This window comes from Pristiophorus japonicus, chromosome 9 (genome assembly GCF_044704955.1).
Source record: "Pristiophorus japonicus isolate sPriJap1 chromosome 9, sPriJap1.hap1, whole genome shotgun sequence".
NCBI lineage: Eukaryota > Metazoa > Chordata > Chondrichthyes > Pristiophoridae > Pristiophorus > Pristiophorus japonicus.
The window spans coordinates 217,290,193-217,578,550 of NC_091985.1; the positions used below are offsets into that span (position 1 = coordinate 217,290,193).

Here is a 288,358-nt window from a genome sequence, read left to right on the forward strand (position 1 = left end):
GATTGACAGGGTAGATGCTGAGAGGATGTTCCCCCTGGCTGGAGTGTCTAGAACCAGGGGTCACAGTCTCAGGATAAGGGGTCGCCCATTTAAGACTGAGATGAGGAGGAATTTTTTCACTCAGAGGGTTGTGAATCTTTGGAATTTTCTGCCTCAGATGGCTGTGGATACTGAGTCTCTGAATATATTCAAGGCCAAGACAGATTGATTTTTGGAGTTATGGGGAATCAAGGGATCTGGAGATCAGGCGGAAAAGTGGGGTTGAGGCCTACGATGCCAATGCTGAGGAGTGCCGTACTGTTGGAGGTGCTGTCTTTCCAATGAGTCTTCAAACCAATGCCTTGTCTGCCCTTTCAGGTGGACGTAAAAAATCCCACGGCCACTAGTTGAAGAGCAGGGAAATTCTCTCCAGTGTCCCGGGACAGCATTTAAACCACATTTGACTTCGCTAAAAACAGATTCATTTGACATCACTTTGCTGTTTATGGGATCGTGCTGTGTGAAAAGTATCTGCCGCATTTCCAACATTACAACAGTGACTACACTTCAATAGTACTTCACTGGCTGTAAAGGTGCTGAGGTTGTGAACGATGCTGCGTAACTGCAAGTCATGCATTCTTTGTGTTTGTCCAAAAACAAATGTCGTCCTGGAATATAGAAGGTTCAGGTGTGATTTGATTGAGTTTTGAAGATTTTGAAAGGAACTCATTGAGAAGAACCTTTTCCACTGGTGCAGTAATAACTGAGATAGGGTCTAGAGTAATATAAACAGACACAGGGTCTAGTGTAATGTAATCAGAGACAGGGCCCAGTGTAATATAAACAGAGACAGGGTCTAGTGTAATATAAACAGAGACAGGGTCTAGTGTAATATAAACATAGACAGGGTCTGGTGTAATATAAACAGAGACAGGGTCTGGTTTAATATAAACAGGGACAGGGTCTAGTGTAATATAAACAGAGACAGGGTCTAGGGTAATATAAACAGAGACAGGGTCTGGTTTAATATAAACAGAGACAGGGTCTAGTGTAATGTAAACAGAGACAGGGTCTAGTGTAATATAAACAGAGACAGGGTCTAGGGTAATATAAACAGAGACAGGGTCTAGTGTAATATAAACAGAGGCAGGGCCCAGTCTAATATAAACAGAGACAGGGCCTAGTGTAATATAAACAGAGACAGGGCCCAATGTAATATAAACAGAGACAGGGTCTAGTGTAATATAAACAGAGACAGGGCCTAGTGTAATATAAACAGAGACAAGGTCTAGTGTAATATAAACAGAGACAGGGTCTAGTGTAATATAAACAGAGACAGGGTCTAGTGTACTATAAACAGAGACAGGGTCTAGTGTAATATAAACAGAGACAGGGTCTGGTATAATATAAACAGAGACAGGGTCTAGTGTAATATAAACAGAGACAGGGCCTAGTGTAATGTAAACAGACATGGTCTCGGGCAGTAATAACTCATAAATCTGTGTCCTCTGGTTACTGACCCTCCTACTAGTGGAAACAGTTTCTTCCCAATTACTCTATCAAAACCCCTCATAATTTTGATCATAATTCTCCCTTCTAAGGAGAACAATTCCAGCTTCTAGCTGCTCTGATGGTGCAATTCACGCAGTGTAACACTCCAGTTCTGTGAGTCCTTCTGCCTGGGGCAATTCCAGATGTTCCTTTGCGGAATCACTGACACTTTTATATGGACCCAGTGGAAATCCCGTGCACCATTACAACAGGTCCCAGGCATAAAAGAACAAGGCCCTGACAATTAAATGGATTGGTGTAAGACTGGACTCAGGCCCTGAACTTTAGATACACTGAGGTAAATGGCAGCATTTTAAAATACAAGCTGTGATAGGTTAACAACCTCTGCTCAGTGGGATCACTCTCGCTTCAGAGTCAGAAAGCTATGGATTCAAACCCCACTTCAGAGACTTGAGCCCAGAATCCAGGCTGACACTCCCAGTGCCAGTACTGAGGGAGTGCTGCACTGTCGGAGATGCCGTCTTTCAGAAGAGACATTAAACCGAGGCCCCATCCTCCTTCTCAAGTAGATGTTAAAGATCCCATGGCACTATTTTAAAGAGTAAGCGAGTTCTGCCCCGTATCCAGGCAAAATTTTTATTTATCAACCATCGCTAAAATAATAGATTCTCTGGTCATTATCACATTGCTGTTTGTGGGAGCTTGCTGTGCACAAATTGGCTGCGGTGTTTGCGACATTACAACAGTGACCACGTTTCCAAAAATACTTCATTGTCTGTAAAGCACTTTGGGACATCCCAAGATGGTGAAAGGCGCTATATAAATGGAATTTCCTTTTGACTCCACTGCCCCAGCAACATGATATTATACAAAATAATGTGGATCTTGGAATCTAAAATAAAAACAGAAAATGCTGGAAATACTCAGCAGGTCAGACAGCATTGTGGAGAGAGAAACAGAGTTAACATTTCAGGTTGACGACTGTTCATCAGAACTGGAAAAAGTTAGAGATGTAACAAATTTTGAACAGGTCAGAGGCAGGGAGAGCAGGGAGGGGAGGAAAGAACAAAATGAATGGTCTGTGATAGGGTGGGAGGCAGGAGAGGTTAAATAACAAAAGATATGATTGTCATCATAGGCAGTCGCTCGGAATCAAGGAAGACTTGCTTCCACTCTTAAAATGAGTCCTTAGGTGGCTGTACAGTCCAATACGAGAACCACAGTCCCTGTCACAGGTGGAACAGATAGTCATTGAGGGAAAGGGAGGGTGGGATAGGTATGCCACACATTCTTTCCGCTGCCTGCGCTTCATTTCTGCATGCTCTCGGCGATGAGCCTCGAGATGCTCAGCGCCCCCCCTGAATACATTTCCTCCACTTAGGGTGGTCTTTGGCCAGGGACTCCCAGGTGTCAGTGGGGATGTTGCACTTTTTCAGGGAGGCTTTGAGGGTGTCCTTGTAACGTTTCCTCTGCCCACCTTTGGCTCGTTTTCCGTGTAGGAGTTCCGAGTAGAGCACTTGCTTTGGGAGTTTCGTGTCTGGCATGTGAACAATGTGGCCTGCCCAGCGGAGCTGATCAAGTGTGGTCAGTGCTTCAATGCTGGGGATGTTGGCCTGGTCAAGGACGCTAATGTTGGTGCGTCTGTCCTCCCAGGGGATTTGTCGGATCTTGCGGAGGCATCGTTGGTGATATATCTCCAGCGACTTGAGGTGTCTACTGTACATGATCCACGTCTCTGAGCCATACAGGAGGGCAGGTATTATTACAGCCCTGTAGACCATGAGCTTGGTGGCAGTTTTAAGGGCCTGGTCTTCACTCTTTTCCTTAGGCAGCCAAAGGCTGCACTGACGCATTGGATGTGGTGTTGGATCTCGTCTTCAATGTCTGGTCTTGTTGATAAGAGGCTCCCGAGGTATGGGAAATGGTCCACGTTGTCCAGGGCCGCATCATGGATCTTGATGACTGGGGGGGGGGGGGCAGTGCTGTGTGGAAAGGACAGGCTGGTGGAGGACCTTTGTCTTACGGATTTTTAGCGTAAGGCCCATGCTTTCATATGCCTCAGTAAATACATTGACTATGTCCTGGAGTTCAGCCTCTGCATGTGTGCAGGCGTTGTCTGGATACTGTAGCTCAACAACAGAGGTTGGGGGGATCTTGGTCCTGGCCTGGACATGGTGCAGGTTGAACAGGTTTTCACTGGTTCTGTAGTTTAGTTCCACTCCAGCGGGGAGCTTGTTGACTGTGAGGTGGAGCATGGCAGCGAGGAAGATTGAGAAGAGATTTGGGGCGATGGTGCAGTCCTGTTTGACCCTGGTCCGGACGTGGATTGGGTCTGTGATGGACCCATTGGTAGGGATCACGGCTTGCATGTCATCGTGGAGCAGGTGGAGAATGGTGACGAACTTTTGGGGACATCTGAAATGGAGGGTGCTCCATAGACCCTTGCGGTTGACTGTACAAGGCAAAAGGAGATGGTAATGAGACAAGAAAGAAAAGGTGAGCCTAGAAGAGGTGTAAATGGAATAGCAGAAACATCAACTGCTGCCGTCTGAAAGAGCGGGGCAGAGAATATGGTGTGAAATTGTTGAACTCTATGTGGAGTCCAGAAGGATGTAAGCTGCCTGAACAAAAGATGAGGTGCTGATCCTCTCGAGCTACGTTGAGCTTTGTTGGGACAGTGCAAAGGCTGAGGACAGAGAGGTCAGAGTGGGAGTGGAGCGGAGAATTAAACTCACAGGCGACCGGAAGCTCAGGGTCACCTTTACAGACTGAATGGAGGTGTTCCACAAAGCGGTCACCCAATCTGTGATTGGTCTCCCCAATTTAGAGGAGCATAATGAGCAGCAAATACAGTATACTAAATTGAAAGAAGTACAAGTAAATTGTTATTTCACCTGAAGGAATGTTTAGAGCCCTGGATGGTGAGAAGGGAGAAAATAAAAAGGAAGGTGTTCCATTTCCTGCACTTGCATGAGAAGGTGCTGTGGGAAGGGAGTGGGGTGGGGGGGTGTTGGGGGTATTGGGGGTTGATTGAGGAATGGACCAGGTGGTCACGGAGGGAGCAGTCCCTTCGAAATGCTAAGAGGGGAGGGGAAGATGTGATTGGTGGGATCACGCTGGAGGTGGTGGAAACAGTGGAGAATGATCCGTTGAATGTGGAGGCTGGTGGGATGAAAGGTGAAGACAAGGGGAACCCTATCATGGTTCTGGGAGGGCGGGGAAGGGATGAGCGCAGAAGTGTGGGAAATGGAGCGGACACGGTGGAGGACACCTCTTTCACCCCAACTCTCCAATCCCCTCAGCCCAACTCCTCCTTCACCACTACTCTCCAAGTCCCTCCCACCCCTGCTCCCCGACCCCCCTCCCACCCCTGCTCCCCGACCCCGCTCCCACCCCTGCTCCCCGACCCTCCTCTCACCCCTGCTCCCCAACCACCCTCTCACCCCTACTCTCCAACCCCCCACTCACCCCTACTCTCCGACCCCTCTCTCACCCCTACTCTCCAACCCCCCTCTCACCCCTACTCTCCAAACCCCCTCTCACCCCGACTATCCAAACCCCCTCTCACCCCTACTCCTCTTTTACACCTACCCTTGAATCCCCTCTCATCTTCCATTCACTTTAGTTGAAAGGAAACCAACACATTGTACCAGTCAGAATTTGAAAGATATTTATAACAGATTCTACATGTTCTAAGAGTCCCGATCTTTTTCTATTCTGTCCACTCGAGTTAGATAACAGACTTTCTCCTGTGAATATAGAGCTGGAGCATTGGGCCGTGATGTGTTTACTTGTTCATCTTGGTGACTATAAACCTCGGCCAATGATTTGATGTGATCTGTTTATTTGTATGTATTTTAAAAAAGTACAATTGCTGAGTGGATTAAAATTTTATTTGAACCCAGGTTTGCAGGCGTGATGCTCCATTCACACATCGAATGTGAGAGAGATGCTGTGGGGCACACACTAAGTCCAGTAGCTGAACGTGATTAACAGACTGGGTTTTGTGTTCAGTGATCCTGGGTGTGTTACCAATACCTTCCCTGGATCCCAAGGCTAGGAGAGGCACTCTGGAAGGTAGGGGGAGCTGAGACTTGTCCATGAGAGTAACCGAAGGTGTGAAAATTGAACTAATCTAGAGTTCAAAAGGAGGAAAGTCCCTAAATGGAGCAGTCGGTAACAGGACGTCAATTAGTCTGCTCTTATGTTGGAGACATCAAATATCCACACTGTGTTATTTGAAATATAAAAATATTTTAACTCCTGCCCAGTTCTAGGGGTTATGAACATCAGCAGAAACAAATCCCAACTGTCAGAATGAACACGATTCAGTCCTGGATGTGATTAACAGCAGCACAAACAGCAGATTCCAACCCCTGCAGCCAGTTGTGGACTCGTTGGTGTGTCAGCAGGTTGGATGAATTAATGAATTCCTTCCCACACACAAAGCAGGTGAACGGCCTCTCCCCAGTGTGAACTCGCTGGTGTGCTAACAGGTGGGATGACTGAGGGAATCGCTTCCCATACATGGAGCAAGTGAACGGCCTCTCCCCAGTGTGAACTCGCTGGTGTTTCAGCAGGTGGGATGACTGAGGGAATCCCTTCCCACACTCAGGGCAGGTGAACGACCTCTCCCCGATGTGAACTCGCTGGTGTTTCAGCAGGTGGGATGACTGAGGGAATCCCTTCCCATACATGGAGCAGATGAACGGCCTCTCCCCACTGTGACAGCGACTATGAATTTGCAGCTCAGACGGGGAACTGAATCCCTTCCCACAGTTCCACGATTTCTCCGTGGTGCGGGTGTCCTTGTGTCTCCAGGTTGGACGATCAGTTGAAGCCTCGCCCACGCACGTTTACAGTTTCTCCCCACTGTGAATGGTGTGATGTTTTTTCAGGCTGTGCAACTGGTTAAAGCTCTCTCCACAGTCAGTGCACTGGAACACTCTCACTCGGGTGTGTGTGTGTCTGAGTGCTGTTCCAGTCACACTAATGTTTGAAATCTGTTCCCACAGACAGAACAGAAAAATATTTCTCTTTCCACATTCAAAGGCCGATGATATTCAGATCTTGAGGAATTGAGTGACTGTTAGATCTTGTTGTGATATTTGGTTTGTGTTTTCCGTCTGCAAATGGGATGACTGAGGAATACCCTGAAAAAGGAATTTACAAAAGTCACCAATGTTACTACTGAATAGAAAGTCAGAACACACAATTCTACTTTTTATGAAACATTGTCCTCCCTTGTTCCCCAAAGGTGTAAATCCCCGTCCCACACAGACGTGTGGAAATCAACCCTCACCCCGTCCAACAGTTTCCAAAGTACAGACATGTGCAACAAAACAATCTAACACCAATGACTCTGAAAAACTTCTTTTTGCTTAAAATCAGCAAGAACTTACTTGTAAGTTCACATAAAAATGTTGCATCAAACACCTCCCTCAGTTATACCTCAGCATACAGGTTTATTCCCTTCCTTTAAAACCAAGCAATGATAAGCAAGCACTACATACGTATCAACGTCAGCTATTGGTCAGTTCGTGACGACTTAAATTGGCAACTTACCAAGTTGCCCTCGACTGCAACTCCGAGTGTCTTTTGAACAATACTTTGATACCCCGAAATTTGTTAACTTGTCCACTGCGTATGTGTCCCAGACAATAATGGTGATGGCAGTTGTATTAATTTCTTCTTGTCAATAGTCAGTCAATTTTCCTGTCGTTTTCACAATGGCTCAACAGATAGCTTCCTGTTTAAGGCCTGTTGCTGCCTTGTCTGTGAAAAACAATTTAAACATTTTGTGCCAAATTCTCACAGCAAGCAGTCTCTGGGTCTCCCAAAGCATGCTGGTCCAATAAATTTGGTCAACTTTAAGTTTGGTCAATATACAGCAAAAAATTACAGAAAATGTTAGATTCTTACACCTGTCGCACACATTGTCCCTCCTCCCTGTGAAATCCATAGTCACCAAATATCTCAAAACAATTTTCCTCCACTCCCAGTTTTTTCACCCAACACTGGCTGGGTTTAGTTCTGCACTCACTAGTCCTCCTCCCTCTCCTCCCCTGAAGGTGCTGACTCTGGCTGGGTTCAGTTCCACATTCACTAGTCCCTCTCCCTCTCCTCCCCTGAAGGTGCTGACTCTGGCTGGGTTCAGTTCTACACTCACTGGTTCCCCTCCCTCTCCTCCCCTGATGATGCTGACTGTGGCTGGGTTCAGTTCTACACTCACTGGTTCCCCTCCCTCTCCTTCCCCGAAGGTGCCTGACTTTGGCTGGGTTCCATTCTACACTTATACAAAAGCAAAATATTGTGGATGTTAGAATCGGAAATAAAAACAGAAAATGCTGGAAATCTCAGCAGGTCAGGCAGTTTCTGTGGAGAGAAAAACAGAGTTAACGTTTCAGGTCAATGACCCTCCGTCAGAACTCAGGCTGGGTTCAGTTCTACACTCACTGGGACCTTGAAGTTCCGTGCAGTAGTGGTTTCTTTACAAAGATGGCGGCTGTAAAACAGGGCCTGGGTCTAGTGTAATATAAACAGAGACGGTATCTAGTGTAATATAATCATCATCATAGGCAGTCCCTCACTTGCATTCACATAGAAACATAGAAAATAGGTGCAGGAGTAGATAATTCGGCCCTTCGAGCCTGCACCACCATTCAATAAGATCATTCACCTCAGTACCCCTTTCCTGCTTTCTCTCCATACCCCTTGATAGTTTTAGCCATAAGAGCCATATCTAACTCCTTCTTGAAAATATCCAATGAACTGGCATCAACAACTCTCTGCGGTAGGGAATTCCACAGGTTAACAACTCTCTGAGTGAAGAAGCTTCTCCTCATCTCAGTACTAAATGGCTTACCCCTTATCCTTAGATTATGCCCCCTGTTCTGGACTTCCCCAACATCGGGAACATTATTCCTGCATCTAACCTGTCCAGTCGCGTCAGAATTTTATATGTTTCCATGAGATCCCCTCTCATCCTTCTAAACTCCAGTGAATCCAGGCCTAGTCAATCCAGTCTTTCCTCATATGTCAGTCCTGCCATCTCAGGAATCAAGTCTGGTGAATCTTCACTGCACTCCCTCAATAGCAAGAACGTCCTTCCTCAGATTAGGAGACCAAAACTGAACACAATATTCCAGGTGAGGTCTTACTAAGGCCCTGTACAACTGCAGTAAGACCTCCCTGCTCCTATTCTCAAATCCCCTAGCTATGAAGACCAACATACCATTTGCCTTCTTCACTTGCCTGCAGTACCTGCATGCCAACTTTCAATGACTGATGTACCATGATACCCAGGTCTCGTTGCACCTCCCCTTTTCCTAATCTGCCACCATTCAGATAATATTCTGCCTTCCTGTTTTTGCCACCAAAGTGGATAACCTCACATTTATCCACATTATACTGCATCTACCATCCACTTTCCCACTCGCCTAACCTGTCCAAGTCACCCTGCAGCCTCTTAGCGTCCTCCTCACAGCTCACACCGCCACACAGCTTAGTGTCGTCTGCAAACTTGGAGATATTCCTTCATCCAAATCATTAATGTACATTGTAAATAGCTGGGGTCCCAGCACTGAATCCTGCGGCATCCCACTAGTCGCTGCCTGCCATTCTGAAAAGGACCCGTTTATCCCGACTCTCTGTTTCCTGTCTGCCAACCAGTTCTCTATCCACTTCAGTACCATTGGCCTTAATTTTGCACACCGATCTCTTGTGTGGTACCTTGTCAAAAGCCTTTTGAAAGTCCAAATAAACCACATCCACTGGTTCTGCCTTGTCCACTCTACTAGTTACATCCTCCAAAAATTCTAGAAATTTGTAAAGCATGATTTCCCTTTCATAAATCCATGCCGACTTGGACTGATCCTGTCACTGCTTTCCAAATGCGCTGCTATTTCATCTTTAATAATTGATTCCAACATTTTCCCCACTACTGATGGCAGGCTAACCAGTCTATAATTACTCGTTTTCTCTCTCCCTCCTTTCTTAAAAATTGTTACATTAGCTACCCTCCAGTCCATAGGAACTGATCCAGAGTCGATAGACTGTTGGAAAATGATCACCAATGCATCCAGTATTTCGAGGGACACTTCCTTAAGTACTCTGGCATGCAGACTATCAGGTATGGCGAGAAAGTAGGAATGAGGTACTGAAGTTGCATGTTCAGCCATGAACTCATTGAATGGTAGTGCAGGCTCGAAGGGTCGAATGGCCTACCCCTGCACCTATTTTCTATGTTTCTATGTCCCAGGATTTATCGGCCTTCAATCCCATCAATTTCCCTAACACAATTTCCTGCCTAATAAGGATTTTCTTCAGTTCCTCCTTCTCACTGAACCCTCGGTCCCCTAGTATTTCTGGAAGGTTATTTGTACCTTCCCTCGTGAAAACAGAATCAATCAATTTGTTCAACTGGTCTGCCGTTTCTTTGTTCCCCATTATAAATTCACCTGAATCTGACTGCAAGTTTGTCTTCACTAATCTTTTTCTTTTCACATATCTATAGAAGCTTTTGCAGTCAGTTTGTATGTTCCCAGCAAGCTTCCTCTCATACTCTATTTCCCCCCTCCTAATTAAACCCTTTGTCCTCCTCTGCTGGATTATAAAATTCTCCAAGTCCTCAGGTTTGCTGCTTTTTCTGGCCAATTTATACGCCTCTTCCTTGGATTTAACACTATGCTTAATTTCCCTTCTTAGTCATGGTTGAGCCACCTTCCCTGTTTATTTTTACTCCAGACAGGGATGTACAATTGTTGAAGTTCATCCATGTGATCTTTAAATATTTGTCATTACCTATCCACCGTCAACCCTTTAAGTATCATTCGCCAGTCTATTCTAGCCAATTCACATCTCATACCATCGAAGTTACCTTTCCTTAAGTTCAGGACCCTAGTCTCCGAATTAACTGTGTCACTCTCCATCTTAATAAAGAATTCTACCATATTATTGTCACTCTTCCCCAAGGAGCCTCGCACAAGATTGCTAATTAGCCTATCTGTTCCATTTAATATCTTGAAAACGTTGATCAAATCACCCCTGAACCTTTTAAATTCTGGAGAATACAACCCTAGTTTGTGTAATCTCTCCCGTTACTTGAAGTCTGGGTACCTTTCTGGTAAACCTTCGCTGCACTCCCTCCAAGGCCAATATATCCTTTTTAAGGTGTGGAGCCCAGAACTGCTCACAGGACTCCAGGTGCGGTTTATCCAGGATTTTGGACAGCTGCAGCATAACTTCTGCCCCCCTGTAGAAGAGGGTAAACAACACCTCAATTTCAAAATTCTCATCCTTGTGTTCAAATCCCTCCATGGCCTCACCTCTCCCTATCTCTGTAATCTCCAGCTGCAGCATAACTTCTACCCTCCTGTGTCCTAGTCATAGGAACACACGGCTCCACGTCCTTATTCAAACAGAGTTCTCTGCCGGTATACTCATTGGGGTTTAGAAGAATCTTATTGAAACATATAAGGTTCTGAGGGGGCTTGACAGGGTAGATGCAGAGAAGATGTTTCACCTCGTGGGCATAGTTTCAGAATAAGGGGTCGCCCATTTAAAACAGAGAAGAGGAGGACTTTCTTCTCTGAGGGTCGTGAATCTGGAATTCTCTGCCCCAGAGAGCTGTGGAGGCTGGGTGAGGGGCACCAGTAAATGGGGGGTGGGGGGGGATAGGGGAGGGGCACCAGTAAATGGGGGATGGGGAAAGGCTCCAGTAAATGGGGGATAGGGGAGGGGCACCAGTAAATGGGGGATAGGGGAGGGGCATCAGTAAATGGAGGATAGGGGAGGGGCACCAGTAAATGGGGGATGGGGAAAGGCTCCAGTAAATGGGGGATAGAGGAGGGGCACCAATAAATGGGGGATAGGGGAGGGGCACCAGTAAATCGGGGATGGGGAAAGGCTCCAATAAATGGGGGATAGGGGAGGGTCATCAGTAAATGGTGGATAGGGGAGGGGCACCAATAAATGGGGTATTGGGGAGTGACACCAGTAAATGGGGGCATGGGACAGGGGAGGGGCTCCAGTAAATGGGGGAGTGGGGATGGGCACCAGTAAATGGGGGAGCAAAGGAGAGGGGCACCATTAAATAGGGGGATAGGAGAGGGGCACCAGTAAATGTGAGAATAGGGAAGGACACCAGTAAATGGGGGATAGAGGAGGGGCACCAGTAAATGGGGACGATAGGGGAGGGGCACCAGTAAATGGGGGATAGGGGAGGGGCACCAGTAAATGGAGAATGGGGAAAGGCTCCAGTAAATGGGGGATAGGGGAGTGGCATCAGTAAATGGTGGATAGGGGAGGGGCATCAGTAAATGGGGTATAGGGGAGTGACACCAGTAAATGGGGGGCAGGAGACAGGGGAGGGGCTCCAGTAAATGGGGCAGTGGGGAGGGGCACCAGTAAATGGGGGAGCAAAGGAGAGGGGCACCATTAATTAAGGGGATAGGGGAGGGGCACCAGTAAACGTGAGAATAGGGAAGGAACCAGTAAATGGGGGATAGAGGAGGGGCACCAGTAAATGGGGGCGATAGGGGAGGGGCACCAGTAAATGGGGGATAGGAGAGAGGCACCAGTAAATGGGGGCGATAGGGAAGGAGCACTAGTAAATGGGGAATGGGGAGGGGCACCAGTAAATGGGAGATAGGGGAGGGGCACCGAAAAATGGGGATAGGGCAGGGGCACCAGTAAATGGGTGATAGGGGAGGGGCACAAGTAAATGGGTGATAGGGGAGGGGCACCAGTAAATGGGTGATAGGGGAGGGGCACCAGAAAATGGGTGATAGGGGAGGGGCACCAGAAAATGGGTGATAGGGGAGGGGCACCAGTAAATGGGGGATAGGGGAGTGGCACCAATAAATGGGGGCGATAGGGGAGGGCACCAGTAAATGGGACAATGATGTTTGAGAGTGAAAGAAGGTCAGAATGTTTTCATGGATTAAAAATAGAACTAAGGAGCTTCCCCTGTAGGCTAAGTTGGTAGATATTGGAATACGCAAACTAGAAAGGTCAGAGGTACAATACCTGGTCTGTGTTGAGTTCAGCAATCGGGAGTCAGGATAGCAGTAATGCACTAAGAGGCCAGCAGCAAGGTCGGGACCCGAGGCCAGTATAAATGCGGTAACCAACCACCACAGCATGAGCAGCTGGAGAGAGTGCAGAAAAACGCAGCAGAGGCTGCACATGGAGAGCAATGTACGGGAACTGGAGCCGGGGGGCCTGGGGTACAGGGTCAGTATTCTATGGACAAATACACAAGCTGAAAAACATGGACCAAGGACCTGAGGGAGGGAGGGAGGGAGGGGGTTAGTAGGAATGTGTGTGTGTGTTCGGCCCATGCAACAGAGCCTGGTCTCCAATCGTCTTGGATCCCCTTGCCATTGGACCAAGATCCTGCTCTGTCAAGCCCGTGTGGTGGCTGGTGTGCAACGTTAAAAGAATTCATGCACAGGTATCTTCCAACCTTTAAAATGAAGTTCTGGACCTGGCCGCATTGGTCTCATCAGTCACCTTAGTGTGGAAGCAAGTTATCCCCGATTCCGGGGGACTGCCTAAGAAGAATATATTTAAGGAGATAGACAGATATTTGAAAGAGATGGGAGTGAAGGGTTTTGGGGAGCGGGCCGGGAAGTGGAGTTGAGGCCAGGATCTGACCAGCCATGATCTTATTGAATGGTGGAGCAGGCTCGAGGGGCCAAATGGCCGACTCCTGCTCCTATTTCTTATGTTCTTAGATACTCACTAAAAAGTATTCTGGCTGCTTCTCTTGTGCACGCCTCATGATTTGGAGCAATGTGGTCCCTCCAGGCACCTTCAGAGTAGTCGAATGGATGCAGGACTGCGAGCACGACACCTTGTCGGTTACAATGTAATCCACAGTGATCTCTCCAGGATTGGCCGCGGGCAGGATTGCAGTCTAAATGAGAGGGCGCTTCAGATATGTAGGCATGTCATTGAGGCAGCCTTCTCGTGCAGCAACAGGCTAAAGGGTAGGTTTCTGGCTCCCCTTCTCTGGATACATGAATGGTGGCACAGCAGTTATCTGGAGCAGTAATCCAGAGAACGCCAGTTCAGATCCTGTCACGGGTAACAGAAGGAGGCCCATTCGGCCCCTCGAGCCAGCTCCGCCATTCAATCAGATCCCCTCATGGGCTCCGGGGCGGGTAATGTCACGGATTTAAAAACCTCATCCTCATGGTCAAATCCCTCCATCGGTCTCACCCCTCCCTATCTCTGTAAACTCCTCCAACTTACACCCTCTCTCTCTCTCTCTGTAACCTCCTCCAGCCCCTACACCGCTCCCTATTGCTGTAACCTCCTCCAGCCCTACACCCTCTCTCTCTCTGTAACCTCCTCCAGCCTTACACCCTCTCTCTCTCTGTAACCTCCTCCAACCCCTATACCCCTCCCTATCTCTGTAACCTCCTCCAACCCCTATACCCCTCCCTATCTCTGTAACCTCCTACAACCCTACAACCCTCCCTATCTCTGTAACCTGCTCCAGCCCTACAACCCTCCCTATCTCTGCAACCTGCTCCAGTCCTACACCCCTCACTATCTCTGTAACCTTTCCCAACCCTACACCCCTCCCTATCTCTGTAACCTCCTCCAACCCTACAACCCTCCCTCTCTCTGTAACCTCCTCCAACCCTACACCCCTCCCTATCTATGTAACCTCTTCCAGCCCTACAACCCTCCCTATCTCTGTAACCTCCTCTAGCCCCTACATCCCTCCCTATCTCTGTAACCTCCTCCAGCCCCTGCACCCCTCCCTCTCTCTGTAACCTCCCCCAACCCTACACCCCTCCCTATCTCTTCTGTGGCTCAGTGTCACATGTATCTGTTGTGTCCTGTAACACTGCTGTGAAGCACCTTGGGATGTTTTACTACGTTAAAGGCGCTCGAAAACAAAAGTTATTATTAATACTGCAGGAGTGAGGGATTGACTGTGTTGGGAGTTCGGCGCAGGCGCACTGCGAGCGGTCCCGTCCTCAGCACCAACACCACCTGGTACGTCACAGACGATGTGGGCGAGGCTATGACGTCTCCCGTCTTCAGGCTTGTCTTTTTAACACCCTTTGCCCCTTTAGAATTTTGCTGTAATGTGGCCCTTTTTGCTTTTTGCCTTGTGTTTCTCTGCCCTCCACTTTTACTTTTCCTCTTTCTATCTTTTGCTTCTGCCTCCATTCTACTTTCCTCTGTCTCCCTGCATAGCTTCCCATCCTCCTGCCATATTAGTTTAACCCCTCCCCAACAGCACTAGCAAACACTCTCCCCTAGGACATTGGTTCCGGTCCTGCCCAGGTGCAGACCATCCGGTTTGTACTGGTCCCACCTCCCCCAGAACCGGTTCCAATGACCCAGGAATTTGAATCCCTTCTAGTCAAAACACATTTGCTCTGCAAATTAAACCCAACAGAACGAGGCGCCATGAGATTTTATCTCTCACAGGCGCTCCCTGCCTCTCCGGGGTTTGTGTCGAGCCGTTCCGTTTCTAGGACTCACTGTGCAGACTCCAACCTCAGTAATACACAGCCGACTGATCTGCCCACAGGATGGAGGACTTCAGCTTCAACTCGTTGCTACTCGGTCGCTCGGTGATAAAAATGTCCACCATCCCCTCTGGATTTACACTTTGTACAGTTAGTGAGTAAAATATCAACTGCAGCTCTTCACTGGGTCCTGTCTGTACCAGGACATGTCAGGGTTACTGGGACCCATGACATCACACTTCAGTCCCACTCCCTCCCCGGGCCCTGCCTGTACCAGGATATGTCAGGGTTACTGGAGCCCATGACATCACACTTCAGTCGCACTCCCTCCCCGGGTCCTGCCTGTACCAGAACATGTCAGGGTTACTGGGACACTTCACATCACACTTCAATCCCACTCCCTCCCCGGGTTGTACCTGTACCAGAACATGTCAGGGTTACTGGGACCCTTCACATCGCACTTCAGTCCCACTCCCTCCCCGGGCCCTGCCTGTACCAGAACATGTCAGGGTTACTGGGGCCACTGACATCACACTTCAGTTCCACTCCCTCCCCGGGAAATCTGGATACAGTGACGGGATTCTGGCGGATACTCTGTGAGCTCATGTCTGGGAAAGAGACGGGGAGAGGAGGAGATAAGTGAGCATGGCCATTCTGTGGATGGGAGAAATACAGAAAGATACATCTTTTATTTTAATCTGTTCTCTCAATGAGTAAAGGAGCGAGAACAGGAGGTTGGGTATTGTGAGAAACCAACCTGTTCTTCTCCACTCATTCACAAAAACATGAAGAGCCTTTCTTTCTTTATTTCTTTCTTTCCTTCTTTCCTTCATTTATTTTCCTTCCCTTCACTTCCTTTCCTTCCTTCCCTCCTTCCCACCCGCCGCACTATCCTATCCAACACACCCAGGGCAGGTACAGCATGGGTTTGATACAGAGTAAAGTTCGGTCTACACTGTCCCATCAAACACTCCCAGGACAGGTACAGCACAGGTTAGATAGAGTAAAGCTACCTCTGCACTGTCCTATCAAACACTCCCAGGGCAGGTACAGCAAGGGTTAGATGCAGAGTAAAGCTCCCTTTACACTGTCCCATCAAACACTTCCAGGGCAGATACAGCACGGCTCCCTCTCCATGCTCATCCCCTTCTGCTGCTAAAGCCCTCCAGGCTTTTGTCACTTCGAGGCAGGACCTATCCAATGCTGTCCTGTCCCGATTCCCATCTTGCTCCCTCCATAATCTTAAACTCACCCAAACTCTGCTGCCCATAACCTAACTCGCACTGTCCCTTTCACACTTCACTCTTTGTCCCTTGAATTACATTGGTTCTCTGTCCAGCAATCTGTCGATTATAAAATTCTCATTCTCGTGTTCAAATGCCTCCATATGGTCACCCCTGCCCTATCTATGAAACCTCCTCCAACCCCATGATCCTCCCAGAACTAGGTCCCTTGATTTTTGTGGTATATATCAATGATTTAGACGTAAATGTTGGGGGTATGATTAAAAAGATTGCAGGTGATACAAAAATTGGCTGTGCAGTTATAAAGCAGAGGAAATCTGCAGACTGCAAGAAGATAGCAAGGGACTGGTCTGGTGGGCAGAACAGTGGAAAATGGAATTCAATCCGGAGAAGTGTGAGTTAATGCATTTGGGGAGGGCTAACAATTAAATGGTGGGACACTGAAAAGTGTAGAGGAACAAAGGGACTTTGGAGTGCATGTCCACAGATCCCTGAAGATTGCAGGTGGGGTAGATTAGGTGGTTAAGAAGGCACACGGAATGCTTGCCTTTATTAGCTGAGGCATAGAATATAACAGCAGATAGGTTATGCTTGAACCATATAAAACATTACTTAGGCCACAACTAGAGTACTGCGTACAGTTCTGGTCACCACATGATAGGAAAGATGTGATTGCACCAGAGTGGGTACAGAGGAGATTTACAAGGATGTTGCTTGGACTGGATAACTTTTGCTATAAGTAAAGATTGGAGAGACTGGTGTTGTTTTCTTTGGAACAGAGGTGACTGGCGGGAGCCCTAATTGAGGAATACAACATTATGAGCGGCCTAGCTAGAGTGGATAAGAAGGAATTATTTCCCTTAGCAGAGGGGTCAACAGCCAGATGGCATAGAGGTTTAAAGGGGATTTGAGGACAAATTATTTCACACAGAGGGTGGTAGGGGTCTGGAACACATTGCCTGAAATGGTGGTAGAGGCAGAAACTCTCACCACATGTAAAAAGTATTTGAATATTCACTTGAAGTGCCGTAACCTACAGACCTACAGACCAAGAGCTGGAAAGTGGGAGTAGGCTGGATAGCTCTTGGTCGGCTGGCACGGACACGATGGGCCAAATGGCCTCCTTCCATGCTATAAATTTCTGTTTGTATGAACTCTGCATTGCTTATTCTCTAGCCTCTTGTGCATCCTTCACTTTCTTCACCCCACCATTGGCAACCGTGCCTTTAGTGGTCTGCGCCCCAATCTCTGGAATTCCCATCCTAAACCTTTCCATTATGCTCCTCCTTTAAGACCATCCTTATAAACGATCTCTGACGACACTGTTGGTAACCTATACTCATGTCTCCTTCTTTGGTTCGGTATAATTTTTTGTCTGATTACGCTCATGTGAAGCAACTTGGGGCGATTTACTAAGTTGACAGCGCTATATAAATGATTGTGGTTGTTGTTGTTGTTGTAATGAGCAGTCCATCCTGGCCAATCCCCTCTCCACATTTAGTTAGATGGTTTGGTGCATTTATAAAGATCAGATGGGTTTAGCTGCAGCAATCCCTCTATTGTATTGATCAGACCCTCCTGGTCAGTCTCCCACATTTATCTAGGTGGTTCGATCCATTTACACTGATCAGGGTTGGGCTGTACTGAATCCATTAGTGGTACTGAACCGCTGATCACCGCAGTCCACTGGTGCAGCACAGGAAAGGAATCCAACCGTGATTCACAACGTGTTCATCTGTAAACAGCTCAGTGACTGTTCTGAACTAACGGGCCGTCAACTGCTCCCTGCAGCGTTCACCATGTCAGGCCGGACTCGGTCTGTGCCGGAAAGAAGTCAGGATGTGGTGGCTCCGAAAGGGTTTGCGATAATGGTATCAACAAGAGCGAGGGATGTGAGGCATCGTTTTAATATCCCACAGTGCAGATTATCTGCCTTGCTGGGAGAGAATAAACAACTGATTGACCGCCGGAGCGATGAGAGCCCTGACCACAAACGGAAGCATGATTAGAAGAATGCAGAGGTGGAGAATATTTCCCCTTTGGATGGTGCCAGCTCCAGCTCGCGGGGTTGTGCTGAATATTCGACTGTCCTGTAAAAAGAGCGCATGCCCTTCAGCTGCCAGGACGAAAGAATGAGTTGACACTGAAACCCCGCCTGGGAGTTAAAAAACCGTCAGCTCCAGTTTTATTGGCCAATTACATGTCGTGATGCAACGTGCCCAATTCATTCACGAGAATCTACTCCATAAAACTCAGAACGAACCATTGTGTGCTTTCCGGCAATCCAAACAATACAATAAAATGGGCATTGAGTCGGCGGCAGTCGGGTTGGGAGGATGTGGTGCGCAAACTAAAGAAAGGCTCTCAACCAGCAATCATACAGCGGGCCAGGGGAGGGCGCCAGAGAGCCACGCCCACCCGATGCAGGTACAGAGACCCACCGGTGGGGAAAGAGCCCGACGGCGGTTGAGTCCTTACCAGCAGATGGCGCCAGGGAGCCTCGCCTGCCACAAGTGCAGTGACCCAGCGACAGGGAAAGTAACTGAGGGCGGATCAACCCCTGGGCGGTGCGGAGAGAGAACAATGAATGGAGGGAACATTGGACGAGTTCCGTTGCTCCATTCGGATCCTGCTAAACCTGTTTTACTCTGTGCGCTCTGTGTAGGCGTACTTTACTCCCGACTATGGAAAGACAAACATCTGACCCGGGGGCTGGATTTCATCCCTTGGCTCTTAGCCATCCAGAGTGACCCGGCCGTGATCCCGGCAGAGTTTTCTCTGGGTTTCCCAAATCCAATATGTGGCAGAAGCACACGGTCCAGTTACTACCCGATATTGGGATCCCGCCTTGGGTGGAGGCGGGGCGGGGAATCTGGCGGTGAAATCACTGCAGCAATGACATGGGTAATGCAGCATTTCAGTTGTGAAACTTTCTAGACCACAACAGTGTCTGAGGAAGCTGGTTCTTCTCACATTGAAGCCTCACATTCACACACTCTTCGGCTTGTTCTTACTGTGTGAAATACACCACAGGACCACCCTGTCTCATGGTCCTGAGGACAAAAAGCTGATGGCGAATACAGCCCAGGACCAGTGGGAGGAGGTTGTCTTTGGCAGTGAGTGTCACCCCCAGCTCCACCTGGAGTCCGCTCCAAGTGTTGCTCACTGTCTGGAAGGAGAAGAATTCCTGAGATCAGTCCTAAGTTTATCTTCACTCAGTGTTACCCCATGTCCCAGAATCCTTCTCTCACAATTTGACTTAAAGTGATGTTTCGAAGTCCCACTTTTCCACCCACATAACCACCTTTTTCTGAGCTCCTTCCAGCTTCTCCTTTTCAGTCTGTGCAGCCCATGTTTCCCCAGTCTACCTCACACCTCAATCCTTTGACACCAGCATCAGCCTTTGTCCCTTACCCGCACCGCCTCCAGTGCCTGGATGTCTCCCCACCTTGCAGACAATGAGCCATCCAGAAAATGGTCAGGACTGAGCAGACATCCCGCTAAACCTCCAGAGGCAAATCTCCTCGCAAACAGCAACCTGTCAAGTGGTGAGAGAACACCAGCAGTGGGAGATAGAGTATAAACAGGGACAGCGAATAACAATTGGGATCCAAGTGTGAGGAGCCAGTGTCTCAGAGACTGGGTAAGATTGTGGGTACACATTGTCCGAGTGTGAGGAGCCAGTGTCTCAGAGATTGGGTGAGACTGTGGACACACAGTGTCCGAGTGTGAGGAGCCAGTGTCTCAGAGACTGGGTGAGATTGTGGGTACACAGTGTCCAAGTGTGAGGAGCCAGTGTCTCAGAGATTGGATGAGACTGTGGACACACAGTGCCCGAGTGCGAGGAGCCAGTGTCTCAGAGACTGGGAGCAGGAAATGTTCCTGAAACCAGTCTGAAGTCTTGCTGTGAACTTAAATCTGGACCAGGCCTGGCTCGGATCATTCTCCTTCTGGATTAGTGCAGAACTGCCAGCAACACTGATCCGAAATCTTTATCAAGGAATATTTTAATCCTAATTGCAATTTCATCTACTCCAGTAATATATCATTGACAGTCGGGAATAAGGAATATTATAATCTTTCATACAAACATCCTTCCATTAAGCAAACGCCAATGCTGTGAATTAAATTTGAGCTGACAGGTTGTGTTTCCCACTGTGAGAAGGAGCGGCCTGCTCTATCCTCAGACACTCTGGTCCTGCTGCTGTTCCATGTTTTAGAATCGAACAGAACCCATTGTCTCCCCGGTTACACCAGTTGTGGCCATGGTCCACAGGAAGGAAGTCCTGGTGTCTGCCCCACATCTCCCCGCACAGTACAGAGGGGACATCGTGTGCTGGGATTGGTAAACTCCATCCTTCTTGTTTTATTATTTCATAAAATCAGCGTCAATTCTTTATATTATCAGCCCACACCACAGAAAATTGGTTGCAATTTACCAAAACTCCCTGGATTCTGGGGAGGTGCCAGCAGATTGAAAAACTGCAAATGTAATGTCCCTATTTAAAAAAGGAGGCAGACAAAAAACAGGAAACTATAGACCAGTTAGCCTAACAGCTGTGGTTGGAAAAATGTTGGAGACCATTATTAAAGAAGCAGTAGCATGACATTTGGAAAAACATAATTCAGCCAGGCAGAGTCCACATGGATTTATGGAAGGAAAGTCATGTTTGACAAACTTGCTGGAATACTTTGAGGTTGTAATGAACAGGGTGGATAAGGGGGAACCAGTGGATGTGGTGTATTTGGACTTCCAGAAGGCATTTGACAAGGTGCCACATAAAAGGTTATTGCACAAGATAAAAGGGTATGGGGTAATATATTAGCATGGATAGAGGATTGGCTAACTAACAGAAAACAGAGAGTCGGGATAAATGGTTCATTCTCAGTAACTAGTGGAGTGCCGCAATGATCAGTGCTGGGACCCCAACTATTTACAATCTATATTGATGACTTGGAAGAAGGGACCGAGTGTAACGTGGCCAAGTTTGCTGATAATACAAAGATGGGAGGAAAAGCAATATGTGAGGAGGACACAAACAACCTGCAAAAGGACATAGACAGGCTAAGTGAGTGGACAAAAATTTGGCAGATGGAGCAAAAAAAGTTGGAAAGTGTGAGTTTATGAAATTTGGCAGAAAAAAATCAAAGAGCGAGTTATTATTTAAATGGAGAAAAATTGCAAAGTGCTATACTTTCCTCTGAGCCCCTCAATGCCTGATTGCCCGTTCTGAAAAAACGCTAATGTTTGGTGAATAATGCTGGTGAGAATTTCCACTTTTATGTTTAAACTAATTAAAATTAATCACCCGGTGAGAAAATGGGCATTACACCATTATTATTGGCGGCTTTCTCGGTGGTTAAGGGGAAACTAAGTAAAATGGGCGATTCTTACTGGAATGGATGGTAAGTATTTAAAATTTCATCCAAGGCTGCGGTTTTTTTAATTCAATTAAAAAAAAATTCATAAAAAGCATTCCCAAGACACTTTTACACCATTTGCCGTTTTAAAATAAAAACAAAATAAAGAACCTCTAACTTACCTTTCTTTGCAGAGTACTCACCTTCCGCCTGTTTAAGTAGTTTTTACAGGGCAGTTCCCTTAGCGATCTGGACAGGCTTCCATTGAGGCCAAATTTACGTCGTGGTGATTTTTCTCGCCATTGCACATCGGCGGTTTGGTCCTGGCAGGCATGTTAAGATGTGAGTGATACCATTAAAAAACTAAGGGGGAAACATTCACCAGGTGGAAAAACAGCTTTACCACCGAGAAAATCACCGAGAACCCACAGAAAATGATAGGTAAATCTAGCCCCAGGTGCCGCAGTACAGCGGGACCTGGGGGTCCTTGTGCATGACACAAAAAAGGTTAATATGCAGGTACAGCAAGTGATCAGGAAGGCCAATGGTATCTCGGCCTTTATTGCAAAGAGGATGGAGCAGAAAAGGAAGGAAGTCTTGCCACAGTTATACGGGGTATTGGTGAGGCTACACCTGGAATACTGCATAAAGTTTTGGTTCCCATATTTAAGAAAGGATATACTTGCTTTAGAGACAGTTCAGAGAAGGTTCACTAGGTTGATTCCGAGATGAGGGGGTTGATTTATGAAGAAAGGTTGAGTAGGTTGGGCCTCTACTCATTGGAATTCAGAAGAATGAGAGGTGTATAAGATTATAAGGGGGCTTGACAAGTGGATGCAGCGAGGATGTTTCCACTGATAGGGGAAACTAGAACTAGGGGGCATAATCTTAGAATAAGGGGTAACCCATTTAAAACTAAGATGAGGAGGAATTTATTTTCTCAGAGGGTTGCAAATCTGTGGAATTTTCTGCCTCAGAGGGCTGTGGAAGCTGGGTCATCGAATAAATTTATGACAGAGATAGACAGTTTCTTAACCAATAAGGGAATAAGGGGTTGTGGTGAGCAGGCAGGGAAGTGGACCTGAGTCGATGATTGGATCAGCAATGATCTAATTAAATGGCGGACCAGGCTCGAGGGGCTGTATGGCCTACTCCTGTTCCTATTTCTTATGTTCTTATGTTATTACAATGTGGTACCATACACACAACAATGCCTTGTTATTACCTCATGTGTGTCCTTAATGTGAACCATTACAACCCAGAATAGATGGCAGTTACACCTGATTTGGGCAGCTGGGATTGCTGTTTATATTTGTTAACAGACCGTTTTTTGTCTATTCGGTAACATTGCACCGGTGTGCCGTGGCTGCAGTGTGTACCATCTACAAGATGCCGCAACTTGTCAAGGCTTCCATCACCTAGACCTGGGGTGGGCAATTATTTGGGCGGGAGAGCCACTTAACGAGTTTTGTTGAGCTGTTGAGGGCTGCCCACCAATGTTGGCCCTAAGGCACGTGGCCGCACGGTCAAGCTACAATCGTGCGGTCCCACGCAGGCTGCTCCCCAGGTCCTGTCGCTGGAAGTGACACTGCACATGTGCGACTGCCTAGTGGCTGAGCAGCAAATTTAAAGGGAACGTACGCAGAAAAAGATTTAGAGGGAACATTTGATAAACATGAACATTGCATAAACATAAATTCAGATCGTAGTCAGATGCTATACTCCATACACATGAATTCAATACTGCCTAGAAATGAATCAAAGATAAAAGTTGAAAATGTTGTGGTATCTTCTGTTCTTTATAAATCATTGTCATCATCATAGTCAGTCCCTCGAAATCGAGGAAGACTTACTTCCACTCTAAAAGTGAGTTCTTAGGTGACTGAACAGTCCAATATGGGAATTACAGTCTCTGTCACAGATGAGACAGACAGTCGTTGAAGGAAAGGGTGGGTGGGGAGTCTGGTTGGCTGCGCTCTCTTTCCTCTGCTGCACTTGTTTTCTGCATGCTCTCAGCGACGAGACTCGAGGTGCTCAGTGCCCTCCTGGATGCACTTCCTCCACTTAGGGTGATCTTTGGCCAAGGACTCGCAGGTGTCGGTGGGGATGTTGCACTTCATCAAGGAGGCTTTGAGGGTGTCCTTGAAATGTTTCCTCTGCCCACCTTGGGCTTGCTTGCCATGTAAGAGTTCCGAGTAGAATGCTTGCTTTGGGAGTCTTGTGTCAGGCATATGAGCAATGTGGCCTGCCCAATGGAACTGGTCGAGTGTGGTCAGTGCTTTGATGCTGCCGATGAAAGCTGCAAGAGAAATGCAGGGAACAGCACCAACCCTTGTACATGGCCTTCTTGGACCTTACAAATGCCTTTGACACTGTCAACCGCGAGGTACTATGGATCGTCCTCCTCCGTTTTGACTGCCATCAAAAGTTTGTCACCATCCTCCACCTGCTCCATGATGACATGATCCTGACCAATGGATTCATCACAGACCCAATCCACGTCCGGACCGGGGTCAAGCAGGGCTGCGTCATCACGCCAACCCTCTTCTCGATCTTCCTCGCAGTAATGCTCCACCTCACACTCAACAAGCTCCCTGCTGGAGTGGAACTAAACTACAGAACCAGTGCAACCTGTTCAACCTTCGTCGTCTCCAGGCCAGATCCAAGACTGTCCCAACCTCTGTAAATCAGTGCTGTGAAACAGAACTGTACCCTCTTTAGAGCCTGTGTCAGCATTAATTCCCCATCTCAGTCATCCTCATGTCCCTCTGCAAAGATTACTAATGCCGTCCCAATTGATGCCAGATGAGAACTCCCCTGTCGTCATACTATGGATACCGGCAGAAGATGCAGCGCCGGCCACTTTCTTCAGTAAAAGATCTGTGGAGATGAGCAGCCATGACCCTACTCTAAATTGGATAGGGAATATTCTAGTATGCAGTGCATTCTGGGTACATACGTCCGCCATTGGGGTCCAGATTCACCGAATGGATCCTTTTAATCGGCCGGGGAGAATCGATTTTGTAAATTTTTTTGAACGAATTATTGCTATGGTTTTTCCTTGGCTGCAGTTCGGTTCTGTCTCTGACCCATGAAAGTGGATAGACGAATGTACAGCTCGAGCTTCGGCTCGCGTTCTATTTCTGTCCCATCCAGCGGGACGGATAGAATGTCTTGGCGGGCCGGATATGGCCCACGGAGCGTATTTTGCCCACCACTGCTCTACACTGTTCCATCAAACACAACCAGGACACGTACAGCATGGATTACATACAGTGCAAAGCATATTTAAACTACGCATCAAACACTCCCAGGTCAGGTACAGTATGTGTTAGATACAGTGTAAAGCATATTTAAAGTGGTCATAAAACACTCCCACGTCAAGCCCAGCATCAGATAGATACTGAGTAAAGCTCCCTCTAATCTGTCCCATGAAATCCTCCCAGGTTAGGTAAAGGTCCCTCTACAAACTCCTATCAAACACTCCCAGGGCAGGTACAGCACGGACTAGATACAGCGTAAAGCTCCCTCTACATAAGATGTGAAATCAGTTATTTTCTGTATCATTTATCATTTTTAAAATCTGATTTAGTAAAAATCGTCCACAAATATTGCATATGACAGGTTCGACAGAGAGAGGAACCAGTGAGTGTACAACTGAACCCAGTCACTATTTCTCCTTCATTTACAGACACTCCCTGTCCAGTCACGATTTTTCCTTCATTTAGACACTCCCTAACGAGTCCCCATTCTTGCTTCATTTGCAGATGCTCCCTGACCAGTCCCCATTTCTTCATTTATAGATGCTCCCTGACCAGTCACCATTTCTCCTCCATTTACAGACGTTCCCTGACTGGTTTCCATTTTTCCTTCATTTACAGATGCTCCCTCACCAGTCACCATTTCCAGACACTCACTGACCAGTCAACAATTCTCCATTTACAGACGCTCCCTCACCAGTCTCCTTCATTTACAGACGCTCATTTCCTCCCTCTCCTGGAGTTTGCCACGGGGCCACTTTGTGGACCTTTCTGTTGTGGCTTTAAACAGATGAAACCCTGTGGTGTGGAGCAAACATTGCAACATTTGGTAGTGAAATGGATTCATTCAGGAGAGACAGCAGGGATTATTGCAGAAAATAACACAGTGTGGTGAGAAAGGAAATGCAGTGGATGTTGTGCAGATGGATTGGCAAAATGTGTTTGATAAGGTGCCAGACGGGAGGCTTGTTTATCAACTGAAGGCTCACGATATTAAAGGGAGTGGGGCAGTGTGGACAGGAAGTTGGGTAAAAGGCAGAAAACAGAGAGTAGTGGTTAATGGATGTCCTTCAGACTGGAGGGATGTAAACAGTAGTGTCCCCAGGATCAGTGTTGGGACCATTGCTCTTAATATAGAGACAGGATCTGGACTGGGGCATACGATCAAACTTTCCAGATGACACCAAATCTGGGACCATGACCAACTGTGAGGACTGCAAGTGACTTCTGTGTGAATACACAAGTTAGTAAATGGGTTTGGTAGATGTCAGATGAAATTAATGCAGAGAAATATGAGGTGATATATTTTGGGAGAAGACAATGGTCAGAAAAGTAGATTTAATGGTAAAAATGTAAAAGGAGTAGAGTGGAACAGTAAAGAGTTGTCAGATTCTAGCTAATGCTATGTGATATTAATTAGCAGGTTTGAGAATCCAGTGTCAGCAATTTTAATAAGAAATATAAGATGAGCAGATTTTCTGCCCAGTACTGTATCTTGTACTGATCCATCAATCAGAGTAAACATGCAAGTCCCACATGTCCACAGTAACTGACATGAGGTTAGCCTGCTGGATGGAACCGCGGGCATCCTGAGCTTAATCTCCGGTGTCTCCAGTCCTGACTGCCCCCTTACATCAGTCTCCCCTTACTTTTATACCCTGCAGTGATCCACTTATGGCACTGGACTCTTCTTTGCTGGGTTTTGGCAGGAAACAAGGAAAAGACAGGTGGAACTTGAACACATTTCCTGGATCCCAGCAGATACTTTTCTTCAGTAATGTTCTCAATATCGCTAAACTTCTCTGCTTACTGTTAATTATATTATTTCTTATAGTTTCACAATTAAAGGTGTAAACATCGCACATTATAATCTAATCTATTACCCACTCTGATTTAAGCTTATATTGTGGTCAATAACAGACAAACCTTGCTCTTTCCCCTGATCTGATTAGAATTTCCAACTAGTCGATTCTGTGGAATAGAATGTCTTACCAGTGTTGCCATGGGTCTGCTAATTCCCAAGGGCAGATCACACAAAGTGCTTTTAGTGGGAGGCCCAGCAGTGAAAGTAAAACCAAAACAAAGGGAACAAATAAAGATTTAAAGCAAAGGAACAGGAAACGGAACAATGGGAAAAAAACACAACTGGCCCAAAAGTGGGATTAATTTCCCCAAAAGGTCGGTCTAGACAGTTAGAAACTCCTCCTGGTGACTGTGTGCCTGCAGGACTTGGCTTCATTCCAGTGTTTAAAGGCACAGAGCGCTGGCCTCACACTCAGGGGGCAATGCGTGGGAATTCCAGGGGCAATGAGGACATGCCCAGAAATACCCCAGAGCAGTGAAAGCACTGGGCCCCAGCACATGCTCAGGGGAAAACCCCGGGAAAGGGTAAAGCCAGCATGCCCACTCTGAACCCGGTTTGCTGCTCCCTCTGTGCCCAGCACTGCCTGCACCCCCGGCACACGGAAGTGGAATTTCAGCCTCAGTGTTACAAGTTTTATCGGTTACAGGCTGGAGAGAGGAATAGTTCACACTGACACCGAGCTGTGTGATTGGTTCAGTCTGCGTATGACTGACGGGCCCTTTTGAGTGGTCAGGTATTCAAATTCCCAGTAACTCTAATCCCAGATATAAGAGAGGGGAGATCTGTGTTTAAATCAAAGAGTCTCCTTGCAGATTCTCTGAGAGAAGGAACTGGTCAGCTTTAAACACCAGAAAGAGAAAAAATGTTAGAAATTTCCAATTAGCAGTTTTTGATCAATATCGACTCCCACAGGGATGGGGAATTCTAGAATAGGGAGGAACGGGTCACGATTTGAAAGGTACTGAAGGATTCATGGAGCTCTTACATTTGGGATATTTATTTTGTCCACTCGAGGAGTTAGATAACAGACTTCTTGCTGTGAATATAAAGTTGCATTATTGGGCCATGATGTATTTACTTGTTTATATTTGGTTAAATATATTTTCTGAATGGATTTAAATTCAAGACGAGGTTTGCAAGCGTGATGCTCTATTGACACATCGAAGGTGCGAGATGCTGTGGGGCACACGCAAAGTCCAGTAGCTGAAAGTGATTAACAGATTGGGTTTTGTGTTTCGTGATCCCAGGCATGTTACCGATATCATTGCTGCATCCCAAGGATAGGAGAGGTACTCTGGGAGGTATGGGGAGCTGGGACTTGTCCACGAAGTAACTGAAGGTATGAAAACTGAAATAATGTAGAGTTAGAAAGGAGAAAAGGCCCAAAAATGTAGCAGTCAGTAACAGGACATCAATTAGTCACCTCTTATCTTGGAGACATTAAATATTGACAAACTGTGTTATTTGAAATATCAAAATATTAAACTCCAGCTCAGTTAAAAGATTATCAACACCAGCAGAAACAAACTCCAACAGTCAGAATGAACATGATTCAATCCAGGATGTGATTAACAGCAGCAACAACAGCAGAATCCAAACCTTGCAGTCACTTGTGAACTCGCTGGTGTTTCAGCAGGTGGGATGGCTGATTGAACCCCTTCCCACATTCAGAGCAGGTGAACGGTCTCTCCCCAGTGTGAACTCGCTGGTGTCTCAGCAGGTCGGATGACTGAGTGAAACTCTTCCCACATTCAGAGCAGGTGAATGGTCTCTCTCCAGTATGAACTCGCTGGTGTTTCAGCAGGCTGGATGACTGTGCGAATCCCTTTCCACATTCAGAGCAGGTGAACGGCCTCTCCCCAGTATGAACTCGCTGGTGTATCAGCAGGTGAGATGACCGATTGAATCCTTTCCCACACTCAGAGCAAATGAACGGCCTCTCCCCAGTATGAACTCGTTGGTGTATCAGCAGTTCGGATGACTGAGCGAATCCCTTGCCACACACGGAGCAGGTGAACGGCCTCTCCCCAGTATGAATTCGCTGGTGAGTTACAAGGTGGTATGACTGAGTGAATCCTTTCTCACACACTGTGCAGGTGAATGGTCTCTCCCCAGTGTGAACTCGCTGGTGTGTCAGCAGGTTGGATGAACGAATGAAACCCTGCCCACATACGAAGCAGGTGAATGGCCTCTCCCCAGTGTGACTGCACTTGTGTCTCTCCAGGTTAGACGATAGGCTGAAGCCTTGTCCACACACAGAGCAAGTGTACTGTTTCTCCCTGCTGTGAACGTTGCTTTTAGCTTTCATGTTCAAAGGCCGATCATATTTCCGTCCCGATGTATCGAGTAACTCCATGAGATCTTGATATGAGATTTGGTTTGAGATTTCCGTCTGCAAATCCTCCCCTTTTGACACCCTGTAAAATTAATTTCAAACAGGAAAAAGGAAGCTTGAGAGAGAACCTACCAAAACATAAAGGCAGGTTGTGAAATTGAGCTTAATGAATCTGGTCATTTGTAGGGCTGGCACTGGAGAAATGTCACCATAAAAGCTGCCAGATTGTCGTACATCTCTATCAAATCTCCTTTTATCCTTTTTTGCTCTCCGGAGGAAACATTCTCCAGTCTCTCCACAAAACTGAAGTTCCTCATCCCCTCCTTGCTTTGGAGGCAGTTCAGAGAACGTTCACTAGGTAGATTCCAGAGATGTGGGAGTTGTCTTATGAGGAAAGGTTGAGTAGGTTGGGCCTCTACTCATTGGAATTAAGAAGAATGAGACGTGATCTTATCGAAACGTATAAGATTGTGAGGGGGCTTGACAAGGTGGATGCAGAGAGGATGTTTCCACTTATGGGAGAGACTAGAACTAGAGGGCATGATCTTATAATAAGGGGCTGCCCATTTAAAACAAAGATGAGGAGAAATTTATTCTCTCAGAGGGTTGTAAATCTGTACAATTTGCTGCCTCAGAGAGCTGTGGACGCTGAGACATTGAATAAATTTAAGACGGAAATAGACAGCTTCTTAAACGATAACGAGATAAGGGTTATGGGGAGCGGGCATGAGACACGCTGTGTAACCAGGCGCAAACAGTCTGCACATCCTAGACATCACTTGTTTCCCATTTGGCATGAAATGAATATGTTACTTGCAACAATTCATTGGATTTGATTTCAAATATATTAGTATACAAACTGAATCATGTTTCTATGATTGTTTTCCCAACTCAGATTCAAGGCCTCTCTTTTTTTCTTTGTCTGTGTACAGTCCCAGGATACCAACCCTGGGACTGTACATGGGGATTCCAATCCTGGGAGTGTACATGGGGATTCTAACCCTGGGACTGTACATGGGGATTCTATCCCTGGGACTGTATATGGGGATTCTAACCCTGGGTCTGTACATGGGGATTCTAACCCTGTGACTGTATATGGAGATTCTCACTCTGGGACTGTACATGGAGATGCTAACCCTGGGACTGTACATGGGAATTCTACCCCTGCGACTGTATATGGAGATTCTCACCTTGGGACTGTACATGGAGATTCTAACCCTGGGACTGTACATGGGAATTTCAACTCTGGGACTGTACATGTGGATTCTAACCCTGGGACTGTACATGGGGATTCTAACTCTGGGACTGTACATGGGGATTCTAACCCTGGGACTGTACATGGGGATTCCAAACCTGGGACTGTACATGGGGATTCCAAACCTGGGACTGTAGACAGGGCATTCCAGCCCTAGGACTATAGAAGGGGACCCATCTCTGGGGCTCTTGCTACAAATGTGTGAGAAGTAAACTGAGTAGCATCTTTAAGAGAGACGGTGAGAAATCCAACGTGTGGAGAGTGAGAGAAAAGTAACTGAGGCGGTTAATCTTTCCACGGGCACTAGGACCCAGTTGGGACTAAACACTGAAGCCCCACCCACACTTTGCTACTCACTGTTTCAAGATGGCGGAGCGCTGAACCGGCCTTCCTGTACAAAGTCTGGGCCTGTGACCTGGAGAAAGCCGCGAGCTGCAAACGTGGGGCTATCAGGTTATTATTCCGGGCTTGCGGTATACACCAATTGTTTAGGAACCCTCTCCAGCCACTCGCGGATCCATTACGCCCCTCCTCTCCGCTGAATCTTACCGAGTCGTCCGCAGCCGCTTGATACTGTCTCTATCCACCATTACACGCAGCGCGCATGCTCCAAACCAAGGCGGGTCCCGTGCTTGCACGCTAGGCTCCTGTAGGCTGGGTGCGGCACATTCTCCCCCGCGGTGAATGCTGGGGAAAAGCCCCACCATTGGAAGCACACGTTAGTAAATAGACCTGGATTTATCGTCATTGCTTTGAGCATGAACCATGTTCATTCTGGCAGCTAGAGTTTGTTTCTTCTGATCTTGATAACCCCTATACCTGGGCTGAAGATTACCATTCCTCATGTTGAGGCTCGATAATTCCCGAGCGGAGCATAAACGCCGGCATGGACTAAATAGTCCGAATGACCCGTTTATGTGCCGTATACCCTATGTAATTTTGCAGTCTCAGTGTAAGCACTGCGCAGCACATTCGTCTCTGAGTCAGAAGGTCGGGGGTGCACTGCACTGTAAATTGAGGCCCCGGTTGCTCTTTCAAGTGCGCTAAACGATCCCATGATGCTACATTTATTTCGAAGAAGAGCGAGGGAGTTATCCCCGGTGCCCTGGCCAATATTTATCCCTCAATCAACATAACAAAGAAACAGGTTATCTGGTCATTATCACAACGCTGTTTATGGGAGCTCGCTGTGCGCAAATTGGCTGCCGCGTTTCCCACATTACAACAGTGACTACACTCCAAAAAGTACTTTATTGGCAGCAAAAAAAACATTGAGAGGTCCGGTGGTAGTGAAAGGCGCTATATAAATTGGTGTCTCAGTGTAAGTGGTCCCTGGATTTGGTGCTTCAGTGTAACTGGTTCCTGGATTTTGTGTCACAGTATTGGTAATCCTTGGATTTGGTGTCACCTTGTGAGTGGTCCCTGAATTTAGTTTCTCAGTGTAAGTGGTCCATGGATTTGGTGTCACAGGGTAAGTGCTCCCTGGATTTGGTGTCATGGTGTAAGTGGTCCCTGAATCTAATTTATCAATGTAAGTGGTCCATGGATTTGGTGTCATAGGGTAAGTGGTCCATGGATTTGAGATCACAATGCAAGTGGTCCCTGGTTTTCCTGTCGGAATGTAAGTGATCCTTGAATTTGGTGTCACAATGCATGTGGTCCCTGCATTTGGTGTCACAGTATAAGTGGACCCTTGATTTAGTGTCATAATGTAAGTAGTCCCTAGATTTGGTGTCAACAACATTTCTTAACTGGGACTGAGGACAAACCCACAGCCCAACAATGTGTTCAGCACTGAATGTTCCCACACAAATCTATTCCCAATTAACACAGTCCACATTAATTCACCAGAAACAGCTGAGCACCCACAATTAACTGCAGTACTGCACCTAACTTAAATAAACACACAATTCAAGACATTTTAAAGAGAAAATAAACCCCATCATAGTGGTCAGGCCATCAAATCCAGTTTTCTTGTTGTTCAGTACAGGCAATGACACAAACATCTTGAAGAGAAATCTTATCAATTTACTACACTTCCCTGACTTTCACAAAAAATTGCATTAATACCAGATTGCACCCAGATGATTTATGCCAATTCTGCCAAGAACAATGATTTAGGAAAAAATCCAAATTGATGGTATAATTTTCCTGTTTTCACCTTACATCTTCACTCACTTCCTCTCGTTAACTTTGATACAGTGGTCACCATTTCATTCATGAGCCCCGGAGGAATTTTTACTGTCAAATACAATATTATCATAATATCTTTACAACATAGATCAAACATTCCCACTTGCTCCAAGTTATAATCCATTTTGTTTGTTTAATTTTATTTAACCATTTTTACTTAACTCTTTTTGGACCTTTTATTCCACAAAATATGCCAGAGAGCAATTCAGTCTGCAAGATGAAGGAAGTTAGTTACTTTTAACACAACAGTCTCCCTCCAAAAACTTCTTTCTGAATATGTAGTTTGGGCAAGACCACATAGATTGGATCTTTTCAAAAACCAAAATTGATTATCCCCTTAAATTTCAGTTAACTTTCCCTCCTCATGTGCTTGAACAGCACATCAATTTTAATTTCACAAACAAATTATGTCCAGACTTTGTGATGTTACAAAGAAGAGCAAAGTAACAATTGCATTTGGATGCAAGTCATTTATCTCCACCTTCAAGCAATGTGTCTTGGAAAACAGGATTACATGGGATAGACGGCACAAAAACATACCATTCGGCCCAACAAGCCCATGCTGACGTTTATACTCCACTCGAGCCTCCTCCCGTCTGTCCTACTCTAATTCTATCAGCATAACTCTCTATTCCATTCTCCCTCAAATGCTTGACTATCTCCCCTTAAATACTTCTATACTATTCACTTCAACCACTTCCTGTGGTAGCGAGTTCCACATTCTCACCAATCTTTGGGTAAAAAAGTTTCTTCTCAATTCCCTATTTGATTTCTTGGTGACTATTGTATATTGATGGCCTCTAGTCATGCTCTTCCCTACAAGTGGAAACACTCACTCTGTATCTACTCTATCAAAACCTTTCATAATTTTAAAGAACTCTATTAGGTCACCATTCAGCCTTTTTTTTTTGAAGAGAAAAGAGACCCAGCCTCTTTTATAGAATAGATATACCCTCATTTCTGCTATCATCCTTGTAAATCTTCTCTGGACCCCCTCCAGTGCATCTATATTCTTTTTTTTTAACATGGCAACTAGATTTGTATTCAGTAGTCTTAAGTACAGTCTAACAATGTTCGATACAGGATAAGCATAACTTCACTACTTTTCCATTCTATAAGAATTCAATTCTGTAACAGTTCTATAACAATTGATTCCGATAATTTAACCCAATAGCGTAATCTAATGTCCAATTTTGTCAAGACACTGTGACATTCGATGTCTGCAGATAACTGGAGATAAATTCTTAAAACTGCTGGATCTCTTGCTATGCCATCAACCTCTCAACAAACTGGAGCAGGCAGTACCTAATATAGTAGTCCCTGGCTACTACATAGTCCAGAGACACAAGTCTGCATTTCCTTCAACATGCATCAATATTAGAAGCATGTAAAAACACTGTGGCCTTCCTGTGGCAAGCACAAACCACTGGTCTTTAGACATTTCTGATCCCAACATAATATTTCTAATCTAAATATTCTACAATGGAAATATACATGGCTAGTTGGTTGCAAACACCAACTGTTGCTCAGTGAACTCTCTCTCTCTCTCTATCCCAATTATTTGATGTGATCAATTTACTTTTACGTCTTTATTTTTTTAATACATTTCCTGAGTGGAATCAAATTTAAATTGAAACCATGTTTGCAGGTGTGATGCTCTGTTGAGAAATCGAAGGTGAGAGAGATGCTGTGGGGCACACGCTGAAAGTGATCAACAGACTGGGTTCTGTGTTTAGTGATTCTGGGCATGTTACTGATATCATCCCTGGATACCAAGACGAGGAAAGGCACTCTGGAAGGAATGAGGAATTGGGACTTGTCCATGAGAGTAACCAAAGGTATGAGAACAGAAAAAATATCGCGTTAGAAAGGAGAAAAGGCCCAAAATTGGAGCAGTCGGTAACAGGACATCAATTAGTCTCCTCTTATCTTGGTGACATCAAATACCGACACTGTGTTATTTGAAATATCAAAATATTAAACTCCAGCCCAGTGATAGGGGTTGTTAACATCAGCAGATTAAACCCCAACTATCAAAATGAGCACGATGTGATTAACAGCAGCAATAATAGAACACAGCCCCTGCAGTCACTTGTGAACTTGCCGAACCCGTAGGTTCTTGTTCGGGCCTGAGGCCCACCACACCGGGTGTTTGTAAAGTGGATAATGTGGAGTGTTTTCCCTTGGGGCCTGGGGCTCAGGGCTCGGGGCCTGGGGCCACACTCGATGCTTTTCCCCCAGAGTTTCTCTAACCCACTCCCTGGAGCTCGCTCACCTCCCGTGTTACCACCTGGTGCCGCTGCCCCACAGCACATTCTCAGCTCACACTGCCCGGTGATTACTGCAGGTCTGGACCAACTCGCTGCGTAAAAATGATTTTCTTATGTTGCCTTTGGACACAATACTCCAGTTGAGGCCGAACCAGTATTTTATACAGGTTCATCATAATATCCACACTTTTGTACTCTAGCTTCTTCTTAAGCAGTCCCTCGGAGTCGAGGATGACTTGCTTCCACAGTAATGAGTTCTCAGGTGACTAATGAGTCTAATACAGTCTCTGTCACAGGTGGGGCAGATGGTGGTTGACGGGATGTTGTTTGAAGGGACAGGTGGGTGGGATGCTTGGGTTGTTGTGTGCTCCTTCTGCTGTTTGGGCTTGGATTCCGCTAGCTCCAGGTGAAGAGACTCGAGGTGTTTGGCGCCTTCCCGGATGCTTCTCCTCCACTTTGAGTGGTCTTGGGCCAGGGATTCCCAGGTGTCTGTGGGATGTTGCACCTTTTCAAGGAGGCTTTGAGGGTGTCCTTGAAGTGTTTCCTCTGCCCACTTGGGGCTCATTTGCCATGTCAGAGCTCCGAGTAGAGTGCTTGTTTTTGGAGTCTCGTATCGAGCATACAGATAATGTGACCCGTCCATCAGAGCTGATTGAGCATAGTCAATGCTTTGATGCTTGGGATGTTGGCCTGAGCGAGAACACTGATGTTAGTGCGCCTATCCTGCCAATACATTTGCAGGATCTTGCGGAGGCAGCGTTGGTGATACTTCTCCACTGCTTTGAGGTGCCTGCTGCACATTTTCCGTGTCTCTGAAGCATATAGGAGGGCGGGTATCACTACTGCTTTGTAGACCATGATCTCTGTGCCGGCACAGAGGTCCTTATCTTCAAACACTCTCTTCCTCAGGTGACCGAAGGCTGCACTGGCACACTGAAGGCAGTGTTGGACTTCATCATCGACGTCTGCCCTTGTTGACAGTAGGCTCCCGACGTATGGGAAATGGTTCACGTTGTCCAAGGCCTCATTGTGGATTTTGATAATCAGGGGACAGTACTGTGTGGTGGGGGCAGGTTGGGAGAGGACTTTTGTCTTACAGATGTTTAGTGTAAGGCCCATGCTCCCCTACCCTTCTGTGAAGGTATTGACGATGGTTTGGTGTTCGGCCTCCGAGTATGCGCAGACGCAAGCATCGTCTGCATACTGTAATTCAATGACAAGAATCCTCCTCAATCGCCTTTTCCCTGTGGTTGAATAGCTCCTCCCAGAGTCGCAATGCAGATTCCGCCCACTAAGGGGCACAATGGATATGATCTTCACAGCGAGTCAAATTAAAGAGAAATGCAGGGAACAATACCAACCTCTGTACATGGCCTTCTTTGACCTCACAAAGGCTTTCAACACTGTCAACCGTGAGGTATTATGGAGGTTCCTCCTCAAGTTCGGCTGCCCTCCAAGTTTGTCACCATCCTCTGCCTGCTCCATGATGACATGCAAGCTGTAATCCTGACCAACGGATCCACCACAGACCCAATCCACGTTCAGACCCAGGTCAAGAAAGGCTGTGTCATTGCACCAACGCTCTTCTCGTTCTTTCTTACTGCAGTGCTGCATCACACCCTCAGTAACCTCCCCACTGGAGTGGAGCTAGTTTACAGAACAAACGGGAAACTGTTCAACATCCATCACCTTCAGTCCAGATCCAAGGTCGTCCCATCCTCTGTCATTGTACTCTATACCTCTATTCTTGAAGCCCAAGATCCCGTAAGTTTCCTTAACTGCTTTCTCAACCCGCGCTGCCACCTTCAATGATTTGTGCACATATACCCCCAAGTCACTCTGTTCATGCACCCCTTTAAAATTGTACCCTTTCATTTATATTTCCTCTCCTAATTCTTCCTACCAAAATGTATCACTTTGAACTTTTCTGCGTTAAATTTCATCTGTCACGTGTCCGCCCATTTCACCAGCCTGTCTATGTCTTCCTGACGTCTTTCACTATCCTCCTCACTGTTTACTATACTTCCAAGTTTTGAGTCATCTGCAAATTTGGATATTGTACCCTGCACACCCAAGTCTAAGTCATTAATATATATCAAGAAAAGCAGTGGTACCTAGTACCGACCCCTGGGAAACACCACTGCATACCTTCTACAGTCTGAAAAACAAGCTTTCCCCACTACTCTGTTTCCTGTCACTTAGCCAATTCCGTATCTACGCTGCCACTATCCCTTATATTCCATGGGCTTTAATTTTGCTGGTATTGGTAACAGGTCCAGGATCACAAAATATAAAACCCAGTTGGTTAATCACTTTCAGCTACTGGACTTAGCGTGTGCCCCACCAGCATCTCTCTCTCCCCTTCGATGTGTGTGAATAGAGCATCACGCCGCAAAACTGATTTACATTTATATCCACTCAGCAAATGTATTTAACAAAAGCCTGAGACACTGTTAAGATGCCAGTATGCTGCTCTTTTGCTCTGCATTTTGCCTGTAATGGAAACTAGCTGAACATTTCTCCCAGTATAACCTTTGCTGAAATGAAATGCGTGGCAAATGGAATATTGGCCTTTATTGCAAGGGGGATAAAAGTCGGGAAGTCTTGCTACAACTGTACAGGGCATTGGTGAGGCAACACCTGGAGTACAGCTGGAACCTCCCTTATCCGGCACCCTTGGGACCTGGCCTGTGCCGGATGAGGGGTTTTATCAGATGAGGGGAGGTCATCGGCCAGAGGGGTGGGAGGTCGCTCAAGGTCGGTGGGGGGAGGAGGTTGCCCGAGGTCGGGCCCTGAAGTTTCAGTGGATCGAGCGGGCCCCGAGGCATCGGTAGGACCAGCGGGCCCCGAGGTGTCCATGGGACCAGAGGGCCCCGAGGTGTCAGTGGGACCAGCGGGTTCTGAGCTATCAGTGGGCTGAGAGGGCCCCAACGTGTCGGTGGGACCAGAGGGCCCTGAGGAGTCGGCGGATTCAGTGGGCCCCGAGGTGTCGGAGGGACCAGCGGGCCCCGAGGTGTCGGAGGGACCAGCGGGCCCCGAGGTGTCGGAGGGACCAGCGGGCCCCGAGGTGTCGGAGGGACCAGCGGGCCCCGAGGTGTCGGAGGGACCAGCGGGCCCCGAGGTGTCGGAGGGACCAGCGGGCCCCGAGGTGTCGGAGGGACCAGCGGGCCCCGAGGTGTCGGAGGGACCAGCGGGCCCCGAGGTGTCGGAGGGACCAGCGGGCCCCGGAGGTGTCAGTGGGACCAGCGGGCCCCGGAGGTGTCAGTGGGACCAGCGGGCCTCGAGGTGTCAGTGGGACCCGAGGTGTCGGAGGGACCAGCGGGCCCCGAGGTGTCGGAGGGACCAGCGGGCCCCGGAGGTGTCAGTGGGAGCAGCGGGCCTCGAGGTGTCGGTGGGACCAGCGGGCCCTGAGGTGTCAATGGGACCAGCAGGCCCCAAGGTGTCAGTGGGACCAGCGAGCCCCGGTTGAGGGGCTTCTGTTACTGCTGATCACTTTCTTTCTAGTAAATGTTGATTTTCTATTTAGGTGAATTATTTAATTAAATCATAAAGGAAAGGCATCACCGTTGTGCCTAAAAAGGGAATGGGAAACCTGGGGGGGGGGGCGTTGGATTGGAGTTCTGTGCATGCACCACCCGGCGACCGGGAATGGTGCTGGACGAGGGTTGGTGCCGGATAAGGGAGTCCCAGATAAGAGAGGTTCAACCTGACTGTGTACAGTTTTGGTCTCCTTATTTCAGGAAGGATATACTTGAAGTAGTTCAGAGAAGGTTCACGAGGTTGATTCCGGAGATGAAAGGGTTGCCTTATGAACATAGGTTAAGTAGTTGGGCCTATTACCCATTGAAGTTTAGAAGACTGAGGGGTGATTTTATTGAAACATAAAATTCTGAGGGGGCTTGACAGGGTAGATGCAGGGAGGATGTTTCCCCTCATGGGGAAATCTAGAACTAGGGGGCATAGTTTCAGAATAAGGGGTCGGCCATTTAGAACTGAGATGTGGAGGAATTTTTTCACAGAGGGTTGTGAATCTGGAATTCTCTGCCCCAGAGATCTGTGGAGGCTGGGTCATTGAATGTATTTAAGGTGGAGATATGGAGATTTTTGAACAATAAGGGTGTCGAGGATTATCAGGAGCGGGCAGGGAAGTTGAGTTGAGGCCATGATCTTGTGGAATGGTGGAGCAGGCTTGAGGGGCTAAATGCCCTACTCCTGCTCCTATTTCTTATGTTCTTATTTCTTTTAATCAGCCTCAGGCCCTTGTTCATGTCTGCTGTAATTGTATAGAAAGGGGACGGGGCTAGCAGAGTGGATATGATCTGGTCCTTAAACACGTCAAGATTAACCTACACAGAGAGTTTGCTGTCAATGAAGAGAGACGAGAAAGACCAAAGCCGTTTGCTCCTCTCAGTGTGGCCCTGAAGGACTGTGTCCAGGCTGAAGTTCTGTTCCCACCGCACAATCATCCCCCCCAGATTGTCCTTACTGAGCTCCAGCCAGGTGATGCTAAACACTCAGGTGGGAAAGACAAAAATCTACAGCAATGTGTTGAAAGTAACGCTGATTTATTTACCTATATCCCAAATATTAAAGTCCAGTCCAGTTACTGGAGTATTATCAGCAGAAACAAACCCCAACAGGCAGAATGAACACGATTCAGTCCTGGATTTGATTAACAGCAGCATCCAACTCCTACAGTCACTTGTGAACTCGCTGGTGTGTCAGCAGGCTGGATGACTGACACTCCCTGCCCACACTCAGCAGGTGAACTGCCTCTCACCAGTGTAAGTGCGCTGGTGTACAGTAAGGTGGGATAAAAGCCCACCTGAAAGCACTAGTCAGTGTGAACACGTTGATGGCACTTCAGTTCCCTGGAACTTTTATAGCACTTCCCACAATCCAGGCATTTAAAAGGCTTCTCGTCAGTGTGAACTCGCTGGTGTCTCAGCAGGGTAGATGACCGAGTGAATCGCTTCCCACACTGAGCAGGCGAACAGCGTCTCTCTAGTGTGAATTTTCTGGTGTCTCGACAGGTCAGAGTATTGAGTAACTCTGTCAGATCTCGATGTGATGTTGGATTTGAGCTTCCAGTGCACAAATCGCCCCCTTTTACTACCCTGTAAAATGAATTTCAAACAGGAAAAATGGAGTGTGAGAACCCACAAAAACATAAAGACACGGTGTGAAATTGAGCTGAAAGAATCTGGTCATTTGTGGGGTTTGCACTAGGAAAAAGTGACCATGATTGTCGTAAAACCCAACTGGTTCACTAATGTCCTTCAGGGAAGGGAACCCACCTCCCTTGACAGTCCCACATGGGAAATTGTTGGTCCTACTGTACTCGGAAGTACTGTCCCCCGCCCCCCACCTGATGGAGATAGGGCATATTCCACCACCAGAGGAGCACTCTGGGTATGGACATCTGCCATAATCATAGAATGGGACAGTGCAGAAGGTGGACACTTGAGCCATCTTGAGTGCAATCCAGATCACAACTCGCTGCGTAAAAAAGTTTCCTCATGTTGTCTCTAGTTCTTTTGCCAATCACCTTAAATCTGTGTCACCCGGTGACCAATCATTCTGCCAATGGAAACAGTTGCTCCTTATTTACTCTAGCAAAACTGGAAGAACTGCATTTGGAGTGGAGAGCCAGTGACACATTGTGGAACCAGGCACAAACACTCCTGCACAGTCCAGACATCACTTGTTTCCCACTTGGCATGAAGTGAACATGTTAATTATAATTCATTTCATTTGATTTTAAATAGTTTTAATATATTCAATCATGTTTCTCTAATTGCATTTCCCATCTCAGTTTCAAAGCCTCATTTATTTTCTTCCTCTGAGCCCCATAATGTTGGCGAGTGGTGATTGATTGCCCTGGGAACCAACAGGGAAGAGGCCGGAGGGCCCAGGAAGCAGCATGTTCTGCAACCAATCGTGGCGCTTGAGGGGTGAAACCTGAGTCGGACAGTCACATGAGTCAGTGTGAACCCATTGAATAACTTATAGTTTAAAAACTAATGCAAGATTTCTTTTGTCAACCAAACAATTCAACATTTGTCACTATTTTGTTTCCCTGGTGTTTTTTTCAGGCTGTGTAACTGGTTAAAGCTCTTTCCACAGGCAGTGGAGTTTCAGACACTTCAGTGCCAAGTGGACCAGGTGTTGAAAAGATCATTCACTTCCCTCTTTCCATGTCGCTGTGAGTTAAAGGTAGAGATTGATTTCCCCTCTATGTATCTGTTTGAGGGCAGTGACTGGGGCCGAACCCCAACATCACGCAGCACCTGCAGGAGTGAAATGGAAAAATATCAGAGCATGCATTGAATCTGGATTTCAAACAGAGAGGATGTGACGAGGAGAGAGTGCGTTGTACGGGGGACTTGCAGCTTAGGGACAAGAGACGAAAGAATGTTTCAGAGAAACTAGAACTGTGTGTTCAGAGTTTCTACCTTGTACTTAGTGATGACTTTAATAAAATATGAGGGCAGGTTGTAGAGACTAGGCTTGTATTCCCTTGAATATAGAAGATTAAAGGGAGATCTAATTGAGGTGTTTTAAGATGATAGGGTCGATAAAGAAACTATTTCCTGTGGTGGGGGAGTCCAAAACAAGAGGTCATAACCTTAACATTAGAGCTAGGCCATTTAGTGGTGATGACAGGAAGCACTTCATCACACAAGCTGGAACATGTCAGAGAGTAACCAGAGGTATGAGAACTGAAATAATCTAGAGATAGAAAGCAGGAAAGGCCCAAAAATGAAACAGTCTGTCATAGGACATCAGGTAGTTTCCTCTTATCTTGGAGACATCAAATACTGTTTGAAAGAAAGCTGATTTATTCGACAGATATCAAAATATTAAACTCCAGCCCGGTTACAGTGGTTATTAATAGCAGCAGAAACAAACCCCAACGGTCAGAATGAACATGGTTTAGTCCTGGATTAACAGCAGAATCGACCACTGCAATCATGTGTGAATTTGATGGCATCTCAGCAGGTGGGATGACTGAATGAACCTCTTCCCACACATGGAGCAGGTGAACGGCCTCTCCTGAGTGTGGACTCACTGGTGTGTCAACAGATCCTTTTTGCTTTTAAAACTCTTCAGTCAGAACATTTAAAAGGTCTCTTATTAGTGTGAACTTGCTGGTGTGTCCGCAGGTGGGATGACTGAGCGAATCCCTTCCCACACAGTGCAGGTGAATGGCCTCTCCCCAGTGTGAACTCGCTGGTGTACCAGCAGGTGGCATGTACGACTGAATCTCTTCCCACACACGGAGCAGGTAAATGGTCTTTCTCCAGTGTGACTGCGCTGGTGTATCAGTACATCCATTTTGCTTTTAAAGCTCTTCGGACAGTCGGAACATTTAAAAGGTCTATTATCAGTGTGAACAAGTTGGTGTGAAGTGAGGTTGGTTAACTGGGTGAATCCCTTCCCACAATCAGAGCAGGTGAATGGCCTTTCCCCAGTGTGAACTCGCTGGTGTCTTAGCAGGTTGGATGAGTAAGTGAATTCCTTCCCACACTCAGAGCAGGTGAACGGCCTCTCCCCGGTGTGACTGTCGATGAATTTCCAGCTCAGACGGGGAAATGAATCCCTTCCCAGTCACAACATTCCCACGGTTTCTCCATGGTGCGGGTGTCCTTGTCTCTCTCCAGGTTGGGCGATCAGTTGAAGCCTCGTCCACACACAGAACACGTGTACGGTTTCTCCCCGCTGTGAATGGTGTGATGTTTTTTCAGGCTGTGTAACTGGTTAAAGCTCTTTCCACAGTCAGTGCACTGGAACACTCTCACTCGAGTGTGTGTGTCTCGGTGCTTTTCCAGTCAGTTGTTTGAAATCTTTTCCCACAGACAGAACAGACAAACATTCCTCCTTTCACATTCAAAGGCCGACGATATTCAGGTCCTGATGAATTGAGTGACTATCTGATCTTGACAAGATGTTTGGTTTGAGTTTCCTGTCTGCAAATCCTCCCCTTCTGATACCCTGTAAAAGGGGTTTACAAAAATCACCACTGACTGCAGGTTAGAAATTCAGAACAGACAATTCTAGTTTTCATAGAATCATAGAAATTTACAGCACAGAAGGAGGCCATTTGGCCGATTGTCGGCCGGCACGGACACAATCTTCCGTCAGCCTCCTCTGTTCCAGAGAAAATAACCCCAGCCTATCCAATCTCACCTCATAGCTAACAGTCCAGGCAACATTCTCATAAATCTCCTCTGTACCCTCTCCAGTGCAATCACATCTTTCCTGTCATGTGGTGACCGTAGCCTAACTAGTGTTTTATACAGTTCAAGCATAACCTCCCTGCTCTTATATTCTATGCATCAGCTAATAAAGGCAAGTATCCAGAATGCCTTCTAAACCACCTCATCTACCTGGCCTGGTACTTTCAGGGATCTGTAGACACGCACTCCAAGGTGCCTCTGTTCCTCTACACATCTCAGTATCCTACCATTTAATGTGTATTCCCTTTCCTTATTAGCCCTCCCCAAATGCATTACCTCACATTTCTGCAGAGTGAATTCCATTTGCCACTGACCAGTCCATTAATATCTTCGTGCAGTCTACAGCTTTCTTCTTCATCATCAATCACACGGTCAAATTTTGTATCATCTGGCAACTTCTTAATCGTACCCCCTATATTCTAGATCATTGATATATACCACAAAAAGCAAGGGACCTAGTACTGAGCTCTGCAGAACCCCACTGGAAACAGTCTTCCAGTCACAAAAACACCCATCGACCATTACCCTTTGCTTCCTGCCTCAGCCAATTTTGGATCTAACTTGCCGCTTTGCATTGGATCCAATGGGCTTTTACTTTTGTGACCAGTCTGCTACGTGCGACCTTATCAAAAGCTTTGCTAAAATCTACATAGACTACATCAAATGCACTGCCTTCATCGACGCTCCTGGTTACCTCCTCGAAAAATTCAATCAAGTTAGTCAGACATGACCTTCCCATAAAAGATCCGTGCTGACTGTCCTTGATTAATCCGTGTCATTCGAAATGAAGATTTATCCTGTCCTTCAGAAATGTTTCCAATAATTTTCCCACCACCGAGATTAAGCTGACTGCTCTGTAATTACTCGGTCTATCCTTTTCTCTCTTTTTAATCAATGGTACCACATTAGCAGTCCTCCTGTCCTCCGGCACCACACCTGTAGCCAGAGAGGATTGGAAAATGATGGCCAGAGCCTCTGATATTTCCTCTCTCGCTTCTCTTAACATCCTGGATATATGTCATCCGGGCCTGGGGATTTATCCACTTTCAAAGATACTAAACCCATTAATACTTCCTCTCACTATGTTTATTTCATCTAATATTTCACACTCATTGTCCCCGAGTGCAATGTCTGCATCGTTCCTCTCTTTTGTGAAAACAGACACAAAGTATTCATTTTGAACCATACCCACATCTTCCACCTCCATACACGTTTGCTTTCAGGTCCCTAATAGGCGCTACTCTTTCTTTAGCTAACCTCTTGCTCTTAATATATTTATAAAACATCTTTGGATTTTCCTTGATTTTACTTGCCTATATTTTTTCATGTCCTCTCTTTGCTTTCCTAATTTCCTTTTTAATTTCACCCCTGCACTTTCTATACTCCTCTCGGGGTTCTGCAGTATTGTGCGCTCGGTATCTGTCATAAGGTTGTCTTGATTTCTTTATCCTACCCTGTATGCCCCTTATATTTGAGTGTGACTTACCCAAGTCTGAAACTAGAGTCTTAAACTTAAATAAAGCCAAATACATAGGTTTGAAGGGCAAGTTGGCTAAGGTAGATTGGAAAAATAAATTAAAAGGTATAGCAGTCGATAAGCAGTGGCTAGTATTTAAAGATATAATTCTCAACAAAAATACATTCCATTGAGAAACAAAGGTCCACAGGAAAAGTGATCCATCTGTGGCTAACTAAAGAAGTTAAATATTGAAAGAAGCTTATATTGTTGTAAAGAATAGTAGTAAGCCTGAGGATTGCGAGTTTCAGAAATCAGCAAAGGATGACCAAAAAATTGATAAAAAGGGAAACAAGAGAAAACTAGTCAGAAATATAAAAACAGATTGTAAGAGCTTCTTCAAGTATGCAAAAGTAGAATAGAAAAAATAAGCGTTGGCCTCTTAGAGGCTGAGACAGGAGAATTTTTATTTATTTTTGTATTTGTTCACGGGAGGTGGGTGTTACTGGCAAGGCCAGCATTTATTGCCCACCCCTAATTGCCCTTGAGAAGATGGTGGTGAGCCACCATCTTGAGCCACTGCAGTCCGTGTGTTGATGGAACTGCCACATTATTAATTATTATGGGGAATAAGGAAATGACAGAAACATTAAACAAATATTTTGTATCAGTAGAAGACGTATAAAACATACCTACAATGTTGGGGAACCTAGGGTCTAATGAGGGTGAGGAATGAGACTAAAAGCTGACAAATCACTGGACCGGACGGCCTACATCCTCGGGTTCTAAAAGACATGGCTGCAGAGATAGTCGATGCATTGGTTTTGATCTTCCAAAATTCCTTAGTTCCTAGAACGATCCCCGCTATTCAAGTGGGGTGCTATAAGGATCAGTGCTGGGGCCTCAGCTATTTAATGATCTAGATGAAGGGACCGAGTGTAATGTAACTTAGTTTTCTGATGATACAAAACTAGGTGGAACAGTAAGCTGTGAGGAGCACAAGAGTCTGCAAAGAGATATATAGATAGACGATGTGAGTGGGCAGTAAGGTGGAAAATGGAGTATAATGTAGGGAAATGTGAGATTGTTCACTTTGGTAAGACGACTAGAATAACTGAATATCTTTTAAATGGTGAGAAACTTTTAAATGTTGGTGTTGAGAGAGATTTGGGTGTCCTCGTGCAAGAAACACTGAAAGCTAGCGTGCAGGTACAGCAAGCAATAAAGAAGGCAAATGGCACGTTGTCCTTTATTGCAAGGGGTGGAGTATAAGAGTAAGGAAGTCTTGCTACAATTGTACAGGGTCTTGGTGAGTCCACACCTAGCGCACTGTGCACAGTTTTGGTCTCCTTATCTAAGGAAGGATATACTTGCCTTGGAGACGGTGCAACAAAGGTACACGATTGATTCCTGGGATGAGAGGGCTGTCTTATGATGAGAGATTGTGTAGAATGGGCCCATACTCTCTGGAGTTTAGAAAAATGAGAGGTAATCTCATTGAAACATACAAGATTCTGAAGAGGATTGACAGGGTAGATGCTGAGAGGTTGATTCCCCTGGATGGAACTAGGGGGCACAGTCTCAGGATAAGGGGTAGGCCATTTAAGACAGAGATGAGAAGGAATTTCTTCATTCAGTGGGTTGTAAATCTTTGGAATTCTCTGCCCTAGAGGGCTGTGGATGCAGAGTCTCTGAGTATATTCAAGGCTCAGATATATAGATTTTTGGACTCATTGAAATGTAGAAAATAGGAGCAATAGTAGGCCATTCGGCCCTTCGAGTCTGCACTGCCATTTAATATGATCATGGCTGATCCTCTATCTCAATACCATATCCCCGTTTTTTCCCCATACTCTTTGATGCCTTTGGTTTCTAGAAATCTATCTATCTCCCTCTTAAATATATTCAGTGACTTGGCCTCCACAGCCTTCTGTGGAAGAGAATTCCACAGGTTCACCACCTCTGAGTGAAAACATTTCTCCTCGTCTCGGTCCTAAATTTCCTACCTCGTATCCTGAGACGGTGACCCATTGTTCTCGACTTCCCAGCCATGGGAAACATCCTCCCTGCATCCAGTTTATCTAACGCAGTCAAAATTTTATACGTTTCAATGAAATCCCCTCTCGTTCTTCTAAACTCTAGTGAATACAGGCCTAGTCGACCCAATCTCTCCTCATATGACAGTCCTGCCATCCCAGGAATCAGTCTGGTGAACCTTCGCTGCACTCTAGGGGAATCAAAGGATATAGAGATCAGGCAGGAAAGTGGTGTTGAGGTTGATGATCTTACTGAATGCGGAGCAGGCTCGAGAGGCTGTATGGCCTACTCCTGCTCCTATTTGTTATGTTGACATCCAAGGGGCTCTAGATTTATTAGTCCCACCTTTTTTTCTTAACGGAACATACTTGCTCTGAACCCTCACTATCTCCTCCTTGAATGCCTCCCACTGCTCTGACACTGATTTACCTTCAAATTGCTGTTTCCAGTCCACTTTGGCGAAGTCACATCTCAGCTTAGTAAAATTAACTTTTCCCGAATTGAAAACTTTTATTTCTGGTCTATCTTTGTCCTTTTCCATAACTACTTTAAATCTAACTGAATTATGATCACCAGCACCAAAAATGCTCTTCCACCTGCCCAAACTTAATTCCTTAAAACTAAATCCAGAACCGCCCCGCTCTTGTTGGGCTTGCTACGTCCTGGCTAAAAAAGTTCTCCTGAGTGCATTTTAAGAATTCTGCTCCCTCTATACCTTTCACACTACTTCTAACCCAGTTAATGTTAGGGTAGTATTACTGGCCTACCATTTTTGCGCTTAGCAGAAATGTGCCTACATATTTGCTCTTCTATCTCCCTCTGACTGTTTGGGGGTCTATAGTACACCCCCAGCAGTGTGATTGCCCATTTTTTGTTCCTCAGTTCATCCCATTTGGCCTCATTTGATGACCCCTCTAACATATCATCCCTCCTCACAGCTGTAATTGTTTTTTAAATTAATATTGCGACCCCCCACCTCCTTTTTTTATCCTTCTCTCTATCTCGTCTTAAAACGCTGTAACCAGGAATGTTGAGCTGCCATTCCTGTAGTTCTTTTAGCCATGTCTCACTAATAGCTACAATATCATACTCACACATGTCCATCAGTGCCCTCATCTCATCTGCCATCATTCCCTAGACTCCTTGGCACTGGCATTGAAGTGTTTCTGAAGAGGGCTGTCTTATGATTAGAGAGTGTGTAGAATGGGCCTATACACTCTGGAGTTTAGAAGAATGAGAGGTGATCTCACCGAAACATACCGGCACTGGCATTTAGCACTGCCAAACTCCCTTGTTGTCTATTTTCTCGCCTTTGTTTCCTTTGCCTTCCAAACATTAGCAAAATCCCCGGTGAGGATATCGGTCCCGGTCCTGTTGAGGGGCAACCCGGCATACAGGTCCCACCACCTCCAGAAATGGCCCCAAAGTCTCAGGAATCTAAAGGCTTCCCTCCTGCACTATCTCTCCAGCTGTGCATTCATCTGTTCTATCTTCCTATTTCTGTACTCACTAGTACGTGGCACCAGGAGCTATCAAGAAATTATGGGCCCAAGTTTCCACAAGAAAAAAAACGGGCGCCCCTCCGAACTGGACGCCCGTTTTTCGCGCCTAAAAAAATCCTCGGTATTCTCCACCTACCTGTAGGTCCTCTGGCCCTCGGCGCAGCCAGCACGAGCTGTGGGGGGGCGGAGCCAGGTCCCTGCTCTGAAAACAGTGCCGGGACCTCTGCACATGCACGCTACAGTGGGCACACAAGTGCAGTAGCTCCAGGCGCCGAACTGTGTGGGAGGGGCCCGAAGCATGCAGCCCCTAGCCCTGGCCGAATGGCCTCACTGGGGCTGCGTGAATAAGGCTCCTCCCACGGCCAGCTCCTGCTCTCCCCGGCTCCCCGTCCCCCCGTCCCCCCAGCTCCCCGCCCCCCTCCCCCCTCCTCGGCACGAACGGCTGCAGAATTCTCCCTGGCTGAAGCACTTTCACACAGGTAGGAAGATGGTTTGTTTAATCTTTTCTTGGCTTATAAATGTTTATTCAGGTTGGATTTATTTGTATAATATTTGTAGAAGTATAAGTAAGGATTTATTGTCGAATTTAATGAGTTCCCTTCCCTTCCCTTCCCTTCCCTCCCCCCCCACCTCGTTCTGGACGCCTAATTTGTAACCTGCGCCTGATTTTTTTAATGTGTAGAACAGGTTTTTTCAGTTCTACAAAAATCTTCACTGGCTCCATTCTACTTTAGTTTGGAGTACGTTTTCACTGTGGAAACTTTGAAATCAGGCGTCAGTGGCCGGACACGCCCCCTTTTGAAGAAAAAATTCTGTTCCAAAGTAGAACTGTTCTACCTAACTAGAACTGCAGAAAAAAAAATGTGGAGAATTGCGATTTCTAAGATAGTCCGTTCTCCACCAGTTGCTCCTAAAAATCAGGCGCAAATCATGTGGAAACTTGGGCCCTATGACCTTTGAGGTCGTGCTTTTAATCGCTTTCCTAGCTCCCTAAAATCTGCCGGCAGCTGAGCAACCCGTGGTGCCGTGGACTTGCCGCTGGTTGCACTCCCCAGAGCAAACATCGGGCTCACCAGTATCCGGAACTGAAAACCGGTTAGCGAGTCAGGGGACTCCTGCCCCACCTGCCTGGTCCTCCTTGTCTGTCTGGCGGTCACCCATTCCCTCCTATACCTGCACTCACTTAAGCTGCAGGGTGAACACCCTCTGAAACATGCTATCTACAAAGTTCTCAGTCTCGCGGACGCACTGTGGTGAGGGTTTCTGAACCTTCCACCCTTTCAGGCAGTGAGTTCCAGACCCCCACCACCTTCTGGGTGAAGAAATTTCCCCTCAAATCGCTTCTAAACCTCCCCACAATTACTTTAACCCTATACACCCTAGTGGTTGACCCCTGTGCTGAGGGAAACAGGTCCTTCCTATCCGCTCTATCTAGGCCCCTCAAAATTTTATAGACCTCATTAAGGTCTCCCACATACTCCTCTGTTTCAAAGAAAACAAACCCATCCTAATTAAGAGGGTTGGTGGGCAGGAGGAGGTTGCAGAGATAGGGAGGGGCGAGATCCTGGAGAGATTTGAACAAGAGGATGACAATTTTAAAGGTTAATGCCACCAGCTATCTCGCCCAGCACAGAATGTGACTCACTACCAACAGGAAGGATGTTAATTTAACTACTATGAATGAATAATGAGAGGAAATCAATCACTGTACATTTAACTAACAGCAAAGTGGAAAGAGGGAATTGAATGACCTTTAAACATCTAGTCCACTTGGCACTGAAGTACCTGAAACTCATAATAGGAACTCCAGGGATCCAAAATACTGACAAATGTTAAACTGTTTTGTTGAGAAAAGAAATTGTGATCTAACTTTTAAAAGATAAATAGTTTAACAGGGGTTCACACTGACTCACCTGACTGGCCGACTCAGGATCCAACCCTCAAGCACCGCGATTGGTTGCAGAACACGCTGCTCCCTGGGCCCTCCGGCCTCTGAGCTCTCTTCCTGTTGGTTCCCAGGACAATCAATCACCACTCGCCAACATTACGCTGCCAGATTAAGTTGAGAAGCTCGGAGGAAAAAATAAAATGAGGCCGTGAACCTGAGTAAAGAAATAAAATTGGAGAAGCATGATTAAATGAACGAGAAAAGGCAAAATAAACAAAAGAGTACAATCCTAAAAGGGGTGCATGAACAGTGAGATCTGCGGGTATATGTGCACAAATCTCTGAAGGTGACAGGACTGGTTGAGAAATCAGTTAATAAAGCTTACGGGATCCTGGGCATCATAGAGTACAAAAGCAAGGAGGTTATGATGAACCTTTATAAAACACTGGTTCGGCCTCAACTGGGGTATTGTGTCCAATTCTGGGCACCGCACAATAGGATGTGAAGGCCTTAGAGGGTGCGGAAAAGATTTACAAGAATGATTCATGAGATGAGGGATTTCAGTTACGTGGGTCGACTAAAGAAACTGGAGTTGTTCTCCTTGGAGCAGAAAAAGTTAAGAGGTGATTCGATAGAGGTATTCAAAATCATGAGGGTCTGGACATGGTAGAGAGAGAAACTGAGACGACAGCAGAGAGCAAAATTCACCAGAACCACCCCCCCCCCACTCTCCCTGTATTTGGGCTCATTCGAAAGGAAATTTAATTTGGGACTATCTACCGAAAAGTTTGGAACTCTAAAGTGCTTATGGAAGAAACTACAAACTTTAATAGAATTATGAACTTTTACAAGACAAATTCAAGCCTGTGGGCAGACCTAGGGAACTAAAGAAGCCCACTTGATTATTGGGACTGTCTGGGTGTGAGGACTGGGTTAACCTGTCTGGATGAATGAGTATTTGGAAATCTTCCTCCACAAGAGACATTACCATCACAGTATCACCCAGAGATAGCTCCCCATCAACATGGGTCTGGACAAACCATTTTCAGCAGAAACATCACAAAGAGGCCCAATCCAGCCTGTATGCGAAAGACGAAGCACAAAAGGACATTGCAATTACCAAATTAATATTTCCATCAGGAAACAGTTTTTCGAAGATCAACCCACCCAAGACATATCAACTTTAACAAGCCCGACAAAATATTACAAAGAAGAACCAAGCCCGCCAAAATTATACAAAGGATTGTGAAGAGATTTGGTGGCAAGATTAGAACACTGAAATCGTATAACTGGCCACTGTTTTCAACAGAGGTTGATGGGGGAAGAGGGGTGGTCGCTACTACCTCATCAAGACAAGGAGCAAAACCAACGTGACAGTTGTAAAACTAACTTCTCCAGCCTCGAAGGAAGGAAGACCATCACCATCTACCATTAACTATCAAAAGGATTGGTAAGCATAAGTCCCTGCCCTGGAGTCTAACCGAGCTAGAATTAGGTATTGGGAGGTGGAAGGTATAATTTTACTGCAACCCCCTTTGAATGTGTAGTGTATGGTACTTTTAGAGTGATTTTAAGTTTGACCTTGTACCTTTCCTTGTACTGTTCTTTGTTAGAGTGATTGTAAGTTTGGCTGTGTATTTTCTTACTAGAGTAATAAGCCTGTATTACCTGGACTGTAATAAAACCAAAGTTCTTTGGATCAAACCAGTGTCCCCTGCACTTTTGTCACACCCGCAAATAAATCCAGAGTACAGAACCTAAGGGAGGGGGAGCGATTCAAAACCGCTCAAGTTGGTCAGAAGGGAACCTGACCCCCTCAGAGACCACAACACACCCCAAACACCGCCACCCCCCACCCTTACAGTGGCAAATGAACCAAAGGCGATGCAAGAAAAAACTTTTGTACACAGCGAGTGGTTAGGATCTGGAATGCACGGCCTGAAAGGGTGGTGGAGGCAGACTCAATCACAACTTCCAAAAGGGAATTGGATAAGTATCTGAAAGAAAAACAGTTGCAGGGCTCGGGGGGAAAGGGTGAGAGTGTGGGACGAGCTGGGAGCCAGCACGGGCTCGACGGGCCAAATGGGCTTCTTCCATTCTCTGATTGAGTGAGCAGAACCACTCTGTTCCCTGACTCAATCTAAAGCCTTCCTAATTGTGAGCAACTCTTTTAAACCTGCCCTGCACCTTCACTGTTCCAAGGACAACCACTCCAGATGCTGCAGCCATCATCTTATTGAGTGGCGGAGCATGCTCCAGGGGCTAAATGGCCTATTCCGGCTCCTATTTCTTATATTCTTATGTATTCATGTCACTGGTCACCATCCTGTACCTGAGGGCCTCCCTGCATTAATGAGGCCGTCGCGCATGCTCCCTGCCCTGCAGCGGGACAAACTATGACGTCAGTGAAAGCCCCGCCCCTCTCGCTCCCCGCGCTGCCAAAGATGGCGGCCGCACTCCCTGCCCCCCCGGACAAACCGCCATCTCACTCTCCCCTCGCCAGTAACCAAGGCCCGTCGCCGCCCGAAGCTATCCCGCAGCCGCCACCCATCGACGACCCAAACCTCGCCGCCAGCGTTGTCAGTGAGTGAGACATGCCGCACGGAGCCTGTACCTGAGCCGCTCCTACCTCTGCCCCACCCGCGGTGTCACTGACTGAGACAGTCCACGCGGCAATCTCCCCAACGGCTCTCCGAACATCCGGGCCGCCGGCCAACCGCCCTACCGTGCGCCGCCGCCACTCAGCCCGCAGCCAATCGCGAGCCCGAGTCCACCCAGTGGCCGCTGCTCTGCGCCAATCAGCGGCGGGGGGCGGGGCTACGGTACCAATCAATCAATCAGTGAATAATACGGGGCGCGCTCTCCCTGAGGGGGCAGGATTACTGTGCCCGTTTAAAGGGGCAGGGTCACTGTGCCTGTTTAAAGGGGCAGGGTCAGTGTGCCTGTTTAAAGGGGCAGGGTCTTCTCATCTGAGGTAGTCCCTCAGAGTCGAGGATGACGTGCTTCCACATTAAAAATGAGTTCTCAGGTGACTGAAGAGTCTAATGTGGGACGTACAGTCTCTTTCACAGGTGGGACAGATGGTGGTTAAAGGAACGGGTGTCACTGTCAACGCTTGGCTTCAGCTTGCTCCCGACGAAGAGACTCGAGGTGCTCAGCGCCTTCCCAGCTGCTTTTCCTCTACTTAGGGCGGTCTTGGGCCAGGGATTCCCAGGTGTCGGTGGGGAATGTTGCACTTGTTCTGCATCGGTGCACATTCAGAGACTGAACTCCAAGTCATAGTCAACATCTTCACTGAGGCGTACGAAAGCATCGGCCTTACACTAAACATCCGTTAGAAAATGGTCCTCCACCAACCTGACCCCACCACACAGCACTGCCCCCCAGTCATCAAGATCCACGGCACGGCCCTGGACAACGCGGACCACTTTCTATACATTGGGAGCCTATTAGCAGCAAGGGCAGACATTGATGACGAGATACAACACTGCCTCCAGTGCGCCAGCGCAGCCTTCAGCCGCCTGAGGAAAAGTGTATTTGAAGATCAGGCCCTTAAATCTGCCACCAAGCTCATGGTCTACAGGGCAGTAGAGATACCTGTCCTCCTGTATGGCTCAGAGACGTGGACCATACACAGTAGATATCTCAAATCGCTGCGGAATTACCACCAACGATGTCTCCGCAAGATCCTACAAATTCCCTGGGAGTACAGACGCACAAACGTTAGCGTCCTCAATCAGGCCAACATCCCTAGCATCGAAGCACTGGACACACTCGACCAACTCCGTTGGGCAGGCCACATCGTTCGCATGCCTGACACAAGACTCCCAAAGCAAGCACTCTACTCAGAACTCCTACATGGCAAGCGATCCCCAGGTGGGCAGAGGAAGCATTTCAAGGACACCCTCAAAGCTTCCTTGATAAAATGCAACACCCTCACTGATACCTGGGAGTCCCTTGCCAAAGACGGCCCTAAGTAGAGGAAGTGCATCTGGGAAGGTGCTGAGCACCTCGAGTCTCATCGCCGAGAGCATGCAGAAATCAAGCGCAGGCAGCGGAAGAAGTGTGTGGCAAACCAGTCCCACCCACTCTTCAACGACTGTCCCACCTGTGACAGACTGTAATTCCCATATTGGACTGTTCAGTCACCTAAGAACTCACTTTTAAAGTGGAAGCAAGTCTTCCTCAATTTCAAGGGACTGTCTATGATGATGATGATGCACTTGTTCAAGGAGGCTTTGAGGGCGTCACTGCGTGTTTAAAGAGGCAGTGTCTCTGGGATGGTTTAAAGGGGCAGTGTCTCAGACTCAACGGGGCAGTGTCCTTGTGCCTGTTTAAAGGGGTAGTGTCTCTACATTTTTTTTAATTTGCAGTGTCTCTGTGCCTGTTTAAAGGGAGAGGGTAGGTGAAATTTTGCTGCTTTGCTTCTCCCGTTAACACCCCCAGCTGGCGATAATGGGTGCAAATGAATTTGTGACTGGGCGCGGTGAGAACAGCGCTTTCCGCTAAATTTGGCGGGAGTTTTGCAGCGACGGTAAGACTTTGCACCCCGCTTTGCTGCACTCCATGATGCTGATGTCATCACCATGCACAGTGCCCCGGACCAAAAATTGACCCTCGTCCCCTGGTCCTGTGCCTGGCACTGATGACGACAGTTTCAGCAGTCGGGTTTCAGTCGGACGTCGGCTGGTGGAGCGCTACTTACAGGTGCCAGCATTCAGTTTACTTTTAGTCGGCCAATAATGCTTCTTTCTTAGTTTCACATAATCTCTGTGCCTGTTTAAAGGGACAGTTTCTTTGGATTCTCTTATTACTTCAAACAGATATGCCCCGCTTTGTGATTTGGAGAACACAACAGGCAGTGATGTCAGCACCAGTGACACTGAACCTCAATCCTCATGTCAGCATCTTGGAAAAGATAAGAGGATGGCTGCAAAGTCCAAGAGGACATCGTTTGAACAGCCAACGAAGAGCAATGCTCATTGGGGACTCCACCATCAGGCACACAGACAACACCCTATGTAGAGGTAAGGCTCCGTCAAGAACAGTCTTCTGTTTTACACAGGCATAGAATAGTTATAGATGGATTTGGATCTGTTTGGAGACCGGTTACCAGTGGTGTCCCACAGGGATCAGTGTTGGGACTGTTGCTTTTCACTATTTTTATTAATCATTTCGATTCAGGGGTTGACGGCACAATTTGCAAATTTGCAGATGATACCAAGATCTGTGCGAGTGCTAGAACTGTAGAAGAGGCTCGTCTGATGTAGGCAGATCTTAATGTGTTGGGAGACTGGGCTCAAGAATGGAAAATAATGTATAACTTAGATAAGTGCAGTTTTATACATGTGGGCAGGGCAAATGCCCAACATTCATTCACTTTCCAGGGAAAGGTATTAAAGATGGTGGAGATAGAAAGAGATTTGGGCATTCTAGTGCATACATCCTTAAAGGTACACGAGCAATGCCATGCAGCAATAGCTAGAGCAAATAGGGTGTTGGGGTGTATCCATGGGACAATGGAGTATAAGACGAGGTGTACAGTTTTGTACTTGTACAAGACCTCAGTCAGGCCACACTTGGAATATTGTGTCTAGTTTTGGTCGCCTCACATGGTGCACAATATTCAGGCTCAGGAAAGGGTGCAGAAGACGACTACTAGATTAATTCCAAGTCTAAAGCTTCTTAGTTATCAAGATATGATAAAAGAGTTGGGACTTTATAACTTAGAGCAACATAGACTTAGGGGGGGGGATATGATTAAGGTTTATAAGATAATGAAGGGAATAGACAGTGTTCCAGCTGACCGTTTATATCAATTAAATAGGTTAGGCAGGACCATGAGCACAAATTTAAGTTGTATAAGGCTAGATCTAGGTTCGATATCAGGAGGTGGTTCTTTTCACAGAGAATAGTAGACCTCTGGAACAAGCTGCCGTTTCATGTGATGGATGCAGACTCACTGAATCCCTTCAAGCAAAAGCTGGATTTGTTTCTGGCTGCAGCAGAGATTACCTCTTACAGAAGGGAGGTACTGCAGGGAATTTAATGGCCAGAGTGATCTCCTGGACTAATTTCAATCGCCTAGATCAGTCGGAGAAGAATTTCTCAGATTTACTTTCCCAAATTGACCTGGGTTTTTTTATCTGTTTTTTTGCCTCTCCCAGGAGATCACATGATTTTGGGTGGGGTGGAGTGTATAAGTTGTGATACACCAGGTATTGCAATTGTGTGGGACAGGCTCGATGGACTGGGTGGTCTTTACCTGTCTGTCATTGTTCGTATGTTTGTAGGTACAGATTAAAACCCACACTCACATACCAGAAATTGACAGGTACAGATTAAACCCCACACTACATACCAGAAACTGACAGGTACAGAATAAAACACACACTCATGTAGTACAGATTAACACGTATAGAATAAACCCACATTCCCATACTTGAAACTGACAAGTACAGAATAATCCCCAAACTCACATACCAGAGATTGACAGGTACAAGGTAAAGCCACAATCAGATAGAAGTGACTGACAAGTACGGTGTGAAATCCAAACTCACAGGTACAGAATTAGCTCCACATTCACATACTAGAGCTTGAAAGATACTAAGTCAGAGCCACAGATGTATAATCTGATAAACAAATTTACAAATTAAAACCAATACTCACAAGCATAAACTGCTGGGTAACATTAAAACTTGTACTCACATCCCAGACACAGACAGGTACTGAATGAAACACCATTCACTTACCAAGAGTCAAACAGTCACTTCCCAAATACTGACAGACACATAGTCAAACATACACTTAACAAACCAGAGGCAGACAGATACACAGTATAGATCATACCCTCATCCCAGATACTGGCAGATACTTAATAAAATCCACACTCACATACCAGAAACTGACAGCTGCAAAGTAAGACCCAAACACACCCCAGAGAAGACAGATATAAAATGACAATCGTACTCACATAACAGAAGCTGACAAGTGTATAATGAAACCCAAATTCGACTACCAGAAACTGAGGAAAAAAACAATACTCACATACCAGAGAATGCCAGCTGTAAGAAAATCAGAAATATGAGGTCATAAGGCCCCTGGAGCCTGCTCCGCGAATTCAGTAAGTTCGTGGCTGAACTGCTTAATATCCAGGCGGTGCTCCTGACAAAGAAAACCAAAGCTGAGCCCAGCAAGAGCAAGTAAAGCGGACAAGAATTAATCTAATAACACAAAGGCTCTATTCAGAGCCATCCACTGCATCTGTGAAAAGGCTGGTTAGTGTCTGAAGAAACAGATATATTGATCACAATCGTATCAGCTGTGGATCAGTTGGTAGCACTCCCGGCTCTGAGTCATAAGGTTGTGGGTTCAAGTCCCACTCCTGGGATTGGGGCACAAAAATGTAGGCTGACACTCCAGTGCAGTGTTGAGGGAGCACTGCAGTGTTGGGGGTGCCATCTATTGGATGAGATGTTAAACCACAACATGGTATGTTCTCTCAGGTAGACATAAAAGATGCCATAGCACTATTTCGAAGAAGAGCAGGGGAGTTATGCTCGGTGTCCTGGGCAATATTTCTCTCTAAATCGACATAACACATCAGATTATCTGGCCATTGTTACATTGCTGTTTGTGGGAGCTGCTGGCTTTCCTACATTACAACAGTGATTACACTTCCAAAAGTATTTCTTGGCTGTGAAGCATTTGCAGACATCCGCTGATCATGAAAGGCACAATATAAATCCAAATCTTTATTTCTCTACCTAATATTAAATCCCTACGGTTGTTAAGATGGGAATTTCCTGACCAGATGTGACCTGCAGGCAATCTCGGTTATAAACCGGTCAAACGTCTGTTGAACATGCAGAAATCTAGATTGATAAACACAGCAGCGAGTTTGTTCAGATTATTGAAAAAAATATATAATATATATTATATACACATATTTTAATAGGAACAAAATGAATGAACCTTCCTCATAAGACCGGCCGTCATTAACCATTTTTGACCAAGAGCAGAATAGAAACACAAAGAACAGAATATAAATCGGGAGGGGATTGATGACCTAATTCATGAATTTGAGATGGTGGGGAGCAAGAAGTCTGATTGGATGTTTAAAGAGACCAGAGAGATACAGAACAATGGAAATTGACTATGCGGCCAATAAACCAATCACAATCATTGCCTTCACCCATTCCTCATTAGCATAGGGCTGTGGGCGGAGTGTGGGGCTGCCTATATAATGCGAGCCCGGAGCACAGTTCCCATCAAACTATACCAGGCTGAATGAGACGATGGTTAAAGAAAAGAAGCACAGGTGCCAAGAAGGTAATCAAGAAAACACCACTGAAGGGCGGCAAGAAGCGTAAAAGTCGAGGAAGGAGAGTTACTCTATCTACATCTACAAAGTGATGAAGCAGATTCACCCCGATACCGGCATCTCCTCTAAGACCATGGGCATCATGAACTCATTTGTGAACGATATTTTCGAGCTTCCTGCCTGGCCCATTACAACAAGCGCCGCACCATCAGTTCCCGGGAGATCCAGACCGCCGTGCGCCTGCTGCTGCCCTGGGAGCTGGCCAAGCACGCCGTGTCGGAAGGGACAAAGGCGGTGACCAAGTACACCTCCACGATGTCCTGACAGAACAAACCCAAAACACGACGGCTCTTTTAAGAACCACCCACAGCCTCTCTGAAAGAGCTGCACAAACGCATCACCCTTTAGACTGAATTTACTGTAGTTATTTCCTGAACAATTGTGTTGAGAACCTTTGCAGTTCCAGCTGTGGATTTAGTTTTGAATTCTCAGATAAGCAGCTTCACTGTCCGGTTCGACCTTAGCATCGCTGGAATTTCCTGCAGTAAACTACAAACACGGTCCCTGGTCCTGTCCTTCCGCCCTGATGCTGCCTTCCTCCCACCGTTTAATTCAACCCCTTTCCTATCGGTCACTGCAGTAACTACATTAGTTGTTTCAATATTACCTTCACCTGGACAATCCGTCGCATTGTTTGTCACCTGAACTCTGCTCTTCTGACATTTTTGTGTCACTTAACTACCATTTTCACTATTGTTTCTGACAGAGAACTCATTTATTAATTTAAAGTCCATCTTAATTTTTTGAGAGATGTACAAGGATAATTTGTCAAACACTTTGTCAGTTTTAAATTAGAAATTGCATTGACATTGTTGGTTCGATGATCCAGCATAAATGAGTTCTGATCAGCGAGGGTTATTAAAAGTACTGATACAATTACCGGGAATTACACCCCGGTTCTACTTGAAAGCTCGCTATGCTCACCGCTATACCACCATCGCTCACATAGTATTGCAGTTGTTTTGTGAATTAAGTAGTGCTTTCGGCCCTAAACCGAGACAAATCGGATGCATAGCAATAATCAAACTCAATCTTTGTAAAAGTGAGCTTTTCACAGGAGCTGCTGTGAGAGTAACACCAGAATTAGGAGTCCTTCTGTAAAAAATGAAGAGGGACAGAATGCTCAAGCTGTCCCATTCTGGTCTCCGTAAGAACTCCCATTCTGGGTTGTTACACTGCGGGGAGTCTCGGGTTAATAAACGGATTGACACTCAACTGGAATTTTAAAAAAAACATGAAAAGGGCTCGAGTGAGAATGTGTGACTGAAATCGGAGTCTCCTCTGCCCCCCCAAAACAAACTCTTAATTTGTCAGCAGGCGCTGTAAATGAATAGGTCTGAGAGAAAATGGGGGATGTCTCATGTAATAGAAACAGAGACAGGGTCTAGTGTAATATAAACAGGGACGGGGTCTAGTGTAATATAGACAGGGTTGAGTGCAGTAATATCTGAGACAGGGCCCAGTTTTACACTAGAAACAAATCTTCAATAATTGAAAGTTTTTTTGCAATAATAACTGAAAGAGGTGATCATGTAACACTAACAGAAGCTGGGTCCACTTTAACAATACCAGAAACATAATCTATTGGATACAACAGAGACAAGATCTAGAGTTATAATATTGGAGGCATGCACTCGAAATGGAATAAAAGGGGCAGGTTATTTGCTAATAACAGCAGAGGCCGGGTCCAGTGTAACAATCCAAGAGACAGGGTCTCATACAATAAGATTGGAGACTGGTCCAGAATAATAGCAGCAAATGCATGGCCCACTGTGAGAGTAACAAAGACAGTGTTGGTTCCAATAATAAAAGAGGCAGACTCTAGTGTTACACTGAACACAATGCGAGATCTAGTGCAATAGTCACACAGCCAGTATCTAGTGCACTCAAAGATTGGGTCTCATCTAATAATGCATGCAAGTCAGGGCATATTACATTCGGCGTGGTAGCCCCGACCTGCAAAGACCATCAGCAGGTCAGGGCCTTCAAAGGAGCAGCATGTGGCCTGACCCGGCATTCATACTTCAAGGTATTGCGTGCTGGAGAGCGACGGCTGTGAAGAGGGTGACTGGATAGAATGTCACCATAATCCAGATCACTGATTGGAGCGTGGGCAGGTACAGCAGGAGTGGCGAGTGATCGTGGAACGACGTGTGACCAGGGCCCAGGAGGCGCGCGGACCCAGGGGCTACACGGGCCAGCCCACTCTGCAATATGTGTGCAGCAGAGTCCGTGCCCTAGTTCCATGCAGCAGAGCTGGTCTCCCATCGTCAGTTAAGCCTTACCACTGGACTAAGATCTAGCTCTGTCATTGAAACACCTGTGAACTCATCCCTTTTTGGTGTGGAAGCAAGTCATCCTCGATACGAGGAACTGCCTATGAAGATTGCTATAATCTCATTCACCCATCATCCCTGTGCTCACTGACCTACATTGGCCCACGGTTAAGCAACGCCTCGATTTTAAAATTCTAATCCTTGGTATCAAAACTCTCCAGGCCCTCGCCCCTCCCTATCTCTGTAATCTCCTCCAGCCCCACAACCCTCCGAGATCCCTGTGCTCTTCCAAATCTGTCCTCTTGGTCATCCCCGATTTTAATCGCTCCACCATTGGCAGCCGTGCCTTCAGCTGCCGAGGCTCTAAGTTTTGGAATTCCCCCTAAACCTTCACCTCCTCTTTCAAGGTTCTTCTTAAAAACTACCTCTTCGATCAACCTTTTGGGAATCTGTCCTGATATCTTTCTCTATGGCTCTGTCACAAAAATGTTTTTTTATTAATATCGATCTTGTTAAGCGCCGTGAGATGTTTCACTGCGTTAAAGGCACTATATTAATGTAAGTTCTGGTTGTTTTGTTGTTGTAGTAAATGCTTTGCCGAATGTCTAATAACAGAGTGAAGGCCCACTGCAGTATGAATGGGTGGGGTTAGTGTAATAACACAGGCACGGTCTAGTGTAATGGGAACAGGGAACAGACCATGTCAGCCTTGGCTCAGTGGTAGCACTCTCGGCCCTGAGTCAGGGGATCGAGGGTTCAGTTCCCAATCCAGAGACCAGAGCACATAATCTAGGCTGAGACTCCAGGTGCCAGTACAGAGGGAGCGCTGCACTGTCAGAGGTGCCGTCTTTCAGAGGAGACATTGAACCGATGCCCCGTCTAGCCTTTAAGTTGGGTGTAAAAGATCCCACGGTCACGATTCTGAGGAAGAACAGGCGGAGTTCTCGCGGGTGTCCAGGACAACATGTATCCCTCACCTAACATCACTGAGAACAGATTATCTTGTCAGCATTACATGGCTGTTTGTGGGATCTTGCTGTGCGCAAATTGGCTGCTGCATTTCCTCCATTACAACTCCTCTCCATTCACCCTCACCCCAACTCCTCTTTCACGCGACGCTTCAATTTCCTCATGCCACTTCTCCTTCAGCCCTACTTTCCTGCCTCCCTCACCCCAACCTCCCCTTCTCCGTCACTCTCCAACCACCCTCACTCACTCCTGCTCTCCAACCCCCTCACCCCAAATCCTCTTTCACCCCTACTCTCTAACCCGTCCTCATCTTCCATTCATACCATAATTCAGAAAGGAAGAAGTTAGTGTCATAAGACGTATGGATATCGGAGGTAGTGAATTGATCTGGATATACTGCTGATCCAGATTAAGAGGGCTAGCCAATATCATGACAAAGTGAGGCGTCAGAAAGAATACCTCGGCCGCAAGCTGGGGATTGTATGATAAAACTTATCTGCATGTTGGGATAGTGTTTTAATAATGCTTTTGTTTAACTGTTATATGATAAAAGTAAATAAAATGTGTGTAAGCTTATGTTAACCATTTCTAACCAAAGCATCATGGTAGATTAAGCCATTATTATTATGTCTCAAATAAAGCAATGTGACTAAGTACTGTAGACTTGAGTAAATGTGACCTTAGTCTCTTTATTCTGACTCCAGTGTACTGGCACAGCATGGGAGGCCTGCTTATATGCAGTGTTCCCAAGGGATGCTGGGATCCCAACAGATGCACCTTCTGGTGGTGGTAGAATGATGGTTACAAGGTGTTACATACATAACATCCATGTTAACCATTGTTTTGTAATTTGCTGAAACAGCTTCATTTAGAACTAGAATGGCCAAGGCCAAATAATAATCAATAAAAGTATTCAGCATGTACCATTTTGTAAAGCCAAGCTCAGTAATGAATTCTGTGACACAGTCTTTGTAAAAGTTCTCAGAGAAGAATGAGAGATAACATAGAAGGTCAGAGGCACAGACTTAGAATGATTTATTGTAAGCCCGAGACAGCTGCAGACTCTCACAGCATTTGTATGGGAGGAAAAGGTATAAAGTAACAGCTATTGGACTTTTGGGGCAGCGCCAACACAGAAAGAAACTGAAGGAGGACTATGGTCAACAGAACGCAGCAAGAGACAAGCGCCGTGGTCACTCAGTGGGCTTTGAGGTTTCAAAGACTGTCGACTATCGCCTTATTAAGTATTATTTCTTTGTACTAGAAGCAAAATACTTAATAAAATCTGTTGTGCTTATTTACAAAATACCTGTACCTGGCGTGGTTTGTTGTGGTCACAGATATAAGTCTCTTCTGACAGATATAATAAATCTGACAGATCTAATAAATCTTAGAGCTAGGTCTTGATCCAGTGACAAGGGTTAACCAAGACGACTGGAGACCAAGCTGTGCTGCACGGACCGAGTGCGCACACATGCTCCTACTGTCCGTAGATCGCAGTGTGAGCTGGTCCGTGCTGCCCCTGGGCCCTCACCTGTTCTGGGCCCTGATCACGGTCCTCCTGGGCCCCGATCTCTCACCGCTTCTCCGTCCCGATCAAAAATGGAGCAGTCAGTAACAGGACATCAATTAATCTCCTTTATATTGGAGACATCAAATATCAACACACTGTTATTTGAAATATCAAAATATTAAACTCTAGCCTAGTTGAAGGGTTATTAACATCAGCAGAAAGAAATGCCAACCAACAGAATGAACACGATTCAGCAGGATGTGAATAACAGCAGCAATAACAGCAGAATCCAACCCCTGCAGTCACTTGTGAACTCGATGGTGTCTCAGCAGGTTGGGTAACCGAGTAAATCCCTTCCCACACCTCGAGCAGGTGAACGGTCTCTCCCCAGTGTGAACTCCCTGGTGTTTTAGCAGGTCGGATGACCGAGTGAATCCCTTCCCACACCCCAAGCAGGTGAACGGTCTGTCCCCAGTGTGAACTCGCTGGTGTGTCAGCAGGCTGGATGACTGAGTGAATCCCTTCCCACACTGAGAGCAGGTGAATGGTCTGTCCCCAGTGTGAACTCGCTGGTGTCTCAGCAGGTGGGATGAACAAGTAAATCCCTTCCCACACTTGGAGCAGGTGAACAGCCTCTCCCCAGTGTGAACTCGCTGATGTGTCAGCAGGTTGGATGACTGAGTGAAGCCCTTCCCACATATGGAGCAGGTAAATGGTCTCTCCCCAGTGTGAACTCGCTGGTGTGCCAGCAGATGGGATGACTGAGTGAAGCCCTTCCCACACATGGAGCAGGCGAACGGCCTCTCCCCACTGTGACTGCGTCGATGAATTTCCAGGTCAGATGGAGAATTGAATCCCTTCCCACAGTCGCCACATTTCCACGGTTTCTCCATGGTGCAGGTGTTGTGTCTCTGCAGGTTGGATGATCAGTTGTCGCCTCGTCCACACACAGAACACGTGTACGGTTTCTCCCTGCTGTGAATGGTGCGATGTTTTTTCAGGCTGTGCAACTGGTTAAAGCTCTTTCCACAGGCAGTGCACTGGAACACTCCCCCTCGGGTGTGTGTGTGTGTCTCGGTGCTTCTCCAGTCACACTGATGTTTGAAATCTTTTCCCAGACAGAACAGACAAAGATTTCGCTTTCCACATTCAAAGGCTGATGATATTCAGATCCTGAGGAATCGAGTGACTCTGTCAGATCTTGATGTAATGTTTAGTTTGAGTATCCCATCTGCAAATCCTCCTTTTCTAATACCTGTAAAAGGAGATTACAGAACTCATCACTAAGTACAGAACAGACAATTCTAGTTTCTATGGAACAAGCCTTCCTCTATGTTCATCCAAAGCTGTACATCCCCATCCTACACACTGTCTCTCCTCCCTGTGCTGTAAATCCCCATCCTACACACTCTCCCTCCTCCCTGTGCTGTAAATCCCTATCCTACACACTGTCTCTCCTCCCTGTGCTGTAAATCCCCATCCTACACACTCTCCCACCTCCGTGTGTAAATCCCCATCCTACACACTGTCCCACCTCCCTGTGCTGTAAATCCCCATCCTACACACTGTCCCACCTCCCTGTGCTGTAAATTCCCATCCTACACACTCTCCCACCTCCGTGCTGTAAATCCCCATCCTACACACTGTCCCTCCTCCCTGTGTGTAAATCCCCATCCTACACTGTCCCACCTCCCTGTGCTGTAAATCCCCATCCAACACACTGTCTCTCCTCCCTGTGCTGTAAATCCCCATCCTACACACTGTCTCTCCTCCCTGTGCTGTAAATCCCCATCCTACACACTGTCCCTCCTCCCTGTGCTGTAAATCCCCATCCAACACACTGTCTCTCCTCCCTGTGCTGTAAATCCCCATCCAACACACTGTCTCTCCTCCCTGTGCTGTAAATCCCCATCCTACACACTGTCCCACCTCCCTGTGCTGTAAATCCCCATCCTACACACTCTCCCACCTCCCTGTGTGTAAATCCCCATCCTACACACTGTCCCTCCTCCCTGTGCTGTAAATCCCCATTCTACACACTCTCCCACCTCCCTGTGTGTAAATCCCCATCCTACACACTGTCTCTCCTCCCTGTGCTGTAAATCCCCATCCTACACACTGTCCCACCTCCCTGTGCTGTAAATCCCCATCCTACACACTGTCCCTCCTCCCTGTGCTGTAAATCCCCATCCTACACACTCTCCCACCTCCCTGTGCTGTAAATCCCCATCCTACACACTGTCCCACCTCCCTGTGCTGTAAATCCCCATCCTACACACTGTCCCTCCTCCCTGTGCTGTAAATCCCCATCCTACACACCGTCCCTCCTCCCTGTGCTGTAAATCCCCATCCTACACACTGTCCCTCCTCCCTGTGCTGTAAATCCCCATCCTACACACTGTCCCTCCTCCCTGTGCTGTAAATCCCCATCCTACACACTGTCCCACCTTCCTGTGCTGTAAATCCCCATCCGACACACTGTCCCTCCTCCCTGTGCTGTAAATCCCCATCCGACACACTGTCGCTCCTCCCTGTCCTGTAATCCAAACACATCGCATGTCTCAAGACAGTTTATCGTCTGCTCCCAGTTTTCACTACCAATTCTGGCTGGGTTCAGTTCTACACTCACTGGTAACCTGAAATAAAACAGAAAATAATGGAAATGCTCAGGTGGCATCTGTGGAGAAAAACAGAGTTAACGTTTCAAGTCACGTTCCTTTCATCAGAACTAGAAAAAGTTAGAGATGTAACAGGTTTTAACTAAGCGCAGAGGCAGGGAAAGAGGGGAGGGGAGGAAAGACAGGAGTGATTAACTGACACAAGGGATGATAAAGCAAGGCAAAAGGAGATGGTAATGGGCCAAGAAACAAAATATGGTCTTGAGGAGGTATAAATGGCAATAGGAGAATCATTACCAACAGCTGCTGTACTAAAAAATGGGAGCAGTGGTTATGAAGTGAAATTGCTGAACCCAATGTTGAGTCCTGAAGGTAGAGTGCCTAATCGAAAGATGAAATACTGTGCCTCGTGCTTCATTCGAACAGTGGAGGCCGAGGATGGAGAGGTCAGAGTGGGAATGGCCCGGAGAATTAAAATGACAAACGACCGGAAGCTTAGGGTCACACTTGCGACTGAACGGAGATGTTCCTTAATGCGATGACCCAATCTCCAATGTAGAGGAGACCGTTTTGTGGCAGTGAATACAGTAAATTCAAAGCAGTACAGGTTGACCCTCCCTTATCCGGCACCCTTGGGACCTAGCCAGTGCCGGATGAGGGGTTTTGCCGGATGGGGGGGGGGGGGGGGGGGGAGAAAGGACAGGACGATGGCCTGAGTGGGCGCTGAAGAGTCGGCGGGCCAACGGGCCTCCAAGAATCAGCGAGCCCTGAAGAGTCCTGACCCCCCCCGGAGGGAGCGCTGTGGGGAGGAGCGGCCAGCCAGAGGACTGTGGCTGCAGGAGTTCCAGCAGGGCGACGAGGAGGTGCAGCCGATCGAGGAGAAAGATTATATTGGTGAGTAGGATTTTGACGGGTCGTGTTCTGCGCATGCGCCACCCGGTGGCCAGGAATGGTGCCGGATGAGGGGTGGTGCTGGATAAGGGAGTCCTGGATAAGAGAGGTTCAACCTGGACAAGTAAATCACTGTTTTTCCTGGAAGGAGTGTTTGGGGCTCTGGACAGTGGGAAAAGAGGAGGTGAAAGGGCAGGTGTTGTATTTCCTATTTTAATGTAGGAAATGCAGCAGCCAATTTGTGCACAGCAAGCTTCCACAAACAGCAATGTGATAGTGACCCGATAATGTATTTTAGTGATGTTGATTGAGGGATATTCATTGGCCAGGACGCTGCGTTAACTCCCCTGCTCTTCTTCGAAATAGGGTCATGGGATCTTTTAAATCCACCCGAGAGAGCAGATGGAGCCTGGGTTTAACGTTTCATCCGAAAGCTAACACGTCTGACAGAGCGGCGCTCCCTCAGTGCTGCACTGGAGTGTCAGCCTGCATTTTAATGCTCAAGACTCTGATGTGGGACTTGAACAGTTCTGAGCACAAGGGGCCAAATCTGGGACCCTCCTGTTGCAATTCTGCAAGCTGTAAACTGTAACCCAGCACTTACCAGCACCTTCAGGAGAGATGCTGAGAAAGCCCCCGTGTGCAGAATGAGAATAAAATCAATGAGTCAATGATTTTCTCTCCTGGTCACTGGGAGCCACTCTTTATTGCTTTACAAATATGGACGTGCAGAAGTGCTACCGCTCGATGAATCGAGATGGCGGCACACAAATCTCTCAGATTTCCTTTACAAAGATGGCGGTCTTAACCTGGGACTGTTTACAGGAAAAAGGCTCGGAGCTGCAAACGTGGGAGCTGTGGGTTCTCATTCGGGGCTTGCGGCCTACACCAGTTGTTGATGGAGCCCACCCGTGGGTGCGTTACCCCCCCACACCCCTCCGTTTCCTACCCGCTAAAGAATCGTGCATCTGTCCGCCTGCGGCCTCTGTCTGTGCACCGAACACCGCACCTCGCATGCTCCAAACCCAGGTGGGTCCCACGCCGACACACTGGGCTCCTGCAGTCTGGGTGCAGCACATTCTCCCCCATGGGGAATGCTGGGTAATCACCTCACCATTAGTGAATAGAACAGTGCATTGAGCACTGAACCATATTCATTCTGGTAGTTATTATTTGTTTTTGATTATCTTACTAACCTCTATACCCGAGCTGGAGATTAATATTCTGTATAAATATTGAATAAATTATCTTTGTTTCAAACACAGTGTGTCGAATATTTGATTTCACATTTTGCCACTGTTCCGCCCAGTTGACCAATCCATTGATATCTTCATTGAAACATGAGACTGAGCTGCCCTGCCAGACCCAGATAGAAATTCTGAACACTCAGTTCTAGTTTCTCTGGAAAGTTATTTCCTCTCTTACCCCTCCTAAGTTGTAGAATTAGTCCCAATTCCTTGCTCTTGCCTCATAACCCTGCAAATCTTTCCAACTCAAATATTTATCTCTTTTGAAAGTAACTAGTGAATCTGCTTCCACCACCCTTTCAGGCAGTGCATTCTGGGCCATGACAACTCACTGCTTAATTTCCCCCCTACATGTAGCATCCAGTTCATTTGCCAATCCCCTAAAATCTGTGTCCTCTGGTTACCGACCCTTCTGACACTCAAAATTGTTTCTCATTATAGAATCATAGAAATTTACAGCACGGAAGCAGTCCATTTCGGCCCATCGTGTCTGCGCCGGCCGACAAATAGCTATCCGGCCTAATCTCACTTTCCAGCTCTAGGTCGTAGCCTTGTAGGTTACGGCACTTAAAGTGCACATCCGAGAACTTTTTAAATGTGGTGAGGGTTTCTGTCTCCACCACCCTTTCAGACAGTGAGTTCCAGACCCCCACCACCCTCTGGGTGAAAACATTTCCCCTCTAAACCACCTACCAATTACTTTACATCTATGCCCCCTCGTTGTTGACCCCTCTGCTAAGGGAATTAGATCCTTATTAAAATATTATCTGAATGGTGACAGATTAGGAAAAGGGGAGGTGCAACGAGACCTGGGTGACATGGTACATCAGTCATTGAAAGTTGGCATGCAGGTATAGTAGGCGGTGAAGGCGGCAAATGGCATGTTGGCCTTCATAGCAAGAGGATTTGAGTATAGGAGCAGGGAGGTCTTACTGCAGTTGTACAGAGCCTTGGTGAGGCCACACCTTGAATATTGTGTACAGTTTTTGTCCCCTAATCTGAGGAAGGACATTCTTGCTATTGAGATGTGCAGCGAAGGTTCACCACACTGATTCCTGGGATGGCAGGACTGACATATGAAGAAAGACTGGATCGACTAGGCTTATACTCACTGGAATTTAGAAGAATGAGAGGGATCTCATAGAAACATAAAATTTTGACGGGATTGGACAGGTTAGATGCAGGAGGAATGTTCCCGATGTTGGGGAACTCCAGAACCAGGGGTCACAGTCTAAGGATAAGGGGTAAGCCATTTAGGACCGAGATGAGGGGAAACTTCTTCACTCAGAATTGTGAACCTGTGGAATTCTCTACCATAGAAAGTTGTTGAGGCCAGTTCATTAGGTATATTCAAAAGGGTGGCCCTTATGGCTAAAACGGATCAAGAGATATGGAGAGAAAGCAAGAATGGGGTGCTGAAGTTGCATGATCAGCCATGATCATATTGAATGGTGGTGCAGGCTCGAAATGCCAAATGGCCTACTCCTGCACCTATTTTCTATGTTTCTATGTCCTTCAAATCCACACTATCTAGGCCCCTCATAATTTTATACACCTCATTAAGGTCTCCTTTAAATACGTGGCTTGAGCAGTGGTGCAAGAGGGAGGGATTCAAATTCCTGGGACATTGGAACCAGTTTTGGGGGAAGTGGGACCTGCAGAAAAGGGACGGTCTGCACTTGGGCAGGACTGGAACTGATGTCCTGGGGGTAACATTTGCTAATGCAGTTCGGGAGTGTTTAAACTAATATGTCAGGGGGATGGGAACCTATGCAGCGAGATAGGGCGAAGTAATATGGAGTCAGAAACAGATGGTGGAAAGGTAAAAAGCAATAGTGGAAGGCCGAGTAAACAAAGGCAAAAAACAAAAAGGGCCACACTACATCATAATTCTAAAAGGACAAAGGGTGTTAAAAAAACAAGCCTGAAGGCTTTGTGTCTTAATGCAAGGAGTATCCGTAATAAGGTGGATGAATTAACTGGGCAAATAGATGTTAACAGATATGATGTGATTGGGATTACAGAGACGTGGCTCCAGGATGATCAGGGCTGGGAACTCAACATCCAAGGGTATTCAACATTCAGGAAGGATAGAATAAAAGGAAAAGGAGGTGGGGTAGCATTGCTGGTTAAAGAGGAGATTAATGTAATAGTTAGGAAGGACATTAGCTTGGATGATATGGAATCTATATGGGTAGAGCTGCAGAACACCAAAGGGCAAAAAAGGTTAGTGGGAGTTGTGTACAGATCTCCAAACAGTAGTAGTGATGTTGGGGAGGGCATCAAACAGGAAATTAGGGGTGCATGCAATAAAGGTGCAGCAGTTATCATGGGTGACTTTAATATGCATACAGATTGGGCTACCCAAACTGGAAGCAATACGGTGGAGAGGATTTCCTGGAGTGCATAATAGAAACATAGAAAATAGGTGCAGGAGTAGGCCATTCGGCCCTTCGAGCCTGCACATCCATTCAACAAGATCATGGCTGATCACCCACCCCAGCATCCGCCCCCCCCACACCCCCCGACCCCCCCAGCCGCAAGGACCACATCCAACTCCCTCCCGAACACATCCAATGAACTGGCATCAACAACTCTCCGCGGCAGGGAACCCCACAGGCCAACAACTCCCCAAGTGAAGAAGTCTCTCCCCATCCCAGCCCCAAACAGCCCACCACCATCCCAAGACCGTGACCCCCACCCCGGCTCCGGACCCACCCAACACCGGGAACACTCCCCCCGCACCCAACCCGCCCCATCCCGTCAGAATCCTTTCCAAATGCCGAACACCCCCGGATGTCGAGCCCCCAGCCCTGGCCACCCCAGAGCCACGCCAACTACACCACATCCACCAACCGCCATCTGCGCAGTCAACCCGTCCACCCCACTCCGAACACTCCCCGCACCGAGGCACAGAGCCCCCAAGCCCGCCCCTCCAACACACTTCGCCCCCCCCCCAGACCTCCGCTGCAAAGTGGCCCCTCCCGTCCCCTGCCCTGGGTTTCTCCGCCCCCCCCACCTCCACCACTCTTACCCGCATCCCCTGCCCCCATCTCCCCTCCACTTCCCTCTGCCTCCCCGCACAGGTTCCATAAGGGATGGTTTTCTAGACTAATATGTCGAGGAACTAACTAGGGGTGAGGCCATCTTAGACTGGGTGTTGTGTAATGAGGGAGGATTAATTAGCAATCTCGTTGTGCGAGGCCCCTTGGGGAAGAGTGACCATAATATGGTGGAATTCTACATTAGGATGGAGATTGAAACAGTTAATTCAGAGACCATGGTCCAGAACTTAAAGAAGGGTAACTTTGAAGGTATGAGGTGTGAATTGTATAGGATAGATTGGCGAATGATACTTAAGGGGTTGACTGTGGATGGGCAATGGCAGACATTTAGAGACCGCATGGATGAAGTATAACAATTGTACATCCATGTCTGGCGTAAAAATAAAAAAGGGAAGGTGGCTCAACCGTGGTTATCAAGGGAAATCAGGGATAGTATTAAAGCCAAGGAAGTGGCATACAAATTGGCCAGAAATAGCAGCGAACCCGGGGGCTGGGAGAAATTTAGAACTCAGCAGAGGAGGACAAAGGGTTTGATATGGGCAGGGAAAATAGGGTACGAGAGGAAGCTTGCAGGGAACATTAAGACGGACTGCAAAAGTTCTATAGATATGTAAAGAGAAAAAGGTTAGTAAAGACAAATGTAGGTCCCCTGCAGTCAGAATCAGGGGAAGTCATAACGTGGAACAAAGAAATGGCAGACCAATTGAACAAGTACTTTGGTTCGGTATTCACTAAGGAGGACACAAACAACCTTCCGGATATAAAAGGGGTCAGAGGGTCTAGTAAGAAGGAGGAACTGAGGGAAATCCTTATTAGTCAGGAAATTGTGTTGGGGAAATTGATGGGATTGAAGGCAGATAAATCCCCAGAGGCTGATGGACTGCATCCCAGAGTACTTAAGGAGGTGGCCTTGAAAATAGCGGATGCATGACAGTCATTTTCCAACATTCCATTGACTCTGGATCAGTTCCTATGGAGTAGAGGGTAGCCAATGTAACCCCACTTTTTAAAAAAGGAGGGAGGGAATTATAGACCGGTCAGCCTGACATCGGTAGTGGGTAAAATAATGGAATCAATTATTAAGGATGTCATAGCAACGCATTTGGAAAGAGGTGACATGATAGGTCCAAGTCAGCATGGATTTGTGAAAGGGAACTCATGCTTGACAAATCTTGTGGGGATGTTTCCAGTAAAGTGGACAAGGGATAACCAGTTGATGTGGTGTATTTGGACTTTCAGAAGGCTTTCGACAAAGTCCCACACAAGAGATTAATGTGCAAAGTTAAAGCACATGGGGTTGGGGGTAGTGTGCTGACATGGATTGAGAACTGGTTGGCAGACAAGAAGCAAAGAGTAGGAGTAAATGGGTACTTTTCAGAATGGCGGGCAGTGACTAGTGGGGTACCGCAAGGTTCTGTGCTGGGGACCCAGCTGTTTACATTGTACATTAATGATTTAGACGAGGGGATTAAATGTAGTATCCCAAAATTTGCGGATGACACTAAGTTGGGTGGCAGTGTGAGCTGCGAGGAGGATGCTATGAGGCTGCAGAGTGACTTGGATAGGTTAGGTGAGTGGGCAAATGCATGGCAGATGAAGTATAATGTGGATAAATGTGAGGTTATCCACTTTGGTGATAAAAACAGAGACAGACTATTATCTGAATGGTGACAGATTAGGAAAAGGGGAGGTGCAACGAGACCTGGGTGTCATGGTACATCAGTCATTGAAGGTTGGCATGCAGATCCAGCAGGCGGTTAAAAAAGCAAACGGCATGTTGGCCTTCATAGCGAGGAGATTTGAGTACAGGGGCAGGGAGGTGTTACTACAGTTGTACAGGGCCTTGGTGAGGCCACACCTGGAGTATTGTGTACAGTTTTGGTCTCCTAACTTGAGGAAGGACATTCTTGCTATTGAGGGAGTACAGCGAAGGTTCACCATACTGATTCCCGGGATGGCAGGACTGACATATCAAGAAAGACTGGATCAACTGGGCTTGTATTACTGGAGTTCAGAAGAATGAGAAGGGATCTCATAGAAACGTTTAAAATTCTGACGGGTTTAGGAACGTTAGATGCAGGAAGAATGTTCCCAATGTTGGGGAAGTCCAGAACCAGGGGACACAGTCTAAGGATAAGGGATAAGCCATTTAGAACCGAGACGAGGAGAAACGTCTTCACCCAGAGAGTGGTGAACCTGTGGAATTCTCTACCACAGAAAGTTGTTGAGGCCAATTCACTAAATATATTCAAAAAGGAGTTAGATGTAGTCCTTACTACTCAGGGGATCAAGGGGTATAGCGAGAAAGCAGGAATGGGGTACTAAAGTTGCATGTTCAGCCATGAACTCATTGAATGGTGGTGCAGGCTCGAAGGGCCGAATGGCCTACTCCTGCACCTATTTTCTATGTTTCTATGTTTCAGCCTCCTCTGTTCCAAAGAAAAGAAACCCAGCCTATTAAGAGGTGGGCTGGAGGAGATAACGAGATCGTGGAGGGATTTGAACAAGAGGATGAGAATTTTAAAGGCTGATGCCACCAGCCGTCTCCCCCAGTGCAGAATGTGACTCACTGCTAACAGGAAGGATTTTACTTTAACTACTGCAGATGTATAATGAGGGGAAAACAATCTCAGTATCTTTAACTAACAGTGACATAGAAAGAGGGAACTGAATGATCTTCAAACACTTGGTCCACATGACAGTGAAGTGTCTGAAACTCATAACAGGAACTACAGGAAAACAAAATACTGACAAATGTTAAACTGTTTGGTTGATAAAAAGAAATCTTGATTACATTTTTAAAAGATAAATTATTTAACAGGGGTTCACACTGACTCACCTGACAGGCCGGTTCAGGATCCACCCCTCAAGCACCGCGATTGGTTGCAGAACACACTGCTCCCTGGGCCCTCCGCCCTCCGAGCTCTCTTCCTGTTGGTTCCCAGGGCAATCAATCACCACTCGCCAACATTACGCTGCCAGATAAAGTTGAGGATCTCAAAGGAAGAAAATAAATCAGGCCGTGAAGCTGAGTTAAGAAATAAAATTACAGAAGCATGATTAAACAAAACTATTTAAAATCAAATCAAATGAATTGTTGCAATTAATATATTCCTTTTGCACCAAGTGCGAAACAAGTGATGTATGGGCTGTGCAGAGTGTCTGTGCCCGGTTACACAGCGTGTCCCTGGCTCTCTGCTCCAAGTGTGCTTCTTTCAGCTCACATCCAACTGACTGGATAAACCTCGCCCGTCTAAACCCCATCACAGAAATATCAGCATTTGATGTTTAGTTACGCTAAACCTTTATAAAACACTGGTTAGGCCTCAGCTGGCACATTGTGTTTAACTGTGGGCACCACACTTTCAGAAGGATGTCTATGCCTTAGATTTACTAGAATGGTACCAAGGATGAGGGACCTCAGTTATTTGGAGATATCGGAGAAGCTGCAGTTATTCTCCTTGGAGCAGAAAAGTTTAAGAGAAGATTTCATTACAGTGTTCAAAATCATGAATGGTTTTAATAGACTAAATAAGGAGAAACTTTTCCAGTGGCAGAAGGGTTGGTAACCTGAGGAGACAGAATAAGGTGATTGGCAAAAGAAGCAGAGGCGACATGAGGAAACATTTTATAAGCAGCGAGTTGTTGCAATCTGGAATGCACTGCCTGAAAGGGTGGTGGACGCAGATTCAATAGTAACTTTCAAAAGTGAATTGGATAAATACTGAAGGGAAAATATTTACAGAGCTATTGGGAAATATCAGGGGAGTGGAACTAACTGGATAGATCTACCATAGAGGTAACTGGGAGGGTCGATGGGAGGTCGTGCATTTGATGGAGTGTATATTTATTTTAGCAAGGCTTTTGATAAGGTCCCACATGCCATACTGGTCACCAAAATAAAAGCCCATGGGATCCAAGGCAAAGTTGGATCCAAAATTGGCTCAAGGATAGAAAGCAAAGCGTAATGGGCTGCAGGAAGATATCAATGGACTGGTCAGGTGGGCAGAACAGTTACAAATGGAACTTAATCCGGAGAAGTGTGAGGTGATGCATTTGGGGAGGGCTAACAAGACAAGGGAATTCACATTAAATGGTAGGACATTGAGAAGTGTAGAGGAACAGAGGGACTTTGGAGTGCATATCCACAGATCCCTGAAGGTAGCAGCACAGGTGGATAAAGTGGTTAAGAAGGCATTTGCAATACTTGACTTTATTAGCCTCGGCATAGAATGTAAGAGCAGGGAGGTTATGCTTGAACTGTATAAAATACTATTTAGGCTACAAGAGTACTGTGTACAGTTCAAGTCACCACATTACAGGAAAGATGTGATTGCACCAGAGGGTAAAAACATTTACGAGGATGTTGCCTGGACTGGAGAATTTTAGCTATGAGAAAAGATTGGATCGGCTGGGGTTGTTTTCTTTGGAACAGAGGAGGCAGAGGGGGGACCTCATTGAGGTGTATAAAATTATGAGGGGCCTAGATAGAGTGGATATGAAGTACCTATTTTCCTTCACGGAGGGGTCAATAGATTTATTGGTAGAAGGTTTAGAAGGGAGACCTAATTGAGGTGTATAACGTTATGAGGGGCCTGGATAGAATGGATAGCAAGGACCTATTTCCCTTAGCTGAGGGTTCAGCCATGGCTCAGTGGGTAGCACTCTCACCTCTGAGTCAGAAGGTTGTGGGTTGAAGTACCACTCCAGGGACTTGAGCACAAAAATCTAGGCTGACACTCCAGTGCAGTACGGACGGAGTGCCGCACTGTCGGAGATGCCGCCTTTCAGATGAGACATTAAACAAAGGCACCGCCTGTTATCTCTGGTGGACATAAAAGATCCCATGGCACTATTTTGAAGAAGAGCAAGGGAGTTATCCCGGTGTCCTGGCAATATTTATCAATCAACATAACAAAAACAGTTTATCTGGTAATTATTACATTAAGAACATAAGAACAACATAAGAAATAGGAGCAGGAGTAGGCCATTTGGCTCCTCGAGCCTGCTCTGCCATTTAATAAGATCAAGGCTTATCTGATCATGGACTCAGCTCCACTTCCCTGCCAGTTCCCCACAACCCTTTATTCCCTTATCGCTCAAAAATCTGTCTATCTCCACCTTAAATATATTCAATGACCCAACCTCCACAGCATCTGGGGCAGAGAATTCCAGATTTACAACCCTCAGAGAAGAAATCCCTCCTTATCTCAGTTTTAAATGGGCGGCCTCTTATTCTGAAATTTTGAGTGGAATATCCTCACTGCATCCACCTTCTCAAGCCCCCTCATTATCTTATAAGTTTCAATAAGATCACCTCTTATCCTTCTGAACTCCAATGAGTACAGGCCCAACCTACTCAACCTATCTTCATAAGTCAACCCCCTCAGCTCCAGAATCAACCTAGTGAACCTTCTCTGAACTGCCTCCATTGCAAGTATATCCTTCCTTAAATATGGAGACCAAAACTGTACGCAGTACTCCAGGTGTGGCCTCACCAATACCCTGTGCAGTTGTAGCAGGAATTCTCTGCTTTTATACTCTATCCCCTTGCAAAAAATGCCAACATTCCATTTGCCTTCCTGATTACTTGCTGTTCCTGCATACTAACTTTTGTGTTTCATGCACAAGGATCCCCAGGTCTTTCTGTACTGTAGCACTTTGCAATTTTTCTCCATTTAAATTATAATTTGCTTTTCTATTTTTTCTGCCAAAATGGATAACCTCACATCTTCCCACATTATACTCCATCTGCCAAATTTTTGCCCACTCACTTAGCCTGTCTATATCCCTTTGCAGATTTTGTGTGTACTCCTCACAACTTGCTTTCCCACCCATCTTTATATCATCATCAGCAAACTTGGCTACATTGCAATCGGTCCCTTCATCCAAGTCATTAATATAGATTGTAAATAGTAGAGTGTGGGATTAATCATGCTTTAATCGGTATTTGCCACTTAATGTAAGTGTTGAATTCGTTCAATGTCTGTCAGCTTCTGGTATAGTTTGTGAATGTGGGCTCATTCTATATCTCTCAGTCTCTGGTACAGTTTATGGAGGTGGTATTGATTCTGTAACTCTCAGTCTCTGATACAGTGTATGAATCTGGGATTCATTCTGTATCTCTCAGTCTCTGGTACAGTGAGTGAGTCTGGGATTCATTCTGTATCTCTCAGTCTCTGGTACAGTGAGTGAGTCTGGGATTCATTCTGTATCTCTCAGTCTCTGGTACAGTGAGTCTGGGATTCATTCTGTATCTCTCAGTCTCTGGTACAGTGAGTCTGGGATTCATTCTGTATCTCTTAGTCTCTGGTACAGTGAGTGAGTCTGGGATTCACTCTGTATCTCTCAGTCTCTGGTACAGTGAGTGAGTCTGGGATTCATTCTGTATCTCTCAGTCTCTGGTACAGTGAATGTTGGATTCATTCTGTATCTCTCAGTCTCTGGTACTGTTAGTGATTGTGGGATACATTCTGTATCTTTCAGTCTGAATCTTCATGAGATTTTTGGACGGGTATGTAATGTGTAGATAAGTCTGCAGTCTGGTGTATATGATATGGATTTATTCTATACCTTTCAGATACGATTTGTCTATTCTCCCTGATAGTTAATTTGTCACAAAGGCTGCACTATTGAGATTAACAGCGTGCCTTTCCAGCTGATAATGGGTGTGTTTTTGGACTGGGATTGATGTATCTACCTGTGAACAGTACTGAGTTATGGTGAAATGTTAACAACTTCTGTCTCTCCTGCTCTGTTTGATTGCTGGATTGAAAATGTCTATCTGGAAATTGGGATCATTGCAGGACTGACTACTTCTGCTGTCTGTGAGTGTGGAATTGATAAGAACATAAGAAATAGGAGCAGGAGTAGGCCATACTGCCCCTCGAGCCTTCTCCGCCATTTAAAACGATCATGGCTGATCTGATCATGGACTCAGGTGCACTTCCCTGCCCGCTCTCCATAACCCCTTATTTACTTATTGGTTAAGTAACTGTCCATCTCTGCCTTAAATTTATTCAATGACCCAGCTTCCACAGCTCTCTGAGGCAGCGAATGCCACAGATTTAGAACCTCTGAGAGAAGAAATTCCTCATCTCAGTTTTAAATGGGCGGCCCTTTATTCTAAGATTATGCCCCCTAGTTCTAGTCTTCCCTATCAGTGGAACCATCCTCTCTGCCCCCTCATAAATCTTATACGTTTCGATAAGATCACCCAAATTCCAATGAGTAGAGGCAAACCTACTCAACCTTTCCTCATAAGTCAACGCCCTCATCTCCGGAATCAACCAAGTGAACCTTCTCTGAACTGCATCCAAAGCAAGTATATCCTTTCGTAAATATGGAAACCAAAATTACACACAGTATTCCAGGTATGGCCTCACCACTACCCTGTTTAACTGTAGCAAGACTTCCCTGCATTTATACTCCATCCCCTTTGCAATAAAGTCCAAGGTTCCATTGGCCTTCCTGATCACTTGCTGTACCTGCATACTAACCTTTTGTGTTTCAGGCACCAGGACCCCGAGGTCCCGCTGTACTGCAGCACTTTGCAATTGTTCCCCATTTAAATAATAACTTGCTCTTTGATTTTTTTCTGCCAAAGTGCATAACTTCACACTTTCCAACATTATACTCCATCTGCCAAATTTTTGCCCACTCACGTAGCCTGTCTATGTCCTTTTGTGTCCTCCTCACACATTGCTCTTCCTCCCATCTTTGTATCATCAGCAAACTTGGCCACGTTACATCCAGTCCCTTCTTCCAAGTCGTTAATATAGATTGTAAATAGTTGGGGTCCCAGCACTGATCCCTGCGGCACCCCACTAGTTACTGGTTGCCAACCAGAGAATGATCACTTATCCTGACTTTCAGTTTTCTGTTAGTTAGCCAATCCTCTATCCTTGCTAATATATTTCCCCCAATCCCGTGAACTTTTATCTTGTGCAGTAGCCCTTTATGTGGCACCTTGTCAAGTGCCTTCTGGAAGTCCAAATACACCACATCCACTGGTTTCTCTTTATCCACCCTGTTCATTGCATCCTCAAAGAACTCCAACAAATTTTTCAAACATGACTTCCCCTTCATAAATCCATGCTGACTCTGCCTGACTGAATTGCTTTTCCAAATGACCTGGTACTGCTTTAATAATGGACTCCAACATTTTCCCAACCACAGATGTTAGGCTAACTGGTCTATATTTTCCTGCTTTTTGTCTGCCTCCTTTTTTGAAAAGGGGTGTTACATTTGCAGTTTTCCAATCTGCTGGGACCTCCCCAGAATCCAGGGAATTTTGGTAAATTACAATCAATGCATACACTATCCCTGCCGCTACTTCTCTTAAGACCCTAGGATGCAAGCCATCGGGTCCAGGGCATTTACCACCTCCTGAGTGATTGTTATATGTCCCCCCCACCTTCGCCCCCCCATAATTCCCTTGACTATCCACTGTTGGGATATTTTGAGTATCCTCTACCGTAAAGACTGATACAAAATATTTAGTCAGAGTTTCTGCCATCTCCATGTACCCCATCACCAATTCCCTGGTTTCGTCCTCTGAGTAATACCGTACCTACTGTGTGTACAAGGAGCCGGTTGCACTGTTCCTTATGTCTCAGGTGGAGGAAACTTCACATCTGTTCCGGTTCCTTCAATTCCTTGCCTGTAGGAAGAAAAGGTATCTCTGATCATTCAAGAACAGGAGAAGTAGAAAAGACTAAAGTGATGAATGTAATCGTTCAATTAATATTCATTATGAACATTCACAAAGAAAAGCCAGCGATACAAACAGTGTCAGTGTCTGACTCCACTGCAGTACTGCAGCACTCGGCTTCTGCACACCAAGTGTGTTGGGCAGATTTACAGCAATTTACTGACATCCAGACACAACCCAACCCCTGCCCTGCTTCAGGAATGGGACGACCCGATGGAGCACGGACTTTTACACAGCTCAGATTGCTACTCCCCTTTCCCAGGGCACTAACCGTTCAACCAAAAACAAAGCCGCTGTTTAAAACATATCCTTCACATTTCTCACCCGGTGCCTGCAATAGATGCTCCTTGTATAAATCCTCAGTGTCCGGCTCGGCTTCCACTGCCCAATGACAACAAACATGGTGAGACTGGAACTGAAGCAGGAACGTTCACTACTGGTTTGGAGGGAGAAAGCAACAATGATTGTAAACAACAGATCCTTCCCATTCTGTCTCCCTTACCCGGGACACACGCTGTCCACACACAGCCCGAGAATGGCCTCTCCCTTCCCCCACGCACTGAGACCAGTTCTTGCTCGACTCCGCCTGTTAACACAGACCCCGACTAACCCAGACTCAGTGCCGATCTCTGAGCCCATCTGTGGACACACTCCCAAAGCGATGTGCTGCTGTAAGGAGGCTGCTGCTCACTGCCTTACCCCGGGGCCCGGCTGTTTAAACCATCTTCTTCCGCTCACTGAGTGAATGGCGCTCACAGGCAGGGCTGGGGGAGGGGAGGGCGCATGTGCTCTTCTGCTCACTGGAAATCGACACAGGGGGCGGGACTTATCCCCGCATGCGCAGCTCACTGCAATAATTCAGCCTTTAAAAATCAAAGTGAACTTTTCCCGATTTACTTTTATCAGAATCTGAGCAAAGGAACTGGGCCTGGGGGGCAAGGACAGAGAATGTTTCAAGCTGGGGACCTTGCCCCTTTGAGATGCTCAATTTGGGATCATTCCATGCAGGGTGTTTTTCTCTTCGTGAGCCCGTCTTCACAAAGCAATCCTGCAGAAACATCGGAGGGACGGGGGAGTAGGAGTGTTTGCTGGGACTGTGCAGGAGTTAATATCTGACAGAAACTGTCCCAGATTAACTTAATCAGAGTGAAACACTCGGTCACTGAGAGTAATACTGAACGGCCCTGAGCTGCAAGATTACAGAGAGTACAACAGGCAAGCAAGGGTTAAACGTGGGACCTTGTTTCTCTCACTCTTGGACACTGTCCCGCAGTGTGAGATTAATAATGTGTCTGTCTGTGGTACAATATCAGTGAGAGAGGGGACTGCATCTTCTGTCTTTCCAATGGGATCTTTCAGGAAAAAACCGGACCTCACTGGTCAGTCTGGAACTGATACTGTGCATGTTTCTGTGTCTCACCGCCCTGCCTTGCACTCCCCTGTCTCTCTCTCAGCACTCTGCTGTTCCCCGCCCCGCCCCTCTCTCCCTCTGTTGCCTATCCCACTTCTCTTGTACTGTTTGCGAAGGCGGGATACTGTTATTTAGTGTGTTGTGGAAACACTGTTGGAAGTACAACCCTGATACTGTTTCTATTCTCTCCCTGGTGCTATACATGACAGTGTGGCACTGTTACTGAGCGTAAGATGGAAGCATCAATACAATGTGTAAGACTGATATTTGCCTGTCTCTCTATCTTCCGCTAGTGCGGTACATGAATGTGTGATAGTAGTATTGAGCATAATATGGAGACATAGTTCGCGTGTTTAGGGTGTCTATCTCTGCCGCTCTCTGATAGCAATCTCTGGGTGATGAGTATGGGATGGATAGGTCATCAGTTACTGTTAAATGCCCCTCAGTTTCGGAGGACAGAGAGACAAAGAGAGGCTGGAGAGTACATAATTTGTATTTTCAGATAAATTAAACATATTTCTGCATGTGAACAATATAACTTTAAGCAGATATGGGTTAAGCCAGCCACTGCTGTGATTGGCTTCTGCCCCTGAATCTGGGGAACAGACACTGTGAGGAGCGCTGGCCCCAAAGTGTTTAACACTTACTGAGCTGGGAAACTACAACTTACCCCGAGAATCGGCAGCACAGGCCGAGCAGAGAGGAAACCCTGTGCTGGGAGCTGTAAATCTGGGACAGTTTGTGTTGTGAATGTGCAGATGTGAACATTGTGTGAGTGATAGTGTGTGTCTACTGTTATATGGTCCACGTCTCTGAGCCACACAGGAGGGCGGGTAGCACTACTGCCCTGTTGACCATGAGCTTGGTGGCAGATTTGAGGGCTTGATCTTTGAACACTCTTTTTGTCAGGCGGCCGAAGGCTGCGCTGGCGCACTGGAGGTGGCGTTGAATCTCGTCGTTGATGTCTGCCCTTGCTGATAATAGGCTCCCAAGTATGGAAAGTGGTCCAAGTTGTCCAGGGGCTCGCCATGGATCTCAATGGAAATCGCTGGAGAAATACCACCAACGATGTCTCCGCAAGATCCTGCAAATCCCCTGGGAGGACAGATGCACCAACATTAGCATCCTCAATCAGGCCAACATCCCCAGCATCGAAGCACTGACCACACTCGACCAGCTCCGTTGGGCGGGCCACATTGTTTGCATGCCTGACACAAGACTCCCAAAGCAAGTGCTCTACTCGGAATTCCTACACGGCAAGCGAGCCCAAGGTGGGCAGAGAAAACATTTCAAGGACACCTTCAAAGCCTCCTTGATAAAGTGCAACATCCCCACTGATACCTCGGAGTCCCTGACCAAAGACCGCCCAAAGTGGAAGAAGTGCATCCAGGAGGGCGCTGAGCATCTCAAGTCACATCGCCGAGAGCATGCAGAAACCAAGCGCAGGCAACAGAAGGAGCGTGCGGCAAACCAATCCCACCCACCCTTTCCTTTAACGACTGTCTGTCCCACCTGTGAGAGACTGTAATTCCCGTATTGGACTGTTCAGTCACCTAAGAACTCACTTTCAGAGTGGAAGCAAGTATTCCTCAATTTCGAGGGATCATCATCGGCAGTCCCTCGGAATTGAGGAAGACTTGCTTCCACTCTTAAAAGGAGTCCTTAGATGGCTGAACAGTGCAATACGAGAGCCACAGTCCCTGGCATGAGATGTCCGGCCCGGGCCTCACTGTAACTGGGGATGTGTTCGGCTCCAGTCTCAGTTCCTGGTCATTGTCATTTCACAGATTCAGGGGGAGAATCTGTGAGACAGTGATACTGGCGGAGATACCCCGCCTCACAACTCAAACCCCAAACACCACATTCCCCAAATCAGCTGGAATAAGGCATTTGTAAATTGCTGAACCCGTCTGTGAGGGGAAGTGTGGGGAGATGGAACACGGTCTGAGATTGACAGCGAACGGACGATATAGGCGGAAATATTCGTAATTGTCAATTGTAACGGGATCATATTTAAAAGGTTCTGGTTCCTGGAAGCCTTGAAGATGAATTCAGAGTCTGTAAGGGTTTGTGCGGAGCGTTGTGTTTCGGTTCTATTGTCGGAAAATGGTTTGAAATTGGTAGCTGCAGAAAGCTGGAGGCGGAGCTGGAAGATCAGGGGCCGCTCTCTGCTCTGTCTGTCAACCTTAACTCTGTCTCCTCTCTTCCCACTCTGTGTTTAATCTCTCACTCTGTCCCCTCTCTCACTCAGTCAGGTCGGCTCCGGCTCTATAAAAGGAGCTGGAAGCAGTTCGCTTCTCATTCAGCGGCAGTTTGAGTGAAGCATCATCATGTCTGGTCGAGGTAAAGGAGGCAAAGGACTGGGTAAAGGTGGAGTTAAGCGGCACCGTAAAGTGCTCCGTGATAACATCCAGGGCATCACCAAACCAGCCATCCTCCGCCTGGCTCGCCGTGGCGGTGTCAAGCGGATCTTGGGACTGATCTACGAGGAGACCCGCGGGGTGCTGAAGGTTTTCCTAGAGAATGTGATCAGGGATGCGGTCACCTACACTGAGCACGCCAAGCGCAAGATGGTCACTGCCATGGATGTGGTGTACGCTCTGAAGCGGCAGGGCCGCACTCTCTATGGATTCGGCGGCTGAAAAACTCGACTCTTTCCCCCAAGCACAACATAAAGGCTCTTCTAAGAGCCACCCACCGCCTCACAGAGAGAGCAGTGATCTGTGGATGGGAGTGTGGACAGTTTGGTTGGGAAATGATTTCAGCTATTTAATTAATGGAAAGAAAAATTTGGATTTATATAGTGCCTTTCACGACCACCGATCTTCTCAAAGCCAATGAAATACTTTTGAGGTGTAGTCGCTGCAGGAATATGGGAATTATTAAATATTTTATAACTTTTAATATGAGATATATGAAACTCTGGGTGAGTGTCAAAATTACTGGGCGGGGATACAGTCTCCTTTACAACTCACAATCCCACCTAGTTTTGTGTCATCAGCAAACTTGGAAATATTACATTTGGTTCCCTCATCCAAATCATTTATATATATTGTGAATAGCTGGGGCCCAAGCACTGATCCCTGTCATACGCCACTAATCACTGCCCGCCACCCCAAAAAAGACCCGTTTATTCCTACTCTGTTTCTTGTCAGTTAACCAATTTCCAATCCATGCCAATACATTACCCCCAATCTTATGTGCTTTAATTTTGCACACTAACCTCTTGTGTGGAACTTTATCAAAGGCCTTCTGAAAATCCAAATACACTACATCCACTGGTTCTCCCTTATCTATTCTATCAGTTACATTCTCAAAAAACTCCAGTAGGTTTGTCAAACATGATTTTCCTTTCATAAATCCATGCTGACTTTGTTTAATCCCGCTGATATTATCCAAGTGTGCCGTTATCACATCCTTTATAATAGACTCTAGCATTTTCCCTACTACAGATGTTAGGCTAACCGGTCTGTAGTTCCCCGTTTTCTCTCTCCCTCCTTTTTTAAATAGTGGGGTTACATTTGCCACCCTCCAATCTGCAGGAACTGTTCCATAATCTATACGATTTTGGAAGATGACAACCAATACATCTACTATTTCCATGGCTACCTCTTTTAATACTCTGGGATGCAGATCATCAGGCCCTGGGGATTTATCTGCTTCAGTCCCATTAGTTTCTCCAGCACTATTTTCTTACTAATAATCATTTCCTTTAATTCCTCTGCATCTACTGGTTCCCCTTTATTCACTCTGCTCATTACATCCTCAAAGAACACCAACAAATTTGTCAAACATGATTTCCCTTTCATAAAACCATGCTGACTCGGCTTGACTGTATCATGATTTTCTAAATGTCCTGCTGCTACTTCCTCCATAATGGACTCCAGCATGTTCCCAATGACTGATGTTAGGCTAACAGTTTCCTGCTTTCTGTCTCCCTCCTTTCTTAAATAGGGGAATTACATTTGCTGTTTTCCAATTCGCTGGGACCTCTCCAGGATCCAGGGATTTTTGGCAGATTACAACAAATGCAGCCACCATCTCTGTAGCCACTTCTTTTAATACCATAAGATGCAGGCCATTAGGTCCAGGGGACTTGTCCACCTTGTCCCCTCCCCATAGCCCCTTGATTATCCATTACTGGGATGCTTTTAGTGTCTTCTGCAGTGAAGACCGGTAGCCACTTCTTTTAATACCATAGGATGCAGGCCATTAGGTGCAGGGGACTTGTCCACCTTGTCCCCTCCCCATAGCCCCTTGATTATCCATTACTGGGATGCTTTTAGTGTCTTCTGCAGTGAAGACCGATACAAAATATTTGTTCACATTTTTTGCCATTTCCGTTTCCCATTATTAATTCCCTAGTCTCATTCCCTATGGGACCAACTTAGCTACTCTCTTCCTTTTTATATACCTGTAGAATCTCTTACTGTCTCTTTTTATATTTCTTGCTAGTTTACTCTCAATCTATCTCCTTTCCCTTTTTTCTTTCTTTGTTGTCTTTTGCTCTTTTCTAAAAAGTTCCCAATCTTCTGGCCTTCCACTAATCTTCGCAACATTGTATGCCTTTGTTTTCAATTTGATACCACCCTTTACTTCTTAGTTAGCCATGGATGGTTCATCCTTCTTCAGAGTCTTTCTTTCTCACTGGAATACATCTTTGCTGAGAGTAATAAAATATCTCCTTAAATGTTTGCCACTGCTTATCTACCGTCTTACCCTTCCTTTGTAATTGCCTTTATTTAAGTTCAGGGCACTAGTCTGAGACCCAAGTTTCTCAGCCTCAAACCAAATTTGAAATTATACCATGTTATGATCACTCTTCCCAAGAGGATCCTTTACGATGAGATCATTAATTAATCCAGTCACATTACACATTACCAGATCTAAAATAGTCTGCTTCCTGCTTAGTTCCACATTGTATTGTTCAAAGAAAACATCCTGAATACACTCTATGAACTCTTCCTCAAGGCTATCTTTGCCAATTTAATTTGTCCAATCAAAATGAAGATTAAAATCGCCCATGATTATTACAGTATTTCTTACAAGCCTCCATTTTTTGTTGATTTATATGCTGTCCTACAGTGTAGTCACTGTTAGGGGGCCTATAGACTACTCCCACCAGTGATTTCTTATCTCCACCCAAACTGATTCTACATCTTGATCTTCTGAGAAGGCAAGGCTGGTGTTTACAACCATCTTCAGTCAGAAGTGTCGAGAGGATGATCCATATCGGCCTCCTCCTAAGGTCTCCACCATCACAGAAGCCAGTCTTCAGCCAATTCAAATCACAAACGGCTGAATGCATTGGATACAGCAAAGGCTAAGGGCTCCGACAACATACCAGCTGTTGTGCTGAAGACTTGTGCTCCAGAACTAGCCGCGCCTGTAGCCAAGCTGTTCCAGTACAGCTACAACACTGGCATCTATGCGACAATGTGGAAAACTGCCCAGGTATGTCCTGTCCACAAAAAGCAACAAATCCAATCCGGCCAATTACCGCCCCATCAGTCTACTCTCAATCATCAGCAAAGTGTCGCCAACAGTGCTATCAAGTGGCACTTGCTCACCGATACCCAGTTTGGCTTCCGCCAGGACCACTCAGCTCCAGACCTCATCACAGCCTTGGTCCAAACATGGACAAAAGAGCTGAATTCCAGGTGTGAGGTGAGAGGGACTGCCCTCACCATCAAGACAGCATTTGACCGAGTATGGCATCAAGGAGCTCTAGTAAAACTGAAGTCACTGGGAATCAGGGGGAAAATTCTCCACTGGGTGGAATCATACCTAGCACAAAGGAAGATGGTTGTCTTGGTTGGAGGTCAATCATCACAGCCCCAGGACATCGCTGCAGGAGTTCCTCAGGGCAGTGTCCTAGGCCCAAACATCTTCAGTTGCTTCATCAATGACCTTCCTTCCATCATAAGGTCAGAAGTGAGGCTGTTCGCTGGTGACTACACAGTGTTCAGTTCCATTCGCAACTACCCAGATAATGGAGCAGTCCATGCCCGCATACAGCAAGACCTGGAAAACATTCAGGCTTGGGCTGATAACCGGCACGTAACATTTGCGACACAAAAGTGCCAGGCAATGACTATCTCCAACAAGCGAGACACCACTGCCCCATAATATTCAATGGCATTACCATAGCCGAATCCCCTACCATCAACATCCTCAGGGTTACCATTGACCAGAAACATAACTGGACCAGCCACATAGATACTGTGGTAACAAGAGCAGGTCAGAGACTGGGTATTCTATGGAGAATGTCTGACCTCCTGACTCCCCAAAGTCTTTTCACTATCCACAAGGCACAAGTCAGGAGTGTGATGGAATTCTCCCCACTTGCCTGGATGAGTGCAGCTCCAACAACACTCAAGAAGCTCGACACCATCCAGGACAAAGCAGCCCGTTTGATTGGCACCCCATCCACCACCTTAAACATTCACTCCCTCCATCATCAACGTACCGTGGCTGCAGTGTTTACCATGTACAAGATACACTGCAGCAACACGCCAAGACTTTTTCGGCAGCATCTCTCAAACCCACAACCGCTACCACCTACAAGGGCAGCAGGCGCATGGGAACACCACCACCTCCACGTTCCCCTCCAAGTCACACACCATCCTGATCTGGAAGCATATCGGCGTTCCTTCATTGCCGTTGAGTCAAAGTCCTGGAACTCCCTCCCTAACAGTACTGTGGGAGTACCATCACCAGATAGACTGCAGCAGTTCAAGAAGGTGGCTCCCCACCACGTTCTCAAGGGCAATTATGGATGGGCAATAAATGCTGGCCTTACCAGCGACGCCTACATCCCATGAACGAATTTTAAAAAAAGAATCAGAACCATCTGACCTCTCAAGTGGTTGTAAAAGATTCCATGATGCTATTTCGAAGAAAAGAGATCTCTCCGGTGTCCTGCCTAACATTTATCCCTCAACCAACATCATTAAAACAGAGGCCGTGAAAAGCATTTTATAAATACAAGTCTTCCTTTAACAACGGAGAAAAGGCTCAAAAATGAAACAGTCGGTAACAGGACATCAATTAGTCTCCTCTTGGAGAAATCAAGGAATCGACTCACTGTATGTAGGAAACAAAGCTGATTTATTTGACAGTTGTTTGACAGAGAGTGCAGAAAAGATTTACAAGAATGATTCCAGGGATGAGGGACTTCAGTTACATGGATAGACTGGTGAAGCTGGGGTTGTTCTTCTTCGAACAAATAAGATTGAGAGGAGATTTGATAGAGGTGCTCTAAAATCATGAGGGGTCTGGACAGAGTAGAGAGAAAATATTCCCATTGGCGGAAGGGTCGAGAACCAGAGGACACAGATTCAAGGTGATCGGCAAAAGAACCAAAGGCGACATGAGAAAAAAACTTTTCTTTAAGCAGCGAATGGTTAGGATCTGGAATGCACGGCCTGAAAGGGTGGTGGAGGCAGATTCAATCGTGGCTTTCAAAAAGGGAATTGATAAGTACCTGAAATAAAACATTTGCAGGGCTACAGGGAAAGGGTGGGGAGTGGGACTTGCAGAGAGCCGGCATGGGTTTGATGGTCCGAAAGGCCTCCTTCTGTGCTGTAACCATTCTATGATTCAATGATATCCAGAAAATTAAACTCCAGCCCAGTTATAGGGATTAATTACACCAGCGGCAACAAACCCCAACGGTCCGAGTAAACATGGTTCAGTCCTGGATGTGATTAACGGCAACAATAACAGCAGAGTCCAACCGCTGCAGTCACTTGTGAACTCGCTGGTGTTTCTGCAGGTCAGATGACCGAGTGAATCCGTTCCCACACTCAGAGCAGGTGAACGGCCTCTCCCCAGTGTGAATGTGTTGGTGTTCCAGCAGGTGGGATGATCGAGTGAAAGCCTTCCCACATTCAGAGCAGATGAATGGCCTCTCCCCAGTGTGAGCTCGCTGGTGTTCCAGCAGGTGGGATGATCGAGTGAAAGCCTTCCCACATTCAGAGCAGATGAATGGCCTCTCCCCAGTGTGAGCTCGTTGGTGTGTCAGCAGGTTGAATGATTGAGTGAATCCCTTCCCACATTCAGAGCAGATGAACGGTCTCTCCCCGGTGTGAATGCGTAGATGTGTCAGCAGGTCAGATGATCGAGTGAATCTCTTCCCACACTCGGAGCAGGTGAACGGCCTCTCCTCAGTGTGAGTGCGTTGGTGTGTCCGCAGGTTGGTTGACTGAGTGAAGCCCTTCCCACACACGGGGCAAGTAAACGGCTTCTCCCCAGTGTGAACACGCTGGTGTTCAGTGAGGTTGGATGAATGAGTGAATCCCTTCCCACACACAGAGCAGGTGAATGGCTTCTCCCCAGTGTGAATTCGCTCATGTGCCAGCAGGCTGGTTGAATAAGCGAATCCCTTCCCACACACAGGACAGTTGAATGGCTTCTCCCCAATGTGAATTCGCTGGTGTACCAACAGGTTGGATGAACGAATGAATCCCTTCCCACACATGGGGCAGGTGAATGGCCTCTCTCCATTGTGACGGCGTCGATGAATTTCCAGCGCAGAGGGACAATTGAATCCCTTCCCACAGTCCCCACATTCCCACGGTTTCTCCATGGTTCGGGTGTCCTTGTGTCTCTCCAGGTTGGATGATCAGTTGAAGCCTCGTCCACACACACAACACGTTTACAGTTTCTCCCCGCTGTGAATGGTGCGATGTTTTTTCAGGCTGTGTAACTGGTTAAAGCTCTTTCCACAGTCAGTGCACTGGAACACTCTCACTCGGGTGTGTGTGTCTCGGTGCTTTTCCAGTCACACTAATGTTTGAAATCTTTTCCCACAGACAGAACAGAGAAATGTTTCTCCTTCCACATTCAAAGGACGATGATATTCAGGTGAATCGAATGACTCTGTCAGATCTTGATATGATTGGTTCGAGTTTCCCGTCTGTAAATCCTCCTTTTCTAATATCCTGTAAAAGGAGTTTACAAAAGTCAGCACTGGAAGTGCAGGATAGAAATTGAGGACAGACAAACCTAGTTTCTATGGGCCCAGTTTCCCCAGGCGTTGCTCCTATTTTTTTGGAGCAACTATTTTTTTTGGAGTATCTTAAAAATCGCAATTCTCCCCAATTACTTTGCTCCAGTTTAAGTGAGTTAGTTCAGTTTTTTTTTCAAAAGTGGGTGTTACCAGCCACTTACGTCTGTTTTGGCCATTCAAACAAGTTTAGCCAGCAAAAAGTTACTCCAAACTAATTTAGTCTAGTGTATGTGGCCACTTTTGTACGCTCAGAAAAACCTTGCGGAGATTTAAGAAATCAGCGCAGGTAGCCAGAGATGGAGGGGGGCGGGGGGCGCGAGAAGCGAGAGGATTTTGAAAAGCACTAAACACCTTCACAACAACATTAAAAAAGCATAAGTACATTTAAAGCAGTAAGCACTCAACAAAACAGTACATTTAAAGCACCAAGCACTAAATAAAGCACAATAATAAGCATTCAATAACAAATAAAAAATACAAGGAAGCTAAGAGGACCTGCACTTTGCACCAAGACTTACAAAGCACAAAAAATAACAAGCAATTAATTAACAAATAAAAAATAGAAGGAACCCTGCATCTAAAGCACCAAGACCAAAGGAATAAGCAATCAGTCAATAAATAACAAATAAAAAATAGAAGTCCTACCTTAGGGAACTCAGCGAGCTGCCGATGAGGGAGCCCATTCGGCCAGGGCTAGGGGCGGCGTGCTTCAGGCCCCTCCCACACAGCCTGCAGAGATTTGGGCTGCAAGGAGCTACTGCACATGTGTGCACACTCTAGAGTGCATGTGCAGAAGTCCCAGCACTGTTTTCAACGCCGGGACCTGGCTCTGCCCCCCACGCGTTCTGCTGCGCTGCGCCAAGGGCCTGGATCAATCGGACTGCAGGGAGAATACAAAAGGTAAATAATAGGCGCCGTTTCTGTTCTAAAAAGTTGCCGCACCTCCGGGGGGCAAACTTGGGCCCAATGGAACATTCTTTTCTCTCTTGTTCCCCCAAAGCTGTAAATTCCCACCCCACGGACTCTCCCTCCACCCTGTGCTGAAATCCAAACTCATCGCACCACCTCCATCATTTCTTTCTTCCATCTACAGTTTTCTCACTCCCTCTTCTCTGGTTGGGTTCAGTTCTACATCCCTAGTGTGCAGACTGAGAATAAATTAGGAAATTATTTTCTCTCCTGGTCACTGGGACCCTAAAGCCCTGCCCGCCCTCTGCTCCTGTAACAAGATGACCGCGCGCAGACGCCCTGATTATGTCTAAGAATTCGGCTAGTTACCCCGAGTGGTCGGGTCTATCACCGCGGGTTAAACATGGGGTCTGCGGGCTCGTATTCGGGGTCTGAAGCCTACACCAGGTATTTATGAAGCTGCCCAGCCCACCCAGGGGTCCAATTCCTCCGCTGAGCTCACAAGCTTCTACCAACTCACGGAGCATCTCTTCCGCCTCAGACAACCTCCACCGCTGGCACTGCACCTGCTCAGAGCACAGCCTGGTCCCGTGTCTGGGCTCCTGGTGTCATTGATAGAGCACTTTACCCCTGCGCGGGGGATTCTGGTTACAGAAGTAAACGTCGCAACATTTGGTAATGAAATGGATTGATTCAGGACAGACAGCAGGGATTATTGCAGGAAATAACACAGTGCAGTGAGAAAGGAAATGCAGTGGATGTTGTGTAGATGGATTGTCAAAAGGTGTTTGATAAGGTGCCGGACAGGAGGCTTGTTGATCAAATTAAGGCTCATGGTATTAAAGGGAGTGGGGCCGCGTGGAGAGGAAGTTGGGTAAAGGGCAGAAAACAGAGAGTAGTGGTTAATGGATGTTCTTCAGACTGGAGGGATGTAAACAGTGGTGTCCCCAGGGTCAGTGTTGGGACCATTGCTCTTAATATAGAGACAGGATCTGGGCTAGGGAATAAGCACATAAGAAGCAGGAGTAGGCCCTTTGGCCCCTCGAGCCTGCTCCACCATTCAATAAGATCATATTGATTCATCAATTGATCCACCGCTACGAAAAACAATAAGAAGAATAAAACCGGACGGACCACCCGGCATCGACCTCCGCACCGGCTACGGACCCGACAACGGCCCACCCAGCCCAGTCTTTCTCACCAATATCTGGGGACTTGTGCCAAAATTGGAAGAGATGTCCCAGACTAGTCAAGCAACAGCCTGACATCGTCATACTCACAGAATCATACCTTTCAGCCAATGTCCCAGACTCCTCCATCACCATCCCTGGGTATGTCCTGTCCCACCGTGAGGACAGACCTACCAGGGGTGGCGGTACAGTAGTATACAATCGGGAGGGCGTGGCCTTGGGAGTCTTCAACATTGACTCCGGACCCCATGAAGTTTCGTGGCTTCAGGTCAAGCATGGACAAGGAAACCTCCTGCTGATGACCACCTACCATCCTCCCCCAGCTGATGAATCAATACTCCTCCATGTTGAACACCACTTGGAAGAAGCACTGAGAATAACAAGGTGCACAGAATGTACTCTGTGTGGGGGACTTCAATGTCCATCACGACTGTCTCGGTAGCACCACTACTGACCTAGCTGGCCGAGTGCTGAAGGACATAGCTGCCAGACTGGGCCTGCAGCAGGTGGTGAGAGAACCAACACGAGAGGAAAAACCGACTTGCGCCCATCCCTTCGGAAAGGGCTCGAGAGCGGGAGCAGCGGCAAGACTACAAAGGGCATGAGTCAGCCAAGCAGCGGGACTTCGGAAAGGGCGCGAGAGTGGGATCAGTGGCAAGCCTACAAAGGGCGTGAGTCAGCCGAGCAGACAGCCGAAACAGCACCAAGTGACCTAGGAGGATAAGAAGTAAAAAGATTCAAAATGTGATGTCACAGTAAAGCAGGGAAGTGATTGGTTGGTCAGTTTTTCTCTCTTTTCTTCGGCATTGGTTTAAATTAAGAGCTGGGATTAAAAATCTAAACTTTCAAAATGTGAAAAATTAATTAAATACATTCGAGATGGCAGGGCAGGCGATGTGTTACTGCTGCTGCATGTGGGAGCTGGTTGACCCCATTGAGGTCCACGGCGACCACATCTGCAGTAAGTGTTGGCTGCTCGAGGAACTTCGGCTCCATGTTGATGAGCTGGAGTCCGAGCTGCAGACACTGCGACACATCAGGGAGGGGGAGAGTTACCTCGACCGAGTTTCAGGAGACAGTCACACCCCTTAGATTCATTAATTCAAATTTGGTCCGTAGTTAGAGACAGGAGGGTGTGACTACGAGCGAGGCAGCTGTGGGGACCCAGGAGATAGTGATAGAGGTGCCTCAGTCCTTGCAATTGTCCAACAGGTACGAGATTTTTGGACGAGGGCAGGGACTGCAGGGAGGATGAGCAAACTGACCACAGCGCCGTGGTACAGGAGGCCATTCAAGTGGGGGGGGAGTAAAAAGAAATGTTGTAGTGTTAGGAAACAGTATAGTTTCGGAGATAGATACTGTTCTCTGCAGCTGAGTGCGTGAGTCCCGAAGGCTGTGATGCCTGCGTGGTGCCAAGGTTAAGGACATCTCCTCTGGGCTGAAGAGGAATTGGAATGGGAGGGGGAAGATCCAGTTGTCGTGGTCCACGTCGGTACCAATGACATAGGTAGAACAAAGAAAGCGGTTCTGCTGAAGGATTTTGAACAGCTAGAGGCTAAATTAAAAAGCAGAACCACAAAGGCAATAATCTCTGATTACTACCTGAGCCACGAGCAAATATATTTCGATGAGAAGGAAAGACTTTAAGCGACGAGAGAACTATCCGCGGTTAATGAAGGAAGTAACAGATGGTATCAAATTGAAAACAATGGCATACAAAGTGGCCAAGGTTAGTGGGAGGCCAGAGCATTGGCAAATGTTTTTCAAAACAGCAAATGATGACTAAAGAAATAATAAAGAGAGGGAAGGTAGATTATGAGAGTAAACTAGCAAGTAATATAAAAAGAGCTTCTACAGGTATGTAAAAAGGATAGGGTAGCTAAAGTAAACGTTGGTCCTTAGAGGATGAGACTGGGGAATTAATAATGGGGAACAGGGAAATGGCAGAGACTTTGAACAAATATTTTGTATCAGTCTTCACGGTAGAAGACATTAAAAACACCCCAATAATAGATAATCAAGGGCTATAGCGAGGGAGGAACTTAAAGCAATCACTAAAGAAAAAGTGCTCAGTAAAATAATGGGATGAAAGGTGGAAAAGCCCCCTGGACCTGATGGCTTGCAACCTCGGGTCTCCCTCTACACTGTCCCATCAAATACTCCCAGGGCCGGCATAGCACAGGTTGGATACAGAGTAAAGCTCCCTCTATACTGGCTCATCAAACAATGCCAGAGCAGGTACAGCACAGGTTAGATACAGAGTAAAGCTTGCTCTACACCGGCCAACAAACACTCCAAGGGCAGGTAAAGCATGGGTTAGACAGAGGGTAAAGCTTCCTCTATACTCTCCTATCAAACAATGCCAGGGCAGGTACAGCACGATTTGATGCAGAACAAATCTCCCTCTAAACTGCCCCATCAAACATTCCTCGGGCAGGTACAGCCCGGATTCAATATAGCGGAAAGCTCCCACTACACTGTCCCATCAAATACAACTAGGGCAGGTAGAGTACGGGTTAGATACAGAGGAAAGCTCCCTCTGCAGTGTCCCATCAATCGCTCACAAGGCAGGTACAGCATGGGTTATGCAGAGAGTAAAGTTCTCTCTACACTGTCCCATCAGACAGTACCAGGGCAGGTCCAGCACTGATTAGATACAGCATAAAGTTCTCTGTACACTGTCCCATCAAACACTCCAAGGGCAGGTACAGCAAGTATTAGATACAGAGCAAATCTCCCTCTACACTGTCCCATCCATCACTCCAAGGGCAGGTATGGAACATAAGAAATAGGAGCAGAGCAGACCATTTGGCCCCTCGAGCCTGCTCCGCCATTCAATATCATGGCTGATCAGATTCAGGCCTTAACTCCACTTCCCTGCCCGCTCCCCATAATCCTTGACTCCCTTATCTTTCAAAAATCTGTCTATCCCCACCTTAAATACATTCAATGACCCAGCCCCCACAGCTCTCTGAGGTAACGAATTCCAAAGATTCACAACCCTCAGAGAAGAAACACCTTCTGATTTCCCTTTCAAATGAAACTTATTCTGAAACTATGCCCCCTAGTGTTAGATTCCCCCACGTGGGGAAACATCCTCTCTGTATCTACCCTGTCAAGCCCCCTCAGAATCTTATACGTTTCAATAAGATCACCTCTAAGTCTTCTAAACTCCAATGTGTACAGGCCCAACCTGCTCAACCTTTCTCATTATGACAACCCCTTCATCTCAGCAATCAACCTCGTGAACCTTCTCTGAACTGCCTCCAGTGCAAGTATATCCTTCCTGAAATAAGGAGACCAAAGCTGTACGCAGTACTCCAGTTGTGGTCTTACCAATGCCATGTACAGTTGGAGCAGGACTTCCCTACTTTTATATCCCATCTCCCTTGCAATAAAGGCCAACATTCCATTTGCCTTCCTAATTAATTGCAGTAACTGCATGCTAAATGTTTGTGTTTCATGTACAAGGACCCCCAGATCCCACTGTACCACCGCATTTTGTAATCTCTCACAATTTAAATAATAATTTGCTTTTTAATTACTCCTACTAACGTGGATACCCTCACATTTTCCCCACATTGTACTCCATCTGCCAAAGCTTTGCCCACTCACTTAGCCTATCTATATTTGTTTGTAAATTCTTTGCATCCTCCTCACAACTTGCTAGGTTAGCACAGGTTAGATACACAGTAAACCTCCCTCTACATTATCCCATCAAACACTCCCAGTGCAGGTACAACACGGGTTAGGTGCAGAGTAAAGCTCCCTCTGCACTGTTCCAAAAACACTCCCGGGGCAGGTACAGCACAGGTTAAATACAGAGCAAAGCTCCCTCTACACTGTCCCATCAAAAACTCACAGGACAGGTATAGCACGGATTAGATACAGCGTAAAGTTTCCTCTACAATGTCCCATCAAATATTTCCAAGGCGGGTAATAGCACGGATTAGATACAGAGTAAACCTCCATTTACACTGTCCCATCAAACAATGCCAGAGCAGGCACAGCACAGATTAGATACAGAGTTTCCCATGTGGTGGCTGGCGTGCAACGGCCACCACACGTTAAAAAAAGCCACGCACAGGCATCTTCCACCCTTGAGGATGTAGTTCAGGATCTGGAATATTAGGTCCTTCATTGAAACACCTGTGAACTCAACCTTTTTTGGCGTGGAAGCAAGTCATCCTCGTTTGCAGCTGACACTAAGCTGGGTGGCAGTGTGAGCTGTGAGGAGGATGCTAAGAGGCTGCAGGGTGACTTGGACAGGTTAGGTGAGTGGGCAAATGCATGGCAGATGCAGTATAATGTAGATAAATGTGAGGTTATCCACTTTGGTGGCAAAAACAGGAAGGTAGAATATTATCTGAATGGTGACAGATTAGGAAAAGGGGAGGCGCAACGAGACCTGGGTGTCATGGTACATCAGTCATTGAAAGTTGGCATGCAGGTACAGCATGCGGTGAAGGTGGTAAATGGCATGTTGGCCTTCATAGCGAGAAGATTTGGGTATAGGAGCAGGGAGGTCTTACTGCAGTTGTACAGGGCCTTGGTGAGGCAACACCTTGAATATTGTGTACAGTTGTGGTCTCCTAATCTGAGGAAGGACATTCTTGCTATTGAGGAAGTGCAGCGAAGGTTCACCAGACTGATTCCCGGGATGGCAGGACTGACATATGAAGAAAGACTGGATCGACTAGGCTCATATTCACTGGAATTTAGAAGAATGAGAGGGGATCTCACAGAAAAATATAACATTCTGACGGGATTGGACAGGTTAGATGCAGGAAGAATGTTCCTAATGTTGGGGAAGTCCAGAACCAGGGGTCACAGCCTAAGGATAAGGGGTCAGCCATTTAGGACCGCGATGAGGAGAAACTTCTTCACTCAGAGAATTGTAAACTTGTGGAATTCTCCATCACAAAACGTTGTTGAGACCAGTTCATTAGATATATTCAAAAGGGAGTTAGATTTGACCCTTTTAGCTAAAGGGATCAAGGATTATGGAGAGAAAGCAGGAATGGGGTACTGAAGTTGCATGATCAGCCATGATCATATTGAATGGTGGTGCAGGCACGAAAGGCCGAATGGCCTACTCCTGCACCTATTTTCTATGTTTCAAGGTACTGCCAATGATGATGATGATGAGATACAGAGTAAACCTCTCTCAAAACTGTCCCATCAGATACAACTCAGGCAGTTGGAGTACAGGTTAGATTCAGAGGAAAGCTTCCCCTACAGCGACCCATCAAAGCTCACAGGGCAGGCAGAGCACGGGTTAGAGACAGAGCAAAGCTCCCTCTACACTGTCCCAACAAACAATTCCAGGTCAGGTACAGCACGGGTTCGGTAAAGAGCAAAGCTCCCTTTATACTGTCCCATCAAGCACTCCCAGGGCAGGGACAGCATGAATTAGATACACAGTAAATCTGTGCCAGAGGAAACTGTACCCCAGCGAGAGTCAGTGCCAGAGGAAACTGTACTCCAGTGAGTGTCAGTACCAGAGGAAACTGTACCCCAGTGAGAGTCAGTGCCAGAGAAAAATGTACCCCAGTGAGTCAGTGCCAGAGGAAACTGTACTCCAGTGAGTGTCAGTACCAGAGGAAACATGCAGCAGAGCTTGGTGTCCAGCCGTCTTGGATCCCCTTGCCATTGGACCAAGACCTTGCTCTGCCAAGCCCTTGTGGTAGCCGGTGTGCAATGGCCACCTCACGTTAAAATAATTCACGCTGTTAGCAATACAAAACAATCCTCTTCCTCTGCAGTTATCAATCTATTACAATTCCCCATGCCTGTAGTTTTGTTATATTACAATTATAAATATCTTCAGTTATCAGCAACAAATTGCATTTATATCACACCTTAAACGTAGTAAAATGTTCCAAGGCACTTCACAGGACCGTTAGCAAACAGAATTTAATATCCAGTCACGTAAGGAAATACTACCACAGGATTAAAAGCTTGTTCAAAAGGGTAGGTATTAAGGAGCATTTTGAAGGTGGAGGTTTAGGGAGGGAATTCCAAAGCTTATGGTCTCGGCAGCTGAAGTTATGGCCACCAATATTGGAGGGATGAAAATTAGGGCTGCTCAAGAGGCCAGAATTGGAGGAATGCAAAGATCTCTGAGGGTTGTAGGGCTGGAGGAGGTTACAGCAATAGGGAGGGGTAAGGTCCTGGACAGATTTCAAAACAAGGATCAGCATTTTGAAATCGATGGAGCAGGAGCCAATGTAGTTCAGTGAGCACAGGGATGAATGGAAATTGGTACAAGTTGGGATGAGAGGGCTGAGGACAGACTGAGTCGAATAGGCCTATATTCTCTGGAGTTTAGAAGAATGGAAGGTGATATCATTGAAATATAGAATTGACAAGGGCTGAATAGTCTAGAGCTAGGAGTCCTAGTATTAGGATAAGAGATCGGCCATTTAAGACGGAGATGAGATATTTCTTCACTGAAGAGTTGTGAATCTTTGAAATTCTCTATCGAACAGAGATCTTACTGAATGGCGGAGCAGACGGGAGGGGCCATATGGCCTACGCCTGCTGCTACTTCTTGTGTTCTGGAGTAAGGATACGGGCAGGAGTGTTTTTGATAAGCTTAAGCTTGCGGAGAGTGCGAGGTGTGAGGCCGATCAGGAGAGCATTGGAAATAGTCCAATGTAGTGGTAACAGAGGCATGGATGAGGGTTTGAGCAGTTGAGCTGAGGAAGGGGCAGAGACCGGCGATGTTATGGAGCTGGAAGTAAATGTACTTGGTGATTGAGGGAATATGGGTTCGGAAGCTTATCTCAGGGTCAAGTACGACGGCAATCAATAAATTTCAACTCTCCATATCTGTGTTTCAGTTTATTAGAATACTACATACCTCGAGTGGCCAATACTTCAATAGTAGTACTTATCAATATATTTTCTGTTAATTCCAAATGTTCATGAATGAATAATTGATTCTGTCAGTGATAGGCCGTGCTGGTATTTCAGATTGGTCTGTGCATCATGATCAATGAATTGACGACGTGCTTCCGGTTCAATCTTTCCATTGGCTTTCTCACCAGATGGGAAATATTTGAACATTGAGATCTGATGGTGTCGGTGTGAGTTCAGCCCCACCTAATGTACAGAGACGGGTCCATCTCCTGGGCTCTGCCTCAAACTGGAGTCACCTCTTAGATCAAAGCCCTTTACTCTAAAACACACACAAGATTCACTGTGACTGTATTCAGAGACAGAAAGTGATCTCACTTCACATCCCATTGCACGGCCTCATGCTGGATAATTGTGCTCGGTGGTCAGTCTCTCCCAGTCTCATTTCCTGTCTTACCTTGTAACCTGTGTGTACTGTCTACAGGACCGGTGTGTATCTGAGTAAATGGCACTTTCTCTTACCTTTCTCCCCAGTCGATCTATTGAAGCGCTTTCAATCGGAAAGGGCTCCCTGGTTGGTGCTCTCACAATCCTGTGCTGGTTCACCTGCTGTTGTTCCTCAGTCCACAATCCCTGTTTCCTTCCAGCTGTGGAACTTTCTCAATCACTCCGCCATTCACCGGGAGATCTAATTATGACAGGGCAGAAAATTAGAAGAATATTAATGTTGTGAAGTGGAATGTAGTGTAAAGTGTTTTTCCAACGTTTCAGAAAAGTATATGTCCAGTATTTCTGTTTGATTTTATTCTATTCCTCAAGATTCCTGACCCGCCCGTCTGGATTTACAAAAAATCACCAGATTCTCCCCGGGTTACACACTAACTGATCTCACTGGGCCCCCAGGTTACACACTGTCTGATCTCACTGGGCCCCCGGGTTACACACTGTCTGATCTCACTGGGCCCCCGGGTTACACACTGTCTGAGCTCACTGGAAGTTTCAGTCTATCTCCCGCATGTCCCCAAACCCTGAACTCCGGGGCTGTGTTCAGTTCGGTGTTTTCCCTCACAGACTCACCAGGCCCCAGCCGCCCACCATCAGTCCGGTTCCCTGCGGCCCCCGGTTCCCCACATTGTCCAACCGCTGGTTACAGCAAACTGCGCGGGATCCGGGGACTGGGGGTGGGGAGGGCGGTACCGAGCATGCGCACTGCGGCCACAGTGCGCGTTCCTGCATAAATTAATGACCTTCAGTGAATTCCCGTCCGTCTATTGGCTGCACGAAGAAGATTGCCAGCCACTCTCACCAATAGGAGCCGGTAGCGCCGCAGAGCCCCGCCCACTGTGATGAAGGCGCGCTGGGCAGCTCGGGGGTCACGTGGTTCCTGATTTCAAAAATTGCGGCCGTTCAACTGTTACCAGGAGACGTCACAGCTCCGTCCACATCGCCTGTGACGTCGGTGCTGAGGGGCGGGACCGCTCGCAGTGCGCCTGCGCCGGACTCACAGACCACTCAATTTCTAACTCCTGCAGTATTAATACTAATTTTTCTTTATCGAGCGTCTTTAACGAAGTAAAACGTCCCAAGGCGCTTCACAGCAGTGTTACAGGACACAACACATACATTTAACACCGAGCCACAGAAGAAGAAATTGCGGCAGATGACCAAAAGCTGGGTCAAAGAGGTAGGTTTTAAGGAGGGTCTGAAAGTAGGAAAGAGGCGGAGAGGTTCGGAGTCTGAGTTTCGTAGTGCAGTGTACAGGAACATGTCTTCCAGGTATGTTTTTGTATCCTGGGATCACGTGGGCCTGAACCACCAATGAACATCTAGTATTCTCATTGGTAATAATGGGAGCTCCCATTGCTTTCAACAACAACAACTTTATTTATATACTGCTTTTAACGTAGTAAAATGTCCCAAGGCACTTCAGTGTTATAAGACAAAGCAAATAAATTTGACACCGAGCCACATAAGAAGAAATTATAGCAGATGACCAAAAGTTGGTCAAAGTGTAGTTTAAGGGGCACCTTAAAGGGGGAAAGAAATGTCCAGAGGCTGAGGGAGGGAGTTCCAGAGCTTGGGGCCCAGGCAGCTGAAGGCACGGCCACCGATGTTGAACAGTTCTAATCAGGAATGCTCAAGCGGGCCAATTTTGAGGAACGCAGACATCACGTGGCATTGTGAGGCTGAAAGAGATTACAGATAGGGAGGGGCAAGGCCATGGAGGGATTTGTAAACAAGGATGAGAATTTTGAAATCGAGGCGTTGCTTAACTGGGAGCCAATGTAGGTCAGCGAGCACGGGGGTGATCGGGACTTGGTGCAAGTTAGGACATGGGCTGTCGAGTTTTGGATGACCTCAAATTTACATAAGAACATAAGAAATAGGAGCAAAAGTATGGCCGTATGGCCCCTCGAGCCTGCTCCGCCATTTAATATGATCATGGCTGATCCGATCATGGACTCAAGTCCACTTCCCTGCCTGCTCCCCATAACCCCTTATTCCCTTATCGGTTAAGAAACTGTCTATCTCTGTTTTAAATTTATTCAATGTCCCAGCTTTCACAACTCTCTGAGGCAGCGAATTCCACAGATTTACAACCGTCTGAGAGAAGAAATTTCTCCTCGTCTCAGTTTTAAATGGGTGGCCCCTTCTTGTGATTATGCCCCCTAGTTCTAGTCTCCCCTATCAGTGGAACCATTCTCTCTGCATCCACCTTGTCAAGCCCCCTCATAATCTTATACGTTTCGATAAGATCACCTCTCAATCTTCTGACTTCCAATGAGTCGAGGCTCAACCTACTCATCCTTTCCTCATAAGTCAACCCCCTCATCTCCGGAATCAACCTCGTGCACCTTCTCTGAGCAGCCTCCAAAGCAAGTATATCCTTTCATAAATCAGGAAACCAAAACTGTATGCAGTATTCCAGCCGTGGCCTCACCAATACCCTGTATAACTGTAGCAAGACTTTCCTGCTTTTATACTCCACCCCCTTTGCAATAAAGTCCAAGATTCCATTGGCCTTCCTGATCACTTGCTGTACCTGCATACTATCCTTTTGTGTTTCATGCACAAGTACCCCCAGGTCCTGCTGTACTGCAGCACTTTGCAATTTTTCTCCATTTATAAAATAACTTGCTCTTTGATTTTTTTTCTGCCGAAGTGCATGACTTCACAATTTCCAACATTATACTCCATCTGCCAAATTTTTGCCCACTCACTTAGCCTGTCTATGTTCTTTTGCAGATTTTTTGTGTCCTCCTCACACATTGCTTTTCCTCCCATCTTTGTATCATCAGCAAACTTGGCTACGTTACACTTGGTCCTTTCTTCCAAGTTAATATAGATTGTAAATAGTTGGGGTCCCAGCACTGATCCCTGCGGCACGCCACTGGTTACTGATTGCCAACCAGAGCATGAACTATTTATCCCAACTCTCTGTTTTCTGTTAGTTAGTCAAGCCTCTATCCATGCTAATATATTACCCCCAACTCCGTGAACTTTTATCTTGTGCAGTAATGTTTTATGTGGCACCTTGTCAAATGCCTTCTGGAAGTCCAAATACATCACATCCACTGGTTCCCCTTAATCCACCCTTCTCGTTACATCCTCAAAGAATTCTAGCAAATTTGTCAAACATTAGTTCCCCTTCATATATGCCAATATATTTGATTAACGTGAAAATATAAATTGTGTTCACCGCCCTACCAGCCTCTTTTTGTCTGTCTCTCTCTCCTCCTAAACTGAGGGACATTTAACAGTGATCTATCCATCCCATCCTCATCACCCAGAGATGGCTATCAGAGTGAGCGGCAGAGCGACAGGCATAGTATCAGTCTTAAACAGCCTAACTGTGTCTGCATATTAGGCTCAATACTAGTATCACACATTCATGTATAGCACCAGAGAGAGAAACAGTGTCTGACATATGAAGAAAAATTGGATCAACTGGGCTTGTATTCACTGGAGTTCAGAAGAATGAGAGGGAATCTCATAGAAACGTTTAAAATTCTGACGGGTTTAGACAGGTTAGATGCAGGAAGAATGTCCCCAATGTTGGGGAAGTCCAGAACCAGGGATCACAGTCTAAGGATAAGGGGTAAGCCATTTAGGACCGAGATGAGGAGAAACTTCTTCATCCAGAGAGTGGTGAACCTGTGGAATTCTCTACCACAGAAAGTTGTTGAGGCCAATTCACTAAATATATTCAAAAAGGAGTTAGATGTAGTCCTTACTACTAGAGGGCTCAACGGATATGGTGAGAAAGCAGGAATGGGGTACTGAAGTTGCATGTTCAGTCATGAACTCATTGAATGGCCGAATGGCCTACTCTTGCACCTATTTTCTATGTTTCTATGTGTCAGTGTTGTACTCACAAGTGTGTCCACATCATGTGAAATAAGAGGATCCTGCCCAGACAGGCTGGCTGGCTGGTCCTTGCCCCCCCCCCCCCAGTTCCTTTGCTCATACTCTGATTAAAGTGAATTGGGAAAGTTCACTTTGCTGATTATAGACTGCGCATGTGTGAATAAGCCCCGCCCCCTGTGTCGATTTCCAGTGAGCAGAAGATCACATGCGCCCTCCCCTCCCCCAGCCCCACCTGTGAGCGCCATTCACTCAGTGAGCGGAAGAAGATGGTTTAAACAGCTGGGAATGGAGACACCGCAGCCCCGGGGTAAGGCAGCGAGCAGCAGCCTCCTTACAGCAGCACATCGCTTTGGGACTGTGTCCGCAGATGGGCTCAGAGATCGGCACTGAGTCTGGGGGAAGTTCAGGGGGAGTCGGGCGCTGTGTGTAACAGGCGGAGTGGAGCAAGAACTGGTCTCAGTGCATGGAGTGAATGGGGGAAGGGAGAGGCCATTCTCGGGCTGTGTGTGGACAGCGTGTGTCCCGGGTAAGGGAGACAGAATGAGAAGGATCTGCTATTTACAATCATTGCTGCAAACCAGAAGTGAATGTTCCTGCTTTAGTTCCAGTGTCACCATGTTTGTTGTCCAAGACTCCCAAAGCAAGTGCTCTACTCTGAACTCCTTCATGGCAAACGAACCAAAGGTGGGCAGCGGAATCATTACAAGGACACCCTCAAAGCCTCCCTGATAAAGTGCGACATTCCCACTGACACCCGGGAGGCCCTGGCCCAAGACCGCCCTAAGTGGAGGAAGTGCATCCGGGAGTGCGCTGAGCACCTCATCGCCAAGAGCCTTCAGAAATCAAGCGCAGCGGAAAGAGCGTGCGGTAAACCAGTCCCACGCACCCCCCTCCCCCCACCCCACTTCCCTCAATGACTATGTGTGACAGGGACTCTGGCTCTCGTATTGGACTGTTCAGCAACCAAACAACTCGCTTCAGGAGTGGAAGCAAGTCTTCCTTGATTCCAAGGGACTGCCTATGATGATGATCATTGGACAGTGAGCAGTGGAAGCAGAGCCGGACACTGAGGATTTATACAAGAAGCATCTATTGCAGGCACCGGGTGAGAAATGTGAAGGACACGTTTTAAACAGCGGCTCTTTGTTTTTGGTTGAACGGTTAGTGCCCTGGGAGAGGGGAGCAGCAATCTGAACTGTGTAAAAGTCCGTGCTCCATCGGGTAGTCCCATTCCTGAAGCAGGGCAGGGGTTGGGTTGTGTCTGGATGTCAGTAAATTGCTGTAAATCTGCCCAACACACTCGGTGTGCAGAAGCTGAGTGCTGCAGTACTGCAGTGGAGTCAGACACTGACACTGTTTGTATCGCTGGCTTCCATTTGCGAATGTTCATAATGATTACTAATTGAACGATTACATTCATCACGTTAGTCTTTTTGACCTCTCCTATTGAATGATCAGAGATACCTTTTCTTCCTACAGGCAAGGAATTGAAGGAACCGGAACAAATGTGAAGTTTCCACCACCTGAGACATAAGGAACAGTGTAACCAGCTCCTTCTCACACACAGTAGGTACGGTACCGATCACAGTGTGCGGATACACAGACAGGTTATCCGAATTAAATATGTTTGTGGTGCTGAATGGCTTCCTCCTATTCCTGTATAACAGGCCTGAGGGGGCTGATGACCACCTCCTGTTCCTAGTGTAACAGATTGGAGATACTGGCCGCCTCCTGTTCATATGTAACAAGCTCTAGGGGCAGAATGACCTCCCCCTATACCTATGTATCGGGCTAGAATGGGTTCAATGGCCTCCTTTAGTTCTTATGTAACAGGTTCTAGGGGCTGAATAGCCACTTCTATTCCTGTGTAACAGACTCGAGGGGCTGAATGGCCTCCTCCAGTTCTGATGTAACAGAAACTGACAGGTACAGTATGAAACCCACACCCACGTATCTGAGCAATAATATGCAAATCAAACCCATACTCGCCTATTGGAAACTGACAGGGAAACACACACCAGAGACTGACGGAATGAGTAAATAGTTTTGGCACTCTTACTCCAGTGTCAGGCTCACACAATCGTTTTTTCAGTAATTCGGATGATAACTAACATGCTCTCAATGTGGCCCATTTAATTAGTGATAAAAGCAACTTGTGAAACAAGCCCATTTTTGCTAATTTAATTTGTGACAAAAAGATGATCTGAGCATGCGCTAAATACATGCTGCTCCTCCCCTCCCCAAACAGTGTTTAAACCGACGGGAAGGGCCCAGGCGAGCTCCCCCAGCTCTGTCAATGGCTACCGTTTCCTCTGTGCTCGGCTGGTGATCGTTTAACTCATCAGGTTGAGGAGATAGCCCGAGTAAGGGAGCAAACAGCAGCCTCCTTACAGCAGCTCATCGCATTGGGACTGTGCCCACAGATGGGCTTTGAGTCGGGGTAAGTTCAGCGGCAGTCGGGGGCTGTTTGTAAGAGGTGGAGTGGAGCAGGAACTAGTTCCAGAACATGGAGTGAGTGGGGGAAGGGGGTGCCCATTCTCAGGCTGTGTGTGTTCAGTGTAAGGTAACAAAGAAAGTAAATCACCTCGCTCTTTCAAATCATTGCTGCTTTCTTTCCCCAAATCAATAATGAATGTTCCTGATTCAGTTCCAATCTCACCATGTCTGTTGTTCTTGGACATTGAACAGTGGAAACACAGCCTGACAGTGAGGATGTGAGGAGTGTCACAAAGTACATCTATTGCAGGCACCAGAAGAGGAATGTGATGGGTGACATTTCAAAAATGGGTTATTTTGTTTCGGTGCTTTGAATTCTTCAGAACCATGTTGCTGGTGATCGAGAGATACATTGTCGCTCCCTCAGATACGTCAGAATCTGGTCACTGTCACATTCTGTTAATGACACAGCCCCTTAACTCTGTTTCAATAAACAAGACAATTGTTTTACAGCCCAGGTACCTGTGGTTATATTCCAGGAAGCAATTCAGAATTTTACAGGTAATCCCATGGAAGTGGGAGATATAAACCTGGACTGTGCCAATCGGGTGGTCCCATTCATGGACCAGTGCTGGGTTTGGGCTGATAACTTACGATAGAATCGTCCTACACATCTGGTGTGGTGAATCTGAGTGTCGCTGTACTGCAGTGAGATCAGACAGTGACACTGTTTGTATTGCAGATTCCTCTCTCTAGATACTTTACTTTATTATAATCAAACACATTAATTATAAATTTATTTTTATATTCTCTCCATTGGCTGTCCATATCATAACTATAAGTGTTCTCCTATTATTATTCTCAGAGTAAAATACTTCAAGCCAGAATAAATGTGATCTTTTCTCAACCTGGAACACAAGGAACAATGCAGGCAGCTCCTCCTCACACACAGTAAGTACATTATCACTCACAGAGCGCAGAGATACAGAACTGACCTCAATCATATTGTCACAGGCAGCAGAAGCTGTCAGTCCCACAGTCATCCAAATTTCCAGAGTTATATTATGAAAGACAGAAAGGAGATGAGTAAAAATGGAGGGCAGAGAAACCCAGGGAAAAAACAAAAAGGGCCACTGTACAGCAAAATTCTAAAGGGTCAAAGTGTAATAAAAAGGCGAGCATGAAAGCTCGGTGCCTCAATGCAAGGAGTATTCGGAACCCAGGAGAGGGCCCTGAGCTAGTTAGAGTGGGTGAGAGCTCAGATGAACAGGACCCTGAGAAAGAATGCAAAAGGCAGGAGGCAACAGAGCAGAGTAGCACTGGGGTAAGTGTAAACCACAAGGTGATAGGAAGGGACAATATGTATGAATATAAAGTGAGTGCAGGAGAGGTCAAAACTAAAAATCATGATTTAAAAACTAGTATTAAAACACTACCTAAACGCACGCAGCATTCGAAATAAAGTAAATGAGTTGACGGCACAAATCATTGCAAATGGGTATGATTTGGTGGCCATTACAGAAACGTGGTTGCAGGGTGGCCAAGACTGGGAATTAAACATACAGGGGTATCTGACAATTCAGAAAGATAGACAAGAATGGAAAGAATGTGGGGTAGCTCTGTTAATAAAGGATGATATCAGGGCAGTTTGAGCGACGATATTGGCTCTAATGAAGAAAATGTTGAATCATTGTGGGTGGAGATTAGAGATAGTAAGGGGAAAAAGTCACTGGTGGGCGTAGTTTATAGGCCCCCAAATAATAACTTCACGATGGGGCGAGCAATAATCAAGAGAATAATGGAGGCATGTGAAAAAGGAACGGCAGTAATCATGCGGGATTTTAACTTGCATATCGATTGGTCAAATCAAATCGCACAGGGTAGCCTTGAGGAGGAATTCATAGAATACATACAGGATTGTTTCTTAGAACAGTATGTTACAGAACCTACAAGGGAGCAAGCTATCTTGGATCTGGTCCTGTGTAATGAGACAAGAATAATAAACGAACTCCAAGTAAAAGATCCTCTCTGAGTGATCACAGTACGGTTGAATTTATAATACATATTGAGGGTGAGGAAGTAGTGTCTCAAATGAGCGTACTATGCTTAAACAAAGGGGACTACAGTGGGATGAGGGCAGAGTTGGCTAAAGTAGACTGGAAACACAGACTTAACGGGGGCACAATTGAGGAACAGTGGAGGACTTTTAAGGAGCACTTTCATAGTGCTCAACAAAAATATATTCCAGTGAAAAAGAAGGGCGGTAGGAGAAGGGATAACCAGCCGTGGATAACCAAGGAAATAAAGGAGAGTATCAAATTAAAAACCAATGCATATAAGGTGGCCAAGGTTAGTGGGAAACTAGAAGATTGGGAAAATTTTAAACGACAGCAAAGAATGACTAAGCAAGCAATAAAGAAAGGAAAGATAGATTACGGAAGTAAACTTGCGCAAAACATAAAAAGATAGTAAAAGCTTTTACCGATGTATAAAACGGAAAAGAGTGACTAAAGTAAATGTTAGTCCCTTAGAAGATGAGAAGGGGGATTTAATAATGGCAAATGTGGAAATGGCTGAGACCTTAAACAATTATTTTGCTTCGGTCTTCACAGGAAGACACAAAAACCATGCCAAAAATTGCTGATCACGGGAATGTGGGAAGGGAGGACCTTGAGATAATCACTATCACTATGGGGGTAGTGCTGGACAGGCTAATGGGACTCAAGGTAGACAAGTCCCCTGGTCCTGATGAAATGCATCCCAGGGTATTAAAAGAGATGGCGGAAGTTATAGCAGATGCATTCGTTTTAATCTACCAAAATTCTCTGGACTCTGGGGAGGTACCAGCGGATTGGAAAGCAGCTAATGTAACGCCTCTGTTTAAAAAAAGGGGGTGGACAAAAGAGAGTAGTGGGGAAAATGCTTGAAGCTATCATTAAGGAAGAAATAGCGGGACATCCAGATACGAATAGTGCAATCAAGCAGACGCAGCATGGATTCATGAAGGGGAAATCGTGTTTAACTAAATTACTGGAATTCTTTGAGGATATAACGAGCATGGTGGATAGAGGTGTACCGATGGATGTGATGTATTTAGATTTCCAAAAGGCATTCGATAAGGTGCCACACAAAAGGTTACTGCAGAAGATAAAGGTGCGCGGAGTCATTAGGTTCCTTCTCCACCTGCTATATGCGGATGATAGTTTGCGATTACCGATGACTGTCTCAGGAAGAGGATTGGTTCAGTCTACTACCTCTGTTTCTCTGCTCTTGTATGTTAGCTGTTGGGTTTGAGAGTCAGTGTACAGACATCAGTGTGGATTGACACTGTCAGCGTCTATCTGTTCATGTGTGTGAGTAAGGGAGTGAAATTGGATCTGCATTTCAGTGCGATATGATTGGACTTTGAAACAACACATTATTGTACTGCTCCAAGTGACTGTGGGATTCATAACATAAGAACATAAGAATTAGGAACAGGAGTAGGCCATCTAGCCCCTCGAGCCTGCTCCGCCATTCAACAAGATCATGGCTGATCTGGCCGTGGACTCAGCTCCACTTACTCGCCCGCTCCCCTTAACCCTTAATTCCTTTATTGGTTAAAAATCTATCTATCTGTGATTTGAATACATTCTATGAGCTAGCCTCAACTGCTTCCTTGGGCAGAGAATTTCACAGATTCACAACCCTCTGGGAGAAGAAATTCCTTCTCAACTCGGTTTTAAATTGGCTCCCCCGTATTTTGAGGCTGTGCCCCCTAGTTCTAGTCTCCCAGACCAGTGGAAACAACCTCTCTGCCTCGATCTTGTCTATCTCTTTCATTATTTTAAATGTTTCTATAAGATCACCCCTCATCCTTCTGAACTCCAGCGAGTAAAGACCCAGTCTACTCAATCTATCATCATATGGTAACCCCCTCATCTCTGGAATCAGCCTAGTGAATCGTCTCTGTACCCACTCCAAAGCTAGTATATCCTTCCTTAAGTAAGATGACCAAAACTGCACGCAGTACTCAAGGTGCGGCCTCACTAATACCCTGTACAGTTGCAGCAGGACCTCCCTGCGTTTGTACTCCATCCCTCTCGTAATGAAGGCCAACATTCCATTCGCCTTCCTGATTACCTGCTGCACCTGCAAACTAACTTTTTGGGATTCATGCACAAGGACCCCCAGGTCCCTCTGCACCGCAGCATGTTGTAATTTCTCCCCATTCAAATAATATTCCCTTTTACTGTTTTTTTTTCCAAGGTGGATGACCCCCTCACACTTTCCGACATTGTATTCCATCTGCCAAACCTTAGCCCATTCGCTTAACCTATCTAAATCTCTTTGCAGCCTCTCTGTGTCCTCTACACAACCCGCTTTCCCACTAATCTTTGTGTCATCTGCAAATTTTGTTACACTACACTCTGTCCCCTCTTCCAGGTCATCTATGTATATTGTAAACAGTTGTGGTCCCAGCACCGATCCCTGTGGCACACCACTAACCACCGATTTCCAACCTGAAAAAGACCCATTTATCCCGACTCTCTGCTTTCTGTTAGCCAGCCAATTCTCTATCCATGCTAATACATTTCCTCTGACTCTGCGTACCTTTATCTTCTGCAGTGTGGCACCTTATCGAATGCCTTGTGGAAATCTAATTTGTCTAGAAAACCATCCCTGATACATTCCAGGAAATCCTCCTCCACCGCATTGCTACTAGTTTGGTTAGCCCAATCAATATGTCGATTAAAGTCACCCATGATAACTGCTGTATCTTTATTGGATGCATCCCTTATTTCTTGTTTGATGCTGTCCCAACCTTACTACTACTGCTTGGTGGTCTGTACACAACTCCCACTAGTGTTTTCTGCCCTTTGGTATTCCGTAGCTCCATCCATACCGATTCCACATCATCCAAGTTAATGTCCTTTCTTACTATAGCATTAATTTCCTCTTTAATCAGCAATGCCACCCTGCCTCCTTTTCCTTTCTGTCTATCCTTCCTAAATGTCGAATACCCCTGGATGTTGAGTTCCCAGCCTTGGTCACCCTGCAGCCATGTCTCCGTGATGCCAATTACATCATACCCTTTAACTGCTATCTGCGCAGTTAATTCGTCCACCTTATTCCGAATGCTCCTCGCATTGAGGCACAGAGCCTTCAGGCTTGTCTTTCTGACACACTTTGCCCCTTTTAGAATTTTGCTGTAATGTGGCCCTTTTTGCTTTTTGCCTTGGGTTTCTCTACCCTCCACTTTTACTTTTCTCCTTTCTATCTTTTGCTTCTGTCCCCATTCTACTTCCCTCTGTCTCCATAGGTTCCCAACCCCCTGCCATATTAGTTTAACTCCTCCCCAACAGCACTAGCAAACACTCCCCCTCGGACATTGGCTCCGGTCCTGCAGACCGTCCGGTTTGTACATGTTCCACCTCCCCCAGAACCGGTTCCAATGTCCCAGGAATTTGAATCCCTCCCTGCTGCACCACTCCTCAAGCCACGTATTCATCTGAGCTATCCTGCGATTCCTACTCTGACTAGCACCTGGCACTAGTCGCAATCCTGAGATTACTACTTTTGAGGTCCTACTTTTTAATTTAGCTCCTAGCTCCCTAAATTCATCTTGTAGGATCTCATCCCTTTCTTTACTTCTATCGTTCACCCTCCCTTTTCAGAATGCCCAGCACCCGCTCCGAGACATCCTTGACCCTTGCACCAGGGAGGCAACATACCATCCTGGAGTCTCGGTTGCGGCCGCAGAAACGTCTATCTATTCCCCTTACAATTGAATCCCCTATCACTATAGCTCTCCCACTCTTTTTCCTGCCCTCCTGTGCCCTCTGACTGTGTATCCTTTTCATGCGGTAAGACCAACTCACTAAATGTGCTATTCACGTCATTCTCAGTATTGTGCATGCTCCAGAGTGAATCCACCCGCAGCTCCAGTGCCGCAATACGATCTTTATAGGACTCCCGAAGTCCCCGGACTCGCGCTGCTCCAAGCTCCCGCCTCTCCAACTGCCTCTCGACGCAGTGGCTGGGCCTTTATAGGCCTCCTGAAATCCCCGAACTCGCGCTGCTCCGAACTCCTGCCTCTCGACGCAGCGGCTGGGCCTTTACAGGTGTCCCGAACTCACGCTGCTCCGAGCTCCCGCCTCTCCAACTGCCTCTCGATGCAGCCGCTGGGCCTTTACAGGCCTCCTGAAATCCCCAGACTCGCGCTGCTCCGAGCTCCCGCCTCTCGACGCAGCAGAGCTTGGTCTCCAGTCGTCTTGGTTAACCCTTGCCACTGGACCAAGACCTGGCTCTCTCAAGCCCGTGTGGTAGCTGGTGTGCAACGGCCACCACACGTTAAAAAAATCCACACACAGGCATCTTCCACCCTTCAATATGTAGCTCGGGACCTAGAATGTCAGGTCCCTCATTGAAACATCTGTACACTCATCCCTTTTTGGTGTGGAAGTGGGTCATCCTTGACACAAGGGACTTCCTAATACTATACTAGTAGTATACTACTTATAGAATCTAAGAATGATAACAACACAGAACGTGTACATCCAGCCCACTGGTGCCTGTGCCGGCACTCATTTGAAAGAGCAAACCAATTAGTCCCACTCCCCCTGCTCTTTCCCAATATCACAACTAGTCCCACTCCCCCTGCTCTTTCCCAATATCACAACTAGTCCCACTCCCCCTGCTCGTTCCCAATATCCCAACTAGTCCCACTCCCCCTGCTCTTTCCCAATATCCCAACTAGTCCCACTCCCCCTGCTCTTTCCCAATATCCCAACTAGTCCCACTCCCACTGCTCTTTCCCAATATCCCAACTAGTCCCACTCGCCCTGCTCTTTCCCAATATCCCAATTAGTCCCACTCCTGCTCTTTCCCAATATCCCAATTAATCCCACTTCCCTTGCTCTTTCCCAATATCCCTGCATTTTTCCCTATCCAAGTATTTACCCAAATCCCTTTTGAAATGTATTACTGAATCTGCTCCCGGCCCCCTTTCAGGCCGTGTATTCCAGATCATAACAGCTCATTGCGTATTTATTTCCTCATTTCGCCTCTGATTCTTTTGCTAGTTAAATCTGTGTCCTCTGGTTACAGACCCTACAGTCTCTGGAAACATTTTAAGAACATAAGAATTAGAAGCAGGAGTAGGCCATATAGCACTTTGAGCCTAAGATCATGGCTAATCCTCGACCTCAACTTCACCTTCCCGCCTGCTCTCCATATCCCGTGATTCCCCGAGAGTCCATAAATCTATCTATCTCAGCCTTGCATATATTCAATGACTCAGCATCCACAGTCCTTTTTGGGTAGAGAATTCTAATGATTTACAATCCTCAGTGAAAGAATTCCTCCTCATCTCGGTCTGAAATGGCCCACCCCTTATCCTGAGACTATGCCCCCTATTGCTAGACTCTCCAGCCAGGGAAAGCAACCTCTCAGCATCTACCCTGTCAATCCTGCTCAGAATCTTATATTTTTCAATGAGATTTCCTCTCATTCTTCTAAAGTCCAGAGAGTATAGGCACAATCTACTCAATCTCTCCTCATAGAGCAACCCTCTCATCCCAAGGATCGATCTAGTGAATCTTGTTGGACCACCTCTAAGGCATGTATGTCCTTTCTCAGATAAGGAGACCAAAACTGTGCACAGCACTCCAGGTGTGATCTCACCAAAGCCTTGTACAATTGTAGTAAGACTTCCTTACTCTTGTACTCCAACCCCCTTGCAATAATGGACAACATGTCATTCACCTTCCTAATTGCCTGCTGTACCTATAATCATAGAAACTTACAGCATGGAAGTAGGCCATTTCAGCCCATCGTGTCTGCGCCAGCTGACCAGGAGCTATCCAGCCTAATCCCACTTTCCAGTTCTTGGTCCGTAGCCCTGTAGGTTATAACACCAAGTGCACTTCCAAGTATTTTGTTAAATGTGGTGAGGGTTTTTGCCTCTACCACCCTTTCAGGCAGTGAGTTCCAGACCCCCACCACCCTCTGGGTGAGGAAATTTCCCCTCATATCTTTTCTAAACCACCCCCCAATTACTTTAAATCTATGCTCCCTGATTGTTGATCCTCCTGCCAAGGGAAACAGATCCTTCCTATCCACTTTATCCAGGCCCCTCATAATTTTATATACCGCAATCAGGTCTCCCCTCAGCCTCATCTGTTCCAAAGAAAAGAGACCCAGCATCTCCAATCTTTCCTCATAGCTAAAATTCTTCAGCGTAGGCAACATTCTTGTAAATCTTCGCTACACCCTTTCCAGTGCAATCACATCTTTCCTGTAATGTACCTACATGCTAACTTTGTGTTTCCTGTACGAGGATACCCAAGCCTCTCTGAACACCAACATTTAACATTTTCTCACAATTTAAAAATATTCTGTTTTTCTGTCCTTCCTACTAAGATGAATAACCTCACATTTCCCCACATTATGCTCCATCTGTCACTTTATTGCCCACTCTCTTAACCAGTTGGTATTCCTTTGCATACTCTTTGTGTCCTCCTTTATTACCTAGCTTTGTATCATCAGCAAACTTGGATACATTGCGCTCAGTCCCTTCATCTAAGTAATTAATATCAATCATAAATAGCTGAGACCCAAGCATTGATTCTTGGGGCACTCCCCTAGTTACAGCCTGCCAACTGGAAAATGGCCCGTTTATCCCTACTCTCTGTTTTCTGACTGTTAACCAATCATCAATCCATGCTAATATATTACCCTCAACCCAATGAGCCCTTGTCTTGTGTAGCAATCTTTTATGTGGCACCTTATCGAATGTCCTTTGGAAATCCAAATATACAACATCACTGGTTCCCTTTTATCTATCCTGATAGTTACATCCTCAAAAGACTCTAAAAATTTCTAAAACACGATTTCCCCTTTCAAAAACCATGTTGACTCTGCCTAATCATATTGATTTTCTAAGTGTGACGTTACCACTTCCTCATTAATGAATTCCAGCATTTTCCCGCCAACGGACATCAGGCTAACTGACGTGCAGTTCCCTGTTTTATCTCTCCCTCCTTTCTTGAATAGCGGGGTTATATTTGCTACCTTCCCATCTGCTGGGACCGATCGAGAATCTAGGGAGTTTTGGAAGATCACAGGGCAGGTACAGCACGAGTTAAATACAGAATAAAGCTCCCTCAAAACAAGAGATGTCAAACTAATTTTCTATGGTGGGCCTGATCTGGTATCCTGCCATTTGGTGAGGCCCACACTCAGCAAATTATTAAAATAAAAATAGATAAAGATAAACTATGTTGGTACTTAATTACTGTTAGATTTTACTCACTACTACTACTGCTCCCGATACCTGGCACCTCTGGCTACTGCTCCCGATACCTGGCACCTCTGGCTACTGCTCCCGATACCTGGCACCTCTGGCTACTGCTCCCGATACCTGGCACCTCTGGCTACTGCTCCCGATACCTGGCACCTCTGGCGACTGCTCCCGATACCGGCTGACCCTCGAGCCCGGTGAAGAGATGTTAGGTCGATAGTGGGGTGGTACTTTGAAAAAAATCTAAATGAAAGAATTGCATGAGACTTTGTTGCCCCGACTGTCCTCAATGAAAGCCTAGCTTCCCATTCTAAGGAAGCCTATTGAGCATGTGCAGACCAGGGTGTGGTCCATACTTGGGTGTTAACCTTGGGGAGAGAGAGGAGAGAAGCTTTAACTCCTTGTCCTGCTTCTTGCAAAGGTACAATTTAATTATGGGGGCAATATTGACAATGCCATATCTCGTGCAAGCCTTCTGCATGATGGTGCTGGTGGGGAAGATGATTGATTCAATGTCATCACATGAGGAACCTCAAAGGACATGGATGATGGGCAGGAGGCCTTAATCACGTTGGGTATTATCGAGATTGGCATTCATACCTGCACCTAAGTGCTGCAGACTGTTTGAGAAGGCTGTGTTTCCGCAAGATAACCGAGATCTGTGAGTTAGTAAAAGCAGACCTGCAACCGAGAAACATCAGGAGGACTGCTTTGTCAGTTGAAGTGAAGGTTATACAGCTGCACTTTCATTCTATGCATCTGGATCATTCCAGGCCACAACTGGGGATGTATGCACCATTTCTCAACATGCAACACATATCTGTATTCAGCAGGTGACTGCTGCTTGTCTTGGATTAAAAAGATGAGGACCACTATGTCTGTAGTGTGCACCTTCTGGAGCAGGAAGTCACCAAGGCTTCTTCGACTGCACCTTCTAAACCCATAATCTCCACCGTGTAGAAGGACAAGGACAGCAGGTGCATGGAAAGACCAGCACCTCCAGGTTCCCTTTCATGTCACGCATCATCCTGACCTCAGAAACATAGAAAATAGGTGCAGGAGTAGGCCATTTAGCCCTTCGAGCTTGCATGACCATTCAATCTGATCATGCAACTTCAGTACCTCATTCCTGCTTTCTCTCCATACCCCTTGATCCATTTAGCCATAAGGGTCACATCTAACTCCCTTTTGAATATATCTAATGAACTGGCCTCAACAACTTTCTGTGGTAGAGAATTCCACAAGTTCACAATTCTCTGAGTGAAGAAGTTTCTCCATCTCGGTCCTAAATGGCTTACCCCTTATCCTTAGACTGTGACCCATGGTTCTGGACTTCACCAACATCGGGAACATTCTTCCTGCATCTAACCTGTCCAATCCTGTCAGAATTTTGTATGTTTCTATGATATCACCCTCATTCATAGACTGCAACACAGTTCAAGAAGGCAGCGGCTCACCACCACCTTCTAAAGGAGCAATTCTGGATGGGCAATAAATGCCGACCTGGCTCGCGCACATCCCGAGAATGAATGAATGAATAAATAATGAACGAACACAGTGAGAAATGAGCTGCAGAACTGCCGACACCGTCAGCTTTAAGGAGACGTTTAACTTTGGAGATCGGATTGCTCATTGAGTTTGATTAAAGTGATGTTCAAGTAACGATGCTGCTTTACCCTGTGACAGTAATAAATTATCAGAATATTTCCCATAAGTTGAAATCGAATGTCAGACTTGGACATCTTGTAGATTCATCTTTTAAAAATTTTGTGGGAACTCTGTTCCAAGATGTATTCCACTCAGTTCTTAAGTCTTGGGGAAAAGTGACCATAATATGGTAGAATTCCTTATTAAGATGGAGAGTGACAAAGTTAATTCAGAAACTAGGATCCTGAACTTAAAGAAAGGTAATTTTGAAGTTATGAGGCGTGAATTGGCAAGAATAGACTGGCAAAGGATACTCAAAGGGTTGATGGTGGATAAGCAGTGGCAAACATTTAAAGATCATATGGATGAACTTCAGCAATTGTTCATCACTGTCTGGAGTAAAAATAAAACTGGGAAGGTGGCTCAACCATGGCTAACAAAGGAAATTAAGGATAGTGTTAAAGCCAAGGAAGAGACATAAATTGGCTAGAAAAAGCAACAAACGTGAAAACTGGGAGAAATTTAGAATTCAACAGTGGAGGACTGAGGGTTTAATTAGGAGGGGGATAATAGAGTATGAGTGGAAGCTTGCAGGGAATATAACAACTGACTGTAAAAGCTTCTATAGATATGTGAAGAGAAAAAGATTAGTGAAGACAAACTTAGGTCCCTTGCAGTCAGACTCAAGTGGATTTATAATGGGGAACCAAGAAATGGCAGAGCAATTGAACAAATACTTTGGTTCTGTCTTCACGAAGGAAGACACAAATAATCTTCCGAAAATACTCGGGGACCGAGGGTCTGAAGGAAATCCTTATTAGGCGTGAAATTGTGTTAGGGAAATTGATGGGATTGAAGGCCGATAAATCCCCGGGGCCTAATAGTCTGCATCCCAGAGTACTTAAGGAAGTGGCCCTAGAAATAGTGGATGCATTGGTGATCATTTTCCAACAGTCTATTGACTCTGGATCAGCTCCTATGGACTGGAGGGTAGCTAATGTAACACCACTTTTTAAAAAAGGAGGGAGAGAGAAAATGGATAATTATAGACCGGTTAGCCTGACATCAGTAGTGGGGAAAATGTTGGAATCAATTATTTAGGATGAAATAGCAGCACATTTGGCAAGCAGTGACAGGATCGGACCAAGTCAACATAGATTTATGAAAGGGAAATCATGCTTGACAAATCTTCTGGAATTTTTTGAGGATGTAACTAGCAGAGTGGACAAGGGAGAACCAGTGGCTGTGGTGTATTTGGACTTTCAAAAGCCTTTTGACAAGGTCCCACACAAGAGATTGGTGTGCAAAATCAAAGCACATGGTATTGGGGGTAATATACTGACGTGGATAGGGAACTGGTTGGCAGACAGGAAGCAGAGAGTCGGGATAAACGGGTCCTTTTCAGAATGGCAGGCAGTGACTCGTGGAGTGCCGCAGGGCTCATTGCTGGCACCCCGGCTCTTTACAATGTACATTAACGATTTAGATGAAGGAATTGAGTGTAATCTCAAAGTTTGCGGATGACACTAAACTGAGTGGCGGTGTGAGCTGTGAGGTGGGTGCTAAGAGGCTGCAGGGTGACTTGGACAGGTTAGGTGAGTGGGCAAATGCATGGCAGATGCAGTATAATGTGGATAAATGTGAGGTTATCCATTTTGGGGGCAAAAACACCAAAGCAGAATATTATCTGAATGGCGGCAGACTAGGAAAAGGAGAGGTGCAACGAGACCTAGGTGTCATGGTTCATCAGTCATTGAAAGTGGGCACGCAGGTACCACAGGCAGTAAAGAAGGCAAATGGTATGTTGGCCTTCATAGCTAGGGGATTTGAATATAGGAGCAGGGAGGTCTTAATGCAGCTGTACAGGGCCTTAGTGAGGCCTCACCTAGAATATTGTGTTCAGTTTTGGTCGTCTAGTCTGAGGAAGGACGTTCTTGCTAGTGAGGGAGTGCAGTGAAGGTTCACCAGACTGATTCCAGGGATGGCTGGGCTGTCATATGAGGAGAGACTGGATCAATTGGGCCTTTATTCACTGGAGTATAGAAGGATGAGAGGGGATCTCATAGAAACGTATAAGATTCTGACGGGACTGGACAAGATAGATGCGTAAGAATGTTCCCGATGTTGGGGAAGTCCAGAACCAGGGGACATAGTCTTAGGATAAGGGGTAGGCCATTTAGGACTGAGATGAGGAGAAACTTCTTCACTCAGCGAGTTGTTACCTGTGGAATTCCCTGCCACAGAGAGTTGTTGATGCCAGTTCATTGGATATATTCAAGAGAGAGTTAGATATGGCCTTTGCAGTTAAGGGGATCAAGAGGTATGGAGAGAAAGTAGGAAAGGGATAGTGAAGGAATGATCAGTCATGATCTTATTGAATGGCGGTGCAGGCTCGAAGGGCCAAATTGCCTACTGCACCTATTTTGTATGTTTAAGTCCTCAATCAGCTCGTCTTATCATTTGCGATATCAAGGACAAGGCACACGGTGTTTAAAAGAAAGCTGATTTATTTGACATTTACAGAATATCAAACTATAGCCCAGTTATTGGGTTATTAACCTCGGCAGAAACAAACTTCCAACTGCCAGAATGAACATGGTTCAGTAACAGATGTGATTTAACAGCAGATTCCAGCCCCTGCAGTCAATTGTGAACTCGCTGGCGTCTCAGGAGGTCAGATGACACAATGAATCTCTTCCCACAAACTGAGCAAGAGAATGGCCTCTCCCCAGTGTGAACTCGCTTGTTGTGTACCAGCAGGTCGGATGACCGAGTGAATCCCTTCCCACATTTGGAGCAAGTAAACGGTCTTTCCCCAGTGTGAACTCGCTGGTGTTTCAGGAGGACGGATGACAGAGCGAATCCCTTCCCACATTCTGAGCAGGTGAACGGCCTGTCCTCAGTGTGAACTTACTTGTTGTGTGCCAGCAGTTTGTGGAGGACAGAGTCAATCCCTTTCCACACTCAGAACGGGTGAACGGCCTCTCCACAGTGTAAATTAAATGGTGTTTCTGGAGACTGGCTAGCGCAGTGAATCCCTTTCCACAGACGGAGCAGGTGACCGGCTTCTCCCCGGTGTGACTGCGTCGATGAATCTCCAGCTCATTCTGGTAATTGAAGCCCTTCCTACATTCCCCACATTTCCACGCTTTCCTCGTTTATGCGCCAGTAGGTTGGATGACCGACTGAATCACTTCTCTCACACGGAGAAGGTGAATGATCTCTTCCCGGTGTGAGCTCGCTGATGTTTCAGCAAGCTGGATGAATCAGTGAAACCCTTTCCACACTCTGAGCAAGTGAACAGCCTCTCCCCGGTGTGAACTTGCTTGTTGTGTGCCAGCAGGTTGGATGACTGAGTAAATCCCTTCCCACATTTTGAGCAAATGAACGGCCTCTCCCCGGTGTGAGCTCGCTGGTGATTCAGGAGGCCGGATGAATGAGTGAATCCCTTCCCACACACGGAGCAGGTGAACGGCCTCTCCCCGGTGTGACTGCGTCGATGAATCTCCAGCTCATTCTGGTAATTGAAGCCCTTCCTACATTCCCCACATTTCCACGCTTTCTCCGTGGTGCGGGTGTCCTTTTGTCTCTCCAACCTCGTTCGCAAACACAATACGTGTACGGTTTCTCCTCGTTGTCAATGGTGCGATGTTTTTTCAGGCTGTGTAACTGGTTAAAGCCCTTTCTGCAGTCAGTGCACTGGAACACTCTCACTCGGGTGTGTGTGTCTCAGTGCTTTTCCAGTCACACTGATGTTTGTTGAAATCCTTTTCCACAGACAGAACAAACAAACATTTCTCCTTCCACATTCAAAGACCGATAATATTCAGGTCCTGATGAATTGAGTGACTCTGTCAGATCTTGATATGATGTTTGGTTTGAGTTTCCCATCTAAAAATCCTCTCCTTCTAAAACACTGTAAAAGGAGTATACAAAAGTCATCACTAAGTACAGGATAGAAATACAGAACAGACAATTCTAGTTTCTATACAATGTGCCTTCACATGCCCGGGATCATTTAACACAAAACATATACTGTTAATCACTTTCAGCTAGGAACTTAGCGTGTGCCTCACAGCATCTCTCTCATCTTTGATGTGCGAATAGAGCATCACGCCTGCAAACTAAGTTTTAAATTTAAATTCGCTCAGCAAATGTATTTAATAGAAGATGAACATATAAACAGATCACGGCCTAATACTCCAGCTCTATATTCACAGGAGGAAGTCTGTTATCTTAACTCAAGTGGACAAAATAAAGATCCCAAATGTAAGAGTCCCTCTAACCCTTTGATAAAACCTTTCAAATCGTGCCCGGTTCCTTGTTACAGAATTCCCCCTCCCTGGTCAAAAACAACTAATTGGAAATTTACAACCAACTATTTCACTTTCAGAGTTTCAAGCTGACCAGATTCTTCTCTGAGAATCTCCAAAGAGACTATTTGATTTAAACACAGCTCATCCCTCCTTTAAACCCAGGATTAGAGTTACTGGGAATTTGAATACCTGACCACAAAAATTTTAAAGGGCTTATCAGTGAATTATTCTTCTCTCCTGTGACCGATGAATCTTGTAACCCCGAAGCTGAATTTCCACTTCCGTGCACCGGATTCCAAACCTGGGACTGCACATGGGCATTCTAACCCTGGGACTAAACATGGGGATTCGAACCGAGGACTGTACATGGGACTTCTAACCCTGGGACTGAACATGGGGATTCGAACCCTGGGACTGTACATGGGGATTCTAACCCTGGGACTGTACATGGGGATTCTAACCCTGGGACTGTACATGGGGATTCTAACCCTGGGACTATACATGGGGAGTCTAACCCTGGGAGTATACAAGGGGACCCAGCTCTGGGGCTTTTCTGTTAGAATTGTGTGGGATGTAAACCATAAGCTGGGCACTTACCAACGCCTTCTGGACAGATGGTGAGAAATACGGTGTGGGGAGAGTGGGAATGAAATAAATGAGACAACGATTTTAGTCCTGGGCACTGGAGCCCCGCCCACTCATTGTTGCCGTGCGCTGTTACGCCATGAAGTGAGCGGGCTGCACTCTGAACTTTCCCGCCTTCCTGCACAAAGATGGTGGTTAATCATGGCCTGTTACAGGGAGAAAAAAGCCATCGCTGCAAACGCAGAAGTTTTGGGTTATTACTCGGGGCTTGCGGCCTACACCAGTTGTTTATGAAGCCTCCCCGCCCACTTGCCGATCGATGACTCCCCTGCGCCCCGCTGATTCTCACCCGGTGCAGACTCCGGCTCCAGCCTGAGCTCATCTCAGCGTCCGTGTGTCTCCAGTGCTCACTCTGCGCATGCTCAGCTCACACTGCCCGGGAGATTGACACCAGCTCCAGACCAATAGGAAGAGCGGGGGTGGGGCTGGAGGACCGGGCGGGCGGTTGGTCCTCCAACCAATTGGAGTGAGTGAGAGGCGGGGCCTGGATCTCCCTCACTGAGCATGCGTGGCTGCAGAAGGCGAACGTTGGTCGAAGAGACGCTTCGGGAAGGTGGTAGGAGATTGTGGGCGCGGGGGAGGTTGTAGACCCACGGGTGGGCCGGGGAGCTTAATAAACACCCGGAGTAGGCCTCGGGCTTAGAATAAGAGTCCGCAGGCCCCGTGTTTGCCCCGCGGTGACAGGCCCGGGTCAGCGGGATCACTGGCTGCCATCTTGCACAAGGCGGGGTCACGACACATGCGCGGCCACCTTGGGCAGGAACAATGAGTGGGCGAGGCTTCGAGGTCACAGTGCTCGCGAGACGGAGCAACCTGGGCAACAGACGCATCATCACCTCACAGCGGTAACCTGGGCAACAGGCTCTTCATCACCTCATAGCGGTAACCCGGGCAACAGGGTCTTCATCACCTCACAGCAGTAACCTGGGCAACAGGCTCTTCATCACCTCACAACGGTAACTAGGGCAACAGGCTCTTCATCACCTCACAGCAGTAACCTGGGCAACAGGCTCTTCATCACCTCACAACAGTAACCTCTATTTATATTGCATCTTTAATGTAATAAAATATCCAAAGGCACTTCACAGGAGTGTGAAAGAGAATAATTTGTCACCGAGGCGAAGAGATTTAGAATCATAGAATCACAGAAATTTACAGCATGGAAGGAGGCCATTTCGGCCCATCGCGTCCGCGCCAGCCGACAAACCGCTATCCAGGCTAATCCCACTTTCCAGCTCTTGGTCCATAGCCCTGTAGGTTACGGCACTTCAAGTGCAGATCCAAGTTCTTTTCAACTATTATGATGGTTTCTGTCTCGACCACCCTTTTAGGCAGTGAGTTCCAGACTCCCACCAAATTCTGGGTGAAGAAATTTGCCCTCTAAACCTCCTACCTGCAGAGTGAGGGAGTTTGAGTTTTGGGCCTAGGCAGAAGGCAGGACCACCGATGGTTTAAGTTTTTATAATTAGGGATCCTCAAGAGGGCAGAATTTGAGGAGATCAGATAAATGGGGAGATGTGGGCTTATGAGGCTGAAGGAGATTACAGAGATAGGGAGGGGCGAGCCCATGGAGGTATATGTAAACAAGGATGAGAATTTTGAAATTGAGGTGTTGCAAAATGGAGCCAGTGTAGGTCAGCAAGCACAGGGGTGATGGATGAACGGGATTTGGTGCGAATTAGGACATGGGCTGCCGAGTTTTGGATGACCTCAGGATAACGTAGGGTAGATTGTGGGAGGCCAGCCAGGAGTTTGTTGGAGTAGTCAAGTCTCGAGATAACAAAGGCCTGCTTGAGGGCTTCTGCAGCAGATGAGCTGAGGCAAGGGCGGAGACGAGCAATGTTATGGGGGTGGAAATAGCCGATTTTAGTTAAGGTGCAGATATGTGCTCGGAAGCCCATTTCAGGGTCAAATATGACACCAAGTTTGCGAACAGTCTGGTTCAGCCTCAGACAGATGCTAGAGGGAGGGATGGAGTTGGTGGCTAGAGACCGGAGTTTGTGACGGGGAAATTTCTGCTCACCTGGTACTGAATGTCGTACAAGCAGTCTGACAAATTAGAGACTGTGGAGGGGTCAAGAGAAGTGGTGGTGAGGTAGAGCTAGGTGTCGTTAGAATCATAGAATGGTTACAGCACAGAAGGACATTCAGCCCATCAAACCGTTGCCGGCTTTCTGCAAGAGCACCTCAGCTAGTCCCACTCACTTGCCTTTGCCCCCTAGACCTACAGATTTCCCTCCTTCAGGTACTTATCCAACTCCCTTTTGACTTGGCCTCCACCACCCCTTCAGGCCGTGCATTCCGGATCCTGACCACTTGCTCTGGTTCTTGACCCTTCCACCAATGGAAACAGTTTCTCTCTATCTACTGTGTCCAGACCCCGCATGATTTTGAACACCTCTATTAAATCTGCTCTGCTCTAAGGAGAACAACCCCAGCTTCTTAGTTTATCCACATTACTGAAGTCCCTCATCCTTGGCATCATTCTCGTAAATCTTTTCTGCACCCTCTCTGAGGCCTTCACATCGCTCCTAAAGTGTGGTGCCCAGAATTGGACACACTACTCCAGTTGAGGCCGAACCAGTCTTTTATACAGGTTGATCATAATTTCCACGCTTTTGTACTCTATACCTCTATTCATGAAGCCTAGGATCCCGGAAGCGTTTTGAACTGCTTTCATAACCGGTCCTGCCACCTTCAATGATTTGTGCACATAAACCGTTAGATCTCTCAGATGTATTCTCGACCTGACATCTGTCATACGCATTATTTTTCTGCTTCATCCTACTCCCAGGCCGTCTGTGATGTTTGTGGCCTAGAGGAGTCCATGGGCCATGTATATATTCAGTGTGAGAAGTTGCAGCCCCTCGATAGTTACCTGAAGGGGCTGCTCCTTAACTCTTGGTTACACTTTAGCTCTGTGCTCCTAATCTTTGGTCGTCCGGTGCGGAGTGAGGGTGGGTAAGGCGGAGGTTCTTCTCCTGGGCCTGGCTAAAACAGCAACTTGTAGGTCCAGGATGGGCGGGGCCCGGGGGTGGGTCACTCTGGCTGCCTGCCTCACTTCCACGGTCAAGAAAGGAGGGAGAGAGAAAACGGGGAACTATGGGCCAGTTAGCCTGACATCAGTCATTGGGAAAATGCTGGAATCCATTTCTACAGAAGTGGTAACAGGGCATTTAGAAAAACATGGTCTGGTTGTGCAGAGTTAACATGATTTTATGGAAGGGAAATCGTGTTGAACAAATTTATTACCTTTTTTGAGAATGTAACTAGCAGGGTGGATGAAGGGGAACCAGTGGATGTAATAGTGCAGGATTTCCAAAATGCATTTGATGTGCCACATGGAGTTGGGGGTAATATATTAGCATGGATAGAGGATTGTTTTCCGTCCGTTAACCAGAGAGTAGGGATAAACGGGTTATTATCCGGCTGGCCGGCTGTAACTAGTGGGGTGCTAGTGCTTTGGCCTCAGCTATTTACAATCTATATTAAAGACTTGGATGAAGGAATCAAGTACAATGTATCCGAGTTTGCTGACGATACAAAGCCAGGTGGGAAAGTACGCTGTGAGGAGGATGCAAATAGCCTGCAAAGGGATATGGACAGATTCAGTGAGTGGGCAATAAGGTGGCAGATGGAATATAATATGGGGAAATGTGAGGTTATTCACTTTGGTAGGAAGAATAGAAAAACAGAATATTTTTAAAAAGTGAAAAACTAATAAATGTCAGTGTTCAGAGAGATTTAGGTGTCCTTGTACAGGAAACACAGAGAGCTGGCATGCAGGTACAGCAAGCAATTCGGAAGGCATGTTGGCCTTTATTGCAAGGTGGTTGGAGTACAACAGTAAAGAAGTCTTGCTACAACTGTAAAAGGCCTTGGTGAGACCACACCTGCAGTAGTGTGCACAGTGTTGGGGTCCTTATCTGAGGAGTGCAATGAAAGTTCACCAGATTGATTCCCGGGATGGGGGTATTGTCCTAATAGGAGAGATTGAGCAGAATGGGCCCATACTCTCTGGAGTTTAGAAGAATAAGAGGGGATCTCATTGAAAGATGTAAAATTCTGAGGGGCATTGACAGGGTAGATGCTGAGAGGTTGTTTCCCCTGGCTGGAGAATCTAGGAATAGGGCCCACAGTCTCAGGATAAAGGGGTTGGCCATATAAGACTGAGATGAGGAGGAATTTGTTCACTCAGAGGGTTGTAAATCTTTGAAATTCTCCACCCCAAAGGACTGTGGGTGCTGAGGTATTGAGTATATTCAAGACTGAGATAGATAGATTGTTGGACTCTGGGGTATCAAGGGATATGGAGATAGGGCAGGAAGGTGGAGCTGAGTTTAAAGATCAACCATGATATTGAATGGTGGAGCAGGCTCGAGGGGCCGTATGGCCTATTCCTGCACCTAATTCTTGTGGTCTTTTGCCTTGTCGATGCCTGGATGGCCCTGGAGAGGGAGCATGTGGTGTGCACTGGTTCCTTGATGCCTTCCGCGACGGTGGCACCTCAGGGTATAGAGTGTCTCATACACACTGGAAACAACATTCTGGTTCAGTTGGGAAGGTGCCCTTTGCTTTTGTTGCTTATTTTGGCTTCTCTTAGTTTGATTGGATCACACATTTGTGGGAACAAGAGAGGAAAGAATATTCCATAGAAGCTGGAATTGTCTGTTTAGATTTTCTACCTACCCCGAACTTACATTGATGACTTTTGTAAACTCTTTTACAGCGTATTAGAAGGGGAGGATATACAGACGGGAAACTCAAGCCAAACGTCACATCAAGATCTGACAGAGTCACTCGATTCATCGTTACCTGAATATCATTGGCCTTTGAATGTGGAAGGAGAAATGTTTGTCTGTTCTGTCTGTGGGAAAAGATATCAAACATCAGTGTGACTGGAAAAGCACCGAGACACACATACCCGAGTGAGAGTGTTTCAGTGCACTGCCTGAGGAAAGAGCTTTAGCCAGTTACACAGCCGTAAAAAACATTGCACCATTCACAGCGAGGAGAAACCGTACACGTGTTGTGTGTGTGGACGAGCCTTCAACTGATCGTTCAACCTGGCGAGACACAAGGACACCCGCACCACGGAGAAACGGTGGAAATGTGAGGACTGTGGAAATGGATTCCGTTCCCCGTCCCTGCTGGAAATTCATCGACGCAGTCACACCGGGGAGAGGCCGTTCACCTGCCCCGTGTGTGGGAAGGGATTCACTATTTCTTCCCAGCTGAAGACACACCAGCGAGTTCACACTGACGAGAGACCTTTTAAATGTCCGGACTGCGGGAAGTGCTTTAAAAGCTCCGGGGAGCTGAGGCGCCATAAACTTGTTCACTCTGACGAGAGGCCGTTCACCAGCTCCGTGTGTGGGAAGGGATTCACTTGTTCAGCGAACCTACTGTCACACCAACTTGTTCACTCTGATGAGAGAGCTTTTAAATGTTCTGACTGTGAGAAGAGCTTTAAAACCAAAATTGATCTGCTGAAACACCAGCGAGTACACACTGGGGAGAGGCTGTTTACCTGCTCCATGTGTGGGAAGGGATTCACTCAGTTATCCCAGCTCACTACACACCTCCTTATTCATACCAGTAAGAGGCCTTTTAAATGTTCTAACTGTGAGAAGAGCTTTAAAAGCAGAAATAGTCTGATGAGACACCAATCCTTTCACACAGGGGAGAGGCCGTTCACCTGCTCTGTATGTGGGAAGGGATTCACTCAGTCATGCAATCTCACTACACACCAAGTTGTTCACACCAATATGAGGCTTTTTAAATGTTCTGACTGTGAGAAAAGCTTTAAAAGCAGAAATCAACTGATGATGCACCAACACACTCACACTGGGGAGAGGCCGTTCACCTGCTCAGAGTGTGGGAAGAGATTCACTCGTTCATCCAGCCTCACTGCACACCAAGTTGTTCACTCTGATAAGAGACCATATAAATGTTCTGACTGTGAGAAGAGCTTTAAAACCAAAATGGAGCTGATGATACACCAACGTATCCACACAGGGGAGAGACCATTCATCTGCTGTGTGTGTGGAAAGCGATTCACTCAGTCATCCAACCTCACTGTACAGCAGCTTGTTCACACCAATAAGAGACCATTTAAATGTTCTGACTGTGAGAAGAGCTTTAAAATCAGAAATCATCTGATGATGCACCAATGCACTCACACTGGGGAGAGGCCGTTCACCTGCTCTGTGTGTGGGAGGAGATTCTCTGATCCATCCAACCGGCTGAAACACCAGCAAGTTCACATGTGATTGCAGGGTTGGATTCTGCTGTTAATCACATCGGGACTGAACCTTGTTCATTCTGACAATTGGGCTTTGTTTCCCCTATAAATTGGCCGGAGTTTAATTTTCTGGATATCTGACAAATAATCAGCTTTGTTCCAACACACAATTTGTCGATTCCTTGATTTCTCCAAGATAAGAGGAGGCTAATTGCTGTCCTGTTACCAACTGTTCCTTTTTTTTGGAACTTTTCTCCTCCATTTAACAAAGACCTGTCCTTATGTAGCACCTCACATGACCTCAGGATGTCCCAAAGTGCTTTACAGCCAATGAAGTACAACAACATCAAAGTACATTTGAAGTGTATTCACTGTTGTAGTATCGGAAAAGCAGCAGATGATTTGTGCACAGCAAGCTGCCATGAAAGCAATGACCAGATAATCTGTTTGAGTGATATTGGTTGAGGGCTGATGGAGCCTCGGTTGAATGCCTCATCTTAAAGATGGCAACACTAACAGTGCAGCAATCCTGTGCTGTACCTGTCCTGGGATTGCTTGATGGGACAGTGTGGAGGGAGCTTTACTCTGTATCTAACCCATGCTGTACTTGCCCTGGGAGTGTTTGATGGGACAGTGTAGAGGAAGCTTTACTCTGTATGTAACCCATGCTGTACCTGACTGGAGAGTGTTTCAGGCAGACATTACATGCTCAGAATACCTCATTTCCCCGGCACTGACATCCATAACCTCGATGAGAACAAAATTTAACCCAAAGATAAGAGAAACCCATCAGCTTCTCCCTGGACACAGATCCAGGGGGACAGTGAGTGTCCTGAACATTGTTGTACAGTGTGCTCGATAGTTCCTCCCTGGGTCTGTGCCTTTTGGTGATGATTTATTGTTATAGCGGAAAGATTTTCCCCTCGGGCAGCGGCACCTGTAGCATAAGGTTTAGAACTAAATATTAAATGTGTGCATAAAAATGGCTGTCCGTGAAGCCTCAAGGGATTTCTGTTAGCTGAAAGAGACCGGATTCCTGGAAACTGATAACTGTTGTTTCTGTGAGAAGAGCTTTAAAATCACAAATCATGATGATGCACCAACGCACTCACACTGGAGAGAGGTCGTTCACCTGCTCTGTGTGTGGGAGGGGATTCTCTGATCCATCCAACCGGCTGAAACACCAGCAAGTTCACATGTGACTGCGGGGTTGGATTCTGCTGTTAATCACATCGGGACTGAATCTTGTTCATTCTGACAATTGGGCTTTGTTTCCCCTATAAATTGGCCGGAATTTAATTAACACAGGAATAACAAGCAAGCTTTGCAGATGTCTCTAATCGGCCAGGCCTCAGACAAAATGTTCTGGGTCATGTTAGGACAATACAATTCTGTAACAGGACTAAGATAAGGAGGCTACCCAAAGACAGCACCCAAGGACAGTAAGATATGGGGGGCCTGGACCATGTCACAAGATACATAAGTAATTCCTCGCAACACATGAGCCACTTTACGTTTAGAGACTAACTCTATCTATTGGTCTAAATGAATCTATATGTAATCTATAATCAATATGATTGGATAGTGTCCGGCCGAAATGGGCTGATGTAACTGTAGTAAACCATAGTAAACTGTTGTAAAACATAAAAATCCATGAAATCTTTTGTTCGGTGGAGAGAGGTACCTGGACCCACCAGTTCCTTCATCTCCCCGCCGGCGTAATAAACCGTTTTGATGTATGGACCGACTCTGAGTGACGAGTGATTCTTGGAAGAGTACATTCGCGCTAACAATTTGAATTTGATGCCCTCGAGTTACTGACTCACCGACTGGTGGAAATAGTTTTTCCTCCTTTACCTGATCATATTTTGACCACCTCCCTCAGATCTCCAATTCCCCTTTGTTCTAATGAAAAGAGCCCCAGTTTCTCCAATCTCCCCTGATAACTAAAGGCTCTCTTCCCTGGTATCATCTCGGTGAATCTCTCTGCACCCTCTCCATGGCCTTGACATCCTTCCTGGTGTAAGATCCCCAAAACCTGACACAATATTCGAACTGCAGCCTAACCAATGATTTGTACAGGTTTACATGACCTCTGCCCTTTTGTACTCCACACCCCTATTTATAAAACCAAGGACCCCATGTGCCTTACAACCACTTTATCAACTTGTCCTCCTACTTTTAAAGGTTTGTGTATCTGAAGCCTTTGTAGGTTTTAGAGATATTAACATAACATGGCTAAAACACATTGACATAAACTGGCTGATATAATGTGTATCATGGGAAAGAGAAGTTTAGTCTGAGTTAGAAACTCAAACAATCGATTCACTGCAGACAGGTCACCATGGCAACACTGATAAGACATTCCATTCACTGAACCCATTGTTGGAATCTGTAATCAGATCAGGGGAAAGAACAGGGTTTGTCTGTTAGTAACCACAATGTAAGCTCAAACCAGAGTAACACAATAGGTTAGATTATAATGTGTGATGTTTAGACCTATAATTGTGAAACTAAGAAATAACAACTAACAGCAGGCAGGGGAGTTTAGGGACAATGAGAAAATTACTGAAGAAAATTAACTGCTGTGAACCAGGGAAAGTGTCCTTGTAAATCACAGATTAGAGAAATTCCAGGGGAGGGCAGCAGCAGCCAAGTTCATGGCACCATGGGTGGCTCTGCTGCACAGGAGGGCAGGACAAAGAGTGGGAGAGCTATAGTGATAGGGGAATCAATTGTAAGGGGAATAGATAGACGTTTCTGCGGCTGCAACCGAGACTCCAGGATGGTATGTTGCCTCCCTGGTACAAGGGTCAAGGATTCTCAGAGCGGGTGCAGGGCATTCTGAAAAGGGAGGGTGAACAGCCAGTTGTCGTGGGGCATATAGGTACCAACGATATAGGTAAAAAATGGGATGAGGTCTTACAAGATGAATTTAGGGAGCTAGGAGCTAAATTAAAAAGTAGGACCTCAAAAGTAGTAATCTCAGGATTGCTACCAGTGCCACGTGCTGGTCAGAGTAGGAATCGCAGGATAGCTCAGATGAATACGTGGCTTGAGGAGTGGTGCAGCAGGGTGGGGATTCAAATTCCTGGGACATTGGAATCGGTTCTGGGGGAGGTGGGACCAGTACAAACCAGACAGTCTGCACCTGGGCAAGACCGGAACCAATGTCCTAGGTGGAGTGTTTGCTAGTGCTGTTAAGGAGGGGTTAAACTAATATGGCAGGGGGATGGGAACCTATGTAGGGAGACAGAGGGAAGTAGAATGGGGGCAGAAGCAAAAGATAGAAAAAAGAAAAGTAAAAGTGGAGGGCAGAGAAACATAAGGCAAAAAGCAAAAAGGGCCACATTACAGCAAAATTCTAAAGAGGCAAAGTGTGGTATAAAGACAAGCCTGAAGGCTCTGTGCCTCAATGTGAGGAGTATTCGGAATAAGATGGACAAATTAACTGCACAGATAGCAGTTAACGGGTATGATGTAATTGTCATTTCGGAGACATGGCTCCAGGGTGACCAAGCCTGGGAACTCAACATCCAGGGGTATTCAACATTTAGGAAGGATATACAGAAAGGAAAAGGAGGCGGGGTGGCATAGTTGGTTAAAGAGGAAATGAATGCAATAGTAAGAAAGGACATTAGCTTGGATGATGTGCAATCAGTGTAGGTGGAGCTACGGAATACCAAGGGGCAGAAAACGCTAGTGGGAGTTATGTACAGACCACCAAACAGTAGTAGTAAGGTTGGGGACAGCATCAAACAAGAAATAAGGGATGCATGCAATAAAGGTGCAACAGTTATGGATGACTTTAATCTACACATTGATTGGGCTAACTAAACTGGTAGCAATGTGGTGGAGGAGGATGTCCTCGAGTGCATTAGGGATGGTTTTCCAGACCAATATGTCGAGGAACCAACCAGGAAGCTGGCCATTCTAGACTGGGTGATGTGTAATGAGAAAGGACTAATTAGCAATCTTGTTGTGCGAGACCCGTTAGGGAAGAGTGACCATAACATGGTAGAATTCTTTATTAGGATGGAGAGTGACACAGTTAATTCAAAAACTAGGGTCCTGAACTTAAGGAAAGGTAACTTCGATGGTTTGAGGCATGAATTGACTAGAGTAGACTGGCAAATGATACTTAAAGAGTTGACGGTGGATAGGCAATGGCAAACATTTAAAGATCACATGGATGAACTTCAGCAATTGTACATCCCTGTCTGGAGTAAAAATAAAACGGTGAAGGTGGCTCAACCGTGGCTAACAAGGGAAATTAAGGATGGTATTAAATCCAAGGAAGAGGCATATAAATTGGCCAGAAAAAGCAGCAAACTTGAGGACTGGGAGAAATTTAGAATTCAGCAGAGGGGGAAAACAGAGTACGAGAAGAAGCTTGCCGGGAACATAAAAACTGACTGCAAAAGCTTCTATAGATATGTGAAGAGAAAAAGATTAGTGAAGACAAATATAGGTCCCTTGCAGTCGGATTCAGGTGAAGTTATAATGGGGAACAAAGAAACGGCAGACCAGTTGAACAAAAACTTTGGTTCTGTCTTCACGAAGGAAGACACAAATAACCTTCCGAAAGTACTAGGGAACCGAGGATCTAGTGAGAAGGAGGAACAGAGGGACATCTTTATTAGGCGGGAAATTGATGGGATTGAAGGCTGATAAATCCCCGGGGCCTGATAGTCTGCCAGAGTACTTAAGGAAGTGGCCCTAGAAATAGTGGATGCATTGGTGATCATTTTCCAACAGTCTATCGACTCTGGATCAGTTCCTATTGACTGGAGGGTAGCTAATGTAACACCACTTTTTAAAAAGGGAGGGAGAGAGAAAGGAGGTAATTATAGGCTCGTTAGCCTGACATCAGTGGTTGGGAAAATGTTGGAATCAATTATTAAGGATGAAATAGCAGCGCATTTGGAAAGCAGTGACAGGATCGGTCCAAGTCAGCATGGATTTATGAAAGGGAAATCATGTTTGACAAATCTTCTGCAATTTTTTGAGGATGTAACTAGCAGAGTGGGCAAGGGAAAACCAGTGGATGTGGTGTATTTGGACTTTCAAAAGGCTTTTGACAAGGTCCCACACAAGAGATTGGTGTTCAAAATCAAAGCACATGGTATTGGGGGTAACATAGAAAAAACATAGAAACATAGAAAATAGGTGCAGGAGCAGGCCATTCAGCCCTTCTAGCCTGCACCGCCATTCAATGAGTTCATGGCTGAACATGAAACTTCAGTACCCACTTCCTGCTTTCTTGCCATAACCCTTGATCCCCCGAGTAGTAAGGACTTCATCTAACTCCCTTTTGAATATATTTAGTGAATTGGCCTCAACTACTTTCTGTGGTAGAGAATTCCACAGGTTCACCACTCTCTGGGTGAAGAAGTTTCTCCTCATCTCGGTCCTAAATGGCTTACCCCTTATCCTCAGACTGTGACCCCTGGTTCTGGACTTCCCCAACATTGGGAACATTCTTCCTGCATCTAACCTGTCTAAACCCGTCAGAATTTTAAATGTTTCCATGAGGTCCCCTCTCATTCTTCTGAACTCCAGTGAATACAAGCCCAGTTGATCCAGTCTTTCTTGATAGGTCAGTCCCACCATCCCGGGAATCAGTCTGGTGAATCTTCGCTGCACTCCCTCAATAGCAAGAATGTCCTTCCTCAAGTTAGGAGACCAAAACTGTACACAATACTCCAGGTGTGGCCTCACCAAGGCCCTGTACCACTGGAGCAACACCTCCCTGCCCCTGTACTCAAATCCCCTCGTACTGTCGTGGATAGAGAACTGGTTGGTAAACAGGAAGCAGAGAGTCGGGATAAACGGGTCCTTTTCAGAATGGCAGGCAGTGACTAGTGGAGTGCCGCAGGGCTCAGTGTTGGGACCCCAGCTCTTTACAAGATACATTAATGATTTACATGAAGGAATTGAGTGTAATATCTCCAAGTTTGCGGATGACACTAAACTGGGTGGCGGTGTGAGCTGTGAGGAGGACGCTAAGAGGCTGCAAGGTGACTTGGACAGGTTAGGTGAGTGGGCAAATGCATGGCAGATGCAGTATAATGTGGATAAATGTGAGATTATCCACTTTGGGGGCAAAAACGCGAAGACAGAATATTATCTGAATGGTGGCAGATTAGGAAAAGGGGAGTTGCAACGAGACCTGGTGTCAATGGTTCATCAGTCATTGAAAGTTGGCATACAGGTTCAGCAGGCGGTAAAGAAGGCAAATGTTATGTTGGCCTTTGTAGCTAGGGGATTGCTTCTTAGAACAGTATGTTACAGAACCTACAAGAGAGCAAGCTATCTTAGATCTCGTCCTGTATAATGAGACAGGAATACTAAACGATCTCCTAGTAAAAGATCCTCTCGGAATGAGTGATCACAGTATGGTTGAAATTGTAATACAGATTGAGGGTGAGGAAGTAGCGTCTCAAACGAGCGTACTATGCTTAAACAAAGGGGACTACACTGGGATGAGGGCAGAGTTGGCTAAAGTACACTAGGAACACAATTGAGGAACAGTGGAGGACTTTTAAGGAGCTCTTTCATAGTGCTCAACAAAAATATATTCCAGTGAAAAAGAAGGGCGGTAAGAGAAGGGATAACCAGCCGTGGATAACCAAGGAAATAAAGGAGAGTATCAAATTACAAACCAATGCGTATAAGGTGGCCAAGGTTAGTGGGAAACTAGAAGATTGGGAAAATTTTAAACGACAGCAAAGAATAACTAAGAAAGCAATAAAGAAAGGAAAGATAGATTACGAAAGTAAACTTGCGCAAAACATAAAAACAGATAGTAAAAGCTTTTACCGATGTATAAAACGGAAAAGAGTAACTAAAGTAAATGTTGGTCACTTAGAAGATGAGAAGGGGGATTTAATAATGGGAAATGTGGAAATGGCTGAGACCTTAAACAATTATATTGCTTCAGTCTTCACAGTGGAAGACACAAAAACCATACCAAAAATTGCTGGTCATGGGAATGTGGGAAGGGAGGACCTTGAGATAATCACTATCACTAGGGGCTAGTGCTGGACAGGCTAATGGGACTCAGGGCAGACAAGTCCCCTGGTCCTGATGAAATACATCCCAGGGTATTAGAAGAGATGGCAGAAGTTATAGCAGATGCATTCGTTATAATCTACCAAAATTCTCTGGACTCTGGGGAGTTACCAGCGGATTGGAAAGCAGCTAATGTAACGCCTCTGTTTAAAAAAAGGGGGCAGACAAAAGGCAGGTAACTATAGGCTGATTAGTTTAACATCTGTAGTGGGGAAAATGCTTGAAGCTATCGTTAAGGAAGAAATAGCGGGACATCCAGATAGGAATAGTGCAATCAAGCAGACGCAACATGAATTCATGAAGGGGAAATCATGTTTAATTAATTTACTGGAATTCTTTGAGGATATAATGAGCATGGTGGATAGAGGTGTACCGAGGGATGTGGTGTATTTAGATTTCCAAAAGGCATTCGATAAGGTGCCACACAAAAGGTTACTGCAGAAGATAAAGGTACGCGGAGTCAGAGGAAATGTATTAGCATGGATCGAGAATTAGCTGGCTAACAGAAAGCAGAGAGTTGAAATAAATGGGTCCTTTTCGGGTTGGAAATCGGTGGTTAATGGTGTGCCACAGGGATCAGTGCTGGAACCACAACTGTTTACAATATACATAGATGACCTGGAAGAGGGGACAGAGTGTAGTGTAACAAAATTTGCAGATGACACAAAGATTAGTGGGAAAGCGGGTTGTGTAGTGGACACAGAGAGACTGCAAAGAGATTTAGATAGGTTAAGTGAATGGGCTAAGGTTTGGCAGATGGAATACAATGTCAGAAAATGTGAGGTCATCCACCTTGGGAAAAAAAACAGTAAAAGGGAATATTATTTGAATGGGGAGAAATTACAACATGCTGCAGTGCAGAGGGACCTTGTACATGAACTCTTTTAGGAAAGTACTTTTTCTTTAAGTGTAATCACTGTTGTAATGTAGGAAATGCACAGCAAGCTCCCACAGCAATATGACAATAACAAAATAATTTGACAGTACTGCACTGGAGTGTCAGCCTGGATTTTTATGCTCAGGTCTCTGGAGTGGGACTTGAACCTACAACCTTCTGACTCAGAGGTGAGAGTGCTGCCCAATGAGCCACAGACTAACTCCTTGTACATGAATCCCAAAGAGTTAGTTTGCAGGTGCAACAGGAAGGCGAATGGAATGTTGGCCTTCATTGCGAGAGGGATGGAGTACAAAAGCAGGGAGGTCCCTGCTACAACTGTACAGGGTATTGGTGAGGCCACACCTGGAGTACTGGGTGCAGTTTTGGTCACCTTACTTAAGGAAGAACATACTAGCTTTGGAGGGGATGAGACAATTCACTAGGCTGATTCTGGAGATGAAAGGGTTACCTTATGATAATAGATTGAGTAGACTGGGTCTTTACTCATTGGAGTTCAGAAGGATGAGGGGTGATCTTATAGAAACATTTAAAATAATGAAAGGGATAGACAAGATAGAGGCAGAGAGGTTGTTTCCACTGGTTGGCAAGACTAGAACTAGGGGACACAGCCTCAAAATACGGGGGAGCCAATTTAAAACCGAGTTGAGAAGGAATTTCTTCTCCCAGAGTGTTGTAAATCTGTGGAATTCTTTGCCCAAGGAAGCAGTTGAGGCTAGCTCATTGAATGTATTCAAATTACAGATAGATACATTTTTAACCAATAAGGGAATTAAGGGTTATGGGGAGCAGGTGGGTAAGTGGAGCTGAGTCCACGGCCAGATCAGCCATGATCTTGTTGAATGGCGGAGCAGGCTCGAGGAGCTAGATGGCCTACTCCTGTTCCTAATTCTTATGTTCTTATGTTCTATGATTTGCGTATAGGAGCAGGGAGGTCTTACTGCAGTTGTACAGGGCCTTAGTGAGGCCTCACCTGGAATATTGTGTTCAATTTTGGTCTCCTAATCTGAGGAAGGATGTTCTTGCTATTGAGGGAGTGCAGCGAAGGTTCACCAGACTGATTCCCGGGATGGCCGGACTGACATATGAGGAGAGACTGGATCAACTGGGCCTTTACACTTTAGAGTTTAGAAGGATGAGAGGGGATCTCGTAGAAACATAAAAGATTCTGACGGGACTGGAGAGGTTAAATGCAGGTAGATGGTTCCCGATGTTGGGTAAAAGTCCAGAACTAGTGGACACAGTCTTAGGATAATGGGTAAGCCATTTAGGACTGAGATGAGGAGAAACTTCTTCACTCAGAAAGTTGTTAACCTGTGGAATTCCCTGCCGCAGAGAGTCGTTGATGCCAGTTCATTGGATATATTCAAGAGGGAATTAGATATGGCCCTTATGGTTAAAGGGATTAAGGGGTATGGAGAGAAAGCACGAAAGGGGTACTGAGGGAATGATCAGCAATGATCTTATCGAATGGTGGTGCAGGCTCGAAGTTCTGAATGGCCTACTCCTGCACCTATTTTCTATGTTTCTATGTTTCCAGGTGTCTTTTCCTCACTTCCTGCCCAAACCCAGCAGAGAAGACAAAGAAGAGTCGGTGCCAGAGGTGGATCACTGCAGGGTATAAAAGTGAGGGGAGACTGATGTAATGGGGCAGTCGGGACTGGAGACACCGGAGATCAAGCTCAGGGCACCCGAGGTTCCTTCCAGCAGGCTGACCCCGTGTCATTTACTGTGGACACGCGGGACTTGCATGTTTACTCTGATGTGGTAGAGAACAGAGAATCTGCTCAAATTATATTTCTTAAGATATTAAAGTTGCTAATAATAATCATTGAATATATTTAAGGTGGAGATAGACAGAGTTTTGAAAGATAAAGGAGTCAAGGGTTATGGGGACTGGGTAGGGAAGTGGAGTTGAGGCCAGGATCAGATCAGCCATGATCTTATTGAATGGTGGAGCAGGCTCGAGGAGCCAGATGGCCTACTCCTGCTCCTATTTCTTATGTCTGTGTGTTAATAAGATAAGGAATTAGCTAGAATCTTACAACCCTAAATCTCTCTGCTCCTCTACTCCATTGAAAATTTTACCATTTAATGTATATTTCCTCCCTTTTTCTTCCTCCCAAAATCTATCACAGCACATTTCTCTGCATTAAATTTAATTTCACATCTACCTGCCCCAATTACTAACCTTTGTATTGACACAATGAAGATCCACTTCACAATTGGCCATGGGCCCTTTATGGTGTACCCTGGAGATCTTGATCGTGTGCCCCATATACCCAAGTCCAGATCATTTCTCTGTATTGAGAAGAGCATTGGTCCCAACACTGACCCTGGGGACACCACTGTTTACATCCCTCCAGTCTGAAGAACATCCATTAACCACTACTCTCTGTTTTCTGCCCTTTACCCAACTTCCTGTCCACGCTGTCCCACTCCCTTCAATACTGTGAGCCTTAATTTGATCAACAAGCTTCCTGTCCGGCACCTTAACAAACACCTTTTGACAATCCATCTACACAACATCCACTGTATTTTCTTTCTCACTGCACTGTGTTATTTCCTGAAACCCTGCTGTCTGTCCTGGCTGAATACATTTCACAAACAAATGCTGCAATGTTTGCTCCACCCTACAGGGTTCCATCTGTTTAAAGCCACAACCAGAAAGGTCCCGTTTCCTCCTGGAGTTTGAGAGAAAACACTCCAAATTATTCACCTCCCCACAACTACCCGCCAGTTTAAGACACAAACTGTAGGACAACCGGGATGTGCTGAGGAATCTCCAGCGAGTCAGGGAGCGTCTGTAAATGTAGGAGAAATGGGGATTGGTGAGGGAGTGTCCGTAAATGGAGGAGAAATGGAGACTGGTCAGGGAGCGTCTGTAAATGGAGAAATGGGGACTGGTCAGGGAGTGTCTGTAAATGGAGGAGAAATGGGGACTGGTCAGGGAGTGTCCGTAAATGGAGGAGAAATGGGGACTGGTCAGGGAGCGTCTGTAAATGGAAAAATAGGGACTGGTCAGGGAGCGTCTGTAAATGGAGAAATGGGGACTGGTCAGGGAGTGTCTGTAAATGGAGAAATGGGGACTGGTCAGGGAGTGTCTGTAAATGGAGAAATGGGGACTGGTCAGGGAGTGTCTGTAAATGTAGGAGAAATGGGGATTGGTCAGGGAGTGTCCGTAAATGGAGGAGAAATGGGGACTGGTCAGGGAGCGTCTGTAAATGGAGAAATAGGGACTGGTCAGGGAGCGTCTGTAAATGGAGAAATGGGGACTGGTCAGGGAGTGTCTGTAAATGGAGGAGAAATGGGGACTGGTCAGGGAGTGTCTGTAAATGGAGGAGAAATGGGGACTGGTCAGGGAATGTCTGTAAATGGAGAAATGGGGACTGGTCAGGGAACGTCTGTAAATGGAGGAGAACTGGGGACTGGTCAGGGAACGTCTGTAAATGGAGGATAAATGGGGATTGGTCAGGGAGTGTCTGTAAATGGAGGAGAAATGGGGACTGGTCAGGGAGTGTCTATAAATGGACGAGAAATGGGGATTGGTCAGGGAGTGTCTGTAAATGGACGAGAAATGGGGACTGGTCAGGGAGTGTCTGTAAATGGAGGAGAAATGGGGACTGGTCAGGGAGCGTCTGTAAATGGAGGAGAAATATGACTGGTCAGGGAGCGTCTGTAAATGGAGAAATGGGGACTGGTCAGGGAGTGTCTGTAAATGGAGGAGAAATGTGGACTGGTCAGAGAATGTCTGTAAATGGAGAAATGGGGACTGGTCAGGGAATGTCTGTAAATTTAGGAGAAATGGGGACTGGTCAGCGAGTGTCTGTAAATGGAGAAATAGGGACTGGTCAGGGAGTGTCTGTAAATGGAGGAGAAATGGGGACTGGTCAGGGAGTGTCTGTAAATGGAGGAGAAATGGGGACTGGTCAGGGAGTGTCCGTAAATGGAGGAGAAATGGGGACTGGTCAGGGAGCGTCTGTAAATGGAAAAATAGGGACTGGTCAGGGAGCGTCTGTAAATGGAGAAATGGGGACTGGTCAGGGAGTGTCTGTAAATGGAGAAATGGGGACTGGTCAGGGAGTGTCTGTAAATGGAGAAATGGGGACTGGTCAGGGAGTGTCTGTAAATGTAGGAGAAATGGGGATTGGTCAGGGAGTGTCCGTAAATGGAGGAGAAATGGGGACTGGTCAGGGAGCGTCTGTAAATGGAGAAATAGGGACTGGTCAGGGAGCGTCTGTAAATGGAGAAATGGGGACTGGTCAGGGAGTGTCTGTAAATGGAGGAGAAATGGGGACTGGTCAGGGAGTGTCTGTAAATGGAGGAGAAATGGGGACTGGTCAGGGAATGTCTGTAAATGGAGAAATGGGGACTGGTCAGGGAACGTCTGTAAATGGAGGAGAACTGGGGACTGGTCAGGGAACGTCTGTAAATGGAGGATAAATGGGGATTGGTCAGGGAGTGTCTGTAAATGGAGGAGAAATGGGGACTGGTCAGGGAGTGTCTATAAATGGACGAGAAATGGGGATTGGTCAGGGAGTGTCTGTAAATGGACGAGAAATGGGGACTGGTCAGGGAGTGTCTGTAAATGGAGGAGAAATGGGGACTGGTCAGGGAGCGTCTGTAAATGGAGGAGAAATATGACTGGTCAGGGAGCGTCTGTAAATGGAGAAATGGGGACTGGTCAGGGAGTGTCTGTAAATGGAGGAGAAATGTGGACTGGTCAGAGAATGTCTGTAAATGGAGAAATGGGGACTGGTCAGGGAATGTCTGTAAATTTAGGAGAAATGGGGACTGGTCAGCGAGTGTCTGTAAATGGAGAAATAGGGACTGGTCAGGGAGTGTCTGTAAATGGAGGAGAAATGGGGACTGGTCAGGGAGTGTCTGTAAATGGAGGAGAAATGGGGACTGGTCAGGGAGTGTCTGTAAATAGAGGAGAAATGGGGTCTGGTCAGGGAGTGTCTGTAAATGGAGAAATGGGGACTGGGCAGGGAGTGTCTGTAAATGGAGGAGAAATGGGAACTGGTCAGGGAGTGTCTGTAAATGGAGAAATGGGGACTGGTCAGGGAATGTCTAAATGGAGGAGAAATGGGGACTGGTCAGGGATTGTCTGTAAATGGAGAAAGTGGGACTGGTTAGGGAACATCTGTAAATGGAGGAGAAATGGGGACTGGTCAGGAAGTGTCTGTAAATGGAGAAATGGGGACTGGTCAGGGAGCGTCTGTAAATGGAGGAGAAATGGGGACTGGTCAGGGAGCGTCTGTAAATGGAGGAGAAATGGGACTGGTCAGGGAGCGTCTGTAAATGGAGAAATGGGGACTGGTCAGGGAGTGTCTGTAAATGGAGGAGAAATGTGGACTGGTCAGGGAATGTCTGTAAATGGAGAAATGGGGACTGGTCAGGGAATGTCTGTAAATTTAGGAGAAATGGGGACTGGTCAGAGAGTGTCTGTAAATGGAGAAATAGGGACTGGTCAGGGAGTGTCTGTAAATGGAGGAGAAATGGGGACTGGTCAGGGAGTGTCTGTAAATGGAGGAGAAATGGGGACTGGTCAGGGAGTGTCTGTAAATAGAGGAGAAATGGGGTCTGGTCAGGGAGTGTCTGTAAATGGAGAAATGGGGACTGGTCAGGGAGTGTCTGTAAATGGAGGAGAAATGGGAACTGGTCAGGGAGTGTCTGTAAATGGAGAAATGGGGACTGGTCAGGGAATGTCTGTAAATGGAGGAGAAATGGGGCCTGGTCAGGAAGTGTCTGTAAATGGAGAAATGGGGACTGGTCAGGGAGTGTCTGTAAATGGAGAAATGGGGACTGGTCAGGGAGCGTCTGTAAATTGAGGAGCAATGGGGACTGGTCAGGGAGCGTCTGTAAATGGAGGAGAAATGGGGACTGGTCAGGGAGCGTCTGTAAATGGAGGAGAAATGGGACTGGTCAGGGAGCGTCTGTAAATGGAGAAATGGGGACTGGTCAGGGAGTGTCTGTAAATGGAGGAGAAATGTGGACTGGTCAGGGAGTGTCTGTAAATGAAGGCGAAATGGGGACTGGTCAGGGAGCGTCTGTAAATGGAGGAGAACTGGGGACTGGTCACGGAGTGTCTGTAAATGGAGAAATGGGGACTGGTCAGGGAGCATCTGTCAATGGAGGAAAAATGTGCAATGGTCAGAAAGCATCTAGAAAATAAGATGAAATTACTATTTTTAATTTAACAAATGTATCACTGATTTTAATGGGACTTTTCCCGTGACCCAGCTCCTGTAATAATAATATAACTTTTATTTATATAGCGCCTTTATCGTAGAAAAACATTAATACTGGCTGTAAAAAGATTGGATTTTCAGGAGGCTCTACTCCGCTGGCTGCTCATGAGTCAGTGATCTCCCATCACATTAATGTGCTTCTGCTGTGTGTGTCTAATAAAGTGCCCGAAGCACCTCACAAAACATGGGGAAACAGTGAGTGTGGAACTGAACCCAGCCAGAGTCAGCACCTTCAAGGGAGGAGAGGGAGGGGAACCAGTGAGTGTAGAACTGAACCCAGCCAGAGTCAGTACCTTCAGGGGAGGGGAAGGAGGGGAACCAGTGAGTGTAGAACTGAACCCAGCCAGAGTCAGTACCTTCAGGGGAGGGGAACCAGTGAGTGTAGAACTGAACCCAGCCAGAGTCAGCACCTTCAGGGGAGGGGAAGGAGGGGAACCAGTGAGTGTAGAACTGAACCCAGACAGAGTCAGCACCTTCAGGGGAGGGAGAGAAGTTGAACGAAAGGGAAAATTTTGGAGATGGTGCAATGGGTTTGGACTTCAGCACAGGCAGGAGGGAGAGTGTATGGGACAGGGATTTACAGCTTTGGAGGAGCAAGACAGGAAAGAATGTTCCATAGAAACTAGAATTGTCTGTTCTGAATTTCTATCCTGTACTTAGTGATGACTTTTGTAAACTCCTTTTACAGGGTATTAGAAGGGGAGGTTTTGCAGACGGGAAACTCAAACGAAACAAGATCTGACAGAGTCACTCGATTAATCAGGAGCTGAATATCATCGCCTTTGAATATAGAATGAGAAATGTTTGTCTGTTCTGTCTGTGTGAAAAGATTTCAAACATCAGTGTGACTGGAAAAGCACCGAGACGCACACACCCGAGTGAGAGTGTTCCAGTGCACTGATTGTGGAAGGAGCTTTAACCAGTTACACAGCCTGAAAAAACCTCGCTCCATTCACAGCGGGGAGAAACCGTACATGTGTCGTGTGTGTGGACCAGGCTTCAACTGATCATCCAAGCTGCAGAGACACAAGGACACCTGCACCACAGAGAAACTGTGGGAATGTGGGGACTGTGGGAAGGGATTCAATTTCCTATCCTGGCTGGAAACTCATCGACGCAGTCACACCGGGGGAGGCCGTTCACCTGCTGTGTGTGTGGGGATTCACTCTAGGCTGCAAAAAACAAAACCGGCCTTGGAGTCTGGAAGGGCGATAAGAACGGCTCTCTTGCTGCTGAAACCCTCATCCATGCATTGGTTAACTCTAGACTTGACTACTCCAACTCACTCCTGGCCGGCCTCCCACATTCTACATTACACCACAAACTTGAGGTCATCCAAAACTCAGCAGCTTGTGTCCTAACTCTCACTAAGCCACGATCACCCATCACCCTGATTTGTAAACAAAGATGAGAATATTGAAATTGAGGCATTGTTTAACAGGGAGCTGACCTACATTGGCTCCCGGTTAAATATTCTCATCCTTGTTTACAAATCACTCATGGCCTTGTCCCTCACTGTCTTTCAGCTTCACCACCCCACAAAATGTCTGTGCTCCTCAAATTCTGCCCTCTTGAACATCCCTCATTATAACTGCTCAACCATCGGTGGCCGTGCTTTCAGCTGTTTGGGTCCTAAGCTCTGGAACTCCCTCCCTAAACCTCCGTCTCTACCTGTCTTTCCTCCTTTAAGACACTTCTTAAAACTTACCTCTTAAAGCTTTCGGTCATCTGCGTTAATTTCTTCTTTTGTGGCTCAGTGTTAAATTAGGGGCATGGTCTTGGGATGGGGGGTGGTGGGCTGTTTGGGGCTGGAATGGGGAGAGACTTCTTCACTTGGGGAGTTGTTGGCCTGTGGGGTTCCCTGCCGCGGAAAGTTGTTGATGCCAGGTCATTGGATGTGTTCGGGAGGGAGTTGGATGTGGTCCTTGCGGGTGGGGGGGTCGGGGGTGTGTGGAGGGGGCGTGGGGGGGGAGGTGCTAGGGTGGGTGATCAACCATGATCTTGTTGAATGGCGGTGCAGGCTCGAAGGGCCGAATGGCCTACTCCTGCACCTATTTTCTATGTTTCTATGTTTTATGTATGTGTTGTGTCCTGTAACACTGCTGTGAAGCGCCTTGGAACATTTTACTACGTTAAAGGTGCTACACAAATAAAAGTTATTATTATTAATAATAAAAACTGTTTCACGCGACTGTTCCATGCAACACTCTCCACCCCAGATCCCCAATGGTGCAGGGAAGGACTCCTGCATAGAGAACCCTCCATTGGGGATCCCCGCCTCGTCTGGACAGCAGGATGACCCACCATTGCGACTGAGACTGGGCAATGAACAAAATTCATCAATCAATGATACACAGACCTGAGTGCCCGGGTTCTCAGTCCTGGAGCCAAGTACGCTGGCCGCCATTTTTCCATCATTAACTCGCACCTTAGGCCCGGCCCTGTCTGGCTCAGTCACTAAATGCTTTCTAACTGTGATGCTAACTCTGATGGAAAGCTATGAGGCCTCATTTTATTGTGCGACCCGAGAGGCTTTTAATGGCTTTAATAAACTGGCAATAAGATTTTTATTTTAAAAACTGTAAAGTGGTGAAAAACTCCACTAGCGCTACCTCAAAACTCACCGAGAAATCCACTTCATCAATGCTCCTGCCACAGGACTCAATATCCACCCCCTCCCACCACTGGTGCACTGTGTCTGCAGTATGTACGGTCTTACAAAATGCCCACGGTCAGGTCGTGTGGAGTCAAAGGTCAGGTAACAGAATGGATGGAAATCTGGCAAAAAACTGCCCACAACTCCAGCAAATGATTCCTGTTTTGCAGTCATCTTTCCATCCATTCTGCTGCCTGGCTTCACTCCATGCGGCCTGACCTTAGTCATCTTGCAGATCTTACATACTGTTGTGGATAGCAAGCTGGTTACAAAACAGGAAACAGAGAGTAGGGTTAAGAGTAGCTACTAAGACTGGCAAAAGGTGGGAGGTGGTGTTCCACAGGGATCGGTGCTGGGACCACTGTTCTGGAAATAGGTGGGAGGTGGTGTTCCACAGGGATCGGTGCTGGGACCACTTTCTGGCAATAGGTGGGAGGTGGTGTTCCACAGGGATCACTGCTGGGACCACTGTTCTGGCAATAGGTGGGCAGTGGTGTTCCACAGGGATCGGTGCTGGGACCACTGTTCTGGCAATAGGTGGGCAGTGGTGTTCCACAGGGATCGGTGCTGGGACCGCTGTTGTTTGCCAATTACATAAAGGATTTGGACTCGGGAATCAGAAGTACAATTCCAAAATTTTTAGATGACACAAATTGGGAGGTAGAGTTAATACTGAGGAAGACTGTGACAAAATGCAAGACGTTAATAAGTTTGCAAAATGCGTGTGTAATTGGCAAATGAATTTCAGTATAGATCAGTGTGAGGTGGTGCGTTTTGGTAGGAAGAATAAGGAGGCTACATTCTATTTGGGAAATAAGAGTCTAAATGGGGCCGAGGAGCAAAGGGATCGAGGGGTACAGATTCACAAATCACTAAAAGTAGCGACGCGGGTTAATACGGCCATTTTAAAAAGCAAACAAAGCACTGGGGTTCATTCCTAAAGGAGCCTTCTGTTCCATGCCCAGGAGTCTGAACAATGGAAGAGAGCGGCTGGGACACATTTCTTACACAGCTCAAGATTAACCTGCACGGCGACTTTGTTGTCAGTGCAGACAGACGATAAAGGCCAAAGTGCCGTTTGCCCCTCTCTCTGAAGGACTGTGTCCAGGCTGAAGTTCTGGTTCACCCGTACAATCCTCCCCCCAGATTGTCCTCTCTGAGCTCCAGCCAGGTGATGCTAAACACTCAGGTGGGAAAGACAAAAATCCACAGCAATGTGTTTAAAGCAAAGCTGATTTATTTACCATTCATCCAGAATATTAAACTCCAGCCCAGTTATAGGGTTAACAACATCAGCAGAAACAAACCCCAACTGTCAGAATGAACATGGTTCAGTCCTGGATGTGATTAACAGCAGCAACAACAGCAGAATCCATCCCCTGCAGTCACTTGTGAACTCGCTGGTGTGTCAACAGGATGGATGAACGAGTGAATCGCTTCCCACACTTGGAGCAGGTGAACGTTCTCTCCCCAGTGTGAACTCATTGGTGTATCAGAAGGTCGGATAACTGAGTGAATCCCTTCCCACACTCAGAGCAAGTGAACAGCCTCTCCCCGGTGTGACTGCGCTTGTGTCTCGATAGGCCAGAGATTCGGCTGAAGCCATGTCCACACACAGAACATGTGTACACTTTCTCCCCACTGTCAACGGTGCTTTTTGCTTCCATATTGAGAGGCTGATAATATTCAGGTCCCGATGAATCGAGTGACGCTGTCAGATCTTGATGCGGTGTGTGATTTGAGTTTGCCGTCTGTAAATCCTCCCCTTCCACTACCTTGTAAAATTAATTTAAAACAGGAAAAAGGGAGTGTGAGAGAGAACCCACAAAGAGGCAGGTTAGTAATTTGAACTTAATGAATCTGCTGATTTGTGGGGCCGGCATTACAACAAAGTGACCTTGAAAGCGGCCGGATTGTCGTAAAAATCCAACTGGTTCACTAATGTCTGACTCTGGCTGGGTTCAGTTCTACACTCACTGGTTCCCCTCCCCGGAAAGTGCTGACGCTGGCTGGGTTTAGTTCTACACTCACCAGTTTCTCTCCAATATGGGACCCATGTGCCCAATGTCCATGTGTGAACCTCGACAGTGAGTGTCGACAGGCTATTCCACTGTCCTCACCCGAGGCCTCACACATGCATTTTCCAGCAGGGTCACTGGACTATCCTCCCAATGGCACAGTGGGTACAGGCACTGACCAGTGTGACTGAGTCATAGTAACAGGAGGGGCCGAGGTTTAATGCCCTCGGCATATCCTCCCCTTCTAAACCCCTGTAAAAGCTGTTTACAAAAGTCGTCACTGTAAGTAGAACATAGAAAGAGGAATAGGCCATTCGGCCCCTTGAGCCTGTTCAATTGGCCCCCAGCCTCAGTTATATGGGAAACATCGAGTTCTACATTTCCACTACCCTTTAAGAACACAAGAAATTGGAGCAGGAGTAGCCCCATTGGCCCCTCGAGCCTGCTCCACCATTTAGTAAGATCATGGCTGATCTTCTACCTCAACTCCACTCTGGTTACCGACCCTTCTGACACTGAAAATTGTTTCTCCTTATTAAGAGGGTTGGTGGGCTGGAGGAGGTTACAGAGATAGGGAGGGCGAGGCCTTGGAGGGATTTGAAAAAGAGGAGGAGTATTTTAAAGGCTGAAGTCACCAGCCGTCTCCCCCAGTGCAGAATGTGACTCACTACGAACAGGAAGGATTTTTGTTTAACTACTAAAGATGCATAATGAGGGGGAAATCAATCTCTGTACCTTTAACTAACAGCAACATGGAAAGAGGGAAATCTTTAAACACCTGGTCCACTTGGCACCGAAGTTTCTGAAACTCATAATAGGAACTCCAGGGAAACAAAATAGCTGTGTTGATAAAGGATGGAATCACTGCAATAGTGAGAAATGACATTGGCTCAAATGATCAGGATGTTGAAACAGTTTGGGTGGAAATAAGGAATAATAAGGGGAAAAAGTCACTGGTGGGCGTCGTCTATAGGCCCCCTAACAGTAGCAACTCTGTTGGTCGGAGTATAATCCAAGAAATAGAGAGGGCTTGTAAAAAGGGAACAGCAATAACCATGGGTGATTTTAACCTCCGTATTTATTGGACAAATCAAACTGGTCAGGATAGCCTTGAGGAAGAATTCATAGAGTGCGTAAGGGACGGGTTCCTTGAGCAATATGTAACGGAACCAACCAGGGGGCTGGCTATCTTAGATCTAGTCCTGTGTAATGAGACAGGATTAATAAACAATCTCCTAGTAAAGGATCCCCTTGGAATGAGTGACCATAGCATGGCTGAATTTCAAATTCAGATGAGGGGGGGACGAGAAAGTTGGATCTCAAAAGGATAAAGGAGACTACAAAGGTATGAGGGCAGAGTTGGATAAAGTGGACTGGGAAAATAGATTAAAGTGTAGGACGGTTGATGAATAGTGGCGTACATTTAAGGAGCTAGTTCATAACTCTCAAGAAAGATACATTCAAGTGAGGAGGAAAGGGTGTAAAAGAAAAAAATAGCCATGCGTGGCTAACTAAAGAAATAAAGGACGGTATCCAAATTAAAACAAGGGCATACAAAGTGGCCAAAACTAGTGGGAGGACAGAAGATTGGGAAGCTTTTAAAAACCAGCAAAGAATGACTAAAAAAATGATTAAGAAAGGGAAGGTAGACTATGAAAGTAAACTAGCACGAAATATAAAAACAGATAGCAAAACTAAGACAGTAATAGGAATAATACAGAACCAACCCCCTAAACAATAACAAAAAAAATGTATAATTTTTTTTAATTATTTAAATCAAAAAACAAAAATTTATGGAAAGTAAGGGAAAAGAAGATATATGGCAGAAAAGAAACAAACAAACCAGTAGAAAATGAAAATATTAGACCCCTCCCACAAAAAATCCCTACCCCAAACCACGGACATTCAACTAGGTGAGGCATCACATGCTACACACGAACAAAGAGAAGGCGGGCCTCTACATTTTCACTGAACAAACAGATAGGACAACAGACCATACAGAGAGAACACATCAGAAGAAGAAATAAGAACCATAAGACCAGACAAAGCAAACAATTAACACCACATCACTGAGAGAAGCAGGAGGTTTAAATAGTTCTTGTCCCTCCTCACAGCCCTTCTCGTTTTGACTGACCGAGTGGAAGGTAAGGAGCTCTAAACCCTTCATAACCTCTCACTGTAAGGTTTTCGATCTAATACTCTCTGACCCTTGAACCCCCAGTCAGGGTGAAACGTTAGGCCGAGAGACTACAATCAGCTACCGAGACGCGGATCATGGAGTGAGTATAAATTCCCCCGGACCTTTCCTCCCAATCCCTGGTGGATTTCTCTCTCACTCTATCCAGATTTCGGACCCACGGTGCTCCTGTCCCAGCTCTAACTGTCCCATTAGTTAGAATCAATAATGTCACTGTGTGCCGCCAGGCCCTGATGTCTTTGTCCCCTTGTTGTCCCACAACAGATCATTATTGCCGTGGTACCGGAGTGTACACAGACAGAAATACACTGAAAAACAAGAACAAAGTGCGTCCTAAACCGCCCCCCCCATCATCCATAAACACAACCCTCACCTAAACAGTTAAAACAATGTCATTTGTTGTTATTAAACAATCATTAAATTAAAAATCCAAAAATAAAAGTCAGACCATCAAAGTACAAAACTCAATCTCCCCAAAGAACATAACAGTGACTTAAAAACAACCTAAAAAACCCGGAGGCTGATCCCTTCCCCGGTGTTATGTATTGATGTATGTATCGTCCTGGTACCTTAAATGTAATGTAAGCAGAATGGTACAGCACAGAGGGCGCTGTGGTGGGAAACCTGGAAGTACCTGCAACAGGCAATATAAAAGGCTGACCCGAGAGGCACTCTGGAGCTGAACAATAAAGGACGAAGGTCACAGCAGTTAGATTTACACCAGACCGTGTGGAGTCAGTGATTTGTGTGCTACATATACCACATTGGCGACAAGGATGGGATGAACTCCACGCAACCATGGCTACTCTGGGCTCGCTAAAGGATTTTACCGTGGGCAATGATTGGGAGGCCTTTACGGAAAGGCTCGAGTACTACTTCACAGCAAACGACCTGACGGAGGACACAGACGCAATGAGAGATAAGTGCAAGGCGATATTGCTCTCCAGTTGTGGAGATGAGATTTACTGTCTCGTCATGTATTTGCTGGCACCCGGGAGCGCCAGGGACAAGTCATACGAGGAGCTGACTGAACTAATTCGTGACCAGTTGAAACCGAAGGAGAGCATCCTCACGGCCAGATACAAATTTTACCATCACTGCAGACCTGAGGGCCAGGATATCACCAAATATGCTGCGGACCTCAGGAGACTCGCGGCGCCGTGTGACTTAGGCGCACACCTTGACGAGGCGTTGCGGGAAGTTTTCATTATGAGGATTGGCCACGAGGGCCTCCTTCACAAGCTGTTAGCCACGGAGCCCACAGTCACTCTGACAAAGGCCATCACCATCAGCCGGGCACATATGACCTCGACTTGCAGCACCAAGCAAATAATCCACACAGTCTCGAACCCGGCAGGCACTGTCCACAGGATAGCACCCACCACGGACAAAACTGCAGAACGTGGCTCTGCCCGGGGCAGAGAGCACGGACCTCGGTATCCTGGAACTCAGAGTCCGCTGAGGGGGGCCAATCAAGCAGCACCATGCTGGCGTTATGGAGGAAGCCATGGGGCTCACCAATGCAGGTTAGCTACATACACCACACCCGGGAACAACAGGACTTCTGCTCCACCCTGCCTCCATCCCGAGCCACACAGAAATCCAGCCCAAGGCTGATCATCGGCACTAGGCCCAAACACACAAACCACCGAATGACCCGAGACACCATCCCGAAAACCACATTAACCCCCGCCCCCCGCACACCCTGACCCAGGGCCCGAGGCCGGATATAGTCGCACAAAAATTACATTTAAAATAATAAAATAAAATCGGGAATCTCTGAAAAACAGAGAGTGCCAACAAACGGTGGCGACCAGTGTTCACTGAAAGCCCGAGAAATAAACCCCCCACACTGCCCAAAACACAGTAACACCCCTCCCTCCACTGCCCAAAACACAGTAACACCCCCCCTCCACTGCCCAAAACACAGTAACACGCCCCCCCACTGCCCAAAACACAGTAACACCCCCCCCCCACTGCCCAAAACACAGTAACACGCCCCCCCACTGCCCAAAACACAGTAACACCCCCCCCCCCACTGCCCAAAACACAGTAACACGCCCCCCCACTGCCCAAAACACAGTAACACCCCCCCCCCACTGCCCAAAACACAGTAACACCCCCCCCCCACTGCCCAAAACACAGTAACACGCCCCCCCACTGCCCAAAACACAGTAACACCCCCCCCCACTGCCAAAACACAGTAACACCCCCCCTCCACTGCCCAAAACACAGTAACACGCCCCCCCACTGCCCAAAACACAGTAACACCCCCCCCACTGCCAAAACACAGTAACACCCCCCCGCCACTGCCCAAAACACAGTAACACCCCCCCCCACTGCCCAAAACACAGTAACCACCCCCCACTGCCCAAAACACAGTAACACGCTCCCCCACTGCCCAAAACACAGTAACAGCCCCCCTCCACTGCCCAAAACACAGTAACACCCCCCCTCCACTGCCCAAAACACAGTAACACGCCCCCCCACTGCCCAAAACACAGTAACACCCCCCCTCCACTGCCCAAAACACAGTAACACGCCCCCCCACTGCCCAAAACACAGTAACACCCCCCCCCACTGCCAAAACACAGTAACACCCCCCCGCCACTGCCCAAAACACAGTAACACCCCCCCCCACTGCCCAAAACACAGTAACCACCCCCCACTGCCCAAAACACAGTAACACCCCCCCCCACTGCCCAAAACACAGTAACCACCCCCCACTGCCCAAAACATGGTAACACCCCCCCCACCACTGCCCAAAACACAGTAACACCCCCCCCACTGCCCAAAACATGGTAACACCCCCCCCACTGCCCAAAACACAGTAACACCCCCTCCCCCACTGCCCAAAACACAGTAACAACCCCCCCCCCACTGCCCAAAACACAGTAACACCCCCCCGCCACTGCCCAAAACACAGTAACACCCCCCCCACTGCCCAAAACACAGTAACACCCCCCCCACTGCCCAAAACACAGTAACACTCCCCCCACTGCCAAAACACAGTAACACCCCCCCGCCACTGCCCAAAACACAGTAACCCCCCCCTCACTGCCCAAAACATGGTAACACCCCCCCCACCACTGCCCAAAACACAGTAACACCCCCCCCCCACTGCCAAAACACAGTAACACCCCCCCGCCACTGCCCAAAACACAGTAACACCCCCCCCACTGCCCAAAACACAGTAACGCCCCCCTCACTGCCCAAAACATGGTAACACCCCCCCCACCACTGCCCAAAACACAGTAACACCCCCCACCACTGCCCAAAACACAGTAACCCCCCCCCCACTGCCCAAAACATGGTAACACCCCCCCACTGCCCAAAACACAGTAACACCCCCTCCCCCACTGCCCAAAACACAGTAACACCCCCCCCACTGCCCAAGACACAGTAACACCCCCTCCCCCACTGCCCAAAACACAGTAACACCCCCCTCACTGCCCAAAACATGGTAACACCCCCCCCACCACTGCCCAAAACACAGTAACACCCCCCACCACTGCCCAAAACACAGTAACCCCCCCCCACTGCCCAAAACATGGTAACACCCCCCCACTGCCCAAAACACAGTAACACCCCCTCCCCCACTGCCCAAAACACAGTAACACCCCCCCCACTGCCCAAAACACAGTAACACCCCCCCCACTGCCCAAGACACAGTAACACCCCCTCCCCCACTGCCCAAAACACAGTAACACCCCCCCTACTGCCCAAAACACAGTAACACCCCCCCCCCACTGCCCAAAACACGATAACACCCCCCCCACTGCCCAAAACACAGTAACACCCCCCCACTGCCAAAAACACAATAACAACCCCCCCACTGCCCAAAACACACTAACACCCCCCCACTGCCCAAAACACAGTAACACCCCCCCCCCACTGCCCAAAACACAGTAACCCCCCCCCCCCCACCCCACTGCCCAAAACACAGTAACACCCCCCCCACTGCCCAAAACACAGTAACACCCCCCCACTGCCCACATCACGGTAACACCCACCCCCCACTGCCCAAAACACAGTAACACCCCCCCCCCCACTGCCCAAAACACAGTAACCCCCCCCCCCACCCCACTGCCCAAAACACAGTAACACCCCCCCCACTGCCCAAAACACAGTAACACCCCCCCACTGCCCACATCACGGTAACACCCACCCCCCACTGCCCAAAACACAGTAACACACACCCCCCCCACTGCCCAAAACACAGTAACACCCCCCCTCACTACCCAAAACACAGTAACACCCCTCCCCCCACTGCCCAAATCATGGTAACACCCCCCCCATTGCCCAAAACACAGTAACACCCCCCCCCACTGCCCAAAACACAGTAACACGCCCCCCCACTGCCCAAAACACAGTAACACCCCCCCCCACTGCCCAAAACACAGTAACACCCCCCCCCACTGCCCAAAACACAGTAACACCCCCCCTCCACTGCCCAAAACACAGTAACACGCCCCCCCACTGCCCAAAACACAGTAACACCCCCCCACTGCCAAAACACAGTAACACCCCCCCGCCACTGCCCAAAACACAGTAACACCCCCCCCACTGCCCAAAACACAGTAACCACCCCCCACTGCCCAAAACACAGTAACACGCCCCCCCACTGCCCAAAACACAGTAACACCCCCCTCCACTGCCCAAAACACAGTAACAACCCCACTCCACTGCCCAAAACACAGTAACACGCCCCCCCACTGCCCAAAACACAGTAACACCCCCCCTCCACTGCCCAAAACACAGTAACACGCCCCCCCACTGCCAAAACACAGTAACCACCCCCCACTGCCCAAAACACAGTAACACCCCCCCCACTGCCCAAAACACAGTAACCACCCCCCACTGCCCAAAACATGGTAACACCCCCCCACCACTGCCCAAAACACAGTAACACCCCCCCCCACTGCCCAAAACACAGTAACACCCCCCCCCCACTGCCCAAAACACAGTAACCACCCCCCACTGCCCAAAACACAGTAACACCCCCCCCACTGCCCAAAACACAGTAACCACCCCCCACTGCCCAAAACATGGTAACACCCCCCCACCACTGCCCAAAACACAGTAACACCCCCCCCACTGCCCAAAACATGGTAACACCCCCCCCACTGCCCAAAACACAGTAACACCCCCTCCCCCACTGCCCAAAACACAGTAACACCCCCCCGCCACTGCCCAAAACACAGTAACACCCCCCCCACTGCCCAAAACACAGTAACACCCCCCTCACTGCCCAAAACATGGTAACACCCCCCCCACCACTGCCCAAAACACAGTAACACCCCCCACCACTGCCCAAAACACAGTAACCCCCCCCGCACTGCCCAAAACATGGTAACACCCCCCCACTGCCCAAAACACAGTAACAACCCCTCCCCCACTGCCCAAAACACAGTAACACCCCCCCCACTGCCCAAGACACAGTAACACCCCCTCCCCCACTGCCCAAAACACAGTAACACCCCCCCCCACTGCCCAAAACACAGTAACCCCCCCCTCACTGCCCAAAACATGGTAACACCCCCCCCACCACTGCCCAAAACACAGTAACACCCCCCCCCACTGCCCAAAACACAGTAACCCCCCCCCCCCACCCCACTGCCCAAAACACAGTAACACCCCCCCCACTGCCCAAAACACAGTAACACCCCCCCACTGCCCACATCACGGTAACACCCACCCCCCACTGCCCAAAACACAGTAACACACACCCCCCCCACTGCCCAAAACACAGTAACACCCCCCCTCACTACCCAAAACACAGTAACACCCCTCCCCCCACTGCCCAAATCATGGTAACACCCCCCCCATTGCCCAAAACACAGTAACACCCCCCCCCACTGCCCAAAACACAGTAACACGCCCCCCCACTGCCCAAAACACAGTAACACCCCCCCCCCACTGCCCAAAACACAGTAACACCCCCCCCCCACTGCCCAAAACACAGTAACACCCCCCCTCCACTGCCCAAAACACAGTAACACGCCCCCCCACTGCCCAAAACACAGTAACACCCCCCCCACTGCCAAAACACAGTAACACCCCCCCGCCACTGCCCAAAACACAGTAACACCCCCCCCCACTGCCCAAAACACAGTAACCACCCCCCACTGCCCAAAACACAGTAACACGCCCCCCCACTGCCCAAAACACAGTAACACCCCCCCTCCACTGCCCAAAACACAGTAACAACCCCACTCCACTGCCCAAAACACAGTAACACGCCCCCCCACTGCCCAAAACACAGTAACACCCCCCCTCCACTGCCCAAAACACAGTAACACGCCCCCCCACTGCCAAAACACAGTAACACCCCCCCGCCACTGCCCAAAACACAGTAACACCCCCCCCCACTGCCCAAAACACAGTAACACCCCCCCCCCACTGCCCAAAACACAGTAACCACCCCCCACTGCCCAAAACACAGTAACACCCCCCCCACTGCCCAAAACACAGTAACCACCCCCCACTGCCCAAAACATGGTAACACCCCCCCACCACTGCCCAAAACACAGTAACACCCCCCCCACTGCCCAAAACATGGTAACACCCCCCCCACTGCCCAAAACACAGTAACACCCCCTCCCCCACTGCCCAAAACACAGTAACACCCCCCCGCCACTGCCCAAAACACAGTAACACCCCCCCCACTGCCCAAAACACAGTAACACCCCCCTCACTGCCCAAAACATGGTAACACCCCCCCCACCACTGCCCAAAACACAGTAACACCCCCCACCACTGCCCAAAACACAGTAACCCCCCCCCCACTGCCCAAAACATGGTAACACCCCCCCACTGCCCAAAACACAGTAACACCCCCTCCCCCACTGCCCAAAACACAGTAACACCCCCCCCACTGCCCAAGACACAGTAACACCCCCTCCCCCACTGCCCAAAACACAGTAACACCCCCCCCCACTGCCCAAAACACAGTAACCCCCCCCTCACTGCCCAAAACATGGTAACACCCCCCCCCACCACTGCCCAAAACACAGTAACACCCCCCACCACTGCCCAAAACATGGTAACACCCCCCCACTGCCCAAAACACAGTAACACCCCCTCCCCCACTGCCCAAAACACAGTAACACCCCCCCCACTGCCCAAAACACAGTAACACCCCCCACCACTGCCCAAAACACAGTAACACCCCCCCCACTGCCCAAGACACAGTAACACCCCCTCCCCCACTGCCCAAAACACAGTAACACCCCCCCTACTGCCCAAAACACAGTAACACCCCCCCCCCCCACTGCCCAAAACACGATAACACCCCCCCCCACTGCCCAAAACACAGTAACACCCCCCCACTGCCAAAAACACAATAACAACCCCCCCACTGCCCAAAACACACTAACACCCCCCCACTGCCCAAAACACAGTAACACCCCCCCCGCACTGCCCAAAACACAGTAACACCCCCCCCCACTGCCCAAAACACACTAACACCCCCTCCACTGCCCAAAACACAGTAACACCCCCCCACTGCCCAAAACACAGTAACACCCCCCCCCCCACTGTCCAAAACACACTAACACCCCCCCCCCCCACTGCCCAAAACACAGTAACACCCCCCACTGCCCAAAACACAGTAACACCCCCCCCCCCCACTGCCCAAAACACAGTAACACCCCCCCCACTGCCCAAAACACAGTAACACCCCCCCACTGCCCACATCACGGTAACACCCACCCCCCACTGCCCAAAACACAGTAACACCCCCCCCCCACTGCCCAAAACACAGTAACCCCCCCCCACCCCACTGCCCAAAACACAGTAACACCGCCCCCACTGCCCAAAACACAGTAACACCCCCCCCCCACTGCCCACATCACGGTAACACCCACCCCCCACTGCCCAAAACACAGTAACACCCCCCCTCACTACCCAAAACACAGTAACACCCCTCCCCCCACTGCCCAAATCATGGTAACACCCCCCCCATTGCCCAAAACACAGTAACACCCCCCCCCAAACACAGTAACCCCTCCCCACAACACAGTTACACCTCCCCAAACACAGAAACACCACCCCTCCCCCAACTTTGTCATAGTAGTGTGTTACAACTGAGTGACATTTCAGAGGGCAGTTAAGAGTCAACCACATTGCTGTGGGATCTGGAGTCACATATTAGCCAGACCCAGATAATGGCATCAGATTTCCTTCTCTAAAGGACATCAGTGAGCCAGATGGGTTTTTACAACAATCCAGTAGTTCCATTACTGATACTAGCTTTTTATTCTAGATTTATTTAATTAACTGAATTTAAATTCCCCAGCTGCCATGGTGGGATTTGAACTCACATCTCTGGATTATTAGTCTAGGCCTCAGGATTACCAGCCCAGTGATGTTACCACTATGTTACCGTTCCCATTATACAGTGAGCTAGAATGAAAAAGGATCTGGCCCAGGTGGATGGGAGGCAAAACAGCAAGTGAACAATGGGAGGCCTTCAAAGAGGGGATGGTTCGGGGACAGAGGAGACACATTTCTATTCGGGGAAAGGACGGGCATCCAAAGCCAGAGCTCCCTGAATGACTAAACGTATAGAGGTTAAAATGACAAAAAAGGAGCCATTTGACAAATGCAAGGTTCAGATACAGTGGGGAATCAAGCTGAATATAGAAAGTACAGAGGAGATCTAAAATATGGAATAAGAGGGTCAAAGAGAGAGTATGAAAATAGATTAGCAGCTAACATAAAGGGGAACCGAAAAGTCTTTTATAAACACATAACTAGTAAAAGGGTGGTCGAAGGAAGGGTTGGGTTGATTAGGGACCAAAAAGGAGATCTTGTGCAGGCAGAGGGCATGGCTGAGGTATTAAATGAGTCTGTTACAGTTGTCTTCACTAGAGAAGAGGATGCTACCAATGTAGCAGTAAAGAAGGAGGCAGTAGTGATATTGGATAGGACAAAAATCGATGAAGAGGAAGTACTTAAAAGGTTGGCAATCCTCAAAGTAGAAAGGTTACATGACCCTACATTACTGAGGGAAGTAAGGATGAAAATTGCGGAGGCTCTAGCCACAATCTTCCAATCCTCCTTGGATATCGGCGTGGTGCCAGAGGACTGCAGGACTGCAAATGTTACACCCCTGTTTAAAAAAGGGGCGAGAGATAAACCCGGAAACTACAGATCAGTGAGCCTAACGTCGGTGATAGGGAAACTTCTAGAAACAATAATCTGGGACAAAATTCATTGGCATTTGGGAAACTATGGGCTAATAACTGAAAGTCAGCACAGATTTGTTAAAGGCAGATCATGTTTGAGTAACTTGACCGAGGTTTTTGATGAAGTAATGGGGAGGGTTGATGAGGGTAGTGCGGTTGATGTTGTGCAGATGACTTACAAAAAGCGCTTGACAAAGCACCACATAATAGAATTGTTAGCAAAATTAAAGCCTATGGGATTAATGGGACAGTGGCAGCATGTGTACATAATTGGGTAAGGGACAGAAAGCAGAGAGTAGTGGTGAATGGTTGTTTTTCAGACTGGAGGTAAGTATCCAGTGGTGTTTTCCAGAAGTCGTTAGGACCACTGCTCTTTTTGGGCTGGATTTGGGTATACGGGGCATCATTTCATCGTTTGCAGATGACACAAAACTTGGAGGAGAGTAGTAAAAGACTTCAGGTGATAATAGACAGACTGATGAAATGGGCAGCCACGTGGCAGATGGAATTTAATGCAGAGAAGTGTGAAGTGATATATTTTGGTAGGAAAAATAAAGAGAGGCAATATGAATGAAATGATACAATTTTGAAGGGGATGCAGGAACAGAGAGACCTGGGGTGTATGTATACAAATCTTTGAAGGTGGCAGGAGAACATTGGAATACTGAAGTGTGGATGTAACAAAGGAATGGTTGTGGGTTTCAGCAGTAGATCAGCTGAGACATCCTTTCACCTCCGTAATATCACCCTGCTCCGCCCCTGCCTCAACTCATCTGCTGCTGAAACCCTCATCCATGCCTTTGTTGCCTCCAGACTTAACTATTCCAGTGTTCTCCTGGCCAGCCTCACAACTTCCACCCTTCCTAAATGTCTCAGTTTAGACACTTTGAGCATGCTCTAGGCTATCTGACCTAACATCTCTTTATGTGGCTCTGTGTCAAATCTTTTTTGATAAGACTCTTGTGAAAAGCCTGGGAATGCTTTACTATGTTAAAGGAGCTATATAAATGCAAGTTGTTGTTGTTGACTTCACAGGAGGTAGAGAAGGATCATACACTCAACATTTCTGGCTGAAGATAGTTATGAATGCTTCAGCCTTTCTTTTGCACTTAGGTGCTGGGCTCTGCCATCATTGAGGATGGAAATGTTCATGGAGACGCCTCCTTCTGTTAGTTGTTTAATTGTCCACCACCATTCATAACTGGATGTGGCAGGACTGCAGAGCTGTGATCTGATCCATTGGTTGTGGGATCACTTAGCTCTGACCATAGCATGCTGCTTATGCTGGTTAACAGGCAGGTAGTCCTGTGTTGTAGCTTCTCCAGTTTGGTAGCTCATTTTTAGGTACACCTGGTGCTGCTCCCAGCATGCTCTTCTACACTCCTCATTGAACGGAGGTTGGTCAGCTTGCTTGATGGTAATGAAGGAGTAAGAATATGCCAGGCCATGAGCTTGCAGATTGTGTTGGAATACAATTCTGCAGCTGTGGATAGCCCAGAGCACCTTATGGCTGCCCAGTTTTGAGCTGCTAGGTCAATTATTAGTCTATTCCATATGGCACAGTGGTAGTGCCACACAATACGATGGTGGTTGTCCTCAGTGTGAAGGCAGAACTTGGTCTCCACATGGGCCAACTTGGTATCCTCTGCAAATTTGGAAAACATGCCACAATTTCTGAGTCTATATAATGGTGAACAACAGTGGTCCTGGCACGGATCCCTGCGGGACATCACTTCTCACTTCCTGCCAGTCTGAGAAACTTCACTTAACTCATACCCTCTGATTTCTGTTTAGTAGCCATCTTTCCATCCATTCTGCTACCTGGCCCTTGACTCCACATGGTCTGACTTGCGTCATCTTATAGACCATAATTACTGCAGAAACAGTACCAATGGTAGAGAGGGTGGATACTGAGTGCTGTGGCAGGGGCACTGTGAACTGGATTTCTCTGTCCCATGTGTTTTGAGGCATCACTAATAGTGTTTTTCACCTCCAAAATTAAAAAAAACTTGTTGCCAGTTTATTAAAGCCATTAACAGCCTCTCCAGTGGGACACACAAACAAAATGAGACCTCGTAAATTTCCCTCAGAATGAGGCCAGAACTCAAGTTACAAAACAGTTAGAATATATTGAGCAATGAACTCAGACACGGTGTGTCCTGAGATGCGAGTTAGTAACGGAAATGTATCATCACCATGGCTGAGGACCCTGGCACTCCGGTCTTTGTATAATTTATTTATTAAGTTTGTTTATTGACCAATCGGACTGGTGGGTTATCTTCCGACCGAGGCTGGGTTCCCCAATGGGGGCTTTCTACGCGCGAGTCCTCCCCTGCACCACTGGGGTCTAGGGCGGAGACTGTTACACGGAGCAGTCATGTGCAATCATTTTTCATAGAATCATAGAAAAATTATGACAGAGGAGGCCATTCGGCCCATAATGTCCATGCCAGTCGAAAAAGAGCTAAACAGCCTATGCCCACCTTCCAGCACTAGGCCCGTAGCCCTGCAGGTTGCGGCTCTTCACGTGCACATCAAGAACTATTTAAATGTGATGAGGGTTTCTGCCTCTACCACTCTTTCAGGCAGTGAGTTCCAAACTCTCACCCTCCAGGGAAAGAAATGTTTACTTATTTCCCCTCTAATCCTTTTACCATATACTTTAAATCTATAGCCCTGGTTATTGACCCTTCAGCTAAGGGAAATGTCCTTCCTATCCACTGTATCTAGGCCCCTCATAATTTTATACAGCTCAATTAAATCTCTCCTCGGCCTCCTCTGTTCCAAGGAAAACAACCCCAGCCTACCCAATCCTTCCTTATAGCTAAAGTTTTCCAGTCCTGGAAACAGCCTCGCAAATCTCCTCGGAACCCTTTCTAGTGCAATCACATACTTCCTGTAATGTGGTGACCAGAACTGCACACAGTAATCCAGCTGTGGTCTAACTAGTGTTGTATACAGTTCCAGCATAACTCCCCTTTCCGGGGTCCAAGGCCAGATGTGGATTTTTGTGGGGAGAGGAGTCCATGGGCCATGTATATATTCAGTGATTGATTTTTCAGCCCCTGCATAGTTACCTGAAGCGGCTGCTCCTCAAGCTTTGGTTACACTTCAGCACCATGCCCCTAATCTTCGATCGCCCGATGTGGAGGGTGATAGAGTGGAGATGTCGGGTGAGTAAGTCAGAGGATCTTCTCCTGGACCTGCTCTTGGGTCTGGCAAAAACATAAAATTTGCAAGTCCAAGATGAGCGGGCCCATTGGGAGGTCACACTGGCTGCCTACCTCGCTTCCACGGTCTTGCCCGGCTGGCTATGGAGAGGGACCATGTGGTGTCCATGTGGAAGGCTTGATACCTTTCGTGACCGGTGGGCACCGCAGGTTAAAGAGGTGATAATTGATCCTCACAATCACTTTATGATTTGTGTGTAAATAGTTATTACTATTTATTTCAGATTTGTGGTATACGAGGGCACTTGCTTTAAAGATTTCTGTTCCCATCTGCTAACACTGGAGCAACTTAGTGTGACCCCCTACAGGTAGTGAAAAAAACAATCTCAATCGGCTGACACAAAATAAATGTTATCTTCACCGCCTGGGGTTTTCAATGAAAGGAATGATATTTACCCAGAAACCCCCGCGAGGCTCAAAGTGGCCTATCAATGACTACAGGAGCCCAGTACGCAGGCGCGCGGCCGGTCTGTGCTCTGGGCATGCGCAGTGCCAGTGGCGAAGATGGTTTGTGACAGAAGATACGGTTCTGCGAGGCGCCGGTAGATTGTGGTCTGAGCGAAGGAATTGGACAGCCGGATACGCTGGGAAGCTTCATAAACAGGTCGCGAAAGCCTCAGGCACCGAATAAGAGCACATAGGCACCGAATATGAGCGGACAGGCTACGAATAAGAGCCCGCAGGCCCGTGTTTGCACCACGGAGATAGGCCCGACCGCCCGGGTTCACTGACCTCCATCTTGGACAGGGACGTTCAGGGCGGCTGTGCGGCCGTGCGGCCATATTCGCAAAGGCTTTTCCCCGGTGACAAGCCCAGATTATTGCGACTGCGCGGCCATTTTGGTATAGGAGCAGAGAGTGGGCGGGTTCTTCAGGGTCCCAGTACCCAGGAGAAAAACATTAATGCCTCATTGATTTTATTCTCACTTTCCACACAGCGGGTGTAGAACTGAACCCAACCAGAGCAGAGGGAGGGAGCAAACGGTGGAGGGGGGAGGGTAAAGAAATGTTGGAGATGGTGCGATGGGTTTGGATTTCAGCACAGCGAGGAGGGAGAGTGTGCGGGACAGGGATTTACAGCTTTGGGGGAACAATAGAGGGGAAAGACTGTGCCATAGAAATGAGAAGTGTCTGTCTTCAATTTCTATCCTGCACTTCCAGTGCTGACTTTTGTAAAATCCTTTTACAGGATATTAGAAGGGGAGCATTTGCAGACGGAAAACCCAACCAAATATGTCAAGATCTGACAGAGTCACTCCATTCATCAGGAGCTGGATATCATCGGCCTTTTAAAGTGGAAGGAGAAACATCGCACCAGTCACAACGGGGAGAAACCGTACACGTGTGTGTGTGTGGACGAGGCTTCAACTGATCGTCCAACCTGGAGAGACACAAGGACACCCACATCACGGAGAAACCATGGGAATGTGGAGATTGTGGGAAGGGATTCAATTGGCCCTCTGAGCTGGAAACTCATCGACGTCGTCACACCGGGGAGAGGCCGTTCACCTGCCCTGTGTGTGGGAAGGGATTCATTCGTTCAGCTCACCTTCTATCACACCAGCGAGTTCACACGAATGAGAGACCTTTTAAATGCTCTGACTGTGGGAACAGCTTTAAAACCTCTCGTGAACTAAATCAACACCAACGAGTTCACACTGGGGAGAGGCCGTTCAGTTGCTCTTACTGCGAGAAGAGGTTCAGGCAGTCATCTAACCTCACTGAGCACCAGCGAGTTCACACTGGGGAGAAACCATTCACCTGCTCCGTGTGTGGGAAGGGATTCACTTGTTCTTCACGCCTCACTGAACACCAGCGAGTTCATACTGGGGAGAGACCATTCATCTGCTCCATATGTGGGAAAGGGTTTGTTAAATCATCTCATCAGCTGAGACACCAGCGAGTTCACAGCGGGGAGAGGCCGTTCATCTGCTCTGTGTGTGGGAAGGGATTCGCTCGTTCATCCATCCTCACTGAACACCAGCGAGTTCACACCGGGGAAAGGCCGTTCACGTGTTCCATGTGTGGTATGGAATTCGCTCGTTCATGCCAGCTCACTGCACACCAACCTGTTCACACCGGGGAGAAACATTTTACCTGTTCTGTGTGTGGGAAGGCATGCACTCGTTCATCCCAGCTCACTGAACACCAACTTGTTCACACCAATAAGAGACTGTTTAAATGTTCTGACTGTGAGAAGAGCTTTAAAAGCAGAAAGGATCTGATGACACACCAACGCACTCACACTGGGGAGAGGCCGTTCACCTGTTCTGAGTGTGGGAAGAGATTCACTCGTTCATTCAACCTGCTGGCACACCAACGCACTCACACTGCGGAGATGCCGTTCACCTGCTCTGAGTGTGGGAAGGGATTCATTCAGTCGTCCCACCTACTGAGACACCAGCGAGTTCACACTGCAGGTGTGGATTCTGCTGTTAATCACATCCAGGACTGAACCGTGTTCACTTGGACAGTTGGGGTTTGTTGCCACTGATGTAATTAATCCCTATAACTGGGCTGGAGTTTAATTTTCTGGGAAGCTTAGAATCATAGAATGGTTACAGCTTTTGACCCATCAAGCCCATGCAGGCTCTCTGCAAGAACACCTCAGCTAGTCCCACTCCCCCGCCCTTGCCCCGTAACCCTGTGAATTTTTTCCTTCAGGTACTTATCCAATTCCCTTTTGAAAGCGACAATTGAATCTGCCTCCCACCCTTTCAGGAGTGCATTCCAGATCCTAACCACTCGCTGCGTAAAAAAAGTTTTTCCTAATGTCGCCTTTGATTCTTTTGCCAATCACCTTAAATCTGTGTCCTCTGGATCCACTCTGTCTATACTCCTCATGATCTTGAACATCTCTATCAAATCTCCTCTCAATCTTCTCTGCTGTAAGGAGAACAACCCCAGCTTCTGCAGTATATCCACATAACTGAAGTCCCTCAGCCTTGGAACCATTCTTGTATATCTTTTCTGCACCCTCTGTCAAACAACTCAAATAAATCAGCTTTGTTTCCAACATACAGTCGATTCCTTGATTTCTCCAAGAGGAGACTAATTGATATCCTGTTCCATTTTTGAGCCTTTTCTCCTTTGTTAAAGGAAGACTTGTATTTATAAAGTGCTTTTCATGCCAAAGCACTTGACAAGCAAGTGCTTTTTAAGTGTAGTCACTGTTGTAATGGAGGAATTGCAGCAACCAATTTGCACACAGCAGGCTCCCACAAACAGCAATGTAATAATGGCCAGATAATCTGTTTTAGTGATGTTGGTTGAGGGACACCGGGGTAAACTCCCTTTTTCTTTGAATAACGTCATGGGATCATTTACACTCATTTGAGAGGTCAGATGGGGCCTTGGTTGAACGTCTCATGTGAAAGACGGCACCTCTGACAGTGCAGCGCTCCCTCTGTATTGCATTGGAATGCCGGCCTAGATTTTATGCTCAAGGCTCTGGAGGTGGACTTCAATCCACAATCTACTGACTCAGAGACAAGAATGCTACCACTGAGCCATGACCAACACCTCATTACTCTGGATTATTTCAGTTCTCTTGCTGTTGGTTATTATCATGGACAAGTCCGAGCTCCCCATACCTTCCAGAGCGCCGCTCCCAGCCTTGGGATCCAGGGAAGCCATTAGTAACACGCCCGTGTACATGCCCTGGGAGTGTTTGATGGGACAGTGTAGAGGGAGCTTTACTCTGTATCTAACAACTCTCTACGGTCGGGAATTTCACAGGTTAACAACTCTCTGAGTGAAAAGGATTCTCCTCATCTCAGTCCTAAATGGCTTACCCCTTATCCTTAGACTGTGTTCCCTAGTTCTGGACTTCCCCAACATCGGGAACATTCTTCCTGCATCTAACCTGTCCAGTTCGTCAGAATTTTATGTTTCTATGAGATCCCCTTTCATCCTTCTAAATTCCTGTGAATACAGGCATAGTCGATCCAGTCTCTCCTCATATGTGTAGGGGAGGACGAAAACCCCCTCATTTTACCCAGAAGGAAAAGGGCTGTGGGATCAGTCTGTGCTGTGAATTGAAACCGATGGAAGGAAAACTTTGGGACACAAATGGAGACCCTCCCCCCCCAGTGTTTGGACTCATAGGAAAGGGAATTTAATTTGGAACTATCTACCAGAAAGTTTGAAATCCTAAAGTGCACATGGAAGAAACTACGAACTTTAATCGAATTTGGGATTTTTTTAAAGGTCTGCAAGAAAAGGGGTGGAGTCAATATCAAAAGGGCCAGTTTGGACATTGGAACTAATCAAATTGTCTGGGAACTGTATACCCTCGAAACTTGCCCCTTGAAAACATTAGCATTTAAACAGTGCCACATACATATTCCAACACCTTTTTCATCAGGCATAGAAATATCTGGCTCAGGCCAGACTAGCACAATGGCTACAGGAGGCCAATGCAATCAACACCCACTCAAACCTTGAGTAGGTTAAGATCAGTGGGAAAAAAACCTAAAAACCTCAAACTGCTGCATTTTTCAAAATCAAAAGTCCACCAATGAGAAGAATCGACTTCAGCAGGAGAGGCGGACTGGATAATCTGGCTATAAAAAAAGGGGTTTCTGACGTAGTGAAGATAGAGGAGTGATGATTTTCCCTGCCCTCGTGATTCAACAACCACAACCACAGGCCTCTCGACACTGACGGAAAACCAGTGTCCGAAGACACCAAAGATAGAAGAAACAAACCACCAGACTGCGGAAGGCACAGTAGTGAGTATAACCTCTGGTCCCCAGAACTCCCAACTCAGTTAGGCCAGGAAAGGTGGGAGGTTGGGCATTGTACTGCTAAACTGGTGTAAAGATTTTCGTTGTGTCCGTTTAGTGGGATTTAGGGGGATTGTTTTGTTGGTGTATTGCTGTTTGTTGAGTTACACCTTGTCAAATAAATTGGAAGCCTAAAGTTCCTCTTGGAATCACCTTGTCTCAGTTCTATTGTATTACATCTCCTGATCGTGAGTCTTATGTCAGAACCGTGTAAGGGAAGCTAGGAGCGCCTCGAAAACGCTCAACTGTGTGTCAAAGGCTAGGGAAGAAGGGGTTAGGAGTGTTTGACACTCACAGGTCCCTCACAGGCTAGGCATAAGCTGTGGGGACGCACGAGTCTCAAAACCCCCTTCATAAGCTGTGGACACAGTCTCTCCAGGGGTGCTCTTGCAGCACTCAGGGTACCTCACAGGCCAGGCATAAGCTGTGAGGGCAGAAGCCCAGAGAGAGACACCCAAGGCACAACAACAACCCTGTGAAAACCCCTTACATATGTCAGTCCTGCCATCCCGGGAATCAGTCTGGTGAACATTCGCTGCACTCCCTCAATAGCAAGAATGTCCTTCCTCAGATTAGGAGACCAAAACTGAACACAATATTCCAGGCCCTGTACAACTGCAGTAAGACCTCCCTGCTCCTATACTCAAATCCCCTAGCTATGAAGGCTAACATACCATTTGTCTTCTTCACCGCCTGCTGTACCTGCATGCCAACTTCAATGACTGATGTACCATGACACCCAGGTCTCATTGCACCTCCCCTTTTCCTAATCTGCCGCCATTCAGATAATATTCTGCCTTCGTGTTTTTGCCCCCAAAGTGGATAACCTCACATTTATCCATATTATACTGCATCTTCCATACATTTGCCCACTCACCTAACCTGTCCAAGTCATCCTGCAGCCTCTTAGCGGCCTCCTCACAGCTCACACCACCACCCAGCTTAGCGTCATCTGCAAACTTGGAAATATTACACTCAATTCCTTCATCTAAATCATTAATGTATATTGTAACTAGCTGGGGTCCCAGCACTGAGCCCTGCGGCACCTCACTAGTCACTGCCTGCCATTCTGAAAAGGACCCGTTTATCCCGACTCTCTGCTTCCTGTCTGCCAACCAGTTCTCTATCCACATCAGTACATTACCCCCAATACCATGTGCTTTAATTTTGCACACCAATCTTTTGTGTGGGACCTTGTCAAAAGCCTTTTGAAAGTCCAAAAACACCACATCCACTGGTTCTCCCTTGTCCACTCTACTAGTTGCATCCTCAAAAAATTCCAGAAGATTTCTCAAGCATGATTTCCCTTTCATAAATCCATGCTGAGGTTTCAGTGCAGTACTGAGGGAGTGCTGCAGTGTCGGAAGTGCCACCTTTTAGACGAGAAGTTGAACCGAGGCCCTGTTTGCCTGGATATTAAAAGATCCCCCGGCACTATTTGGGAGGCCTCCCAATTTCCTGGCCAGCATTCTCCTTCAACCAACACCACCTGATTCTTGGCAATATTGCATTTGCAAAGTTTACCATGTGACCTATCTAAGCAAGGCTATCAAGGTAGTGGTGGTGAGAGATCATGGCAGAGGTGCGGCGAATGTTTGTGGTGGAGGAGCGATGGGAGATCGTGGCGGGGGTACGGCTAATGAGGGTACGGCACCCAGAAGAGCCGAGGGCCCAGGGGCAGCACTGGCCAGCCCACACTGCGATATGTGTGCGCACTAGGTCCGTGCAGCAGAGCAGGTCTCCAGTCATCCTGCTTAACCCTTGGCACTGGATAAAGGCCTAGCTCTGTCAAGCCCGTGTGGTGGCTGGTGTGCAATGGTCACCACACCTTAAAAAAATCCACGCACAGGCATCTTCCACCCCTGGAGTTCAGGACTGGTACATCGGGTCCTTCATTGAAACATTTATGAACTCATGTGGAAGCAAGTCATCCTCGTTCGAGGGACCGCCTATGATGATGATCACCAAAGTGAGCCATCTGGAGATTTTGATCTTGTGGCCCATACACCAAAGCTCAGATAATTTCTCTATATTCAGAAGAGCAATAGTCCCAACATTGACTCGGGGACACCAGAATTTACATAATTCTTGGATAAAGATTATCCATTACATAAGAACATAAGAATTAGGAACAGGAGTAGGCCATCTAGCCATTCGATAAGATCATGGCTGATCTGGCCGTGGACTCAGCTCCACTTATCCGGCTGGTCCCCGTAACCCTTAATTCCCTTATTGGTTAAAAATCTATCTATCTGTGACTTGAATACATTCAATGAGCTAGCCTCAACTGCTTCCCTGGGCAGAGAATTCCACAGATTCACAACCCTCTGGGAGAAGAAATTCCTTCTCAACTCGGTTTTAAATTGGCTCCCCCGTATTTTGAGGCTGTGCCCCCAGTTCTAGTCTCCCCTACCAGTGGAAACAACCTCTCTGCCTCTATCTTGTCGATCCCTTTCATGATTTTAAATGTTTCTATAAGATCACTCCTCATCCTTCTGAACTCCAACGAGTAAAGACCCAGTCTACTCAATCTATCATCATAAGGTAACCCCCTTATCTCCGGAATCAACCAAGTGAATCGTCTCTGTACCCCCTCCAAAGCCAGTATATCCTTCCTTAAGTAAGGCGACCAAAACTGCGCGCAGTACTCCAGTTGCGGCCTCACCAATACCCTATACGGTTGCAGCAGGACCTCCCTGCTTTTGTACTCCATCCCTCTCGCAATGAAGGCCAGCATTCCATTCACCTTCCTGATTACCTGCTGCACCTGCAAACTAACTTTTTGGGATTCATGCACAAGGACCCCCAGGTCCCTCTGCACCGCAGCATGTTGTAATTTCTCCCCATTCAAATAGTATTCCCTTTTTTTGTTTTTTTTCCCAAGGTGGATGACCTCACACTTTCCGACATTGTATTCCATCTGCCAAACCTTAGCCCATTCACTTAACCTATCTAAATCTCTTTGCAGCCTCTCTGTGTCCTCCACACAACCCGCTTTCCCACTAATCTTTGTGTCATCTGCAAATTTTGTTACACTACACTCTGTCCCCTCTTCCAGATCATTTATGTATATTGTAAACAGTTGTGGTCCCAGCACCGATCCCTGTGGCACACCACTAACCACTGATTTCCAACCCGAAAAGGACCCATTTATCCTGACTCTCTGCTTTCTGTTAGCCAGCCAATTCTCTATCCATGCTAATACATTTCCACTGACTCCACGTACCTTTATCTTCTGCAGTAACCTTTTGTGTGGCACCTTATCGAATGCCTTTTGGAAATCTAAATACACCACATCCATCGGTACACCTCTATCCACCATGCTCGTTATATCCTCAAAGAATTCCAGTAAATTAGTTAAACATGATTTCCCCTTCATGAATCCATGCTGCGTCTGCTTGATTGCACTATTCCGATCTAGATGTCCCGCTATTTCTTCCTTAATGATAGTTTCAAGCATTTTCCCCACTACAGATTTTAAACTAACCGGCCTATAGTTACCTGCCTTTTGTCTGCCCCCTTTTTTAAACAGAGTCGTTACATTAGCTGCTTTCCAATCCGCTGGTACCTCCCCAGAGTCCAGAGAATTTTGGTAGATTATAACGAATCCATCTGCTATAACTTCCGCCATCTCTTTTAATACCCTGGGATGTATTTAATCAGAACCAGTGGACTTGTCTATCTTGAGTCCCATTAGCCTGTCCAGCACTACCCCCCTAGTGATAGTGATTGTCTCCAGGTCCTCCCTTCCCACATTCCTGTGACCAGCAATTTCTGGCATGGTTTCTGTGTCTTCCACTGTGAAGACCGAAGCAAAATAATTGTTTAAGGTCTCAGCCATTTCCACATTTGCCATTATTAAATCCCCCTTCTCATCTTCTAAGGGACAAACATTTACTTTAGTCACTCTTTTCCGTTTTATATCTCTGTAAAAGCTTTTACTATCCGTTTTTATGTTTTGCGCAAGTTTACCTTCGTAATCTATCCTTTATTGCTTTCTTAGTCATTCTTGGCTGTCGTTTAAAATTTTCCCAATCTTCTATTTTCCCACTAACCTTGGCCACCGTATACGCATTGGTTTTTAATTTGATACTCTCCTTAATTTCCCTGGTTATCCACGGCTGGTTATCCCTTCTCTTACCGCCCTTCTTTTTCATTGGAATATATTTTTGTTGAGCACTATGAAAGAGCTCCTCAATTGTGCCACCGTTTAGTCTGTGTTTCCAGTCTACTTTAGCCAACTCTGCCCTCATCCCACTGTAGTCCCCTTTGTTTAAGCATAGTATGCTCGTTTGAGACACTACTTCCTCACCCTCAATCTGTATTACAAATTCAACCATACTGTGATCACTCATTCCGAGAGGATCTTTTACTAGGAGATCGTTTATTATTCCTGTCTCATTACAGAGGACCAGATCTAAGATAGTGTTCTGTAACATACTGTTCTAAGAAACAATCCCGTATGCATTCTATGAATTCCTCCTCCAGGCTACCCCGTGCGATTTGCTCAGACCAATCGATATGTAGGTTAAAATCCCCTATGATTACTGCCGTTCCTTTTTCACATGCCTCCATTATTTCCTTGATTATTGCCCGCCCCACCATGAAGTTATTATTTGGGGGCCTATAAACTACGCCCACCAGTGACTTTTCCCCCTTACTATCTCTAATCTCCACCCACAACGATTCAACATTTTGTTCATTAGAGCCAATATCGTCTCTCACAATTGCCCTGATATCATCCTTTATTAACAGAGCTACCCCACCTCCTTTCCCTTCTTGTCTATCTTTCTGAATCATCAGATACCCCTGTATGTTTAATTCTCAGTCTTGGCAACCCTGCAACCACATTTCTGTAATGGCCACCAAATCATACCCATTTGTAATGATTTGTGCCGTCAACTCATTTACTTTATTTCGATGTTTTAATACTAGTTTTTAATCCATGATTTTTAGTTTTGACCCCTCCTGCAGCCCCTTTACATTCAGTGGCCCTTTTTGTTTTTTGCTTTGGGTTTCTCTGCCCTCTACTTTTACTCATCTCCTTTCTGTCTTTTGCTTTTGTCTCCTTTTTGTTTCCCTCTGTCTCCCTGCATTGGTTCCCATCTCCCTGCCACATTAGTTTAACTCCTCCCCAACAGCACTAGCAAACACTCCCCCTCGCACATTGGTTCCGGTCCTGCCTAGGTGCAGACCGTCCGGTTTGTACTGGTCCCACCTCCCCCAGAACCGATTCCAATGCCCCAGGAATTTGAATCCCTCCCTGCTGCACCACTGCTCAAGCCACGTATTCATCTGAGCTATCCTGATATTCCTACTCTGACTCGCACGTGGCACTGGTAGCAATCCTGAGATGACTACTTTTGAGGTTCTATGTTTTAATTTAGCTCCTAGCTCCTTAAATTCATGTCGTAGGACCTCTTCCCTTTTTTTACCTATATCGTTGGTACCAATGTGCACCACGACAACTGGCTGTTCACCCTCCCTTTTCAGAATGTCCTGCACCCGCTCCGAGACATCCTTAACCCTTGCACCAGGGAGGCAACATACCATCCTGGAGTCTCTGTTGCGGCCGCAGAAACGCCTATCTATTCCAGTTACTATCGAATCCCCTATCACTATCGCTCTCCCACTCTTTTTCCTGCCCTCCTGTGCAACAGAGCCTGCCATGGTGCCATGAACTTGGCTGCTGCTGCCCTCCCCTGATGAGTCATCCCCCTCAACAGTACTCAAAACGGTGTATCTGTTTTGCAGGGGGATGACCGCAGGGGACCCCTGCACTACCTTCCTTGCACTGCTCTTCCTGCTGGTCTTCCATTCCCTAGCTGGCTGTTGTTCCTTCATCTGCGGTATGACCAACTCACTAAACGTGCTATTCACATCATTCTCAGCATCGTGGATGCTCAAGAGTGAATCCATCCTCAGCTCCAACTACGCAATGCGGTCTGTCAGGAGCTGGAGGCGGATACACTTCCCACACACATAGTCGTCAGAGACACTGGAAGCGTCCCTGAGTTCCCACATGGTACAGGAGGAGCATAACACCTGACCGAGCTCTCCTGCCATGACTTAACCCTTAGATAGGCAACAACAATGCTAAAGTTTACTTACTGTTATAGAAGAGAAAAAAGAAAAACTACTCACCAATCACCAGCCAATCACTTACCCTCTTGGCTGTGACGTCACCTTTTTGTTTCTTTCTACTTCTTTTTTGCCTTCTCCCTATAGCTGCACCGGCTGGGCCTTTTGCAGGCCTCTCGCCGTCCCCGGAACTCACGGCTCTCCACGCACCTCCACACGCTGTTCCCGACTGCCACCGCGTTGGGCCTTTTGTACTCTTTTTGTCTCTGTACCCCCTCCAAAGCCAGTATATCCTTCTTTAAGTAAGGTGACCAAAACTGCACGCAGTACTCCAGGTGCGGCCTCACCAATACCCTATACAGTTGCAGCAGGACCTCCCTGCTTTTGTACTCCATCCCTCTCACAATGAAGGCCAACATTCCATTCGCCTTCCTGATTACCTGCTGCGCCTGCAAACTAACTTTTTGGGATTCATGCACAAGGACCCCCAGGTCCCTCTGCATCGCAGCATGTTGTAATTTTGTAATTTCTCCCCATTCAAATAATATTCCCTTTTACTGTTTTTTTCCCAAGGTGGATGACCTCACACTTTCCGACATTGTATTCCATCTGCCAAACCTTCGCCCATTCGCTTAACCTATCCAAATCTCTTTGCAGCCTCTCTGTGTCCTCTCCACAACCCGCTTTCCCACTAATCTTAGTGTCATCTACAAATTTTGTTACTCTACACTCTGTCCCCTCTTCCAGGTCATCTATGTATATTGTAAACAGTTGTGGTCCCAGCACCGATCCCTGTGGCACACCACTAACCACCGATTTCCAACCCGAAAAGGACCCATTTATCCCGACTCTCTGCTTTCTGTTCGCCAGCCAATTCTCTATCCATGCTAATACATTTCCTCTGACTCCGCGTACCTCTATCTTCTGCAGTAACCTTTTGTGTGGCACCTTATCGAATGCCTTTTGGAAATCTAAATACACCACATCCATTGGTACACCTCTATCCACCATGCTCGTTATATCCTCAAAGAATTCTAGTAACCACTGCTCTCTGTTCCTATCCACGTGGAACGCATTGCCTGAAAAATGGTGGAAATTACTTTCAAGAAGAAATTGGAAATGTACTTGAAAGGGAGGAGTTATGGGATTCTGGGGAAAGAGCGGGGGTGTGGGACTAATTGGACAGGTTTTCAAAAAGCCAGCACAGACTCGATGGACTGAATAACCTCCTCCTGCACTGTATGATTCCATGATTATTGGTCACTAATAAAGTAGATAAGAGATTGTCAATGGATGTTGTCTAGAGACTTCCAGAAGGCTTTCCATAGAGTGTCACACAACAGATGTGGTCCTGAGCTGTAGTTGGCCTTCTGCGACTGGTGTGTACCGAAGGGACTGGAGTGCATCATCACCCCAGCAAACAGAACTCTAATTTAATCTGCTAAGTTTCCTTTTAATTGTGGTGAAGTTCCAGTCTTTATGGGTTGTGCCCTTTAAGAAGGGGGCATCTGCTTCCCTCTGAATGGCTGATGGCGATTATCATCCACCAGTGGAATCAGAGTGAGCTGCAGTTGGAAAATAAACATTAATTGAAGGTGTCAGTTACAACATTCAATAAATCTAAATTAATAAAAATGACTGGAAAAAATATTTTCCAGAGTTGACTAAATTGTGGGCGCGTCTACACTGAGTGTGACAGTTTTTAATGACACCAAGTGCTGGGGTTTCAGTTTATTTTGTTGTCCTTGCTCCAAACACATTTCACCTGCTTCCAATCACATTCCCGTCAGGTGGAAGATCAAGACATTTAATGGCGGCTGTCTCACCCAGCCTGCAGTGCGATACAGAATGTGCCACCCGACTCTCTGACACCTCCTCCTACCTCCCCGGACCATGACCCCGCTACCCAACATCAAACCATTGTTTCCCAGACTGTCACTGATCTTAATGCCTCTGGAGATCTTCCCTCCACGGCCACCAACCTCAAAGACCCCCAACCACGCACAGCCCGCTTCTACCTCCTTCCCAAGATCCACAAACAGGACTGCCCTGGTAGACCCATCGTTTCACCCCGATCTCAGCTCTATTTTTTCTCCCCTTGTCCAGTCTCTTCCCGCCTACATCCATGATTCTTCTGATGCCCTCCACCATTTTAACAGTTTCCAGTTTCCTGGCCCCAACCATCTCCTTTTCACCATGGATGTCCAATCCCTCTACACTTGCATCCCCCACCAGGACAGCCTGAGGGGGCTCCGCTTCTTCCTCGAGCAGAGGCCCAACCAGTCCCCATCCACCACCACCCTCCTGCGCCTGGCTGAACTTGTTCTCACATCGAACAACTTCTCCTTTGACTCCACTCACTTCCTCCAAATTATGGGAATCCGCGAGGGTCCTAGCTATGCCTGCTTTTTTGTGGGATATGTGGAAAATTCTTTGTTCCATCCTCCTCAGTTCCTTCCCTCACCTCTTCTTCTGGTACATTGATGACCGTATCGGTGTGGTTTCCTGCTCTCACCCTGAACTGGAAAATTTCATTCACTTTGCTTCCAATTTCCACCCTTCCCTTACCTTCACATGGTCCATATCTGACTCTTCCCTTCCCTTCCTTGACTTCTCTGTCTCCATTTCTGGGGATAGGCTATTGACAAACATTCAATGACTGTCTGCTGGCTGCCACAGCTACCTGGACTACAGTTCCTCCCACCCCGCTTCCTGTAAGGACTCCATTCCATTCACCCATTTCTCATCTCCGTCGCATCTGCTCTGATGATGCCACCTTCCACACTAGTGCCTCTGATATGTCCCTTTTCCCTTAACCAAGGATTCTCCTCTGCTGTGGTTAACATGGCCCTTGACCGTGTCTGTTCTATTTCTCGCCATTCTGCTCTCATCCCTTCCTTGCCCTCCCAGAACCAAGATGGGGTTCCCCTTCTCTTCACCTTTCACCCCACCAGCCTCCACATTCAATGGATCATCCTGCACCCTTTCCGCCTCCTCCAGGGTGGTCCCACAACCAATCACATCTTCCCCTCCCCTCTCAGTATTCCGAAGGGATCGCTCCCTCTGAGACATGCTGATCCACTCCACAGTCACCCCCAGCACCCCTCCCCTTTCCACGGCAACTTACCGTGCAAGCACAGGAGCTGCAACACCTGCCCTTTTCGCTCCTCCATTCCCACTGTCCAGGGCCCCAAACACTCCTTCCAGGTAAAACAGTGCGATTTACTTGTACTTCTTTCAATTTATAATGTATTCCCTGCTCACGATGTGGTCTCCTCTACAATGGGGAGTTCAAACACAGATTGGGTGACTGCTTTGTGGGAAAACCTCCATTCAGTCCACGAGGGTGACCCCAAGCCTCTGGTCGCCTGTCTCCGGCCCACTCCCACATCTCTGTCCTCGGCCTCCTACACTGTTCTAATGAAGCTGAGTACAGACTCGAGGAACAGCATCTCATCTTCTGTTTAGGCCTTCTGGACTCGACATAAGAGTTCAACAATTTCAAACCATAACTTCTGCTCATATTTTTTTTCTTTTCTGTTTTTTTGTCTTTCCCATGGCAGCTGTTGATGATTCTGCCATCTCCATTTACGCCCTATCAAGACTCATAGAAACATAGAAAATAGGAGCAGTAGTAGGCCATTCGGCCCTTCAAGTCTGCACCACCATTCAATATCATGGCTGATCCTCTATCTCAACACCATATTCCTGCTTTTCCCCATACCCCTTAATGCCTTTTGTTTCTAGAAATCAATCCATCTCCCTCTTAAATATATTCAGTGACTTGGCCTCCACAGCCTTCTGTGGTAGAGAATTCCACAGATTCACCACCCTCCAAGTGAAAAAATTTCTCCTCATCTCGGTCCTAAATTTCCTACCCCGTATCCTGAGACCTCCTTGTTCTTGACTTCCCATCCAGGAGAAACATCCTCCCCGCATCCAGTCTGTCCAACCCAGTCAGAATTTTATAAGTTTCTGTGAGATCCGCCCTCATTCTTCTAAACTCTAGTGAATACAGGCCTAGTCGACCCAATCTCTCCTCATTCGACAGTCCTGCCATCCCAGGAATCAGTCTGGTGAATCTTCGCTGCACTCCCTCTATGGCAAGTATACCCTTTCTTAGGTAAGGAGACCAAAACTGCACACAATACTCCAGGTGCGGTCTCACCAAGGCCCTGTATAACTGTAGTAAAACATCCTTGCTTCTGTACTCAAATCCTCTTGCAATGAAGGCCAACATACCATTTGCCTTCCTAACTGCTTGCTGCAACTGCTTGTTTGCTTTCAATGACTGGTGTACAAGGACACCCAGGTCTCTCTGTACATTGACACTTCCCAAGTCATAACCATTTAAATAATACTTTGTCCTTATGTTTTTCCTGCCAAAGTGGATAACTTCACATTTATCCACGTTATATTGCATCTGCCTTGTGTTTGTACACTCACTCATCCTATCTAAATTGCCTTGTAGCGTCTTTGCATCCTCCTCACAACTCACAATCCCACCTAGTTTTGTGTCGTCAGCAAACTTGAAAATATTACATTTGGTTCCCTCATCCAAATCATTTATTTATATATATATTGTGAATAGCTGGGGTCCAAGCACTGATCCCTGTGGTACCCCACTAGTCACTACCCACCACCCCAAAAAAGACCTGTTTATTCCTACTCTGTTTCCTGTCAGATAACCAATTTTCAATCCATGCCAATATATTACCCCCAATCCTATGTGCTTTAATTTTTCACACTAACCTCTTATGTGGGACTTTATCAAAGGCCTTCTGAAAATCCAAATACACTACATCCACTGGTTCTCCCTTATCTATTATATCAGTTACATCTTCAAAAAAAACTCCAGTAGGTTTGTCAAACGTGATTTTCCTTTCATAAATCTATGTTGACTTTGTTTAATCCCGTTGATATTATTTAAGTGTGCCGTTATCACATCCTTTATAATAGACTCTAGCATTTTTGCTACTACTGATGTCAGGCTAACCGGTCTGTAGTTCCCTGTTTTCTCTCCCTCCTTTTTTAAATAGTGGGGTTACATTTGACACCCTCCAATCTGCAGGAACTGATCCATAATCTAAAGAATTTTGGAAGATGACAACCAATGCATCTACTATTTCCATGGCTACCTCTTTTAGTACTCTGGGATGCAGATCATCAGGCCCTGGGGATTTATCTGCCTTCAGTCCCATTAGTTTCTCCAGCACTATTTTCTTACTAATACTCATTTCCATTAATTCCACTTGCTCACTAGACCCTTGGTTCCCTAGCATTTCTGGGAGGTTATTTGTGTCTTCTTCCGTGAAAACAGAACCGAAGTATTTTATTTAATTGTTCTGCCATTTCCTTGTTTCCCAATACAAATTCTCCTGTTTCTATCTGTAAAGGACCTACATTTGTCTTCACTAATCTTGTTTTTTTACATACTTATAGAAACTTTTGCAGACATTTTTTTATGTTCCTTGCAAGTTTCCTCTCATACTCTATTTTTCTCCACTTAATCATCTCTTAGTCCTCATCTTTTGTTTCTTACCATCTCCTTTTGCCTCGCACCATCATCCCTTTTGTTTCTTAATCTCTTCTGCCTTCCACTCGATCACAGACCTTCCCTTTTGTTCTTTCCTCACCACCCCCCACCCCCTATCCCTGCCTCTACACTTGCTTCAAATCCTGTTACAGCTCTAATTTTTTCCAGTTCTGATGAAGGATTAACAAAATGTTAACACTGTTTCTCTCTCCACAGACGCTGCTAAGTTTTTCCAGCATTTTTTATTTTTTATTTAAACATAAGCGTGTTCCTTACAACGGAGGCAGCACGAGCCTGGAGCAGTTGGAGGGAGTTTTGAACCTGGAACAGCAGGAGGGAGTTTTGAACCTGGAACAGCAGGAGGGAGTTTTGAACCTGGAGCAGCAGGAGGGAGTTTTGAACCTGGAGCAGCTGGAAGCAGCTCGAGTCTGGAGCCAACACAGGTCCTGTCAAGGGGATGAAATGAGAAATAAAAAGTAATAAAATTAGGACATCACAAGGATGAAGATTGGTTCTTCCAATATTAATTGAATTACTGGACAGGGAATGAATCTTAAAGAAAGCTAATAACTGATTTAATTTGTTTCAATTGCTGAGTTTCTAATTTTAACTTAATTTATAATTATGGTATATATTATTTTTGGTTAATTATAATTAATCTTTATTATAGTGATTTTACTATTGTATACTCCTTATTGTATTATTTACAATGTAATTTGAATTTAAAATTTTTTTTTTTTTTTTTTAAGTGTTTTTGCCCGTCTATCTGCTGCACATTTTGGCTGCCGCTTTGGACCCGAGCCATTTACCTCTTTTTACACTTCCTTCTTATGCTTTTTCTCTCTTTCCCTCAATGGTCAATATCCAACATGCTGTAAAATTGTTGTGAAGCACCTTGGGATGTTTTACTACGTTAAAGGCGCTATATAAATAAAAGTTATTATTTCAGGTACAGCACGGATTAGACATAGAGTAAAGCTCCTTCTACATTGTCCCAACAAACACTCCCAATGCAGGTACAGCACGGGGTTCGATCCAGATTAAAGCGCCCTCTACACTGTCCCATCAAACACTCCCAGGGCAGGTACAATATGTGTTAGATACAGAGTAAAGCTCCCTCTACAATGTCCCATCAAATACTCCCAGGGCAGTGTCGAGAGAACTTTACTGAGATCCATCACCTTGATGAGCACAAAAATTCACCGAAAGGGGGTAACATAAACCCAACAGCTGCTCCACAACAGAGATATTGAGGGACAGATAGTGTTCGGGACAATGACATTTCTCACTCAATAAGGTATAAATTGATCCTGTACCTCTCCCCATTAATCCTGGGCTACACACGGGTTGAATCCTACTCCTGTTTCCCTTCCTGTCACAGCACTGAGCTAAACCCAGTCCATAATGCGCAGGGCTCAGGGAGGTTGGTTGCTGGGCACTACAGTGATGTCATAAAGCAGGGCCATTCAGCCCGGCGGGTCCTGTCCTTGTCCCTTTAAAGGTGGAGAGCTGGGACATCCTGTCTCAACACACATTCCCCCTGTTCATACTGAGAATCCCCGGGGAAGGCCCAAGGCCCAGAGTGTGGAACACGACGGGAGGTAAGTCAAGTACTAGGGAGTGAGGGACACCAAGCTTCAGGTTTAGAGCCTGTAAACTTCAGGAGGGGCAGACCGAGTTCAGTAGTTTCAGGATCCAGGGAGAGAACAAGGAGCAGATTTGGAGACTGGTGTGGATTCCAGCACAGTGAGGATGTAGGGGGAGGGAGATTGTGTAGGGCCGTGTATTAGGGGTGTAGGAGGAACAAGAGAGGAAAGGTCAGAAGAGCAATTACTGCAGCTGTGTCCATAAATAGTGAGAGAGAAGGTGGGGGTTAGAGTGGACCATGGACAGTCTGTTAAACTGTCTGTGTGCTGTAACCAGCTTTCCTTCTGTTAAAAATAGTCTCCTGTAGCCCATTAAATTCCACCAATGTCCTTTGGTCCAGTCTCTCTTTGTAAAACATCGGCTGTTATTAAAGCTTCTTATTCTGACTCACTCACAGAAAGAAATGAGCTGCAGAACTGGCCACACTATCAGCTTTAAGGAGACATTTCCATTTGGAGATCGGATTGCCCATTGAGTTTGACTAAATTGATGTTAAAGTAACAATGCTGCTTTGCCCCGTGACAATAACACATCAGAATATTTCCCACAGGTTAAAATCCAATATTACAGGGACTCACTGCCCTGGATGGTTGAAGTGGACCCTGTCATATAATAGAATTTTCTGTCCTGTCATCTTGTAGATTCATCTTTTAGAATGTTGTGGGAACTCAGTTTTCAGATGGGATTTAATGACCGACTGAATCCTGCCAGACAGGGAGCAGATAATCAGCCTCTCCCAGTATCGATGAGTTTCCAGCTGGGATGAGGAACTGAACTCATTCCCACACTCCCATTTCCATGGTTTCTCCATGGTGGCGGTGTCCTCATGTTTCTCCAGGTTCAATATCCAATGGCTGATGAAATACAGGTCCCAATGAATACATTGACTGTTAGATGTTGATGGGATGTTTGGTTTAAGCTTCCCGTCTGTAAATCCTCCCTGTCTCGGCTATATACTGCTTTTCTGGACTGCAACCGTTCAAGAAAGTGGCTCACCATCACCTTCTCAAGGAGTTAGGTATGGGCAATAAATGATGGCCTTGCCAGTGCTGCCCACATACCAGGAATTTTTTAAAAAGTAAGGAAGAAACCAGTCAGGATTGGAAAACTATTGACAAAGAATTCAAGGGATTCTTCTATTTGGGATCGTTATTTATTTTGTCCACTCAAGGAGTTAGATAACAGACTTTCACCTGCAAATATAGAGCTGGATTATTGGGCCGTGATGTGTTACTTTTGTTGAGTACATTTGCTGAGTGGATTTAAATTGAAAACCAGGTTTGCAGGCATGATTCTCTATCCACACATCGAAGGTGAGAGAGATGCTGTGGGGCACACGCTAAGTCCAGTAGCTGGAAGTGATTAACAGACTGGGTTTTGTGTTTAGTGACCCCAGGCGTGTTACCGATACCATCCCTGGATACCAAGGCTAGGAGAGGCACTCTAAAAGGTATGGAGATCTGGGACTTGTCCATGAGAGAAATGAAAGATACGAGAACTGAAATGATCTAGAGTTAAAAAGGAGAAAAGGTCCAAAAATGGAACAGTCTGTAACAGGACACCAATTAGTCTCCTCTTATCTTGGAGATGTCAAGGACATGACACATTGTGTTTGAAACAAAGCTGATTTATTTGAAAGATATCAAAACACAAAATCCCAGCCCAGTTATTGGGGTTATCAGCAGAAACAAACCCCAACTGTCAGAATGAACATGGTTCAGTCCTGGATGTGATTGTTGGGGCAGGAGAGCGGCCTCTCCCCAGTGTGAACTCACTGGAGTGTCAGAAGGTTAGATGACTGATTGAATCCTTTCCCACACACACAGCAGGTGAACAGCCTCTCCCAGTGTGAACTTGTTGGTGTCTCAGCAGGGTGGATGACTGAGTGAATCTCTTCCCACAATCAGGGCAGATGAATGGCCTCTCCCCAGTGTGAACTCGCGTGTGCCTCAGCAGTTGGGATGACTGAGTGAATCCTTTCCCACACACAGAGCAAGTGAACGGCCACTCCCCAGTGTGAGTATGTTGGTGTGTCAGCAGATCATTTTTTATTTTAAAACTCTTCTCACAGTCAGAACATTTAAAAGGTCTCTCCCCAGTGTGAACTCACTGGTGTGTCAGCAGGATGGATGAACGACTGAATCTCTTCCCACATACGGAGCAGGTGAACGGTCTCTCCCTAGTGTGAGTGCGTTGGTGATTCATCAGCTCATTTGTGCTTTTAAAGCTCTTCTCACAGTCAGAACATTTAAAAGGTCTCTCATCAGTGTGAAATCGCTGGTGTGTCAGCAGGTTGGATGAGTGAGTGAATCCCTTCCCACACTCTGAGCAGGTGAACGGCCTCTCCCCAGTGTGAACTCGCTGGTGTGTCAGCAGGTTGGATGAGTGAGTGAATCCCTTCCCACACTCTGAGCAGGTGAACAGCCTCTCCCCAGTGTGAACTCGCTGGTGTGTCAGCAGGTTGGATAACCGAGCGAATCGTTCACCACACACTGAGCAGGTGAACGGCCTCTCTCCAGTGTGAGTGCGTTGATGATTCAGCAGATCCCTTGTGCTTTTAAAGCTCTTCTCACAGCCAGAACATTTCAAAGGTCTCTTATTGGTGTGAGTAAGTTGGTGAGACATGAGGTGGGATAACTGTGCGAATCCCTTCCCACACACGGAGCAGGTGAATGGCCGCTCCCCAGTGTGGATTCGCTTGTGCACTGTGAGGTGGGATGACACAGTGAATCCCTTCCCACACACTGAGCAGGTGAACGGCCTCTCCCCAGTGTGAACTCACTGGTGTCTCACCAGGCGGGATGATACAGTGAATCCCTTCCCACACACGGAGCAGGTGAACGGCCTCTCCCCGGTGTGAATTCGCTGGTGTTCCGTGAGCGTGGATGACTGCCTGAATCTCATTCCACAGTGAGAGCAACTGAACGGTCTCTCATCAGTGTGAATCTGCTGGTGTCTCACCAGGTGGTATGACTGAGTGAATCCCTTCCCACACACGGAGCAGGTGAATGGCCTCTCCCCAGTGTGAACTCGCTGGTGATTCAGCAAAGTGGATGACTGAGTGAATCCCTTCCCACAGTCCCCACATTCCCACGGTTTCTCCATGGTGCGGGTGTCCTTGTGTCTCTCCAGGTTGGACGATCAGTTGAAGCCTCGTCCACACACAGAACACGTGTACAGTTTCTCCCCGCTGTGAATGGTGCGATGTTTTTTCAGGCTGTGTAACTGGTTAAAGCTCTTTCCACAGTCAGTGTACTGGAACACTCTCACTCGGGTGTGTGTGTCTTGGTGCTTTTCCAGTCACACTGATGTTTGAAATCTTTTTCCACAAACAGAACAAACATTTCTCCTTCCACTTTCACGGTCCGATGATATTCAGGTTGCAATGAATCGAGTGACTGTCACATCTTGATGCGATGTTTGGTTTAAGTTTCCCGTCTGTAAATCCTCCCCTTCTAATACCCTGTAAAAGGAGTTTACAAAAGTCATCACTAAGTACAGGATAGAAAGTTAGAACAGACAATTCTAATATTTATGGAACATTCTTTCCTCTCTTGTTCCCCAAAACATGTGGTCCAATCAAACAAATAGCAGAAAAAATAAGCAACAAAGTCACAACAATAGCAAAGGGAACCTTCCCAACTAAACCAGGATGTTGTTACCAGTGTCTATGACACACTCTGTATGCTGAGGTGGAACATATGAAGTGTACCAATGGACACTGCATTCTCCAGGGCCACTCAGACAAGACCGCGGAAGATAGGCAGGCAGCCAGAGCAATCACCCACCATTGGTCCCCTGGCCATCCTGGACCTACAAATTGCTGTTTTAGCCAGGCCCAAGGGAAGGTCCAGGAGAAGAACCAGCAGCTTGTTCACACTGTTCAGAAACCATTTAAATGTTCTGACTGTGGGAAGAGCTTTAAAACACCCAGGTAGCTGAAGGGACACCAGCGAGTTCACACTGATGAGGCCATTCAAATGTTCCGACTGTGGGAAGAGCTTTAAAAGACCCAGGAAGTTGAAGGGACACTAGCGAGTTCACTGAAAGGACACTGGGGAGAGGCCGTTCACCTGCTCCGAATGTGGGAAAGGATTCACTGAGTCATACATGCTGAAGACACCAACTTGTTCACACTGATGAGAGACCCTTTAAATGTTCTGACTGTGGGAAAGCTTTAAAAGCTCCGGGGAGCTGAAGAGACGCGAGCTCATTCACACTGGTGAGAGGCTGTTCACCTGCTCCGTGTGTGGGAAGGGATTCACTTAGTCATCCACCCTCCTGTCACACCAGCTTGTTCACATGGACGAGAGACACTTTAAATGTTCTGACTGTGGGCAGTGCTTTAAAAGCTCTAAGAGCCTTAAGAGACACCGGCGTGTTCACACTGATCATAGAATCCTACAGCACAGAAGGAGGAGCTTCGGCCCTTCATGTCTGTGCTGCCATTTTGAAAGAGCTGTCCAATTTAGTCCCCTACCCCAGCTTTATCCCCATAACCCTACAATCTTGTCCCCTTCAAGTACATGCTCAATTGCTGTTTGAAAGTTCCTATAGAACCTGATTCCACCATCCTTTCAGATGGTGCATTCCAGACCTTAACATCCCTCTGTGTGAAAATATTTCCCCGCTAGTTCTTGTGGCAATTATTTTAAATCTGTGCCCTTTGGTTACTGACCATTTTGCCAGAGGAAACAGTTTCTCCCTACTTGCTCTATCATAACCCCTCCTAACTTTGAATACCTCTATTAGGTCTCACCTTAATCTTATCTGCTCGAAGGGGAACAATCCCAGCTTCTCTACTCTCCACATAACTGAAGTCCGCCATCCCTGGTAACATCGTGGTAAAGCTCCTCTGTACCTTCTCCAAGGCCTTGTCATCCTTCCGAAAGTGTGGTGCCCAGAACTGTACACAAGTCTCCAGCTGAGGCTAAAACCGTGCAGCCATACAGAGCCCTGGTTAGAAACATAGAAAATAGGTGCAGTAGGCCATTTGGCCCTTCGAGCCTGCACCATCATTCAATAAGATCATAGCTGATCATTCACCTCAGTATCCCTTTCCTGCTTTCCCTCCATACCCCTTGATCCCTTTAGCCGTAAGGGCCACATCTAAGTCCCTCTTGAATATATCTAACGAACTGGCCTCAACAACTCTCTGTGGTAGAGAATTCCACAGGTTCACAATTCTCTGAGTGAAGAAGTTTCTCCTCATCTCGGTCCTAAATGGCTTACTCCTTATCCTTAGACTGTGATCCCAGGTTCTGAACTTCTCCAACATCGGGAACATTCTTCCTGCATCTAACCTGTCCAGTCCCGTCAGAATTTTATATGTTTCTATGAGATCCACTCTCATTCTTCGAAACTCCAGTGAATACAGGCCCAATCGATCCAGTCTCTCCTCATAGGTCAGTCCTGCCATCCCAGGAATCAGTCTGGTGAACCTTCGCTGTACTCCCTCAAGAGCAAGAACGTCCTTCCTCAGATTAGGAGACCAAAACTGAAAACAATATTCCAGGTGAGGCCTCACTCACCAAGGCCCTGTACAACTGCAGTAAGACCTCCCTGCTCATATACTCAAATCCCCTAACTATGAAGGTCAACATGCTATTTGCCTTCTTCACCGCCTGCTGTACCTGCATGCCAACTTTCAATGACTGATGTACCATGACACCCAGGTCTTGTTGCACCTCCCCTTTTCTTAATCTGCCGCCATTCAGATAATATTTTGCCTTTATGTTTTTGCCACCAAAGTGGATAACCTCACATTTATCCACATTATACTGCATTTGCTCACTCGCCTAACCTGTCCACGTCACCCTGCAGCCTCTTAGCATCCTCCTCACATCTCACACAGCCACCCAGCTTAGTGTCATCTGCAAACTTGGAGATATTACACTCAATTTCTTCATCTAAATCATTGATGTATACTGTAAATAGCTGGGGTCCCAGCACTGAGCCTTGCGGTACCCCACTAATCACTGCCTGCCATTCTGAAAAGGACCTGTTTATCCCGACTCTACTTCCTGTCTGCCAACCAGTTCTCTATCCACGTCAATACATTACCCCCAACACCATGTGCTTTAATTTTGCACACCAATCTCTTGTGTGGGACCTTGTCAAAAGCCTTTTGAAAGTCCAAATACACCACATCCACTGGTTCTCCATTGTCCAGTCTACTAGTTACATCCTCAAAGAATTCTAGAAGATATGTCAAGCATGATTTCCCTTTCATAAATCCATGCTGACTTGGACCCATCCTGTCACTGCTTTCCAAATGCGCTGCTATTTCATCTTTAATAATTGATTCCAACAGGTTCCCCACTACTGATGTCAGACTAACCCGTCTATAATTCCCCGTTTTCATTCTCCCTCCTTTTTAAAAAAGTGGTGTTACATTAGCTACCCTCCAGTCCATAGGAACTGATCCAGAGTCGATAGACTGTTGGAAAATGATCACCAATGCATCCACTATTTCTAGAGCCACTTCCTTAAGTACTCTGGGATGCAGACTATCAGGCCCTGGAGATTTATCGGCCTTCAATCCCATCAATTTCCCTAACACAATTTCCAGACTAATATGGATTTCCTTCAGTTCCTCCTTCTCACCAGACCTTCGGTCCCCGAGTATTCCTGGAAGGTTATTTGTGTCTTCTTTAGTGAAGACAGAACCAAAGTATTTGTTCAATTGGTCTGCCATTTCTTCGTTCCCCATTATAAATTCACCTGATTCTGACTGCAAGGGACCTACATTTGTCTTCACTAATCTTTTTCTCTTCACATATCTATAGAAGCTTTTGCAGTCAGATTTTATGTTCGCAGCAATCTTCCTCTCAACTATTTTCCCCCTTCTAATTAAACCCTTTGTCCTCCTCTGCTGAATTATAAAATTCTCCCAGTCCTCAGGTTTTCTGCTTTTTCTGGCCAATTTATATGTCTCTTCCTTGGATTTAACACTATACTTACTTTCCCTTGTTAGCCACGGTTGAGCCACCTTCCCCATTTTATTTTTACTCCAGACAGGGATGTACAATTGTTGAAGTTCATCCATGTGATCTTTAAATGTTTGCCATTGCCTATCCACCGTCAACCCCTTAAGTATAATTCGCCAGTCTATTCTAGCCAATTCACGTCTCATACCGTCGAAGTTACCTTTCCTTAAGTTCAGGACCTTAGTCTCTGAATTAACTGTGTCCCTCTCATCTTAATAAAGAATTCTACCATATTATGGTCACTCTTTCCCATGGGGCCTCGCACAACAAGATTGTTAATTAGTCCTTTATCATTACACATCACCCAGTCTAGGATGGCCAGCCCTCTAGTTGGTTCCTCGACATATTGGTTTGGAAAACCATCCCTAATACACTACAGGAAATTCTTCTCCACCGTATTGCTACCAGTTTAGTTTGCCCAATCTATATGTAGATTACAGTCGCCCATGATAACTGCTGTACCTTTTTGCACGCATCCCTAATTTCTTGTTTGATGCTGTCCCCAACCTCACTACTACTGTTTGGTGGTCTGTACACAACTCCCACTCGCGTTTTCTGCCCTTTGCTATTCCGCAGCTCCACCCATAGAGATACTACATCATCCAAGCTAATGTCCTCCCTTACTATTGCGTTAATTTCCTCTTTAAGCAGCAAAGTTATCCCACCTCATTTTCCTTTCTGTCTATCCTTCCTAAATGTTGAATATCCCTGGATGTTAAGTTCCCAGCCATGATCACCCTGGAGCCATGTGTCCGTGATGCCAATTATACCATATTCATTAATTGCTGCCTGTGCAGTTAATTCGTCCTCCTTATTACAAATACTCCTCGCATTGAGGCACAGATCCTTCAGGCTTGTCTTTTTAACACATTTTGCCCCTTTAGAAGTTTGCTGTAATGTGGCCCTTTTTGATTTTTGCCTTGGGTTTCTCTGCCCTCCACTTTTACTTTTCTTCTTTCTATCTTTTGCTTCTGCCCCCATTCTACTTCCCTCTGTCTCCCTGCATAGGTTCCCATCCCCTGCCATATTAGTTTAACTCACCCCAACAGCACTAGCAAACAGTCCCCCAAGGACATTGGTTCCGGTCTTGCACAGATGCAGACCATCCTGTTTGTACTGGTTCCACCTCCCCCAGAATGGTGCCAATGTCCCAGGAATTTGAATTCCTCCCTTCTGCACCACTCTTCAAGCCACATATTCATCTTCGCTATCCTGCGATTCCTACACTGACTAACACGTGACACTGGTAGCAATCCTGAGATTGCTACCTTTGAGGTTCTACTTTTTAATTTGACTCCGAGCTCCTTAAATTCACCTTGTAGGACCTCATCCTGCTTTTTACCTGTATCGTTAGTACCACGTTAGTATATGCACCACGACAACTGACTGTTCACCCTCCCTTTTCAGAATGCCTTGCACCTGCTCCGAGACATTCTTGACCCTTGCACCAGGGAGGCAACATACATCCTGGAGTCCCGATTGCGGCCGCAGAAATGTCTATCTATTCCCCTTACAATAGAATCCCCTACTACTATAGCTCTCCTACTCTTTTTCCTGCCCTCCTGTGCAGCAGAGCCACCCACAGTGCCATTGACTTGGCTGGTGCTGGCCTCCCCTGATGAGTCATCCGCCCCAGCAGTACCCAAAACAGTGTATCTGTTTTGGAGGGGGATGACCGCAGGGGACCCTGGCACTACCTTCCTTCCACTGCTCTTCCTGTTGGTCTCCCATTCCCTATCTGTTTGTGTCACCTTTACCTGCGGTAAGACCAACTCACTCAACGTGCTATTCACGGCATCCTCAGCATCGCGGATGCTCCAGAGTGGATCCAGGTGATGCTAGATCAATTGTTAAATCTGAGATTGATAACTTTTTTTTGGAAAACCAAAGATATTATAGGATATGAACCAAAGATGGGTGTGTAGAATTAGGTCGCAGATCAGCCCTGACCTCATTGAATAACAGAACAGGCTCGAGGGGCTGAATGACCTACTCCTGTCCTATGATCCTAACTAGTGATTTGTAAAGGTTTAGTGTAACTTCCTTGCTTTTGTACTCAATGGCCCTATTTGTAAAGCCAAGTATCTCATATGCTTTCTGAACTGCCTTACCAACTTGCCGTTGCACTGTCAATGATTTGTGAATATGCACCTTCAGGTTCCTCTACCTTGCACCCCCTCAAAATATTGCAGTTAGGTTATACTGTTATCCATGTTGTTTCTCCAAAAGTGCATCACTTCACACTTATCCGCATTTTATTGCATCTGCCATGTGTCTGACCATTTCACCATTCTGTCTGTGTCCTCCTGACGTCTGCTACTATCATGCTCACTATTTACAATGTTGCCAAGTTTTGTTTCATCTGTAAACTTTGAATTGTACACCCAAACCCAAGTCCATGTCATTTATATATAACAAGAAAAGCGATGGTGCTAATACGAACCCCTGGGGACCCCACCATACTTCCCTCCATTAAAAACACATCTTCAGCCTCCTATGCATTAGCCAATTATATACTCAAATTACCAGCATCCCTTTAATTCCCTGTGCTTCTATTACCCGATTAACTCATTTATGTGGTACTTTATCAAATACCTTTTGAAAGTCCATATACACATCTACTGCACTACCTTCATTAACCTGAGACTCATAGAATCATGGAAATTTACAGCTTTTCAGCCCATCGTGTCCGCGTCAGCTGACCAAGAGCTATCCAGCCCTTGGTCCGTCGCCTTGTAGGTTACAGCACTTCAAGTGCACATCCAAGCATTTTTTAAATGTGGTGAAGGTTCCTACCTCTATCACCCTTTCAGGCAGTGAGTTCCAGACCACCACCACCCTCTGGGTGAAGACATTTCCCCTCATAACTCCTTTAAACCTTCCCCCAATTACTTTAAATCTATGCCTCCTGGTTGTTGCCCCCTCTGCTGATGGAAACAGGTCCTTCATATCAACTTTATCTAGGCCCCTCATAATTTTATACACCTCAGTTAGGTCTCCCCTCATCCTTCTGTGTTCCAAATAAAACAACCGCAGCTTATCCAATCTTTCTTTATAGCCAAAATTCTCCAGTCTAGACAACATCCTCATAAATCTACTCTGTACCCTCTATAGTGTAATCACATCTTTCCTGTAAGGACTCCAGCCGTGGCCTAACCAGTGTTTTACACAGTGCTGGGAGGTGGGATTAGACTGGGTAGCTCTTTTTCGACCAACACGGACACAAGGGGCCAAATTACCTCCTTCTGTGTTGTAATTTTTTATGATTGTATGATTAAGATTATGAAAGGGTTTAATAGGGTGGGTATAGAGAAAATGCTTCTACTTGTGGGGGAGACCAGAGCTCGAGGCCATGAATATAATACCTGTATTTCTATAGTCCCTTTAACGTAGTGAAACGTTGCAAGGCACTTCACAGGAGCATTGTGAAATAATACAGAGCCGCATAAGTAGAAATTAGTGCAAGTGACCAAAAGCTTGATCAAAGAGATAGGTTTTAAGGAGCATCTTGAGGAGGAAAGAGAGGTAGAGAGAGGCGAAGAGGTTTAGGCAGGGAGTTCCAGAGCTTGGGGCCTAGGCAACAGAAGGCACGGCCACCAATAGTTGAGCGATTATAATCAGTGATGCTCAAAAGGGCAGATTTAGAGGAGCACAGATATCTCAGGGGGTTGTGAGGTTGATTACAGAGATAGGGAGGGCCGAGGCCATGGAAGGATTTGAAAATAAGGATGAGAATTTTGAAATCGAGGCGTTGTTTAATCGAAAACCAATGTAGGTCAGCGAGCACAGGGGTAATGAGTGAGCGGGACTTAATGAGAGTTAAGAAAGGGGCAGCTGAATTTTGAATCATAGAAATTTACAGCACGGAAGGCCATTTTGACCCATTGCGTCCACGCCAGTTGACAAAGAGCTATTCTGCCAAATCTCACTTTCCATCTCTTGGTCCGTAGCCCTGTAGATTACAGCACATCCAAGTACTTGTCAAATGTGGTGTAAGTTTCTGCCTCTACCACCCTTTCAGGCAGTGAGTTCCAGACCCCCACCACCCTCTGGGTAAAGAAATTCCCCTCATATCTCCTCTAAACCTCCCCCTAATTACTTTAAATCTATTCCCCTGGTTGCTGACCCATTTGCCAAGGGAAACAGGTCCTTCATATCCACTCTATCCAGGCCCCTCAGAATTTTATACACCTCAGTCAGGTCTCTCATTAACCCTCTGTTATTTCATCAAAGAACTCAATCAGGTTAGTCAGACATGATTTGCCTATAACAAATCCATATTGGCTGCCCCTTATTAACCCATGCTTCTCCAAGTGAGAATTAATTTTGTCCTTGACAAAGGTCTCCAGTCATTCACCCACCACTGATGTTAGAGTGATTGGCCTGTGGTTACCAGATTTAGCCCTCTCCCCTTTTTTTAAAAACAGGGATGTAATATTTGCAATCCTCCAGTTCTCTGCCATCACTCCCATACATCCACTTCCATCTTTCCTCCTTATGAGAATATGCTTGGTTTGTACCCGGTGTCAAATTTTGTTTAATAATGCACCCATGAAGCATGCTGGGACGTTTAAGACGCTGTATAAATACAAGTTGTTGGTGTTGTCTGAAACGGACAATACATTGCGCAGAAGGAAAATATAGTATTTTTAGGCCTTAATATTAAATATTTTGTTCCACAGAAGCACAGATTGTGTCTGCTTTTATTCATGAATTTTAAAAGTCGATATTAAAATCTGAGCTGGTGGGTTGTGAGCCCAAGAGCCTTGTGTCCAATAAGGACAATAAATGCCCCCAGCCTCCCCTGACCCTAATGGCCGCCGGGGTGGCAGCTCCCGGGGGAGCTCCTCTGCTGAATAACTTTATCCCTTGCCGTCTGTTGCCATCCGACACCCTTTCTCCCCCAATCTCCCCACTTTAAGCTCTCCCTGGCCCTAATAGGGGGCGCATTTCTTACCCCTAAAAGCACAAATCCATGCTGCAAGGGCAGTTACCTGAGCACACTGCCCATCCCCCAAACATGCCTGTTCTTCACCTCCATCAGTGAGTGCAAGATCCCCACCTCCATCAGTGAGTGCGGGATCCCCACCTCCATCAGTGAGTGCAGGATCCCCACCTCCATCAGTGAGTGCGGGATCTCCACCTCCATCAGTGAGTGCGGGATCTCCACCTCCATCAATGAGTGCAGGATCCCCACCTCCATCAGTGAGTGCAGGATCCCCACCTCCATCAGTGAGTGCAGGATCTCCACCTCCATCAGTGAGTGCAGGATCCCCACCTCCATCAGTGAGTGCAGGATCTCCACCTCCATCAGTGAGTGCGGGATCCCCACCTCCATCAGTGAGTGCGGGATCTCCACCTCCATCAGTGAGTGCAGGATCTCCACCTCCATCAGTGAGTGCGGGATCCCCACCTCCATCAGTGAGTGCGGGATCTCCACCTCCATCAGTGAGTGCGGGATCTCCACCTCCATCAGTGAGTGCAGGATCTCCACCTCCATCAGTGAGTGCGGGATCTCCACCTCCATCAGTGAGTGCGGGATCTCCACCTCCATCAGTGAGTGCGGGATCTCCACCTCCATCAGTGAGTGCAGGATCTCCACCTCCATCAGTGAGTGCAGGATCTCCACCTCCATCAGTGAGTGCAGGATCCCCACCTCCATCAGTGAGTGCGGGATCTCCACTCAAACCCATCTTTAACCCGCCGCACTTTCCCGCTGCCCAGCCCGCGCTCCCCCGCCAGTTGTGGCCGACCCAGCGACTCCTTGCGGACACCATCGGCGTCCGGGGTGCTCCCGCCCAACTCCCAGCGGACAACTGCACTGCTCCAGGCGGCCCCCAGGATCTCAGCGGCCGGCGGTGAGCCTTTGACCAACTGCCAAAGCCGCTTTGGGCCGAGCTCCCGCACGAGCCCTTCCTCCGGCCGCGTCCTGACCAACGGACAGCCCAACCTCGCGCCCTGCGGCTCAGCCAATCAGTGGCGCAAGTCCCGCCCCTCGGGCTCCCCGATTGGCTGGACGTCCCGCCGCCGGCTCGTCCTCCAGCCCCGACCTGCTCGCTCCCCATTGGACGGAAACTCCTCCAGCCCCGCCCTACTCGCTCCCCATTAGTCGAAAGCTCCCGTCAATCAGGCTGTGGACCCGGGTCACGTGTCCCTTGAGCCCGCTCTGCCAAATTGACCAAGCACAGCGCGGGGCCCGGATCGACGGACTCAGGTTTGGATTTCCCTTTATTCTCTCCCGATCCCCACTCCCTCCCCCCGCGCGATTCTCTACCCAATCCGAGCGGAGAAAACTCACTGCGCGTCACCGATCGCGGCTCTGTAACGGACACAAACGCCTTTTCCCGGAAGGCTCAGCGCCGAGTCCGCACCACAGCATCCAAGCGAACTGGCGCAACACCGAGTGTAGCGGGGCGGGTGGTGTCCTCTGGGCATGCGCGGTTATTACCGAGGGTGACCGAGAGGGGGCGTTGTGGCGCACGCGGTGCCGTGTACGCATGCGCAGACTCTCGTTGTCAATCACCATCAGGCAGCGCGGCTGCTGGTGAGACCTGTGACATCATAGAGTCAGAGCCAGTGACATCACAGAAGGAGGCCATTCGGCCCATTGTGTCCCTGCGGCCAACACAGAGCGATCCGGCAAGGCTGTGTCATCGCACCAACGCTCTTCTCAATCTTCCTCTCTGCAATGCTTCATCTCGCCTTTAACAAGCTCCCTGCTGGAGTGGAGCTAATCTACAGGACAAGCGGGAAATTGTTTAACCTCCGGTGTCTCCAGTCCAGATCCAAGGTTGTTCCAATCTCTGTCATTGAATTACAGTATGCAGACGTCGCTTGAGTTTGCGCACACTCGGAGTCCGAACTCCAAACCATCGTTGACACCTTCACTGAAGCGTAAATAAGAACATAAGAACTTGGAGCAGGAGTCAGCCATTTGACCCCTCGAGCCTGCTCCACCATTTAATAAGATCATGGCTGATCTGATCCTGGGCTCAGCTCCACTTCCCTGCCTGCTACCTATAACCCTTCACTCCCTTACCGCTCAAAAATCTGTCTATCTCCACCTTAAATGTAAGTACATAAGAAATAGGAGCAGGAGTAGGCCATATGGCCCCTCGAGCCTGCTCCACCGTTTAATACGATCATGGCTGATCCGATCATGGACTCAGCTCCACTTCCCTGCCCGCTCCCCATAACCCCTTATCGTTTAAGAAACTGTTTATTTCTGTCTTAAATATATTCAATATCCCAGCTTCCACAACTCTCAGAGCGCGGATTCCACAGATCCACAACCCTCAGAGAAGAAATTTCTCCTCATCTCAGTTTTAAATGGGCGGCCCCTTATTCTAAGATTATGCCCTCTAGTTCTAGTCTCCCCTATCAGTGGAAACATCCCCTCTGCATTCACCTTGTCAAGACCCCTCAAAATCTTATACGTTTCGATACGATCACCTCTCTTCTTTAGAATTCTAATGAGTAGAGGCCCAACCTCATCAGTCAAACCCCTCATCTCCGGAATCAACCTTGTGAATCTTCTCTGAACTGCCTCCAAAGCAAGTATATCTTTTCATAAATATGGAAACCAAAACTGCCGCAGTATTCCAGGTGTAGCCTCATCAATACCCTGTACAACTGTAGCAAGGCTTCCCTGCTTTTATACTCCATCCCCTTTGCAACAAAGGCCAAGATTCCATTGGCCTACCTGATCACTTGCTGTACCTGCATACTAACCTTTTGTGTTTCATGCACAAGTACCCCAGCTCCCGCTGTACTGCAACACTTGGCAATCTTTCTCCATTTAAATAATAACTTGCTCTTTGATTTTATTCTGCCAAAGTGCATGACCTCACAATTTCCAACATTATACTCCATCTGCCAAATTTTTGCCCACTCACTTAGCCTATCTATGTCCTTTTGCAGATTTTTTGTGTCCTCACACATCGCTTTCCCTCCCATCTTTATATCGTCAGCAAACTTGGCTTCGTTACACTCGGTCCCTTCCTCCAAGTCGTTAATATACATTGTAAATAGTTGGGGTCCCAGCACTGATCCCTGTGGAATCCCACTGGTTACTGATTGCCAACCCGAGAATGAACCATTTATCCCTACTCTCTGCTTTATGTTCGTTAGCCAATCCTCTATCCATGCTAATATATTACCCCTAACCCCGTGAACTTTTATCTTGTGCAGTAACCTTTTATGTGGCACCTTGTCAAATGCCTTCTGGAAGTCCAAATACACCACATCCACTGATTCCCCTTTATCCGCCCTGTTCATTACATCCTCAAAGAATTCTAGCAAATTTGTCAAACATGATTTCCCCTTCATATATCCATGCTGACTCTGCCTGACCGAATTTTGCTTTTCCAAAACTCCTGCTACTGCTTCTTTAATAATGGACTCCAACATCTTCCAAAGCATAGATGTTAGGCTAACTGGTCTATCGTTTCCTGCTTTTTGTCTGCTTCCTTTTTTAAACAGGGGCGCTACATTTGCAGTTTTCCAATCTGCTAGGACCTCCCCAGAATCCAAGGATGCATCCACTATCCCTGCCGCTACTTCTTTTCAGATCCTAGGGTGCAAGCCATCAGATCCAGGGGATTTATCCGCCTTTAGTCCCATTATCTTACTGAGTACCACCTCCTTAGTGATTGTGATTGTGTTAAGTTCCCCCCCCGCCCCATAGTCCCTTGACTATCCACTGTTGGAATATTGTTAGTGTCCTCTACCATAAAGACTGATACAAAATATTTGTTCAGAGTTTCTGCCATCTCCATGTTCCCCATTACTAATTCCCTGGTCTCATCCTCTAAGGGACAAACATTTACTCTAGCCATTCTTTTCCTTTTTATATACCAATAGAAACTCTTGCTATCAGTTTTTATATTTTGTGCTAGTTTACTTTCATAGTCTAACTTCCCTTAATCATTTTTTTAGTCATTCTTTGTTGGCTTTTAAACGCTTCCCAATCTTCTGTCCTCCCACTAGTTTTGGCCACTTTGTATGCCCTTGTTTTTAATTAGATACCGTCCTTTATTTCTTTACTTAACCACGGATGGCTATCTTTTCTCTTATACCCATTTCTCCTCACTGGAATATATTTTTCTTGAGAGTTGTGAAATATCTCCTTAAATGTACGCCACTGTTTGTCAACCGTCCTACGCGTTAATCTATTTTCCCAGTCCACTTTAGCCAACTCTGCCCTCATACCTTCATATTCTCCTGTATTTAAGCTTAGTACGCTGGTTAGAGATCCAACTTTCTCACCCTCCATTTGAATTTGAAATTCAATCATGCTATGATCACTCATTCCAAGGGGATTGTTTATTAATTCTGTCTCATTATCACAGGACCAGATTTAAGATAGCCATCCCCCTGGTTGGTTCTGTCACATACTGCTCAAGGAACCTGTCCCTTATGCACTCTATGAACTCTTCCTCAAGGCTACCCTGCCCAATTTGAATTGCCGAATCAATATGGAGGTTAAAATCTTCCATGATTATTGCTGTTCCCTTTTTACAAGCCCTCTCTATTTTCTGGTTTATACTCCGACCAACAGAGTTGCTACTGTTAGGGGGCTTATAGATTACGCCCACCAGTGATTTTTCCCTTTATTATTTCTTATCTCCACCCAAACTGTTTCAACATCCTGATCATTTGAGCCAATATCGTTTCTCACTATTGTAGTGATTCTTCCTTTATCAATGGAGCTACCCCACCTCCTCTTCCTTTCTGTCTGTCCTTCCTGATTGTCAAGTACCCCTGAATATTTAATTCCCAGTCCTGGTCACCTTGCAACCATGTCTCTGGACTGGCTTTCAGATCATACCCATTTATTTCAATTTGTGCCGTCAACTCATCTATTTTGTTACAAATGCTGCGTGAATTTAGACAAAGTGCCTTTAAATTTGTTTTTTTACCCTTTTTTCCTGCTTGTTTCCTCTCTCCTTCAAACTCACTTTCCACATTTTTGCTTTCTAATTCCAGCTTTACTCCCCTCCCTACTGAATCTATTTTCAGGTTCCCATCCCCCTGCCAAGCTAGTTTAAAACCTCCCCAATAACACTAGCAAACCTCCCCACGAGGATATTGGTCCCGGCTCTGTTGAGGTGCAATCCATCCGGCTTGTACAGATCCTATCACCCCCAGAAACGGTCCCAATGCCTCAGGAATCTAAAGCCCTCCCGCCTGCACCATCTCTCCAGCCACCTATTTATCTGCTCTATCTTCCTATTTCTGTTCTCACTAGCTCGTGGCACTGGGATTAATTTGCAGATTACTACCTTTGAGGTCCTGCTTTTTAATCTCTCTCCTAGCTCCCTAAACTCTGCCTGCAGGACCTCATTCCTCTTCCTACCTATGTCATTGGTACTGGTATGACCACAACCTCTGGCTCTTCGCCCTCTCCCCCCAGAATAACCTGCAGCCGTTCAAAGACATCCTTGACCCTGGCACCAGGGAGGCAACATACCATCCTGGAGTCACGTCTGCAGCCACGGAAACGCCTGTCTGCTCCCTTGACTACCGAATCCCCTACCACTATAGCTCTTCCATTCTTCTTCCTCCGCCCACCCCCCCCCCCCCCCCCCGTGCAGTTGAACCACCTGTGGTGCCGTGGATTTAGCTCTGGCTGCACTCCCCAGAGCCACCATTGCCCTCACCGGTGCTCAGAACAGAGTACCGGTTGGAGAGCGAGATGGACTCCTCAGGGGATTCCTGCCCTGCCTGCCTAGTCTTCCTCTTCTGTCCAGGGGTCACCCACTCCCTGTCTGCCTGCACACTCTTAAGCTGCGGGGTGACCACCTCCTGAAATGTGCTATCCACGTTGCTCTCAATCACGCGGATGCATCAAGGTGATTCCAGCTGCCGCTCAAGCTCCAAAACACGGAGCTTGAGTTGGTGCAGCTGGAGAAACCACCTGCACACGTGATCGTCCCAGCTGTGTGAAGCATCCAGGATTTCCCACATGCCACAGGATGTGCAATCCACGGGACTGAGCTGCCCTGCCATCCCTCTAGTTACACTCGCAACTATCAAGTAGAACTAAACTCTAAACCACACACCCAGCCACTACTCAGCAAACAGCCGATTTAATTAACTGGTTCTCCTTAGATAATAAAGATCACATATATTTAATCGCAGTTCCTAACCTACAACAATGTGAAAGGTTCCTTAAAGAAAAGAAAAAATACTCACCAATCCACCAGCCAATCATTTACTTGCTTGACTGTGATGTCACACTTTGATTTTGATTTTTTAACTTTCTGTCCCTGCTGCAGCTCCCCCGCCCGCTCAGGTCTCGCGATACTGGCCTCCTCCCGATCGGCCGCTGCTCCAAGCTGCTGCTGCCCTTTGTACTCCCCCGCCCGCTCAGGTCTCGCGATGCTGGCCTCCTCCCGATCGGCCGCTGCTCCAAGCTGCCGCTGCCCTTTGCACTCCTGCGCCCGCTCAGGTCTCGCGATGCTGGCCTCCTCCCGATCGGCCGCTGCTCCAAGCTGCCGCTGCCCTTTGTACTCCTGCGCCCGCTCAGGTCTCGCGATGCTGGCCTCCTCCCGATCGGCCGCTGCTCCAAGCTGCCGCCGCCCTTTGTACTCCCCCGCCCGCTCAGGTCTCGCGATGCTGGCCTCCTCCCGATCGGCCGCTGCTCCAAGCTGCCGCTGCCCTTTGTACTCCCCCGCCCGCTCAGGTCTCGCGATGCTGGCCTCCTCCCGACACGCTCAATGACCCAGCCTCCACAGCTCTCTGGGGCAGAGAATTCCACAGATTTATGACTCTCTGAGAGAAGAAATTTCCTCTCATCTCAGTTCTAAATGGGCGACCCCTTATTCTGAAACTAAAGCCCCTCGTCCTGGATTCCCCCACGAGTGGAAACATCCTCTCTGCATCTGAGAGTCTGGGCCTTACATTAAACATCCATAAGACAAAGGTCCTCTACCAACCTGCCCCCGCCACACACTACTGCTCCCCCGAGATTATCATGATCCACGACAAGACCTTGGACAATTTGGACCACTTTCGATACCTCGGGAGTCTACTGTCAGCAAGGCCAGACATCAATGGTGAAGTCCTACACCACCTTCATTGTGCCAGTGCAGCCTTCGGTCGCCTGACGTAAAGAGTGTTCGAACAACAGGATCTCAAACTTGGCACCAAGCTCATGGTCTACAGAGCAGTAGTGATACCCGCCCTCCTATATGCTTCAGAGTCATGGACTATGTACAGTAGACACCTCAAGGCACTGGAGAAGTACCACCAACGCTGCCTCTGCAAAATACTGCAAATCCATTGGCAGGATAGGCGCACCATCGTCAGTGTTCTCTCTCAGGCCAATGTCCCCAACATCGAGGCATTGACCATTGCTTGATCAGCGCCGATGGATAGGCCACAATGTCCACATAACCGATACGAGACTCCCAAATCAAGCACTCTATGGCAAGTAAGTCCCAGGAAGGCAAAGAAAATGATTCAAGGACACCCTCAAAGCCTCCTTGAAAAAATGTAACATCCCCACCGACTCTTGGGAATCTCGGGCCCAAGGACACGCAAAGTGGAGGAGAAGCATTCGAGAAGGCCTAACCCTAACCCTTCGTCTTATGCACACGGAAGCCAAGTACAAACAGTGGAAGGAGCGTGCGACAAACCGTGGAAGGAGCGTGCGACAAACCAAGCACCCCACCCACCCGTCCCTTCAACCAACACCTGCCCCACCTGTGATAGAGACTGGAGATCCCACATAGGACTCAATAGTCACCTTAGAACTCATATTGGTGTGGGGCAAGTCATCCTCGACTCCGGGAGGCTGCCTAAGAAGAATAATTTCCAGCTCTTGGTCACTAGCCTTGTAGGTTACGGCACTTCAAAAGAAACAAAAACTTACATTTATATAGTGCCTTTCACCAGATGTCTCAAAGCTCTTTACAGAGAATTAAGTACTTTTGGAATGTAGTCACTGTTGTAATGTGGAAACGCGGCAGCCAGTTTGTGCACAGCAAGCTCCCACAAACAGCAATGTGATAATGACCAGATAATCTGTTTTTGTTATGTTGATTGAGGGATAAATATTTGCCAGGACATTGGTGTTAACTCTCATGTTCTTCAAGTAGTGCAATGGGATCTTTTACGTCCACCTGAAAGAGCAGATGGGACCTCAGTTTAACGTCTCATCCGAAAGACAGCATCTCCGACAGCGCTGCACTCCCTCAGCACTGCACTGGAGTGTCAGTCTAGATTCATGTGCTCAAGTCCCTGGAGTGGGACTTGAACCCACAACCTTCTGACTCAGATGCGAGTGTGGTACCCAATAAGCCAAAGCTGACCGCTCTTTTAAGGGAAATAGGTCCTCCTGGTCACTCTATCTAGGCCCCTCATAATTTTATACACCTTTAAACCTTCCACCAACTACTTTAAAGCTATGCCCCCCAGTTATTGACCCCTGTGCTAAGGGAAATGGGTTCTTCCTATCCACTCTATCTCGGCCCCTCAAGTGCATATCTAGGTACATTTAAATGCTATGAGGGTTTCTGCCACTACCACCCTTTCAGGCAATGAGTTCCAGACTCACTCCTCAAATCTCTAAACCTTCGACCAATTACTTTAAATCTATTGATCCCTCTACTAAGGGAAATAGGTCCTTCCTATTCAATCTATCTAGGCCCTTCAAAATTATATACACCTCAATTAGGTCTCCCCTCAGCAACCCCAGCCTATCTAATCTGTCCTCATAGCTAAAATTCTCCAGTCCAGGCAATATCCTCATAAATCTCCTCTGTACCCTCTATAGTGCAATCACATCTTTCCTATAATGTGGTGACCAGAACTGCATGCAATACTCCAGTGTTTTATACAGTTCAAGCATAAGCTCCTTGCTCTTGTATTCCATGCCTCAACTAATAAAGGCAAGTATTCCGTATGCCTTCTTAACCACCTTATCTACCTGGCCTGCTACCTTCAGGGATATCATCTTCAACATCTCCAGCTGATGCCTAACCAGTGTTTTATAAAGGTTTAATATAACTAAACATCAAATGCTGGTATTTCTGTGCTGGGGTTTAGACGGGCGAGGTTTATCCAGTCAGTTGGATGTGAGCTGAAACATGTGTATTTGGAGCGGAGAGCCAGGGACACGCTGTGTAACCGGGCACAGACACTCTGCACAGCCCACACATCACAAGTTTCCCATAAGGCGCAAAAGGAATATATTAACTGCAACAATTCATTTGATTTGACTTTAAATAGTTTTGTTTATAAACTTAATCATGCTTCTCTAATTTTATTTCTTAACTCAGATTCATGGCCTCACTTTAATTCTTCCTCTGAGCCCCTCAACTTCATCTGGCAGCGTAATGTTGGCGAGTGGTGATTGATTGCCCTGGGAACGAACAGGAAGAGAGCTCAGAGGCCGGAGGGCCCAGGGAGCAGTGTGTTCTGCAACCAATCGCGGTGCTCGAGGGGTGGATCCTGAACCGGCCTGTCAGGTGAGTCATTGTGAACCCCTGTTAAACAATTTATCTTTTAAAAGTTAAATCGAGATTTCTTTTTGTCACCCAAACAGTTTAACATTTGTCAGTATTTTGTTTTCCTGGAGTTCCTATTGTGAGTTATAGAAACATAGAAACAAGGTGCAGGAGTAGGCCATTCAGCCCTTCTAGCCTGCAACGCCATTCAATGAGTTCATGGCTGAACATGCAACTTCAGTACCCCCTTCCTGCTTTCTCGCCATACCCCTTGATCCCCCGAGTAGTAAGGACTTCATCTAACTCCCTTTTGAATATATTTAGTGAATTGGCCTCAACTACTTTCTGTGGTAGAGAATTCCACAGGTTCACCACTCTCTGGGTGAAGAAGTTTCTCCTCATCTCGGTCCTAAATGGCTTACCTCTTATCCTTAGACTGTGACCCCTGGTTCTGGACTTCCTGAACATTGGGAACATTCTTCCTGCATCTAACCTGCCTAAACCCGTCAGAATTTTAAACGTTTCTATGAGGTCCCCTCTCATTCTTCTGAACTCCAGTGAATACAAGCCCAGTTGATCCAGTCTTTCTTGATAGGTCAGTCCCACCATCCCGGAATCAGTCTGGTGAATCTTCGCTGCACTCCCTCAATAGCAAGAATGCCCTTCCTCAAGTTAGGAGACCAAAACTGTACACAATACTCCAGGTGTGGCCTCACCAAGGCCCTGTACAACTGTAGCAACACTTCCCTGCCCCTGCACTCAAATCCCCTCGCTATGAAGGCCAACATGCCATTTGCTTTCTTAACCGCCTGCTGTACCTGCATGCCAACCTTCAATGACTGATGTACCATGACACCCAGGTCTCGTTGCACCTCCCCTTTTCCTAATCTGTCACCATTCAGATAATAGTCTGTCTCTCTGTTTTTACCACCAAAGTGGATAACCTCACATTTATCCACATTATACTTCATCTGCCATGCATTTGCCCACTCACTTAACCTATCCAAGTCACTCTGCAGCCTCATAGCATCCTCCTCGCAGCTCACACTGCCACCCAACTTAGTGTCATCCGCAAATTTGGAGATACTACATTTAATCTCCTCGTCTAAATCATTAATGTACAATGTAAACAGCTGGGGCCCCAGCACAGAACCTTGCGGTACCCCACTAGTCACTGCCTGCCATTCTGAAAAGTACCCATTTACTCCTACTCTTTGCTTCCTGTCTGACAACCAGTTCTCAATCCACGTCAGCACACTACCCCCAATCCCATGTGCTTTAACTTTGCACATTATTCTCCTGTGTGGGACCTTGTCGAAAGCCTTCTGAAAGTCCAAATATACCACATCAACTGGTTCTCCCTTGTCCATTTTACTGGAAACATCCTCAAAAAATTCCAGAAGGTTTGTCAAGCATGATTTCTCTTTCACAAATCCATGCTGACTTGGACCCATCATGTCACCATTTTCCAAATGCACTGCTATGACAGCCTTAATAATTGATTCCATCATTTTACCCACTACTGAGGTCAGGCTGACTGGTCTATAATTCCCTGTTTTCTCTCTCCCTCCTTTTTTAAAAAGTGGGGTTACATTGGCTACCCTCCACTCCATAGGAACTGATGCAGAGTCAATGGAATGTTGGAAAATGACTGTCAATGCATCCGCTATTTCCAAGGCCACCTCCTTAAGTACTCTGGGATGCAGTCCATCAGGCCCTAGGGATTTATCGGCCTTCAATCCCATCAATTTCCCCAATACAATTTAGCGACTAATAAAGATTTCCCTCAGTTCCTCCTCCTTACTAGACCCTCTGACCCCTTTTATATCCGGAAGGTTGTTGGTGTCCTCCTTAGTGAATACCGAACCAAAGTACTTGTTCAATTGGTCTGCCATTTCTTTGTTCCCCGTTATGACTTCCCCTGATTCTGACTGCAGGGGACCTACGTTTCTCTTTACTAACCTTTTTCTCTTTACATACCTATAGAAACTTTTGCAATCCGCCTTAATGTTCCCTGCAAGCTTCTTCTCGTACTCCATTTTCCCTGCCCTAATCAAACCCTTTGTCCTCCTCTGCTGAGTTCTAAATTTCTCCCAGTTCCCTGGTTCGCTGCTATTCCTGGCCAATTTGTATGCCATTTCCTTGGCTTTAATACTATCCCTAATTTCCCTTGATAGCCACGGTTGAGCCACCTTCCCTTTTTTATTTTTACGCCAGACAGGAATGTACAATTGTTGTAGTTCATCCATGCGGTCTCTAAATGTCTGCCATTGCCCATCCACAGTCAACCCCTTGAGTATCATTCGCCAATCTATCCTAGCCAATTCACGCCTCATACCTTCAAAGTTACCCTTCTTTAAGTTCTGGACCATGGTCTCTGAATTAACTGTTTCATTCTCCATCCTAATGCAGAATTCCACCATATTATGGTCACTCTTCCCCAAGGGGCCTCGCACAATGAGATTGCTAATTAATCCTCTCTCATTACACAACACCCAGTCTAAGATGGCCTCCCCCCTAGTTGGTTCCTCGACATATTGGTCTAGAAAACCATCCCTTATGCACTCCAGGAAATCCTCCTCCACCGTATTGCTTCCAGTTTGGCTTGCCCAATCTATGTGCATATTAAAGTCACCCATGATAACTGCTGCACCTTTATTGCATGCACCCCTAATTTCCTGTTTGATACCCTCCCCAACATCACTACCACTGTTTGGAGGTCTGTACACAACTCCCACTAACGTTTTTTGCCCTTTAGTGTTCTGCAGCTCTACCCATATAGATTCCACATCATCCAAGCTAATGTCTTTCCTAACTATTGCATTAATCTCCTCTTTAACCAGCAATGCTACCCCACCGCCTTTTCCTTTTATTCTATCCTTCCTGAATGTTGAATACCCCTGGATGTTGAGTTCCCAGCCCTGATCATCCTGGAGCCACGTCTCCGTAATCCCAATCACATCATATTTGTTAACATCTATTTGCACAGTTAATTCATCCACCTTATTGCGGATACTCCTTGCATTAAGACACAAAGTTTCAGACACTTCATTGCCATGTGGACCAGGTGTTTGAAGATCATTCAATTCCCTCTTTCCATGTCGCTGTTAGTTAAAGGGACAGAGATTGATTTCTCCTCATTATACATCTGTAGTAGTTAAAGGAACATCTTTCCTGTTAGTGAGTCACATTCTGCACTGGGGGAGACATTTAAAGGCTTCAGCCTTTAAAATTCTCATCATCTTGTTCAAATCCCTCCAAGGCCTCGCCCCTCCCTATCTCTGTAACCTCCTCCAGCCCACCAACCCTCTTAATAAGGAGAAACAATTTTCAGTGTCAGAAGGGTCAGTAACCAGAGGGACAGATTTAAGGTGATTGGCAAATGAACCAGATGCTACATGAGGGGACAAATTAAGCAGCGAGATGTTATGACCTGGAACGCACTGCCTGAAAGGGTGGTGGAAGCAGATTCACCAGTAACTTGCAAAAGAGATAAGTACTTGAGTTGGAAAAAATTGTAAGGTTATGTGGTAAGAGCAGGGGAGTGGGACTAATTCTACAGCTTAGGAGGAAAGAATCTCCTAGAGAAACTAGAACTGACTGTTTGGAATTTCTATCCTGTACTTACAGTGATGACTTTTGTAAATGATGAAGCCAGATTGCACAGACTAGCCTCGAGGGGCCAGATGGCTGACTCCTGCTCCTATTCCTTATGTTCCCTTGAATATAGAAGATTAAGGGGTGACCTAATTGAGGTGTTTAAGATGATTAAAGGAGTTAATGGAGTAGATAGAGAGAAGTGATTTCCTCTGGTGACGGGGACAGAACATTAAGGAAAATGAAAGCTCGGCCATTCAGGGGTGATGTCAGGAAGCACTTCCTCACACAAATGCTGAGAGACTGTTTCCCCGGCTGGAGAGTCGAGAACTCAGGGACATAGTCTCAGAATAAGGGTCGGCCATTTAGGACTGAGATGAGGAGAGATTTCTTCACTCAGAGGGTTGTGAATCTTTGGAATTCTCTGCCCCAGAGGGTTGTGGATGTTCAGTCTGTGAGTGTGTTCAGGGCTGAGATAGATGTTTGGACACTGAAGGAATCAAGGGATACGGGGATAGGGCGGGAAAATGAGTTGAAGCACAAAACCAGCCTCGATCTTATTGAATGGCAGAACAGGCACAAGGGGCTGAATGGCCTACTCCGGTTCCTATGTTCTTACTTACAGTGATGACTTTTGTAAACAGCTTTTACAGGGGTTTGGAAGGGGAGGATATGCAGAAGGGATTAAACCTGGGCCCCTCCTGTTCCTATGACTGGTCGCACTGGTCAGTGCCTTTACCCACTGAGCCTTTGGGAGGAGGGTCCAGTGACCCTGCTGGAAAATGCACATGTGAGGCCTCAGGTGAGGACAGTGGAGTAGCCCATCGACACTCACTGTCGAGGTTCACACATAGAGATTGGGCACATGGGTCACATATTGGAGAGAAACTGGTGAGTGTAGAACTGAACCCAGCCAGAGTCAGCACTTTCAGGGGAGGAGAGGGCGAGGAACCAGTGAGTTTAGAACTGAACCCAGCCAGAGTCAGCACCTTCAGGGGAGGAGAGGGAGGGGAACCAGTGAGTGTAGAACTGAACCCAGCCAGAGTCAGCACCTTCTAGGGAGGAGATGGAGGGGAACCAGTGAGTGTAGAACTGAACCCAGCCAGAGTCAGCACCTTCAGGGGAGGAGAGGGAGGGGAACCAGTGAGTGTAGAACTGAACCCAGCCAGAGTCAGCACCTTCAGGGGAGGGGAGGAGAGAGAGAGGAACCAGTGAGTGTAGAACTGAACTCAGCCAGAGTCAGCACCTTCAGGGGAGGAGAGGAGAGGGAGGGAGGAGTGTGAGGGAGGGGGTGGATGGGGCAGTGTATAGAACTGAACCGAGCCAAAGTCAGTACTCATGGTTAGAGATAAGAGCAGAGAAAAATAGGAGGAATTTATGCAAAGTGCCTTGTGTCTTGTTCTCTCCCTGGATCCTAAATCAACTGAACTCAGTCTTTCCCATCTGAAGTCTACAGGCTCTAAAACTTCAGCTTGGTGTCCCTCAGTCCCGACTCGCTGATTTACCTCCTCTTCTCTCCTCCTCTTTCCCCCTTGGTTGTGTTCCACACTCTGGGCCCTGGCCCTTCCCCGGGAATTCTCAGTATGAACAGGGGGATGTGTGTTGCGACAGGATGTCCCACCTCTCCACCTTTAAAGGGACAAGGAGAGGACCCGCTGGGCTGAATGGCCCTGCTTTATGACATCACTGCAGTGCCTAGCAACCAACCTTCCTGAGCCCTGCTCATTATGGGCTGGGTGTAGCTCAGTGCTGTTACAGGAAGGGAAACAGGAGCAGGATTCAGCCCGTGTGGAGCCCAGGGTTAATGGAGAGAGGTACAGGATCAATTTATACCTTATTGAGTGAGACATGTAATTGTCCCGGACACTCCCTGTCCCTCAGTATCTGTGTCGGGGAGCAATTGATGGGTTTGTGTTAACTTCTTTAGGTGAATCTTTGTGCTCATCGAGGTGAAGGAGGTTAGTGCCGGGCAACAGGACATTTTATAAGAACAGAAGAATTAGGAGCAGGAGTAGGCCATATGGCCCCTCGAGCCTGCTACTCCATTCAATAGTATCATAGCTTATCTTAAACTTTTTATCAGTCAGAGCACCTCATGTCAACCTCTGGGATTCCTGGGGCAGGGACAGTCTAACTTACATACAGAATATAGCTCCATCGACACTTCCCTGAGAGTGTTTGATGGGACAGTGTAGAGGGAGCTTTACTCTGTATCGAACCCGTGCTGTACCTGACCTGGGAGTGTTTGATGGGATAGTTTAGAGGGAGCTTTACTCTGTATCTAACCCATGCTGTACCTGACTGGAGAGTGTTTCAGGCAGACACTTGGTGCTCAGAATACCCCGTTCCCCAGCACTGACATCCATCACCTCCATGAGAACAACATTTAACTGCAATTAAAAGGTAAGAGAAACCCATCAGTTCCTCCCCGGACACAGATCCAGAGGGACAGTGAGTGTCCCGAACATTGTTGTACAGTGTGCTTGATAGTTCCTCCCTGGGTCTGAGCCTTTTGGTGATGATTTGAATCTGATGCCCTCGAGTTACTGACTCACCGACTGGTGGAAATAGTTTTTCCTCATTTACCTGATCACATTCTGAACACCTTCCTCAGATCTCCAATTCCCCTTTGTTCTAATGAAAAGAGTCCCAGTTTCTCCAATCTCCCCTGATAACTAAAGGCTCTTGTCCTTGGTATCCTCTCAGTGAATCTCTCTGCACCCTCTCCATGGCCTTCACATCCTTCCTGGTGTAAGATCCCCAAAACCTGACACAATATTCTCACTGCAGCCTAACCAATGATTTGTACAGGTTTACATAGAAACATAGAAAATGTTGGAATCAATTATTAAGGATGAAATTGCAGCGCATTTGGAAAGCAGTGACAGGGTCAGTCCAAGTCAGCATGGATTTATGAAGGGGAAATCATGCTTGACAAATCTTCTGGAATTTTTTGTGGAGTGGACAAGGGAGAACCAGTGGATGTGGTGTATTTGGACTTTCAAAAGGCTTTTGACAAGGTCCCCACAAGCGATTGGTGTGAAAAATCAAAGCACATGGTATTGGGGGTAATATACTGACGTGGATAGAGAACTAGTTGGCAGACAGGAAGCAGAGAGTCGGGATAAACGGGTCCTTTTCAGAATGGCAGGCAGTGACGAGTGGAGTGCCGCAGGGCTCAGTGCTGGGACCCCAGCTCTTTACAATATACATTAATGATTTAGATGAAGGAATTGAGTGTAATATCTCCAAGTTTGCAGATGACACTAAACTGGGCGGGGGTGTGAGTTGTGAGGGGGACGCTAAGAGGCTGCAGGGTGACTTGGACAGGTTAGGTGAGTGGGCAAATACATGGCAGATGCAGTATAATGTGGATAAATGTGAGGTTATCCACTTTGGGGGCAAGAACGCGAAGACAGAATATTATCTGAATGGCGGCAGATTAGGAAAAGGGGAGGTGCAACGAGACCTGGGTGTCATGGTTCATCATTCATTGAAAGTTGGCATACAGGTAGAGCAGGCGGTAAAGAAGACAAATGGTATGTTGGCCTTCATAGCTAGGGGATTTGTGTATAGGAGCAGGGAGGTCTTACTGCAGTTGTATAGGGCCTTGGTGAGGCCTCACCTGGAATATTGTGTTCAGTTTTGGTCTCCTAGTCTGAGGAAGGACGTTCTTGCTATTGAGGGAGTGCAGCGAAGGTTCACCAGACTGATTCCCGGGATGGCTAGACTGACATATGAGGAGAGACTGGATCAACTGGACCTTTATACATTGGAGTTTGGAAGAATGATAGGGGAGCTCACATAAACATACAAGATTCTGACGGGACGGGACAGGTTAGATACGGGTCGATTGTTCCCGATGTTGGGGAAGTCCAGAACCAGGGGACATAGTCTTCGGATAAGGAGTAGGCCATTTAGGACTGAGATGAGGAGAAACTTCTTCACTCAGAGAGTTGTTAACCTTTGGAATTCCCTGCCGCAGAGAGTTGTTGATGCCAGTTCATTGGATATACTCAAGAGGGAGTTAGATATGGCCCTTACGGCTAAGGGGATCAAGGGGTATGGAGAGAGAGCATGAAAGGGGTACTGAGGGAATGATCAGCCATGATCTTATTGAATGGTGGTGCAGGCTCAAAGGGCCGAATGGCCTACTCCTGCACCTATTTTCTATGGTTCTATGTTTCATAGAAATTAGGTGCAGGAGTAGGCCATTCGGCCCCTCGAGCCTGCACCGCCATTCAATAAGATCATTGCTGATCATTCAACCTCAGTACCCCTTTCCTGCTTTCTCTCCATAACCCTTGTTCCCTTTGGCCGAAACGGCCATATCTAACTCCCCTTGAATATATCTAGCGAACTGGCCTCAATAACTTTCTGCGGTAGAGAATTCCACAGGTTAACCACTCTCTGAGTGAAGAGGTTTCTCCTCATCTCAATCCTAAATGGCTTACCCCTTATTCTTAGACTGTGACCGCTGGTTCTGGAACTCCCCAGCAACGGGAACATTCTTCCTGACTCTAACCTGTCCAATCCCATCAGAAATTTACATGTTTCTATGAGATCCCCTCTCATTCTTCTAAACTCCAGTGACTACAAGCCCAGTTGATTCAATCTCTCCTCCTATGTCAGTCCTGCCATCCCGGGAATCAATCTGGTGAACCTTCGCTGTACTCCCTCAATAGCAAGAACGTCCTTCCTCAGATAAGGAGACCAAAACTGCACACAATATTCCAGATGTGGCCTCACCAAGGCTCTGTACAACTGTAGTAAGACCTCTCTGCTCCTGTACTAAAATTCTCAAGCTATGAAGGCCAACATGCCATTTGACGCCTTCACTGCCTGCTGTACCTGCATGCCAAACTTCAATGACTGATGTACCATGACACCCAGGTCTCGTTGCACCTCCCCTTTTCCTAATCTGTCACCATTCAGATCATATTCTGTCTTCCTGTTTTTGCCACCAAAGTGGATAACCTCACATTTATCCACATTATACTGCATCTGCCATGCATTTGCCCACATACCTAACTTATCCAAGTCACCCTGCAGCCTCTTAGCATCCTCCTCACAGCTCACACCGTCACCCAGCTTAGTGTTATCTGCAAACTTGGAGATATTACACTGAATTCCTTCATCTAAATCATTGGTGTATATTGTAAATAGCTGGGGTTCCAGCACTGAACCCTGCGGCACCCCACTGGCACCTGCCATTCTGAAAAGGACCCGTTTATTCTGACTCTCTGCTTCCTGTCTGCCAACCAGTTCTCAATCCACGTCAATACATTACCCCCAATACCATGTGCTTTAATTTTGCACAATAATCTCTTGTGTGGGACCTTGTCAAAAGCCTTTTGAAAGTCCAAATACACCACATCCAATGGTTCTCCCTCGTTCACTCTACTGGTTACATCCACAAAAAATTCTGGAAGATTTGTCAAGCATGATTTCCCTTTCATAAATCCATGCTGACTTGGACCGATCCTGTCACTGCTTTCCAAATGCGCTGCTATTTCATCTTTAATAATTGATTCCAACATTTTCCCCACCACCGATGTCAGGCTAACCGGTCTATAATTCCCTGTTTTCTCTCTCCCTCCTTTTTAAAAAAAGTGGTGTTACATTAGCTACCTTCCAGTCCATAGGATCTGATCCAGAGTCAATAGAATGTTGGAAAATGATCACCATTGAATCCACTATTTCTAGGGCCACTTCCTTAAGTACTCTGGGATGCAGCCTATCAGGCCCTGGGGATTTATTGGCCTTCAATCCCATCAATTTCCCTAACACAATTTCCTGACTAATATGGATTTTCTTCAGTTCCTCCTTTTCGCTAGACCCTCGAACCCCTAGTATTTCCAGAAGATTATTTGTGTCTTCCTTCCAAAGTATTTGTTCAGTTGGTCTGCCATTTCTTTGTTCCCTATTATAAATTCACCAGATTCTGACTGCAAAGGACCTATATTGGTCTTCACTAATCTTTTTCTCTTCACATCTCTATTGAAGCTTTTGCAGTCAGTTTTTATGTTCCCTGTAAGCTTCCTCTCATACTTTATTTTCCCCCTCCTAATTAGACCCTTTGTCCTCCTCTGCTGAATTCTAAATTTCTCCCAGTCCTCAGGTTTGCTGCTTTTTCTGGCCAATTTATATGCCTCTTCCTTGGATTTAACACTATCCCTAATTTTCCTTGTTAGCCACGGTTGAGCTACCTTCCCCTTTTTATTTTTACTCCAGACAGGGATGTGCAATTGTTGAAGTTCATCCATGTGATCTATAAATGTCTGCCATTGCCTATCCACTGTAAACCTATAGGGATCAAGGGGTATGGAGAGAAAGCAGGAAAGGAGTACTGAGGGAATGATCAGCCATGATCTTATTGAATGCTGGTGCAGGCTTGAGGGGCCGAATGGCCTACTCCTGCACCTATTTTCTATGTTTCTATGTTTCTAACCCTTTAAGTATCATTTGCCAGTCTATCCTAGACAACTCACATCTCATACCATTGAAGTTACCTTTCCTGAAGTTCAGGACCCTAGTCTCTGAATTAACTGTCGCTTTCCATCTTAAAAAAGAATTCTACCATATTATGGTCACACTTCCCCAGAGGGCCTCGCACAATAAGATTGCTAATTAGTCCTCTCTCATTACACAACACCCAGTCTAGGATGGCCAGCTCTCTAGTTGGTTCCTCAACATATTGGTCTAGAAAGCCATCCCTAATACACTCCAGGAAATCCTCCTCCACCGCATTGCTACCAGCTTGGTCAGCCCAATCTATATGTAGATTAAAGTCGCCCATGATAACTGCTGTACCTTTATTGCACGCATCCCTAATTTCTTGTTTGATGCTGTCCCCAACCTCACTACTACTGTTTGGTGGTCTGTACACATCCCCCACTAGCGTTTTCTGCCCTTTGGTATTCTGCAGCTCTACCCTGTGCTGCACCATTTGTCATGAACGTTTGGAGGACACTCACTTTGTGCAATGCCTGTCAGTGCCCAATCATAAATTCTGTTTCCCATGCTCTCGGGAGAACATCAAGGCTCAGGGTGCGAATGGAGAAGTTTATTGACCCAGTGGAGAAAACTGTCCTTTAGTAGGTTCGAATGTCCCTTTTGGGCATTCATACAAGGAGAGATTGCTACAATCTTAGCAGGGGATGTTAAGGTCAAAAAAGAAAGAGACCCGTATTTTTTTAACTTCAGTAATTGAAGTAAAATGTGAATAAAAACTAAAAAGTTTGTCTTATGTATAGACTTGAATTTCCCCACATCATCCAAGCTAATGTCCTTTCTTACTATTGCGTTAATTTCCTCTTTCACCAGCAACGCTACCCCACCTCCTTTTCCTTTCTGTCTATCCGTCCTGAATGTGACCTCTGCCCTTTTGTACTCTACACCCCTATTTATAAAACTTAGGATCACATGTGCTTTTTTAACCACTTTTTCATCTTAAAGATTTGTGTATCTGAACCGCTTGTAGGTGTGAGAGATATTAACATAACATGGCTAAAATACATTGACATCAAATAGCTGATTAATGTGTATTATGGGAAAGAGAAGTTTAGTCTGAGTTAGAAACTCAAACAATCGATTCACTGCAGACAGGTCACCATGGCAACACTGATAAGACATTCCATTCACTGAACCCACTGTTGGAATCTGTAATCAGATCAGGGGAAAGTACAGGGTTTGTCTGTTATTAACCACAATATAAGCTTAAAACAGCGGGAGGAATAGAATAGATTAAATTATAATGTGTGATGTTTATACCTATAACTGTGAAACAATCAGAAGTCATGTAATTAACAGCAGGCAGGGGAATTTAGAGATAATGAGAAAATTACTGAAGAAAAGTAACTGCTGGGAACCAGGGAAAGTGTCCTTGTAAATCACAGATTGGAGAATTTCCAGCTGTCTTTTCCTCACTTCCTGCCCAAACCCAGCAGAGAAGACAAAGAAGAGTCCGATGCCAGAGGTGATCACAGCAGGATATAAAAGTGAGGGGAGACTGATGTAAGGGGGTAATCGGGACTGGAGACACCGGAGATCAAGCTCAGGGCGCCCGAGGTTCCATCCAGCGGGCTGACCCCGTGTCAGTTACTGTGGACACGCGGGACTTGCCTGTTTACTCTGATTGATGGATCAATATAAGGTACGTCAGTGGACTGAGAATCTGCTCATCTTGTATTTCTTAGTAAGACATTAAAGTTGCTGACACTGCTAATTAATAAGGCAAGACCTTAGCTAGAATCTTACAACCCTAAATCTCTCTACTCCTCTACTCTTTTTAAAGTTTTTACCATTTAATGTACATTTCCTCCCAAAATTTATCATTACATTTCTCTGCATTAAATTTCATTTGCCATTTACCTGTCCCATTTACTAACCTGTGCGTTCACACTGAAGTCACTTACAGTCCTCTTCACAGTTGGCCATGGTATGTTGGCCTTCATAGCTAGGGGATTTGAGTATAAGAGCAGGGAGGTCTTACTGCAATTGTACAGGCCCTTGCTGAGGCCTTGTTATTGAGGGAGTGCAGCGAAGGTTCACCAGACTGATTCCAGGGATGGCAGGACTGACATATGAGGAGAGACTGGATCGACTGGGCCTGTATTCATTGGAGTTTAAAAGAATGAGAGGGGATCTCATAGAAACATATACAATTCTGACGGGACTGGACAGGTTAGATGCAGGAAGAATGTTCCCAATGTTGGAGAAGTCCAGAACCAGGGAACGTAGTCTACTGATAAGGGGTAAGCCATTTAGGACTGAGATGAGGAGAACATTCTTCACTCAGAGAGTTATTAACCTGTGGAATTCCCTATCATAGAGAGTTGTTGATGCCAGTTCAAGAGGGAGTTAGATATGGCCCTTACAGCTAAAGGGATCAAGGGGTATGGAGAGAAAGCAGGAAAGGGGTACTGAGGTGAATGATCAGCCATGATCATATTGAATGGTGGTGCAGGCTCGAAAGGCCGAATGGCCAACTCCTGCACCTATTTTCTATGTTTCTATATCCCTCTTTTGGCGTCATCTGGAGATTTTGATCTTGACCTGATGGCCTACATCCTAGGGTTTTGAAAGAGGTGGCCATTGCGATAGTGGATGCATTGGCTGTCATCTTCCAAAATTCCATAGATTCCAGAAAGGTTCCCGCAGATTGGAAGGTAACTAATGTAACCCCACTATTTAAGAAAGAAGGGAGAGAGAAAATGGGGAACTACAGACCAGTTAGCCTGACATCAGACGGAGGGAACATGCTAGAATCTATTATTAAGGACATGGTAACAGGGCAATTAGAAAATAACAATAGGATTGGGCAGAGTCGACATGGATTTATGAAAGGGACAAATCTGTTAGAGTTTTTTGAGGTTATAACTAATAGAATAGATAAGGGGGAACCAGTGTTTGGATTTTCAGAAAGCATTCAATACGGTGCCACACAAAAGGTTATTAAACACAATTAGGGCTCATGGGATTGGGGGTACTTTACTTGCATGGATTTAGGATTGGTTAACTGACAGAAAACAAATAAACAGGTCAATTTCGGGTTGGCAGGCTGTTACTAGTGGGGTGCGGCAAGGATCGGTGCTTGGGCCCCAGCTATTCAGAATCAAATCAATGATTTGGATGAGGGGACCAAATGTTATATATCCAAGTTTGCTGATGATATAAAGCTAGGTGGGAATGTAAGTTGTGAGGAGGATGCAAAGAGGTTTCAACGGGATACAGACAGGCTAAGTGAGTGGGTAAGAACATGGCAAATGGAATATAATGTGGAGAAATGTGAAGTTATCCACTTTGGTGGGAAAATTGGAAAAACAGAGTATTTTTTAAATGGTGAGCGATTGGGAAACGTTGATGTTCAGAGGGACCTGGGTGTCCTTGTACATGAATCACTGAAAGATAACATGCAGGTACAGCAAGCATTTAAGAAAGCAAATGGTATGTAGGCCTTTATTTCAAGAGGATTTGAGTATAAGTAAAAATATCTGACTGCAGTTATATAAGGCCCTGGTGAGACCACATCTGGAATATTGTGTACAGTTTAGGTCTCCTTACCTAAGGAAGAATATACTTGCCATAGAGGGAGTGCAACGAAGGTTCACCAGACTGATTCCTGGGATGGGGGCATTGTCCAATAAGGAGAGATTGAGTACACTAGGCCTATATGCTCTAGAGTTTAGAAGAATGAGAGGTGATCTCATTGAAACATGTAACATTCTTACAAAGCTTGACAAGGTCGATGCAGGGAGGATGTTTCCCCTGGCTGGGGAGTCTAGAACCAGTGGACACAGTCTCAGAATAAGGGGTCGGCCATTTAGGACTGAGTTGAGGAGAAACTTCTTCACTCGGAGGGTGCTGAATCTTTGGAATTTTTTACCCCAGAGGGCTGTGAAGGCTCAGTCTTTGAGTATATTCAAGGCAGAGATCAGTAGATTTTTGGATATTAAGGGAATCAAGGGATATGGGTACAGTGCAGGAAAGTGTAGTTGAGGTAGAAGATCAGCCATGATCTTATTGAATGGCGGAGCAGGCTCGAGGGGCCGAATCGCCTACTCCTGCTCCAATTCTTATGTTCTTCTGTTCTTATAGAAACATAGAAAATAGGTGCAGGAGCAGGCCATTCGGCTCTTCAAGCCTACACCGTCATTCAATAAGATCATGGCTGATCATTCACCTGAGTACCCCTTTCCTGCTTTCTCTCCATACCCCTTGATCCCTTTAGCCATAAGGGCCATATCTAACTCCCTCTTGCATATATCTAACGAACTGCATCAACAACTCTCTGCGGTAGGGAATTCCACAGGTTAACAACTCTCTGAGTGAAGAAGTTTCTCCTCATCTCAGTCCTAACTGGCTCACCCCTTAACCTTAGACTGTGTCCCCTGGTTCTGGACTTCCCCAACATCGGGAACATTCTTCCTGCACCGAACCTGTCCAGTCCCGTCGGAATTTTATATGTTTTTATGAGATCCTCTCTCATTCTTCTAGTGAATATAGGCCCAGTCGATCTAGTCTCTCCTCATATGTCAGTCCTCACATCCCGGGAATCAGTCTGGTGAACCTTCGCTGCACTCCCTCAATAGCAAGAACATCCTTCCTCAGATTTGGAGACCAAAACTGAACACAATATTCCAGGTGAGGCCTCACTAAGACCCTGTACAACTGCAGTAAGATCTCCCTGCTCCTATATTCAAATCCCCTAGCTATGAAGGCCAACATACCATTTGCCTTCTTCACTGCCTGCTGTACTTGCATGCCAACTTTCAATGACTGATGTACCATGACATCCAGGTCTCGTTGCACCTCCCCTTTTCCTAATCTGCCACCATTCAGATAATATTCTGCCTTCGTGTTTTTGCCACCAAAGTGGATAACCTCACATTTATCCATATTATACTGCATCTGCCATGCGTTTGCCCACTCACCTAACCTATCCAAGTCACCCTGCAGCCTTTTAGCATCCTCCTCACAGCTCATACCACCACCCAGCTTAGTGTCATCTGCAAACTTGGAGATATTACACTCAATTCCTTCATTTAAATCATTAATGTATATTGTAAATAGCTGGAGTCCCAGCACTGCGCCCTGCGGCACCCCACAAGTCACTGCCTGCCATTCTGAAAAGGATGCACTTATCCCGACTCTGCTTCTTGTCTGCCAACCAGTTCTCTATCCACATCAGTACATTACCCCCAATACCATGTGCTTTAATTTTGCACACCAATCTCTTGTGTGGGACCTTGTCAAAAGCCTTTTGAAAGTCCAAATACACCACATCCACTGGTTCTCCATTGTCCACTCTACATTCTCAAAAAATTCTAGAAGATTTGTCAAGCATGATTTCCCTTTCATAAATCCATGCTGACTTGGACCGATTCTGTCACTGCTTTCCAAATGCGCTGCTATTTCATCTTTAATAATTAATTTCAACGTTTTCCCCACTATTGATGTCAGGCTAACTGGTCTATAATTACCCGCTTTCTCTCTCCCTTTTTTCTTAAAAAGTGGTGTTACATTAGCTACCCTCCAGTCCATAGGAACTGATCCAGAGTCGATAGACTGTTGGAAAATGATCGCCAATGCATCCATTATTTCCAGGACCACTTCCTTAATACTCTGTGATGCAGACTATCAAGCCCCGGGGACTTATCGGCCTTCAATCCCATCAATTTCCCTAACTCAATTTCCCGCCTAATAAGGATTTCCTCCAGGTCCTCCTTCTCACTAGACCCTTGGTCCCCTATTATTTCTGGAAGGTTATTTGTGTCTTCCTTCGTGAAGACAGAACCAAAGTATTTGTTTAATTGGTCCACCATTTCTTTATTCCCCATTCTAAATTCACCTGAATCTGACTGACTGACATTTGTCTTCGCTAATCTTTTTCTCTTCACATATCTACAGAAGCTTTTGCAGTCAGTTTTTATGTTTCCTGCAAGCTTCCTCTCATACTCTATTTTCCCCCTCCTAATTAAACCCTTTGTCCTCCTCTGCTAAATTATAAAATTCTCTCAGTCCTCAGGTTTGCTGCTTTACTGGCCAATTTATATACCTCTTCCTTGGATTTAACACTATCCCTAATTTCCCTTGTTAGCCACGGTTGAGCCACCTTCCCCAGACAAGGATGTACAGTTGTTGAAGTTCATCCATGTGATCTTTAAATGTTTGCCATTGCCTATCCACTGTCAACCCTTTAAGTATCACTCGCCAGTCTATTCTAGCCAATTCATGTCTCATACCATTGAAGTTACCTTTCCTTAAGTTCAGGACCCTAGACTCTGAATTAACTGTGTCACTCTCCATCTTAATAAAAAATTCTACCATATTATGGTCACTCTTTCCCAAGGGGCCTCGCACAACAAGATTGCTAATTAGTCCTTTCTCATTACACATCACCCAGTCTCGGATGGCCAGTCCTCTAGTTGGTTCCTCGACATATTGGTCGAGAAAACCATCCCTAATACACTCCTGGAAATTCTCCTCTACTGCATTGCTACCAGTTTGATTAGCCCAATCAATATGTAGATTAAATGTTACATCCCGACCGACTCTTGAGAATCCCTGGCGCAAAGCCACTGAAAGTGGAGGAGAATCATCCGCGAAGGCGTCAGTCACTTCAAGTCTCTTCGTCGGCAGCACGCGGAAGCCAAGTATAAACAGCGGAAGGAGCATACGACAAACCAAGTACCCCACCCACCCATCCCTTCAACCACCCCCTGCCCCACCTGTGACAGAGACTGTAGGTATGGTATTGGACTCATCAGTCACCTTAGAACTCATTTTAGTGTGGAAGCTAATCATCCTCGACTCCAGGGTACTACCTACAAAGAAGATATGAATGTATTAAGGCAAATGGTATGTTGACGTTCATAGCTAGGGGATTTGAGCATAGGAGCAGGGAGGTCTTACTGCAGTTGTACAGGGCCTTAGTGAGGCGTCACCTGGAATATTGTGTTCAGTTTTGGTCTCCAAATCTGAGGAAGGACGTTCTTGCTGTTGAGGGAGTGCAGAGAAGGTTCACCAGATTGATTCCCGGGATGGCTGGACTGACATATGAGGAGAGACTGGAGCGACTGGGCCTGTATTCACTGGAGTTTAGAAGGATGAGAGGGGATCTCGTAGTAACATATAAAATTCTGATGGGACTGGACAGGTTAGGTGCAGGAAGAATGTTCCCGATGTTGGGGAAGTCCAGAACCAGGGGACACAACCTAAGGATAAGGGGTAAGCCATTTAGGACTGAGATGAGGAGAAACTTCTTCACTCAGAGGATTGTTAACCTGTGGAATTCCCTACCGCAGAGAGTTGTTGATGCCAGTTCATTGGATATATTCAGGAGGGAGTTAGATATGGCCCTTATGGCTAAGGGGATCAAAGGATATGGAGAGAAAGCAGGAAAGGGGTACTGAGGTGAATGATCAGCCATAATCTTATTGAATGGTGGTACAGGCTCGAAGGGCCGAATGGCCTACTCCTGCACCTATTTTCTATGTTTATCACGGAGGCATTGAGGGTGTCCTTGAAGCATTTTCTCTGCCCTCCTGAGACTCACTTGCCATGACAGTGCTCAGAGTAGAGTGCTTGTTTCTGGAGTCCAGCATTGGGCATGTGGACAATGTGGCCCATCCATTGGAGCTGATCGAGCGCGCGTCAATGCTTCAGAGCTGGGGATGTTGGCCTGAGAGACTTGCAGAATGGGCATATAATTGGCAAGTGAATTTCAACACCAATAAATTTGAGATATTACATTTTGGTAAAAAAAAATAAGGTGGTCAGATATTAGTTGGAAAACAAGAATCTAAATGGGCTAGAAGAGCAAAGTGATGTCGTAATACAAATACACAAATCACTAAAAGTAGCGACACAGGTTAGCAACGCCATAAAAAGAACAAACCGAGCACTAAGGTTTATTTCATGGGGATTGAATTGCAAAGTAGAGAAGTTTTGCTAAACTTGTATCGAACCTTGGTTGGACCACATTTGGAGTACTGTGTACAATTCAGGTCACCATATTATAAAAAGGATATAGAGGCACTGGCAGGGGTGGAAATGAGATTTACAATGATGATACCAGAAATACAAGTTTATGCCTAAAGGGAAAGAATGAACAGGCTGGGTCACTTTTCTCTTGTAAAGAGAAGGTGAAGGGGTGACCTAATAGCGGTCTTTAAAATTATGAAAGGTTTTGATAGAGTGGATATAGAGAGAGTGTTTCCACTTATGGGGAAGAGCAAAACTATAGGCCATCAATACAAGATAGTCACCAAGAAATCAAATAGGAAGTTCAGAAGAAATTTCTTTACTCGGAGAGTGTTGGGAATGTGGAACTCGCTACCACAGGGAGGGGTTGAAGCGAATAATTTAGATATATTTAAGAGGAGGCTAGATAAGTATATGAGAGAAGGGAATAGAGGGTTGTGCTGATTGTTAGATGAGGAAAGACAGGAGAGGGCTCGAGTGGAGCATAAACACTGGCATCGATTGGTTAAGCAAAATGGCCTATTTCTGTGCTTTATATTCTATGTACCTGCCCTGGGAGTACTTGACGGGACATAGTAGAGGGAGCTTTATTCTGCATCTAATCAGTGCTGTACTGCCCTGGGAGTGTTTGATGAAACAGTGTTGAGGAAGCTTTATTCAGTATCTTTTTTTTATATCTAATTAAGGGATGTGGGCGTCACTGGCAAGGCCAACATTTATTGCCCATCCCTAATTGCCCTTGAGAAGATGGTGGTGAGCCACCTTCTTGAACCGCTGCAGTCTTTGTGGTGAAGGTACTTCCACAGTGCTATTAGGGAGGGAGTTCCAGGATTTTGACCCAGCGACGACATACTTCCAAGTCAGGATGGTATGTGACTTAGAGGGGAACATGGAGGTGGTGATGTTCCCATGTGCCTGATGCCCTTGTCCTTCCAGGTGGTAGAGGTCGCAGGTTGGGAGGTGCTGCCGAAGAAGCCGTGGCAAAATGCTGCAATGCATCTTGTAGATGGTGTACACTGCAGCCACGGTGCACTGGTGGTGGAGGGAGTGAATGTTTAAGGTGGTGGATGGGGTACTAATCAAACGGGCTGCTTTGTCCTGTATGGTATCGAGCATCTTGAGTGTTATTGTGGCTGCACTCATACAGGCAAGTGGAGAGTATTCCATCACACTCCTGACTTGTGCCTTTTAGATGGTGGAAAGGCTTTGGGGAGTCAGGAGGTGAGACATTTGCCACAGAATAGCCAGCCTCTGACCTGCTCTTGTTGCCACAGTATTTATGTGGCTGATTCAGTTCAGTTTCTGGTCAATGGTGACCCCAGGATGTTGATGGTGAGGGATTCGGTGATGGTAATGCCGTTGAATGTCAACGGGAGGTAGTTAGACTCTCGTTTGTTGGAGATGGTCATTGCCTGGCATTTGTGTGGTGTGAATATTACTTGCCACATCTCAGCCCAAGCCTGAATGTCGTCCAGGTCTTGCTGCATACGAGCATGGACTGCTTAATTTTCTGAGAGGTTGCATTTGGAACGGAACACTCTGCAATCATCAGTGAATATTCCCACTTCTGACATGATAATGGAAGGAAGGTCATTGATGAAGCAACCGAAGATTGCTGGGCCTTGGGCACTGTCCTGAGGAACTCCTGCAGCGATGTCCTGGGGCTGTGGTGATGGACCTCCAACCACCACAACCATCTTCCTTTGTGCTAGGTATGACTCCAGCCAGTGGAGATTTTTCCCCCTGATTCCCATTGACTTCAGTTTTACTAGGGCTCCTTGATGCCACATTTGGTCAAATACTGTCTTGATGTTGAGGGCAGTCACTCTCACCTCACCTCTGGAATTCAGCTCTTTTGTCCATGTTTGGACCAAGGCTGTAATGAAGCCTGGAGCAAAGTGGTCCTGGCGGAACCCAAATTCACTATCGATGAGCAGGTTATTTGTGAGCAAGTGTCACTTGATAGTACTGTTGATGACACCTTCCATCACTTTGCTGATGATTGAGAATAGACTGATGGGACGGTAATTGGCCGGATTAAATTTGTCCTGCTTTTTGTGGACAGGACATATATGGGCAGTTTTCCAAATTGACGGATAGATGCCAGTGTCATAGCTGTGCTGGAACAGCTTGGCTTGAGGCGCAAATCTTCAGCCACAACAGTCAGTTTGTTGTTGACGCCCATAGCCTTTCCTGTATCCAGTGCGCTCAGCAGCTTCGTGATATCACATGGAGTGAATCGAATTAGCTGAAGACTGGCTCCTGTGATAGTGGGGACCTCAGGAGAAGGCCGATATGGATCATCCACTCGGCACTTCTGGCTGAACATAAGAACATAAGAAATAGGAGCAGGAGTCAGTCATTTGGCCCCGTGAGCCTGCTCCGCCATTCAATAAGATCATGGCTGATCTGATTCTGGCCTCAACTCCACTTCCCCGCCTGGTCTCTATAATCCATGACTTCCTTATCATTCAAAAATCTGTCTATCTCCACCTTAAATATATTCAAAGATCGAGCCTCCACAGTGAAGATACAAAGATCAGTGTCCTCATCCAGGCCAACATCCCCAGCATTAAAGCACTGACCACACTTGATCAGCTCTGCTGGGCAGGCCACATTGTCTGCATGCCAGACACGAGACTCGAAAAGCAAGCACTCTACTCTGAACTCCTTCATGGAAAACGAGCCAAAGGTGGACAGAGGAAACGTTACAAGAACACCCTCAAAGCTTCCCTGATAAAGTGCAACATCCCCACCAGCACCTGGGAGTCTCTGGCCAAAGACCACTCTAAGTGGAGGAAGCATATCCGGGAGGGCGCTGAATGCCTTGAGTCTCATCGCTGACTGCATGCAGAATACAAGCGCAGGCAGTGGAAAGAATGTGCGGCAAACCTGTGCCACCCTCCCTTCCCCTCAACGGCTGTCTGTTCCACCTGTGGCAGGGACTGTGGCTCTCGTATTGGACTGTTTAGCTATGTAAGGACTCATTCTAAGAGTGGAAGCCAGTCTTCCTTGATTCCGAGGGACTGCCTATGATGATGATGACAAAGATGGAAGGAAAATCAATGTGTGAGGAGGGCACAAAAAACCTACAAAAGGACATAGACAGGCTAAGTGAGTGGGCAAAAATTTGGCAAATGGAGTATAATGTTGGAACGTGCGAGGTTATGCACTTTGGCAGAAAAAAATCGAAGAGCAAGTTATTATTTAAATGGAGAAAAATTGCATAGTGCTGCAGTATAGTGGGACCTGGGTGTCCTGGTGCATGAAACACAAAGGTTAGTATGCAGATACAGCAAGTGATCAGGAAGGCCAATGGAATCTTGGTCTTTATTGCAAAGGGGATGGAGTATAAAAGCAGGGAAGCCTTGTTACAGCTATACAAGGAATTGGTGAGGCCACACCTGGAATACTGCGTGCAGTTTTGGTTTCCATATTTAACTGCTTTGTAGGCAGTTCAGAGAAGATTCACTAGGTTTATTCCACAGATGAAAGGTTTGACATGAGGAAAGGTTGAGAAGGTTGGGCATCTACTCAGTGGAATTCAGAAGAATGAGAGGTGATCTTATTGAAACATATAAGATTATGAGGGGGCTTGACAAGGTGGATGGAGAGAGGATGTTTCCACTGATAGGGGAGACTAGAACTAGGGGGCATGATCTTAGAATAAGGGGCCACCCATTTAAAACTGAGATGAGGCGGAATTTCTTCTCCCAGAGGGTTGTAAATCTGTGAAATTCACTGCCTCAGAGAGCTGTGGAAGCTGGGTCGTTGAATAAATTTAAGACAGAGATAGACAGTTTCTTAACCGATAAGGGAATAAGGGGTTATGGGAAGCGGGCAGGGAGGTGGACCTGAGTCCATGACTGTATCAGCCATGATCTTATTAAATGGTGGAACAGGCTCGAGGGGCCGTATGACCTACTCCTGCTCCTATTTCTTATGTTCTCTGGGGTAGAGAATTACAAAGATTCATGACCCTCTGAGAGAAGAAATTCCTCCTCATTTCTGTTTTAAATGGGCGACCCCTTATTCTGAAACTATGCCCTCTAGTTCTAGATTCCCCCACGAGGGGAAACATTCTCTCTCTATCTACCTTGTCAAGCCCCCTCAGAATCTTATATGTTTCAATTAGATCACTTCTCATTCTTCTAAACTCCAAGGCATATAGGCCCAAACTGCTCAACCTTTCTTCATATGACAACCCCTCCATCTCAGGAATCAACCTCATGAACCTTCTCTGAACTGCCTCCAATACAAGTATATCCTACCTTAAATAAGGAGACCAAAACTGTACACAGTACTCCAGGTGAGGTTTTAACAATGCCCTATACAGTTCAAGCAGGACTCCCCTGCTTTTATACTCATCTCCCTTGCAATAAAGCCCAGCATTTCATTTGCCTGATTACTTGCTGTACCTACCTGCTGAAGATGGTTGAAAATGCTTCAGCCTTGTCTTTTGCACTTGCATTCTGAGCTCCGCCATCATTGAGGATGGGGATATTCAAGGAGCCTCCCCCCGTTAGTGGCTTAATTGTCCACCACCATTCACAACCGCATGTGCAGAGCTTTGATCTGATCTGTTGATTGCGGAATTGCTTAGCTCTGTTATAGCATGCTGCTTAGCATGCATGCAGTCTTGTGTTGCAGCTCCCCCAGCTTGGTACGCTTGTTGTTGCTCCTGGTATGCTCTTCTGCACTCCTCATTGAACCAGAGTTGGTCCCGTGCCTTCATGGTAATGGTACAGTCAGGGATATACTAATTGATATTGGGAAGACTGAAACTATTGTTTTCGGTCTCCACCACGAATTCCGTTCCATACCAACTGACTCCATCCCTCTCCCCAACTTCTGTCTGAGGCTGAACCACACTGTTCTCAACCTTGGTGTCATATTTGACCCTAAAATGAGCTTTCAACCACATTTCCGCAGCAAAACTAAGACCTCCTATTTTCACTTCCGTAACATCATCCATCTCTGCCCTTGCCTCAGCTCATCTGCTGTTGAAGTCCTCATCCACGCCTTTGTTACATCTAGACTTGACTTTTCCAATGCACTCCAGGCTGGCCTCCCACAGTCTACCCGACGTAAACAAGAGATGATCCAAAACTCGGCTGCCCGGGTCCTAACTCGCATTAAGTCCCGCTTGCCCATCATCCCTGTGCTCGCTGACCTACATTGTCTTCCAGTTAAGCAATGCCTCAATTTTAAAATTCTCATCCTTATTTTCAAATCCCTCCATGGCCTCCCCCCTCACTATCTCTGTAATCTCCTCCAACTCCACATCTCTCCGAGCTGCCTGCTCTCCACTAATTCTACCCTCTTGATTACAATTGCTCAAACAGTGGTGGCCATTGCTTCTGTTTCCTAGGCCCCAAGCTCTGAAACTCCCTGCCTAAACCTCTCTAACTTTCTATCTATCTTTCCTCCTTTAAAATGCTCCTTAAAACATACCTCTTTGATTAAGCTTGTGGTCACCTATGCTAATTTCTACTTAGGCGGCTCGATATTATGAAAAAAATCTCATAATACTCCTGTGATGCGCCTTGGAACATTTCACTACATTAAAGGTGCTATATAAATACAAGTTTTATGCCTGGACATGAAGTTACAGATTGTGGCAGAATGCAATTCTCCTGCTGATGATGACCTACAGCGCCTCATGGATGCTCAGTTTTGAGCTGCTGTATCTGTTCTGAATCTATCCCATTTCATTATTATCATAGGCAGTCCTTTAGAAGTGAGGAAGACTTGCTTCCACTCTTAATATGAGTCCTTAGGTGGCTGAACAGTCCAATATGAGAACCACAGTCCCTGTCACAGGTGGGACAGATAGTCGTTGAGGGGAAGGGTGGGTGGGACAGGTTTGCCGCATGCTCTTTCCGCTGCCTGCACTTGATTTCTGCATGCTCTCGGCGATGAGACTCGAGGTGCTCAGCGTTCTCCTGGATGCACTTCCTCCACTTAGGGCGGTCTTTGGCCAGGGACTCCCAGGTGTCAGTGGGGATGTTGCACTTTATCAGGGAGGCTTTGAGGGTCCTTGTAACGTTTCCTCTGCCCACCTTTGGCTCCTTTGCCATGAAGGAGTTCCAAGTAGAGCACTTGCTTTGCGAGTCTCATGTCTGGTATGCGGACAATGTGGTCTGCCCAGCGGACCTGATCAAGTGTGGTCAGTGCTTCAATGCAGGGGATGTTGGCCTGATCGAGGATGCTAATGTTGGTGCGTCTGTCCTCCCAGGGGATTTGTAGGATCTTGCGGAGACGTTGTTGGTGGTATTTCCTATTTATCCCATTTAGTATAATGCTAGTGCCACACAACACGATGGAGGGTATCTTCAGCGTGAAAACAGGACTTCATCTCCACTATAACTGTGCAGCAATCACTGCTACCAATGTTGTCAAGGACAGATGCATCTGCGAAAGATAGATTGATGAGGACGAGATCGAGTAGGTTTTCCCCTCGTGTTGGTTCTTTCATCACCTGCTGCAAACCCAGTCTGACAGTTATGTCCTTCAGGAGTCGGCCTGCTCAGTCAGTAGTGATGCTACCGAGCCACTTCTGTTATCAATCACATCCGGAACTGAACCATGACAGAGTGACTGTGTACATGGGTTTCTCTATAAATTGTTAACTTAGCTCAAGTCAGTCACAGAAAATTATTTCCTATTCACGAATATGGGATATTACCCAGCATGCCCTGCGGGGGAGAATGTGCTGCACCCAGACTACAGGAGCCCAGTGCACAGGCGCGGTAGCAAGCTGTGTTTGGAGCATGCGCAGTGTGAGTGCGGGAATAGGCCACAGGCTGCAGATGGTCTCCGTAAAGCGGCTGACGGATGCGAGGAGCCGGAGAGTAAAGGACCTGGTGGGTGACGGGGAGGCTTCATAAAGAACTGATGTAGGCCGGAAAGCCCGAATAATAAGCGGAAGGTCTCGCGTTTGCAGCTTCGGTGCTTTCTCCCTGTAACAAGCCCAGATTAATGGCTGCCATCTTTGGGAAGGTTCAGTGCTCCGCCATCGTGAATCAGCAAGAAGCAGTGCGCACGCACGGCCATATTCGTGCAGGAACAACGAGTGGGAGGGATTTCTTGTCTGTTCCCAACTCAGTTCCAATACCCGGGAGAGAACATCAGTGACTCAGTTATTTTATTCTCATTCTCCACACACCGGATTTCTTCACCATCTCTCCTGAAGGAGTGAGTGAGTGTTGACCTTACGGTTTGCAACACAATTGTAACATAATTGGATGCAATTGCCCCCCCCCCCCACCCTGTACAGTCCCAGGGTTGGAATCCCCATGTACAGTCCCATGGTTATGATCTCCATGTACAATACCAGGGTTAGGATCTCCATGTACAATCCCAGGGTTAGGATCTCCATGTACAATCCCAGGATTAGGTTCCCCATGTACAATCCTAGGGTTAGGATCCCCATGTACAGTCCCAGGGTTGGAATCACCATGTATAGTCCCAGGGTTCGAATCCCCACGTACAATTGCAAGATTAGAATCCTCAATGTACAGCCTCAGGGTTAGAATATCCATGTACAGTCCCAGGGTTAGAATCCCCATGTAAAGTCACAAAGTTTAAATCCCATGCATAGTCCCATGGTTAGAATCCCCAGGTACAGTCCCAGGGTTAGAATCACCATCTACAGTCGCAGCATTAGAATCCCCACGTACAGTGCCACATTTGGAATCCCCATGTTCCACATCTGAAGGGGATTGACAGGGTAAGTTGTGTCCCCTGGCTGGAGTGTGTACAACTCAGGGGCATAGTCTCAGGATAAGGCCAATTAAGACAGAGATGAGGAAATCCTTCACTCAGGGTTGTGAGCATTTCGAATCCCTGCCGCAGAGGGCTGTGGATGCTGAGCCTTCGAGTATATTCAAAACTGAGATTGATATTTGGATTCTCGAGGAATCAAGAGATTTGAAGATCAGGTGGGAAAGTGGAGTAGAGGTCGATGAACAGCCATTATTTTTTTGAATTGCGGAGCAAGCTCAAGGAGGCATACGGCCTACTCTTGCTCCTATTTCATATGTTCCTATTTTTTATGTACAGTCCCAGGGTTGAAATCTCCATGTACAATCCCAGGTTTGGAATCCCCATGTAGAGTCCCAGGGTTAGAATCCCAATATTCAGTCCTCGGGTGGAATCCCGATATACAGTCCGAGGGTTAGGATCCCCATGTACAATCACAGGTTAGAATCACCATGTACAATCCAAGGTTAGAATCCTCATGTGCAGTCCCAGGGTTAGAATCCCCATGAACAGTCCCAAGGTTAGAATCCCCATGTACAATCCCAGGGTTGGAATCCCCATGTATACTCACAGAGTTAGAATACCAATGTATACTCACAGGGTGAGAATCCTCATGTACGGTCCCAGTGTTGGAATCCCCAGGTACAGCCCCAGGGCTGGAATCCTCATGTACACCCCCAGTGGTGGAATCCCCCAGAGCGACCGCTGCATCAGCAACACTGAGTGTGGCTCTCGGGATACGACTCAGTGTTGCTAGGCCCAGCACCAGGAAACCCAGGGACAACAACAACTTGCATTTATACAACAGGCCCAGCAATTCCAGATGTTCTGTATCAGAGTGAACGCTGGATGCGGAAGTCGGTCCCAGGCCTGCTGTCTGTTTGTTGCATCAGTTTCAGCTGGAGTGGGGATGGAGGAGAAGCTGCTGGGTTTTATCCCCAGTACTTCTGAATCCAGTAGAACCGACAATTTCTAATATGGGACTGTCAAGTAAGGTGGGTTCCCTTCCCTGAAGGACTACAGTGATCAGTTAGGTTTTTACTGCAATCTGGCAGCTTTCATGGTGACATTTCTCCAGCCCCATAAATGATCAGATTCAATAAGCTCAATTTCACAACTACTTTGATGTTTTTGTGGATTCTCTCTCACACTCCCGACTTCCTGTTTAAAATTCATTTTGCAGCATGATAGAAGGGGAGGATTTGCAGATGCGAAACTCAAACCAAACATCATGTCAAGATCTGACAGTGTCACTCGATTCATCGGGACATGACTATCATCGGCCTTTGAATATGGAAGCAAAATGCACCATTCACAGTGGGGAGAAATGCTACACGTGCTCTGTGTGTGGACAAGACTTCAGCCGATCCTCTGACATATCAAGACACCAGCGAGTTCACACTAGGGAGTGGCCATTCACCTGCTCTAAGTGTGGGAAGGGGTTCACTCAGTCATCCCTTCTCACTGAACACCAGCAAATTTACACTAGGGAGAGGCCATTCCCCTGCTCTGAGTGTGGGAAGGGGTTCACTACTTCATTCGACCTGCTGACACACCAGCGGGTTCACACTGGGGAGAGGCCGTTCACCTGCTCTGAGTGTGGGAAGGGATTCACTCAGTCATCCAACCTGCTGGTACACCAGCGAGTTCACACAGGGGAGAGACCATTCACCTGCTCTGAGTGTGGGAAGGGATTCACTCAGTCAACCCACCTGCTGATACACCAACGACTTCACACTGGGGAGAGGCCGTTCACCTGCTCGGAGTGTGGAAAGGGTTTCACTCATTCATCCCATCTCACTGTACACCAGCGAGTTCACACTGGGGAGAGGCCGTTCACCTGCTCGGAGTGTGGAAAGGGTTTCACTCATTCATCCCATCTCACTGTACACCAGCGAGTTCATACTGGGGAGAGGCCGTTCCCCTGTTCTGAGTGTGGGAAGAGATTCTCTAATTCATCCCACCTGCTGACACACCAGCGAAGTCACACTGGGGAGAGGCGGTTCACCTGCTCTGATTGTGGGAAGGGTTTCTCTACTTCATTCGAGCTGCTGAAACACCAGCGAGTTCACACTGGGGAGAGACCATTCATCTGCTCCATGTGTGGGAAGGGATTCACTCAGTCATCCAGCCTGCTGACACACCAGCGAGTTCACACTGGGGAGAGGCGATTCACCTGCTCCGAATGTAAGAAGGGATTCACTCGGTCATCCCTCCTCACTGAACACCAGCGAGTTCACACTGGGGAGAAACCGTTCACCTGCTCCGAGTGTGGGAAGGGATTTACTCGGTCATCCAACCTGCTGACACACCAGCGAGTTCATAAGTGACTGCAGGGATTGGATTCTGCTGTTCGTGCTACTGTTCATCACATCCAGGACTGAACCATGTTCATTCTGACAGTTGGGGTTTGTTAATAACCCCTGTAACTGGCTGGAGTTTAATATTTGGGATATAGGCAAATAAATTACCGTTGCTTTCAACATATTGTTGTAGATTTTTGTCTTTCCCACCTGGAGTGTTTAGCATCACCTGGCTGGAGCTCAGAAAGGACAATCTCTGGGGAGGATCGTACAGGAACAGAACTGCAGCCTGGACACAGTCCTTCAGGGCCACACTGAGAGGAACAAACGGCACTTTGGTCCTTCTTGTCTCTCTTCACTGACAGCAAACTCTCTGTGTAGGTTAATCTTGAGACATGTAAGGTCCAGATGATATCTACCCAAGGGTGTTTAGAGAGATGAAATGGATGCTCTGTGAGCCCCTTGCCCCTATCTTCAACAGCTTGAGTTTGTAAAGAAGTTGTTAGGTTGGTGAATGGGGGGAATCAGGTTGACATTGTCTATCTCAGGGCTGTCACATTCATTTCCTGTGGCGGATGTGATCCAATATCCTGGCACTTGCCGTGGGCCACATTCAGCAAAAATGATTAAAATAGGAATAAATGAAGACAAACTACATCGGAATTTACATTTAGATTTTATTTACTGCCGCTCCTCCGATCCCTGGCACCTCTTAGCTTGAGCATTCATGAACTGACCCTGCTCAGTCCATAACCACAAATAAATCATTGCATTGTTCTGACTGTGACCACAAGGCTGTGTCACTCTCCGTACAAAGACCATCTCTTTACACATCCCCTTTCTGCACAATTGCAGCAGACATGAGCAAGGACGTAAGGCTTATTAAAAGACACACATTTCATTGCAGCAAAGATTACACTGGGAGAAATGTTCAGTTATTTTCCATTACAGGAAAAATGCAGATCAAACCAGCAGCACACTGGCACCTTAACAGTCTCTCATCGGCCTGCAGGCTTTTGTTAAATACATTTGCTGAATGGATATAAACTTAACCCAGCTTTGTAGGCATGATGCTCTATTCACATATTGAATGTGGAAGAGACGCTGTGGGGCACACGCTAAGTCCAGTAGTTGAAAGTGATTAACAGACTGGGTTTTGTGTTTAGTGATCCTGGGCATGTTACCAATACCAGCAAAATTGAAGGCCATGGAATAAAAGGGATAGTGGCAGCATGGATACGAAATTAGCTAAGTGACATGAAACAGAGTAGTGGTGAATAGTTGTTTTTCGGACTACAGGAAGGTATACAGTGTGTTCCCCAAGGGTCGGTACTGGGACCACTGCTTTTCTTGATATATAGCAATGACTTAGGCTTAAGTAACAGGGCACAACTTTCAAATTTGAAGATGACTCAAAACTTGGAAGTATAGTGAACAATGAGGAGGATAGTAAATTTCAGGTAGACATAGACAGGCTTGTGAAATGGGCAGACCCATGGCAGATAAAATTTAACACAGAAAAGTTCAAAGTGGTACATATTGGTAGGAAGAACTAGGAGAGGCAATATAAACTAAAGGGTACAATTTTAAAGGGGTTCCATGAACAGGGAGACCTGGGGGTATATGTGCACAAATCGTTGAAGGTGGCAGCACAGGTAGAGAAAGCAGTTAATAAAGCTTACGGGATTCTGGGCTTCATGAATAGAGTACAAAATCATGGATATTATGATGAACCTGTATAAAATACTGGTTTGACCTCAACTGGAGTACTGTGCCCAATTCTGGGCACTGCATTTTAGTAAATATATGAAGGCCTTAGAGAGGGTGCAGAAAAGAATGATTCCAGGGTTGAGGCACTTCAGTTACATGGATAGATTGGAGAAGCTGGGGTTGTTACCATTGGCAGTTGAGAACCAGAGGACACAAATTTAAGGTGATTGGCAGAAGAACCAAAGGCAACATGAGAAAAAACCTTTTTACGCAGTGAGTGGTTAGGATCTAGAATGCACTGTCTGAAAGGATAGTGGAGGCAGACTCAATCACGGCTTTCAAAAGGGAGTTGGATAAATACCAGAAGGAGAGAAATCTGCAGGGCTATGGGGAAAGGGTGGGTGAGTGGGACTAGATAAAGCTCTTGCAGTGAGCCTGCAAAGCCTTGATAGGCCGAATAGCCTCCTTCCGTGCTGTAACCACTTTCTGATTCTAAGGTGATGAAAAAGATGTTGCCCAGGATGTTACATCTCCCGGACACTGGGACCCAGTTGGCAACAGACTCTGAAGCCCCGCCCACTCTAGGTTCCTGCACCAAGATAGCCGCGCATGCGCCGTGACCCCGCCCACCCGGCAAACGCGGGGCCTGAGGCCGACACCGTGTATTTACAAAGATTCCCAGCCTACCTCCGGTCCAATTTCACCGCGCGTGCTCACTGAGGGAGATCCGGGCTCAGCCCCGCCCACTGGGGGTGGGAGGCTCAAGCCCCGCCCCTCATACACTCCGATTGGTTGGAGGACCATCTGACCGACCGGTCCGCCAGTCCCGCCCCCGCTCTTGCTATTGGTCGGGAGCTACCGTCAATCACCCGGGCAGTGTGAGCTGACAATGCGCGGTGGGGCGGCGGCAGACGGTGACGCGGAAGGTGAGCGAGCTCCAGGGAGCGGGTTAGAGAAACTCTGGGTGAAAACACCGAGTGCGGTCCCGGGCCCGGATATAAACCGGGGAACATTCTTCCCCTGCCCGCCGGCTCCCGGCTTCCTCCGGCCCGAAGGAGTGGACAGCACATGCGCAATGTCGGCTCAAACTCTCAGGGAGCGTCTGTAAATCAAAGAGAAATGTTGATGAGCAGGGAGCGTCTGTAGATGAAGGAGAAATATTGATGAGCAGGGAGCGTCTGTAAATTCAGGAGAAATGTTGATGAGCAGGGAGTGTCTGTGAATGAAGAAGAAATATTGATGAGCAGGGAGCGTCTGTAAAGAATCCTAGAATATTATAGCACATAAATGGGCCATTCGGCCCATCGAATCGGCACCAGCTCTTTCGAAGATCGATCCAGTTAGTCCCACTCCTCTGCTCTTTCCCTGAATCCCTGCAATTTTTTCTCCTTCAAGTGTTTATCCAATTCACCTTTGATGGCTACTGTTGAATCTGTATCCACCACCCTGTCAAGCAATGCATTCCAAATCCCAACCACTCGTTGCATCAAAATGTTTCGCTTCCTGTTTCCTGTTTTTTGCCAATCACCTTAAATCTGTGCTCGCTAGTTATTGACCCTTCAGCCACTGGAAACAGTTTCTCTTTATTTGCTCCATCTAAACACTTTATGATTTTAAATACCGCTATCAAATCTCCTCAGACTTCTCAGCTCTAAGGAGAACAACCCCAGCTTCTCCAGTCTATCCCCGTGACTGAAGTCCCTCATCCATGGAACCTTTGGAACAGGGAAGGTTAAGAGGTGTCCTAATAGAAGTTTTCAAGGTGATGAGAAGTTTGATAAAGTTGAAAGAGAACAATAGGTCATGGATTCAAAATCATTGACAAAAGATCTAGAGGGCAGATGAGAAGAATTGTTTTCACTTAGCGAGTGGTCAGGATCTCGACTCCTCTAACTGAAAGGGTGGTGGAAGCTGATTCCATAAATAATTTTAAGAGAGTTCGACAGATATTTGAGAATGAGGAACTTTCAGGGTTACAGACAAAAAACAGGAAACTGGGACTAAGCACAACTGCTTTTTCTAAGGGCTGAATGGCCTCCTATGCGGTAAGTTTCTATGATTGTGTGACTTTATATACATGTCCCTTATGTGTATATGATCATCAGTTTGATTTCACATTACATCATATCATCAAAAGTTAACAACTGCAGATAGAAACTAATGAGAACCTATAACTTTACTCAATTCATTTGCTGAATTCCTCACCAACGTGTTATTTTTCCATTGGGCTAAAGATCAGTATAACTCCCTATTGCATTATATAATTGCAGATTTCCCTCTCTTGTCAGTTAATTGTTATTGCACTAGTGAAACATTTAATTCTAAGTCTGTCTTTGATTTTGTGCCTTTCCGAGTTTTACTATCCTTGTTCTAAAGTTTAATTATAACGCTAATGTTGGTCACAGTAGTCCTATCTACACTACACTACATAAACTTGAGGTCATCCAAAACTCGGAAGCCCATGTGCTAACTCACACCAAGTCCCATTCACCAGCACCCCTGTGCTCACTGACTTACATTGGCTCCCAGTTAAGAACATAAGAAATAGGAGCACGAGTAGGCCATTTGGCCCCTCGAGCCTGCTACACAATTCAATAAGATCATGGCTGATCTGATTTTGGGCTCAGCTCCACTTCCCTGCCCGCTCCCCATAACCCTTGACTCCCTTAGTGCTTAAAAATCTGTCTATCTCCACCTTAAGCAACACCTCATTTTCAAAATTCTTATCCTAGTTTACAAATCCCTCCATGGCCTTGCTCCTCCCTATCTCTGTAATCTCTTTCAGCTTCATAACTTGACGAGATGTCTGCTCTCTTCAAATTCTGCCCTCTTGAGCATCCCTGATTATAACTGCTCAACCATCAGTGGCCGTGCCTTTAGCTGTTTGAGCCCTAAGCTCCAGAACTCCCTCCCTAAACCTCTCTCCCTCTCTTTCCTCTTTTAAGACGCTCCTTAAAACCTACCTCTTTGACAAAGCTTTTGGTCATCTGCCTTAATTTCTTCTTATGTAGCAAATGTATCTGTTTTGTCTTGTAACACTGCTGTGAAGTGCCTTGGGACATTTTACTACGTTAAAGGCGCTATATAAATAAAAGTTGTTGTTGTTGTCCTTACAATTATCTCTCAGTTCTCCCAAGCTCTCTCACTGGACGTTTTCAATTAACATATCCAATTGAGCAGGTGGTGATGTCATGTTAGTAGCTGCTTGCCCTGTGAGGGTCAGTCTGAGAGTTCAAACATTCAGTACTCAGAGGGGCAACCCCAGAGAAAAGGAAAACAAGTTGAAGATAATGTGAAATGTTTGGATTTCAGCACACGGAGGAGGGAGAGTGTGGGATGGAGAGTTACAGCTATGGGTATGAATAGAGGAAAGAACTCGGAGTCTCAGAGTAAAGGGTCAGCCATTTAGGACTGAGATGAGGAGAAATTTCTTCACTCAGGGTTGTGAATCTTTAGATTTCTCTACCCCGGTGGGCTGTGAAGGCTCAGTCTTTGATTATATTCAAGGCAGGAATCACTAGAGTTTTGGATATTAAGGGAATCAAGGGATATGGTGACAGTGCGGGAAGGTGGAGTTGAGGTAGATCAGCCATGATCTCAGTGAATGGTGGAGCAAGCTCGAGGGGCCAAATGTCCGACTCCACCTCTCTTCTGGCTTCTCTTCCTGCTCCGCACTGTTAGAATGTTTTAAAGTGGCCCAAATGGCCGGGATATCCCAGCGTGCTTTGCTTGACCATTTTAGCCAGAGAGCGAATGTGGAGAAAAGGGGAAGTAGAATCTTGTCTGTGTGTGAACAGAAGACAGTTTGGAAACTCAAAGACAGAGAATACTGAAATGATAAACACCCTGCTCAAGAGAAGGCCTTTACCCAGATAAGAATGGCAGTTGCTAAGAGACCCACATATCTAAAGACCCTAAACACTGGAAATTGCTCGTGCAACAGACTTGTTGGTACCGTGCGAGGCCAGTGGTAAGTTCGTATTCTGCTAACAGAAACTTACACATTCCCAAGAGGGACATGCTGTTTCTTCAACTAAGATAAGAGATGAGATCTGGAAATATGTGGCAATACATGGCGCAACCCATCCGTGGTTAACATAGTCAGGATGGGGATGGATTGATGACTAAGAGATAAGGAGAGTGACTCTTCAACTTTAACATTTTCACCCTTGTTTTCAAGACCCTCCAAGGGCCTCACTCCTCCCTATCTCTCTAACCTCCTCTGAGATATCTATACTCCTCCAATTCTGGCATCTTGCTCATCCTCTATTTTAATCGCTCCACCATTGGCAGTCGTGCTTTCAGCTGCCAAGGCCCTATGCTCTGGAATTCCCTCCCTACAGGTCTTTTTCCACCTTCAGCTCTTTATAACCATAATTTTAAAATTAGAGCTTGGTCATTGAAGAGTGAAATCAGGCAGCACTTTTTCACCCAAAGGCCAGTGCAAATGTGGCACTCTCCTCCAAATGGCTGTGAATGCTGGGGGTCAAATGGAGCTTTCAAGACTGAGATGATAGATTTTTGTTAGGTAATTGTTCCAAGGGTTATGGAATAAAGGTGGGTAAATGGAGTTAAGGTACAGATCAGCCCTGATCTAATTGAATGGTGGAGCAGGCCCGAGGGGCTGAAAGGTCTTCTGCTGTTCCAAATGGAGCTATGACACAACAGAGATGCCCCGGATCAGTGAAAGTCCACTGGGCCCCAGAACAGCGGAAAAGTCAGGTCTAGGACAAAGGCAGTATGCCCACTTTGAACCTGGTTTGCTTCTCCCTCTGTGCCCAGCACTGCCTGCACTCCCAGTGTTTCAGCCTCAGTGTTACAAGTTTCATCGGTTACAGGCTGGAGAGAGGAATAATTCAATCTGACACAGAGCTGTGTGATGGGTTCAGTCCCCACTAATATTGGACGGTCAGAAATGTCCAAGAAGTAGTTTTTGACTAATATTGGCTCCCACTGGTCCGTGCCGATGTTTATGCTCCACACGAGTCTCCTCCCACCCATTTTCATCCAAACCTATCAGCATATCCTTCTATTCCTTTCTCCCTCATGTACATAGCTAACTTCCCCTGAAATGCATCTGTGCTATTCGTCTCAACCACTCCATATGGTAGCGCTCTGGGTAAAGAATTCCACATTGGATTTACTGGTGACTATCGAATATTAATGGCTGCTAGTTTTCGACTCCCACACAAGTGGAAACATTTTCTCTGCGTCCACCCTATCGAACACGATCATAATTTTAAAGACCTCTATCAGGTCTAGACTGGTAAAAAGAGTTTACAAAAGTTATTACAACAAGTACAGGATAGAAATTTAGAACTTATTTCCCAAAGATGTAAATCCTCATTTTACTCACACTACCTCCCTCTGTGCTGAAATCCAAACACATTGCACCAGTTCCAACTTTCTTTTCCTGCTGGCTGAGCTTTCTCCCTCCCCTGAAGGTGCTGACTCTGGCTGGGTGCAGTTCTACACTCACTGATTCCCCTCCCTCTCCTCCCCTGAAGGTGCTGACTCTGGCTGGGTTCAGTTCTACACTCACTGGTTCCCCTCCCTCTCCTCCCCTGAAGGTGCTGACTCTGGCTGCTTCAGTTCTACACTCACTGGTTCCCCTCCCCTGAAGGTGCAGACTCTGACTGGGTTCAGTTCTACACACACTGGTTCCCCTCCCTCTCCTTCCCAGGAGGTTTTGAAGCTGGTTCCATCCCTCTTTTCAATAATCTATCCTTCCCTATAAACTTCCCCTCTGTAATTTTGGTGAGGGACTCTCCTTGACCAATCACCATTTGTCCTTCATTTACAGATGCTCCCTGACCAGTCACTATTTCTCCCTCATTTACAAATGCTCCCTGACCAGTCACCATTTCTCCATCATTTACAGACGCTCTCTGACTAGTTACCATTTCTCCTTCATTTACAGACGCTCCCTGACCAGTCACTATTTCTCCCTCATTTACAGACGCTCCCTGACTAGAAACATAGAAACATAGAAAATAGGTGCAGGAGTAGGCCATTCGAGCCTGAACCACCATTCAATAAATCATGGCTGATCATTCCTTCAGTACCCCTTTCCTGCTTTCCCTCCATACCCCTTGATCCCTTTAGCCGTAAGGGCCATATCTAACTCCCTCTTGAATATATCCAATGAACTGGCATCAACAACTCTCTGCAGCAGGGAATTCCACAGGTTAACAACTCTCTGAGTGAAGAAGTTTCTCCTCATCTCAGTCCTAAACGGCCTGCCCCTTATCCTAAGACTGTGTTCCCTGGTTCTGGACTTCCCCAACATCGGGAACATTCTTCCCGCATCTAGCCTGTCCAGTCCAGTCAGAATCTTATATGTTTCTATGAGATCCCCTCTCATCCTTCTAAACTTCAGTGTATAAAGGTTCAGTTGATCCAGTCTCTCCTCATATGTCAGCTCAGCCATCCCTGGAATCAGTCTGGTGAACCTTCGCTGAACTCCCTCAATAGCTAGAACGTTCTTCCTCAGATTAGGAGACCAAAACTGAACACAATATTCCAGGTGGGACCTCACCAAGGCCCTGTACAACTGCAGCAAGACTTCCCTGCTCCTATACTCAAATCCCCTTGCTATGAAGGCCAACATACCATTTGCCTTCTTCACCGCCTGCTGTACCTGCATGCCAACTTTCAATGACTGATGAACCATGACACCCAGGTCTCGCTGCACCTCCCCTTTTCCTAATCTGCCTTCATGTTTTTGCCCCCAAAGTGGATAACCTCACATTTATCCACATTATACTGCATCTGCTATGTATTTACCCACTCGCCTAACCTGTCCAAGTCACCCTGCAGCCTCTTAGTGTCCTCCTCACAGCTCACACCGCCACCAAGTTTAGTGTCATCTGCAAACTTGGAGATATTACACTCAATTCCATCATCTAAATCATTAATATATATTCATCACATTGCTGTTTATGGGAGTTTGCTGTGCGCAAATTGGCTACCACGTTTCCCACATTACAACAGTGACACACTCCAAAAGTACTTCATTGACTGTAAAACGCTTTGAGATGTCCGGTGGACGTGAAAGGCGCTATATAAATGCAGGTCTTCCTTTCTTTTTACAAGGGGATCTAAATCTGGGCCCTTTCGTTACAATTGTGGGCTGTAAACCGTAAAACAGCAGTTACTAGTGCCTTCAGGAGAGATGCTGAGAAAACCCCCATGTGCAGAATGAGAATTAAATCAAGGAGTCAATGATTTTCTCTCCCGGTCACTGGGATCCTGAAGCCTACTCATTGTTCCTTCACAAACATGGTCGCGCATGCGCTCTACGGTTCGACCGATGAAGATGACGACGCAAAAACCCTCAGCCTTTCTTTACAAAGATGGCTGCCGTTAACCTGGGCCTGTGACCGGAAAACTCCCCCAGAGCTGCAAGTTCTCATTCGGGGCTTGCAGCCGACACCATTTGTTGATGGAGCCCACCCGCGGGTGGGGTTACTCCTCCGCGCCCCGCCGTTCACTCCCCGCTGAAATATCGGGCTCCGCGCATTTGTCCGCCTGCGACTTTAGTCTGTGCACCGAACACCCTGGCAAGTACCCCGCCTACACACTGGCCTCCTGTAGTCTGTGCGGCACATTCTCCCCCGCTGGGAATGCTGGGCAATCACCTCGCCATTGAAAGGCTACTTTACTGAATATAACATGATTTACTGTGATTGCATCGAGAACTGAACCATGTTCAATATGGCAGTTAATATTTGTTTCTGATGATCTTAATAAACCCCTACAATTGGCTGGACATTAATATTCTTCATTAATATTTAAAATAAATATTTTCTTCTTTTCATTTTCTTTAAATCTTGACAAAATCATTTTTGTTTCAAACACACTGTGTGAAATATTTGATTTCACTATGATAAGAGACGAATTGATGTGCTGTTACCGACTGTTCCCGAACTTTTCTTACCCTAGATTATTTCAGTTCTCAACGAGTTCACCTTCTACCACATCAAACCCAAGCCTGTTCTATTTGTGTACATGTCTTGTTGGTGTCATAGATTGAACTCACTTTACACTTATTTGAAGTTCCTTTGAACCACCCCTTTAGAGAATTATATTGCATAAGATGTGAAATCAGTTATTTTCTGTATCATTTATCATTTTTTTGATCCAACTTAGTAAAAATCCTCCACAAATAATGCATATGACAGGGGACGAGTGGGAGAAACATAGTAAATAGGTGCATGAGTAGGCCATTCGGCCCTTCGAGCCTGCACCGCCATTCAATGAGTTCATGGCTGAACATGCAACTTCAGTACCCCATTCCTGCTTTCTCTCCATACCCCTTGATCACCCTCGTGGTAAGGACTACATCTAACTCCTTTTTGAATATATTTCGTGAATTGGCCTCAACAACTTTCTTTGGTAGAGAATTCCACAGGTTCACCACTCTGAAGTTTCTCCTCATCTCAGTCCTAAATGGCTTACCCCTTATCCTTAGACTGTGACCCCTGGTTCTGGACTTCCCCAACATTGGGAACATTCTTCCTGCATCTAACCTGTCTAAACCCGTCAGAATTTTAAACGTTTCGATGAGATCCCCTCTCATTCTTCTGAATTCCAGTGAAGACAAGCCCAGTTGATCCAGTCTTTCTTGATATGTCAGTCCCGCCATCCCGGGAATCAGTCTGGTGAACCTTCGCTGCACTCCCTCAATAGGAAGAATGTCCTTCCTCAAGTTAGGAGACCAAAACTGTACACAATACTCCAGAGGTGTGGCCTCACCAAGGCACTGTACAACTGTAGTAACACCTCCCTGCCCCTGTTCTCAAATCCCTTCGCTATGAAGGCCAACATGCCATTTGCTTTCTTAACCACCTGCTGTACCTGCATGCCAACCTTCAATGATGTACCATGACACCCAGGTCTCGTTGCACCTCCCCTTTTCCTAATCTGTCACCATTCAGATAATAGTCTGTCTCTCTGTTTTTACCACCAAAGTGGATAACCTCACATTTATCCACATTATACTTCATCTGCCATGCATTTGCCCACTCTCCTAACCTATCCAAGTCACTCTGCAGCCTCATAGCATCCTCATCGCAGCTCACACTGCCACCCAACTTAGTGTCATCCGCAAATTTGGAGATACTACATTTAATCCCCTCATCTAAATCATTAATGTACAATGTAAACAGCTGGGGCCCCAGCACAGAACCTTGCGGTACCCCACTAGTCACTGCCTGCCATTCTGAAAAGTACCCATTTACTCCTACTCTTTGCTTCCTGTCTGACAACCAGTTCTCAATCCACGTCAGCACACTACCCCCAATCCCATATGCTTTAACTTTGCACATTAATCGCTTGTGTGGGACCTTGTCGAAAGCCTTCTGAAAGTCCAAATGCACCACATCAACTGATTCTCCCTTGTCCACTCTACTGGAAACATCCTCAAAAAATTCCAGAAGATTTGTCAAGCATGATTTCCCTTTCACAAATCCATGCTGACTTGGACCTATCATGTCATCTCTTTCCAAATGCGCTGCTATGACATCCTTAATAATTGATTCCATCATTTTACCCACTACCGATGTCAGGCTGACCGGTCTATAATTCCCTGTTTTCTCTCTCCCTCCTTTTTTAAAAAGTGGGGTTACATTGGCTACCCTCCACTCTATAGGAACTGATCCAGAGTCAATGGAATGTTGGAAAATGACTGTCAATGCATCCACTATTTCCAAGGCCACCTCCTTAAGTACTCTGGGAGAGGGGAGAGAAGGGAAGCGGGAGAGGGGAGAGAGGAAACTCAGGGAAGATGGATCTCATTCTTCCAACCCCCTTTACACCCATGCCCAATTTCTCAGAAAGCTGAGAGCGTGTGTTACAAGGGACATCGTTGGAGTGGATGAAATCCAGAATTCACGATACTGTCACTATTCACTTCACACCCAATAAACCTGTTAACAATCCGTGACCCACACACAATGCCCCATCTATGAAGGGCAGGGGTAAGGTCGTGCACTTGCGCTAGGGTACGGGACTTCGGCCAGTGGAGGGTGCACTTGTGCTGGGGTAAGGAACTTTGGCCGGGGGAGGGTGCACTTGTGCTGGAGTAATGGACTTCGGCCGGGGGAGGGTGCACTTGTGCTGGGGTAATGGACTTCGGCTGGGGGAGGGTGCACTTGCCCTGGTGTAAGGGACTTCGGTCGGGGGAGGGTGCACTTGCCCTGGGGTAAGGGACTTTGGCCTGGAGAAGGTGCACTTGCGCTGGGGTAAGGGACTTCGGCCTGGGGAGGAACTCACTTGCGCTGGGGTAAGGGACTTCAGACGGGAGAGGGTGCACTTGTGCTGGAGTAAGGGAATTCGGCCAGGGGAGGAATGCACTTGCGCTGGGGTTAGGGACTTTGACCAGGGGAGGGTGTACTTGCACTGGGGTAAGGGACTTCAATTGGGGGAGGAATACACTTGCGCTGGGGTAAGGGACTTCGGCTGAAACTTGGTGGCTTTTGCTGGGTTGTTCAAGGTCTGTCCTCTCTGGCCACTGAAGTCAAAATGGATTGAATTACAATTTGCAAAGTCAGTCAGAACTTGGGCTGGGCGGTTTCAGTTACACATTCCAGAGAAATTTCAGGGTGACTTATCTTCCAAGGGGACCAATCAGCAAGAGGTCATGTGATAATGGAGAGCCAATCAGAGACAAAGTAGCCATTTTGGCAGTATAAATAAACGCGCCCATTTAAAAAGTACTTGGATATGCACTTAAAGAGCCACAACCTACAGGACTATGTACTGAGGGCTGGGAGGTGGGATTAGGCCGGGGAGCTCTTTTTTGACCGGCACAGATATAAGTCCATCTGTGTCGTCATTTTCTATGATTCTATGACACAGAGCTGTGTGATTGGTACAGTTTGTATATTACTTTTAAATTTGAGTTGTCGGCTATTCGAATTTGCTGTAACTCTAATGCCGGATATAAAAGAGGGGAGATTTGTGTTTAAATCAAAGGGTCTCCTTGGAGCTTCTCGGAGAGAAGGAACTGCTCAGCTTGAAACTGAAAAAATTTTAGAAATTTCCAATCAGCACTTTTTGACCAATTTTGACTCCCACAGGGATGGGGAATTCTATAAGGAGGAGGAACTGGTCACAATTTGAAAGGTATTAAAGAATTCGAGGGGCTCTTATATTTGGGACTTTTACTTTTTTTGTCCACTCGAGGAGTTGGATCATGGACTTCCTGCTATGAATATAGAGTTGGATTATTGAGCCGTGACTTGTTCATATTTTCTGAAATACATTTGCTGAGTGGATTTAAATTCAAGACCAGATTTGCAGACACGATTCTCTATTCACACATCGAAGGTGAGAGATGCCGTGGGGCACACGCGAAGTACAGTAGCTGAAAGTGTTTAACAGACTGGGTTTTGTGTTCAGTGATTCCGGGCTTGTTACCGATACCTTCCCTGGATACCAAGGCTAGGAGAGGCACTCTGGAAGGTATGGGAGCTGGAAATTGTCCATGAGAGTAACCGAAGGTATGACAACTCATATAATCTGGAGTTAGAAAGTAGAAAATGCCCAAAAGTGGAACAGTCAGTAACAGGACATCAAGTAGTCTATGCTTATCTTGGAGTCATCAAATAGACACACTGTTATCTGAAACATCAAAATATTAAACTCCAATGACAGGGGTTATTAACATCAGCAGAAACAAACTACAACTGTCAGAATGAACACCATTCAGATGAGATGTGATTAACAGCAGCAATAAGCAGAATCCAATCCCTGCAGTCGCTTGTGACCTCGCTGGTGTCTCAGCAGGGTGGATGACTGAGTGAATCCCTTCCCACACATGGAGCAGGTGAACGGCCTCTCCCCACTGTGAACTCGCTGGTGTGTCCGCAAGTGGGATGACTGAGTGAATCCCTTCCCACACTCAGAGCAGGTAAACGGTCTTTCTCCAGTGTGACTGCGTTGGTGTGTCAGCAGACCCATTGTGCTTTTAAAGCTCTTCTGACAGTCAGAACATTTAAAAGATCTCTTATCAGTGTGAACAAGTTGGTGTTTACTGAGGTTGGTTAACTGAGTGAATCCCTTCCCACACATGGAGCAAGTAAACGGCCTCTCCCCAGTGTGAACACGCTGGTGTGTCAGTAGGTCGGATGACTGAGTGAATCCCTTCCCACACACGGAGCAGGTGAATGGTCTCTCTCGAGTGTGAAATCGCTGGTGTATCAGCAGGTGAGATGACTTAGTGAATCCCTTCCCACACTCAGAGCAGGTGAACGGTCTCTCCCCAGTGTGAATGCGCCGATGAGTTTCCAGATAGGACGGGAAACTGAATCCCTTCCCACAGTGTCCACATTCCCACGGTTTCTCCGTGGTGGGGGTGTCCTTGTGTCTCTCCAGGTTGGACAATCAGTTGAAGCCTCGTCCATACACAGAACACGTGTACGGTTTATCCCCGCTGTGAATGGTGCGATGTTTTTTCAGGCTATGTAACTGGTTAAAGCTCTTTCCACAGGCAGTGCACTGGAACACTCTCACTCGGGTGTGTGTGTCTCAGTACTTTTCCAGTCACACTGATGTTGGAAATGTTTTCCCACAGACAGAGCAGACAAACGTTTTTCCTGCCACATTCAAAGGCCGATGATATTCAGATCCTGGTGAATTGTGTGACTCCGTCAGATCTTGACATGATGTTTGGTTTGAGTTTCCCATCTGCAAATTCTCACCTTCTAACACCCTGTAAAAGGAGTTTTCAAAAATTACCACTGAGTATAGGATATAAATTCAGAACAGACAATTCTAGTTTTCATAAAATCATAGAAATTTACAGCACAGGAGGCCGCCATTTGGCCCACTGTGTTCGTGCCGGCTGACAAGGAGCTATCCAGCCTAATCCCACTTTCCAGCTCTTGGTCCATAGCCTGTAGGTCACGGCACTTCAAATGTACATCCAAGCACTTTTTAAATGCTATGAGGGTTTCTGCCTCTACCACCTTTTCAGGCAGTGAGTTCCAGACCTCAACCAACCTCTAAATCCCCTCTAAACCTCCTGCCAATTACTTTAAATCTATGCCCCTTGGTTATTGACCACTCTGCTAAGGGGAAGAATGTTCCCGATGTTGGGGAAGTCCAGAACCAGGGGTCACAGTCTAAGGATAAGAGGTAAGCCATTTTGGACCGAGATGAGGAGAAACTTCTTCACTCAGAGAATTGTGAACCTGTGGAATTCTGTACCACAGAAAGTTGTTGAGGCCAATTGGTTTGATATATTCAAAAGGGAGTTAGATGTGGCCCTTACGGCTAAAGGAATCAGGGGTATGGAGAGAAAGCAGGAATGGGGTACTGAAGTTGCATGATCAGCCATGATCATATTGAATGGCGGTGCAAGCTCGAAGGGCCGAATGGCCTACTCCTGCACCTACTTTCTATGTTTCTATGGCCTTCCTATCCACTCTATCTAGACTCCTCATAATTTTATGCATCTTAGCCTCCTCTGTTCCAAAGAAAACAATCCCAGCCTAGCCAATCTTTCCTCATAGTTAAATTCTTAGTCCAGGCAACATCTTGATTAATCTCTTCTGTACCCTCTCTTTCCTGTAATGTGGTGACCAGAACTGTACACAGTATTCCAGCTGTGACCTAACTAGTGTTTTATACAGTTCAAACATAAACTCCCTGCTCTTGTATTCTATGCATCAGCTAATAAAGGCAAGTATCCCATATGCCTTCTTAACCACCTTATCTAGCTGAGCACAAAAGTAAAATACTGCGGATGTTGGAATTGGAAATAAAAACAGAAAAAGCTGGAAATCTCAACGGGTCAGGTAGCATCTGTGGAGAGAAACAGAGTTAACGTTACCGGTCGATGACCCTTTGTCAGAACTGGCAAAGGTTCAAAATGTAACAGATTCTTAAGGAAGTGCAAGGGGCTCTGAAAGGGGGAGGGGAGAAAAGAACAAAAAGGAAGGTCGGTGATAGGGTGGAAGGCAGGAGAGATTTGAGACTAAAGGGATGATGGGCCAAATTGAGATGGTAATGGCACAAATTAGTAAACAACAGATCAGTCTAGATAGGGTGTCAATAGCGGAATAATTACAGGCTGCCATGGGAAACAGAGAAAAATAATAAAAATAAAAGTGGGGGGTAGTTTGTAAAAATAAAAAGGGAGGAAAGGGAACAAAATATGAGCAGAGGGTGAGGTCTGAAATTGTTGAACTCGATGTTGAGTCCAGTAGGCTGTAAAGTGCCTAAACGAAAGATGAGGTGCTGTACCTCGAGCTTGTATTGAGCTTCATTGGAACAGTGTAGGAGGCCGAGGACAGAGAGGTCAGAGTGGGAGTGGAGTGGAGAATTAAAGTGACAGATGACCAGAAGCTCGGGGTCATGCTTACGGACGGAACAAAGGTGTTCTGCAAAGCCATCACCCAATCTGCCTTTGGTCTCCCCAATGTAGAGACGACCACATCGTGAGCAGCGAATACAGTATACTATATTGAAAGACCCTGAAGGAGTGTTTGGGGCCCTGGACAGTGGGAAGGGAGGAGGTAAAAGGACCGGTGTTGCATTTCCTGTGCTTGCGTGGGAAGGTGCCGTGGGAAGGGGAGGGTTGCTGGGGGTGACTGTGGAGTGGACCAGGGTATCGCAGAGGGAGCGGTCCCTTCGGAATGCTGAGAGGGGAGGGGAAGATGTGATTGGTCGTGGGATCATGCTGGAGGAGGCGGAAATGGCGAGGATGATCCGTTGAACGTGGAGGCTGGTGGGGTAAAAGGTGAGGACAAGGGGAACCCTATCATGGTTCTGAGAGGGAGGGAAAGGGGTGAGAGCAGAAATACGGGAAATAGAAAGGACACGGTCGAGGGCCACATTAACCATGGCGGAGGGGAATCCTTGGTTGAGGAAAAAGGGAGGCATATCAGAGGCACTAGTGTGGAAGGTGGCATCATCAGAGGAGATGAGACGGAGAAATTGGGAAAATGGAATGAATTCTTTACAGGATGCGGGGTGGGAGGAAGTGTGGTCCACATAGCTGTGGGAGTCAGTGGGCTTATAGTGAATGTTTGTCAATAGTCTATCCCCAGAAATGGAGACAGAAAAGTCGCGGAAGAGTCAGATATGGACCATGTGAAGGGAAGAGTGGAAATTGGAGGCAAAGTGAATTAAATTTTCTAGTTCAGGGCGAGAGCAGGAAACAGCACCGATACAGTCATCAATGTACCGGAAAAAGGGGTGAGGAGAGGACCCAAGTAGGACTGGAACAAAAATTATTCCATATATCCCACGAAAAGGCAGGCATAGGTAGGACCCATGCGGGTTCCCAGAGCAACACCTTTAATTTGGAGGATGTGAGTGGAGTTAAAGGAGAAGTTGTTCAATGCCAGAACAAATTCAGCCAGGCGGAGGAGGATGATGGTGGATGGGGCCTAGTTGGGCCTCTGTACAAGGAAGAAGCAGAGCGCTCTCAGACCATCCTGGTGGGGGATGGAAGTATAGAGGGATTGGACATTCGTAATGAAAAAGAGATGGTTGGGGCCAGGAAGCTGGGAACTGCCAGAGTGTGTCGGAAGAGTCGCGGATGTAGGTGGAAGGAGAGTGAACAAGGGGAGAAAAGGTAGAGTCGAGGTAGGAAGAAATTAGTTGTGTGGGGCAAGAGCAGGCTGAAACAATGGGTCTACCGGGACACTCCTGTTTGTGGAAGGAGATAGAAGTGGGCTGTGTAGGTTGGGGATCGATGGGTCTACCGGGGCAGTCCTGTTTGTGGAAAGAGGTAGAAGCAGGCTGTGTGGAGTTGGGGATCGATGGGTTTACCGGGACACTCCTGTTTGTGGAAGGAGATAGAAGCGGGCTGTGCGGGGTTGGGAATCGATGGGTCTACCAGGACAGTCCTGTTTGTGGAAGGAGGTAGAAGCGGGCTGTGTAGGTTCGGAATCGATGGGTCTACCGGGACACTCCTGTTTGTGGAAGGAGATAGAAGTGGGTTGTGCGGGGTTGGGGATCGATGGATCTACCAGAACAGTCCTGTATGTGGAAGGAGTTAGAAGTGGGCTGTGTAGGTTGGGGATCGATGGGTCTACCAGGACAGTCCTGTTTGTAGAAGGAGTTAGAAGTGGGTTGTGTAGGTTGGGGATCGATGGGTCTACCAGGACAGTCCTGTTTGTAGAAGGAGATAGAAGTGGGTTGTGTAGGTTGGGGATCGATGGGTCTACCAGGACAGTCCTGTTTGTAGAAGGAGATAGAAGTGGGTTGTGTAGGTTGGGGATCGATGGGTCTACCGGGGCAGTCCTGTTTGTGGAAGGAGATAGAAGTGGGCTGTGTGGGGTTGGGGGTCTATGAGGTTGGCGGCCGTAGAGGGAAGATCTCCAGAGGCGATGAGGTCTGTGACAGTCTGGGAAATGATGGTTTGATGTTGGGTAGTGGGGTCATGGTCCGGGGGAAGTAGGAGGAAGTGTCAGAGAGTCGGGAGACACATTCTATATCACACTGCAGGCTGGGTGAGGCATCCGCCATTAAATGTCGATCTTCCACCTGACAGGAATGTGATTGGAAGCAGGTAAAATGTGTTTGGAGCAAGGACTACAAAATAAACTGAAACCCCAGTGCTTGGTGTCATTAAAAACCGTCACATTCAGTGTAGACGTGTCCACAGATCCCTGAAGGTAGCAGGCCAGGTAGATCAGGTGGTTAAGAAGGCATACGGAATACTTGCCTTTATTAGCCGAGGCATAGAATACAAGAGCATGGGGGGGATTATGCTCGAACTGTATAAAACACAACATAGGCCACAGCTAGAGTACTGCGTGCAGTTGTGGTCATCACATTACAGGAAAGATGTGATTGGTACAGAGGAGATTTACGAGGATGTTGCCTGCACTGGAGAATTTTAGCTATGAGCAAAGATTGGCTAGGCTGGGTTTGTTTTCTTTGGAAAAGAGAAGGCTGAAGGGAGATCTTATTGAGGTGTTTAAAATTATGAGGAGCCTGGATAGAGGGATAGGAAGGACCTATTTCCCTTTGCAGAGGGGTCAACAACCAGCGGGCATAGATTTAAAGTAATTGTTAGGCGGTTTTGAGGGGATTTTAGGGGAAATGTCTTCACGCAGAGGGTGGTGGGTCTGGAACTCACTGCCTGAAAAGGTGGTCGAGGCAGAAACCCTCACCACATTTAAAAAATACTTGGATGTGCACTTAAAGTGCCGTAACCTGCAGGGCTACGGACCTAGAGCTGGAAAATTGGATTAGGCTGGATAGCTCTTGGTCGGCCGGCGCGGACATGATGGGCCGAAATGGCTTTCTTCCATGCTGTAAATTTCTATGGTTTTATGATTCAGTAATAGCACAGGTTAGATGCAGATTAAAGCTCCCTCTACACTGTCCATCAAACCCTCCCAGGGCAGGTACAGCACGGATTAGATACAGATTAAAGCTCCCTCTACACTGTCCCATAAAACACTCCCAGGGCAGGTACAGCACGGGTTAGATAGAGAGTAAGGCTCTCTCTGCATTGTCCCATCAAACACTCACCACGGCAGGGACAGCACGTGGTTAGATACAGTGTTCCATCAAACAGGTCCTTTTCTGCTCACTTTATTATTTACACCGACACACACTCACTCCGGGTACAGTTTGATCCTGATTGCTGCAAATCCCCTCAGCCTTTCCACTCTGCTCTCTCCAGATGTAATTAGCTACAAGACAGCAAGAAACAAACTGGATGCACAGATTTCAGGAGAGAAAGCTTTCATCTGATGTTCCTGTCGGGGGATTCTCTGTAGCGGGAAAGGTCATTGTGGGTGCTACAGAAAACAACAAATCATTAATACCAGGCAAAGAATACCGAGAGAAAGAGAGCAATAGAAGGCGAGACAGAGAGACTGACAGAGAAAGGGACAGTGAGAGAGATGGCGAGAGAGAGAGACACCGACACAGAGAGGGAGACGGAGAGAGACTGACAGAAAGAGAGAGAGAGAGAGAGAGAGAGAGAGGACAGAGAGAGACTGACAGAGAGAGAGATGGCACGAGAAAGAGACACTGACACAGAGAGGGAGACGGAGAGAGACTGACAGAAAGAGAGAGAGAGAGAGAGAGGACAGAGGACAGAGAGAGACTAACAGAGCGAGAGAGAGAGAGATGGCGAGAGAAAGAGACACTGACATGGAGAGAGACCGACGGAGAGAGAGACAGATGGACAGAGAAACTGACAGAGAGCGCGAGAGAGAGAAGGGGACAGTGAGAGTTGGGCAGAGAGAGGGACAGAGAGGCACAAATTTAGGACTCATGGGATTGGGGGTAATATATTACATGGATTGAGGATTGGTCAATGGACAGAAAACAGAGAGTAGAAAAAAACGGGTCATTCTCGGGTTAGCAAGCTGTAACTAGTGGGGTACCACAAGGATCAGTGCTTGGGCCTCAGCTACAATCTATATCAATGACTTAGATGAGCGGGCCGAGTGTAATGTATCCAAGTTGACTGATGATACAAAGCTAGATGGGAAACTTATTTGTGAGGTTAATGCAAAGAGGCTGCAAAGGGACACAGACAGGTTAAATGAGAGGCCAAGAACATGGCAGATGGAATATAGTGTGGCTAAATGTGAAGTTATCCGCTTTGGTCGGCAAAATAGAAAAGCAGTGTATCTTTAAATGGTGAGAGATTGGGAAATGTTGGTGTTCAGAGGGACCTGGGTGACCTTGTACACGAATCACTGAAAGTTAACATGCAGGTATAGCAAGCAATTAGGAAAGCAAATGTTATGTTGGCCTTTATTACAAAAGGTTTGGAGTATAGAAACATAGAAATTTACAACGCAGAAGGAGGCCATTTCGGCCCATCATGTCCACGCCGGCTGACAAAGAGCCGCACGGCCCTTGGTCAACAGGCCTGAAGGTTATATATAAACCTATGAACAATGACAGAAAGGCAAAGAGCACCCAGCCCAACCAGTCCACCTAACACAACTGTGACACCTCTTACCCTTATAGTATGAGAGTAAACATATCTTACTGCAATTATATAGGGCCCTGGTGAGACCACGCCTGGAGTACAGTTTTGGCATCCTTATCAAAGGAGGGATATACTTGCCATAGAGGGAGTGCAATGAAGGTTCACCAGACTGGTTCCTGGGATGGGTGTATTGTATTATGAGGAGAGATTAAGGAGACCAGGCCTATATTCCCTAGAATTTAGAAGAATGAGCAGTAATTTCATTGACGTACATAAAAGGTCTTTAAAGGGTAGATGATGGGATGATGAACTAGGGTTCACTGTCTCAGAATAAGGAGTCGGCCATTTAGGACTGAGATAAGGATAAATTTCTTCACTCAAAGGGATGTCAGTATTTACAACGGGTGCCCGGGAGTGTGTCAGTATTTACAGGAGGTCCCTGGGAGTGTGTCATTGTCTACAGGGAATCCCCGGGAGTAGAAACATAGAAAATAGGTGCAGGAGTAGGCCATTCAGCCCTTCGAGCCTGTACCACCATTCAATAAGATCATGGCTGATCATTCACCTCAGTACCCCTTTCCTGCCTTCTCGCCATACCCCTTGATCCCTTTAGCCGTAAGGGCCATATCCAACTCCCTCTTGAATATATATAACAAACTCCATAGGTTAACAACTCTCTGAGTGAAGACATTTCTCCTCATCTCAGTCCTAAATGGCTTATCCCTTATCCTTAGATTGTGTCCCCTGGTTCTGGACTTCCCCAACATCGGGAACATTCTTCCTGCATCTAACCTGTCCAGTCCCATCAGAATTTTATATGTTTCTATGAGATCCCCTCTCATTCTTCTAAACTCCAGTGAATACAGGCCCAGTCGATCCAGTCTCTCCTCATATGTCAGTCCTGCCATCCCGGGCATCGGTCTGGTGAACCTTCTCTGCACTCCCTCAATAGCAAGAACGTCCTTCCTCAGATTAGGAGACCAAAACTGAACACAATATTCCAAGTGAGGCCTCAACAAGGCCCTGTACAACTGCAGTAAGACCTCCCTGCTCCTATACTCAAATCCCCTAGCTATGAAGGGCAACATGCCATTTGCCTTCTTCACCGCCTGCTGCACCTGCATGCCAACCTTCAATGACTGATGTATCATGACACCCAGGTCTCGTTGCACCTCCCCTTTTCCTAATTTGCCGCCATTCAGATAATATTCTGCCTTCATGTTTTTGCCCCCAAAGTGGATAACCTCACAGCATCCTCCTCACAGCTCACACCGCCACCCAGCTTAGTGTCACCTGCAAACCTGGAGATTTTACTCTCAATTCCTTCATCTAAATCATTGATAAGCTGTAAATAGCTGGGGTCCCAGCATTGAGCCCTGCGGCACCCCACTTGTCACTGCCTGCCATTCTGAAAAGGACCCGTTTATCCCGACTCTCTGCTTCCTGTCTGCCAACCAGTTCTCTATCCACGTTAATACATTACCCCCAATACCATGTGCTTGAATTTTGCACACCAATCTCTTGTGAGGGACCTTGTCAAAAGAATTTTGAGTCCAAATACACCACATCCACTGGTTCTCCCTTGTTTACTCGACTAGTTACATCCTCAAAAATTTCTAGAAGATTTGTCAAGCATGATTTCCCTTTCGTAAATCCATGCTGACTTGGACCAATCCTGTCACTACTTTCCAAATGCGCTGCTATTTCGTCTTTAATAATTGATTCCAACATTTTCCCCACTACTGATGTCAGGCTAACTGGTCAATAATTTCCTGTTTTCTCTGTCACTTCTTTTTTAGAAAGTGCTGTTACATTAGCTACACTCCAGTCCATAGGAACTGATCCAGAGTCGATAGACTGTTGGAAAATGATTACCAATGCATCCACTATTTCTAGGGCCACTTCCGTAAGTACTCTTGGATGCAGACTATCAAGCCCTGGGGATTTATCGGCCTTCAATCCCATAATTTTCCCTAAAACAATTTTCTGGCTAATAAGGATTTCCTTCAGTTCCTCCTTCTCGCTAGAGCTTCGGTCCCCTAGTATTTCCAGAACGTTATTTGTGTCTTCCTTAGTGAAGGCAGAACTAAAGTATTTGTCTGTCATTTCTTTGTTCCCCATTATAAATCCACCTGATTCTGACTACAAGGGACCTATGTTTGGCTTCGCTAATCTTTTCCTCTTCACATATCTAGAGAAGCTTTTGCAGTCAGTTTTTATGTTCCCAGCAAGCTTTCTCTCATACTCTATTTCCCCCCTTCTAATTAAACCCTCCTATGCTGAATTCTAAATTTCTCCCAGTCCTCAGGTTTTCTGCTTTTTCTGGCCAATTTATATGCCTCTTCCTTGGATTTAACATGATCCCTAATTTCCCTTGTTAGCCACGGTTCAGCCACCTTCCCCGTTTTATTTTTACTCCAGACGGGATGTACAATTGTTGAAGTTCATCCATATGATCTTTAAATATTTGCCATTGCCTATCCACCGTCAACCCTTTAAGTATCTTTTGCCAGCCGATTCTAGCCAATTCATGTCTCATACCATCGAAGTTACCTTTCCTTAAGTTCAGGACCCTAGTCTCTGAATTAACTGTGTCACTCTCCATCTTAATAAAAAATTCTACCATATTATGGTCACTCTTCCCCAAGGGGCCTCGCACAAGAAGATTGCTAATTAGTCCTTTCTCGTTACACATCACCCAGTCTACGATGGCCAGCCCTCTAGTTGGTTACTCAACATATTGGTCTAGAAAACCATTCATAATACACTCCAGGAAATCCTCCTCCACTGTACTGTTACCAGTTTCGTTAGCCCAATCTATATGTAGATTAAAGTCGCCCATGATAACTGCTGTACCTTTATTGCACGCATCCCTAATTTCTTGTTTGATGCTGTCCCCAACCTCACTACTATTGTTTGGTGGTCTGTACACAACTCCCACTAGCGTTTTCTGTCCTTTGGTATTCTGCAGCTCTACCCATACAGATTCCCTATCATCCAAGCTAATGTCCTTCCTTACGACTGAGTTAATTTCCTCTTTAACCAGCAACGCTACCCCACCTCCTTTTCCTTTCTGTCTATCCTTCCTGAATGTTGAATACTCCAAGATGTTGAATTCCCAGCCTTGGTCACCCTGAAGCCATGTCTGCGTAACCCCAATTATATTATATTCGTTATTAGCTGCCTGCGCAGTTAATTCTTCCACCTTATTACAAATACTTCTCGCATTAAGGCACAGAGGCTTCAGGCTTGTCTTTTTAACACACTTTGTCGCTTTAGACTTTGGCTGTAATGTGGCCCTTTTTGATTTTTGCCTTGGGTTTCTCTGCCATCCACTTTTACTTTTCTTCTTTCTATCTTTTGCTCCCATTTTACTTCCCTCTGTCTCCCTGCATAGATTCCCATCCCCCTGCCATATTAGTTTAACCCCTCCCAAACAGCAGTAGCAAACACTTTCACAGGACATTGGTTCCAGTCCTACCCAGGTGCAGACCATCTGGTTTGTACTAGTCCCACCTCCTCCAGAACCGGTTCCAATGTCCCAGGAATTTGAATCCCTCCCTCCTGCACCACTCAAGTCACATATTCATTTTAGCTATCCTGCAATTCCTACTCTGACTAGCACGTGGCACTGGTAGCAATCCTGAGATTACTACCTTTGAAATCCTGCTTTTTCATTTAACTCCTCGCTCCCTAAATTCAGCTTGTAGGACCTCATCCCGTTTTTTACCTATATCGTTGATAACTACATGCACCACGACAACTGGCTATTTACCCTCCCCCTCCAAAATATTCTGCAGCCACTCAGACATCCTTGACCCTTGCACCAGGGATGCAACATACCATCCTGGAGTCTCGATTGCGGCCGCAGAAACACCTATCTATTCCCCTTACAATAGAATCCTCTACCACTATAGCTTTCCCATTCTTCTTCCTGCCCTCTTGTGCAGCAGAGCCACCCATAGTGCTATGAAGTTGGCTGCTGCTGCCTTCCACTGATGAGTCATCCCCCCCAACAATACCCAAAACAGTGTATCTGTTTTGGAGGGGGATGACTGCAGGGGACTCCTGCACCACTTTCCTTCCACTGTTCTACCTGATGGTCATCCATTTCTTAGCTGCCTGAGTAACCCTTGCCTGCGGTGTGACCAACTCACTAAACGTGCTATTCACGACATCCTCAGCATCGCGGATGCTCCAGAGTGAATCCATACGCAGCTACCGTGCCGCAATGCAGTCTGTCAGGTGCTGCAGCAAGATACACTTCCTGCACATGTAGTGTCATCAGGGACACTGGAAGCGTCCCTGAGTTCCCACATAACACAGGAGGAGCATGATACGTGTACAGCGGGTCTCCTGCCATGACTACACGTGTCTGTGCTATCCTGCCATGAGTGTGTCAGTATTTACAGTGGATCCCCGGGAGTGTGTCAGTATTTACAGGGGATCCCCAGGAGTGTGTCAGTATTTACAGGGGATCCCTGGGAGTGTGACAGTATTTACAGTGGATCCCTGGGAGTGTGTCAGTGTTTATAGGGGATCCCCGGGTGTGTATCAGCATTTACAGGGGATCCCCGGGAGTGTGTCAGTATTTACAGGGAATCCCTGGGAGTGTGTCAGTATTTACAGGAGGTCCCCGGGAGTGTGTCAGTATTTACAGGGGGTTGCCAGAAGTGGGTCAGTATTTACAGGGAGTCCCCGGGGAGTGCATAAGTATTTATAGGGAGTCCCCGGGGAGTGCATCAGTATTTACAGGGAGTCCCCGGGGAGTGCGTCAGTATTTATAGGGAGTCCCCGGGGAGTGCGTCAGTATTTATAGGGAGTCTCCGGGGAGTGCGTCAGTATTTATAGGAAGTCCCCGGGGAGTGTGTCAGTATTAACTGGGAGCCCCAGGAGCGTATCGATATATTTAAGGGGCCTCCAGGGAGCGTGTCAGTATTTACTTACTTGATCACTGAGGTGAAGTCGCCCCAGATGTTGGGGGTATCCTCTGCTGGCTGTGAGCCTGGAGTGGAGCCCGAGGCCACGGGGGTGACATCTAGTCTGACATCTGTAAAAGATCAGACAGAGGAGCCAGCAATCAATTTCTTCCTTCAACGAACCCCCGGTGTTCTCCAATAATGCCCCAAGACCCTTCCTCTTGCCGAGGCGATGACCCACACGGGGATGTAAGGTTTTGCTGATGAGCTATTCGGCTCGCAACCAACCCTAAACACTGCCTCATTTTGGCCCACCATGTCCAACAAACAGCTATCCAGTATAATCCCACTTTCCAGCACTTGGTCTGTAGTCCTGTACGTTACAGCACTTCAAGCACACATCCAAGGACTTTTTAAATGTGGTGAGGGTTTCTGCCTTTCAGGCAGTGAGTTCCAGACCCAAATCACCCTCTGGGTGAAGAAAACTCCCTTCAAACCCTCTCTAATTTAAATCTATGCCCCTTGTTGACCACTCAGCCAAGGGAAATAGGTCCTTCCTACCCACTCTATCTAGACCTATCATAATTTTATACACCTCAATAAGGTCTCCCCTCAGCCTCCTCTGTTCCAAACAAAAGAAACCCGGCCTATCCAATCTTTCCTCATCGCTAAAATTCTCCAGTCCAGGCAACATCCGCATAAATTTCCTCGGTACTCTCTCCAGTGCTATCACATCTTTCCTGTAACGTGGTGACCAGAACTGATCGCAGTACTCTAGCTGAGGCTTAACTCATGTTTAATACAGTTCAAGCATAACCTCCATGCTCTTGAATTCTTGGGCCGTTGAATAGCGAGTAAGAGCAGCGATCCTGGCTGATTAGCAAACCCCAGCAGCCCCCCAGCCCAGTCCAGGGACATCAAGCTCCAATCATGTTCTTATTCGCGCACACCGGCCGAGATCAGGTTAATTCAGCACCGGGCCGGTGATGGAGACTGGGTCTCCCCTGCCAGCGCTGTGTGGACAGGTCCCACACGTATACCCTGCAGCTCCGCCCACCTCCAGCTGGACCCACAGAAGTGCCTCGCTCCCGCTCGCGGTCCCCGGGGCCTCCATCATCATCATAAACAGTCCCTCGGAATTGAGGGAGACTTGCTTCCACTCTAAAAGTGAGTCCTCAGGTGACTGAACAGACCAATACGAGAGCCACAGTCCCTGTCACAGGTGGGACAGTCAGTGGTTGGAGGAAAGGGAGGGTGGGACTGGTTTGCCGCACACTGCTTCCGCTGCCTGCGCTTGTTTACTGCCGCTCTCGGCGATGAGACTCGAGGTGCCCAGCGCCCTCCCGGATACACTTCCTCCACTTAGGGCGGTCTTTGGCCAGGGACTCCCAGGTGTCGGTGATGATGTTGCACTTTATCAGGGAAGCTTTGAGCGTAACGTTTGCACTGCCCACCTTTGGCTCCTTTGCCGTGAAAGATTTCCGCTCCGACATTGTCCGCCGGAACCAGCCTCGCCGGCGCTACTGCTAACCCCCACTTCCGGCGTCTGTGCGTCACATCCGGTCTGTGGCTGGCGAACCTGACGCGTCTCCCCTGACAACTGGGGGGGGGAGACCGTTAAAAACCGCGATTAATTCATGAAACATTTGCAGCAGTCGATTTAGTTTTATGAGCAGATTCTTCGCTTTATCATGGTATCAAAATAAACAAATGCCAGGTTAGGTTATTTTATTTTAAACTTCGCGCCTGCGCACGGGCGCCCTCCCGCCGCCTTCCTGTGACGTCAGGAGGTCGTCTCACTGGCGTAGCCCAGTACGCAGGCGTGGGCTGTATATGGAGCATGCGCAGTGTGACCTTGATTAGAGGCGGCCGCGGTGTGTGAGCAGGCGGAGGAGGTCGGACGTGTAGTTTGGAGTCGAATTTCAATCATCGGGGCGCAGGGGAGTAATGTACTTGACAGATGAGCTTCATAATCACCTGGTGCAGACCACCAACCCGAACTAAAAAAACAACAGGTCTCCGATTTGCAGCTCCGGGGCGTTTTCGCAGTAATAGGCCCAGGCTCACGGTCGCCATCTTTGTAAAGGAAAGCTGCAGGTTGGTGCGCCGCCATCGTGATTCAGCGAGCAGTAGAACGCATGCGTGGTCATCTTTGTGAAAGAACAATGTGTGGGCGGGGCTTTAGGGTCCCAGTGAACCCAGCCAGAGTCAGCACCTTCAGGAGAGGAGAGGGAGGGGAACCAGTGAGTGTAGAACTGAACCCAGCCAGAGTCAGCACCTTCAGGGGAGGAGAGGGAGGGGAACCAGTGAGTGTAGAACTGAACCCAGCCAGAGTCAGCACCTTCAGGGGAGGAGATGGAGGGGAACCAGTGAGTGTAGAACTGAACCCAGCCAGAGTCAGCACCTTCAGGGGAGGAGATGGAGGGGAACCAGTGAGTGTAGAACTGAACCCAGCCAGAGTCAGCACCTTCAGGGGAGGAGAGGGAGGGGAACCAGTGAGTGTAGAACTGAACCCAGCCAGAGTCAGTACCTTCAGGGAAGGAGAGGGAGGGGAACCAGTGAGTGTAGAACTGAACCCAGCCAGAGTCAGTACCTTCAGGGAAGGAGATGGAGAGGAACCAGTGAGTGTAGAACTGAACCCAGCCAGAGTCAGCACCTTCAGGGGAGGAGAGGGAGGGGAACCAGTGAGTGTAGAACTGAACCCAGCCAGAGTCAGCACCTTCAGGAGAGGAGAGGGAGGGGAACCAGTGAGTGTAGAACTGAACCCAGCCAGAGTCAGCACCTTCAGGGGAGGAGAGGAAGGGGCACCAGTGAGTGTAGAACTGAACCCAGACAGAGTTGGTGGTGAAAACTGGGAGCGGAGGACAAGCTGTCTTCAGACATGCGAGGTGTTTGAATTTCAGCACAAGGAAGACGGAGAGTGTATGGGACGGGGATTTACAGCTTTAAAGGAACAAGAGAGGAAAGAATTTTCCATAAAATCTAGAATTATCTGTTCTGAATTTCTGTCCTGTACTTGACATTATTTTTGCAAACTCCTTTTCCAGGGTAATAGAAGGGGAGGATTTGCAGACGGGAAACACTAACCAAACATCACGTCAAGATCTGACTGAATCATTCGATACCTCAGGCCTTTGAATGTGGAAGGAGAAATGTTTGTCTGTTCTGTCTGTGGCTACAGATTTCAAACATCAGTGTGACTAGAAAAACACCAAGACACACACACCCAAGTGAGAGTGTTCCAGTGCACTGACTGTGGTAGGAACTTTAACCAGTTACACAGCCTGGAAAAACATCGCACCATTCACTGCAGGTAGAAACCGTACACGTGTTCTGTGTGTGGACGAGGCTTCAACTGGAGAGACACAAGGGTACCAGCACCATGGAGAAACCATGGAAATGTGGGGACTGTGGGAAGGGATTCAAATTCCCGTCCCTGCTGGAAACTCATCGACGCAGTCATTCCGGGGAGAGACCGTTCGCCTGTTTACTCTGTGGGAAGGGATTCATTTGTTCATCCCACCTTCTCACTCACCAGCGAGTTCACACTGGAGAGAGACCGTTCACCTGCTCCATGTGTGGGAAGGGATTCACTACCTCATCCCAGCTGCTGATGCACCAGCGAGTTCATACTGGCGAGAGGCCGTTCACATGCTCAGTGTGTGGGGAGGGATTTACTCAGTCATCCAGCCTGCTGAGACACCAGCGAGTTCACACTGGGGAGAGACCGTTCACCTGCTCAGTTTGCAGGAAGGGATTCACTACCTCATCCCACCTGCTGAGACACCAGCGATTTCACACTGGGGAGAGACCGTTCACCTGCTCCGTTTGCAAGAAGGGATTCACTACCTCATCCCACCTGCTGACACACCAGCGAGTTCACACTGGGGAGACACCGTTCACCTGCTCCATGTGTGGCAAGGGATTCACTGTGTCATCCCGCTTGCTGACACACCAGCGAGTTCACACTGGGGAGAGGCTTGTATGTCCGGTGGAATTCACTACTTCCTCCAACCTGCTGAAACACCAGCGAGTTCACAAGTGACTGCAGGGTTTGGATTCTGCTGTTATCCCAGATTAAATCGTGTTCATTCTGACTGTTGAGGTTTCTTTCTGCTGATATTGATTTCCCTATAACTGGGCTGGAGTTTAATATTCTGGATATTTGACCAATTAATCAAGGGAAAAGGCTGATAAAAATAATGCTGATTGTGTTTGCATCCATCCTTAACTCTTTAAAGGGCTTTCTTGAAATACTGAAAACTACAACAAATGGAGCTAATCTTTTTTAAACAATTGAGAATAAAATGAATTGAGTCTGCAGGTTGGTTTTGGATTTCTCTGGGATGGAGCCGGACAGGATGTGCCTTGATATACCGCCGGTGTCCAGTAGATGACGCTGTCCATCCAATTAACTCTGACTGAGAGGAACGTGACTGCCCCCGAGGGCAGGAGGAATGAGGGCAGCTCAGGGTCAGACACTGATCTCATTCTCCCCACAAGGACATCACACACGGCACCCCCCACCCCCCCTCTCCCTGGGGCAGCTCAGACACTGAACATTCTGCACCCTTCCTGGGATATCTCTGGGTCAGACACTTGGAGTCAGAAGGGGAAGATCCAGTTTTCATGGATAATGTAGGAACCAAAGACATAGGTAGGACTAGGAATGAGTTTCTGCTCAACGAGATAGAGGAGTTGGGGTCCAAATGAAAAAGCTAAACCAAAAGGTAATAATCTCTGGATTGTTACCTGAGCCACACGCCAATTGGTGTAGAGATAAGCAGATTAGAAAGTAAATGCGTGGCCCAAAGATTGGTGTGGGACGCATGAGTTTGCTTTATGCACAATAACACCAGCACTGGGCAAAAAGAACATAAGAATTAGGAACAGGAGTAGGGCATCTAGCCCCTCGAACCTGCTCCGCCATTCGATAAGATCATGGCTGATCTGGCCGTGGACTCAGCTCCACTTACCCGCCCGCTCCCCATAACCCTTAATTCCCTTATTGGTTAAAAATTTATCTATCTGTGACTTGAATACATTCAATGAGCTAGCCTCAACTGGTTCCTTGGGCAGAGAATTCCACAGATTCACAACCCTCTGGGAGAAGAAATACCTTCTCAACTCGGTTTTAAATTGGCTCCCCTGTATTTTGAGGCTGTGCCCCCTAATTCTAGTCTCCCCTACCAGTGGAAACAACCTCTCTACCTTTATCTTGTCTACCCTTTCATGATTTTAAATGTTTCTATAAGATCACCCCTCATCCCTCTGAACTCCAACGCGTAAAGACCCAGTCTACTCAATCTATCATCATAAGGTAACCCCCTCATCTCCGGAATCAGCCTAGTGAATCGTCTCTGTACCCCCTCCAAAGCCAGTATAACTTCCTTAAGAAAGGTGACCAAAACCGCACGCAGTACTCCAGGTGCGGCCTTACCAATACCCTATACAGTTGCAGCAGGACCTCCCTGCTTTTGTACTCCATCCCTCTCGCAATGAAGGTCAACATTCCATTCGCCTTCCTGATTACCTGCTGCACTTGCAAACTAACTTTTGGGGATTTATGCACAAGGACCCCCAGGTCCCTCTGCACCGCAGCATGTTGTAATTTCTCCCCATTCAAATAATATTCCCTTTTACTGTTTTTTTCCCCAAGGTGGATGACCTCACACTTTCCGACATTGTATTCCATCTGCCAAACCTTAGCCCATTCGCTTAACCTATCCAAATCTCTTTGCAGCTTCTCTGTGTCCTCTACACAACCCGCTTTCCCACTTATCTTAGTGTCATCTGCAAATTTTGTTACACTACACTCTGCTCCCTCTTCTAGGTCATCTATGTATATTGTAAACAGTTGTGGTCCCAGCACCGATCCCTGTGGCACACCACTAACCACAGATTTCCAACCCGAAAAGGACCCATTTATCCCGACTCTCTGCTTTCTGTTAGCCAGCCAATTCTCTATCCATGCTATAATACATTTCCTCTGACTCCGCGTACCTTTACCTTCTGCAGTAACCTTTTGTGTGGCACCTTATCGAATGCCTTTTGGAAATCTAAATACACCACATCCATCGGTACACCTCTATCCACCATGATCGTTATATCCTCAAAGAATTCCAGTAAATTAGTTAAACATGATTTCCCCTTCATGAATCCATGCTGCATCTGCTTGATTGCACTATTCCTATCTTGATGTCATGCTATTTCTTCCTTGATGATAGTTTCAAGCATTTTCTCCACTACAGATGTTAAACTAACCGGCCTATAGTTACCTGCCTTTTGTCTGCCCCCTTTTTTAAACAGAGACGTTACATTAGCTGCTTTCCAATCCGCTTGTACCTCCCCAGAGTCCAGAGAATTTTGGTAGATTATAACGAATGCATCTGTTATAACTTCCGCCATCTCTTTTAATACCCTGGGATGCATTTCATCAGGACCAGGGGACTTGTCTACCTTGAGTCCCATTAGCCTGTCCAGCACTACCCCCCTAGTGATAGTGATTGTCTCAAGGTCCTCCCCACATTCCTGTGACCAGCAATTTTTGGCATGGATTTTGTGTCTTCCACTGTGAAGATCGAAGCAAAATAATTGTTTAAGGTCTCAGCCATTTCCACATTTCCCATTATTAAATCCCCCTTCTCATCTTCTAAGGGACCAACATTTACTTTAGTCACTCTTTTCCATTTTATATATCTGTAAAAGCTTTTACTATCTGTTTTTATGTTTTGCGCAAGTTTACCTTCGTAATCTATTTTTCCTTTATTGCTTTTTTAGTCATTCTTTGCTGTTGCTTAAAATTTTCCCAATCCTCTAGTTTCCCACTAACCTTGGCCACCTTATACGCATTGGTCTTTGATTTGATACTCTCCTTTATTTCCTTGGTTATCCACGGCTGGTTATCCCTTCTCTTACCACCCTTCTTTTTCACTGGGAGCTGTTCACTCACACAAAGAGGGAGCTGTTCCATTGGGATGGGCTTGACTTGAACTGGGCAGGAACCAACGTCCTGGCGAATTGAATAACTAGAGCAACACACAGTGCTTTAAACTAATGAAGGCGGGGTGGGGAGATCCAGGAAAATACAACACGCTGTAGATACAGAGAAACAGCAACAAGAGACATGTCAAGGCTGTAGAGCAGAGCAGAGTTTTGGGTAAAAATAAGCAGAGTGTATCGGGAAGGGACAGAGAGAATAACAAAGGTAATCGGGCATTACTGACTAAGGAGACATTAGCGAAAAATAGAAAAAAGTCAAAATTTAAGGCACTATATCTGAATGCATGAAGCATTCTCAACAGAATAGATGAATTAATAGTGCTGATAAAGATTAATCAGTTTAATCTAATAGGCATTACGGAGACGTGGTTGCAAAGTGACCATGGTTGAGAACTAAATATTCCAGGATACGGAACTTTTAGAAGCAATAGCAAAATGGAAAAGGAGAAGAGGTAGCCCTGATAATAAAAGATGGGATAAAGACAGTAGAGGAAAAGGATCCTAGCTCGTAAAATCATGAAGTAGAATCAGTTTGGGTGAAGCCAAGAAATAGCAAGGGGCAGAAAACATTGGTGGGAGTTCTTTATAGGCTCCCAAACCATAGTGGTAATGTAAGGCACTGTATGAATCAGGAAATTAAAGATACATGTAACAAAGTTAATACAATAATCATGGGGGACTTTAAGCTGCATATAGACTGGGCAAACTGAATTTGCAGTAATAGTGTGGAGGACGAATTCATGGAAGGTATACAGATGGTTTTCTAAATCAGTATGTTGAGGAACCAACTAGTGAATAGGTTATTGTATATCTAGTAGTGTACAATAAGAAAGGGTTAATTAATAACCTTATAGTAAAAGGTCCCTTAGGGAAGAGTGACCATAATATGATAGAATTTTGCATAACGTTTGAAAGTGATTTTAATTAAATCCAAAACTAGGGTCTTAAATTTAAACAAAGGAAACTATGTAGGTATGAGGGCAGAGTTGGCTAAGTTAGATTGGGAAAATACATTAAAAGGAATGACTGTAGAAAAGCAATGGCCATCACTTAAATAATGAATTAATAATTTACAACAAACATACATTCCGTTAAGGCATAAAAACCCCACAGGAATAGTGGTCCAACTGTGGCCAACAAGAGAAGTTAAAGATAATATTAGTTCAAAGGAAGATGCTTATAATGTTGCCAAAAGGATCAGTAAGCCTGAGGATTTGGAAGATTTAAAAATTCAGCAAAGAAGGACCAAAATATAGATGAAAGGGAAAATAGAATGAGTAAGCTAGTGAGAGACATAAAAACAGACTGCAAAAGCTTCTATAGGTATATGAAAAGGAAAAGATTAGCAAAGGTAAACGTGGGTCCCTTACAGGTGGAGACAGGAGAAATTATAATGGGATATAAGGGAATGGCAGAGAAATTAAACAAATACTTTTGTGCTTGTTTTCATGAAGATACAAGAAACCTGCCAGAAATATTGGAGAACCAAGGGTCTAGTGAGAATGAAGAACTGAAAGAAATTAGTATTAGTACAAAAATGATACTGGAGAATTTAATGGGGCTGAAAGACGATAAATCTCCTGGAACTGATGGCCTACATCCTAATGTTTTGAAAAAGGTAGCGAAAGAAATGGTGGATGCATTGGTTGTCCTCTTCCAAAATTCCATAGATTCTAGAATGGTTCCTGTCGGGGCAAAAAAAAACTCAATTAGGGAAAAAGTAATTTAGTGTAATTAAAATATAAAGTAAGAAAGACTGAGAGACAAGTTTACATGCATTCATGGTAAAATAGCTGAATCCCACATCCGAGCAATTAAGTTGAAACACTATGGTCAGATAAATTCTCTTCGTGCCCCCCCCCCCCGCTACCCCCCCAGGATTTATGTAGACAGCTTACAGAAATAACGAGAGAAGGCCACGACGTTCCAGACACAGGAGATAATAGAGACAAAGGTCTCTTTAAAGCAGAGTGTAACCAGACTCTGCCAAAGATAACAAGCCTGGGAAGATGTTCCTCAGATGGTATACACAACACATAGGGACTGTTCCCCAGCAACGGCTGTCAGAACTGAATGTGCCAATAGAATCATTAGAAATTACTGTAACCAATAGAATCATTAGAAATTACTGTAACCAATGGAATCATTAGAAATGACTACCAATGAAATTGCCTTTAACCTGTATCAACCAATGTATTAGTAATAGGTGGGCAGGGACTGATGGAAAATGGAACACTTGCCCGCCTAGTTTCTGTTTTTCGGCTCTATAAACATGTAATTGAATCGCTTGTCCTGTGAGACCGGGAGCAGAGCAAACAGCGAGTGAACTGTTTGCAACCGGTTCTCCCTTGATACATCAGGGTTTAATAAACAACTCTTTTCTCTTTAAAATGTGAGTGTTATGTTTTTAATACTCCACAACATTTTTGGCGTCATGAACAGGATGCCACGGGCAGTCTACAGATGAACATATATGAATCCATCATGAGTGAGTATCGTTAACTACCACTCATAATCCGATGCAGGACGTTATGAGATGTGCCTGTTGCCTGGGGTACATTAAATCTGTGAAAGGTCAGTTATGGTGTAAAAGACTTGAGGGAATTCGGAAGTCACGATAGACACTATCATAAGGCCTCGATGTAGAAGTGGCCTCTAAGTTCAAGGAGAACTGGATAGAGGAACCATTAATATCTTAGAGTACAGATAAATCGATAAGGGTGTTGATGGGGATTGCTGGCTCTAGGGGTAGAGGGACAATCAGTATCTAGAGATACAGTTTATATTGATAAGAAGTCGGTGAGACCATAAACACCGGGGTTAGGTGATACAAAGTGGGAAGATGTTCTGTATCTGACAATACAGTGAAACTGATATAAGGGCAGATGTACCAAAACCTGAATATTGCGTGTAAAGATACATTAGATTGGGGGCCAAATGGCTCGCTTAGTAGATATTTTTCGGTTGACCATAAAAAAACCTGATAGTGACTATCTTAAATGACAGATGGATCCAAAAATAGAACCGGCCAAACAATTAATAAGCTTTGTTGAATGAAAAAATACTTTTGTGAATGTCTGTCTTTAAAATGAAAAGTACATGTGTGATTTTTGACTGCCGAATATTTGAGGTGGGAATTAATGAATTTTTCATGTGTCTGAAAGCTGTTTAAAGAAATGGTGGAGCAGTCTGTTTGTTTTAGCCCCACCCACTTTTTCAGACAGAGTGAAAGTTTTTTTTAACCCTTTGTAGTGTTGTCCTGTATGTGGGAAGTTTTAAGAAAGTATAAAGAAATTCGACACCTCACTTACTTGTCAAAAGAAAACACGTAATCATTGATTACATTGTGTTGAAAGACAATAAATTTAGTCTAGGAATGAGATAAGAATGGAGAAGGGAAATTGTAATGCCTTAAAAAAAAAAGCCTGTGAGGCTGCAGGCTTGGGGAAGTGCACCTCCATTTTCCTTTGTGTAAAACCTTGACATGAAAGCTTCTATCTCAGTAAAAAAAAGTTTTAAATAAAAGATTGGCAGTACAATATTTGAATTGAGATTTTGAGATATTTCAGATGATTCGCCTTGATAAACATTTTGGTTGTATTGGAAAATCTTGGGTTTGGAAGCCTTTTTAATAAAATTACACAACTACTGTGTCAGAAACTGAAGCTTTAAAAGATGTAATTTATGAAGGACTGTATCACAAAGTATATCTTGAAGTTACAGAGCAAAAGATTTTCGACGTATGCTATTCCTACTTGGATTGGAGTTTTTAACGTGCAACTTCTAAAACAGAATTTAGGCACATAATTATAAAACAAGTACTTTGTATTCTGTGATCTGTGAATCACTGAGAAACTGTAAGCATAAATGAGAAGTTTGATATTAAAAAAAACAGTATTACCATATTTGATATTTTGTAATCCAACAATAATACAAATACTACAAAAGGGAAGCAGAAATTAGGATGGGAACATTGAAGAGTTAATTTTGTTGTGAAGGTTTCGAGTACCACTGGTTAAGAAAAGGCACAACAAAATACTGAGATACATTTAAAATAAAAAAGTTAAATCTGATTTCTTAAAAAAAAAAGAAATAAAACTAAAAGTTTTGGAAACAATCTAGAAATACCTTCAGGGATCAGGTCAAACTCCTGGGCAAGTGGGGAGCTATCTGCGAAAGTGTAAAAGGACTTTGGAAAAATGTTAAAACTACAGGCTTCAGCAGTTTAGAACAAAGGACAATATAAGTTGAACTTGTGACTTTAGGTACAGTGGTTGAAGAACCACAGAAAGTGAGATAACGGAAAGCAGCTTTCAAAGCCTGCGTACTAGATTCTGTTCCAGTTATGGAAGAGACATGGGCATAAACATTAGCCTGTCACATGGGCAGAACCAACGGTTGAGCAGCTGTCAGTCACAACTGTTCGATTGTTCGATCAGAGAGTCTTTGCTAGAGTTCTGTCCCCTGCATGCTTGTAATAAAATTTCTCACATCATAGCCTACCGATGACTCCGGGTGGTTTATTTGGGCTGAAGTTTCGGCTCAAGTTGCTTCTATTTTTTTGGAGCAACTAGTTTAATATGGAGTATCTTAGAAATTGCAGTTTAAGTGAGTTAGTATAGTTTAGTTTTAGTACAGGTTTTTTTTTCCAAAAGGGGACGTTACCAGCCATTTACACCTCTTTTTTTGCAAGTTTAGGCAGTGAAAAGTTACTCCAAACTAAGTTACAACAGAGTAAGTGTCCACTTTTGTACGCTCTGAAAAACCTTGCAGAGACTTTAGAAATCAGGTGCAGGTAGCCAGAGATAGGGGGAAAGGGAAGTTCGAGGATTTTCCAAAGCATTAAACACTTCACTTTTAAAAATAAAGAACCATCATCAATAATAAATGATAAATAAATCAATAAATAAAAAATTAAAAAATTAAAAATCATTCAATAAATCAACAAATAAAAAATAACACTTTCCTATTTGGGAGCACCGGGAGCCCTCCAGCACTGCACACAGCAACAAACACATGCAACCCATACACGCAGGCAGCAATACTCGCGTCTTTCCCTCAATCTCTTTGTTTTCCTCCTACCCCCGCCCCTCCAAACATTTCCGAGACAGTCCCAAGGAACACTCGATGGCCAGCAATTCTCCCTTTCTTGTTTGTCATCTCCAGGTCCGAGCTCAGGATCTCCTCCTCCTCCGCATAGTCGGTCACCTGCTCTAGGAGCCCATTCGACCAGGGCTAGGGTCTGCATGCTTTGGGCCCCTCCCACACAGCCTGCAGCACACGCACACAGAACCTGGGGGCCAGGAGCTACTGCATATGTGCGCAGACTCCACTGTGCATGCGCGCAGCTGCCGGCACTCTTTTTGGCCCAGGGCTGTAGTTCCGCCCCCAGCTGCTTGTGCTGCACTGTGTTGACTGTGAAACAGGCCTGCTGGACTCGGAAAATCGCGAGGTAAGAGTTAGGCACTTTTCATTCTCAAAAATAGACGGGCGTCTCGGAGTGCATTCTGGGAGGACATCTGAAACCTGGGCCCAGTATTAGGACCATGACAAAATAGAATCAGAAAGTATGTGAGCGAATTGAGTGAGCAGTTGAAAGGTATGTGACAGAAGGTCCGAGAAAGGCAGAAGGAAGAGAACGAAGGTGGTGAGATAACCACCTCAGCTATAATCCCCTAGATGGGGCAAAGGTAATGGTTAAGGAAGTGGCAGAGAAACCAGGGTTCGCACCTAGGTGGAGTGGACCATTTGAGGTATTAATTAGTGGAGATACATGTGCTTGCGTGAATATGAAAGATAGGGGCCGATGGAAGCACTGGTCCCAGCTGAAATACTATAAAGGTACGACAGATGGACTTTTTAGAGGATTAGGATGGATATTTGCAATATTAGGGGTACTGGCTATAATTAAATGAATCTGGAAAAGGGTACATGTCCGGAGAAATGGGGCAAACAATCCGGCTAAAATAGAAATGGTAAGACTCTAACTAAAAATCTGGAATATCCAGGATGTTTTTCATCAACAGAATATAAGCATGATCACCACTGCCCTTACGAGTCTACAAGGACAAGCTACAAGGCTGCCCCTAGGGGGCCCAGAAGCATATACTCACACCAGAGGGTACAACAACTACATAAAGCAGCCCCTAGGGGGCGGCATCCGAGTGTCAGGTGCGTTTATCTTGAAGCCACAAGATCAGTGGGTAGCAAAATGTTACCTGAATATTGTAAACCAGGGGAATTAACCTTGGGAAAGCGATTGGTAGTTAAACTTGGAACAGAAGCTACATTGTTATTTGACAATGTGCAGCATAAAATGTTACCTGTGAGCATAAATTTAACAGCCCTATACCTGCCAGAAAAGTTTAGCCCCAAGGCTAAAGTGCTGTACACACGATTGCTCGACACAATCCTGAGAAAAGCTAGTGACACATCAGGAGCAAGGAAGTATCATAAGCAGCTGAGACACAAAGGAGGAAGACAGAGGAGACCTATAGGGAATGATGTATTAACAGTAGTAAGTACAGGGACCTCTCTAGTAAATGCACTAGATATACAGGCGATTCAAGCAGGAGTAGATAGTTTGAGGGGAATGATGGAGGTACAGATGAGGAAACAGGCCGCGATAGAGATAGAATTTTCAGAGTTAGGATCTAAAACATCCAAAATACTGCTGGAGGGTATATCCGTATTGGAAGGCCATGCACGAACAATTAACGAGCTAAATAAGCAGGAATGAGAGGACGATGCCGAGGTCAGGAAAAGAGACACATGTCATGCCTATGGGAGATGGTTGATCGGTCAGGTGAGACACAATATGGATCATATACAAACCGGGCGAGGTCCAGATTGGATAAATAGCACCCAGTTGAAAGAAATGGCACAGCACACTGGGCCATTAGATGCCTGCACCCTGAAAGGAATGACGAGGGTGTATGCGGTTACAGGAGGATGTGAGGGGAAACAAACATAATACGAGGGGAAGAGTACATCTGCGATGGACCAGTATGAGATCAAAAAGAATGGAAATAAAAGGGGAATATCTTTATCTGGGTGCCGGAGAGAAGGAAGCCTAACTATATGCCCTCACCCAATGGGAGATGGGAGCAAGGATAGCTGCGGGTTTGACAATACTATGGAAGGATGTGTCATTGGAATAAGCCCTGCCCGAACCGAACCCACACATTAAGCCTATCAAGGGCAAGGAGAATATTGTGTGGTAACTACGATTACAGAGGCTTGAATGGTAACCTTACAATGCAAAACTTTTGCTTTACTCCCAGAGTGTCAGTGGCAGTGAGAAGAGCACACATGACATATATACACGCCAGAAAGACAATGACAATAAATATAAGTGATAAGATTAAGCAAGATATTGATGATTACATGGAAGAGCAAGCGCCACCAATTCCCCTGTTACTTGAAGATTTAACTGAGCTTAAAGGATTATTAAGAAATAACATTAAAATATATTATGAGCTAAAGGATAAAGGCAAAGAACTGGACAGTGAAATAAAGGATAACCTGAAAAACCCACCTTGATACTTGAGATTATACATCCATGGATAAGAATCCTTTCACATACCCTAGTGGTAGCATAGACAGTAATAGCCTTGAGTTGGTTGGTGATGCTATGTAACAAGTGCAAAGACAGGAGAGGCATACCCAAGAAAAGTTACAAGCTAGGAATTAGAATTATATTCCATGCGTTAGTCCTAGTGCAGCAATAGTGGTGCTGATACTTCGTGGAGAATGTGCAGGCAGATACAAAAGATGCAGAGTGAAGACGTGGCCAAGGCCCGTAACCAAGAACGCAGAAAGCCTTTGTTAGATCCAAAAAGGGGTAATCAAACACAAAGACAGCATGAATACCTGATGAATCGTGGCTGTCCCAATCCTATTGTCTGATCAATGAAACCGAGGTGGGAGACGCACGAATTAAGACAGGGAAAGGCAGGGAAAGGAAAATTGTTGTTCATGGTGAGTATTCGAGGTTACCACCTGATCAAATGGGGGATTGTAGGGGCAAAAAACCTCAATTAGGGGAAAAGTAACATGGTGTAATTAAAATATCAAGTAAGATAGATTGAGAGACAAGTTTACATGCATTCATAGTAGAATAGCTGAATCCCACATCCCAGCAATTAAGTTGAAACACTAAGGCCAGTGAAATTCTCTTTGGAGATAAGAACCCCCTCCCCTCTGTGCCTCCCCCCAGGATTTATGTAGACAGCTTACAGAAATAACGAGAGAAGACCATGGCGTTCCAGACACAGGTCATAATAGGCACAAAGGCCTCTTTAAAGCAGAGTATAACCAGATTCTGCCAAAGATAACAAGCCTAGGAAGATGTTCTTAGGATGGCATACACAACTCACAGGGGCTGTCCCCCTAGCAACGGCTATCAGAACTGAATGTACCAATAGAATCATTATAAATTACTGTAACCAATAGAATCATTAGAAATTACTGTACCAATGAAATTACCTGTAACCTGTATCAACCAATGTATTAGTAGTAGGTGGGCGAGGACAGGTGGAAAATGGAACACTTCCCCACCTAGTTTATATTTTTCGGCTCTATAAACATGTAATTGCACCACTTGTCCTGTGAGACAGGGAGCAGCGCAAACAGCGAGTGAACTGTTTGCAACCAGTTCTTCCTTGATATATCAGGTTTTAATAAACATCTCTTTTCTCTTTAAAAGACCTTTCTTGTGTGAGTGCTATATTTTTAATACTCCACAACAGTTCCCGTGGATTGGAAGGTAACTTGGCTATTTAAGAAAGGAGGGGGGGAGAGAAAACGGGGAACTACAGACCAGTTAGCCTGACATCAGTAGTAGGGAAAATGCTCAATCTATTATTAAGGACATGGTAACCGCACTTAGAAAATAATAATAAGATTGGGCAGTGTCAACATGGTTTTATGAAAGGGAAATCATGTTTGACAAATTTGTTACAAGTTTTTTGAGTTTGTAACTAGTAGAATAGATAAGGTGGAACCAGTAGATTTGGTGTATTTGCATTTTCAGCAGGCATTCGATAAGGTGCCACACGAGGTTATTGAACAAACTTAGGGCTCATGGGATTGGGGATAACATACTAGCATGGAATAAGGATTGATTAATGGACAGAAAACAGAGAGTAGGAATAAACGGGTAATTTCCAGGTTGGCAGACTGTAACTAGTGGGGTATCGCAAGGATCAGTGCTTGGGCCACAGCTATTCACAATCTATATCAATAGTTTGGATGAGAGGACTAAATGTTATATATCCAAGTTTGCTGATGATACAAAGCTATGTAGGAATGCAAGTTGTGAGGAGGGTGCAAAGAGGCTTTAAGGGGATATAGAGGGGTTAAGTAAATGGGAAAGAACATGGCAAATGGAATATTATGTGGAGAAATTTGAAGTTATCCTCTTTGGTAGGAAAAACAGAAAAGCAGACTATTTTTTAAATCGTGAAAGAAATGTTAGTGTTCAAAGGGACCATGGTGTCCTTGTACACGAATCACTGAAAGTTAACATGCAGGTACAGCAAACAATTAAGAAAGCAAATACTATGTTAGTCTTTATTACATGAAGATTTGCGTACAAAAGTAAAGACATCTTACTGCAATTATATTGGGCCCTGCTAAGACCACATCTGGAGTACTGTGTACAGTTTTGGTCTCCTTAACGAAGGAAGGATATACTTGCCACAGAGGGAGTGCAACGAAGGTTCACCAGACTGATTCCTGGGATGGGGGGATTGCCCTCAGAGGAGAGATTGAGTAGACTAGGCCTACATTCTCTGTATAGAAGAATGAGAGATGATCTCATTGAAACATACAACATTTTTACAAGGCTTGCTTGACAGGGTAGATGCAAAGAGGATGGTTCCTCTGGCTGGGGAGTGTAGAACCAGGGGTCACAGTCTCAGGATAAGGGGTCGGCCATTCATGACAGAGATGAGGAGAAACTTCTTCACTCAGAGGGTAGTGAATCTTTGGCCTTCTTTCCCCCAGAGGGCTGTGGAGGCGTATTGTTTTACTATACTCAAGACAGAGATCGATAGATTTTTGAATATTAAGGGAATCAAGGGATATCGGGACAATGCAGGAAAGTGGAGTTGAAGTAGAAGATCAGCCATGATCTCATTGAATGGCGGAGCAGGCTCGAGGGTTTGAATGGTCTATTCCTGCTCCTAATTCTTATGTTCTTAAGTATGTATTTCTTTAGGTAAGGAGACAAAAACTGTACAAAATAATCCAGGTGTGATCTTACCAGGGTCCTATATAATTGCATTAAGACATATCATTGCAGCAAAGGGAACATAGAGAGATTAAGTGAGCAGTAAAAACAGTGGAAGGGGGAATTTAACATGGGCAAGAGTGAGGTGATCCACTTTGGACCTCATAAAGATAGATCAGAGTATTTTCTAAATGGTGGGAAGCTAGGGGCTGTGGAGGAGAAAGGGGTTTTAAGTGCCCAGATAAATGACTTTCTAAATTCAGGTAGACAGTGAAAAAAGGAATCAAACAGGCTAAACGAATGTTGTCATTCATCTCGAGGAATCTGGAATACAATGGGCAAGGCATTTTGCCTGTGGCGCGTGGAGCCTTAGATAGACTCCATCTAAGGTGAGGTTGGGGACAGCATCAAACAAGAAATTAGGGATGCGGGCAATAAATGTACAGCAGTTATCATGGGCGACTTTAATCTACATATTGATTGGCTAACCAAACTGGTAGCAATGCGATGGAGGAGGAGTTCCTGGAGTATATTAGGGATGGTTTTCTAGACCAATATGTCGAGGAACCAACTAGAGAGCTGGCCATCCTAGACTGGGTGATGTGTAATGAGAAAGGGCTAATTAGCAATCTTGTTCTGCGAGGCCCCTTGGGGAAGAGTGACCATAATATGGTAGAATTCTTTATTAAGTTGGAGAGTGACACAGTTAATTCAGAGACTAGGGTCATGAACTTAAGGAAAGGTAACTTCAATGGTATGAGACATGAATTGGCTAGAATAGATTGTGAGTGATACTTAAAGGATTGATAGTGGATAGGCAATGGCAAACATTTAAAGATCACATGAATGAACTTCAACAATTGTACATCCCTGTCTGGAGTAAAAAATAAAACGGGGAAGGTGGCTCAACCGTGGCTAACAAGAGAAATTAAGGATAGTGTTAAATCCAAGGAAGTTGCATATAAATTGGCAAGAAAAAGCAGCAAACCTGAGGACTGGGAGAATTTTATAATACAGCAGAGGAGGACAAATGGTTTAATTAGGAGAGGGAAAATAGACTATGAGAGGAAGCTTGCTGCGAATATAAAAACTGACTGAAAACGTTTCTATAGATATGTGAAGAGAAAAAGATTAGTGAAAGCAAATGTAGGTCCCTTGCAGTCAGATTCAGGTGAATTTATAATGGGGAACAAAGAAATGGAGGACCAGTTAAACAAATACTTTGGTTCTATCTTCACGAAGGAAGACACAAATAACCTTCCGGAAGTACTAGGGGACCGAGGGTCTAGTGAGAAGGAGGAACTGAAGGAAATCCTTATTAGGCAGGAAATTGTGTTAGGGAAATTGATGGGATTGAAGGCCAATAAATCCCTGGGGCCTGATGGTCTGCATCCCAGAGTACTTAAAGAAGTAGCCCCAGAAATAGCATTGGTGATCATTTTCCAACAGTCTATCGACTCTGGGTCAGTTCCTATGGACTGGAGAGTAGCTAATGTAACACCACTTTTTAAAAAAGGAGGGAGAGAGAAAACGGGTAATTATAGACCGGTTAGCCTGACATCGGTAGTGGGGAAAATGTTGAAATCAACTATTAAAAATGAAATAGCAGCACATAGAAAGCAGTGATAGGATCGGTCCAAGTAAGCATGGATTTATGAAAAGGAAATCCTGCTTGACAAATCTTCTAGAATTCTTTGAGGATGCAACTGGTAGAGTGGACAAGGGAGAACCAGTTGATGTAGTGCATTTGGACTTTCAAAAGGCCTTTGACAAGGTCCCACACAAGAGATTGATGTGCAAAATTAAAGCACATGGTATTGGGGGTAGTGTACTGATGTGGATAGAGAACTGGTCGGCAGACATGAAGCAGAGAGTCGGAATAAATGAATCCTTTTCAGAATGGTAGGCAATGACTAGTGGAATGCCGCAGGGCTCAGTGCTGGGACCCCAGCTCTTTACAATATACATTAATGATTTGGATGAGGGAATTGTGTGTAATATCTCCAAGTTTGCAGATGATACTAAGCTGGGTGGCGGTGTGAGCTGTGAGGAGGATGCTAAAAGGATGCAGAGTGACTTGGACAGGTTAGGTGAGTGGGCAAACGCGTGGCAGATGCAGTATAATGTGGACAAATGTGAGGTTATCCACTTTGGTGGCAAAATCACGAAGGCAGAATATTATCTGAATGGTGGAAAATTAGGAAAAGGGGAGGTGCAATGAAACCTGGGTGTCATGGCACATCAGTCATTGTAAGTTGGCAGGCAGCTGCAGCAGGTGGTGAAGAAGGCAAATGGTATGTTGGCCTTCATAGCTAGGGGATTTGAGTATAGGAGCAGGGGGGTCTTACTGCAGTTGTACAGGGCGTTAGTGAGGCCTCATGTGGAATATTGTGTTCAGTTTTGGTCTCCTAATCTGAGGAAGGACATTCTTGCTATTGAGGGAGTGCAGCGAAGGTTCACCAGACTGATTCACAGGATGGCAGGACATATGAGGAGAGACTGGATCGACTGGGCCTGTATTCACTGGAGTTTAGAAGGATGAGAGGGGATCTCATAGAAACATAAAATTCTGATGGGACTGGACAGGTTAGATGCAGGAAAAATTTTCCCGATGTTTGGGAAGTCCAGAACCACTGGATATAATCTAAGGATAAGGGGTAAGCCATTTAGGACTGAGATGAGGCAAACTTTTTCACTCAGAGAGTTGTTAACCTGTGGAATTCCCTACTGCAGAGAGTTGTTGATGCCAGTTCATTGGATATATTCAAGAGGGAGTTCGATATGGCCCTTAAAGCTAAAGGGATGAGGTATGGAGAGAAAGCTGGAAAGGGGTACTGAGGTGAATGATCAGCCATGATCTTATTGAATGGTGGTGCAGGCCCGAAGGGGCGAATGGCCAACTCCTGCACCTATTTTCTCTGTTTCTATGTTTCTATATAGAGCACTGAGTTCTGGACAGCAAAATCTCAGGAAGGATGTAATAGACTTGGAGGGGGTAAGTTGAAAATGTTGTGGTAGCTTCTGGTCTCTGTAAATCATCATCATCATCATAGGCAGTCCCTCGAAATCGAGGAAGTCTTGTTTCCACTCTAAAAGTGAGTTCTTAGGTGACTGAACAGTCCAATATGGGAATTACAGTCTCTGTCACAGCTGAGACAGATGGTCGTTGAAGCAAAGGGTGGGTGGGGAGTCTGGTTGGCCGCACGCTCCTTCCGCTGCCCTGTGCTTGGTTTCTGCATGCTTTCGGCGATGAGACTCGAGGTGCTCAGCGCCCTCCCGGATGCACTTTCTCCACTTAGGGTGGTCTTTGGCCAGGGACTCCCAGGTGTAGGTATGGATGTTTCATTTTATCAAGGAGGCTTTGAGGGTGTCCTTGAAATGTTTCCTCTGCCCACCTTGGGCTTGCTTGCCGTGTAAGAGTTCCGAGTAGAGCGCTTGCTTTGGGAGTCTTGTGTCAGGCATGTGAACAATGTGGCTGGCCCATCGGAACTGGTCGAGTGTGGTCAGTGCTTCGATGCTGGCAATGAAAGCTGTGAGATAAATGCAGGGAAGAGCACGTGGCCTTCTTTGACCTTACAAATGCCTTTGACACTGTCAACCACGGGGTCTATGGAGCGTCCTCCTCCTTCTCGGCTGCCCCCCCAAAAGTTTAGCACTATCCTCTTGCTGCTCCACGATGACATGATCCTGACCAACGGATCCATCACAGACTCAATCCACGTCCGGACCGGGGTCAAGCAGGGCTGCGTCATCACGCCAAGCCTCTTCTCGATCTTCCGCTGCAATGCTCCACCTCACATTCAACAAGCTCCCCGCTGGAGTGGAGCTAAACTACAGAACCAGTGGGAACCTGTTCAACCTTCGTCGTCTCCAGGCCAGATCCAAGACTGTCGCAACCTCTGTGAATCAGTGCTGTGAAACAGAACTGCACCCTCTTTAGAGCCTGTGTCAGCATCAATTTCCCACCTCAGTCATCCTCATGTCCCTCTGCAAGGATTACTAATGCCGTCCCAATTGGTGCCAGATGAGAACTCCCCTGCCGTCATACTATAGATACCGGGAAAGGAAAGATGCAGCGCCGGTCACTTTCTTTAGTAAAAGATCTGTGGAGATGAACAGCCATGACCCCACTCTAAATTGGATAGAGCATATTCTAGTACGCAGTGCATTCTGGGTAGATACGTCCGCCATGACGCCCAGGCTCACGAAACGGAACATTTTAATCGGGCCGGGGCGAATCGATTTTGCGAATTATTATTTTGAATGAAGTATTACTATGGTTTTTCCTTGGCTGCAGTTCGGGTCTGTCTCTAACCCATGCGAAGTGAAAGTGAATAGATGAATGTACAGCTCGAGCACCGGCTCGCGTTCTATTTCTGTCCCACCCAGCGGACCTGATAGAATGACTTGGCGGGTATGGCCCACGGGCCGTATTTTGCCCACCACTGCTCTGCACCTGTCCCATCAAACACTCCCATGTCACGTACAGGTTGGCTTACATACAGTGTAAAGCCCATTTTAACTACGCATCAAAACTCCCAGGTCAGGTAAAAGTCCCTCTACAAACTCCTGTCAAACACTGCCAGGGCAGGTGCAGCACAGGCTACATACAGCGTAAAGCTGCCTCTACACTGCCCCATAAAACACTCCCAGGTCAGAAACAGCACGTTTCAGATGCAGAGTAAAGTTCCCTCTACACTCTCCCATCAAACACTCCAAGGTCAGAAACAGCACGTTTCAGATGCAGAGTAAATCTCACTGTGCAGTCGTTCATCAAGCAGAACGAACTCAGATACAGCATGTGGTCAAAGCAGCCTGCAGCTCCTCTGACACCATCCAATGGACACAATGGACAGCATGGGATGAATACGGGACATAAATCCCTGTACATGTGACGATCACGCACTCCCAGGTGAGGTATGAGCTAACTTTACAAACCATCCCCTGCCGGAATCACTGGCCGTGGCGGGGAGAGGCTCGGCTTTGCTCAGAGTGGCCGGAGATCAGTGCATTCGGGGAGGAGAGTCTCAGAGCAATTGATCCTGGCGCTGAATTTCCACCAATCGACACCGGACCTCAAGGTCCTATTCAGCTGTGGACAGGCTCCAAGAGCTGTTCCCATGTGTTCTGAATCTCTGGGACTATCCCTTTGTGTACAATGGTTTATCGGGGATGTTTCCTCTTTTTAAAGAGCCGTGATGGAATCCTTCAGTACCTTGCATGGTCTGTGGGGATCTACAGCCGGATCCTCTGCTGGGATCCACTGCGGCGTCTCACGGGAGCAGTCACAACCATCAAGGCCTTACTCACAGTACTCCTGTGCCTGTAGCCCCACAGATTTAACTCGGTGAACAGTACGTTCTGGAATCGAACACTTTATAATCGGTGGTATTTCTCTATTTGGAGTTCCAGCTCTTACTCACTCCCCTAGTTTAGCAGGAGTTCACTGATCAGGTGTCCCTTCATTTCTTTGCGATGGTTGTTATTTTCCCCATCCTGTGATCCCCGGGTCTGCAGCAGAGGTCGCGGTACGTGGTTATAATGGAATGGACACCAGATTGGAAAGTCTGTCATTTTATATCCGCCCTTCTGTCTGTTTCCTCTGCCCCACACAGCTGGATGAGCGGGACATACTTGCACTTCCGGGAGTACAGCCATTGGTCACTCTTAACCTCCTGCCCATAACACAATTCTCAGATCATTCATCAAGTTGCCTCCAAACTCTCCGAGTCTCTGGCATTACAATGTGTTACAATACACACAACAATACCTTGTTATTATATCATGTGTGTCCTTAATGTGAACCATTACAAACTGGGATTGTTGGTGATTGCTGTTTATATGTTTTAACAGACTTGTTTTTGTCTATTCGGTAACATTCCACCAGTGCACCGTGGCTGCAGCATGTACTGTCTACAAGATGCAGAAACTTGCTTCCAGCACCTAGAAGGACAAGGGCAGCAGGCGCATGGGAACAACATCATCTCCAAGTTACACAACATCCTGACTGCGAAATATATCGCCGTTCCTTCATCGTCGCTGGTTCAAAATCCTGTCTCTCCCTATCTAACAGCACTGCGGGAATATATTCACTAAACGGACTGCAATTGTTCAAGAAGGTGGTTCACCGCAATTAGGGATGGCCAATAAATGCCGGCCTTGCCAGCGATGTCCGTATTCCATTAACGAATAAGAAGATCCCTCACCGCCCTGACTTTGCCTTTTTGAGGGACTGTGGCCTGGTATGGCTGCGTTTGAGAGGGCGGGGCCACACGCCAGGGGGAGACCATAGAGAGAAAGGGACAGAAGGATAGAAAATGGATGACTGTCATTGAGAGAGCTGGCTGATCAGAAAAAGGAACAAAAAACAAAGGAAGAGAGAAACAGATAGAGAGGGAGAAGGGGGCAGATGGGTTGAGGAGAGGTGACAGGAGAGATGGAAGACACACAGAGAAATAGAAAATAGCAAGATCTTTCTCCTTCCACATTTCGGCTCTCTAAATTACAGACTGTTTCTATCGTGGCATCAATGAAACTCAAAGTGCTCGGTTAGATTACGTCATGCTCTCTTCATGTAATGGAGGTGGAGAACTGCAGCTCACCATAGAACCAGTCCAAGACTATTTCATAACCAGCTATAGCTTTTGTTTTCCATTTTTTTGCAGATAACCAATGAGAAACCATTTTTAGCAATTGAGCCAACATGATGCTGATGTCAATGGAGGACTGGATAATTCGTGATATCCAGCTGTGTGCTCTGGTCACTGGATGGACTGACCCTTGGGTTGTACCTGCACACCTGCAGTTTACCTTTGCTATTCTGTTACTTACTGTCACCATAAGATAAGAAATAGGAACAGGAGTAGGTCATTTGGCTGATCTTCAACTTCAACTCCACTTTCCTGCACTATCCCCATATCCCTTGGTTCCTTTAATAGCGAAAAATATATCGATGTCTGTTGAATATACACAACGATTGAAATCCCACAGTCCTCTGGGAGAGAGAATTCCAAAGATTCACCAACCTCTGAGTGAAGAAACTTCTCCTCATCTCAGTCACTTTATCAAGGTGGCTTTGAGGATGCCCTTGAAACATTACCTCTGCACACGTGGGGCTCTCTTGCTGTGTAGGAGTTCCGAGTTGAGCACTTGCTTTGGGAGTCTCGTGTGCAGCATGCAGACAATGTGGCCCACCAATGGAGCTGGTCGAGTGTGGTCAGTGCTTCGATGCTGGTGATGTTGGCCTGATCAGGAACATAATAACATAAGAAATAGGAACAGGAGTAGGCCATACGGCCCCTCGAGCCTGCTCCGCCATTCAATAAGATCATGGCTGATCTGATCATGGATTCAGCTCCCTTCCCCACCTGCTCCCCATAACCCCTTATCCCCTTATCGTTTAAGAAACTGTCTATTTCTGTCTTAAATTTATTCAATATCCCAGCTTCCACAGCTCTCTGAGGCAGCGAATTCCACAGATTTATAATCCTGTGAGAGAAGAAATTTCTCCTCATCTCTGTTTTAAATGGGCAGCCCCTTATTCTAAGATCGCGCCACTTCAGTGGAAACATCCTCTCTGCATCTATCCTGTCCAGCCCCCTCATAATCTTATACATTTCGATAAGATCACATCTCAATCTTCTGAATTTCAATGAGTAGAGGCCCAACCTACTCAACTTTCCTCACAAGTCAACCCCCTCATCCCCGGAATCAACCTAGTGAACCTTCTCTGAACTGCCTCCAAAGCAAATATATCCTTTCGTAAGTATGGAAACCAAAACTGCATGCAGTATTCCAGCACTGACATTGGTGCGTCTATCCTCCCAGGAGATTTGCAGAATCTTGCAGAGACATTGTTGGTGGCATATCAACAGTGATTTGAGGTATCTACTGTACTGTATATAATTGCAGTAAGAAACCTTTACTCTTATATTTAAATCATCTTGTAATAAAGGCCAAAATTCCCTGGATTCTGGGGAGGTCCCAGCAGATTGGAAAACTGCAAATGTAAAGCCCCTATTTAAAAAAGGAGGCAGACAAAAATCAGGAAACTATAGACCAGTTAGCCTCACATCTGTGGTTGGGAAAATGTTGGAGTCCATTATTAAAGAAGCAGTAGCAGGACATTTGGAAAAGCATAATTCGGTCAGGCAGAGTCAGCATGGATTTATGAAGGGGAAGTCATGTTTGACAAATTGCAGGAATTCTTTGAGGATGTAACAAACAGAGTGGATAAAGGGAACCAGTGGATGTGGTGTATTTGGACTTCCAGAAGGCATTTGACAAGGTGCCACATAAAAGGTTACTGCACAAGATAAAAGTTCACGGGGTTCGGTGTAATATATTAGTATTATATATGTGGAGTTGTATTTACTCTGTACAGCCACTAGAGGGCTCATTCCACAGAGTCCCAAGAGATCCCATAATCCCTCGGGAGCACAGGTATTTAAGAAGGCTTCACAGTTTGGAGAGGCACTCTGGAGACCTGCAATAAAAGATTAAGGTCACACGTTACTTTGAGCTCACAGTATTCAGTCTAACTCTTTCTCCATATACAAAAACTGGCGACGAGATACAGACAGCGAACCCAAAGATGCAGAGAACAGTAGGCATCCTGGAGAAATTTTCGGAGGGAGATGATTGGGAAACTTTTGTGGAGCGACTCTACCAATACTTCATGGCCAATGAGCTAGATGGGGAAGAGAGCATTGCCAAATGAAGGGAGATCCTCCTCACCGTCTGTGGGTCACCAACGTATGGCCTCATGAAGAATCTGCTCACTCCAGCGAAACCCTTGCAGAAATCATACGACAATTTGTGCACACTGGTCCGAGAGCATTTGAACCTGAAGGAAAGCATTCTGATGGCGAGGTGCTGGTTCTACACCTACAAAAGTTCTGAAGGCCAGGAAGTGGCGAGTTATATCACCGAACTAAGATGCATTGAAGAACTTTGCGAATTTGAAGAACATTTGGAGCGCATGCTCAGAGACATTTTCATACTTGGCAGTGGCCAGGAAACCATACTTCACAAACTTTTGACTGTAGAGACCCCAGCCTTGAGTAAGGCATAGCGATAGCCCAGGCATTCATTGCCACCAGTGACAATACTAAGCAAATCTCTTAGCACACAACTGCTGCTACAAGTACTGTGAACAAAGTGATGTTGTTTTCGAATCATAAAATACAGAGCAGGTCACACGTACCTGTAGCTACACGTCCGCAGATGTCTCAGAGTCCACCATCAAGGGTGATGAATGCAAGACCATTAACACCTTGTTTGCGCTGCAGGGGTGATCTTAGTTTCCATTCATGCCGATTCAAAGGATATGTTTACAAGGGCTGTGGAACAATGGGACACCTCCAACGACTGTGCAGGCGAGCTGCTAAACCTGGTAAACCTGAAAACCACCATGTTGCAGAGGAGGATCATGTCTAAACAGAGTCTCAGATAGAGGAGGCAGAGGTACCTGGGGTACACACATTCACCACGAATTGTCCCCCGATAATGCTGAATGTTGAACTAAATGGACTTTCGAAAGGTTGTGGTGCAACAAGACCTCAAGGCCAGTCTTAACTCCAATTCGAAACTAAGAACTTACACAAAGGAACTGATTCCTGTAATCGGCAGTGCAACCATAAAGGTCTCCTATGATGGAGCGGTGCACAAGCTACCACTCTGGGTGGTACCGGGCGATGGTCCCACGCTGCTCGGCCGGAACTGGCTGGTAAAGATACGCTGGAACTGGAATGACTTCCAAGTGCTATCGCCCGCTGATGACACTTCGTGTGCCCAGGTCTTAAACAAATTTCCTTCACTGTTTGAACCAGGCATTGGGAAATTCCAAGCAGCAAAAGTGCAGATTCACCTAATTCCGGGGGCATGACCCATCCATCACAAGGCGAGAGCAGTACCGTACATGATGAGAGAAAGGGTAGAGATCGTGCTAGACCGGCTGCAACGAGAGGGCATCATTTCACCGATCGAGTTCAGCGAGTGGGCCAATCCTATTGTCCCAGTCCTCAAGGGAGACGGCACCGTCAGAATCTGTGGCGATTACAAAGTAACTATCAATCATTTCTTCCTGCAGGACCAATCCCCATTACCAAAAGCCGATTACCTCTTTGCAATGCTGGCGGGAGGAAAGACGTTCACGAAGCAAGATCTGACTTCAGCCAACATGACACAGGAACTAGAGGAATCATCGAAGGCCCTCACCTGCATTGACATGCACAAAGGTCTTATTGATTATACCAGGTGCCCGTTTGGAATCCAATCAGCAGCAGCGATATTCCAGGTAAACATGGAACGTTTACTGAAGTTGGTCCCGCACACCGTGCTCTTCCAGAACGACATCTTGGTCACAGGTTGGAACACAGTTGAGCATCTGTAGAACCTGGAGGAGGTTATTAGTCGATTCAATCACGTGGGACTCAGGTTAAAATGCTCGAATGCATTTTCCTTGCATCTGAAGTGGAGTTCCTGGGAAGGAGGATTGTGGCGGATGGCATCAGGCCCACCAACGTGAAGACAGAGGCAATCGAGAACGTACCGAGGCCACAGAACGTGACGGAGCTGTGGTCATTTCTGGGACTCTTGGACTACTTTGGTAACTTCTTACCAGGTCTCAGCACCCTGCTAGAACCACTACATGTCTTACTATGAAAACGGGGTGAATGGGTTTGGGGCAAAAGCCAAGAAAATGCCTTTGTGAAAGCGAGAAAATTGTTATGCTCAAACAAATTGCTTGTGTTGTATGATCCATGTAAGCATTTGGTACTAGCATGTGATGCGTCGTCATATGGCGTCGGATGTGTATTGCAACAAGCTAATGATTTTGGGAAACTGCATCCAGGAGTCTGTCTAAGACTGAAAGAGCCTACAGCATGATTGAAAAAGAAGCGTTAGCGTGTGTTTATGGGATAAAGAAAATGCATCAGTACCCATTTGGGCTAAAATTCGTATTGGCAACTGACCATAAGCCACTTATATCCCTGTTTTCTGAGAGTAAAGGGATAAATACCAAAGCATCAGCCCACATCCAGAGATGGGCGCTCATGTTTGTCTGCATACAACTATGCCATCCACCACAGGCCAGGCAGAGAAAACTGTGCCGATGCTCTCAGTAGGCTGCCATTGCCCACGACAGGGGTGGAAATGGCACAGCCCACAGATTTAGCCATGGCTATGGAAGCATTTGAGAGTGAGTAATCACCTGTCACTGCCTGGCAGATTAAAACCTGGACAAGCCAGGACCCCTTATTATCTCTAGTCAAAAGCTGTGTGCTTCACGGGGGCTGGTCCAGCTCCTGTGGAAATGCAGGAAGAGATAAAGCCATTCCAACGGCACAAAGATGAAATGTCTATACAGGCAGACTGCCTTCTGTGGGGCAATCGAGTAGTGCTCCCCAAGAAGGGCAGAGACACCTTCATCAATGACCTCCACAGTACCCACCCAGGCATCATAATGATGAAAGCGATAGCCAGGTCCCATGTGTGTTGGCCCGGTATCGATGCAGACTTAGAGTCCTGCGTTCACAGGTGTAATACATGTTCATGGTTAAGGAATGTACCCAGGGAGGCGCCGCTAAGTTTATGATCTTGGCCCTCCAAACCGTGGTCTAGGGCACACATTGACTATGCAGGCCCGCTCTTGGGTAAAATGTTCCTTGTGGTTGTAGACGCATACTCCAAGTGGTTTGAATGTGAGATAATGTCGGCTAGCACGTCCGCTGCCACTACTGAAAGTCTGCAGGCCATGTTTGCCACACATGGCTTACCCGGTGTCCTGGTGAGCGACAACGAGCCATGTTTTACTAGTGCTGAGTTCAAAGAATTCATGACCCGTAACGGGATCAAACATGTCACATCTGCCCCGTTTAAACCAGCATCCAATGGTCAGGCAGAGAGAGCAGTTCAAACCATCAAGCAAGGCTTGAAGAGGGTAACTGAAGGCTCACTAAAGACTCGCCTATCCCGAGTCCTGCTTAGCTACCGCATGAGACCCCACTCACTCACTGGGATCCCACCTGCTGAACTGCTCATGAAAAGAGCACTCAAAGACAAGGCTCTCTTTAGTTGACCCCGATCTACATGAACAGGTAGAGAGCAGGCAGCTTCAACAAAGTGCATACCATGATAGCACAAATGTGTCATGCGAGATTGAAATCAATGATCCTGTATTTATTTTAAATTATGGACAAGGTCACAAGTGGCTTCCCGGCACTGTCGTGGCCAAAGAGGGGAGCAGGGTGTTTCGGGTCAAACTTTCAAATGGACTCATTCACCAGAAACACTTGGACCAAATCAAACTCAGATTCACGGACTACCCTGAGCAACCCACCTTGGACCCTACCTTTTTTGATCCCCCAACACACATGCCACTGGCAACCGACACCATGGTTGACCACGAAGCAGAACCCATCATCCACAGCAGCCCAGCGAGAGCCCAACAAATGATTCAACAACACCAGCTTTCACACCGAGATGATCAACCAGGGCAAGAAAGGCCCCAGATCGACTCACATTGTAAATAGTTACACTATTGACTTTGGGGGTGGGGGGGGGAGGTGGGGGAGGGGAATGTTGTTATATATGTGGACTTGTATTTACTCTGTACAGCCACCAGAGGGCTCATTCCCCGGAGTCCCAAGGGATTCCATAATCCCTTGGGAGCACAGGTATTTAAGAAGGCTTCACAGGTTGGAGAGGCACTCTGGAGACTTGCAATAAAAGACTAAGGTCACACGTTAATTTGAGCTCACAGTATTCAGTCTGAGTCTTTCTCCATACACAACAATTAGCATGGATAGAGGATTGGCTAACTAACAGAAAACAGAGATTTGGGATAAATGGTTCATTCTCGTGTTGGCAATCAGTAACTAGTGGGATGCCACAGGGATCAGTGCTGCGATCCCAACTATTTACAATCTATATTAACGATTTGGATGAAGGGACCCAGTGTAACGTAGCCAAGTTTGCTGATGATACAAAGATGGGAGGAAAAGCAATGTGTGAAGAGGACACAAAAAATCTGCAAAAGGACATTGACAGGCTAAGTGAGTGGGCAAAAATTTGGCAGATAGTGTACAATGTTAGAAAGTGTGAGGTTATACACTTTGAAGAAAAAAATCGAAGAGCAAGTTATTATTTAAATGGAGAAAAATTGCAAAGTACTGCAGTACAGCGGGACGTAGGGATCCTGGTGCTTGAAAAACAAAAGGTTAGTATGCAGGTACAGCAAGTAATTAGGAAGGCCAATGGAATCTTGGCCTTTATTGCAAAGGGGATGGAGTATAAAAGCAGGGAAGTCTTGCTACAGTTGTACCGGGTATTGATGAGGCCACACCTGGAATACTGTTTTGGTTTCCATATTTAAGAAAGGATATACATGCTTTGGAGGCAGTTCAGAGAAGGTTCACTCGGTTGATTCTGGAGATGAGGGGTTGACTTATGAGGAAAGGTTGAGTAGGTTGGGCCTCTACTTATTGGAATTCAGAAGAATGAGAGGTGATCTTATTGAAACGTATAAGATTATGAGGGGGCTTGACTAGGTGGATGCAGAGAGGATGTTTCCACTGATAGGGAAGACAAGAACTAGGGGGCATAATCTTAGAATAAGGGGCCGCCCATTAAAAACTTAGATGAGCAGGAATGTCTTCTCTCAGAGGGTTGTAAATTTGTGCAATTCACTGCCTCAGAGAGCTGTGGAAGCTGGGTCATTGAATAAATTTAAGACAGAGATACACAATTTCTTAACCGATAAGGGTATAAGGGGTTGTGGGCAGCGGGCAGGGAAGTGGACCTTAGTCCATGATCGTATTAAATGGTGGAGCAGGCTCGAGGGGCCATATGGCCTTCTCCTGCTCCTATTTCTTATGTTCTTATGCAAACATACAATTTGCTCTCTTAATTGATTGTTTGTTAACTTTCAGTGATTCTTGTGCAAAGACACCCATGACTCTGAACACCAACTTCTCTCAGCATTTAAAAATACTCTGCTTTTCAATTTTTCCTACCAATGTGGATATCTTCACATTTCTCCACTATATTCCATTTGTCATATTCTTACCAACTAACTGAGCCTGTCTATATCCCCTTGAAGCCTCTTTGTACCCACCTCACAAATTGCATTTCACCTAGCTTTGTATCATTAGCAAACGTGGATATACAGGTTGTATCTCTCCAGTCCGGGTCTCTTTACTCTGGAAACATTCCTTGACTAACAACAGTCCTGGCGTGGGTGGTGTCCTGTGCTGTTCATTGAAGCTGTGAAAAGGGCGATTGGATTTGACGTCACCCAAATCCTTGTCGCTGATTGCAGTGTGGTCAAGGCTAGCTGGAACGGTGAAGTCGGGCAAAGGAGCGGCGAGATTTCGTAGAGGGACAAGATCGGGACCCAGGAGAGACGTGAGTACAGGCCCAGAAGAGGTGAGGGCCCAGGGGCAGCGTGGGTCCATCCACACAGCGGTATGTGTGCACATTAGGTCCTTGCAGCAGAGCTGGTCTCCAGTTGTCTTGCTTAATCCTTGCCACTGGATCAAGACCTAGCTCTGTGAAGCCTGTGTGGTGGCTGGTGTGCAACGGCCACCACACGTTAAAAATAATCCACGCACAGGCATCTCCCACCCTTCAAGATGTGGTCTGGGATCTGGAATATTAGGTCCTTCATTGAAACACCTGTGACTTCATCTCTTTTTGGCGTGGAAGCAATTCATCCTCGATTCGAGGGATTGCCTATAATGATGCTGATCATTGAGGTAAGCGGGTCAGGCAAGGAATGGAAAGGGAAGGGCAGGCGGCTGACTGGGGCACTAAAGCTAGGCCTCGCCCCAGACTGTCTCTCTCCAGCACCCCACCCACTGCACCACTGCACTCCGCCCTCTACCCCGTTCTCCACCTCTTTCCCCCCCCCCCCCCCGCTGCCACCACCACTCTCCGTCCCCCACCCGGCTCTACACCTACCCCCCCACTGCCACCGTTTTCCCCCGCCTCACCGCACTCCCCCATCACCGTGTTCCCCACTGCCATGGCTCTTCCGTCGCACCCCCCCCACCGCTCTCCTCCCGCTCTCTCCCCCCACCTGCCCCCCCCACAGCTCTCCACTCTGCCGCCACCGCTCTCCTCCCCGCCGCTTCTCTCCCCGCTCCTCTTCTCTCCCCACACCACCGCTTCTCTCCCCATGCATGCACAGAACACGTCCAGGTTGCTGTCAGCAGCTGACCTCCCGAGGTCTGGAAAATTCTCCAGCACCGGCCAGGTCCCAAGGCTGCCGGACCAGAGACTTCCAACTGTATAACATTTGATCCTCTCATCAAAATCATTGATATATATTGTGAATTAATGAGACCCAAGCACCAATCCTTGTGGTATCCCACCAGTTGCAGCCTGCCAACCTGAAAATGAACCATTTATTCCTAATCATTTTCTGTCTGCTAACTAATCCTCAATGCATGCGAGTATTACCCCCAATTCCTTGAGCCCTAATTTTGTTTAATAACCTCTTGTGGCACCTTATCGAATGCCTTCTGAAAATCCAAATACACCCTATCCACTGGTTCCTCCTTATCTGTTCTGCTAATTACAACCTCAAAAAACCCTTAACAGATTTGTCAAACATAATTTCCCTTTCATAAAGCCGTGTTAATTCTGCCCAATCATATTATTATTCTCCAAGTGCCTGTTACCACATCCTTAATAATAGGATCTAGCATTTTCCCTATTACTGATGTCAGGCTAACTGGTCTGTAGTTCTCAGTTTTCTCTCTCCCTCTGTTCTTAAATAGCCCAGTTACATTTGCTACCTTCCAAACCATGGGAACTGTTCTAGAATCTATGGCATTTTGGAAGATGTTAACCAATGCATCCACTATTTCTATAGCTACCAATTCAATACTCTAGGATGTAGGCCATTAGATCTATTGGCTTTCAGTCCCATTAATTTCTCCAGTACCATTTTTTGATTAATACTAATTTCTTTTAGTTCCCCATTCTCACTGGATCCTGGGTTCTCCAGTAGTGCTGGCAATTTTTTTGCGCCTTCTTCCGTGAAGACAGACACAAAGTATGTGTTTAATTTCTCTGCCATTTCCTTGTTCCCCATTATAATTTCTCCTGTCTCATCCTGTAGGGGACACATATTTACTTTTGCTAATCTTTTCCTTTTTTTACATACCTATAGAACCTTGTGCAGTCTGTTATTTTGTCTCTCGATAGGTTACTCTCATATTCTAGTTTCCGTTTCTTTATGAATTTCATGGTCCACCTTTGCTGAATTCTAAAATCTTCCCAGGCTTACTGCTCTTTTTGACAACATTATAAGCATCTTACTTTCATCTAATACTATCTTTAATTTCTTTTCTTGGCCACAGTTGGACCACTATTCATGAGGGGGGTTTTGTGCCTGCCTTAAAGAAATGCATGTTTGTTGTAAATTATGTATTCATCCTTTAAATGCTAGCCATTCCTTTTCTGCTGTCATACCTTTCAATATAGTTTCCCAAACTACCTGAACCAACTCTTCCCTT

At 46.5% G+C, this 288,358-nt stretch overlaps 4 protein-coding genes and 1 pseudogene across 10 annotated transcripts; 2 read left to right on the plus strand and 3 right to left on the minus strand.

Annotated features, from left to right (window-relative positions):
* Window positions 1-5,819: 5,819 nt before the first annotated feature.
* LOC139274135 (zinc finger protein 721-like) lies at window positions 5,820-182,560 on the minus strand (annotated as a pseudogene).
* Window positions 62,541-100,115, minus strand: LOC139273642 (zinc finger protein 239-like). 7 transcript variants are annotated; one of them, XM_070890648.1, is made up of 8 exons: window positions 100,029-100,115; window positions 99,474-99,639; window positions 90,637-90,871; window positions 86,766-87,002; window positions 79,892-80,003; window positions 79,427-79,516; window positions 73,694-73,850; window positions 62,541-64,288 (listed from the first exon to the last, which is right to left on the minus strand). In XM_070890648.1, exon 8 carries the CDS (start codon window positions 63,924-63,926, stop codon window positions 63,336-63,338), a length of 591 nt encoding a protein of 196 aa, XP_070746749.1. In that variant the 5' UTR covers window positions 63,927-64,288; window positions 73,694-73,850; window positions 79,427-79,516; window positions 79,892-80,003; window positions 86,766-87,002; window positions 90,637-90,871; window positions 99,474-99,639; window positions 100,029-100,115; the 3' UTR covers window positions 62,541-63,335. The 7 variants fall into 7 exon arrangements, with proteins under 7 accessions (XP_070746749.1, XP_070746754.1, XP_070746750.1 ...); XM_070890653.1 differs by lacking the exon at window positions 90,637-90,871; XM_070890649.1 differs by lacking the exon at window positions 86,766-87,002.
* On the plus strand, window positions 157,815-166,298 carry LOC139272884 (zinc finger protein 235-like). The gene is made up of 2 exons (XM_070888989.1): window positions 157,815-157,964; window positions 162,792-166,298. The coding sequence occupies exons 1-2, from the start codon at window positions 157,815-157,817 to the stop codon at window positions 163,857-163,859; spliced, it is 1,218 nt and encodes a 405-aa protein (XP_070745090.1). The 3' UTR covers window positions 163,860-166,298.
* Window positions 182,561-198,824: 16,264 nt separating the features above from the next.
* Window positions 198,825-258,919, plus strand: LOC139273679 (zinc finger protein 420-like). The gene is made up of 4 exons (XM_070890717.1): window positions 198,825-198,880; window positions 200,730-200,918; window positions 227,929-229,071; window positions 258,056-258,919. The coding sequence occupies exons 3-4, from the start codon at window positions 227,930-227,932 to the stop codon at window positions 258,639-258,641; spliced, it is 1,728 nt and encodes a 575-aa protein (XP_070746818.1). The 5' UTR covers window positions 198,825-198,880; window positions 200,730-200,918; window position 227,929; the 3' UTR covers window positions 258,642-258,919.
* LOC139273673 (zinc finger protein 239-like) lies at window positions 238,484-243,136 on the minus strand (the record flags this gene model as incomplete). Its single annotated transcript, XM_070890710.1, has 1 exon — window positions 238,484-243,136. A coding segment is annotated over one exon (654 nt), but the record flags the coding sequence as incomplete, so codon positions are not given.
* Window positions 258,920-288,358: the final 29,439 nt, after the last annotated feature.

Coding starts and splice junctions, on each gene's coding strand:
- LOC139272884 (XM_070888989.1), top strand. CDS start 157,815: ATGGCTGAGGTATTAAATGAGTCTGTTACAGTTGTCTTCACTAGAGAA. Junction 157,965..162,791: donor AAAGGTTGGCAATCCTCAAA/GTAGAAAGGTTA, acceptor TCCAACCTGGAG/AGACACAAGGACACCCACAT.
- LOC139273642 (XM_070890655.1), bottom strand. CDS start 63,926: ATGGAGAAACCGTGGAAATGTGGCGACTGTGGGAAGGGATTCAATTCT.
- LOC139273679 (XM_070890717.1), top strand. CDS start 227,930: ATGATAGAAGGGGAGGATTTGCAGATGCGAAACTCAAACCAAACATCA. Junction 229,072..258,055: donor ACACACCAGCGAGTTCATAA/GTGACTGCAGGG, acceptor TCATCGACGCAG/TCATTCCGGGGAGAGACCGT.